This window comes from Barbatula barbatula, assembly GCF_947034865.1.
Source record: "Barbatula barbatula genome assembly, chromosome: 12".
Classification (NCBI taxonomy): Eukaryota; Metazoa; Chordata; class Actinopteri; order Cypriniformes; family Nemacheilidae; genus Barbatula; species Barbatula barbatula.
Genome location: NC_136775.1, coordinates 21747956 through 21991171, shown reverse-complemented (window position 1 = coordinate 21991171; position 243216 = coordinate 21747956). Strand labels below are relative to the sequence as shown.

Sequence of the window (243216 nt, the reverse complement as noted above, 5' to 3'; positions counted from 1 at the left end):
TTTGATTCTGACTTGCCATGTGCTTTCTCGTGTCTCGTCAGTGTTTCCCGCCCTTCTGTCTCGTTAACCTTCCCTGAGTGTTTCAGTACCCACACCTGCCCATTGTTATCTCCTTTGTTAGTTTTCCTATAAGATGCCCTCATGTCTATTGTCTTGTGCTTGTTCGTTGTACTTGTTCCCTTGGTCATGTTCAGAGTTCCCGGTGTGTTGTATGTATACGCCTGGTTAAGATTCCTAGTAGTTTTGTTTTTGCCCCCCATGTGGGAAGTGTTTGGTTTCAGTTTTTGTATTTAGTTTGAGTAGTGTTTTCCCCCATTGTGGGTGGTTGTTTTGTTTTATTAAAAGTCTTGTTAACCTCTTCACCAACGCTGCCTACCCACTTGCTGTTTGGGTTCCATCAGGGGGATCATGGGACGCGGGAGTTTGCCAGGGCGTTTTCTTCGGTGGCGAGGGATACAGAGTTCGGTGATGCAGAATTAAAGGTGATCTTTGATGGCTGCTTCACCAACCGTCTCACGCCATCGGAGAAGATGCTTAAGCCCCTGGGGTTTGACGATATGGTCAGGTTTGTGATCAACCGGGACGAGGCCAGAGTTCCAGTCGGGGTACCCGCCCCATTGGCTAGCGTCCCGGAGGATTGCGTCCTGACTGTCGCCGCCCCGGGGGACTCAGCTCCGCCCGGCTCGAGCTCCGCGGCTACTGTTCCGCTTGGCGGCATTCGCGGTGAGTGGGGGAGGGGGGATTCGGGGACTGTGTCTGCTGACTCCTTGGGCACTGATCTTCGCCCGGGCTCCACTACTCCGGGACAGATGTCCACCAGCCCGAAGGGTCGTGTCCTGCAGGTTGGGGTTTTGGGCATCGCCACGCCCTCCGCTCCACCACCTTCTGCCTCCCCACCCGCAGTCAGCCTGGGTGCCAAACGGGGAAGGCAGGAATCCTGGGGGTCCTCTTCGGAGGCCTCCAATCCGGAGCCAGACCTGCCCTTCGTCTCCTTCCTTCGGCCAACCACCGGACGGGTGGCGCGATTAATAAGGAAAAGGCAAAGGAGGAGGTCACAGAAGCAAGCCCAGATGGGCTTATGTCATGATTCCGCTATCATGTCATGTTTATTCTTGGTCTTACAGCGGAGTCATGGCATAGCCTTAGGCTTTGTGTGAGAAAGACATGGCTTTGTTTTGATTCTGACTTGCCATGTGCTTTCTCGTGTCTCGTCAGTGTTTCCCGCCCTTCTGTCTCGTTAACCTTCCCTGAGTGTTTCAGTACCCACCCAGTACATGCCCATTGTTATCTCCTTTGTTAGTTTTCCTATAAGATGCCCTCATGTCTATTGTCTTGTGCTTGTTCGTTGTACTTGTTCCCTTGGTCATGTTCAGAGTTCCCGATGTGTTGTATGTATACTCCTGGTTAAGATTCCTAGTAGTTTTGTTTTTGCCCCCCATGTGGGAAGTGTTTGGTTTCAGTTTTTGTATTTAGTTTGAGTAGTGTTTTCCCCCATTGTGGGTGGTTGTTTTATTAAAAGTCTTGTTAACCCCTTCACCAACGCTGCCTGCAATTGGGTTCTTCCACCACGTTCCATGACAGAATCAGTATACGAAGTTCATGACAAAAATCTGTTCCAATGCATACTTTTAAATAAAAACAATAAAGATCACGTTTTGTATTGTGGGTGTGGACATTTTTCTTGCTTGTAAACTATTGCAAGTAATGAATAAAATAAATGAATGAATGCAGACACGTAGTTGGGCCCATTCTTCTAATACAAATAACTCACTGTAGTCTAGCAAAGCCTATATGCGAGCTATTTCCCAGATTGTAACACTACTACCCAAAACAATATATGAAAAATGAAGACATGTTCCCATTCTTTTCATCACTCATTGTGAGTCCAACCATGACCTTAGCTGTATGATCAGCCATATACAGTATATAATTTCCAAAAGATACTGATTTAAGTAATACATTTTGTGATTCACATAAAAAGGCAAATATAGTAATAACCTTGGGAGAAAGCAAATAAAAGCGTCCCCACATCTCAGAACTCTTGCAATGGATAACAATAAACTCGTACAATACATTAAGCATCAAGAACCCACGAGAGCGCGCCCTGTGTTGCGCTTTTTTAAACCTTTGAATCGGAGTACGAAGCAGTCACGTGGGTGTTTGTGAAATGAAGCTTTTTACTGCAAGATTACAATTACATTTCTAATCTCAGCCATCGCAATTCTGCATTCACAACTAATTTCATGATTAACATTATTAATTAATCTTACAAAATGAAATAATCTTCAAATTAAATAATGTAAGCTCTTATTATTAAACTAATTAGGCTTTATGTATTTATGTTGACTTTGAAATAGGTTTATTAAAACATCTCCAAATATTACCTGGATGCATATGCACAATTTCCAACAGTTTGTTGAAGTTTTTAACTGCAGAACAATTTTTTGTTTAAATGCATATCATTATTCTTGTCCACTTATTACACAATATTTCATGCATTGGGTAGAGGATAGTTGTGGCCTAATGGTTAGAGAGACCGACTTAAAACTCAAAGGTTTCAATTACGATACCCAGACTGGCAGTTTTACAAGGCTTTATTGGGTGACCCCCAATGAGATCACCTATGGCATACTGTTCACATATTAAAATTCTGATTATAACTTCAAATCCTGTGACATAACAAAATACATAAAAAAAACTTGGATTTAAGATTTTTTTATACTGACTGAAAATCTCTTTCTGACCCTCAGTCTCCTCCTACAGTTTAGTATTGAAAGGCCTTTCTCCAAATTACAATGAGCCTCTGAGGATAGGTTGTTTGCACCTCTTTTATCATTTGCCATGGCAAATTAAAACCAAAACATTTAAGTGGATATATTTGAACTACATTCCTTTTAAAAAGGATATATTACATGACATATTGGACTTGTAACTGTGCGCCAAAAGTTCTCTTCAATTTTGCTCGACAACTGTTGCAGTTTCTACCATTAAAAGTCTCCATTAGTTTGACTACATCAGCAACTGTTAAAAGTAGAGCTGATAGATTGCAAAGTAGTAATTCAAGTAGTTTTTTAAGGAACAAAACAGACGTTCAATATACAGCCTACACAATTAGCAACGTAATTAAATACATGTAAAATACACTGGTAGAAAACCATACACATGGTAAAATAACGGTAACAAATATCTCTTTGATGATTATATATTTTAAACATCTTAGTATAAAAATACTTATTTATAGTAACCTACATTTATCTAAAGTATCTTTATATTTCATAGAGTTTATAGTTTTTTAACAATTATGTTTAACAATTTAGCACTTTATAATGCTGATTTAAGTCCTTAGAGCAAAAAACCCTGATTAATAACATTGTTTTACAGTCAAAAACATTAAGCTTCTTAACCGTTTCCATGGTGACTTGTGAAATCTGTGATGCATTAGCAATATCTTCATGTTGTTCCTGAGAGAGCACGTTGACTCTGGGTAATTTGCGGGAGGGTGGTTGATTAAATTTACCCGTCAAACGTGTTCTGGAACCGACGTACCTTGAGTAAGGAAGGTTTGAGTTAATCAACCCAGAGTTCAGGTTAACGGAAAGATAACCTCGCTTTATACATCCCTGGTTGTCTTTAGTTTGGATTCATTTACGTTTAATATGTCCGACGGGGAATATCCCCAAGGGCCGATGATTCCTTATTTCTATTTTACATTATAATATATTTTATTCCTTCAAGTCGACACTGTATAGACAACTTTCTAAGAATCTGAATTATGCAGTTTTTACATAAAAATACATCTGAGCTAACCGTCAACATTATACTGTTTATAACTTTTATAATGTCAGATAAGGTACAAGTATAAATGTATATATTACAACACGTATGTGTATTCCTATTAATCCAATAAATTAGCAAAATATATAGAAATGAACAAATAATAAAACAATAACATAAAAACAGATGTCAAACAAGGTTTTATGTTTAAAAAAAAATGCTAACATAAAACCCAAGAATATGGCCACAAACAATGAGAAACTAAAAACCAGAACTCATAAGCATTACAGATAGAGTCATGGATACATTATTTTGAAAATAAGGACAACAAAACAATAGTTGACAAGAGCCAGAAAGAATGGAGAGATAAGAACTTCAGAATAGAGGATTGACTGAAAGGTGTTTAAAATTAATGTTTTATGCGTAAAGACTGATTAAAGCTAAAACTATTTATATCAAAATTACATGATATTAGCTCTGAGATGCTTTTCCTTATAATTTCAGGTTAAGGTAAAAAATCGGACCTATTGCTTGTTCAGTTTGTTCCCATGCCCATCCTTTATGATCTGTGGTCTTTCAGATTGGGGAAAACGGGCAGGAAAAAATCATGGATCCTTTTAGATTTTCATGACACACTGGATAAACTGTAAGAGAATAAAAAAAATCAATTTCAATCAATTCAAACGTGTCATCTTATTTATTTGGACTTTTTTGCTGCAAACTAAATTCTATTAATTTATTTAATCCGCTTTCTCAGAAACATTAACATTAGCATCAATTTTCTGGTGTAATTTGTTTACTCCACAGATTCTTGTTTGGACTGAGATTCTTTTGAATAAAAACACAGCAGAAAGCCTAGGGGGAGTTCATTAACAGCTTATAAACCCTCGCTGTAAGAATACAAAATATTGTTTTGATTATTTCCAAAAATAAAAAATATATCAAAATTTAAACAACCACTTACATAAAAATGCTACCGTATATACAATAGATAGCAAACAATGAAAGATGTAAATGTATGTATTGTCTTCTGTTCTTTTTCCTCTAATTGTTAATCACATATTGATTCACATGTAGGCTACTGCACTGTACAAAACATTCTTTTGGTCTCAATTCGAATGGTCCAGATTGGCACATACCAGATTGGCAGAAAATCAAGGAGGACACTCTTCTCGTCTATCCTTCATTGGTAAGGATGACCCACAGCTCTTTACGTCACTGTGAACCAATGTCATTTTTTAAATACTTGTCGATGAATTCTAGATTAAGAACCCTCCATATACAAAGGCTGTGTCATCCGGAGCAGAGCTGTTGAGATCGAGGGTTGTAACTTTCATATTCAACGGTTCTGCTCTGGAGGTCACATTGTCCTCTGAAGCAAGCAGCCTTCGAAATGAGACACAGCTACGTTTATATTTTAAATACTTACATCATCATAATGAAATGCTGCCATTCCCTGTGGGGCCTGCATCCTCTGTCCGAACAGATCTGATTACAGGACAGTTTTACAATAAATGGATCATTTTTCTTATTTATTCAACTCATTTTATCCTACTAATGGATTAACATTTATTTATGTGAAAAACCCTATTTACATACAGAGTATAATCACTTAGATATGATATAATTTACAAGTCATGTTTAGCAGTTTGAGACAGCATGCAACATAATCATCAAAAAAGATCTTTCCATTATAGCTGTAATGATGGATTATGTGGCACATGCTTTGTTGATTTAACCTGTATCCTGCACAACCACACAAAAAATCATAAAATTCACATTCAATTCACATGTTAAAGGAGAAAATTTTGTTCGACAATCTTAAAACACCTGTTCATTTTAGCAACGCAAATTAAGATTTTAAGATTAAGTTTTTATGGTGCTCGGGAGCTTTCTGACTTTTGCCAACAGACGTTCAAATCGCAGAATGACAGTTATGTTGCTGTCTATGGGTGGGAGTCAGAAAGCTCCCGAACCACATCAAAACTATCTTAATTAATGAACGAATGTCCGAGACTTGTCGGACGACTTGAAATTCATGGCAGAAATAAAAGCTTTCAGCTGAGTTCCCCTTTAAATGTACCAAGATGTAAATCCCTATCTATTCATACAGTTTATTTCCATTTATTACATTCAGGCTGGCAGATATATTTTTGCAGCTGTGTGAATATACTTTAAGTATTTTACACACAATCACAGAGAGAAGAAGACCTTTGTTACTACAGCAGTAAAGACTAGGCTAATGTATATTGGCTCAAATTACTGTAATATTAAAGAGATCCATTACAGGGAGAAATGACAACAAATATTGGGGCTCTTATGGGACACCTAAAATATCCTGATGTTGTTGTATTAGATAACAATACAGTATAAAGACATCACAAACATTGTTGGGTGTGCCTCATAAATGCTTACATACATGTAGAGAGATGTAAAAATATTTTAATCATATACAGTAGGTCACTACAGTGAACAGCTACCAAAAAGCCATTTCTTGCTTGAGTATGGGTTCTGATGCCATAGCTGCACATTAACTGCTAAAGGAGAAACAGTGCAACCTTCTTTACAATGTCATCTCTTTAAATGTCGGTTGAGATGTACAGTCTATTGACCCAGCGACTGGAATATTTTATGATGCAAACTTTGGTAAAGGAAGGATCCAGTTGTAAATGTTTTCACATTGGTATTTTGTTATTGTGAACATTTTATGGCGGTCCACTTGGCCAGGACACTTCTGAAAATAAATCTTGTTTAAACAAGGGGAAAAGTGTGTGCAGAAATATTGTTTTACCCAAAGATGAGAGAGCCAGGTTCATTTCCATCGGCTCAATTGTGCCATTCTTATTTATGTCGCTGATCAGGAAGTGCTGCTTCCAATAAATAAGTGCTATCCACATCTCCTTAAACTCATTGAAACACATGGAACCAGATATGTGTCATGATCGACAGCTGGAGTGCCCATTGAGAACCACCAGAGGGCACTCCACATCAGACCATCACTCACTCACAAACTACGTTTCCCAGAACTCACTTCCCGGACTCATCATCACTGATCACATTCACCTGTATCTCATCACCCTATTAGTCTCACTCTATATATACCATGTTCACTTATTCACACACTGCGAAGTCTTGTTTTTAGCCCGTCTAGCATTTCTGAGCGTTTTCTGGTATTGATCTTTTCCGTGTATTACTTTGGACTCTTTGATATCGACTGTGATTCCCTGCTGCCTGCCCCGACCTCTGCTTTGTTTACGACCTTGATTCTGCCTGTCTATCTTATCCTTGACGCTGTCGTGTGACCTTTGCCTGTTTGACTATTCTTAGAATAAAATACTGCACATGGATACGAATGTCTCTGACTCCTCGTTACATAAGACTTCGCCACACCAGGATCCAGCAGCCCGGTACCCTCTCTTTACTGAGATGTCTGTTCCCGGTTCAAGGTCAGGATCAACTATTGCACCTTCGGCAAGGAGACCTGTCTACTGAGGAGTATGTCCAACAATTCAGTGAGATATCCCATCAGGTACCGTTCTATGATGAAGGGTTTTTTAAGGACTTGTTCTGTTTCGGAATCAATGACCCAATTAAATCATGGTTACCTCGAGTGGAGTTTAAGGGCAGTTTAAGGGACATCATGGACTATGCACTGATATTAAGTGGCTCTCCGTTCAGTGTGGGAGAGGCAGAAGACAGTGGTGAAACCCCAAATAACGTTTTTGGGGGGGCAACAGTGTCAAGCGCAGTTGGCAGGGGAGCTTGAAGCACCAGCGCCACTGCTCGAGATGGCCGCCAGCCCAGCGCCACTGCTCGAGATGGCCACCAGCCCAGCGCCACTGCACGAGATGGCCACCAGCCCAGCGCCACTGCACGAGATGGCCGCCAGCCCAGCGCCACTGCACGAGATGGCCGCCAGCCCAGCGCCACTGCACGAAATGGCCGCCAGCCCAGAGCCACTGCATGCAAGTCAAGTCCGAGTCGATCTTCCAGAGTCAAGTCAAGTCCGAGTCGATCTTCCAGAGTCAAGTCAAGTCCGAGTCGATCTTCCAGAGTCAAGTCAAGTCCGAGTCGATCTTCCAGAGTCAAGTCAAGTCCGAGTCGATCTTCCAGAGTCAAGTCAAGTCCGAGTCGATCTTCCAGAGTCAAGTCAAATCCGAGTCGATCTTCCAGAGTCAAGTCCGAGTCGATCTTCCAGAGTCAAGTCCGAGTCGATCTTCCAGAGTCAAGTCCGAGTCGATCTTCCAGAGTCAAGTCCCGTCACCGCTGACCTTCCAGAGTCAAGTCCCGTCACCGCTGACCTTCCAGAGTCAGGTCCCGTCACCGCTGACCTTCCAGAGTCAGGTCCCGTCACCGCTGACCTTCCAGAGTCAGGTCCCGTCACCGCTGACCTTCCAGAGTCAGGTCCCGTCACCGCTGACCTTCCAGAGTCAGGTCCCGTCACCGCTGACCTTCCAGAGTCAGGTCCCGTCACCGCTGACCTTCCAGAGTCAGGTCCCGTCACCGCTGACCTTCCAGAGTCAGGTCCCGTCACGTCTGCCCAGCCAGAGTCAGGTCCCGTCACGTCTGCCCAGCCAGAGTCAGGTCCCGTTCACGTCTGCCCAGCCAGAGTCAGGTCCCGTCACGTCTGCCCAGCCAGAGTCAGGTCCCGTCACGTCTGCCCAGCCCGAGTCAGGTCCCGTCACGTCTGCCCAGCCCGAGTCAGGTCCCGTCACGTCTGCCCAGCCAGAGTCAGGTCCCGTCACGTCTGCCCAGCCAGAGTCAGGTCCCGTCACGTCTGCCCAGCCAGAGTCAGGTCCCGTCACGTCTGCCCAGCCAGAGTCAGGTCCCGTCACGTCTGCCCAGCCAGAGTCAGGTCCCGTCACGTCTGCCCAGCCACAGACTGTTCACGTCACGTCTGCCCAGCCACAGACTGTTCACGTCACGTCTGCCCAGCCACAGACTGTTCACGTCACGTCTGCCCAGCCACAGACTGTTCACGTCACGTCTGCCCAGCCACAGACTGTTCACGTCACGTCTGCCCAGCCAGAGACTGTTCACGTCACGTCTGCCATATCTGTGTCTTGGGACAAGATGGCCGAATCCACTCCTGTGTCTTGGGACAAGATGGCCGAATCCACGCCTGTGTCTTGGGACAAGATGGCCGAATCCACGCCTGTGTCTTGGGACAAGATGGCCGAATCCACGCCTGTGTCTTGGGACAAGATGGCCGAATCCACGCCTGTGTCTTGGGACAAGATGGCCGAATCCACGCCTGTGTCTTGGGACAAGATGGCCGAATCCACGCCTGTGTCTTGGGACAAGATGGCCGAATCCACGCCTGTGTCTTGGGACAAGATGGCCGAATCCACGCCTGTGTCTTGAGAGAAAGATGGCGCCCGTATTAACAAGCCGTCCGCCTCGCTCCTTTGCTGCTGAGTCTGTTCTGCTTTTATTATTGTTTTGTACCTTCCGTTATATATCTGCTCTGTAGGTATATGATCGCCAAACCCTCGTTAACCTCAGGGCTTGGTCAGAGACCCTGCTGCCAGCTGATCACCCACTGTTCGACGAACAAATACCGGTGCTGGCGGACATCCCCGTTCACCTGCGCCGTATGCCTACAGTCTATCCTCGGAGGGACCGCGACCAAGAGTCTCACTCAAACGGATCAAATGGATCCTACGGATTTGAACACCGACGTTGGCTATCGTGCCCACCATCCTTGAGAAGGCGTTCTAGAAGACGTGGGAAACGTGCCGGCATGATTGCCCGACTCAAAGCTCACCCGAGAGCCTCTTCGTTGGCCGAATCGCGCTCCGGATTTTCGTCCGCGGCCTGGTCCGTATGCAGCCGATGGATCCGTCCTGTCTTTCCGGAGCCATCGCAAATGCTTGCTCCAGTGAATGGACACGCTACCATAACGCAACTTAAAGCTGGAAAATCGCTGGGAAAGATTACTCGCATCCAGCCACTCCACCCCAGCTCCGTCTTGCCCGTCCGGTCTGCCGCCTTTCCTGTCGCATCGCGGCTACGTCATCAGAGTGCTGCCACCATGGAAAGATTTATCACCGGGAACATCGCGAGACTACGGCACGCGGCACATGATGGAAGGCGTGGAGTGGATCTTACCCTGCTCCGCCCCATCCAGAGGTTTTCTGACCATAAATCTCACATAAAAACTGAACTTTTTAACGTCCAGTTCCTGTCAAACAAATCTAGTCTGATACATGATCATATTCTTGAGAAAGACATTGACATGATGTGCCTCACTGAGACCTGGCACAAACCTGAGGTTTTTTCATCATTAAATGAAGCCTGTCCCCCTGGATATAGTTACCTGCACAGGGCATGCTGCACTGGTCGAGGTGGTGGCCTGGCGGTAATTTACCGCAACGCTCTCAAGCTTTCTCCTCTGTCTCTACCTGATGTGTCCTCTTTTGAATATCTGGCTTTTAAATCAAAACCCCACTCCAAGATAAATGCTGTACTGATCTACCGGCCGCCCAAAACTCATCCTTCCTTCATCACAGAGTTTCATGATCTCCTCACCTCCTTTTGCTCTTCATCCTCCAATAATATTATACTGGGCGACATGAGTCACCGCGATAACACCGCGGGAGTTATTTGATTAGCTCTGATACTTAAGCGGATGGGTCTGCGCAACACGCGCATGAAGTCGTACTCTTTATTGTGATGAGAGAGTATGTGCTTTTCTTACAGTTTACCTCAAAACAGTCGCATCATAATAATGTAAGGGTGCTTCAGTCCAGATCGTAAAGTGAGAACAGTTGTTTCTGTGCACAGATGCCTGGCCCTAGGAGCGTAAATTATTTGGGTCTCACCGGGCTAGGATTGAAATGCAGGAGTTTGACGTTATTTTTACAAACGCATCTCATTGAGGACAATATTTCATACACGATCTGGTAACATTTGCTGGAATAGCGAAACTGTTACATTTATGCATTTGGCAGACGCTTTTATCCAAAGCGACTTACATTGCATTATCCTATAAATTTTTTTCTAAGTATGTGCAATCCCCTCGAACCTACAACCTTTGCGTTGTTAACGCCATGCTCTTACCACTGAGCTACAGGAAAGCTAATTTATGGCATTTACATTGCTTTTATCCAAAGTATACATTATCATTTTTTATTTTTGAAACTAACGAAAAAAAATTACTCGCTCAACTATATTTGTTTTCATAGACAAATTATTTACGATTTACAGGTCCCCTTTCTGGAATCACATTTCGGATCCCGGGCGTTTACGTTCACACAAGGCACATTTTCTGAAACATGCTGTCTGTGTGAATAAGTTAAAATGGTTACAAATGTTAAATATTATGACAAAGGGTGTGCTGCAGTGTTAAATGCTAAAGTTTAACAGTTTGTTAGTATAATTCGTTTTTTCAAAGATCTTACCCCGATGGCACCCTGAAATTCCTGTTTAAAGGGCTTCACAGGGATCTTCTTTGATTCTTCTTCACTACGAATCCCGACAACCAGATGCTCTAGTTAAAGTGCGTGAATCTCCGCCCTCTTCCGCTATTGGAGTGACATTTACAGATCAAATATCTCGGGGAAAATAGCGAGTATAGCGTTGTCTGCTTCTAATGGCATTTAAACTTGAAATTACTTTTATCAAAACTATTAACACGAAAATACACAGCGCTTCAATAAACTCGATAGATTACCAACCTTTGAAACACGACTGTGTGCACCTGCCGTGCTCGTGCGGATAAGTTCTGTGCTTAATTGAAATGTCGCTAAAACATTTGCGAATAAGCACCGTTTCCATCGAACTAGTCAGCTGTCACTTTCCTAATACACTGCCATTAAATATCAATAAGAAAAGTAAGAGAAGCCACTGAATATAATAATTTGCATATGTAATAAAACGTGCGCAAGCAGATTATTACGAAACACAATAAATGTGCTTTTGAGGATGCCTGCTTCTTGGGAAACACTGTCGTGACAGTTCTGAGAGGCAATCACAGAAATATTTGTCGACTCAGCTCAGGCATTTAAGAATGACCGTAACAACATTTCAGATGCTGTGTAACAATATTCTGGTTAGTCAGGTTAAGCCGTCTCATAGTGCAGTTACGTGATTTAAACTGACCGAGTGTGTCTGCTTCCCGGACAGTGCGGGGATGACTGTTCCAGTTTAAGTTTAAAAGGATCTGCCGCCTGCACTTGATTTTGAAATTATAGGTATTACCAACTGACCTGACGCCTGAGAGTGTAGTGCACCTGAAGGACTGTAATACGAGAGAAGTTCACTCAAATAGTGAGGAGCTAAACCATGCAAGGCTTTATAGGAAATAAGCAAGATTTTAAAGTTAATGCGATGCTTTATAGGCAACCAGTGCAAGGTTGACAGAACCGGGCTAATATGCTCATACTTTTTTGTACGTGTAAGAACTTGAGCTGCCGCATTTTGGACCAGTTGGAGTTTTTGTAATAGGCCTGCAGGACAACCACCATACAGTAATCTAGTCTCGATGTTATGAAGACATGAATGAGTTTCTCTGCTTCTTATGGTGACAGCATATGATGTAGTTAAGATATATTTTTAAGATGGAAAAACACAATTTTACAGGTGTTGGCGACCTGGTTCTCAAATGACAGAGTATTATCGCATAAAAAGCCCAGATTATTTGCTGAAGATGAGGGTTTTATGGAACATCCATCAATAGTTAAGCAGTATTCTTGGTTGTTACGTATGGCGGTTTTCGGTCCGATAAGTAACACTTCAGTTTTGTCCGAGTTCAGTAATAAAAAATTCACTTTTTAACTCATCCACTTTTTTTATATTGACTATGCATTCCACTATTCGGTGGAATTACTGTGTTTCATGAGGCTTCGAGGAAATATAAAGTTGCGTATCATCAGCATAACAGTGAAAGCTTACTCTGTGTCGCTTTATTATATCTCCTAGAGGTAGCATGTATAATGCGAAGAACATAGGCCCTAAGACTGAGCCCTGTGGTTAACCGTTCTGGACTTGCGATTTGCGTGATACCTCATTGTTTATTGCTACATATTGAAAACGGTCACATAAATAAGATCTAAGCCATTTCAAAGCTATTTCCTTAATACCGACATCATTTTCGAGGCTATGTAGGAGCGTACTGTGGTCAATGGTGTCGAATGCAGCACTACGATCTAGCAGCACCAATAAGGAGATACAACCTCGGTCAGACGCCATAAGCAGATCATTTGTAACTCTAATCAGAGCAGTCTCTGTACTGTGATGTGCTCTAAATCCAGACTGGAAATCTTCGTTAATCTCATTCCTTTGGAGGAAGGAACAAATTTGAGTTGAGACTACTTTTTCCAGAACTTTAGATAAGAAAGGTAGATTCGGAATAGGTCACTAGTTAACTAGTTCTCCAGGGTCGAGATGGTTTTTTTTGACAAGGGGCCTTATAATAGCCACCTTATATGCTTTAGGCACATGTCCTAATGTCAGAGATGAGTTAATAATGCTAAGTAGAGGATCTATAATTTCAGGGAGAATCCGTTTCAGTAGATTTGTAGGTATAGGGTCTGGTTAGTCCCTACATGCATGCAGTTGATTTAGATGATCTAATGATTTTAGAGAGTTCATTGTGATCTATAGCAATTTCTCCTTAGGGGCACTGTAGTTAGTCGTTTGTTCAGCGGGTTTCACTTCTGGTTGCATAGTTATAATTTTTTCTCTAATATCTTGGATTTTATTTGTGAAATGGTGGTTAGAACGTTGGACTTGTGATCAGAAGGTTGCCGGTTCGAATCTCAGTGCCAGCAGGTCATGACTGAAGTGCCCTTGAGCAAGGTACCTTACCCCTGATTGCTCTGCAGTAATGTGCCACTGTAAAAAAATACTTGTAAGTCGCTTTGGATAAAAGCGTCTGCCAAATGAATAAATGTAAATATGGTCCTTCGAGCCGGATTGAGAGCAACATCAAACCAGTATGGACCCAGCAGTAAATGATGCAGAGACCATGGATAGAACTCGCCACAGGACAAATCTGTTGCTACTGTTTGCCTCTGCTTATGGCATCCCATAACCTAAGCTCCCAGTGTTTGAAAGTGGTAATGAGAGTGACTTCGCCTCAAATTGGCATTGGACAATTTATTGAGTAACCACAGCTATCTTGGTGAGCAATACAAATACTGTGTCTTGTTAAGCCATTTGAAACTTCCCAGTGCCCAGCAGCTAACTAAAGCCTACATATACGATTCCCATCCATACTCAGCAGCCCTGCAGTCACTTCAAGTCAAGTACGAGCAGCCACTACAGCTTGTGCAGTCAGAGCTGGGCTCCATCATGAACAGTCCATCACTCAAACTGGGCGATGAGAATGCCTTTGATTCCTTTTCACTTTCGGTACAGTCATTAGTAGGAATGCTGAGGACTCTTGAATTCAATTCAATTCAATTCAATTTTATTTATATAGCGCTTTTCACAATTTGCATTGTTCCAAAGCAGCTTTACAGGGGAAAAACAAAAAACCCAAGAAAGGGTAAAACACACTACACGGTGATGGGTTGTAGTGTGATATTAGCTCTGTTAGGTAGGTAGGGGCTAAACCCTTTAAGGCTTTATAAGTGATTAAAATAACTTTAAAGTCAATACGATACTTAATGGGTAGCCAGTGAAGGGTTGATAAAATTGGGGTTATGTGATCGTATTTTCTGGACCTGGTTAGAACTCTGACAGCTGTGTTCTGAACTAACTGTAGTTTGTTTATTGATGATGCAGGACAACCACTAAGTAGCGCATTACAGTAGTCAAGTCTTGAGGTCATAAGTGCATGAATAAGCTTCTCCACGTCAGCAACACACAGAATATTTTGTAACTTGGCAACATTTCTTAGGTGGAAAAAGGCTGTTTTTGTGACATTTGAGATGTGATTTCGAAATGACAGGTTGCTGTCTAATATAACGCCTAGATCTTTTACTGTATTTGTTTGAGTAACAGTACATCCTTCAACTTGCAGTTTATAATCAGAAATATTTGGTTTGCGTGTCTTTGGTCCGATAAGTAATATTTCTGTTTTATTAGAATTTAAAAGATTAGATTAGATTAGATTCAACTTTATTGTCATTACACATATACAAGTACAGTGTAACGAAATGTAGTTTAGGTCTAACCAGAAGTGCAGTTAGCAAGTGCAGGATATACAGTTAGAATAAATACAGAATACAATAGTGAGAATATAATACAGTGGGCATGGACTATAAAAATATTTTGCAGTAGGTGTGTTCTATGAAAATATGACAGTAGGTATATACTATGAACAATATATACAGATGACTATATACTATGAACATTAATGTACAGGTGGATATGAACAGATAATAATTTAGACTAAAATAGTGCAAGTGACTTAGGTATGCATAAATTATTGACATTGGCTATTAAAGTTGCAGTGCAATAGGTGAGTTAATGCAGTTGTTGAAGGTGCAGTATTTGAGTTAATGCAGTTATTAAAGTTACGGTGCAGTATATGAGTTAATGCAGTTAATAGGTTGCAGTCCAGAAGATGAGTTAATGCAGTTAATAAGGTTACAGAGCAGTAGATTAGTTAATGCAGTTACTGAAGTTACAGTGCAATTGATGAGTAGATGCAGTTAATAGAGTTACAGTGCAGTTGATTAGTTAATGCAGTTATTGAAGTTATAGTGCAATTGATGAGTAGATGCAGTTAATAGAGTTACCGTGCAGTTGGTTAGTTAATGCAGTTATTGAAGTTACAGTGCAATAGATGAGTAGATGCAGTTAATAGAATTACAGTGCAGTAGATAGGTTAATGCAGTTATGGAAGTGGTCCATTAGTGCAAATGAGCATTCAGTTAAATATTCCTGGTGTGCAAGTGAGCAGTATAGAGTGCAAATGATGCTGTGTGTGTGTAAACAGTCCGGTAGAGCAGATACATGAAGTACTGGTGTGTACAGTTCAGTCATGCATGCAGCCCTGTAGTGCAATGTAAACAATGTTGTAGCAGCATTGGAGTTAAGGGTATGAGAGGTAGTGGAATCAGTGGGGGGCAGAGTTCAATAATGAAACAGCTCTGGGAAAAAAGCTGTTTCTTAGTCTGCTGGTTCTTGTCCGGAGGCACCGGAAGCGCCTACCAGAAGGCAGGAGAGTAAACAGTCTATGAGCGGGGTGAGAGGAGTCCTTGAGAATGCTGCGAGCTCGACGCAGACAGCGTTTCTTCTGGATGTCCTCAATGGCAGAAAGTGTAGTCCCTGTGATGCGCTGGGCTGTTTTCACCACCCGCTGCAGTGCCTTGCGCTCAGCAACAGAACAGTTCCCGTACCAGACTGTGACACAGTTGGTCAGGATGCTCTCTATCGTGCAGCGATAGAAGTTCACCAGGATAGTTGAAGACAGTTGGTTCTTCTTCAGTGTCCTCAGAAAGAAGAGACGCTGGTGAGCCTTCTTGACCAGGCATGAGGTGTTGGTGGTCCAGGACAGGTCCTCCGAAATGTGAGTCCCCAGGAACTTAAAACTGGAAACACGTTCAACAGCCATTCCATTAATGTGGATGGGGTCGTGTGTGTCTCCTTTCGCCTTCCTGAAGTCCACAATGATCTCCTTTGTCTTGGAGGTGTTAAGGAGCAGGTTGTTGTCTGAGCACCATATGGCCAGGTGCCGGACCTCCTCCCTGTATGCAGTCTCATCGTTGTTGCTGATGAGACCAATCACTGTTGTATCGTCTGCAAACTTGATGAAGGAGTTAGATCCGTTCACAGGCCTGCAGTCGAGTGTGAAAAGGGAGTAGAGAAAGGGGCTCAGTACGCAGCCCTGTGGTACACCAGTGTTGAGGGTGGTGGTGGTGGAGCAGATGGGGCCTAACCTAACAAGCTGAGGCCTGTTCGTCAGGAAATCCATAATCCAATTACAGGTAGGGTTGTTGATGCCTAGGTTTCCAAGTTTGATGATTAGCTTGGAAGGGATGACGGTATTGAAAGCATAGCTGAAGTCTACAAACAGCATACGTGCATAAGTGTCCTTATTGTCCAGATGTGTGAGCACGGAGTGCAGCGCCATGGACACTGCATCATCTGTGCTCCTATTGTTTCGATAGGCAAATTGGTATGGGTCTAGTGTGGGTGGTAGAGAGTCCTTTAGGTGTGCCAGGACCAGCCGCTCAAAGCACTTGAAGGAAATTACACTAAGAAGGAAATTACAGGTCATCCAATGTTTTATATTTCTTCAATGCACTCCAATTTGGATAGCTGGGAGGAATCATCTGGTCTTGATGAGATATATAGCTGAGTATCATCTGCATAGCAATGGAAGCTAATTCCATGTTTTTTAATAATGTTTCCGAGGGGAAGCATGTATATGGAGAACAGCACGGGTCCCAGAACCGATCCCTGAGGTAATCCATAATTTACTTGCGTTAGATTGGATGATTCCCCATTTAAATGGACAAATTGATGTCTGTCTGACAAGTAAGATCTAAACCAATGTAGTGCCTGTCCCTCAATACCGGTATAATTGTGTAAGCTTTCTAGAAGTATGTTATGGTCTACGGTATCGAACGCAGCACTAAGGTCAAGCAGGACCAGGAGTGAGATGTTACCTTTATCTGATGCTATAAGCAGGTCGTTTGTAATTTTAACGAGCGCGGTTTCAGTGCTAAAGCCTGACTGAAATTTTTCGTGCATGTTGTTATCTTGTAAGAAAGAGCACAACTGAGTGCACACTACTTTTTCTAGTATTTTAGACAGGTATGGGAGATTTGAAATCGGTCTATAGTTTCCAAGTTCATTTGGATCTAAGTTTGGTTTCTTGATTAGAGGCTTAATGACGGCCATCTTAAAGGGTCCTGGGACATGGCCTAGATTAATTGACGAGTTGATAATGTTGTAAATGGGCTCAATTGCAACAGGTAGTAGCTCTTTTAATAATTTAGTTGATATGGGGTCTAGTAAGCAAGTTGTAGGTTTAGAAGTTGCGATAACTTGAATTAAATTTTCCTTTTTATTGGAGCGGTGGTTGGTGCTAATTCATAGGACAGATTTGGAGGTTGAGTTTTTACAATTTTGTCAGGAATGTTTTCGATTTTCTCTGTAAAAAATTTCATGAATTCATTGCTACCGAGGTGCGGCGGAATAGCCAGGTCAGGTGGTGTCTGTTTATTTGTTAATTTAGCGACTGTGCTAAATAGAAACCTTGGATTGTTTTTGTTGGTTTCTATGAGGTTACGAAGGTGCTCAGCCTTTGTTGCTTTTAGTACCTTTTTATAGCAATTTGCACTCTCTTTCCACGCCATTTTAAAGACTTCTAATTGCAATTTTATCCGTTTGCGCTCTAGTTTGCGAGTTTCTCTTTTAAGGGCGCGAGTGGTGCTATTGTACCATGATGCATTATTTTTCTCATTAATCTTTTTTGACTTCGTAGGTGCAACAGCTTCTAATGTATTAGAGAAAATAGTAACCAATTTCCTGGTCATGACATCGAGCGATTCTTTATTTATTGGTATGGTTATTAAAGGAGTCAGATCTGGCAAGCTATTTCTGAAGCTATCTTTAGTGTCGGAGGTGATTGTTCTACCCTGTCGATAACGAGTTAAAGGGCTGATTCCTGACGTGCGCAAAGTACCCGTTATAAGATAGTGATTGGTGACATCGTCGCTTTGAGGCATAATATCTATATTGGTAAGATCGGCTCCGTGAGATATAATCAGGTCTAGTGTATGATTAAATCGATGAGTGGGTCCTTTAATGTGTTGTATTACCCCAAAAGATTGTAGTAGTTCTGTAAACGCCAGTGCTAATGCATCGTTAGCGCTATCTACGTGGATATTAAAATCTCTGACAATTAGTATTTTATCAACGTGAACCAATAGGTCCGATAGGAAGTCCGCAAACTCTTTCAGAAAATCAGTATAGGGACCAGGGGGTCTATACACCGTAGCCAATGTAAAAGAAAGCAATGGTTTTTTACTTTTGTTAGGAATAATTATGTTCAATGCAAGCACTTCAAATGATTTAAATTTATGCTCTGTTCTCTGAGTTACAGTAAGAAAGTTTCTAAATATTGTAGCGACGCCGCCACCCCGACCAACCGGACGTGGCTCATGCATATAACAGTAACTTGGTGGGGTACACTCATTTAGGCCGAAATAATGATTTGGTTTAAGCCAGGTCTCGGCAAGACAGAGTATATCAAAACTGTTGTCCGTGATCATTTCATTTACAATTACTGCCTTTGAATTTAGTGATCTAATATTAAGTAGGCCGAACTTTTTAAATTGGTTTTGGTTGTTTATTACATTGTCTTCAGGTTTAATCACGATCAGATTTTTTCTCTGACTTTTGCCAAGATTTTTACTTTGTAGTATTATTCGGGGGACACATATAGTCTCTATATATTTGGAAGCAGTAACATTTATAGCAGTTGAGGCGCACATACTATGGTTAAAGGTTTGACTTACCTGAGGGAGACTTACCTGAGGGAGACATAGTCAACCGGTGCGTAGCGCCTTCGAGATGTTGTCGGACAGGAGAGCAGCTTCGATGCTGCTGGGGTGCAGGCCGTCGGGGCGGAAGAGCCTAGGTCGCTCCCAGAACAGATCAAAATTATTTACAAAGAGCAGCTTCTGTTAAATACACCATGACATGAAACATTGTTTAGCGAAAAAAGTCTTGTAACACTAATGAGGATGGTAGGCCATCTGGCAGGCACGTTGTCAGATCAAGCTAAACACAGCCCTGTTGTTCACACCAGCATACCAACATAAGTTATCCTGAAGACGCCACCCTGTCTGCGGCAGAACAGATTAATTAGTCAGTTTATTGCCCTCCAGGAGATCCGCGTGACTTTTATTGCCTCCAAATGGCGAGGTCAGATGATCTCCGCACTTCGCACACACATGACCCCCCAAACACACCAAAGAATTCACGAGGATGACCATATAAGGGCTTCATTGACAACAACTAGCTGAAACTGTATTAAATGTATATGTTTATTGATTCAATGTTTTCAAATGCTATACATAAAACAGCCACGACGTTAACTGTATGTTCAATGAACCCTGTATGCCGGTAACGGTAATAATTGTACATCTATGCATTCCTGAGGCACAGAATCATAGTGTTTGGTACCTCTGTAACCACAAAAATGTGAATATATCGAATTTCGTTTAGAGATTACCACACGATGCAATAGTACGGAAGTACCAGCTATCAAAGAATGAATGCCCTTTTTCGCTACCCCCATTAGATTAGCCAGGAGGAGGGAGTCCGCGAAACAAAGAGAATTCTTCCCGCCTCGAGCTTTTATATCTGATTGGGCCATCGTACAAGAGAGGTGGTAGCCGATCTATCTATAAAATTAGATGCCTAACGTTAATCGTAGCATTCCGCCAAAAGAGAGACCGGCATTCCGCCAAAAGAAAAACAACACAACTTCCAAGGACATCTCCGGGAGACCTCTATGACCAAACCCTTTTGCAAGAAGTTTTCGCTGCTTTTCTGTAACTTTCGTTTCGTTGACAAACTCCTTTGTTTGGTCATCTGAGTTTGACTATAAGTTCGGTATAACCGCGAGCAAGAACGGACTTCCATCGCTTAGCAACCGCAACCTTGCTTGACGCAGCCTGGAGCCACACCCCACAGGCCCCGGAAAGGACTATTGAACGCCGCAGAACATTTTACCCGATTTACACACACACGCACGAAGCAGCACAAAGCAAGTATCTTCCTATTTCAATCAAACTGCATTTAAAGGTCGTCTAATTGCTCCCTTTCGGGATAATTTAAGCTGTTTGAGGTCTCTTGTAAGGAACGGAGTGAAACGTTGTGTCTCTCTCTTTTCTCTCTCTTTCCTGTTACCCTTTCTTTTTTGTGCCTTAATTGTTTTGTTTTATTATACGTATATGTCTGTGCATATTTACTCTGTGTGAAACCGTAGTGTTATACTCTCTAGTTGTGTTTATTAAAATCCCCAAAAGTACATGTGAGCTGAATATGTTATTTGCACCACATGCTCGAAGTCAATGAAACTAAGATATTAACGTTACCTACGCTTTAGTGTATTACTATTTCAGTGATATAAACTGTACGAACCTAGGAAGTATTAATTTGTCCTGATCAGAAAATTAAGACTATTTTAGACGTTCGTAAGGCAGTAATCCCTTATTGAGAATTGAGTGAGAAGTTATGACTATAGTTTGCAGGACAAACGAAATAATCATATAACTTAAACAATTCTATAAGAGGTTACTTGTACTAAATTAAACATTTTTCCTTATCGGGAAAATTGAGATTTAATATGAACGACCAGCAGATTATATTCATAAATCAATGAATGTTCAATCCATTTGAGTTGATCTTTCCCCAAGACTCATTGTCGCTACATATTAATGGTGGAGAATGCGGGCAAGTTTCAAACGTTTGTGTATGTGAGCAATATTCATATTCAGATGCATGTGTATTTTTGGGTATTGATAGCACGCACGCGCGTTTTCGAATTGTGAGACCAATCGCGCAAAGCGAACTCACTAAAGTGACCGGTTCAAGCATATTGAACAAATGTATTGGTATGTAAGCCTATATTAATGAAAGTATAGAATAACTTACACGTATGTTGCAAGTAAAAAGCTCAGCTCAAGCATATTGAACGAATACTGATACATGTCGAATAATGTATTGATACGTAAGCCTATATTAATGAAAGTATAGAATAACTTACACGTATGTTGCAACTAAAAAAGCTCAGCTCAAGCATATTGAACGGATACTGATACATGTCGAATAACGTATTGATACGTAAGCCTATATTAATGAAAGTATAGAATAACTTACACGTATGTTGCAACTAAAAAAGCTCAGCTCAAGCATATGGAACGAATACTGATACATGTCGAATAACGTATTGATACGTAAGCCTATATTAATGAAAGTATAGAATAACTTACACGTATGTTGGAATATTAAATGTCCTGCAGGGATAACGAAATCTCTGAACAGCACATTCTTAATATTGTTTTACCCGGTTGATTCAAACGAGTTTCTTTGTTTCTTCACGGATGATTGTAATAAAGCGAGATTCCTTTATTTCAATAAGAGGCCTCCTACGATATCGTTAAGATAAACGATAAACTCCTGGTTAAGCGGTGAATTTGCTACTCATTTGTGAAACCTAAAACATTGGACTCAAAAGCTGAAAAAACGGTCAGCTAGTTAATGTCTATGGGAGCTCTTTTAAATGTGTGATAGACAGAAGAAAATTCCTGTACCCACCACATTTCGTTCCGTGCCAATACAGCACGAAGAGACTGGACGTCTGAGAAGAATTGTGATTTTTGCAAAAACTGATTTTTGTTCCAAAATCACGAGAAGGTGTTGCAACGCCGCTTGCTAGACACCAGAGGGCGACTCTAAAATTAGACACGCCGCCATACCTTCCCCCGCGAACGCAACAGCTTCATCTCGGGGATAATTTCGGATAGTGCCACTCCCCGCTATTGATTGTGCCTTAAACAAAATAAGTAGAGCAGGTAAATTGTTTACTGATTACGGTTTTGAACAGTTTTTTTTATTCATTTATACAATTGTACTAGCATTTAGGCAATAACCAAGTCCCCTGTCTCGCTGATCGAACACACTTATTTGAGTATTGAAGTTTAAAAGGAAAAATAATTTTCTCTAGTTTAGATTAAAATTAGGTTCAAGTTACAGACAGTCCACTTGGAAGAAAGTACGCCACCGTGTGGTCGTAACCTGCTAAATCAGCTTCCCGATTCTCTATCCTTTGACCTCTCTCAATGCTGGGTGAAGTGCATTAAACTTTTTTTTTTTTTTTTTCCCTTTTTCAGACAATGCTATAGCTATTGATGATCCCTAAAACTTATCGTTGATTGCTCTGATATATCATTTCTGACTTATTCTCCTTATTGTGTCCTTACAGACTTATTTAAATTTGGTTTCAAACGTGTTTTGAAATTAATTTGAATTATTCTATCGCTCGAGGATATCATTATTATTATTTTTTTTTTTTTTTCACATTCCCCTGTCATGCTTATTCAAATTCAATTTAACTTGCGTTAAATTGAAGTTGAATTAAGTGGGCCTTTTTGAAAAGAATTAATTAATAAGAACATTATTTTGACAATTTTATTTTTGTTAATTATTTTCTCTCATTTTTTTTTTTATTAGTTAAATTTTTTTTTTTCTTTTCTCTCTCCTTCTCGCTCTCTCTCCCCCCATTGAGGTTAGGTCCCCTTTTTGATAAGTACTAACAGTTATCAAAGTTCCCTTTGTTTTATCATTAGTTGATACAAACTTTTGTTTTTGTTTGTGTTTTTGTTTTACCTACTCCCAATTGGGCTGTATATCTAATTTGTCACTTCCCTTATGCCTACAACCATAAATTACTCAATCCAGTAAGCCAGAAAGCCCTAATTGACTTTAGACTTTCACCTGTTTACCCTCTTTGTGTAATTATTGCAGGACTCACCAGGAAGGTGATAAAGTATAGATTATAGGCCAAACGTCAAGTATATCCGAAAGTTTTGACCAACCTTTTCCCCCTAAGGCCACACCCTCTGCTTAGGTCCCCTACCCCGACAGACAAACGTGCTGTAGGCCCTATCAGAGACTCTTACGACAGGTAGTAGGTTTAGCCCTCCTAATTTTTTTTTCTTTTCCTAAACACTCCCAGCCTTCACACTGATTTTTCATCTCGTGACAGACCTGATTAATTTTGTGTTTGTTATAACTGTGCTCTTGCCAATCTTCACTGTTCGGACTGTCGTAATTTTGTTTCTTTCAGTTCACCAAGAGACCCCAAGGGAACCTAAGTAATTAAGTGACGACCAAGCAGCGGGTCACCACGTGACCCACAGGGCTACCGCCCGCCTGATTGTCTAAATTGTCTAATTTGTCTAACTGCCTAACTGTCTACATCAGTTAGCCAAAATTCCTATCAACGGCATAGCCCGTGCGATAGCTCGTTAGCCGTAGAACAAGCTTGCATTGGCCTCTTTGTGTGTGTGCTGTGTTTCTCTCGTCCACAGTGAGCCAGCATGTCCCGGTCATCCAGTCCCGCTGTCCCATGGGATCGTCTAGCGATCTGGCTGGAAGCGATAACGGACACCGGTCGAGGGAACCTGGAGCAGCTGAGCCAGGAGCAACTGGACACCGAGCTAGACAAGCTGATGGCGCATGATCCAACGCAGAGCTACACTCACAAAGACCTGGTCAAGATTCTCGGAAGCCTCGCCCACAACCTCATCGCTCAGGCACGTCTAAGCGAAAAGAGCTACACCGATCTGGAACGGGAAGCCGCAACGCTAAAGCTTCAAGCCCAGGATGCCCGGAGAGATCAGACCCTAAATCAGCGCCGTCTAGATCCGCTACTTCTAGAGACCGAGAAAGAGGATGAAACGGAAACAGAACAGGAAAAGGAAGTAGAAAGACTTCAAAAGACCCTGGAGGATCTCCGTCTGGACGCCGCCCACAGAGAAAAGGCAGAGAAAGATGCCAGGAAAGACCTCAACGAAAAGCTTCGGCGTGGCGAATCCCTCCTGGAGAGAGCCAACAAAGAACTGAAAGAAAGAGACGCTAAAACCAAAGCTTATGAAAAACACTTGCAGTCGGCACAAGCCGAGATCAATGAGCTTGTCCAGCAAAGACACGAGCTCCAAGATGAACTTGACACGGTGCGCAGAGAACTGAGACATTCATATAAACTGCAACGTGATCGGCAGGGGGAAACACACAACACAGAGTTTCCCCTGACCAACTATTCTGCACCTTTTAGCCAAGAACCAAGAGCTACGAAGGGGGGTGACAACCCACTGTTTAAAATGTCACCTGCTAGTCTCCACGAATTCCCGTCAGCAGCAGAGGAAGGGGAGCCCTCCCAGGAAGCCAGAGTCAACAGCCACGTAGCCTCAAAAGGCCTTGACAAGCTGGCCAGAAACGTTCCCACTTTCAGCCCTGATCCTGCAGGAGGACACGACGTCCACGCATACTTAAAAGACATAGACTTTCACCTGCAAACTGTCGCTAACGCGAACAACTGGGACAGATTGTACCTACTCAGAATCACTCAGAATTCTAATCGCGAAGTACGCAGCTTCCTAGATCGCCAACCAGAAACTGTCAAAGCGGACTACAGGCAGCTACGACAAGCTCTAATTCGGGAGTACTCTGACCCTGAGTCAGACCAGGGTCTCATCGCGGCCGTGGACCTCACGCAAGGTCGACTTGAAACACCACAGAACTTTTATAACCGACTGCGACGTGCTTACTTTGGGGCACGCAATGAACCAGGCATGGAGGAAGACGTCAATTTCAGAACTCTGTTCCTTCGAAACCTTCACTCCACGATAAGTCACCACCTGGGAGTGTTGGCGTGCCCGCGCAGCATGAATACCCAGCAGTTAAGAGATTTAGCTCACAAAGCTTACCTCAAACAGAAAACCATTTCTGAAAAGACTGTAAAACACCCGACCATTTGCCCTGTCTCTGAGCATCGTCCAGAGCTAGCTCTAGAGGGCGCCCAACAGAACCACAGTTACAGACCCGCCAACGGAGAGTCTAAACCACTCCCAGCCAGCAGAGGACAGCGTGGTCGTGGTGGGGGCCGTCCGAGGCACCAGAACGATCGCTCTGAGAGATCCTGGGAACAGCCTCGCCCCTTCTACAACCAAAAGGGGGTGAGCGCCTGGGAAGCCAGCCAGCAACCCAGAAGGATCCGAACAGAATCTCCAAGATCACCAAGCCGGCGAAGGGGCCACTCACGACGTGATACCGGTAAGCTCAGACCTGAGCCCGTATCTAACAAAGACACTGCAGCCGCTTCTGAAGCTGCAGAGCTCCTCAAGGCCCTGAAAGAGTTTCTCCAAAAGAACCCTCGCAAGGAAGACAAGAAGGATGAACCGGACACAGCATGACTGAACCTGATACCTGAAACCAACCTTCCCAACTTTCCGGAAACGGCACCGAGCACTCTTAACACTGTTTCACAACCACGGAATATTGAACTATCTGTTGCATCCCCACACGTCAGCAGCACGCACTCACTAGAGCTGACGGCAACGTCTCCTGACCAAGGCAGCATCATTCGTCACCCCAAGGTACCAGAAAGTGCTGTTTTGGTTATCTACACTCACAATGAAACACCCGAGACATATCCCGACGGCTTACCGATCAACACACAGGCCCCAACACCAAGACTCATTGTCGCTACAGTCTACTGAACTTATTATTCCCTTGTCGGTAGGTAGGCAGTGGTCCTGATACGATAATCCTCGCTGTGGGCGATGCGTTGCATACCGTCTCGATCAGACTCCTGAAGTCCCTCTTCAGGATCTCCGATTGCCGCATTCTGACGTCGTTCACTCCCGCGTGCAGCACGACAGCTTCGACGTTAGCGTTGTCCTTCAGGATCGCAGGTACCTGCGCAGACACATCAAGAACACGAGCGCCGGGAAAACAGTGAGTGCGCACGACCTTTAGTAGATGTAGCGCATATGTTCCGGACGATCGAGTCTCCGATGCTCACAGCGTTGCATTCGGTCTCGCAGAGGGCGGCAAAGCGGTTCCTGGTCTGGATCTCGAAGACCAGTGGCGGTAGCTGAGTCATCTCACCGGTCCTGGCTTGCGCCTTTCGCCGTTGGTGTGCCGGTGCAGGAGTGAAGTTCATTTGGGCTGGTCGTGTTCTCGTAGCCTGGGCTATGTGCAGAGAAACACGCGGAGTAGAAGTGGAAGAAGTATTATAATCGCGATGAAAACTTACCACGGATTTGCGAGCTTCAGCACGGGGTGTTTCCAGCGCCGTTATACGTTCTCTCAGCCGTGTTTGCTTCTCAAGTAATTCCTGGATCTGCTTCTCCACAGCCTCCAAGCAAGCGTTTCCTCATCTGCACTCAAAGGTATAAACACGTCTGAAGCATTAGCATTAGCCATTAGTGATGTAATAATGAGAACAGCGAGTTAAGCAGTATGCAGGCTGGTAATGCTAATAGCCTAAGGGCTAACACAGAATGATCCGATACAAATAATTTAGCAGTACGTTTAACAACGATATTTGTTTATACTATACTTAAGGATAGGTTTCACTCTCGCTAATAACAATTTAAGACACAATTATTCAAGATGTAACAAGAATAATTAGATTTAAAAGAGCTCCCGCTCAAACCACGCGCTCTCAGTAAACTCTCAGCAAACTCGCAGCAAACAGGAAATCTCAGTCTTGAAGGCCAGAATGGTTACGAGCTCATGTGTGACTCTCATGTGGATCGTCTACTGGGCAAGTTTCCACCTGCCTATGGGGATGGCTTTGTTGAATACTGCCTCAGCAAGGGAAATTCTGCAGACAGGTACTGATAAGACCTATACTCTTTGTGATCTGTCCATCTGGTTAGAGATTAAGTCTCGAGCCAAATGTATTTCTAGCAGAGCTGCAGCCATGTTTCAAAGTGTCTGTCCCAAACCCTATGGTAAAGCTACAGCATCCTCTCGTCCCAAGGATCGATTCACACCAGTTCTATTGACCAGTGATGGAAGCTCAAAAGGTCCTGATACCGCAGTACAGAATTACAGCACAAAGTCAAAACTAATGCCATATTGTCCTTATTGTGATAAAAGGGTCCCATTACCTCAATGCCTGTGATCGGTTTAAGAGACTACCTACCACCCAAATTACCACTTGGATTAAAGAAGGAAAGCGCTGGTGGAGATGTGGTCGAAATCATGCAGTTGAGGCCTGCAACCTCAAGCGCCCATGTAGTGTCTGTAAGGAGATACATCTCACAGTTCTGCATGACTCGGTTAATGACACCTTCAGGGCTGTTCTCATGGTCAGCTCGCTATCTACTATGATCTACATTGAACGACCTAACCGTTCAACCAAGGTCATGTTGAAAGTGGTTAAAGTCCTTCTACACAATGATCAGCGCACTATGGAAACCTATGAAGTTCCCTCACAGGGAATTCAGCAATGTCTTCACATGACAGTTCCAACCAATGATGATCTGATCCACCACGTGGAAAGACTCTGGCAGGTTCAAAGCCTCCCGTAGAATACCAAGATGGTGACCAGGTCCAAAGAGGACAAAGAGGCTTACACCTTACTACAGAATGCCACTGTCAGGGTGACTGTAGACGGTGTACAACGATACGCTACTCCATTGCTGAGATGGAACCCTCTTTGTTTACTCCATGCAGAGAAAACAGCTGTTCTTACCAGCTTGCGTCGCACAGAGCGCAGGCTGGCACGAGATCTTGAGAGAGCTAAAGTCTACTGTAGTGAAATCAGTAAATTGGAGTTAGCTGGTTATGTGGCCAAAATAACTGAAGAGGAAGCAGACCGGAGTGGAGAGTCCTGGTTTATTTCGCACCACATAGACTGATTCCACAGAATAGTCTTCAACTGCTCCTTCCAACATCAAGGACAGTCTCTGAATGATCAGCTGCTGCCAGGCACACATCTGTGTCCGTCCTTATTAGGTGTCCTCCTAAGATTGCGCAAACACACTGTTGCTATCAGCAGGGACATCAAAAGGTATGTTCCACCAGGTACGTTTGCTACCTAGGGACAAATCAGTGCTGCGCTTCATTTGGAGAAACATGTCTAGGGATGCAGAACCTGACATTTATGAGTGGCAGGTTCTTCCGTTTGGAACTACCTGCAGCCCCTGCTGTGCCATCTATGCCCTCCAACATCATGTCCAAGGGAACACAGGTGATCTTGATAACTTAGCTGACATAGTTGAACATTCATTCTATGTTGATAACTACCTTCACAGTGTGCAGACGACAAGTGAAGCCAAAGAGATTGTGGATGGCCTGCGGCGGTTCCTTTCTCAAGGGGGCTTTGAGATCAGACAGTGGGCATGCATTGTGCCATCTGCGATTCAACACCTACCCACAGAGGCCAGATCTACAAATAGTGAGCGCTGGTTAACTCAAAGTAGAGCCGACCTCCATGTGGTCACTCTTGGTCTGCGCTGGAATTGCATCAGTGATATACGCTCTGTTGAGACCCTTCAGCATACCACGAGGAACATGTACAGAGCTTTGGCAAGTCAGTGCGACCCTTTGGGGTTCATTATCCCATTCTTAACAAGGGCCAAAGTTCTTATTCAAGACCTCTGGAAGCACAACCTTGGCTGGGATGACCCCATAGAACCATTACATTTAAGAGAGAAGTGGCTCGCTTGGGTGGTGGAACTTCCAACACTTCCACAGCTGCAGTTCCCTTGAGCATACACCACAGCCTTTGCCAACAATCCTTCATCCATCCGAGAGCTTCATGTCTTCAGCAATACATCGGAAAGAGCCTATGGTTCGGTGGCTTACTTGCGCAACACAGATGACCAAGGGAATGTTATCGTTAACTATGTCTTGGCCAGGTCTAGAGTGGCTCCTCGTAAATGCTGTCTATGCCTCGTCTGGAGTTGTGTGCTGTCCTTACAACCTGATCCAATCTGAGTTGACCTTACCTATCCATAGGGTCACCTTGTGGTCTGACTCTACCACTGTGTTACACTGGTTGACATCTGGGTCCTGCCGTTATAAAGTGTTTGTGGGAACACGAGTAGCTGAGAAACAGACTCTTACATAAATGGAGATATGTGGAGTCAGGTCAGAACCCAGCCGACCATATCACACAGAGTCTTACCCTGAAAGAGTTGGCAGGCCCTCATCAGTGGAGTCTAGGACCAGACTTTCTTATTTAGCCAACCGAACATTGGCCAACTGTGCCTAAAACTGAAGAAGAACCTGATTGCCGTGAAATAAAGAAAACCCTCTATATGGAAAATGTGTCAGTGCCTAGGAATCTTCCTGATCCGGTCCAATTCGACACATGGCAAGATCTTGTCCAGGCCACAATTAGATCCCTGCATGGGGCGCTGCCACAAACACTGACCCTCCCAAGGAGGCCTCCGATTACATCAAGGCAGAGAAGCTTCTTCTTGCACAGGCTCAAATGGATTCATTTCCAATTGAGGTTTTAAAGACTGGACATCCTATTCCACATAACAGTCGTTTAGGCTCGCTTCCCCCTTGTTCTCATTAGAGTGGGTGGACGGCTACGGCGTGCCAATGACCTCGAACTAGAGGCCATACATCCAATTGTGTTAGACCCTAGGCATTTTATCAACAAGCTGCTTATTAAAGACAGATGTTGCTGATGCAGATCCTGTAACCCCGAAATGACTACTTATGGGACGTTGAGATGCCTCCCCATCTCAGGTCTCGTATGATCCTAACAACCTGCTTGGAAGATGGAGATGGAGACATAGCCAGGTTCTGGCTGATTCTTTCTGGGCTGCTTTCTGCTTTCATCACACAAGTTAAATCACATTGGAGACAAGCATAAATTGGATTGTTAATAAAAGCCTCAAAGACTTCCTTCCTTCACTCTTGATTCTCTGACTGGAATCTGGTTCATACTTGGCCGCCTCAACCAGTTAAATTCTTAGTGTAGCAAAGTTTTGTACATAACAATTTCTAATGTTTGTAATCAATTGGTGATAATACAGAACTATAGGTAATTTGGGTCAATGTTCTGTAGTGTTAGTGTAATTTATTGGTATATGGCATATTTTAATATATATATACTGTATATATCACATTATATATGTATATCCACATGCATTGTGTGCATTCTAGAGCCAGGGCCCTCTCAGGCAGAAGGAGGAAGTGTTAAAGCAAAGGAAGAAGGGAAGGAAAGTTACAGTGAGGATGAAAGATGCATGGTGGAAGAAGGCAGAAGTCATAAGCAGGATGTTGACCCAGGTTTGTGGCCAGTGGATTTGACTGACAGGGATAGGGAGGCTTTTGTGAGGGCACTGTCCACCAGAGATGATGATGATGTACTACTGCCACAGGATTCTGAGGGAAAACCATTCCCAGAATACTTATTGTTCAGCAAGGCAGCCAATGGGAGAGAAAAGGTGAAGAGAGACTGGGTATCTTACAGCAAATCTTCTAATGCGCTGTATTGCCTCCCATGTGTGTTTTTCTCTCATTTACAAAAAATACCTTCTCTTAGTGCACTGAATAACCAAAAGGGAAATAAAATGTCTGATATAAAGTGGCGTTGGATGTATGATAAATTTCCTGTCCATGAGAAGAATACGGCACATAAAGACTATATTTGAAGTAATGGCTGTTAGTTGCATTGACTCTCAGTTGAAAAAGCAGATCCAAACAGAAACTGAGAAAAACAGAGCTCTCTTGCAGAGAATCCTGGATTTAACACTGCGCTTGGCATCAAGGAATTTACCTTTCCGGGGTAAAACCAAAGACCTAGATGATTTCCATAAAGGAAATTTCTTAAGCACACTAGAGCTTTTGTCTCATTACGATCCACTGCTTAATGAGCACTTGCAAAAAGTCAGGGGAAAAAAAGGAACCAGGCTGACACATTATCTGAGCTCTGACATTTAGAATGAATTTATTGATTTATGTGGCAGAAGGATTTTGAAAACATGTCAGGAAGGGTCAAGGGAGTCCAAGCCCAGATATGAAAGAAAAATCATCTAGCTACATTTCCCCCCTGTGCCAGACATGCTGCACAGACAAGCCCAGAAGTTGCAACATTTTTTGGATGCATCAATCGCCTTTACTCACTTTTTAGTGCCACCCCTCAATGCTGGGCCATCTACAAAGAGAAAACAGGTTGCACTTAGCATCGCCTCTCAGATACCCGCTGGAGTGCAAGAATCATGGCTGTTAAAACCTGTAGCACAACATCTTCCTTCTGTCATTGAGGCCCTTGACAGTATACTCACAACATGTAGTCTCACCAGCGAGTCCAGATCAGAGGCTATTGGTCTGAAGAACTACTTCATGTCATTCAATGCTATTGTCATACTCAATGTCTGGCTCAAAGTACTGCAGTGCATTGATGAAGGAATGTGGTTATCCAGTCTGGAAAAATCTCTCTTGACACAGAGGCAGACAATATCAATGCCTTAACAAAAGAGATGCTGGCTCTTAGAGATGGATGGGACTCACTTCTGTCTGAGGCAACCCTGATTGCAACACAAATGGATTTTGCACCTCAGTTTAGCAAGGAACACAGCAGGCAAAAGAAAAGAAAGAGATTCCATGATGAGACCTATCAAGAGTAGACAGCTCATGACAGTGCAGCAACAGTGTTTCAGAACACAGTGTTTTTTTACTGCTATGGACAGCATCATAAGTGATCTGGTTCCGCACCATTGCAGAAATATTTAAGGAATTCTTTGCTGTTTTAAAAGTTGGGCAGATTAGTGAGGATAAAGTCCCTTCTGTATGCCAACCACTTATCAAGAAATATTCCAGAGATCTCACGTCCGAGTTTGAAAATGAAATAAGACACCTGAACACAGTATACTTTCCCTCCTAAACTTGCCCCCTCTTGGTCTCCTGAATGAAATTAACAAGATGCAGCTTCATAGCATTTTTGGAGAAGTCTGCATTGTTTTACGTATATTTTGTACATTGCCTGTGACTGTTGCTGGTGGAGAGAGAGCTTTCAGTAAGCAAAAACTGATAAAAAACTATTTGAGGTCTACTATTTCTCAGTACTGGCTTTGCAATCTTTTCATTTTGTCCACTGGAAGTCAGTTGGCTAGAAAGCTAGACTTCAAAGACTTGATCAATGACTTTGCTAGCAAGAAGGCTCGGCGCTGGGCTCTTGGTGAGTCAGGCTGAGCAAGGTCTAGTGATAGCTCTTAAATGGTCAAATCGTATGGCTATGGAGATTGAATATTACTGCAGACATAATGCCTACAGCCTTAAAAACAACCGTGAACAAGATGTATGGCTGAACTGCCAAAAAACGTGTTGAAATCAAGCATCACGTTAGTTCAGGCAGGTCACGTCAGTTTAGATCGATCCAGCTGACAGTCAGCTGTTCCGAAACGCACCAATCCTAATCCGACACACACCACAGCGCAGCATTTAAATCCCCATTCATTCCGCATCACAGCCTGGCAGTAACTACAGTTTCTCGTTGCGGTACACCGAAGCAATATCAGTTGCATGTTAAGCAAAATACTGATAAGCAATACGTTGCAATGAGAACACCATTAATTTATACAGCAGTTCTCGTTCTATTGGCATTCATGTCTGCTCAGGATTCCGACGATGATATGCTCCTTCCAGAGGATACCGGGGAAATATGCGATACAGATGACGGCCCGATTCGCGCCAGGAGGAGAAGCTCTCGTTTAGCTAGTAAAAATCCTAACCAGCCTTAATATCCAAGCTCCTCTCGGAGTCGAACACGAGGAACTATTCGATCTCTTTTTGGAATGCATACGTGAAACTCCGTCGACGTCGCAACACCGTCCAGCTCCAAAAAAGCCACCGCAAAAAGGAAGCGGTGCGCCCCTTCCTCTCCCGGACATACATCAAAAAAGCGCGATTCAGAGAAAGTCGGCAACGCCTCCGAGGACCCTGTGATGAAAGTTCTTCAAAGCATTCAGCTCTCTCTTTCCGACCTTAACGGCAGGATACAGGTACTGGAGAGTCGGCCTTCATCAAACTCAACTATCTGCTCTTCAATGCCCCCCTTTCACTCGGCGGCAGCAGCGTTCGACCCCTCCATGGCTGATCCATTAGGCACGATACCGCGTAGGTCGCTAGCAACGGCACTTCCAGCCCCCATCATCGGAGCTCCTTTCTTTCCTCCAGCCGCTGCAATATCACCCCAACTACGCACGCAAATCCTCGCAGGTATCGACATTAATTTGGTCAAAATTCGGCTTTGTTTGGACAGTCAAGACAAACGCCTTGTAGACTGCGGAGACATTTCTGTGCTCTTGAAAGACAATGATCATAGACTTTCTAACTGCTTAACCATGCCAGAATTCTATGTTGCTTTTGGAATCTACAGAGATGTGATTTGTGAAATTTATCCAGAGCGTAGAGCCGAGCTAGACACGTATTTAGCCATTATTTCTGACCTCGCCATGTCTTACGGCGGAACCTTGTTCTATGAGTATCATAAATCTTTTTCAGCAAAATCCGCCATGTATATTCAAAGGTTTAACCAAAGGCTAGATTGGTCCGTGGTAGACTTGGCTTTAATTAGCAGACATTTCACTGGCCATCGTGCCTTATCCTGCTCTTTATGCGGGTCGTTTACGCACAGCCCTTCCCTGTGCCCGAGGTCCGCTAAACCATCTCATTCAGGCAGCATTCCAAAAGAGGTGGCCAAGGAGAAGGTCATCCATACTCCTATGTGTTTCAATTTCAATGAAAATGTTTGCAGATTTCCTAATTGTAAATTTATTCATGCATGAAGTTATTGCAGAGACGGGCATCCGAAGGCATTATGTCCACGAAGATCCCGTCCACTAAAAAAGAACAAATAAAGCCTTCCACTCCTGTAAACATTCCTGAACTCGGCAAAGCATTAACGAAGCATCCCAACCGCTGTTTCGTCTCTTATCTATTAAATGGACTTCTTCACGGTTTTCTCGCCGGCTTGTCGAGTCTCCCCAAATCTTCTCACGTTTGTAATAATCTGCAGTCAGCTCACAAGGAACCACAAGTAGTCGATAGTTTGTTGACCAAAGAGATCGAAAAGGGTTACATGATCGGACCTTTCGACTGCCCTCCCTTCCATACATTTCAAATTAATCCTATAGGCATAGCCACAAGAAAATATTCGGGAAAAAGGCGTCTAATCATAGATCTGTCAGCCCCTCATGACAACGAACATGTCCCAAGCATCAACAGCTTAATACCCCTCGAAAATTTTTCTCTGTTTTACAGCACAATCGATGACGCAATTCAGTTGATTAAAACGGCCGGGAAGGGTGCCTGGTTGGGAAAAGCAGATATCGTTGATGCCTTTAAAGTCATGCCACTCCATTCGTCGCAATGGCATTTGTTCGGAGTTAAATGGCGTGAGAAAACCTTCTTTTCCGTTAGACTCGCTTTCGGATGCCGCAGCAGCCCACGTATTTTCGATACATTATCAGAAGCGCTATGCTGGATTTTGTTAAATAATTGTAAATTGCCGTTCGTGCTTCATTTGCTAGACGATTTTCTGGTCATAGATTATCCCCACTCCTCGCCAGAGCGATGCATCAATAATTCGAAAAGAACATTCAGCAAATTAGGTGTTCCTTTATCAGAAGAGAAAACTATCGGCCCAGTAAACGTCATCAACTTCCTTGGAATTACTCTAGATAGCAATCTCATGCAAGCTTCGTTGCCCCTCGATAAACTACAGCGCATCAGAGAGACAATGAAGGAAGTTACTCGTCACGAGAGTATTACAAAAAGGGAATTACTTTCACTGCTCGGACATCTTAATTTCGCCATGCGGATCATTCCGCAAGGTCGCTTTTTTATTTCCAGGCTTCTAGATCTTTCAAAAACCGTCCCCAAATTGCACGATCCCATCAAGCTGGATTCGGGTTGTAAATCCGAAATGCAATATTGGTCATGGCTTTGCGATAACTGGAATGGCATCTCTTTTTTCCATAACGAAGTGGTCGAGACCTCCGTCTCGCTTAAATTTTTTACCGACGCCGCTCCGTCAATCGGTTTCGGAGGTTTTTTCAACAACCAATGGTTTGCTAGTGCTTGGCCCAAAGATCTGTTGTCTCTTCCAAAAAACACACTATCCATAGCACTATTAGAACTGTACCCCGTAGTCGTGGCTTGTATTCTTTGGGGCAGTCAATGGTCTAGGAAACAAATACTAGTTTATTGCGACAACGAAGCCACAGTATACATCATAAATAAAGGGCGCTCCAAAGTACCATTCATCAACAAATTTCTAAGGCGTTTAATGTGGACATGTATAAGTGGTAACTTTACGCTCCGTGCCGCGCACATACCTGGCCTCGACAACAAAGTAGCTGATTGTCTGTCTCGTTTCATATTTCAGGAGTTCAAAATACTGTGCCCAGATGCTACTCCTTCAGGCATGCCTTGCCCACCTTTCGCCCTGACTGTCCTCGACTAAAAGCCTTGCAGTCATATCTCTCTGCAGCCGCAGCACTCATGAGATCAAGTCTAGCAAAATCAACATTAAAAACTTATGACTCCGCCTGGTTTCACTTTACCTCTTTTTGTTCTGTCTTTGCAGTTTCCATTTTGCCTGTAAATATACCAATTGTATGTGCATATATCACGCATTGTCTTTTATCACGAAACATGCAGGTTTCCTCGATCAAAAGTCAAGTTTCAGGTATTCAATTCCACCTAAGATGCCTCGACCCATCCATTTGCAGCCTTTTGGGACACGCATCCATTCGCTTGCTTCTCGACGGCATCAAAAAAGGAGCACCGAAAACGAAAGACAAACGCCTACCTCTTACTTTTTCCTTGGTTAAAAGATTGGTAACTAAATTAAGGCACGGTTGTTTCGATCCTTATGCGGATTCACTGCTGGAGGCTGTCTTTCTTCGTGCTTTTTTCGGTTTTCTCAGGGTGGGCGAATTCACCACACAAAGCAACTATTTCGACCCTCTACACGACCTCACAGTTTCCGACATCACTTTTCACGTACAGTTTCAATACAATATCAGACACACTATAAATTCCTATATGCAGTGTTCATTAAATAAGACTATTGTGGAGGGGGCGTGGTTAAGCGGAGTCGGCAGCGAAAGGGTGAGGTAAGCGGGGTGTAAGTAGGTCAATTTCACATTGTAAACACCTGTGTCCCGTTTCAGTAATTGGTGGGGAGACGGTTAAAAGCCTGCCAAACAGACGAGGAGGTGAGAGAGACCGGCTGGGAAGCCCGAGATGAAACCGAAACCTCTCCTGCGAGACGACGTCGAGCAGCGTGTTTAAAAGGACGACGAGTCATTATTTTGAATTATTGTTTGTTAAGAGCGCAGTGGCGCCAACCAAGGAATTTCTAAATAAATAGTGAGGTGCTTCCCAGCCTACGCCGACCCTATCTCCTTTCTTCCATCCCTTCTAACGAACTGTATTACACTGGTGCCGAAACCCGGGAAGGAAGGGGAAGCCGTAGCCAGCATGCAGTCCCCGCCAGCCTCGCCGTTTGCGGAAGTGATTCAGTCGCTCGCGGCTCTTCATCACGAACACCACCAGGCGCTGCTGGGTCTCCGAGAGGACCAGGAGAAACGTTTCCAGGTTCTCGTCCAGGCTCAGCAAGAAGACCGCGAGCAGTTCCGAAACTGGGTCCGCCGCGAAGGAACCAGCACCGTGTCGGCGGCCGCACCCCTGTCATCCCACCTGCCTCTCCACAAGATGGGTCCTCAGGACGATCCGGAGGCGTTCCTGGAGCTTTTCGAGCGATCTGCGGAACTAGTAGGCTGGTCTCAGGACGACTGGTCAGCCCGGCTCATTCCTCTGCTGTCCGGAGAAGCGCAATTGGCCGCACAACAGCTTCCGGTCCAGAGCCTGTTTGTCTATGAGAGCCTGAAGAGAGCCATTTTACAACGGGTCGGCCTGAGTCCTGAGCAGCACCGCCAGAGGTTCCGGTCTCTGGAGTTCAGGGAGTGCGGCCAGCCATTCATCATGGCCCAACAGCTCCGGGACGCCTGCCGCAGATGGCTGGTGGCCGACAACGCGGACGTGGACTCCATCATTGATACGGTGACGCTGGAGCAGTTCGTGGCACGGCTACCAAGGGCGACGGCGGAGTGGGTCCAGTGTCACCGGCCGACGTCGCTCAGTCAGGCCATCCAGCTGGCGGAGGACCAACTGGTTGCGTCCTCCGGGGTCGGCGTACCTCCATCTTCTCTTTCCCCTTTCTCCCTCATGTTTCCCTCTCTCCCCCCAAACCTGTCCCTTTTCCCAGGTCTCGCCTGGACCGAATGCCGCGACCAGCACCTAGGGTCCGGATGCCGCCCAGGAGTGGACCCCACGACACCGCTGCTGGTGTCATTCCGTCTCCCACCCCTCGGCCCTCTCCCCACCAATTAATTGGCCTACTTCCCGCCACTGGGGCGGCGGGGAAGTCTGGGCCGGCCTGTTGGAGGTGTGGGGATCCGGGCCATTTTATTGATCGTTGTCCGGTGATGGAGGTCGGTACGGTGGTCCGGATCCCTGATGCTCCACGGGCTGCCCTCGATCAAAACGGACTGTACCAGATACCTGTGAGTATTAAGGGGGGTACCTATCAGGCTTTGGTGGATTCAGGGTGCAATCAGACCTCGGTTCACCAAAGCCTGAGTCAACCCGTGGCGTTGGGTACGAGCCGCATGGTGAAGGTTCGCTGCATTCACGGGGATGTGGTGAATTACCCCTTGGTGTCGCTGGCCATACAGTTCAGGGGACAAAAGCATAGTGTGGAGGTGGCCGTTAGCTTGCGCCTCCGACATCCGTTAATTTTGGGGACGAACTGGCCGATGTTTTCGGTTTTATTGGGACATTTGTGTTCGGATGTCTCTTGGCAAAATTCCAGGCAGGGAAGGAGGGCGGTCGTAGAGGTTGGAGAGGCTGAACCAAGACCACTGACTACTGCCCCAGGTGAACGGAGCACAGTGGAGAGGCAAAGATTCTCTCAGTGCGATGATTTTCCCCTGGAACAGTCTCAGGACGAGTCGCTGAAACATGCGTTTGAGCATGTGCACACCATTGACGGTCAGCCGATCTCACCTACCCCTATTTTGCCATCTTAAAAGATAGGTTGTATCGGGTGAGCCAAGACACCCAGACGAAACAAGATACAACCCAGTTAGTAGTACCAAAGAGCCGTCGGGAAACACTTTTCTAGGCGGCTCATTGTAACCCAATGGCCGGCCACTTAGGGCAGACTGCAAAGTTAAATCGGCATTCATGAGAACGTGCGCAGGTGGTGCCCGTCTTGTCCTGAATGTCAGTTGGTAAACCCCGCCGGCCACCCCGAAGGCACCTTTGTGCCCCCTCCCTCTTGTTCAGGTCCCCTTCGAGAGAATTGGTATGGAACTGATCGGGCCGTTAGAACGATCCGCACGAGGGCATCGTTTTGCATTAGTCATTGTCGACTATGCAACACGATACCCCGAGGCAGTGCCTCTCCGAACTATTTCCGCGACAAGCGTGGCGGACGCACTGTTTCGACTTATCTCCCGTGTGGGGGTCCCCCGTGAGATCCTCACAGACCAAGGCACGACGTTTATGTCACGGACTATCCGCGAACTTTACGGATTATTGGGCATTAAGGCGGTCCGGACCAGCGTCTATCACCCACAAACGGACGGTCTGGTAGAACGTTTTAATCGCACGTTAAAGACGATGATCCGTAAATTTGTGCACGAAGACGCCAAAAATTGGGATAAATGGCTGGAACCTTTGTTATTTGCGGTTCGCGAGGTTCCCCAAGCCTCCACGGGGTTTTCCCCCTTCTAGCTTCTCTATGGACGCCAGCCCCGTGGGGTTTTGGACGTCCTGCGAGAGTCTTGGGAGGACGGACCTTCTGCGAGTAAAAATCAAATTCAGTACGTCCTGGACCTGAGAACAAAGCTTCACACGTTGGGGCGGCTCTCAATGGAGAATTTGCTCCAGGCCCAGGACTGACAAAGCTGACAATATGACAAGGGTACCAGACTACGTAAATTCGCACCGGGAGATAAAGTTCTTGTATTACTTCCCACATCAAGCTCTAAATTACTCGCCAAGTGGCAAGGACCCTTTGAGGTCACACGACGAATAGGAGATCTCAATTATGAGGTGGCTCGGACGGATAGGGGCGGGGAGCCTCAAGTTTACCACCTCAATCTCCTTAAAAGCTGGAAAGAGGCGGACACAGTGATGCTGGCGACGGTGATCAGTAGAGAGGAAGATTTAGGGCCAGAAGCATCTAGTAAAAGTCCATCGATTGCTCTGACCCCGCCTGGGGATCACCTCTCTCCGTCCCAGATCACTGATGTGGCCAGGTTGCAAGCGGAATTCGCACAGGTGTTCTCGCCCCTACCCGGCCGTACCAACCTCATCGAGCACCACATCGAGACTCGGCCCGGCGTTGTAGTACGCAGCCGGCCCAATAGGTTGCCTGAACACAAAAAAATTGTGGTTCAGAATGAATTAAAAGCAATGCTAGATATAGGGGTAATAGAAGAGTCCAACAGTGACTGGGCGAGCCCGATAGTTTTGGTCCCTAAAACGGACGGCTCGGTACGGTTCTGTGTGGACTATCGCAAGGTGAATGCTGTGTCGAAATTCGATGCATACCCAATGCCACGAGTTGACGAGTTGCTAGATCGACTAGGTTCGGCTCGCTTTTATTCGACACTGGATTTGACGAAGGGATATTGGCAGATCCCCTTATCTCCCATATCCAAAGAAAAAACAGCCTTCACCACGCCGTTCGGCTTACACCAATTTGTCACCCTTCCTTTTGGCTTATTCGGAGCACCGGCCACTTTTCAGCGCCTCATGGATCGAATCCTGCGACCCCATACAACGTATGCCGCTGCTTACCTGGATGACATCATCATTTACAGTAATGATTAGCAGCGGCACATCCAACACCTAAGGGCGGTCCTGAGGTCGTTGAGAGCGGCCGGGCTTACGGCTAACCCGAAGAAGTGTGCAATTGGGCGGGTGGAGGTAAGGTATCTGGGCTTCCACTTGGGTCATGGTCAGGTGCGTCCCCAAATTGATAAGACGGCCGCGGTTGCGACCCAAGACCAAAAAGGAGGTGAGGCAGTTCCTGGGGCTGGCGGGATATTATAGAAGGTTTGTACCTAATTATTCGGAGCTCACCAGTCCGCTGACTGACCTCACTAAAAAGGAGGCACTGGATACCGTCCAGTGGTCGGAGCTGTGCCAGCAGGCTTTCACCCAAGTTAAGGCTGCTCTGTGTGGCGGCCCGCTATTGCATGCTCCGGATTTTTCTCTCCCCTTTCTGTTGCAGACTGACGCATCGGACCGGGGCGTGGGGGCGGTCTTGTCCCAGGAGGTCGAGGGTGTGGAGCGGCCGGTGCTGTATATTAGTCGCAAGCTCTCCCGGAGGGAGGTAAGGTACAGCACCATCGAGAAGGAATGTCTGGCCATCAGGTGGGCCGTTCTCACCCTCCGGTATTATCTCCTGGGACGCGAATTCACGCTCTGTTCGGACCACGCCCCCCTCCAATGGCTCCACCGCATGAAAGACACCAACGCGCGGATCACCCGTTGGTACTTGGCATTACAACCCTTCAAATTCCAGGTGGTCCACAGGCCGGGGGCGCAGATGGTCGTGGCCGACTTTCTCTCCCGTAGGGGGGGGGGAGCTGCAGGCCGGATGGTTCCCCCGCCTGAGTCGGGCGGTGGGTGTATGTGGAGGGGGCGTGGTTAAGCGGAGTCGGCAGCGAAAGGGTGAGGTAAGCGGGGTGTAAGTAGGTCAATTACACATTGTAAACACCTGTGTCCCGTTTCAGTAATTGGTGGGGAGACGGTTAAAAACCTGCCAAACAGACGAGGAGGTGAGAGAGACCGGCTGGGAAGCCCGAGAGGAAACCGAAACCGAAACCTCTCCTGCGAGACGACGTCGAGCAGCGTGTTTAAAAGGACGACGAGTCATTATTTTGAATTATTGTTTGTTAAGAGCGCAGTGGCGCCAACCAAGGAATTTCTAAATCAATAGTGAGGTGCTTCCCAGCATACGCCGACCCTGTCTCCTTTCTTCCATCCCTTCCAACGAACTGTATTACAACTATAAAATTCTAGCAGCCCTCCAGCCAGGTAAACAGTGCAAAACAGTATGCAAACGGTGGCGAGGAACCCAAAACTCCATTGGAGGAGAAAAAAACCTCAGAGGGAAATCCTGGCCTGACCAGGGGATTCCAGTTCCCATCTAGCTGCAGCCTCTGCACAAGCTCGACAGTGCTTGCACAACAAGGCAAAATAAAAAAAGTTAGATTTAAGATTATCATTAATAATCTAATAGCGGCTTAAGTTTTGAAGAGTCGCCACGTCCTTTGTTCAGCTCTATCATCATAGCATCTGTCAGGTCTGGGTATGGATTGCGCCCTGCCCGCTCTGTAACCTTGGACTGCATATTGCCCGCTCTAGTAACCTTGAACTGCGTATTGCCCGCTCTAGTAACCTTGGAACCTTGGAACAATGAGAAAAGACTGGCTGAGAGTAGAGTACTGTTCTGCACTCTTTGATGCAACAAATGCATCAGTTGTTATAAGCAGTGTCCTGGTTCCGGTTGATCTAACTAATGCATGAGAGCGTAGTGCATGTGAAGGACTGTAATACGTGAGAAGTTCACTCAAATAGTGAGGAGCTAAACCATGCAGGGCTTTATAGGCAATAAGCAAGATTTTAAAGTTAATGCGATACTTTATAGGTAACCAGTGCAAGGTTGACAGAACCGGGCTAATATGCTCTTACTTTTTTGTATGTGTAAGAACTCGAGCTGCTGCATTTTGAACCAGTTGAAGTTTTTGTAATAGGCCTGCAGGGCAACCACCTAATAGTGCATTACAGTAGTCTAGTCTTGATGTCATAAAGGCATGAATTAGCTTCTCTGCATCTGATAGTGGCAGCATATGATGTAGTTTAGATGTTTTGTTCAGATGGAAAAACGCAATTTTACAGGTGTTGGCGACCTGGTTCTCAAATGACAGAGTACTATCGAATAAAACGGCAAGATTCTTTGCTGAAGATGAGGGTTTTATGGAACATCCATCAAAAGTTAAGCAGTATTCTTGGTTGTTACGTATGTTGGTTTTCGGTACAATAAGTAATACTTCAGTTTTGTCGGAGTTCAGTAATAAAAAAATGCTACTTATCCACTTTTTTTATATCGACTATGCATTCCACTATTCTATGGAATTGCTGTGTTTCATGAGGCTTTGAGGAAATATAAAGTTGCGTATCATCAGCATAACAAAAAGCTTACTCTGTGTCGCTTTATTATATCTCCTAGAGGTAGCCTGTATAATGCGAAGAGCATAGGCCCTAAGACTGAGCCATGTGGCACACCGTACTGGACTTGCGATTTGCGTGATACCTCATTGTTTATTGCTACATATTGAAAACGGTTGCATAAATAAGATCTAAGCCATTTCAAAGTTATTTCCTTAATACCGACAAATTTTGCGAGTCTATGTAGCAGCGTGCTGTGTTCAATGGTGTCGAATGCAGCACTAAGATCTAGCAGCACCAATAAGGAGATACAACCTCGGTTAGACGCCATAAGCAGAGTGGAGACTACTTTTTCCAGAACATTAGATAAGAAAGGTAGATTCGGAATAGGTCTGTAGTTAACTAGTTCTCCAGGGTCGAGATCGTTTTTTTGACAAGGGGCCTTATAACAGCCACCGTACAGTGGCGGATTTAGCAAATTGGAGGCCCAAGGCGAAGGTGTGTGTGGGGCCCCACTATCCGATCTTTAAAAGAAAACGAAAAATGTTTTCTTCAAAATGACGTTGGAAAGCAGAGGACACACTAAGTGTACCACTACACAAACTAATAGTCACGATGGAACCCAATAGAGAATAAGGTTTCAGATAACATGTCTTTGCCAAAAAAACAGGAAAAAAAATTTCAAGATCAAATCAATATCAATATAACATATACAAGATACAGGATATTCTTAGTGAATTGACATTACATTTGAGATTGAACATTTCAAACATTCTACAAACAAACCTATGTACATGATAGGGAGAAAAAAATGTAATCTGATGCTGCACAAAAACTAACAATGCATAAAAGCCAATGTTGTTTCTTATCTTTCACCAGGACTGTGATAAAAGTTTTAAAAACAATCCAGGCCACAATCACTTTTTTTATTGAAAATAAGTAATTTTGTGTGTGTTTATTTCAGTTTCAGTTTTATTGCAAGAAAAAAAACATTGGCAATAAAAGAGTAAAAATCCAGGATTTTTCCTGAAACATTTAGCAGTTTTGATCAGGACTGAGGTTGATTAACAGATTTATGAAAAAAATATTCAAACCAAATATTAATCAGATTTTTACAGAAGTTTAATTGAGTGGATGTTTTCATCCCGAACATAACGAAAGGGTTGTGAATTTGCTCACAGTGTATTGTTGAGTTTTTTTAAAATGTTCAAAGCATTTTCACAAAATATGTGTCAAAATAAGATTTGTCACCAAAAATCATTCCATTTGCTGTGAGAGAGAAAGTTGTGGCCAAATTAAGACTCAACAGCAACACATAGTGGACAAAACATCCCCAACATAACATAAGGGTTAAATTAGCTTTTTCTGTAGTAACGTTAATTCACCACAAAATCTTTTTTATCAGTGTAGGGCTGTGGCTATTACTAGCAAAACTAGCCGGTTGACTCACCAAAGCCACATCATCGTCATCATCAGTGTCAAAGTGGCCATCACTGGACAACTTTTCCACCTCATCTGTGTCAACGTCATTAACACTGTCGCCGTTGACAGCGGGCGGCAACAGCGTGAAGTCCTCTTCAATTTAACGTTAATTAAATAACGTTATTTAGCGCCACTGCACTGCTGCTGCTGTACAGGCCTTTTCAACACTTTGGACATCGTTGTTGTTCTTGTCAGTATCCTTATCAACAGTACTAAAAAATGTGTTATCATTGGCAGCGTTGCCAAGTATTTATCGCTGCCTTTTCGCTTTTTTCTTTTATTTGAGCCGCTTGTGTAAGATCGTTTCATTTCGCATTTATATTTGTCTTGATTCGTCTCTGTTTATGTACATTCCCAGTCCTCCTGTGTTTATCTTTCGCGCCGCGCAGCCCGCACGGTTACAGACTAGTCCATTTCATTGTGAAAGAAGGGGGTGTATGTGTGTAGTGACAGATAAACATGAACGGGACCTTTTAGTGAAAGTGACCTATTTTGTCAGTTATGGAGAACCATACCTGAAATGTGCCCTCTGCATTTAACCAATCCAGATAGTAGTGAACACACGCACAGCAAGTCGTGAACACACGTACACCCGGAGCAGTGGGCAGCTATCACTGCAGCGCCCGGGGAGCAAGTAGGGGTAAGGTGCCTTGCTCAAGGGCACCTCAGTCGTTACCTGCCGGCCCTGAGGATCGAACAGGCAACTTTCTGGTCACGATTCCGACTCTCTAACCATTAGGCCACGACAACTACAAAGTTTCAACGTTTTTCTTAAGAATATTAATACAATTTACCATGCGTTTGAAGTGATAAGGGTTTTGTTTAATTTGTACTTTTTAGGTTGGTTGGGGGCCCCAAGCAGCCGCCTACCTATGCCCCTATGTTAAGACCGCCTCTGCCACCGTATATGCTTTAGGCACATGTCCTAGTGTCAGAGATGAGTTCATAATGCTAAGTAGAGGATCTATAATTTCTGGGAGCATCTCTTTCAGTAGATTTGTAGGTATAGGTTCTAGCATGCAGGCAGTTGATTTAGATGATCTAATGATTTTAGAGAGTTTGTGATCTATAGTACAAAATCTATAGTAGAAAATAATCGCAATGTCTCCTTAGGGGTGCTGTAGTTAGTCGTTTGTTCAGCGGGTTTCACTTTGCATTATTATAATTTTTTCTCTAATATCTTGGATTTTATTTGTGAATTAGTTCATAAATTCATCACTGCTAAGCTGGTATAAGGAATCAGAAGTCGCTGACGATTTATTTTTGGTTAATTTAGCCACTGTATCAAATAAAAACCTTGGGTTATGCTGATTTTCTTCTATTAGTGATGAAAGGTAGGCAGATCTAGACTTTTTTAGGGCTTTCCTGTATTTTCTTATACTATCCTTCCATGCTGTACGAAGTACCTCTAATTTAGTTTTCTTAAAAGTTGCGCTCCATTTTTCCATCATTTGAACTCTTGCAGGGAGCCATCATGCTGCTTTCTTTAGAGCATGAGTGTGAACATTATTCCATGGTGTCGGGCTGTCATTTTTAATCTTCTTAAAGCGCAGAGGAGCAACTATGTATAGCGTTTCCGAGAAGGTGACGTAAAGATTTTCAATGGTAAAGTCAACATCTTCAACGTTATTACTCATGCTAGAGATTTGAGACAATTCGGGCAAATTATCAAGAAATGCACCTTTTGTAGTCTTAGTTATTGTTCTGTTATCCTGTCAAGGTGAGAGCTGTCACTGACTGGCCGCCACTTACTTCCCGTAAAGCCTTACAACAGTTTCTGAGTTTCGCCAGATTTTATCGGGTGATTACACTCATGTGCTTATTTTTCTCACTGATTGTCTCCCACAGAACGAAATTACGACGTTGGCAATCGAGAACTGTTGGCTGACTGGTTGGCCCTGGAGGAGTAGCGCCACTGGTTGGAAGGTGCCACCGTCCCCTTTGTTGTGTGGACCGACAGAACATGAGAGAGATGGAGTACCTGCAAAAAAGTATCTTAACAAATGGGACAGAGAGGCTTCGTACTTAACAAAGAGCTACATAAGTTCACCGATAACTTCAGGTATTTATTGCGATAACGATACCAATGACGATAATATATATACATTTATATATATTATTATTATTATACATTATTTTCTTCTGTAAAATTGCAGATTATGTTATGTTTAAGTTGTGTTCAGAAAAAATCACACACAAACAATTACACAAAAATAATTAAAATCAATTACAAGTTTAAAATGTAAATAAAGTTTCTGTATTTCTTTATACTCACATGGTGCAACAGTGGCAAAAATAGTGCAAACAGCACCAACCATGTCTTGTGTTTCAAATTTACAAGTACGACTGAAGTACAAGTAATGTGCCACTGTAAAAATCTACTTGTAAGTCGCTTTGGATAAAAGCGTCTGCCAAATGAATAAATGTAAAATGTAAATTAATGTAAATTTTAAACGTATGTGGAACATGCTACCACCAATAAGGTAGTTATATTTGTAACACACTAGTCCCATGGCACAAATTGTAAAACAAATTGTTATCAAAAAGTAACAATGTCTTCAGATAGTTTAGAAAATGTACAAAACACAAGAATGATAAATTAAAAATAAAATCAATAAAATAAATTAAACGTTGTAGTGAGGTAGGCGGGAAGAGTGCCTGGACGTTCACCGGTCTCGTATCACCGAGGAGATTGGGAGCATAAGAGGATGAGCGACCTTCAGTGAGAGAGGACCAGGCCTGGCTTTTGTTATGGTTTGTGAGTGTCGCCAGCAGTAGCCCGTCTATTTATGTTGCTTTAATTAATTGAAAGTTCTTTTATGTTCACTGGTTCCCGTTGTATTACAAACGTCAATTTGTTCCATCGTTTACTTGTTTATCTACTTTGTTTATCATAAGAGATGCAATTAGCAAATGCGCTGGCAATTTTTGTCTGGCTGGGAATTTTATTACCCCAGGTCCATCTGTAGTTGTTGCATTACGTAGCTTCAAACTATCTTCGTACTCTGGTTTGTGTTTTAGATGGTGGAACAAATTGAACAGGTTTCCACACTTTGTAACCACCTTTTTCTGCAAACCTTGCATATTACGGTAGTTTGCTCTGCATCTGATTTTCTATAACCAAACCAGTTCCAATTTGTAGAGGTAGCTCTTCGCTTAACAACAAGCTCCCCCTCAACCTCATGTCCGCCTTCCGCTATGCTTGTTTTCACTCCGCACGTGAACTGTGAATCAGTCGCGTACGAAACTACGTCAACGACTAGACTTATCGTTATTATCGCGAGGAGACAAATTTTTCTTGCAAGGATAATTTTCGACGGTATATCACAAACGATAAGATATCGCCCATCCCTAAGGCCATATCCCATTGTCAAGGTTGTCTATCCGGTGGCGGTATGCCTTCGCATGCCTAAGTCCCTGGGACGGGTCCATCCAGCATTTCATGTATCTAAGGTAAAACCTGTTCTTCATTCTCCCCATTTACCTCCTGTTGTATCTCCCATCTCTCCCCCACCCACTCTGATTATTGATGGCGCCCCCGCCTTCAAGGTCAAGAAGATACTGGACTCCAGACGACGTGGACGGGGTTCCAGTACTTGGTGGATTGGGAGGGGTATCCCATTGTCAAGGTTGTCTATCCGGTGGCGCTATGCCTTCGCATGCCTAAGTCCCTGGGACGGGTCCATCCAGCATGTCATGTACCTAAGGTAAAACCTGTTCTTCATTCTCCCCATTTACCTCCTGTTGTATCTCCCATCTCTCCCCCACCCACTCTGATTATTGATGGCGCCCCCGCCTTCAAGGTCAAGAAGATACTGGACTCCAGACGAAGTGGACGGGGTTCCAGTACTTGGTGGATTGGGAGGGGTATGGCCCTAAGGAGAGATGTTGGGTCCCGGCCAGGGACATTCTGGACCGCTCGCTCATCAAAGCATTCCATCGCAGCCACGCCTACCCGATATTGGGCGCGTCCGGAATCGTGCCTAGGGGAGGGGGTAATATCAGGACTCGGGTCTAATTCTTGATCACTCTTCCTCTTGATTTGTTTTACACTCTTCACGTGCGCTTACGTACAGCTGCTGCCATTAGCTGGTGATCGCCGGCCAGATCTCCTTGGACTGTTCCTTCGGTTTTTACTCCTGCCTGCTTGCTTTTCGAGTTGCTCTGCCCTCTGTGATAAAGTTCGCACCCCGGTTAACCATCGCCTATCCTACTCCTGAACTGACGCTGCCCCTCTGCCTGTCCGACTACCCCCGCATTCACTATTTCCGAGCTTGGCTCGAGTGTGACTCTTGATTTGACTTTTTTTCCCTTAATAAACATTTAAGTTCCACCTGCTTTTGGGTCTCTCTCTCAGGTCGTGACAGTAAAGGTATGTATTTTTTATAAAATATTTGAAATTGGCTGTTCAAGTCATGCACGTACCAAACATTTTGCGCTTAATTGCACTTTGGTGATATTCACCCTTAATGTTCTCAACATGCAGTTGCTCTCTATTGCACGATTAATTACATTTTGATACTTGATAGAAAACTCAAATAGATGAAAAAAAAGTAATTACTTTGTATAAGTATTGTTATAAATTGTGGGGTGAATAGTAGTTGACGTATGTGTCATGGGTAATGTATACAGGTGATGCGGGTTAAATTGAGTAGGCTAAAAAGTCTGTTTCAGAAGTCGCGGAGGCTGTCTTTGGTCGGGAGCTCTGATTTGGGGGAGATGTGTCTCCGGCGGTGCATGCCTTGGAGGAATTAATCGGGCATGTGCAACTCTTGGATATAATTAGATTAGAATGCACCCTTTTGATTGGCGAGGACATCATATTCTCGTAAACAAAACTCGTATTCGACTTTGTGGTGTTAAACCCCTTACATATTGCAGCTGAATTTGAACTTATTCAGGGGTTAGAGCAATGTGGGGTCAGGGGTCTACCTTGCTGCTAAATTAGGTGGGTGCGATGTTAAACTTTTAGTTGATACAGGTGCTTAAGTTTCAATAATACAGAAACAGAGGTGGGTTCCTATTACTAATGGAGGGTCCCGACTTGAACCTCACGAGTGGGTGGTTAGGGTGGCTAATGGGGGGGCGGATGCCAGTTTGATTCTCTGGCTGTCATTGCAGTATTTCTTGTGGCAGATTTGGAACCGCAAGTGATTCTGCTTGGCATTGATTTTTTGTTAAGGTTCGGCGCCGTTATCAATCTCTATCAAAAAAATTGCTGTTTAGTGGGTAAACAAATACCCCCTTTGTTTGCCAGTGATAAGGATGTAGTTTCATGTGATGTAATGGTGCATGCTGATACGCATGTTCCTCCTCGTAGTGAGTTCTTAATTACATGGGTGATAGAAGGGATGGTTAACAGTTTGCAGGGTATGTTACAGCCATCTACCTCCCTTGGTACTTGTTGTGTATTGATGTGACGTCATCAGTGTGGGGACACACGGAGAAGAAAATGAAAGATGGATGACAGGTTAAACCTGGGGCCTGTGTGGTTCGATCCGAAATAACCAGAAAGGTTATAACATTGGCGACGAGGATGTTACAACAAGGACTCACTCGGTAGTTAAATCTGAAAGTGAGTTAGATGTGCGTCACGCAAAATATAGTTTATCTCAGTTAACTCAAAAGTTTAAAGGAGATTAGCGGCGAACGTTAAAGATGGACGGTAGCCTTGCCAAGTTCGACTGCTACAGCGATCCAGCCACGTTGGGTCCGCGGTGGACAAGATGGCTAAATGCATTTGAACTTTTTGCCGATGGAAAGGGATTGATCCTGACCCTTAGGCGCGTTCCGTTCCACCTCAGAGAGGCTGTTGAGGAAAAAATAAATGAACTGCTCCACATGGACATTATCGAGAAAGTCAATGGAGCAACCCCGTTGGTAAACCCAGTTGTCATTGTACCCAAAGCGAATGGGGAAATAAGGATGTGTTTGGACATGAGACAAGCAAACACAGCAATCTTTCATGGGCGGTTCCCGATTCCCACAGTGGATGAACTGCTGCAAGGAATGAACGGGTCAGTCATTTTCAGCAAATAAGACCTGAAGTGGGGGTACCATCAGCTGGAATTGACCCCAGAATCAAGAGATATTACCACTTTCGCCGTTCATAATGGCATATATAGGTTCAAAAGACTGGTGTTTGGAGTTTCGTCAGCAAGTGAGCACTACCAGCACGAAATAGCAAATGTTTTAGCTGGCATCGAAGGAGTAGAGAACAGATCAGATGACATCATCATCCATGCAGCAGACAAAGAACATGAGAAAAGAATGCATGCAGTATTAAGGAGACTGGAAAGCTGCGGTTTGACGCTGAATGCAGAGAAGTCCCAGTTTAACATGGACAAACTGGTGTTTATGGGCATGCTGCAGTCAGTAAAAGGCATAGGCCCGACGGTAGAGAGGGTGAGAGCGGTTGTGGAGGCAAGAGAGCCTGAAAATGTTTCAGAAGTGAGAAGTTTCCTCGGTTTAGCTGGCTATAGTAGCCGTTTCATACCTCAGTTTGCAAGCATCTCAGAACCTCTGCGCCGACTGACAAAAAAAGACACCAATTTTTTTTTGATCAAAAGAAAGCTTTCAAAACGCTCAAAGATAAGTTGGCCGAGGCCACAACACTTACTTTGACAAGGACGCACCAACAAAAGTCATTGCTGATGCTGGACCAAAGGGCATTGGAGCAGTACTAGTTCAGGACCAAGGTGAAGGAATGGTTCTAGTCTGCTATGTGAGCAGGAGCTTGACTGAGTGTGAACAAAGGTATTCGCAAACAGAGCGTGAAGCACTTGCTCTGGTGTGGGCATGTGAACGACTGCACCCTTATGTTTATGGTCGGAAGTTTGATCTTGTCACAGACCACAAAGCATTGGAGGCAAATCTATAGCCCTCGCTCAAAACCATGCGCACGAATCGAAAGGTGGCTTTTTTTGTAATTACAGCCCTATGACTTCCGGGTAATTCATATACCTGGAACACACAACACTGCAGATCCTCTGTCACGTCTGCTGGGCCCATCAGCTAAAGGTGAGATACACACACGTAAAGCAGAGGAATATGTGCAGTTTATAGCAGTTTGTGCGACACCCAGCGCCCTGACCACCAAGGAAGTTGAACAGATCTCAGCAAATGATGTGGAATTACAGACACTGAGAACTGCTATTCAAACAGGTTGTTTTAATGACTGTCCTGCATACAGACATATTGCAGGTGAACTATGTGTCATTGGCCAAATAATACTTAAAGGAACAAGAATTGTCTTGCCACAGTCACTGCGAGGAAGAGCATTACAGTTGGCACATGGAGGTCATCTTGGTGTGGTAGGAACAAAACAACACCTGAGAACAAAGGTTTTGTGGCACGGAATGAACAGGGCCGCAGAAAGACTTGTGAGGACGTGTCATGGTTGTCAGCTGGTAGCGCAACCAGATGTTCCTGAACCACTGTCGCCCACAGTGATGCCTGAAGGACCATGGCAAAATTTAGCCACAGACTTACTTGATACTTTACCAGATGGACATTCGATTCTGGTTGTTGTCAACTATTACAGCAGGTACTACGAATATGCAATCATCAAGTCCACAACGGCGGAAAAGGTGATTGACAGTTTGGAAGACATTTTCAGTCGGCACGGACTTCCCTTAACAATCAGGTCAGATTGTGGCCCACAATTCAAGTCCAGTCAGTTTCAGGTTTTTTGTCAGGAGAATGAAATTCAACATATCAAAACGACTCCGAAGTGGGCGCAAGCAAATGGAGAAGTGGAAAGACAAAACGCATCACTGATGAAACGAATACGGATTGCCCAAGCTGAAGGCCAGGGTTGGAAAAGAGAGCTACGCAAATATGTGACTGTCTACAGGTCCATACAACATACCACAACAGGCAAAAGCCCAGCGGAACTTCTTTTTCAGAGGAAGATCAGAGGAAAGTTACCTGACATCACAGTTCCACACAGTGACCTTGAAGCTCGAGACAAAGATGCAGAACAGAAAGGAAAAGCCAAGATCTACACAGACCACAGACGAGGCGCTAAGACATCAGACATAGAGGTTGGAGATCAAGTGCTTGTGAAGCAGGATAAAATAAACAAGTTCACAACAACATTTCACAGCACTCCTCACAAGGTCATACGCAGAGAAGGTAACAGCGTCGTCGTTCAGTCACCCACTGGAGCAAAGTATGCACGGAATACGACATTTGTCAAGAAGTTTCTGTCTGTGGAGACACCAACATTGGGTGGTGAAATGGAATGTGATCAAGAGCCAAATTATGATGAGGAATGCAAAGGGGACTATGAAACATTTCAGAGAGAGGAAGAGATTCCTAAACCTTGCAGACCCCAGAGACAAATCAAATTGCCTGAGAGGTTCAGAGACTATATTGTTGAGTGACTGATAAGGGATAGGCTATGCAAGTAGGAAAACAGGTAGAAATTAAACTAAGAGTTATGTTGTGATTTAGTGCACCTGTTTTACAGTGCTACATGTTCGTTGAATGTTCTAAACTGTTTCATGTTGTAAGAAAATTTGAATGAGAACTTGTTTAGTTGGGGTAAGTTCATATTCAAGTTGAGGGGGGATGTTGTGTATTGATGTGACGTCATCAGTGTGGGGACACACGGAGAGGAAAATAAAAGATGGATGACAGGTTAAACCTGGGACCTGTGTGGTTCGATCCGAAATAACCAGAAAGGTTATAACAGTACTCACTGTGACCTTTTAGTGGCAAGAGTGGTGTGTAGGGTAGAGCAAGGTCTCTTGCCCGTTCGTGTAATTAATGTTACAGACGATACCCGCATTTTAAAGTGGGGAATGAAAGTTGGTACATGGTTTCACGATGTGGTGGTGGGAGGGGAGGGGTGCGCCTTGAATTCTGGGCTTCCTGAATTCTGGGCTTCCTGTTGATACACTTGTAGATCGGTTAGGCTTACGTGAAAGGGGGGAGGGATGAGATGTGTGAGGTGCGTTAGTTACTGTGTAAGAACGTGTCCGTTTTTAGTTTAAATGATACAGACTTGGGGAGGACAAAAGTAATAACGGGACGTTTGGGTAACATCTGCAGCGGTTGGATGAGGTTTTGTGTAAATTACGTTAAAAAATGCACATTACATTACAGTATATTACGCCACGTGTCTTTACAGGATCTTCACGCACGCACAGATTCCAGAAATCACTAGCATTGTGAATTAACTAAATCTAAAGATCCCGGGACAAATTCCTGGACACATTTTTCGTGTATGATCCAGGATCTCTGTGCGAAAAGAGCTAGAACAAAATAACTGTCATATATAAATATTTGACTATAATGGACTGTTTAGAAACAGCTCAACATTGCCTACTCGCGACATCTGCTGTTACACATGTGTAAACACACCACAGTGCTTGTTGCTGCTCTCTGTAAAGTATACAAGCCTTTTTTATCTTTATTTATTTATTATTCATTTTTATAATTATTGATGTAAAAGTTATTTACTGTTTTTAAGGTGTATTTGTTCTCTAATTTATACTTTACACGACTATACAGTATGTTTATCTTTGACAGCAAGCATTACGATTAGATCAGCTAGTATAAAGTACTCATATATTTTTTGCAAATGTCGAAGTGTTTATTTCTAAAGGAAATACTATGTAAAAGTTGTATTGGGGTCAGTATGGGTGCTTGCCCTTATCGAGTCAGCAGGGAAGTTACATCATTTTTAAGTTCTTTGCGTGGCCGGGTGTATGTTTATCAGAAAGAGTCAATGACTCTAAATATATAACTTAACAACATAAATAAAAATAATATACATCAATAATAATGAATAAAAACAAGCCGTCAAACAAACGGACCCTATAGAAAACAGTTGCATCTATATCAACATTGACCTCCCAGTGATGGACGGTCAGTCCATTTCGATATGCCGTCTACAAAATGTAGTCTGACCTACTGCACAACTGAGGTAGGAGTTCGAACACGGAAGTTGAATACGCGCACAGAATCGCATTCTAGCATAGAGTATAGACTAGCTAGCATAGTTCAGAAATAGCATGCACGGTGTACAAATATGACGTGTCAACCCGCGTGAACGTAATGAGTACGCGACGGGCTTGTGGTCTTGAAGGAGCGCGAGCGGATAATGGACAGGACCGCTGTTGTTAAAGCGAGCGCTATGGCCAGCGCCACTGTGTGCGCGCTTTTCGGTGGAGTCGTGCTCGCGCAATACATTTTCACAAAAAAACGGAGAGCGGGCAAGAAAACCAGGATAATCGAAATGGTGAGAGAACATACTTTACATTGAGTAATGCACAGTTAGGTTTCACACACAGTATTCGAGCTTACGAGGGCATGTATGATTTGCCGACTGTGTCGAGATCCAGTGCGCGCCTTTAAAGATCATTCAACAGGCTGGATCTATAATCACACCCCTCCATTAGACGTGTTTCTGGCAAAAAACATATTTACTCTGTTTGTAATATGTTATTCTCTGTTGTCCCACATAACAAAATACTAGTATACTTTACTAAAGTTTAAAATATGCCTAGATACTATTGCCGCGTTCGAGACGAAGACTGTTAATGTCCTACCTCTGACCTCAATGTGATCAGTCAATCACACGTCACGGAGCATTTAAGAGAATGGGTGTCGGAAGCCCGTTAATGTTACCCTGAGTACCAATTTGCATACCATCCTAAATAGTATTCTAAAATTCTATTAATAGGTCCCAAATCATAGTTTGTTGAAATGAGTATCCATAAAGTTCCCGGATGGCCAATCACTGATTTGGTGAAAATTCAATGCATGTGATATTACCCACAACCCACCGCGTAGTTTAGTTGCACAACACATAATTATTAAATAAAACCCATGATTAGTAACTGAATCGATGAATTTAACTATACAGTAGCAAATATTACACGATGAAGAAAAATGAGTTGTATTGTTTTGAGTTTGAGGATCACAGGCACAATTCCTCAATCTGTGTGTGCAATCTCCTTTGCTTTGCACTCAAAAGTATCTACTATCCATACACAGTTCCAAAAACAGACCTACTTTTAGGGCATAAAAAGTGTAAAAACAAAGGTACTTTACCAGCAGCCTCAGTCATGAACAGTGAAAGACACGTGACAAGTAGTTTTGAGGCTATCAACGCAAGTTCGAATCTGCCTTTGCCGAACTTGCTTTTTCTGTATTTCCACATGACATTTCAGATTGTACGTTATTTTGAACAAAATGAAGAAAATATTCGAAAAATGGCTAACAGGTGTTTATAATTCAATTCAATTTTATTTATATAGCGCTTTTCACAATGTGCGTTTTAATTATTTCAAATGATTCTAGTATACAATATCTTATAAATGCAGTCTCCCCATTGTTTATTTAGCATATTTTGCATTAAGTGAATGCTTGTCTTAAAAGATGCGTCATTAATCTAGACTTAAATTGGACGAGTGTGTCTAAGGCTTTATAAGTGAAGCCTTTAAAGTCAATACGATACTATGGGTAGCCAGTAAAGGGTTGATAAAATTGGGGTTATGTGATGGTATTTTCAGGACCTGGTTAGAACTCTGGCAGCTGCATTCTGGACTAACTGTAGTTTGTTTATTGATGATACAGGACAACCACTAAGTAGTGATTTACAGTAGTCAAATTTTGAGGTCACAAATGCATGAATAAGCTTCTCTGCGTCCGCAACGCATAGAATATTTCGTATTCGAATAAAGTGTATGGTAATGTAAAGGGTAGAAGGGAGGTCTTTAGTTGGCATCCATTTAATATTTTTTGTAAAAATATTAATTTACACTTTATTACTATTGTTTAATGTATAATATACAACAATAATTTGTTAACCTTGCTCTGTCAAAACGAAATGGAGTTTAATTTATATGGATTATAAATGAAATGAGTCAGGTGGAATGAATTTAAGGAAACAGCAGTGTGGAAGTCAAGACTAGCTAAAACACAGAATGAAGTTGAATTTATTAGGCATTCCTCAAGTGTATGTAGGGTAAAGGGAGTAATGAATGAATGATAAGCCCCCAGTTGTAATATCCCCCGTTATAAAAATAATATCTAGTGGATAGTAGTAGCAATAACATTCCTGTTAATGAAGGTCAATGCTTGCGGAAATATGATCGATATAGAATCGATATTGAATCGACCGCATAAAAAAACAATTAAACTTAATTTTTTTGCCTATCCCTAGTAAAAATACACTGAAGAAAATGATAAACGCAACACTTTTGTTTTTGCCCCCACTTTCCATGAGCTAAAATCAAAGATCTAAGACTTTTTCTATATTCACAAAGGCCTATTTCTCTAAAATATTGTTCACAAATCTGTCGAAATCTGTGTTAGTGGGCACTTCTCCTTAGCTGAGCCAATCCATCCACCTCACAGGTGTGACATATCAAGATGCTGATTAGACAACATGAATATTTCACAGGTGTGCCTTAGCCTGGCCACAATAAAAGGCCACTCTAAAATGTGCAGTTTTATCATACAGCACAATGCCACAGATGTCGCAAGTTTTGAGGGAGCGTGCAATTGGCCCATGGTGGCGGTGGGGTTATGGTATAGGCAGGCATATGTTATGGACAACAAACACAGGTGCAAGTCAAGTCGGGGCTATTAATATAGTGTTTTATAATTTTCATTTTTACAAAGCAACTGTACGAGAAAACACATTGACTATAAGCAAAACATATATGGTTATACAAGTCAAAACAAAAAGGTGAAAACACAGAAGACAGATTCAGACACACCCACACACAAAACACGCACCAACACACACAGACACACATACAAACACGCATACAGACAGACAAACACATCCACAGGGTGTGATCTAATGATTTTAGAGAGTTCATTGTGATCTAGGGTAGAAAATAATAGCAATTTCCTTAGGGGCACTGAAGCTAGTTGTTTGTTTCACTTCTGGTTGCATAGTTAAAATATTTTCTCTAATATCTTGGATTTTATTTGTGAATAAGTTCATAAATTCATCACTGCTATGCTGATATAGAGAATCAGAAATCACTGACGATTTATTTTTGGTTAATCTAGCCACTGTGTTGAATAACTATGTGTTTGCTTAACTATTGATGGATGTTCCATAAAACCCTCATCTTCAGCTAAGAATCTTGGCTTTATATTCGATAGTACTCTGTCATTTGAGAACCAGGTCACCAACACCTGTAAGATTGCGTTTTTCCATCTTAAAAATATATCAAAATTACGTCATATGCTGTCATCATCAGATGCGGAGAAGCTTATACATGCCTTTATGACATCAAGACTAGATTACTGTAATGCACTATTAGGTGGTTGCCCTGCAGGCCTATTACAAAAACTCCAACTGGTCCAAAATGCGGCAGCTCGAGTTCTTACACGTACAAAAAAGTATGAGCATATTAGCCCGGTTCTGTCAACCTTGCACTGGTTACCTATAAAGCATCGCATAAATTTTAAAATCTTGCTTATTACCTATAAAGCCTTGCATGGTTTAGCTCCTCACTACTTGAGAGAACTTCTTACGTATTATAGTCCATCACGTGCACTACGCTCTCAGGCGTCAGGTCAGTTGGTAATACCTAGAATTTCAAAATCAAGTGCAGGCGGCAGATCCTTTTCTTATCTAGCGCCTAAACTTTGGAACAGTCTTCCCTGCAATGTCCGGGAGGCGGACACACTCTGTCAGTTTAAATCTAGACTAAAGACGCATCTTTTTAATCTTGCATACACTAGATTATCATAATACATGTATTTCAAAGATCTAGGCTGCACTAGTTAGATCAACCGGAACCAGGGACACTTCCAATAACAACTGATGCATTTGTTGCATCAAAGAGTGCAGAACAGTACTCTACTCTCAGCCAGTCTTGTCTCATTGTTCCAAGGTTACAAGAGCGGAGCGGGCAGGGCGCAATCCATTCCTAGACCTGACAAATGCTGGACGAAGGAAGTGACGTCCCTACAAAACTTCAGCCACTATTAGATTATTAAGGATAATTTTAAATCAAATTTTTTTTATTTTCGCCTTGTTGTGCAAGCACTGTTGAGCTTGTGCAGAGGCTGCAGTTTTTGCCAGAGGGGAACTGGAATCCCCTGGTTAGGCCTGGTTTCCCTCCGAGGTTTTTTTTCTCCTCCAATGGAGTTTTGGGTTCCTCGCCACCGTTTGCATACTGTTTTGCACTGTTTTGCCTGGCCGGGGGGGCTGCTAGAATTTGGTTGTCTTATTTAATTAACACTGCATATAGGAATTTATTGTGTGTCTGATATTTGACCTGTGTTTTGAATTCCATAACCTTTTATGTTTGACTTATAGTCATTTTTTTCTTGTACAGCTGCTTTGTAACAATGAAAATTGTAAAAAGCGCTATATAAATAAAGCTGACTTGACTTGACTTGACTTGAATAAAAACCTAGGGTTATGCTGGTTTATTTCTATTAGTGATGAAAAGTAGGCAGATCTAGACGTATTTGTGGCTTTCCTGTATTTTCGAATACTATCCTTCCATCTGTTCCGGATGCCTACTGGACGTCTTCCCCCGGAAGGTGTTCCGGGCCCGTCCGACCGGGAGGAGACCCCGGGGAAGACCTAGGACACGCTGGTGGGACTATGTCTCCTGGCTGGCCTGGGAACGCCTCGGTGTCCCCCCGGAAGAGCTAGAGGAAGTGTCTAGGGTGAGGGATGTCTGGGCATCTCTGCTTAGACTGCTGCCCCCGCGACCCGGCTCCGGATAAGCGGAAGAAAATGAATGAATGAATGAATGAATATCCTTCCATGCTGTACGAAATACCTCTAATGTAGTTTTCTTTAAGTTGCGCTCCATTGTTCGTGCCGATTTCTTTAGAGCCTGAGTGTGTTCATTATTCCACAGTGTCGGACTGCCATTTTTCTTTAAGCCCAGAGGAGCGACTGTGTCTAGTGTTTCCGAAAAGGTGGAGTTAAAATTCAACGTTATTACTCATGCTAGAGTTTTGAGACAGTTCAGCCAGATTATCAAGAAACACACCTTTGGTAGTTGAAGTTATTTTTCTACCATATTTGTAACAAGGAGTTTGATTTGCAGCCATTGGCCAGTGAAGCAAGCATGATACCAGATAATGATCTGAAATGTCTTCGCTCTGCTATAGGAATTTTACGTTGTCCACATTTATACCGTAAAACAGTATTGAATCTAAAGTATGATTACGAATGTAATTGAGTCCTGACACATGTTGTATAACGCCCATGGAGTTAAGAAAAGCCATCCCTAAAGCATCTGTATCATTATCTACATGGATGTTAAAGTCACCAACAACAAGGACTCTGTCTGCAGCCAGTACTAGTTCTGATAATAACCCACCAAATTCTTTAATAAAATCTGTGTGGTGCCTATATACAATAGCCAGAATACATTTTAAAGATGTTTTATCCTTAGTATTAGGTGTTGATACATGAAGTACCATGACTTCAAAAGAATTGTATTTAGGGTTAGACATCTGGGAAATGCTAAAAGAGTTACGGTAAAGTGCAGCAACACCTCCCCCTCTGCCTTTTGGGTGAGGCTCGTGTTTATAATAATAATAATCTTGGGGGACAGACTCATTTAAAGTAATATCATCATCTAGCTTTAGCCATGTTTCTGTCAGACAGAGCAGGTCTATTTTATCTGTTGATAATATCGTTAATAAAAAGTGCTTTATAAGAGCGATATCTAATATTTAGCAATCCGAGTTGTTACAGTTGATTATCTGTATTATGTTCATGTTTAATTTGTTCAATGTTAATTAAATTACCTTTGAGAGGTTTACGCATTATTTTATGTTAGCTAATCTGGGGGACAGATACAGTCTCTATTTTATGATGTTTGGGAGAAGGGATTATCGCATGTTGTGCATTTTGTGTGTTCTTCGACCTGAGATGGCAAGCAGACTGTTGGTTATGCCATGCTGTTTGCTGGGCCCCAGTGAGTCAAGTTTTAGCATTAAGACTATGTGCCATTTTTAAAGACCGGAGGAAGCCTTAGCCAGTACATTTAAATTTGACTTGATGTTAGGCACTCACGGAAAACATTTGACTATATGGTGGCTGGTGCCTCTATTTTAACGTTCCGAACAATAGAATCACAGCTAACTAGGGCATTTTAAGCAGGTTTCTCAGTCGGTGCATCACTGAGTGGGGCAAACCTGTTCGAGACCTGTTGAGTGATATTTTGACCTGGGACTATGCCGTCTCACAGTGACAAAGTTTCCCAGCTGCGGTGGATCTTCAATTGGAACCGAGCTATGCATGCTAACGTTGCTTGCATCCAAAGACTCTAATTCTGAAATCTAAGCTAAACGGCTAAGCTAAACATTTGACATGAGGTGCAAGTAACAATAATAAGAGAAGCCATAACTCACCGGGTTGGAAGAGTAATTCCAATTTACCAAGGTTGCTCGATGAATCGTAGGATATACACTTAAAAGAGAAACAGTTAGCACAAAAAAGTGCTCACTAACACAGATTTGTGAACAATATTTGAGAGAAATAGGTATTTTGTGTACATAGAAAAAGTCTTAGTTCAGTTTATGAAAAATGGGGGCAAAAACAAAAGTTTTGCGTTTATCATTTTGTTCATTGTAGTTGGTTATTTAGTCCATTCCAACTACCACATAATTAAGGCAATGATAAAATGTTGTGTAAGTCATCCTGTCCTGGCTGTAAATGGTGTTTGTTTCGGCTCACCGGGAAGGCACGCCTCGATCCTCTGCAGTCCAGTGTTCCGAACCCCCCTCGGACCCTGAACCAGAGACCAGAGCGCTCGCCCTACGTCATTTCAGACGGAGAGCCAGAAATCACAGCAACACAGAAGCCGGCAAAAGACACAACGACTGAGCCAGCGTTTGCACTGGAGCCGGAGCTCCGAGAGACGTCTGACCAGGTGCGTGAGTCGGCAACATCACCTGTCACCATCGGAGTTCTGGTGGACTTTGAGGGCTTCAAGGGAAGTCCTGACTCTTGAGGGTGAGCTGCAGACGGCCTCTGAACCTTTAGACCAGAAACATAAAAAACTGACTTTTGGCTGCTCCCTTCCCCGCTGGTCCCGTCCAGCCCACCCATGCCTCACTAGTCCCGCCCAGCCCTCCCTCCTCCCTCGACAGCCAACTCTCCAGTCCCTAGTCTCCCACCCTCCCTCCCTCTGCCTCTTCTGGTTTCGTCTGCCAGTTGTCCAGCTCTGGAGGTGTTGACAGCTGGAAATCTGTCAGCACACCCTCAGCTTGCCAGCGTTGTTGGGTCGGTTGAGCCTCTGGATCTCCTCTTATCCGGCTTTGCTCCGTTTCTCCGCCCCTCTGTCTTCGTCAGGCATCTCCTTCCCTCCAGCTCCACCTACATCCTCACTCGCTCTGGCTTCAACATCCTGTATGGCATCGTTTCTCATCTGATGATATTGTTATAGTTGGACACTGGTGTGCACCGGGTTGCTGCTCTTGGCACAGTGCTGTTAAATCCCAAGTGTGCGTTTCTGGTAAAAGAACGGGTTTTCATAATGTGACAACTAAAAATCAACACTGGTGATAAACTGATGAAAATGTGGCACATTTTATCAATATGTGAGGTTTGTTACAACCTCAAAGATGTGTCTCTCTGTGGTTGGGGTTGATCGATCTGCCCGATCTCAGAGGACGGAGTGCCATTCCAGACATTTATTTTCAGATTTGATGTGGGAAATATTCTAAATCTGACTTGTCTGGATACAGCATATAACTTTGCAAAAATATTAACTTCAATACAGTACTACAGTACTACACTTAATCATTTCACCGTACTAAATATGCACGTTTTCGGTTGGTTCAAATGAATTCAGTACTAATTGGGTCTGATGTATTCAGAGTTTAAACAGTCTCTTTTCTTGGCACAAAGCTTCTCTGTAAGCTTTGCCTCTTTTTAAATGATGAGCAGAACCAAACCACTGTCACCTGCAGTTAAATGCATAGACAGGTAGTATTTTAAAACTATTTTAACACATTTACACGATTACATCTCTGTACAAATGTATAACGCATTTAAAACTGTTCCACAGAATTCTGCAGATTTTTCCAAAGTTTTAGCCGAATTAACAAAAAAGTCTGCAGATGATGTATGACCCTGGTATTGAGTGATCATAACCCTCTGAAATAAAATAAAACTGCACATTGTAAGCGTTTTCTTACTAAACACATCGTTATCACTTGGTGAAAAATACCCTCAGTGCTATAAGAGCTGAGGTGGCCTAGCTGGCTGAGATTTTAGCGGACACGCAAAAGGGAGCTGAATTAAAGGGTGAACACAACATTAAAGGAACCCTAAACAAGTCGTATAACAGTCATATTACTGTTATATACCGTAATATATTACATATACCGTTTGCCTATTTTACATTGTTGTTCTTTGGCAAAACAACCATATTTGATCTTTGACCTGTATTTTGGGGCTGTGGATAGAATTACACTGTACACAGAACCATTTCATTGATCGTTCGTGTGATGACTAAAGCCATAACTTATCACTGGAATGCAACTTATCATCAGAAACACACTGACACAAGAGTCTGGGATGTGATTTTTGTAGGGGTGGAATAAATGTACTGCTCAAAAACACTTAAGCACTAATGTCTGGTAAGCACTACAGCTGTACCGTAAAGATTCATTCTGCTAAATGTCTGCATCTAAAATGACTCAATGTAGGGCAGAGCAAATGAACTCTGACCTATTGATTCAGACGATCCACACACTCTCGAAGATAACCTCAATATGTTTGGTCAGCATAATTCAGTTTATGGCGTTGGAGTTGTATACATGACCACCATTTGGCTTAAATAATTTTATAAAAGTTATTAAACAGACCGTGCATTATCTTTTGTTATTGCCGTATGGTTAGTTTGATTTTAAGCTCTCCGTGTGTGGTTGGGAGCTTCTGTGTTTGTGTGTGTTTGGGTCATGTGATTGCCTGTGAGGGTTTAGATTACAGGGTGTTATCAGTTTTGAGGCGACACCCCCTGTGTGGCAGGCCTATATAAGTGTTCGTCAAACAAGAAACATTTTCCTTGCCATTTGACACAACGCTAAGAAGCAAGTAAAGGTATGATTACATGCTGTTTATATAGAGAATAATGACTGAATCTGCCAGATCCATTTTTATAGTAACCAGACCAGAATGTTTGGCTTTAATTTTTTTAAAGTTGCACACAAGCTCATTTAACATTTGCATGCTGCATATGTTGAGCTGCATTACTAATGGGTCTGATACAGTTTTTTTCTTAATGGGTAAAATGTTTAAATGCAATTTGTTTATGCTATAAACTTAGTTGCTCACTTGTATAAAAGGATATCTATATTGTAAAGTTTTCAGTCGCTCCATCCCCCCACCCCCATATATCTAATTACCATTTCTAAGGCATGACGTGGGGGAATATTTTTAAGATCACAAGGACACTCTGTGTACTCCGAGTTTGTTGTTAATCTTTGGGGCCAAGACGATAAAGGATTCAACCTTCACAGTGACCAGTGGCATGTCAGCATTTTAAAGTTAGCGTACAGTTTGCCTTTCGTTGGTTTAATTAATATGAATTAATGTTGTTTGTGTTGCATCACTGCAGATGCCCGAGTTTGAGAAAAGCACGATTCACATCAGGGACCCTGAGCGGGTGGAGCAGATCATTTGCTCTCTCATTAAGGGTGGAGCAACGAAACTGCAGGTATAAAAATCATTAGTTCAACTGTGTAACGTAACCAATGCAACATAGCATGTTTTGACCTGTCTGATACAGTATATTGATTCATCTCTAGATTGACTTGTAGTGTCCGGTTTAGTTCTGGATTATTTATGTTTTTAGATCATCACCGATTTCGATATGACGTTAAGCAGATTCGCTGTGAATGGCAAACGCTGCCCAACATGTCATAGTGAGTTGCTTTCTATTAGAATAATTTTTTTGATTCATTCTAAATGACTCCTATCATTTCTGATCCATTTCTCTGATTATGTATATTTTACAGATATTATAGACAATTGCAAGTTGGTCACAGAAGATTGTCGGAAAAAGGTATCTTCGTCGCTGGTTTATATGCTTGTTTTTGAGAGTTTGAACAGTTTTCAGAAAATTTCATTTTCCTAGCTGCTGCAGCTAAAGGAGACATATTACCCTATAGAGATAGACCCTCATCTAACCATGGAGGAGAAATATCCATTTATGGTGGAGTGGTGAGTAACAATACACACACACACACACACACACCACAACAGGTTAAGTGATAGGATCTTCAAAATGTGGTATTTCTTCCTCAGGTACTTTAAGTCTCACACATTATTAGTGGAACAGAGATTGCAGAGGGACAAACTACCAGAGGTGGTGAGAGAATCTGATGTCTGTCTAAGGTACAAACCATTTCGATTTAATGGAATTTGGAACTTAATGGTCAGTTCCAAAGGAACAAATCGTCACCTTGGAATTATAAGGTTTTATCTGCCTTCTTAAAGTTTTGAGGTTCAAATTTTTGATTTTTATATGACTTTATACAGAACTCCCAAAATGTACACAGCGTGATAAAAAAAACCATCACATAATGTAAATAAGTTAGTACAGAATAAGAATATGTAAATAACTACACCCTCTTGTTTTGTTGCCGTAAACGTGAAAGGACAAACGTAGTGCAATTGAGTATAATTCCCCTGAGTCTTTCACTGAACTGATCATTTGCATGTGTCCGGTCCACATGTGATAGGGAAGGGTATGAGCAGTTCTTTGACCGGCTGCAAACGCACAGCGTTCCAGTGTTTATCTTTTCAGCGGGTCTGGGAGATGTGCTGGAGGAAATTATCAAACAGGCTGGTGTCTACCACCCAAATGTCAAAGTGGTGTCCAACTTCATGGACTTTGATGACGATGTGAGTCCTGTTGGCCCTTGTAACCATCATTAGTTCATTTTATTCTCAAGCACGGGTTTGATAAGAATTTCTTTAAGGGTTCATGCATGTAACGATTCTCTAGGGAATATTGGTATTAATTGGTGTTGTGAAGCTTTGCCTTTGTCTTGTAGGGAGTACTGAAAGGCTTCAAAGGAGAGCTGATTCATGTTTATAACAAGCATGATGGTGCCCTGAGGAACACAGAATATTTTAAACAATTGAAGGACAACGGGAACATTATTCTGCTCGGAGACTCGCTCGGTGATCTCAATATGGCAGACGGCATGCCCAACGTGGAAAACATCCTCAAGATTGGCTTTCTCAATGATAAGGTGATACGGTATATTTTTCATATGCTTTGCAAGGGGTTATGTTGATGACTTGTAATGTACGTTTAGGTTTAATCGAAATAAACATAAGGTGCAAAAAGAATACATTTTATTAATGTGCTGGCAAGAAATCAAGACTCTAGCCATTGAGCTACAGGAACATAACCCTTGCACTGATTTATATTTATTTTGTGTGTCACAGGTAGAGGAACTATTGGAAAAGTACATGGACTCTTATGATATTGTCCTGATGAGGGATGAAACTCTTGAAGTGCCAAATTCCATTCTACAGAAGATCTTATAATTGACACAATGGGTCACAACCCCGACTGCTGTGGAATGTCTTGAATTGTAGGATATTTGGAGTCTGAGATGAAGCTCCATCTGTTTTTAAATGCCTTGCATGGTTTTACATACTCAGTTCCTGTTTTTCTTTTAAATCAACTGGCTTCAAAATCAAAAGGACCTTGATGTAAACACATATCAAAAGAACACCAGTTACTTATTGTAAGATTATTGTTTGCAGTATTTTTGATATGGAAACATTCGGAATGGTCACACCGTGGGACCGCCAACTGTCGTGTGTCAGTCATGATCATTATTAAAATAATTTGCACTTTTGAATTATGAAGAGTTGTTACAGTTCTCATTAATTTTGTATTTTATTAATTGGTTTGCTTGTTTTTCATGTTCTGTGCATTCATTCATTCGTATAATGTTGCCCAATCTATGTGTTTTGTCCTGCAAGAATTTCTTTGTTAAACCGCTTTTGGGGCCTCATTATAAAATGTTGCGTAGAAACTCTCCTAAATTGGATTTTACCATCATTTGTCAAAGTGCGTATGTGTGATTCATAGAATGACCATTTATATACGTTCCCATGGATATTTGCATACGCACACTCTACGATTTAATTGTGCATACACACACTTTATAAATGAGGCTCCTGGTGTTAACGTGCACTATGTCAATTGATAACCTGTTGAAAGGCAATAAAATTACTCTAATTGGACTCTAATGTTCTGAAATTTTGGTCGCTTCTGGCATATTGCAAGAAGACCAGTCATGTCTTAAAGGTCCAGTGTGTAATGTTTAGGAGGGTCTATCGACAGAAATATAATATATTATACATAACTATGCAAGGGCATATAGCAGACGTTTACCCCCAAACCACCAAAAGAGTAAAGGACAGAAGGACATTTTTTCAAACACACAATGTGTTGTTGCAATGACATGAATTTGCTTTGAGATGATGCGATCAAGCAACAGGACAAAAAAACTATAGAACGAGGCATGTGCTGTGTCTATGTGACATGATATTCCATGTAAAGTCCTTAAATGTTTCCAAGTTGTATTCTTTACTGAGCTCATTAATTGAGAAACAACATTTAAATATTATATTGTCCCGCCGTATCGCTGTAACATGCCTAACTATTGTGTGTCACTATTTTGTAGTTGTCAGTCACGTTTCAGCTGTGTCCAGTTACACAAAGAATAAATATACCTTATTTCATATTAATTGTATTCACATAATGTATCTAAAGTGCCCTCCACTAATATTGGTTAATATGAACAAAGACGGCTGTGAAAAATGTCTTTGTTGTTTTCAATGAAAGCAGCTTTTTATACATTTTTTGAGCAAACACTCGACAGGTTGACAACAGTTCCCTTTCTGTCGGTCTCTAGACATTGTGTCGAGACTGACAAAATGGGGTTTGACTTGAGAACTTTGAAAAGGCCAATGAACTTGGCGAATGGGACGGCACGCCAGTGCCCATTCATTCACCTTTTTGTTCTTCGGAACCTGCAAGCCTTATGCTGAGTGATCTTCGATTATTCCCTACGACGCAGAGCAGCGGAACTCGTCCTGGCATTTACGACTTCCCTTGTACGTTTATGTAGCTGGTCACAGGTGTCTTCAAAGCATATTTCTTCAAAGCATATTTCTAAAAGAGCAAATTCTCCTACAGCGTGCACACGTCGCCGGCATTTCTCACCGCCGTAGTCTCAGGTGAAACAGATCGTCCTCGAGCTTGACAGGCACGATACCCGAGTCACATGTCTGGGTCCCCAGCATGCTGAAGTAGCAATCGTGGATACGACATGCCCACACTGCGGCACATGTGGATCACGGTATAACGGTCAAAGCTGGCTGTGTTCGCACCTGTCTCCTATGGGGAGACCAACCAAGGCTCCCTTCATCGCATGTGCTGGGGGCTTGCAGTGCGGCTGTTTCCCTTCACTAGGCTAAGACGTTGAAGTAGTTAGTCGGAGGTAAGAGCGACCCAGTTGTCAGGCAGGGATGGTGCCCCGCCACTGGCCGCGCCCTCTGGGCGACCAAGGTGACGGCGTGCACACTGGGTCGGACGATGTCAACTTTGGTCCAAGAGAGACACCTTTGGCTCTATCTTGCGCAAGATGACAGTTCGATGGTCGGTAGCAGATGGAGCATGTCCTCCCCCTCTGTGACCCGGCCCCCGCCAGGGTGTTCAGGGCCCGGATGGCATCTGCGATCCCGCGGCCCCGCTCCCCACACAGCGGAGGGCAGCAACTCCCCGTTAGCAGTCCTTCACGTAGTGCCCGGGGGCCACCCGTGGACACTCAGGACATTAAGCGTTGCTCCGGCCATATCATCGATGTCAAGCTGCACTGGGATGGCCCTCCACAGCACCTTCGCCCACGGGGGCCACGAAACAGATCCCCTCGCTAGTTCCCTTGTCACGCTGTCTACATGCCTGGTCACTGCTCCCCAGCAAGTCACGTCAGGTAGTGAGGACAATCCATCTCGGTTACGCGATCCGGTTCGCCAGGCACACCGCCAAAGTTTCGGAACATTCTACTACATCAGTCAGAGGTGAGAACGCTTTCGTACTTCGGGTGAGGTTACCACCCTATGGGCGAGATGTCTCAGGGGTCACATCCCCTACTTTGTCATCCCCAGTTAAGGTGGGGGGCTGCACCACATCTTATCTGCGGTGATCGCAGAAGCGCATCCTGGAGTCCACCCAACACCAGAGTTGGTCCGTGGTTATTGACCTGAAGTACACGTAATGCATGTCTCGGTTCTCCCGCGGTCAGACCATCTCTTCGGTTCCCGAAGAGGGGCAACTCCATCGCTGCACACCAGCACAGGTGGTCCTGTACGCCTCCCCAAATCCTTCCCATTGCCCGCGTTGCAGTGTCGGGCTGTCCCCCTCAGGTAAGTATCTTGGACGGCACGCCCAGACCAGCGGATTCCTAAGGGGTGTGCCGGGGGGGCTTATCCCCCGGTCCACCCCGCACCCTCGTGCCTTTATGTGGTGCTGGTGGGCCTGCATAAAGGGCCCGTTCGAGTCCCCAGCTGGCCACATGCCCAGACCCCACACCCTTCAGGGACTTGTAGGGAACTTGCAAGTGCTCCCCCCACGGGAGGAATACCTAACCCTCACGTATAGTATCCAGCACTGAGCGGCTCTCTGTCTGTACTGGAGGACAACGGGGAGGCTGTCTCCAAGCAGAGACTGGCGCACACATTCGCAGATGCCATCACTTTGGCCCACCGCTCCCAGGCACCGCCCACTATCACTGACAATTCACTCCAACATGGTGTGTAGGCTCCTCGTGGGCACTGCCTCAGTGCACCTCTTTGGCAGACATTGAATGTTTTTTATGCACAGTTCGAAACATCAGACTTTCTGAAAGAGCGTGATGCCATTTGACAGCAGCTACAGTATGGTACTCCAACTATTACAGCAGAGGAGGTGCGTAGAGTATTTAATAAAATTGATTAAAAAAAGCACCAGGCGCTGATAAAAATAAGTGGAAGGGTTCTGCAGAAGTGTAGTGAACAACCAAGCCTTATTTCCTGCCAGCTTTTTCAAAAAATATTAGATACACACTACATTCCTAAAGCTTGGAAGTCGTCACTCATAGTACCAGTACCTAAGGTAGTAAGACCAGCTGATTTAAATAAGTATCGTCCAGTCGCCCTAACATCAATCGTGATGAAGAGCCTAGAAAGAATTGTTTTGAGACATATTCTTAATTAAATGCAATGTAATATCGAATCTTTACAGTTTTTAGCGGAGCACAGATGATGCTCTTTTGTACATGCGCCATAATATCTATTGCCATCTGGATAAGTTTATACACTTATTTATTTGCCTATTTCTTGTCTGTGTGTTGTTGTCTCTGTGTACTGGAAGGTTATGTCACAAAAACAAATTCCTTGTATGTGCAAGTATACTTGGCAATAAAGCTCTTTCTGATTCTGATTCGCCCAAACGATATGCCTGGGTTCTCTTTATAGATTTCCCCTCTGCCTTTAATACCATATTATGATGGAGAGGCTGGGGCAGTTAGGGGTAAATCCTAACATAATCAGGTGGGTTGAGTCCTTTTTGACGGAGAGAACACAGCGTGTTAGGGTAAATGAAGCGTTGTCTGCTCCGATTATGACCAATAATCGCCACAGGGCAGTGTCATCTCACCAGTACTGTTCACTCTTTACACTAATGAGTGTATAAGTAATACACCTGAGCATCTTACAATAAAATTTGCAGATGACACAGCAATAGCGGGGTTAATACAGAATAGGGATGAGTCCAACTACAGGGCCTGGGTGGATCAATTTGTAGACTGGTGTAGGTCCAGCTGTCTTCATCTAAATATAAATAAAATAAAATAAATTATTACAGAACTGGGAGCCAGCCCCATCAGTGCATAGTTATAAATGGAGAGGATGTTGAAATTGTGGCCGAGTACAAGTACTTAGGCACAATAACAGATAATAAGTTGCAATGGAACAGCAATACCGACACCATCTATAAAAAGGGGCTGCAGAGGCTGCATGTTCTGCGGAGACTAAGACAATTTAGAGTAGATAGAGATATGATGTTACTTTTTTATCACTCATTTGTGGAGAGCATGCTACTTTTTTATCACTCATTTGTGGAGAGCATGCTACTTTTTTGTTGTGTTGCCAGGTATTTCACTTTGTCAGTGACCAACAAAAACTAGATAGTATGGCTATTACCTGTGAAATAAGGGTGTTGAAGAAAGGTCAAGCAATTAATAACGATATGTCACATCCCCTAGCATCACATTGATGAACAAGAAGTTACCTGCAGGACAGCACTTTAAATAGCACTATGCACTTTCCTTCCAGCTGGACTATCATAGTACGCACAACTTCACTTTGTTATCCCAGCTATGTGTAGTGAGGTTTGTGTTTTTTTTTTCTGAACGTTGTGTATGTGTGGGGGGTGGTTGGGGAAATTCTATTGTATATTTTTGTTTTGTATTCTGCTTTGTTCTGCACCATACAGCATGTCTGATACACTTATACAAAAGACAATTTTCCGAAAGGGTAATACATTTATATCATCTGCAGAGCTGCGGGTTGGGCGACGCCCAACACTTCACCAATGTCGGACCGTGTCTTGAGCAAGACCTACGGTCGGTTGGGCATAAACCTGTAAAACCCTCTTCAGGTGAGTAAGTGCGCTACTCCAGCCTCCCTAATTCCTCCCTTTGACGAAGTATAGCCATCCCATCCATCATTACGCACTTCTTGGCCGCAGGCCTGCCCCCTTAGGCCGGGTATTACCTGAGCACTTAGCATATAGCTTTAACTGGACCTAGCACTCCACATGTTGTAACCCCCCCAAAAGGGCGGTTCCGTCTGATGTATCCTCATGATATGGTTCCTGTGGTGGTAGCCCATGACCTCCCCCAGGTGGGCCTCAACCTCTCGCGGTACAACCGCACATTGTTCCCATGAGTTCTCCCCTGTAGGCGAGACCATGTGGATGTCTCCACTAAAACTCCTGCCTGCGGTAGGAAATGGTCTACGTAGCGCATTTCCTCAGTGATGGAATAGCGCTTCCCAATGCTCTTTACGGTGTCGGGCGGGCATCTCGCATCTAGAGTAACAAGGCCACCACCTGTACGGCCGATAGTAAGAGCCTCTTATCGTGAGCACACAAATTGATGCCTTACTACACCACTAGATGGTTACGATTCGCGAGAAACGCTAACTCGGACGTGCCTAGGCCAGTCTGTGTCTTTCCGCTGGAAATCGTGACACGGCGCAGCACTGTGGCGTTTTCAATAGGACCCTCATCCTGTCAGTCTCGACACAACCGACACAACTCTCTGTAGAGAGACTGACAGAAAGGGAACGTCTTGGTTACATATGTGTGACAAAGTTCCATAAAAGAGAAGGAAGGAGGCGGGAACCGGCGAACATTTAACATTTAACTTCCTCACCACAGTATTTAACCTAGGTTCCCTGATGGAGTGAACGACACGTTGTGTCCATCATGCCACAGGCTCTGTGCAGGCCTGCTGCAGCGAACAAGAGTGACTCTCAGTTTCATCAGCCCAAAAAGGTGCATGAATGGGTCCCATTCGCCAAGTTCATTGGCCTTTTCAAAGTATATTCAGAGATGATAGGTTCTCAAGTCAAACCCCATTCAGTCAGTTCCCTCCATCAGGGAACCGAGATTACATACGTAACCAAGACATTTTATCAAAAAACAAATATCTTTGTAAGATGCAAAATAACTATGGCACCTATAACAAATTCATATGAGCAAAATATTGAGTACACCTGGGTGACATGGAACAGGAATTTGTTTAAAAAATCTACAAGAATCTCAGCTGCACAATTGCAGAAATTGGTTTCAACAATGTTGCGTAGAGAAAATTTTATTTTAATACCATATTGTCTGTATTTAATGTATTCATCTATCACTATTCTTTTATAATAATGTATGAAAGCTGCTATGCAATGATGAAAATTGTACAAAGTGCAATAAAAATAAGATTGAATTAAAAAACGCGCCGATGGGAGTGAAAATTTCTGTGGGTTATTTTAAGACAAGGCACACATTAAAAAGCACAGGCACAATATCTCATACCCATAATGAACAACGCATTCCACTAAGAGCAGTGCAAATAAGTGCAGGGTTTAAGACTTTTTTTTGCTGTTAAATAATGCTGTAAATACCAGTAGTTTCACCAGCACAAATCTTCATAAATTGCGTTGTGTGATTCATTTAAATACTCGCTGCCCATAAGTTTTGTGTCGGAAAGGGACAAATTAATATGCAAAAACAACTGTCCATGTTTTCATCACTAATTTTCAGTCTTGTGACAGTGAGTGGTGTTGCTATGTCAATATGTTTGCTTTTTATGTATGAAAGTATACTGAACTAATATTAGTGTCTTTAAAAACACTGTTCGCTCATATGTGCTTTTCTTTATAAACAAACCACTCCAGCAAAATTCCTAAAACACTAATGTAACGCTGGTATTAAACCGTAACAGCAAAAAATACACTTGTATGATGTTTAAAATATGATGTGTGAAAAAATATATTTTAATGCAGTAACAACAGTATGAAAACGCTTGACTTGATGCTGTCACAAAGTTCCTGAGAAATACTTAAATGAACAGTTTACCCAAAAAAAGAAAATTCTGTCATCAGTAGGAAATATTGCTTTATAAATTACTTTGTTCTGTTGAACACAGAAGATGATAACTTTAAGAATTTAGGAAAGCTTTCCTACTATGGTAGTCAATAGTGGTCAAGAACTGTTGGTTACAAGGAGCGCTTTTCACCATCGCGCAGAACCGTTTAAGCACAGTTTGAAACGGTTACTGTTATGTTTCCCTGTGAGCCTGGTTCAGCAAGACAAGATCACAAACTGTTCTCGGCTCTGAATTCAACGTTCTAATGAATGCGTGAAGAGGCGTTATATCTGAGCCTCTTGTGTTACCAAGGCAGCGCATGGCACGGTTGTGTTTACATTCTAAAAATGGCTGTTATCAGCCCCTGCGGTGGAAAATGAAACCATTTGCGTATCGGCTTGCATGGATTGGCACGGAGTGGAACGATTTGGCCACAAAAACAATTCGACATGATGGTGGAAAAGCGCTCAAACATTCTTCCAAATATCTGTCTCGGTGTTCATCAGAACAAAGAAATGTATACAGCTGTGGAACAACTTGATGGTAGATAGTGTAAATGAAGAATAAAAATTTGGGGGCGAACTGTCCCTTTAACTAACTTGATACTATTGAATTCAAGGCTTTATACTCTTTATATAGAATCGCATTAGGTAATGTACAGTTATGATAACACCATGATTACACTGAACTAGACAAGTACAATAAATCTTTCTATAATGTTGTCACATTTGATTTCCAACTTATAAAAGAAACAACAAAAATATAAATAGTTTCCCTTTCAGTCAAAAAGAAATAATGTTAAATACTAATAAATGACTCAATGAATAGGTAACACTACTACCGATTTTAACAATGTCCAGCTCAGGTCCCTTTACTCCATCCTCTTGTTGTTGTTGCATTTTAAGCAGTTAACTCTTAAATTAATTTCCAGAAGTTGGAAAGGCACTACGAATTCAGTTTTACCAGCGAATCCTTATAGAGGCCACTGATAGCAAGTCTCATGAGGAGAGAAGCCTGACTCACATAGGTGAAAGTGGTTAATGAAGCATCTGATTGGCAGATAGCAGATGCACAGTTTGTTTCACTGAGTAGCCTATACTGTATAGTCCTGTTTGCCAGAGTAGAACTTCCGGCTCCCTTCACCGGTGTTTGTCTGGACCTCCGGCAACCCTCTTCTGCAGACGTTATGTGGTTAATTGCCCAGGGCATGATGTAGATTTAATGCAGTTGCCCTGAAAAAGGACTAGATTGGCTGGACAGTGGCAGCCAGCAATACAGGGTTTGTGGCAGGGGCCAATCTCATTCCAGTTACTACAGGTTTTAGTGCAGCCAGGTCCACACGTGTCATAGACCGCACCGTGTTTGCACTGTGTAGCTAGAGCAGAAAAGAAACACAATCTTATTACTAGCTCATAGAGCAGGTTTTTATGTTCCTTTGACGTTTTTCCCACAATATCTTTATGCACCTAACTTCAACCCTTAAACACGCTTTTTTATCAACTTTCCATTCAAAGAGTCATTATGCACTCGTTCATTTTATATCATGTTAACCAAGCAGTGTTAGTTCGTGTCAGGTGTGAGTTTCAGCTGTATCTAGTTGTCATGCATCTTTTGGTATTATTTCAAAATTGTTAGGTTCCCAGTCCTGATAACAATATTTTAAATAGTAATATAATTAAATTAAACATGCATCAATTGAGTAACTGACAGTTTCTGACAATCCCACATAGCATTTATTTCAGTTAGATTTCATCAGTATTCATTGCATAGTGAAAAACTATACATTTTATTATACAATAACATGTATCTTTATACCATATACTCTCAAACCCCCCCAGTATTAATATTATTATAACATTTTGGTCACACTTTATTTTAATTATGATGTAAGTAAAGCTGCTTTGCAGGTTCTGAAAAATGCTATATAGATAAAATTGAATTGAACTTACTGATGCAGGCGAGCTGTGGCTTCCAGTGCACATGTATTCCCTCCCTTTCACATGCTCGACTATATGCTATGAATGACTCACAGTAGCAGTTCTTATGCACTGGACACTCACACATGTCTGTTACACATGACCTAAGGACAGGATAGAATATGTAGAGTGAGGACACTAAGAGAGTCAATAATTAAAAAACACACCTTGAAAAATGAAATGAATATAATTCGGGAATAATTCACTCTGAAATGAGAACGTAATTCAAATAATATATGTATCTTTTTTGTTTACATTTTTCTCTTAAGCTTAGAACAATTTGTAAAACTTTATAGTAATATGTGTATATACTGTATATAGTTATAGTACTTGGTGTGAATGGGCCTTTACACTGAGCACTCTATGAACACCTGCAAGACCTCGTCACAAGCTTAAAACCTTTAAGCTGTGTCATTTAATTGTGTGTAATTTCAACTAAAATATCAGCATTAAATTCTTTAAAATAATATTTATGTTAATGCATATTACTGTTTGTGTAATGGGTATGTATGTAAGCAATAAGGTAAGAGAAGCTGTGCTTTATTATGAATAAATCACAGCTGAAGGGCGTTTTTAGGCAGGATGCAAAGTATTGTAGCCATTCACATATATCATTAATCGGACGTATCTCATAGGTATTTTGGAGCACTTTTAAGCATGTTTTTAGTCATTTTTAGATGTGCTATATCATTTATGTGCTTAATCTGCAAAGCAAAATCTTTGCGGCAAAGATTCAAATGTAGAACTTTTTTGGTGGAGCTTCACCACATTTGTTGAATAATGAAATATGATTAGTGAGGTCACCTGTAAAAGGATGTGAAGTCCACAGCAGAATGACACCTCTGAAATTCCCAGGACTTAAGTTTCTGGCATGCTCTGTGTGCACGAAGCTTAACTTTTATTGTGCCAGGACACAGGAAGGAGGTGGTCCTGCGGTTTGGTGTTTCACACACCTCATTGTCCTCTACTCGCCATGACTCTGCAAATTCATCCACATCAAACTTCAAATGGCCATCTCCACCTAGAGTGTCATCTCTCCTTTGACCATTGTAGTTTCCACATAGCCCACAGAGCCGCTCCTTGAGATGGGGTGCCGCGACCACCTCTACCAGGCTGTCCCCATCCCATGTGATCTCCAACCCTTTTGGACACAGCCATGATAAAGATATAAGATATGAGAGCATTTGGGCATTTACATGTATGTATTTAAAAATATGTAAACAAAAATATTGTGAATTTCTGTGATGATTCATATCAATTTATAGGGCCCTATTTTAAAGACAAAAGTGCACGGTCTAAAGTGCACAGTGTGTCCGAATCTACTTTGCTAGTTTAACGACGGTAAATGGTCAGCGTGTCCAGCGCATGATCTAAAAGGCTGGCTGTCCTTATTCTCTTGATGAGTGATGGGTATGTTTTGGGAGTAACGTGCAGTAAACCAATCATCTTTGGAGTCTCATCTCCCATTTCTACAAAATGTCTTCGTTTGTGTTCAACAGAACAAAAAAAATGATAAAGTGTTTTTTCCTACTATGGGAGTCAATAAAGTGAAGTATCCCTTTAAGTAAATCATAATTTTTGTTTCATTCTGTGAACTTGGGATAACAGTTCTTATAAATTCCAAATTAAAATATTGTTTTTTATTTGCATTTACTTTGAGAAGACTAAAACAGGACAAACTGGTGAAAACAACAAGAAATATGCAATGAAAACTGCAAAAATGTTACCTGCAATGGTGGTGAGTTTCAGCAGATATCCATCCAGGTCAACATGCACCCCAGTGCTATGGAAGGGCAGAGAAATGCGTGTACCATTTTGCCGGACAGTCAGATGTTGGTGGAGGCTAATTCTAAGGCCAGATGTGTGGAGCTCCACTGACTTGGTCCAAGAGAAGGAGCGTGTGTGACGTGCATCATTCCGCACAAGCACTGTAAAGCTTGCTGCTGGGGAGCAATCTTTTGTAAGCACATATTTACACGTGCCCTGGAAGTTAAAGGTGCGGCCGTCGAAAGTGTTATAGTGAGGGTCTCCAAATACCGTACAAACACCTGGCTCTGTAGTTATGGAGAGAATGATAAAGAGGATGTTTGATGGTCGAATATAAACCAATGACTGCACAAGGGGTTTGTTAACACTTTACAATAAGGTTGAATTCATTAACAATTAGCTATTTAAATGAACTTACAATGAACAATACTTTAGGGTTTTTCCTTGTCAAGTCAACTAGAGACCCCGGCAGATTTGTTTTTGTCAAATCTAAAAGCATATCAAGGTATCTATAACATTTCTCGAGTTACAGGCTTTCAAATATAGTAAAAAAAAACACAAAAACAAGGTCTTTCCTTATTTTTTACTGTCACCATTGCAATGCATCAATGGTTGCTAAAGTTAAAGGACTTTACAAATACATTTACATTTAGCAGATGCTTTTATCCAAAGCGACTTACAAAGAGTTCAGGGAGCAATACGCGTTAATAAATGGGTAAATAGATCTACCCATTTCTATATAAAAATAAAAAGATGTTGCTGGCATACTTCTCATGTCCTTTTCACTCCCTCTAACATGGCTACTAATTTCTGGTGAAAATTGTCACCCGCCCTCCTTTTACAAATTAGTGGGTAACTCGGTTGCTATTTATCAGTTTAATATTTTTAATGTTTTGGCTTTCATCACTACTGATACTTCTGTAAAAATATATTTTTTCTAAATGTGGCCGGGGAAATATTCAAAATCTGGTTGATTTGACACAGAATGACCCTTCAGCATATAATTTAAATAAAGGAAACTTACTATCTGTGCAAACAGGACAGCAGCCGGTGCGATTTAAAATTTTATTCTGAAAGACAAATGAAAACAAAAACACTTTAACAGTACTAACACAGATAAAGACTTCATCACGCAGCAGTGACAACAGGATTGTTTAAATCAATTCAAGGAGTTTTACAGCATATACACATCATACAATTCCTTATTCATCACCCTACTTTACCTCTGTGTTGGATTAAAAGTGGCCAGACAGAGTGCTAGATCTAACTCAAAATAACCACCATTTTTAGCAGTCTGAGATTATGAGATTTGCAAAGCCTCTGCCCATCTTTACTTCTGAGATACTCTGAGACGCTATGACATCCCTTTTATAGCTCATCGTGTTACAGAACTGATTTCGATTAACGTAATTAGTCACTAGATGTTATCCCAGCTGAATCTTTTCAGGACTACTTGTTTTTTTAGCCATTTGTTGCCCCCGTCCCAACTTTATAAAAGTGTCATATTTCTCAGTTTAAACATTTCCTATGTTATCTATGTTCAATTGTGAATAAAATATTGGGCTCATGTGATTTGAAATGTCTTTAGTTTTCATTTTATTCAAATTAAAAAAACGTCCCAACTTTTCCGGAATTCTGGTTGTATACAGTATGAATAGTATTACAGACTAGTTTGGTACAATAACCAATGTACTTACCGAGGGACAGCTGGTGATGGGAACACAGTTCTTGGGCTTACATTCAATATTCCCCTGGACACAGGTGCACAGAGAACAGTTCACGGATGACCACCTGTCACCATCCTAAACAAAGAAGTAACAACAAATATAACTACATATTTCTTAATACAGAACAAGATTTTCCCCCATACATTTATTAATGTTCATGACTCACCCTATAGATCTTGCTTTTCACCCTACAATACTTCACATCTTCAATCTTCAGATGTGTTTGGCACTCTTCACAGCATGCATGGCCGTGACAGCTGCCGGGTGGTGAGCAATTCTTCCGGCATACCACTGTAGAATCCACACACAGGCAAGTTGTACAGTTGTCATAGCTGATGGATGTACCATTCTCATAGACCTCACTATGGAACAGACAGCTGCCAGGGGACAGGTCAAACACCTTTCTCTGACCTAGTGGAGACAAACATGACTGTTATTTTACAATTCTCATGAAAGCTGGCTATAGAAGGTCAGGTGGTGCGTTTTTATTTAATAAAACTTACAGAACCTGTCCAAAATTTTGAAAAATTTATTTTGTCTATATCAATATAGTAATATTCAAAAACAAATTTACAATGTAAAATAATTAATTTCTATTTTAATAAATGTAAAAATATATTTTATATTTAAAATAATTTATTCTTGTAATGACAAAGCTAAAATTTTAGCATCATTACTCCAGTCATCACTTGATCCTTCAGAAATCATTATAATATGTTGATTTGTAGCGTATTAGAAACATTTATTACTATTATTATTATAATTGTACAGTAAAGACATTTATGTTTTTTAAAAGATTTCTATTTAATAAAAGCTTTACTACAGGCACACACAAGGCATAATGGGTAAATCTGCACATGTTGAAAAGGCTAGATAAATACAGCAGGAATGAGTATAATATAACAACACTTGATTCAATGAAACTAAAATCTTTAATCTGGATTATGGAGGGGTTTTCATTTTCCTCCTTGCCAAATTACCAGGTGTTATTTTACTTTATTTTTGTAGAATAAAACCTTTAATTCTTATAGGAGCTGTTTGATATTAATTTGATTGTTTGTTACATGTGCAACAAAAACACATCAAACAATATAGATAGTGTGTGTTACAGTTCATTCTTCAAGTCGCTGTTTGTGGCTGAACCACTGTGTGACAATAACTCACCACGACATCTAGGACAACACTGTCCAGACACTGTGTGACTGAGGTGAGATGGGCAGGACAGAACAGGACACACCATTTTATGACACATGCTTTGACCTCCCTAGAAAACACACATAACATGTAAAGGTATATTACACAAGTAAGTTGTGCAGCTGTGAAACACTGATATGATCAAAGAACTAACATTTTCAAACATGGTAATCAAATAACAAAACTCAGAACAGCAGCATATTTAGCACATCTGAGAAACCTTTATACTATTTTTGAATTGTGAAATGCTTTAAAAGACTTTAAGCAACAAAACTTTTTGTGTTGCAGACATACTCACAGCACATTTGCATGTGATGCATGGGTTCCCTTCAGGATGAAACTCCTCTTGCTCTTTGTATAAATGGCCCTCAAAAATACAACCTGTAAACATTCAAAGTATGATCATGAACTGAGATAAGAATCGGAATGAGCATATTTAAGGTTAAACAGATCCATTCACAAATATATTCATCACACACAAAGGGTTAATAGACACATTGTTTCTGTTGTGCTATTTAACAGCTTGCCACAGCGCTAACAGTTAAACCACTGTGGGGATTTACTAAAGACACACAATAAAAATGAGCGCTAAAAAGGTTTGGACACTTGGTCATTGTGGGAATGAGATATTGCGCTTGTTTTTTAATATACCTTGTTAATAATTCACCCACAGAAATTTCCAGTGCCATTTGTCTTTTGAAATTGCGCTCTTGCACTATTTTGCCTTTGCCTTTAAATCTGGCCCTGTGTGTCAGGAATGGCAGGGTGGAGAAGAACCCAAGTGCAGGCAGCAGTAGTTTATTATAAAATAAAAACCCACGATGGTGGAATAACAGGAAAGCAACGGAGTATAAACTAGAAACAAAAACCTCCCACGATGGGGCAAAACAAAAAAACAGGATTTAACAAGAAAAATACCTCGAGTGACAAAAAATGCACAAACCTGGACAGGACGGGCAGCATTTCTTTGGATGGATCTTAGGGTTCATACAGTGAATAACACACCTCATTTCCGCTTCAGTAATGACACCTTCCTGTCCAAAGAAACAAAATTAACATTTAATGTTTAACTATATCTAGATATTTGATATTCGTAGGTGCACTCTTAGGATGTGTCACACATTATGTGTTATTTTGACAAGTTTTTTGTCAAATAAATGAATGGAACAACACAAGTTGTGTTAAAAGGAACAGAAAATGTGTTTTACCAGAAAAACACTTTTGTGTTTTGTCCTTAACTGAATTAACACAACTGTTTTTTGAGTGCAGGCAGGTGTTACCCTAATGTGTGAATTTGAAGATATCGTTTTTTCATCATTCCGACTTTTGGAAATGGAACAAATATGCTCACATGAATACGACTATACAATAATTGTTGGTTCTCAAGCACGTTCTCTAGTCTCTGATACTCTTGTGAGGCAAGCTAGCAGGTCCTTATAAGTCAGATCCGAAGAGTTAGCACGTTTCTGTGATCTAAATAGGACTTCACGATTTATTTTCCCTGCTGAGAAAGCGTATCCACTGTTTACAATTGTCAGTACTATTCAAAACTCAATAAGGCCTACCTGGCAGCTGTGTGTGACACACGGCTTCATAGGGCTGATCCAAGATTGGGAGCTGTTGTAGGACTTCCCTTTCAGTTGACAACCTGTAGCAGGAGAGGGAAAATGGTCAAATCAAACAATCCATATTTCAATCTCAGTCAAAATAAAGTTTACAAACTCCCATTTAACCATTTTAACCTTGCATACTGATCAGACAGTTATTAAAAGATAAAAAACATCTTTCACGAAAGACAATCCATTGAGTTTTTTTATTTATTTGTGTAAATAACGTCATACGCGGGTTAAAACTGCAAAAAACGGCATCTCAGATGCAGAACAACAAGGTCTTCGGTTATTTAAAGCGACCACACACTATTTTCATTCAGTCAGTTTGACGCTGCATGCCGTGTTTATCCAATTAGGACTGTTGACACTGCAAATACGCAAGTAAGAATGTTAACCCAGGGTTTAGTGATGTACAGTCTGAAACGTCAGGTTATGAATACCCAGGGTTATCTCTTTACCTCTGGTGAATTATAAGTAGTGTGAAACAGATAACCCACGATTCTGTAAAACCCCCGAGTTAAAGATTTCGAGCGTGAATAGCCCTAATATGTTTTTATGATCCTTCAGCCTTTGACAACAGCTGAAAATATAGTGATGTTAACTTGTTAAAGCAATATTTGTGAAGTCTGGCATATTCTATGCTTTTGCATGTCTGTGTGTTCAAAATAAAATAAACTGCGTGAGAAAGCATATTAAAAACAGCATTTAGTTTTTGCGATACATTGAAAATGAAGAATGTGTATGTTTCTGTCAAATTTTCATTATGCTTATCTAGCAATTAAATTTAGCCTACAGATCACAAACCACAAACCTGTAATAACCAAAGTAATAGTTGTCAAGTGGTCAAGGCATATCTCATCCATAAGGTGGCAGTAATGCTAAATGTAATAATTTAGGTCTTTTGTGTTTTTATGAAGCGCACTTATGCATTCTCAAGTATGTTTGAATTGACCTTTGCATTTTTCACAGCAGGCTCCCGTCTGTTTGACCACAAGTGCACAGTCCTCTGCCACAAGCAGGCACCTTTCTTGTTTACAATCAGCTTTTTTATCCTGTACAAAAAAGGAGAGAATCAGTATTTTCAATATCTATTGTGCAATATTTTATCTGGCATGAGTACAAAGTGACAAAGATAACCCAGTAGAGGTAGGTAGAAATATGGGTCCTAAGATGTGATTCACTGTCATGATAATTCAGCTCAATTCAATTCTGTCAAGTTCGTAAAATCTCCATTAAGAAATGTGTATAGAAAATGACAGGAATTGGCTTTCACGGTCAGTGATACCCCTTCTGTCGCTCACATGCTACAAAATCAATATGAGACATTTATTAACCCATCATATTAACTCACACACACACAATAGCTTGATGAAAGTTCCATTGTTTGTCAATGGTTGACATAATACTCTGAAATAGCTTTTAGAGAAGCCCACAAAACACTTCATTCCGATTTCTGCCTGCACAAATGCCAGTGTGACTGTGACTGGTACTCTATGTATAGGTAAACATGCTGTTGATTCTGGTTGGAGTCAGCTTTGAATACACACTTTAAAATGGTTGTTTCTTATCAGTAGCCCAACCAAACCAACGATAATAAGATGAAAACACAAAACTTCAATTGATCCTGTAAATGCAGTCCAGATAATAATAAAAACACATTTCCTGTCATTCATCCGTGAGCGTACTTATACAGGATTTTTTTTTTCACTTTTGTGTTTTAAGTGAATATTTTCTGTAGGCCTTTGGTTGTTTAGCAAAATGAAATACCGATCATGATAAGGGTTATACTTTCATTCTTACCAGACAGACGCAGGAGATACAGGGGTTGTCTGTGATGTTGGGGATGTGTAATACTTCTCCCTCGTTTTCACAGCTAGCTTCTGTACCTACATTTACAAATGTAGAGCACTTATTTGACACATAACAGTTTCCTTTAAACTGTAAATATTTGTTCAAGACTCCAAGCCCGCCATGGCCTATCCTCAGTCATGTGAAATAAAGCTTAACATCGCGAGATATTCAAACAACAAAACCTATATTTCATCACATTTGAAACGAGATCACACAGACGACGTTTCGCAGACAAACAGATCTGGCATAGTTAGCTATTGTAGAAAAAAGGGTTAATTTCCAATGTCATGTCACACACACAAACATCATTTCACTGAGCTCATTGAATGGTTCTTACCTATGATTAAAGGTACAGTTAATTGTGGTGTTTGGAGAATTAAAAACCAGAATAACAGGTTGTGGGTTACTGTAGGAGACAGACACAGCATCCTAAATTCACGCCAGATCAGGGAAAAGAAAAAATAATAACCATACAAGATTATCCAAAGTCCGCAGAAACAGTTTGAAGAGAGGGAGACCTTGGTATCACGAGGAACTCAATGCCACATTCTTCAGCAAAGTCGCACTCGGACCGTCAGCTGAACATTTCAATGAGTCCATAATACTTGAACGGAGAATCAGATGATGAAACAGCGTCCCGAATATCCAGACCAATGTGTCTAAAACGGACGTAAGATCCAGGGATCCCGTTGAGAAATGTCACTACCATAGAGAACGGTCCGGATGCGAATAGAGATGTCCCCGTCTGCGCCTCTGCTTAGAGATCTTTGTTTTCCTCTCAGGGGCGCAAGGATACGCACCGCCGCGCATTTCTACCGATGCCGAACATCCCCGCTGCGTGGGTCCTTCCTCCGGTTCACACAGATCTGCTACCCTATTCAAATTCCTGTGGCTTTATAACGCCACAGACTTGCTGTATGATTATGTAGATCCGCCCCATCAGAACACATTCACGTGACTTTGCCATCAAACTATTGCTTCGGCCTTTAAGTGTAGGAACAGAGGTGGGAAGGAGCGTTCTATTGGCATGTCACTGTGTGTTATCTCTGTTACAATAACAATGACTCCCGTCATGGGCCATTAAAGGTGGCGCCAAGTCTTCTCAGCTACCCAAAGCGTATGCACATGCACGAAGGATTGAGGCTTTCTGCATCTCAAAAATGAACATATTTAACGATTTGGGGGCCACTAGTCTCTAACTAGCTTACATACACAGTGTTCAGAGGTTTTCGGGTCTGCGCTGCTTCTGAAAATGTCCGAAGGTTATCGATTTCGTTCGCCGAGTACCTCTCTGAATGTTCAAAAGGAGTCGATTTATTGCTGTGATGTTAGTCACTAGAGAGCGCCGAAGAGCACTTTTCTTTGAGATCTCTTTCTACCTCTAACTGCTCTCAGCCCACCTGGTGACATTTCTTTATGCCCATCTCATCAATTACAAATGGCTTGAAAATCCCCTTTAGATTGAATAACTACGTCAAATCGGTTTAATCAGCAACAGATATTTAATAAAAGAAATACCAGTTAGAGCATTTCACTTGTAATAAAACTCATGTCATTCATTACAAAGTACTAGCGTGTCTTATCATTTCTTTAAATACTTGAATCTTTTTTGTTTGGGTGCAGAGGGAAATGTTTACTAATCCTGCATTTGCTAGAACCAATGCAGTCTAGTCCTGGTTTGAGATAATCCCAGTCCAGGAAATCGCCCTTATATAATACAAGTTAGCATTGTGTATTTATTTATTCACTGATTTATGCACACTCAGAAAAAAATGTAAAAGTAGCTTAAGCAATATCATGTGCATTACACGAGTTGAATAAACAATTTACTGTTTAACGTAACTTTATCATTTGTGGACTGAATTGGATGAGCTGGGAGGTCAATAGACGTTTTTAATTCATTTATGTTGACAGCATGAATTATTTTTTTATTGAATAACTATGCAGAGGATTGACTTCCTAGTCTGTTTTGATTCTTTCATGACTGGATGAGGTGAGTAAATGTTGAAATTGAGCATAATTTCATGCGTGTTTCTAAATACAAAATGTTGTTAATGTCTATTACTCTGTGAATTCCAAGGAGTTTCTGTTACTTACAAATATGAGCTAAAGAGAAGGTTTTACTTGGGGTTATCTGCATTATTACATGTATCGTGCTTTACACAGTGAGTTATTACTGCGCACATCTCCTTGCAAGTAACTTTTGGTGCCTCTTGCCGCACTCTTCATTGCAAAGATAATATACAAATATAAATGTCTCGTCCAACTGAATGAGTTCTATTTTTCTCATCTCATTGATTTTTTATTTGCTTTTCTGTATACATCATCCATTTTAAGTTCAGATAAAAAAGAAGTTCTTATAATTCAATGTCTGGTACAAACACACTAAATCTGTCAAACACTTTTATTTAATCTGGAATAAACACAAATATTTTACAACACGTTTTTACATTTTGTTACAAATAAAAGTTGAGTTTTCTCCATTTTGACCAATTAAAAAATTTGTATATACCACTAAGACATTAAGAACTATATTTTATGTAGCTAGATTGTGCGCCTGTTTGCGGGGTTATTTCTGGATGTCTCAGCGAGGCGTGGTGCCTGTGATCAGACGTCACACTGGGATGTGTGGGTGGCTTACTTGATGACAGACAGGCCACAGTGGCTGACAACTGACTTTTAATAAAAACTCCTCCCACAAACACAGTTTCCCTCAAAGAAAGTGCAATACTTCCACTTTTGACGTGGATTTACTGCTATGCTATCAACAATAACACAATAAGATGAATGTTTGGCTTCTACACAAACAAAAGAATATGACGATGTGTATCAATCCAGAAGCTGCGTTCAGCCATCTCCTGCCTCTGATTTTTTCTCTTTGACCTTCACTGAGGACTTCCTGGACACCTTAGTCTTCTCCTTCCCAGAATCCTTCTCTTTTGGTGCCTCTTTCTCCTTACTGTATTCGTTTGACTCCTTTAAAAGCTCTTTTTTAGACACCTTTGAGGCGTCTTTTTCTTTGGATGACACCTTCGGTTCCTCTTTGTTCCTCTCTTTCCTGGAGTGTTTTTCCGATTCTTCTCTAGCGGTTTCTTTAGCTGAATCTATTACAGATAAAAAATACATTTGTGCATTAATATTCAAAGAAATATAACAATGTACATTTGTTGTACATTAGTCTGTTAATGAACACTCCAGGCTGTTCTAAAAGGGGTTAGTTATGGAAATGTATAAAAATAGCTCTATCTAGCCATCAAGTCTACGTAATAAATACATAATATAATTATATGCTTGTTATAGTTTTGTGTTGTCAGCTTAAAAAGGCTAATGTGAAATTCTTTTGGAATTAAGGCTGGGAAGCACACAGGAGAAAACTGCAAATTTAGACAGCTGTAGAGTTCAATGGGCATTGCTGTTGTCAGAATCTCTGTAGAACAGTGTGTATGGGAGAATATTTACTTGCGAATTATCAGGTGATGTGGGTCGTCTATGTTGAAAGATTAGATAACATTCATGCGTAGCAGTGCTGATTTGTTCTGTTTTTGTCTGCAGATACGCTTTGCACAATCACATGGCCACATAAATGCAAACAATCACAGTTCATGTCTCTGTGCAGTTGTCTGTCTGTGACGTCCCATTAATTCTGCGGCTGCCGCTGAGCTCTTAAGAAAAGCCCCGTAAAGCTGCCCCCTGTGGATGCAAACTTCCAAGAGCCAACTGCCTACCAATCAGCCCAGGCATAACTGGGGCTTACAGGCGCCTAGCACACAGGTGGAGGATTGAGACCAGCCCCTAGAGGTTACAAACGCTAAGGCTGTTTAGAAACACTAGGCTTTAGTAGGCATTATATCTGTGCATGTGTGTTTAGCTCATCCCCTGCCTTGACAGAAATTGAGCGACAATGGCACCTAGCATTCCACAACAACACACAACTTTTGCTACAGTTGACTGCAGTTTATACTGCTCCAGAGTTTTCGACCCTCAGAACAGACACTTGGAAACGCTGCAGACCCCGTTTTAGGTTGTGCAGGGACCGCACACATTCGCTTACTGAGGTTACGAGATTGAGCTTGAGCATTTGATCGTCATTCGATTGCTTTTGGCTGCCTCAGTTTTGTCAGTTCAGTTGCTGAAATGCACTGGCATATCCACCTTTATTTGGTTGCCCAAAGAGCTATGTAAACACGGTCATCAGAAGATGCCTTACGTGTTCGTCTTTTATTTTATGCTGTAAAAGCAGATTCGGACCATTTATTAGATTATGGACACTGACAGTACTGCAGTGTCTAGCGCCGTGCCAGCCCATATCGCAGCTCACAAACCTCTGCCGTCACATATGAACATGAATGGAGCTTGGAGTGCTAACTGAGACTTATTCAGACCAGATTTTGAGGATTATGCGCTTATCACCTGGCTGACAAGAAAAAAGGTGGTCCAGCCTGCCACACAGGGATGCAGACATCTCACGAATTTCACAGTGGCTCAACAAGGAGACATTAAAGTAATTCTGGAAGCATACTTCAAACCCAGGCATTGCGAGTTTGGTCACACATCACCTCAAGTATGTATGCGTGTGTTAGATGATCACTTCCACCATTTAAATCGGGGCAAGGAATTTCACCTTAACAGTAAAAGTGATCCAAATAGATCATATAATAAGAAAAACTATGTAAATTGGAGGAAGCAAATTACATGGTTTATCTGTTGGATTTTGTGAGATTCAACTCTTACTCTTACTCTACTCTTACTGTAGGCCTATTCATTTTAAAGATAACGAAGATATACAAACTGATCAAATACACTAATGCCAGGGTCTCTGGAAAGAGGTTTGGTTAGTGCTATTTACGTTCCCCTGTGGTCGTGAGAAGTCTGGTGATGGCAGCGTCTTCCACTGGTCAGGCTGTGCTGTGCTGCAGTGGCGGATTCTGTTCAACAGCCTTGAACACACATCGCTGTGGAATGCTGATCTCCTTAAGCACAAAAAGGGTCCAAACAATCTGGAACGTGCAGATGAAGGTACCTTCATTGGGTTTGCTCTCCTGAGCTCAACCTTGTTGCAGACATTTCTTGCTGCCTTAGTGGATGGTACACTTGGAACGTGGTTGTTCTGTTACTGCATCTCTGGAGGGGAGACTCAGAATTTTTGTGATCTGTTTCAATCTCAGTGAGAGACTCAGAACTGCGTAATCTGTTTCAGTCTCAGGTAGCGGAGACTCAGAATTTGGGTGTTGCTGTTATTGCCTCCTATCTCGAAGACCGGAGACTCCGAACAAAGAGTTTCTGCTGAGAAGGTGCTTTTAACCCGTTTCAGATAAGGAAATTGCATTTAGCGGTTCTCTATTCCAATGCTGTGATTGGCTGCTGAACAGGCTATATGCAGGAATCATAGAGATTAATTTACTACCTTTTACTACCTTTTTTACCACCTCCAAAATATTTTTTACTACCAACACGACATCAAGCAGCAGCCCTTTTTTGGGGGGGTATGCAAAGCACCACTTACTACTTACTATAAGGGTGTGTTCACACCAGGGGTCTCCAGCCTTTTTGTAAGAGAGGGCTACCAAAATATCCAAAATCCTCTAGAGGGCTACTTGTTGATAACATACTTTCAAATTTTAAACATGTGATGCCTTATTTTTACGCTCACAGAACCAGATTCAGTTTTCTTTCAGATATGTATGCCCTTGAATATATTATAACACTTGCTAATAATAAACTTTCATGACGATGTAGCACTTGGCGTATCGGTATAGTCACAGATTTGTCAACTGTCTTGAGCATTATTGTTGAGCACTGTGTTTAGCGGGCACCTTACAGAGTTCATGCGGGCTACCAGGTGGCCACGGGCACCACGTTGGAGAACACTGGTTCACACCAAGCGCGAATGAAGCGTTAAGCACGAGTGATTTACATGTTAAGTCAATGCAAAGACGCGATGACCTACTTGCTGTGCGATGCGCGCGAATGCAAAATTTTCGCTGCTTTATTCGCGCGAGGTGAAAAATCTGAACTTTTTTGTTCACCGTTAACCAATCAGGAGCTTGCTCTAGTAGGGCCGTGAGCCCCACTAGAGGCAGAAGCCCCTCCCATGACGCGAATCGCGTCTGTAATGAAGCGAATTTCACGAATTGATGTGAATGATGTGAGTAAACTTAAAATGTTCAAGCGTTCAACACGCAAATAGCGCGATTTACCACTCTATCATTACACTGTCACACCCATCATACATATTTGGTACACTATTGTTTAATTGTGATCATTAAGTATTGTCATTGTGAATTATGTTTTTTGTAGTGTCGAGTTGAGTTTAAGTTGTCTTAACCGTAACCCTAGCCCTTGATTTATCCTAACCATTTATAAGCAGCTTCTAAAAATTTGGAGCAATGCCGAATCCAAGTATGTATGCCGTTTTATCCTTGCCACACGCAAAACTTTTTGCTATATCGGAGTCAGTGAACATGTTTTGGAACAATTCCCCAATGCCCTGATTCGAATTATATGAATGATGGTTCAGGCACCAGAGAACTTCAGCCCTGAGTTAAGGTCTGCTGTCTGGCTATCGCTGTCGTGGTGTTGCTGGTGGCACTGGTTTGCTGCTGAGGTGGTGCGATGACAGCTGACCTTGAGTTGGCATGACTAATCATTTTCAGCATGGAACTCATTTGTATAGGATAAAGTACAGTATTAAAACTGTGGATTTGAAGTTAAACCAATGTACATATTCTGAAAAAAATATTTTTGTTTGAAATTTTGAAAGAAATATTGTTAGTAGTCTACAGACTTAAACAAAAATAATAATTTAGCCTGCATGGTCTTTGAGATGGTGAATATTTTCTACGGCTGTATGTTAATTACTGACATTGTGTGAACAGATGAGTAACCTATACTGTAGTTGCACACATAGAATGCTTATTTGAATGAATGCAACGATTTGTTCTTTTTTTTAGCCAATGCTGCTGCATGGCTAGTTTATTACACGCCACATCTGGAGGTCTTGAGGAGTTTTATGGGAGCCCTGGCCTGAGAGTAGAGAGGGTTTGGTGATAAGGCTGCCTGAGACTGAGGTCTTCAATCCTGCCCTGTAAGAGGTGTCTGGCAGTTGTCCTAGCAGCCTAATCTGATGGTACTTTGAGCATTTGTTTATGTTAGCCTACCAAAACCTTTCTCCATTGGGGCAGTTAGAGAGAGGCACTGCCATAAACCTGGGGCCCTGGAATGCATTGTCGAGTGCTGTTGACTACAAGGCCTAAAAAGCGGAAGCAGAGAAATTAACAAAGGCACTCAGATACTAATAAAACATTCAAATTCTGTTGCAATGTGCATTCAAGAGGCAGGGATCATTGACCAGCACATGGGAAATCCTGCAGACTCTATGGAACAGATAATCGCTTTGTTTAAGTGTGCCAACTTTCATTTGATATAGTAGAGACAGGTCAAAGTCCACTTCTCTGAGGCTCTACTTGTGAACATCTGATGCAGTTTACTATACCAGATGATGTACTCAAAATAAAACATGAATGGTCTGAGCCTCTAACTAAGGAACAGCTTATTAACATACATACACTGATGGGCCTGTGGAATCTCTGCCTGGTGAGGTTAATTTTGAGCTGTATCCCAATGTTACACCGAAAAAGTATTCCCCCCAAGGATACTGCAATCGCTATGAAAGCAAATGTCAAAGCCCAACTGGACACGTATCAGGCAGAAGATCATTTAACATATGTTGCAGATCAGCAACGTGGTGATGGTAAAAGTCAAACAGGCTGAGGATTTGTTTGGACCAAAAGTTCCTCAACAAATCTCTAAAACATTCCCATTAAATAATGCCAACTTTGGAGGATGTGTTATACAAACTATCTAACACGCGCATGTTCATTCTGGTTGATGCCAAACATGCATTTCTACAGTGCCAGCTGGAGCGCTAGAGCAGTATATTCTGGACCGCATGGTGGCTAAAGCTCCCATTCGGTGTTACAGTGGCACCCAGCCCCGGATTGGCTAATCGGGAGCATCGGGAGAATTCCCGGTGGGCCGGTCAGTTTTTTTGGCCGCGAGGGCCGGCATTGTCATGGCACGGTTGAAATGTGGCTTTCCCTAGGCTGCCTTCACTCACAGCAGCCCTAATCTTTTTATTTATTATTTTATCGCAGCCCCACTCTTTTATATTTCATATTTTTTCGCAAACCCCAGTCAGAGCGCAGCCTGCAGGTTAATGATGACGTGATTCTCTTTAGACTCCCTGGCCCCGCCCCCGACACTGCAAGTTGCTCAAAATAAAAAACCGTCAGAAATATAAATGGATGACAGAAAGCGCAAAGGCGGCGCTGAAAAGTCCAGAATAAAAAGCAAGAAAGCTCTGGAAACTGACGCGGCCAAATGTTCTAAGACGACCACATTTTTTCTCAAAGCAAATGAAGACGACGAGACGGCCGGCAAGCTAACGTTAAGGTATTTAGGAATAGGAGCACTGCAAGATGCTAGTGGCCGTGCAAAAACATGTCTCAATAGGTGCAAGCTAGCTCATTGTTAGAGCGCCCGTCCCCCATTCGGACCGACGTCGGTTCGAAGCCCGCGTTAATTAATGTTTTAGGGTTGTCCATGTTTCCTTGAAGCTACACTTATGCAGAGGAAAAAGAGATGAAACAATCATTAGAAATCATTGTGAAAGAAAAGTCAGATAACAGTCCAATAGTTTTATTATTTAACTAATGTTCTATTTGTAAAAAAATATTTGAAGTTGTAAAGCAGATGTTTATTTAAATTAAATTATAGTGTCATTAGACAGTGCAATACATTTTATTTTAATCTTTTGTAATTTATATTTTTTTCCTTATTTCAATGTTTGGATATTTATGAACACTAATTCTTAAAGAAAATAGATTCTGATACTGTCCTGTTCTAATAAATCTTCACTGTGAAGCAAAACTTAGGCTACTGTATTTTCACTGAATGACAATGAATTCAAGGCTGTAGAGAACAGTGCGCTATTGCAGACTTAGGTTTTAATTATCATTATTTTAATATAGTCAGTCGTAAACTAAAGTGGGCCGGTCTAAGGCATGAAACTCCAGGGCTGAAAATGAGTCCCAATCCGGCCCTGGTGGCACCTAAGGTATATCAGCGGAAACAGCATGAACTGTTAGCCGGCCTAAAGGGGATTGAGCCCATCGCAGATGACAGTCTTGTCATTGGCTGTGGTGATGTAGACCAGCGAGCAGAAAATTATCATGTTCTCAAACTTCAGGTCCTGTTGCAGAGAAGTCAAGCTACGATTTCACACAAAAATGAACATTTTGTCATGAATTACTATAAATGTCGTTGTTGGGTTAAACACAAAGAAAGATATTTGGAAGAATGTTGGCAACCGACAGTTCGAAAGCACCATTGACTCAAGGACCAAACACAGCTCAATCGTTCCGATTACAGTCTTGAACAGGTTTGACCCACTCAGTGGTGCACCAACTGAGAAACCTACTGAAAGTTATTGGTAATTCAATTGTAGGGAACGCAAACATAGAGGCACCAGCCACGATAGTCAAATGTTTACTGGGAGCCAGATCGACAGACATCAAATCAAATTTAAATGTGCTGGCTAAAGCTAACCGTAAATGTAATAATTTACATGAATGATTATTATTCATATCGGCACAAACTATGTTTGACTCTGTCAATCAGAGATTACAAAAGATAATATTAAAGAGGCGTGTGAATTTGCAAGCACGATGTCAGACACTGTAGTATATTTATGAACATTTTAAAGACTCCTAATTAAGTATTCATAGGAATTAATGATGATGATATAGACACACTAGTAGAATGAGATGATTTGAAATCACACATAGATGAGTAACACACAAATGAATGTGTTTTATTGATACAATATGTTACAACAAGTATATGTAGTAAATGTTGATTCACGCAGATGCACTTTGTAATGCTTTTTAGTATTTTAGAGCAGATTTTAGCCAGTAATGTCTAAGGGCCTTTGAGGCCTTAAGGCTTTAAGGCCTAAAGAAAGCCAACCGATTGTTTAAAAGTCTATGTGAAGCGTGGGTACTTTCCACAGTTTACTGGTATCCACTGTATGACTATGACTAAGGATTCAGTTCAGTAATATCGGGAAAAACATGTAAGACTAGTACCACCAAGATGATGTAAAGTATATCGTTGCATGTAAATATATATAAAAACTTAAACAAAGAGGGGTTTGCCACAATTAGAAACACACAATACATTGTTGCTTAGGAAATAAGGGTGGCAGATGAAAGGCGATTGGCTTATAAAAAAAGGAGATAACAGGAAATTACCTGATTGGAGTGAGGTGAGAAAAACCTCTTGAAGTTTGGGTATAACTGTTGATGCAAAATGGGGGCATCTCAGACTTTGATCGGGCAAGTAAAGTTTAATCTCTTTGACAAAAGGACCTTCTTTGTCTACTTGATTTCTTCTGCAATTAAAGACAGACTTTCCCAGACAGGAGCAGACAGAATGGCTTAACTAACCATCTGCTAGCCGTCTCCTGTAACAGAAAACTCTAAATCCACATGATACAATAATCTCATCTCCAATTTATCATAACAGAGACTGTATCTGTCCCTAGTAAATAAAAAAAAAATATTTAAACCATTTACAGGTAACTTATTTCATGTTAATAGTCAAATAAAAAGCACACACATTGTGGATGAACAATTAATATAGCTTGTTAAATACTAGATCCCTTTCAACCAAATAATTTTTTGCTAATGATATAATCATTATATCCTCATCACCTAGATATGCTCTGTTTGACAGAAGTTTGGCTAAAACCAGATGATTGTATTGCTTTAAGTGAGTCTACACCTCAAGAAACTGTTACATAAGCCTTGCCATGATGGCAAAGGGGGAGATGTTACTACACTTTATAGTGACTTACTGTATTTAGTGTAGCTCAGAAATCTTAAATACAATTATTTTGAAGTAATTGTGCTTTATATGACATTACACCTAGTGTAGTTGTAAATGATAAACTATTTTTGATTTTTTTACTGGCCACAAGGGCACCACAAAAATCATCTTAGCCCTATCATGTCCTTTTGATTTGTCATGTACAGCTTTAGGAAAATTATACCTTCCCTATAAGCGATACACAAGTACTGGTGCAACGTCTAGTCATGTCCAGACTGCACTACTGTGATGCTCTCCTGGCTGGACGTCCAGCTAGTACAACCAAACCATACCAAAATGCAGTGGCAAGAGTGGTCTTCAATGAGTCAAAGAGAGCGCACATGACTCCTCTCTTCATTAGGTGAATAATATAGTCTATATATTATTATAGTCGCTCGCATCAAATTTAAACCTCTGCTGTTGGACTAAAAACTACCACTGATGAGCTTCTTTGCAAACAAAATTGACAACATCAGAAAGAAGGTTACAACGGAGCGATCGTACGGTTCACCTGATCAATTAGCGGTTTATAATCGACTTAAAGAGAATCTGCAATCATGGCAGTCCGACCGTTTTCTAATTAAAATGGCACAGGTATGTAAATATCCTTACATTATAAATATCCATGCTGCAGCTATAGAGTGTGCACATACAGTACACAGCTGCATCCTATTCTCATGAGTTCTGTGATGCCTCACCAGCTATAATTTCAAATTCTAAATATGTATTCAGTCTCTTATTCAGATTAATACTGATGAGGTGCATAACTACCCTCGAATAAGATGATTAACAACGAAAAAATTTTCATGTGTCACGGATTCAACAATCCTGAGATGACCACGGCAAGATAAGCCAAGCCTACTCACAGGGAGCAAACAGCAGCCCCCTTTGGCAATGTGAAACACTAAAGACATGTTGTCTAGGTGGACAATCTCAAAGCAGTTAATGTGCTAAATGAGATAAAAGGGTCTTATAGGCTGGTTCTCATGGATTGTGCATGTAATGCCAGACACACAACAGCCGTCGGGCACTGTTGAGGGATTTTTAAACATTGATCGCCTTCAGTTTTGTCTGTGTGTTCCGCACTGTTAGCTCTAACTCTGACTGGCTGTTCAGCTTAGGGCACAAGACAAAAATGATGAAAACAAACCAACAAGGCCTGTTTCTTTCTTTATCCACAAGAAGCCCAAGGGCTGACAATGTGTGACTGAAAAAGCTACACGAACCTTTCAATGAGCACACTGGTGCAGACAATGGGAAAACTTGCCTTGTATATCCACAGTTCACACTGTATATACATCTGTAAACATCCCACATTTAACTTGTGTATTTAACTACATTTATACATTCTATTTGTATGATATGGTATTATTTCATTTTTCTGGTATATTGTAAATATCTGGTATATTTACAGCGCTGACAAAATAGATTTGATGCACTGCTTGCTATATTATAACAATGTAAATAAACCGGTGTGAGTAATCAGTAGTATTATTGACTGTGATGACTAATATCACATTGAGACTCTGCACATTATACTATTGTAAGTAAACCAGCATCAGTAACATTAGTATTATGAACGGTGGAGACTGATATCGCGTTTATACTCTGCACATTACAAACCAGCATCAGTATCACTAACATTATTAATCAACTGATATCGCATTGACACGTCACATTAATAATTTAGTGAAAAATTAATAATCATTAAATATTGACAATAAATATTTTATGTCTCTCACAATTCAATAGAGTACTTATTTTATTTTAGTTGTATTAATGTACATTGCATAGAGAATTGCTTGCAATAATATACTGTATTTTAATGAATTTTATTTATATTTAATTAATGTATTATTATTTCCTTTTATTATTATCATAATCTGAATGACAATTCGATTTGTGAAAAGAGCTAAAAAAGGCTTGAAGCGGTCTCATATGCATCAACCAATACTGCTGCAGAAGATGCCATATTATGACCCAGGAGCTTCTGAAATAATTTCAGTGGATTGACACATTAAAGTACGCATCCTGATGAACAGTAGTTTGTGAAGTGCATGGCACCCATGGAGCGGGCCCACAGGAATCACCAGGGGCTGTACATGAACAACTCCGGATTGGGTGCACACAAGAAGGACATAACGTGGGAGGCATCATGCAAGAATCCCCTTTGTCTTTTACGAATAAAAATACAACCTTTGCTTCAGCAAAAACAAACTCTTCTTAAGGTTCCGTTTTGGCCTTAAGTGCAGTTTAGTTAGTCGTGTGTTGTGTTTACACGGTAGGCAGACACACGTACCCTAGGCTGTAGCCTGACGCTTCGATTGGTCTGCTTGAACCCCCTCCCTTCAGGTTTAAATAAATTACATGTTTTTTACAACTCAAGCTGTAAAAGTCGCTATCACTGCTAAATGCTTTTCAGACATTGCACACAATGAATCGCTTCTTCTTCAGCTCTAGTCTTGGTTACACAAGCAACACACCTGTGGACACTGATGCCTAGTGGCAATTGCCTGTCGATGCAGACAACGAAAACTGGCACGTTTCCAACGGCATAGAGGCTACGGCTTAGCTCTGACGTAAAAGTAAAAAAAAGCCCTCAGGAACCCAAGGGTGACATATTTGGCATAAGTCGCCACACTGCCAAATGGGTGAAAATGGTATACAACAGGGGTTCCCCACAATGCCCTAAACCATCTCTTTCTGCATAGAGTAAAAACACAATACCAAAAGGGAACAAAACACAAACTGCAGCAAGTTTAGCGACACAGAACCCCGGTTTGTATTTTCTTTCATCGTTCTTATTTAAAAAAATGTCATAACCTTACCATTGAACACCTTCAATGAACGAATCATTGAGTGAGTGAGTGAGAGAGAGAGAGTTTTACCAAACTGAATGAACAGGCACAGTTCATGGACTAAAAATTATATTTAGTATGCTTTTTAAAACTTTGTCCTGATAGGCACCAATGTCAAAATGTCACAGCATAGCTGATTTTGTGTTTTACTCAGGGATGGTTGGGGGCATGTTGCAACCACCATCACATAGTCGAAACCTGACCCCCCACACAAACACACAGTCACACACACTCACTCTATTGTTTCAACATCGTTAACAATTGTGACCTTGATGTTTAACTGTAATAATTAAGACTATGTAAAACAGAGATATACGTCTATAAATGAAAGAAAGAGGGAGTGGTGAAAGAAAGAGACAGCTTTAGGCCTCAGAAGGTGTGGTATGGGTTGGATTCCCGTGGTCAGCAGGGATATTTTCTATTTTCTTCTCTTGTCTACGCCCTAGTACAAAACACACACACACACACACGCGCACGCACCAACACACACTGACAAGTCTGCTGTCTGGAACTGCTGGAACTCTACCCACGTACAACTTAACCACATCAGAGGGATGAAATTAGAGTGGTCGGACTCTGTCTCTCCCAAACACACAAACCATCCCCCTACAGCTGAGTACTTGCACAAATAAATAAGATCCAAAATACATAAGTAAAGCTCAAGATGCTTTTATATAAACACAATGGTGCATATTATACACGGTTTAGTCTATGTCAGGGGTCGGGAGCCATTTTTTTTACCAAATAACCCTTTCTCCGATTTGGTTCATTCATTTTTGCTAAATAGCAATTGCAAAAATTATTTTATGATTAGAATCATAATAAGTAATTTTCAATACTAATACCAAGATTTCCAAAGGTAAAAGTTAAAGTGAAACATTACTGTCTGTTTCATTTTTTTTGTCTAAGTAGTATAAAACCTCTTCAGTCTCTGTGTGTCTGTACGTGTTTGTGTGTGTGTGTGTGTGAGAGAGAGAGAGAGAGAGAGAGAGCGAGAGAGAGCACAAAGCACAGTGCATCAATGGCTCCAGAAATGACTTCCTTTACTTATGACTTAGGTTTACATGGGGTCTCCATGAAATTAAACTTTTTACACATGTCAATCAAAACTTCCTATATTACTGATACGGTGTCTTTCAGCTTTGCATTAGGTTTGGCAGACTGATTGGCATTACACATTATAGTACAGAGATCTGCTCTTGCCATATTTTGATGTCATACACTGAACGTTCTGTGCAGCGCCTCATGAACTCAAACATACCTAGCATCTTAATAACAGCTATGTAGTCCAGTTCATAGGTGGTCAAGACACTTCCATAACGGCATTGAAAATCTCCTCAACCTTGCAGTGGCGGCGCTGGGGCTATAGCCCCGTCAGATAATTAGTCCTGATAAAGCACCCCAAAGACTTCCTAATATCTTTTATGTAGTGCCTATTTAAACGCTGTGCAAAAAGCCGGTCTTGCAAGCAGAGACTATTTACACTAAATCCGTGGCGAATCAGATGTTGTGCGTTTTTTGTTTGTGGAGCGCGGGAGCTATCTGTGTTTACATTATTGTTGAGTTTATTAGGCCTGGGACGATATATTGTGCAGTTTCTCAATGAATTACGGTTAAATGACTCCACAGACAAAAGCCAGAGGGCCGTATCTCCAAATATAGGCTACAGAAGAAGTACCATTTACACACGTTTCTACAGGAAATGCCAATATGCATATTCTATCCCTGCTCTTCAAACCTTTTCAGGTATTTTCATTATTATAAAGTCTATTTATAATGATGATGTTTGACGTGCGTTGCTTTTTCAAATGCACGTTATAAATGACTCGATCTTATAGTGACTTTAGGAGTAGTTCCTACTGATCAAATGTATTTGTTTTCTTTGACAGAAATGCCGTCTGAGTGTGGATGAAAGGCCAAAGATGTGTTTTCAAATGAAAACGTATTAATGTGGACATAGGAACCAATCTTCAATACCTCTGAAAAGCCTTAGAGGCCCTCTCTTTGGGTGTGAAGTCAAGTTAAACAAACCCTGTCTGAAACTAATGTGTTTTTGCTAAATATTCCTCTCTGGCAAAATTTAGCCACCAGCTATGGCTCAGCAAAACATTGGGGAAAATATTTGATTTCAGGAAACATTACTCTTGCTATTTTCAGAGTCGGGGATAAGTTATTTCCTTAGCTGGATTGGGTTTCACGGGTACTGCTGTCTGGTGTGCAGAGCTCATTGTGGTTAAGCGGTGCGGGCCCCACCCAGCAAGGGATAGTGAGGTGATTGTGTGCATCCGCACAGGGGGAAACAGCCAAACCATTCATCACACACTGTTTACATAGCCTTTTCAGAAGCTCTGCGAAAAACCACGCATAGCAAATATGAGCTAATCCTACTACTGAGTGCAGCCAGGAAGACACACACACACGCGTGCGCGGACACACACATTTTGTTGAAACGTCTGAGGAATAATCACGGTTGCACGGTAATGCCGATTATTATGGATCCATTATTTCTATATTTGTACTGGCCCTACCACAAAAATGTAAATCATTAATAATAATAAAATCATTAATAATAATATAGTCTAATTATTTGTTGTTTTTACCTACGCATTCTTAATAAATAAGGTTATAAAACCATAAAACTATTAGCGTTACTCAGGGGTTCCCAAAATTTTCTGCCCGCGACCCCCAAAATAACCTCCACTATCCTCGCAGGTGGGTAAAGTATACAAACATTGCACGGAACTGCGACTAACTCAACCTTGCCTTGACGCATTTATTTCTTAATAGGTAATAATGTGTCAAAGAAACACAATTTAAAATGTTTACTTAATTTTAAGCATAACAATTTTTTTTAACTATTTAACACGCCCTTTTGAGACTGTACTTGTCCCGCCAAAATGTTCAAATAAAGAAATGGCTTAGTTATTGTTCTCATAATTTTTGACCAAAGTAACAACAAATAAGGTTAAGACACCCTGAATAAGGTTATAACACCAAAAACTACCAATTCACATCAAATCAAACATGCCCATTAAATCAGTGTTAAATTGCGGTACCCAAGAATGCATCGGGTGCTGCCTGAGAGCAGGTACATTAGAGAATTAAGCTAATAACGTATCCTAATTAACATACGAAATCTAAATAAACACTTGACTCTACATATTGTTATCATATTTCTATTATTTATTTCACTTGTTCTTATTTAGAAAAATAAACAAACTCTCGTTTAAGACATGCACGCTCAGATGCAGCAGGCACGGAGACAAATAACACTGTGCTGACTGAGAAAACTTGTTAAGGCGCTTTGTGTTTTCAATCCACCGATTAATAAAATCATCAGTCCCAAAACAAAGTTATTAGTGACAGATGCATTAGAGCAGTCCAAACACAATACAATCAAACAATGGAAGAGGTGAGTGAGGTTGTCAAGGTGCAGCTTGAAGCTGTGAACAGAGCAGAATGAGACTGATGCACATTTACATTATGTATTATTTTATGATGAACATTATATATAATGTGCATAATTCTTTCCAGTACTCTGTTAAGAATTCATATTAAAATCAATCTCTTATTTTCAGTAATGATGCTGTTAAAAATATTTTATGTGGACTATTTTAGTTTTGTTTTATGGTATAATATCTAATGGTGTGCTAATGGTGGAGGCCTTAAGGGGTCGCACACCGGATGCAGTGTACACTCATAGAAAACAATATGTTCATTTTTACAAACAATGACGCTACGCTGCGTGTCTCGTGTGAGACCCACTTCATGGTTTAGGTAAATGCTGTTTAGTACCAGCACCGAATTCCAGGTATTGTACTTCTCATGGTGCTCTCGTGAACACGCATATGCACAGTAGCTGAAGTGACCTGGAAAAAGGTGATTGTAGTGCAATTTAAGCTTAGCTTTAACTATAAGTCATAGAGATTCCAAACTTGATGGAATGGTCTTTACTGAAGTGAAACTGAGGCGCAATGGTTTCCATTTGCCACAAATTTATCATGCTAAGTGAGAGCACCAATGTTTTACTTAGAACAGCCCTAAAATATAAAAACCCAAATATACAACAAAAGTCTAACAATGGCCTGGAAAGGAAAATTGCACAAAACTAGCAACAACATAACACTGAATTGTGTGGGTTACACAGGAACAGTTGACTTCATCTATCCCAGAAAAAAAAGAAAGATTTGCCATAATAGAGTTTTTGATTTGAGTAAAGCCTTTCTGAGGTTAGATGCGGGGCATGAACCTTGATCGCACTCATCTGCTTTTTAAAGTAAAGTAAATATTTTACTTACATTTATTCTCAAACATGGAAACAAAGGTTGCTCTATGTCTGAGATGGAATGCTTGAGCGCTTCAGTGGCAGTCGGCCCTGCTGATTGTTAAGACATGAGTGTGAGTGCATTTAAAGGGTTTTAATGCTGTAACATTGTAAGAAAGAGAGCTTTGAATGTCCTTAGTTGATTCACTTTTTGAGTTATGAGCTGGCCCACAAAGAATCTATGCCTGCAAAAGTATAAAAAAACAGAAACCTCTGCATATTTCTGCAGAAGTGAAAGATTCATAAACTTCTACACTTTTCCTACATGTGATGTGCTGACAGGCCGGTCCATATATTCAAAACAGAGCTATATATATATATATATATATATATATATATATATATATATATATATTCAATTTGAACAAAAGAGCACAAGAGAAAAAAGAAAGTCTGTGTTTAGGAAAATAATATAAAATCTATTTACATTTATTTAAAACTAAGATTTAAAATAAAATAAAAGCTACGCTTTGGAACAATTACAATCTTGTCGTTTCAAACAACAAATTTTGTTTTCTCAGGATATAAGGTCCTTTCATACGGTTGCTGGAAGAGGTTTTCTTGAGCTAGAGCAAGACCTAATTTATGTGGGGTCAACATATGGCCGCTTCTTAGTGGCTAGTGTACTAACCGATCCCACAACAAACTCTTGGAGATAGCGGCATCAAAACGACAGGAGCTGGTCAAGTCAAGTCAGCTTTATTTATATATCGCTTTTTACAATTTTCATTGTTACAAAGCAGCTGTACAAGTTTCAGTTTCTTAACAATCCCTTGCCACTACATCACACAAAAATCTTCGCTTTCCATTTTTTGCTTTCAATTTTTCCTTACCTTTCCCTACCGAGGAAACAAAAACCGGGCACAATATTCAAAAAGAATTATAGAGACAGCTTGTATCTGTATTTGGATTTGATGCTTACGTTTTGAACAATGTCATTTGGGCCGCTGACCATACATGATTTCTACCCTCACGCCCTTTCATCGTCTGGACTGTCAAGACCATTTTTATTACACTTCTCAAGCATGCACTCGATTCTGCCAAACTGCGAGACCGCACACTAAAGGTCACACAGACTTTACTGGCAGCAAAAGCACTTGAGATTCATGTATGTGTCAAGCAAACAGGTATGATAACTGTTGTCGAAAACAGCGGCTCCCAAATCCGGTGCCAGACCCCCCTGCCAGAATATTTTAGATCTCTCCTTATAAAAAAAACGGATTCAGCTCATCAGCCATCTATGTTGAAGATGCCTCTCAAATGAACACACTAACCAGCTGGTGAGTTAAGTCAAGTGTTGTATAAAAGGAGAGACATAAAACATTGTGCGAGGAGGTCCCGAGATGGGATTTGGGAACCACTGGTCTTCAACTGTCAGGCAAATGTCAGACACCAGATTTAGCACTGTCTATGTTACCTTGGATTCAATAAAGCGTGTATATGCTAAGATCCGTGAAAAACTTGAAAGCCGTAAAATCAACGTAATATCTCCGGAATTTCTTCACCCAATCTATCAGGCGAGATCTAGAGGGAACTAGATGGTGATCTGTACCCCAAGCTTAACCTGGTTTCTTTGTGGCACAAGAGGCTTAAGCGCCACTGCAGACCTGTGGCGTCAGACAGCCCACATCAGACCATCATTCGTGAGAGATATCTTAATTGTTTAAACTGAAAAATCAAAACCGAGACACCGCACAAGCTTGCTATATTCCTGTGGCCAAAATTCAGTCAACTCCGTATGCTGTCTTACCAGGAAAGAGAAGATATTCAACAAGATGCCAGGTGTCGCACAGCCAGCTTTACAACTGGTGGCGAATCAGTAGATGAACCTGACACTAAAAGAAGCAAGACAGTAGAGGCAGAGATTGAAGAGTGGGTAAACGGTAGATGGGGTTATGCAGTACATCAGGAATCTCTTGGGCTTGTGGAAAAACAACAGTGGTGTTTTCCCTTTAGTTTCAAGACTACTCCATTGTATCCTCAGCATTCCTGCATGTAGCTCCACCAGTGAGAGGAACTTTAGTGCAGCTGGACTAACTTTTAATCAGAGGAGGATGGCACTGAAACCATCAACTGTAGATGCTGTTCTCTTCCTTCATAACTCGTACTCAGACGGATATATTTGTGTAAAAAGTTTTGCAACTGCGTTTTTGACGTTTCAAGTTTGAGTTCCAGACGGATTTATGTGATTTGTACACCTGTTTACCAACAACCGCGTTTCGTAAGTCTGTGCCATTTCTTTTTTTCCCTTTGTGCAGAAAGGGCCTGTTTCATCCGAGTTGTTCGATATATGAAACGCACTTCAGGTTTAAAATGTAACTGTAATGGCAGGTTCGGGTCAGGTCAGGTTAAGCGATCTCGGGCACAGGTTTGTGTACTTGCTATGATGTGAACAGCTGCCCAGCGGCATTGCAAACATCCCCGCCGAGTGGCACGACTTCTGCAAACGGGCTTTGTTTTAAATACTGCATAGTCTTTTAGGCTGCGAGCAATCAGAATATCGCAGCAGACCTTATTTATTGTCTGCAAAGTACCAAAGAGATAATTCCTGGCATTCATTAAAAATCATAAACGTGTCATGCGTGTTTCACAGCGCAAAGAACTGTATCTTTGTGACGAAGTAAATCCGCACTGGCGTCCTGCACTCACACATACCTCTTTACTTTCACTTTCCCTCAGCTGTTTGGTGCCGGAGAAGCAGGTACACACACAATCAGGTAGCACATGGTTATAAATTACTGTTTACCCATCCTGTTTTACTCTTCAGTACTTTGCTCATTTCTTACCATTCTGTATTTTGGTATTTGGTTACCCAGCTATACTTTTTTTGGCAGGCAGGAGTGGCTCCAAATCCAGTGTCAAACATTTAATAAAGTAAAACAGAAGAATAATAAACCAAGGGGAAGATACAACTTAACACAGTACAGGGGAAACACAGACAGGGATCATGACACTGGGCTTACGAATACCCATAATCTTGGGTAAAAGTTGGGGGAAAAATATTTTTTTCATAAAACCAGAAATACTCCTCACATTGTGCTTATTTTAAATTTATTTTGTGTGGGGGTAAACCCTCGCATCGTGGTGTAAATCTCTTCAGCAGTGACGGAAACCTCAGTCACCTTATCATTAAAATCTTTAAAGCTAGAAAAACTAATTTTTAGACATTTTATCCGTCTGCATTTTGCACTTCATGGACCAGAAAGAGCCTGATGACAATGTGGATAAAAAAATCTAAGTTATATAAGAAGATCATTATTAAAAACAGCTTCTTGAAGAGGTGTTGCTCATTAGTGTATTAAACACTAAAACTGCAATGAAAAAATATATATTTTTTGTATATATTTATACAAAAATTTTGCCCTATTGCTTCGTACAAAAGAATGACGAGGCTTGCGTTTTTGTTATATTTTTAAGTCTTATTTAGTTATGTATTACTTACAAAACAATACAGATTTCAAATGGGTTTGAATGGATTTAAATCCATGGATTTAAAGTACAGGGTAAGTGGTTTGGCTCCTGTAGAAAGACTTGAGTGCTTAAATTACATGTGCATAGGCAAACATTACACACAATGGAAAACTCCACGGCCAAGCTGTAGACAAATGACCATCTTCTGTACAGAATGGTAAAGAAAGTGGATATGAAGCACACTATGGGATTTGGTTTCCACTTGTACTGCAGTCATACACAGTGGCTTTGGCTGTGCATTGGACAGGAAACACACATCTTTTGTTCTATATTATGATATGTGAGGTCTGATAAGCTATGTTGAACACCCAGAAAGAGATAATTTGGAGCACATAGAGAAAAAAATAAGATGTAGGCTATACTGGAAGATCTATTTAAACAAACACTTTAAAATCCATATATACCACAGGTCTGTATGGTTTCAACATCAATATATTTACTTTAAGCTTATATTGGTAATAATTGAAACTGACAATCCTTCAGTTTACCCAGTACTTATTCCTGTGGACATCTATAACACCCCGTAACATTGGTCTGCATCTCCATCTGCCCTTCCTATAGCAGATGGAGATGAGCTACATTAACACTGAAAAGACAAACAAATCCGCTCAGTGTAGCATGGAAGACAAACAGAAAAAGAGCCAGAGACTTTTTATGAATTCATCAAATGTTGACTGTACAGTCCATTCATGCTGCAAAAGTGTTCCTGTAGCTCAGTAGAGAGAGCACAGAGCTAGCAACACAAACTGTAAGGGTTCGATTTACAGGCAACGCACACTGATAGAATAAATGAACTGTATATATTAAATGCAATGGAGGTCACTTTCAATTAAATTGTCTGTCAAATGTAAATGTGACAAATCTTTAGCTTTAGCTTTGTTGCACCTTTTACACTACAACACAGGAATCACTACAGAAAATGTCACAAAGGGTTAAACGAAGAGCGAAGTGTGCATCTTTATAACTTTGTTTATCAACATATACTGTCTGCAATATTCTAATATCTTAATTCAAGAATTCACGTACTGTACATCACATACAGTAACAATCCACAAACCAAGGGGTAAATTTACATCCTAACCAGAACCCAGCAGTCAATGAATTCCCCGCCTTAACCTTATAAGAGCACAAAAGCTCATTCACATACACTGGGACAAGATTAATTGAAACCTTGGAATTTAAACATATTTTGCCAAGTCCCAACAGGATTTTGGATTAAAACTACACTATATGAGAATGAAAGAAATTACAAAGAAAGAAATATTGTTGGTTGATAAAATATAGTCCTCGTTATCACATATTTATTCCTTGTAAATATAATGTAAAACATGTATAAACTAAACATTAGTTATTTAGGTGGCATTGTTATATTATTTGTATTATTGAAAAATTAATGAAAAATTAAAAGTATCATTACAAGGTTCACGTTTTGCAGTTAAAAATATTTCTATTTCAATTTTCCACCGTAATTGTACTTAATGAAACGTGAATACATTACATGTAAAAAGGAACTTCGAATTCACTTTCAATGATGCACTGAATTGTACATTGAATTAGATGTTCTTACATCAGTTGGTGCACGGGGTTAAAGGGATAGTTCACGCAAAAAAGAAAACTCTGTCATCATTTACTCACCCTCTTGTCATTTCAAACCTGTATGACTTTATTTCTTTGGCAGAACGCAAAAGAAGATATTTTGAGAAATGTTGTTGACAGAACAGCGATGGCAGGCATTCACTTGCATTGGTTTTGTTTCCATACAATAGAAGTCAATGGGTGCCACCGCTGTTCGGTTATCAACTTTCTTCAAAATATCTTATTTTGTGTTCTGCGGAAGAAAGAAAGTCATACAGGCTCAAAGAGGTTGAGTAAAGGAAGACAGAATGTTCATTCAAGGGTGCATCTGTGGTTGTCTGGGTATATCTGGGATTGATGCTTAGATTTACTGCAACACTGTGGCCAAAGCTAAAATCCACAAACTGTTTACATTGTTAAATGCAAGTTATGATGCCTCCCAGACACACTAACTCTTTTATTTTCACTTGTTTCAATGAGCCTGAAGTGATTGAAATCACTTTGTTTTAACTTTTATTAACGTGCATCTCTGAGGAAGGTACACCTAAAGAATGAGAACTTTTTGAAAATCTTGATGTTTAATTTTAAACCTTTATTACAGTATGATGTAATTTGACTTAATAACACAAAATACGTCACGCAAACAGGTTGCTTTTTACGTGTCAAACTAAGAGGGCGATATTGAGACAAATGTTTTGTGTCACCAGACTGCTTTGTAAATTATGCTCAACTTTCTGCTATTTTTTTTTAAATCTTCTTTACAAAAGTGTATTTTGTCAAGGAAAGTGCTTTTACAATACTTTATCTTCATCAAAATAGCATTTAATGTGAGACTTAAGTGTATAATTGTCAGCATGCTGCCAAAAACAAAACTGTACAAACACAGACTATGAGATAGACAGACGCTTGTTCTGTCATCTTGTTCTGTCAACCTCAGTTTTAAAAGGTACAATATGTGAAAAATAATGTGTTTTAAAAAAAAGGAAACATGAACACGTTACAGTGCACCCGATAAACACAATAAAAACTTTAAAAACAGCCAAAGAACAATCTCTTTGAAAAATAAAAGACAAAAAATAGTTTGGTAGACAAAAAATACATTTACATGTCCAGTTACAGAAGCCACTTTAGTCTGTAAACGGTTGAACAGAGCTTGCACTCTTGGGAGTTTGCACTCCCTTGGGGTCTGCCATTACTATTTGACCGTGCATTAATATTTAAATAACCAACCTGAGTACACAACCAATGTCCAGTAATGTGCAACGCGGTCGCAAACAGACGGAGGTGCCCCGATAAAAGTTTTTGCATATGGGCCCGGACCTGACTACGCCACTGTATTAAAACACATGAGTCGAGACGTGGCGTAACACTGGTTGATCAAGAAGGGCCAAAGCACGTCATATGCTGTCACCATGAGATGCAGAGAACCTAATTCATGCCTTTATGACATCAAGCCTAGATTACTGTAATGCACTATTAGGTGGTTGCCCTGCAGGCAAATTACAAAAACTCCAACTGGTCCAAAATGTGTATTACACATACAAAAAGTATGAGCATATTAGCCCGGTTCTGTCAACTTTGCACTGGTTACCTATAAAGCATTACATTAACTTTAAAATCTAGCTTTTTGCCTATAAAGCCCTATATGGCTTCTCTTGTATTACAGTCCTTCACGTGCACTACGCTCTTAGGCGTCTGGTCAGTAGTTAGATCAACCGGAACCAGGAACACTTCCAATAACAACTGATGTATTTATTGCATCAAAGAGTGCAGAACAGTAATCTACTCTCTAGTCTACGGTCTCATTGTTCCAAGGTGACCTGACCAGACCTGACAAAAGCTGAGATGATAGAGCTGGATAAAGAAGGACGTGGCGACAAGTCTTCACTTCAAAATTTCAGCTTCTATTAGATTATTAATGATAATCTTGAATAATTTTTTTTATTTTGCCTTGTTGTGCAAGCACTGTCGAGCTCGTGTAGAGGCTGCAGCTTTTGCCAGAGGGGAACGGGAATCCCCTGGTTAGGCCTGGATTCCATCTGAGTTTTTTTTCTCCTCCAATTGAGTTTTGGGTTCCTCGCCACTGTTTGCATACTGTTTTGCACTGTTTGCCTGGCCGGGGGGGCTGCTAGAATTTTAAAGTTTTATTTAATTAACACTGCATATAGGAATTTATAGTCTGTTTAATATTTGACCTGTGCTTCTCTTTCCTTATCTTGGGTGTGTGGTTCTAGGCCCCTGTGTGTGTGTCTGTGTGTGCGTTTGTATGCGTGTCTTTGTCTTCTGTGTTTTTTTTGTTTTGACTTGTATAACCTTATATGTTTTGCTTATAGTCAATATGTCATACTTGCATTGTTTGGTTTTTTAAAAAAACTAGGTGATTGTTTTTTGTCTCCTCATTGCCTTTATGAGGCAGTCATAATTTACTGCAAAAAAGAAAAATCACAAACTATGGAGATACAAGGTTTCAGAAACAGCAGTGATATAAGATGTATGAGTGTGCATATAGCCTGAATCATTTTGTTAAATTTGTTCTTTGTGTTGAAGATGCATCTAAAAATTAGGTGCGGTGCGGGAAGAACCTAAATCCTGATCTTGTCATGATCCTGCCTCTCCTTGTCTTGGTTTTCGAGTCTTGGGGCAGGATCATGTCAGTCCCATGTGTTTTGTGTGGAGAAAGAGCATTGTTTTGGTTTGAGAAGCCATGCTCTCTCTCCGGTGTCACGTCCTTTAGTCCCGCCCCCTTGTTTCCCCGGTTAGCGGCCCATTAGTGTTAGTCTTGTCTCCAGCCCTGGTCCATCTTTCCCTTAGTGTTTCAGTCCCCTCACCTGCCTCGTGCAATCCTCCTGTTAGCTTTCCCTTAGTGTTTCATCCATGTCACCTGCCACCACTCTCCCTGTGTCATCAGTCCTTGTTAGTGTTTCCCTTTATCAAGCCCCAGTTTCCCTCTGTCTCTTGTCGGTTCATTTTGCACACTTTGCACATTTACCCTTCGTCTGTCTGGATTACCCGTGTTCCTGTTCCCTGGACTCAAGTTTGTGGACTTAGTTTGTTATTCTTAGGACCTTGTTTGTTTTGTCCCCCTTGTGGGAAGTTTTAGTTTTCAGTCTTGTTTGTGTTCATGTTTTCCCCATCGAGGTTCTTTGTTTTGAAATAAAGTCCTGTTGTTCGACACATGTCTGCCTGCTCTTGGGTTCTGTCCACAACCATAACAGATCTAGAGACTCAGGCCCGGTGCCCACTGCACACTGCAACCATCCGACATGACACTAAATGCGTCACGATCTCCTCTTAATGGCAGCTGATTTGCACACAGATATTCGATCATGTCAATTATGCTTGAGAGGTAATAGAGATTTTGTTGATAAGAGTTTAAAAGCGTGGATATTTCCCGACCTTTCGCCACTCTGTGCTCCTTGTCCATCCACAGAGCTAGACATGCGATTTGGTCATTTGCCCTTGCATGATTCTCCAGTCCTTTTTCTGTTCCTAATGCGTGTTTACAGTCCCTGTAAAAGTTGGATGTGCGAAATATTCTACAGGCCGAGGAAAACACAGCATCGGCTTTCAAAGAGTACTCCAACCAAATTCTGATACGTGACAAGTGCATATTTCATACATCTATTAAAAATGTTTCTTATTCATATTGAATACATAAATATTATTCTAAGTTGAGCATTTTTAATAAAATAATCACCATCGTTTTTATGGTGATTATTTTGTGTTGTTGAAATCACAAAAATGGGGGACCACAGGACCACCTAGTCTGTATAGACTGCTCTTCATTTTTCTAACCATGAACATTAAATGTGGAGAGATGTGAAGTCCAGAAAGAAATTGTGTAAGCAATTGTGTTTGTTTGGGAATTTGGATGGAAAGGGAAATGCACTGTTACTGAATCAACCAGGATACCCTATACAAACGGTTCTATTGAACACCTTAAAAGTTGATGAAGCACCTAATATAACCTTTTCTTTAATGAGTGTTAAAGAATCAGCTATCTTTTGCTTCATCATTTCATGTCATGTCAAAGTCGTGCCACTCAGAGGACTAATTTGCAATGCTTCCGTGTAGTTAATTCAGTTATAACAAAACCATTGCTATTTACGTAATTGGGGGGAAGGTAGATATTGCTAAAACAGCTGGCACAACCCGCAATAAAATAATAATTTAGTCTTAGTCTTTTGAATAACGCACCATTTAGTTTTAGTCATATTTTAGTCATCTGATATCTTGTGGTGTTTGATGGATGACGGTTTTCACTTCCCATGTTTACCATTTACGCTCTTTGTATATGTGCTGCTCAATGATTTCACCCACTCGTCTCTTTCGCTCATTTTATAAGCCAGTTTCATGAGGCCAACTTTTTTAAGGGGTACTGAAGAAGTTCCCATCTGTTCAGGGCTTTTATTTCTGGGCAGCATTGGCCTTCAGGACAGCTACAGGAAACTCACCCTCTTACCTTAACACACTCTTACTGGTCTATGTTCCCTCTCGTCCTCTACAGTCGTCGACACCTATTTATTATCACCAGGAGGTATTATAATCGCTCTGGTCCTGGAATGAGCTACCAGCCTTCACTCATAATCACAACCTTGGGTCAAAGTCATCCATTTCCAAAATATTTTTAAAATACAATTGTTTTCTAATAAAATAAATTGACACGTTAAAGCCGCAGAAACAATTAACAAACAAAATTAAAGAGAAAAAATTAAAAGACCATTTTGTGTTCATCTGAATTTACCATTTACAGATATCTGTTAAGGTGAAAGATAATTTTTGTTTTTGTTTGATTTGATGAACTACTAAAAAGAGTATCCAAAACACTTTCTATTTGCATTTCTATGCAGAAAATGAAAACGGGAGAAACCAGTCAAAATACCAGAAAAAAATGCTATTATTTCATATTCACATTCAAGTAATATAACAGTAATATTTGTACATATTTTGTCTCGGTGGCTGTATAGAGGGGAAGGATAATCTGACTACATGTTGGAACATGTGATTAATCACTCTTCTGTGACGTGCGCCGCGAAGAACTGTAGAACCATCATTAGCAAACAGCTAGTTGTGTCTCAGAGAGACCGTTAAATGCGTAAAATAACAATGGAAAGGGAAAAAGGCAAGGTTCTGAGACACGAGTCATAAGTAAAATGAACAACACTAAAATAAGTGTCGTCCATCACTTTTAACCATGGTTTTTGGGTTAACCTCTAAAACTGAATCTGTATTTTTTTAAAGGAAATATATTTACAGTATGTGGCTAACAGGGCCGGACAAGAGCCGTGAGGAAACGGCGCGAGGCTGGGGACGTGAGTGATAACGGGCGTCAGCTGTGCCTGCACCGGTCTAGCATTTCGCACGGAGGAGCTCCGCAAGCATATGAGAGGAGCGACAACAGGGAAGGACGAGAGAGGACCAGGGACCCGTTTCAATAAGGAGGTTCAAGCAACACTGAGTTAAAATATGAACTCTGAGTTGATTTACTCAGATAACCGCTACTCTGAGTTTTCTGTTTCAGAACAGCTGGTTTCAATGAGTTCAATCTCTGAGTAAATTCACCCGAGGTTCCGCGCGTTCATCGCGGCTTTAAAAAGCCATCATCAATTGAGCGAAGATAACACGATTCACCATGGCAACGGCACGTGACAAAAAGCGCTCCGTTTATTTCTCGCCAGTCGAATTGGAGGCACTATATATATATATATATATATACATGTATATATATATATATATATGTATATATAAACATATATACCTACGATTTTTTTTGTCATGTAGGTGCAATCCTTCTGCAATAAAAAGAACATGGCAGCAGCTGAAAATGAAATATATAAACATCATTCAGTCCGGTGAGTTTAAATGCTCTTGCTAGTAGGATGCCTGACTGGGAAATGTTTGATATATTTAATAAACTGGCCTTGGAAGTTATGAGGACATGAGAACCGAGAACCTGGCTATAGAAGACAAAAAACTGGCCATGCTTGCCCCTGCTCCAGCTATGTGTAACGGAGGCCAGCTAGTGAAGAGCTGTGTGTAAGCCTCACTCTTCGACCAACAGAGACGCTCTACTGACAGAAGCTATAGGGACTGCGGTCTTTGGGCTCCTAGTTAGAGCGCCCGTCTCTCATTCGGACCGACATCTGTTCGAAGACCGCGCAGAACGGGGCGAGTGGGACCGGTTACATGTGCACCCAATCACATTGGGAAATCCTTGGGAAAAGGGTATTTGAATTATTAGAGGTGGCAGCAAGGCTCTCACAGGAAACTTAACACAAATGTATAAAAAGTGCTTGAGAGCGATGCACACTTTTCTTACTGCTCAGCATACAGTTGCCTTGCTAACGTGTTCTGCATCCCCCGTGTTATATATAAAGCTTCCATTAGCAAAGAAACGTAAGGCCATACAAATAATATAAAGAAAGTTTTAAAAATGTAACTTCATGCACTTTTAGTTGGGCGGGGCTAACGGATGTCAGTGCAAAAATTATTTGGGCCAATGAGAACAATACCATGCGTGCCTGTATGTGTGATCTACGCAGTACGAGTTTTTACACATTACAGGGGCGCTACAAAGCCCTCTGCCATGTTAAAACATGCGCTGTGGACCTGATGCTTGAGCCAGCGTTCACAACACATGCATGTTGAGTAAACACAGGAGCTGGTGTTCTACGTCACCACACACCTGGTTAACATGTCCTCCTATTCTCAATCTACGTCATCAATAACTATCAAAGTCCGGTTCCAATACTCAAGAACAGAGAACGCATGAAAGTACCTGGGTGTGTTCTTGACATCAAGGATGCATCGAATACAGCTTTACGTGCCTACTGAATCCGAATAATAAGATACAATTGAATAATAAGATACAATTTGTATAATAATTATATATATATATTTTAATTAAAGTATTAAACCTTGGAGAGTAACTTATCGCTATGGGCTTCAGTAGTGCCTCCAATCGTGAACTTATTAGGAACAAGTGTGATACATTTTGTTGACCTGAAGGAATATCTGTTTTATTTGACAGAAAATAAAACGGGTGAAACAAACCCTTCCATATTCAGATTCTGGAATGTCAAAGACTTTTGGGCTTTTCTAATTTAGACATGTGAGCCTTATGGAGTATCACAGCAGTGAGAATATTATTTAATATAAATATTCTTATTCATCTTTAGCTTCATGGTAGCCCGGACACATAAAAAAAATACTTAAACTAAAGTTATTTTAATAAAGTTAAAGTTATTTGTGGGAATGTTGGTTCGTCCTTAAAATATATAATATTGATGAAACATTTTCCAAAATTCTTGCGACAGAAATACTTAAAACATATTTCAACTATGGGAGGGAGTGTAGAGTGATTTCCAGGAATGTCTGGTTCTAGGATAAACGGAGAGATAGAATGCAGGAATTTTGATTGGCCAGTTTCTTACTGAGCTTTCTATTTGCAGTTATGAACGTTGGCCACAGAAACCACATGTACTCTGCTACCAAGCGAATCCAAACAGTTCAGCTTTTGTCGTGTTTAGAAAAATGATATGATATCCTCAGATTTTCACTGCCGCTCAATTGCCATGAGACACTTATTAAACACACCTGCTGACAGCTTTGCCATTAAAATTGTTGCTTTTTTAAATAGAGGCTACCTGGAAATCTATCTAATTTACATCCTTGATATTTAGAATGGAACACATCCCAGTTTTTACTGCATAATGAAAAAAATTAACTACACGTCTAGAGGTTTTTCAAAGTACACTGGGGAAAAAGAGAGAAGATATTTGTTTTAGCTCCTGTAAGATTCTTAATTTTTGTATGATCACGGATGTGCTGATTAAACTGGGGAATTTCTGTGGGCTTGCAGTCAAACCATCACTCATAAATGCACATAATTCAAAACACTTTAACAACACACAAACTGTGATCAGTATGAAAAGAGCATTTCATTGAGTTGAAGGAAAGTCACGTCTAAAAGAACATGTGTTAGTCATTGATGCTCTGATAGCATGTGTGGTTAGGTTCACAGTCCTCTAAACTCCTGGGCTCTGGAAAAGTATATTTTACTGTTTATTGCTTTCTTTTAACAAACCTAAAGGTCTCTTGTTAAAAAGACATTTTTTATTACAGTGCAAACTCATTTGAAGCGTGCCATTCAGATTGCTTGTTTTACCAGAGTGACAGACACCCGTGATAAGGGAATATTGTTTGCATACGTGAGAGTTTTAAACTTTTTTACTTTAAACATCCACTAAAATGTTTCTCTTTATGCTACAATGCACAGACATTATACAGTTATACAGCAGATTCTGTGGCCATCTTTAAGAATCACTGAAAACACATCTCTTCCGTAAACACCCGACCAATTTGTACTGACTTCTATTTCTTTTCTTCTCTTTCTATCCTTTAATTTTTTTTTAGTCCTTACTATTGTATACTGTGCTGGGCTATATGAGACCAGCTTTTACTTTTTGTCCCTATGTTGTTCCAATTGCTTCTATTGTTTACCTCATTTGTATAAAAGCGTCTGCTAAATGACTTGATGTAATACAGCTGAAATGTGAAACTTTTAAAAACTACTTGGATTTCTGTATGCATTACATGATGTCTGATATGCATATACATTAATGACATGCATATACAATACAAGTAAACTAAAACACCCGTTTCAAATGTTAATAAAATACATTAAGCAATCATGAAGCGTCTTTACATAGCAAAGGTAGCACAGAAACCAAATATGAAGCAGCATAAAACCACGCAAATGTGTATTTACACAGACCGTTATTGTGGCACTGAAGCGGTATAAATGCATTTACACAGGAAATAAAATTATGGGAAATAATGCTGAACATAACCACAAAAGCACAGTTCTAAAAATATGCTTATATATATGTGTGTGTGTATATATATATATATATATATGTATAGTATACAGTATACTGTATTTTGAACTATATAAACTCAAAATAAATACTGACACCAATAATGCATACTTTATGATAAAAGCAGACATTTTAAATGAATTTCCTAGCTAAAAAGCACACCATTGAAGTTGTTTCAAAGAGCCAGAAAGTCACTGTTGACCAGATAAATTAACAGTGCCGGTGTTACAGCGAATGTCACCAGACCGTAGTTGTGTATGAAATATTATCCTCAATGAGATGCGTTTTTAAATATAACAATGCACAAAACACTATTTCAATCCTAGCCTGAGGAGACCCAAATAAATGTACGTTTCTAGGGCCGGGTGTAACATGAGTAACATGCTGTTACCTCATTTGTATAAAAGCGTCTGCTAAATGACTTGATCATGCAGCTTGACATGCTGCTGTCCTCTATTCCTGAAGACGGCACTCCACATTAAATAAGGGATCAATCAAGAGGGGAACAGGTGTAGGGCATGAAATAATTAACAAGCAATAACTAGGAAACAAGATGACGGGAATAGAGAAAAGACAGGAGGGAGCATATGGCAAGCCAAATCAACAATAATTGCCTCTCTCCACATTAAACATGAGGTTCAGTCATGATCCTGCCACTAGACCAAGAGAAACCTGACATAATGTGGCAGAATAATGACAGATCAAGGCTTCAAAGTTACTAAAAGTGCGAGGTGAAAACTCAATCTAAATGGCTAGGTGTTAACAACAGCTGCTTAACAAACAAAACTTACCTTAAAATCAGTTCAGGAACTTCAATAGTCCTTTGCTAACAAACAGCTACTAGTCCAGTTCAAGCAAACACAGCAAGTTCTCTGCAACTATGCAACATTATGTATGTAACATGATGTATGATCACCATATTCATGTACCATGGTATGTGTACATGGTGAATTAAAGAATACCCCAGTACGTATTTGAAAACATGACATTATTACTCTACCTTTTCGTCCAATTGGTCAAACAAGTGATCGGAAAAAATCACTTTATGCATTAGAATTAGAAAGATGTTAAGAATATGACACATAGGAATTCCTCTGACTAATGTTGCCAAGTCAAAGTGTCATTACTTTGGAATTCTGAATACAGAATAAGAGATGGAATTCTGAAACAAATTATTAATTCTAATTCTCCTCTCATTCATTCTCAGCTCTTATACTCATAAAATGTTGCTTAACTCTAGCTTGGTATGCGGTTCGAGCTGCTCATGCTGGAAAATATTAATATTTCACGTAAATCCTGGAATATTATTCCGCTAGCTAGCTAGGCAGACAAAATGCTTCTCTGCAGTCTTTTGAATTCTTCCATGTTAATAAAATGGACCATATACACACAGTCACATCTTATGTCATGGTCACATCATTTGCCATAAACTTATCTGTTTGAGTATGTTTTTAGACATGTTAACTCAAACACACGTCTTCGATTGTGACAAACCATTTAAATTTTGTCTAAGTTTTCAACAGCAAAACAAACAAAAGTTAAGTAGTTTGAATCTCTGAATCTTACCATTTAATATTTTTATTGTAAAACCGTTGGCTTTGATATGTTTGCCTTCTTACATCTCACTACACGGTCATCATTAAAACTGAATCACCACACTGGAGTTCGCACAGGTTAAGCGCCCGCCTACCGATAGTAACTTCTGCATCCTTCAATTTGATTGGCTGAAAGTTCTATCAAATCAAAATCAAGTCTTTTTTTAGTTGATTGGTCAATCTTTTGCCATTGACGAGCGCTTGTTACAGATGCTGCATTAAAACACTGGGACACATAAATCCCAACAGCTAGTAAGAAGTGAGCAAAAGAAAATGATTATTGTTATTAAATTATTGTTATTTCTTTATATCTCAACATTTCCCACCGGGAAATCTCCTCTGCGCTATTAATTTATATTTAAAAAAAATTACAGGCCCACATTTGAAAAAAGTGGTAAGCACATACTTAGAAACAAATGTATAGGATAATGCTATGTAAGTCGCTTAGGATAAAAGCATCTGCCAAATGCATAAATTAAAATGTAAAGATCTACATGTATTGGGGCTGAAAGAGACCAGGTTTTGAACATGTAAGGCAGAGTCAACAATGAACACCTTAGCTTACACAGGCTACTTCTTGCCATGAAAACAGGGATAGTTCACCTGAAAATGAATATTCTGTCATTTAATTACTCAACCTCAAGTTGTTCCAAACCTGTATACATTCATTGTTCTGTTGAACACAAAAAAAGATGAAACATTAAAAGATCCATTCTTGCAAGTGATTGACACATGGTCTCAATGCATGTAATTGGGCTTTGGATCATTCACAGCTCCATACGGTTCTGCTAAAGGACAGGAAAACTTATCTTATATTTGGGGGGATCTTGAATAAAAGGGACCGTTTTCTCTGTACAAAACAAATGTCTTCTTCTCAGGTTGCTGCAAGTTTTGATTTCTTACCTGACTTGTTTTTTGCTCTTTTGGATGGTTGTTTCTTCTTAATGTACTTGGCTGAATCCTGCTGCAGGGCTGGTTCCTCCTCTTGCTCTACCATTGCCTCGGGGATGGACTCACATCCAGCTGCAGAATAACATACATGCTTGTCGTTTAATACGGAGTGATTGGTTAAGTACTGAAGTAGGCTTGGATCACACAGAACATGTTTTTTTGCAGTGACAAGCAATTGTTGTGTTTTTTGTTGGCAGTGAGAGTCTTGCATGCTGTTTATGTGCGCCGAGTGCCTCACGTTTTGCCAGAGCGCTCTAAGAGCCTGAGGTTGAGCAGAAAAGCGCTTGACGTCATTCGCCATTTTTCCATTGGCCAATCGAATGAATTGAGAGGCAGGGCTTCCGTTGTGGTGAACTTTACAGTTGCTTGAAACGTCCGGAGACTGCAATGATGGAGTTTAACCGAGCAAGGTCAGAGCAAGCACCCTCTGCTTTAACCGTTTTAAAGTTTCTGCTAACATCAGGGTTAGCAGCAACTAGAGAGCTTGAGCTATATTCCTTAAATGACAGTTCATCGGTTGTTGCCTTGAAGCAAAGAACCACTGCGTGCAGCTCTTTTAAAAAAGCCAACTGAAAAAGCAACGTTTTCAAACATGAAAAACGTGTTCTGTGTGATCGCCCACTAAGTCAGTACTCACAAAATTCTCATGTACTATTTGACTTTTCAGCATGTGTAACATTTGTTTTTTGGTATAATATATATAAAGTATACATTTATACATCTAACAGGTTTTAGCCTCGCAATTGGACGGCCCTTTATGCGAACTTTTGGCAAAATTCTTTCTTTGTTTTTTCTAGACTTTTATTATTAAAGTTTGTATAAAGATGATTCTGAGAATTGTTTCTAAACACATTATAAACGTTAGAAATGTATTGCTGATACACATTACAGAGACTATGAAGTACTGAATTGTGAAGTAAAACTGTAAAACAGTTTAGCACCACTTCTGTGTTAATGCCTCTCCTGTAACACAAGAGTGCCTTGCATGAGCATGAGTGGTCTGCTCAATCACAAGCTAATGGTTGCCAACTCTCACGCACACGCTTTCAGGCTCTCTCACACTCTCACTCTGCCCAACTCAACAAATCTCAGGCACAATAACAAGTGAACGGTAACGCAGAGGCGAATACATGGAGGGGAATAATGCAAACAGTGAACGGAAGGAGGGGATTTACTGTGTGTAATTGCGACACGCTTCAGTGATCCACTACTGTGTGTTTTTGAATTTAAATCATCCTGTATTTACATATACTCTACCCTCAAACGCAAAACCATACAGAGGGTAATGTGTTTCACCCAATACATCATTGGAACTGAACTCTACAGAACACAATCACAAAGCTCTGCTTTACGAAGGGGAGAAAATGATCAAGAACAAAAGCCATCCAAGCCACAAAATATTATCACTGGTCCCATCAGGGAAACAAAACAGCAGCTTTAACGCTCATATAGGGGACATGGAGCCAGTTCCTTTTGCCCATTCATCAGGTCACTGAATATATTTATATACAGTATGTTTTAACATGTTTCTGGCATGTTGCTAGTATTTGTAACACTTGCTGCCATATTTTAGTATTTTGCTAGGAGTGTATAACAGTGTAAAACATGGTGCTATGATTGTGAATACATTTTGCCATGTAGTTCAGGATAGGACTCCTATCAAACTTGTGAAGTTTGGGACAGACTGGACATTGCAAGTTCGAATTAGAACAACTTTCTGTTTCATGGCATTAATAACTAACATTATTAGTTGGTAGCATCATGCTATGTGGGTGTTTATCTGCAAATGGGACAGGGCGACTGCACTGTATTAAGGAGAGGATGACCGGGGTCATGTATTGGGAGATTTTGGGGAACAACCTCCTTCCCTCAGTTAGAGCATTGAAGATGGGTCGAGGCTGGGTTTTCCAACATGACAATGACCCGAAGCACACAGCCAGGATAACCAAGGAGTGGCTCTGTAAGAAGCATATCAAGGTTCTGGCATGGCCTAGCCAGTCTCCAGACCTAAACCCAATAGAGAGTCTTTGGAGGGAGCTCAAACTCCGTGTTTCTCAGCGACAGGCCAGAAAGTGGACTGATCTAGAGAAGATCTGTGTGGAGGAGTGGGCCAAAATCCCTCCTGCAGTGTGTGCGCAAACCTGGTGAAAAACTACAGGAAACGTTTGACCTCTGTAATTGCAAACAAAGGCTACTGTACCAAATATTAACATTGATTTTCTCAGGTGTTTAAATACTTATTTGCAGCTGTATCATGCAAATAAATAGTTAAAATAGTGTGATTTCTGGATTTTTTTTAGATTATGTCTCTCACAGTGGACATGCACCTACGATGACAATTTCAGACCCCTCCATGATTTCTAGGTGGGAGAACTTGCAAAATAGCAGGGTGTTCAAATACTTATTTTCCTCACTGTATATTTTTTTAATTTAACAAAGTAAAACGTGTCATGCCACAGGTGTGACTGCTACAATCAGTGTTTTTACACACCTTAACACTTAGCTAAGTGTTGTCAATATGTTTTAACATGTTTCTACTGTGTTGCCAACATACAGTATTTTTCACCGCCGGCAAATTTGAGTATCTTGCTAGGAGTGCAAAACAGTATTAAACATGTCACTTCCTGAAATACGACACCTGGAAATGGCAAAAACTGCACTAATGTTACAAAGGAAATTCAAAATAACAGACTTCCTGTTTGGTTTAGAAAATAGCTGCAAGATTTTATAGGTACCGGGGTGATTCACAAGTTTACCATATTTCGTGCATGTACGTGAAACGTAGCGTGACGAGCACTTCATGTAACTTTTGGATGGACACGGTTAGCAAAAATTCTCTAAAACGATGCTCAGTTTGGAATGGGGCCAAAACGTGACAAGAAAATATCCACCACCAACCTGAACCGTTGATACAAGGCAGGATGGATTCATTCTTTCATGCTTGTTTACACCAAATACCCTAACATCTGAATGTTTAAGCGTAGTTTAAAGTCCTTGGATTTAATAATGGGTCCCATTCAATGATAACCCATATGCCCTACTCCCTTTGAAGACCAGAGCTCTTGATCTGTAAACTTTAAAGGGAATACTGCTGCTGTGTCGGTTTAAAATTCACTTGGCGATAGGAGCAATAAAAAGTAAAACAACCATTTTCGATTTATCTGTAGAGACGTTTTGTGTGGTGTCCTCTTCCCAAAGTGCCCTTTAGAGGGCGGTATACTGCATTTGGAATTTTATACAATGTAATGTATGCTTTACTTTTAAGACCATGTTGTAAACAGCAGTATGTTATTGCCTGTGTGAAAAACAATGACGAATATTTTTGTTTATATATAAATGCACGTTACATTTTGTCAAAAGTTCATTTGATTTTGAATGTTTGATGTGTAGCCTACTCCTGATGCACCTTAAAGGGATACTCCACCCAAAAATGAAAATTCTGTGATGAATTTCTCTCAAGTTGTTCCAAACGGTATAATTAATAATTAATTATAATTTTTCTTCTGTTGAACACAAAGAAAGACATTTAGAAAAATGTTAGCAACTAAATTTTTTGGGACATCATTGAGCTTACATGCAGTCTTACTCCGATTATGCTTAATAAGTTGATAACAAGTAAGGGCATGTAAACATGTAAAACGGTTTTCTTTTATCAGGGAAAGGTCATGAACGGTGTAAGCAAAACTCGTTCGGCAGAGGTAGTATTTTGCCCATTACTCACCTTTACCGGGTTTGTCTGTTTTGTTTATGTGCGCATGTCTGACAATAGTTCAATAGTTAAAGTCCCACATGTAAGAAACACTAAAAGAATGCACCAAAGTCCGTTCTCGAATCATGCAGTTGATGTAGAAACGGCAAAGTTAAAAACGATTGTTGGTTTCTGCAGACATGAGAAGAGATATAAAAATATAGCTACTGACTGACTTCCCGCAGCATTTTAAATTACTAGGCAGACTATCGATGGTGATGTCACTATATACTAGAAACCTGCAACCCTTTATATGCAACGCTAAATTGGAGTAATTTTGGGAGGAGGAGTTTATGTGTTCAAAACCACAACCAATCCTTTTTTTACAAAGATAAAATTGTGGACCAGATATATTTATCTGTATGATTTTTGAAGGAAATGAAATCAAATTACAAAACTTTCATGCATTTTTTAATTCCATAAATACATGTGTTAAGTTGAACCTTGAATATGATCAGGTTAAAATACATTTCTTAGACATAACTATTTATAAAGATCAAGAGGGATGTCTACATACTTCACTCTTCAGAAAGAATACTGATCATAACACCATATTGCAAAGAGCTTTCACCCAAAGCATCTGACAGAAAGTATTCCATTGGGTCAATTCCAAAGATTAAGACGGATATGTGACTAAGACTCGGATTTTGAATGTCTGGCTATGGATATGAAACATTGTTTTAAACAGAGAGGTTATCAAAAAAGAGCCGTCGATCAGGTATCGTTACTACAACAGGATGACCGACTAAAAAGAAAAGCAAGAAAAACAATTCCACACGACTGTATTTTGTTATGGAACTCCGTGCCTCACATGACATCAGGCGAATAATAAATAGAAACTGGGGGATTATTCAAAGTGATCAAAGTCTACTTGAGTACATTACGCATCTGCACATGACTCAAATCTCTCTACTTTAAGAATTATTGGTTTGGAAATTGTAACTGGACCGATCGGAAATGGTGATAGATATAAAGGGAAGCCTTTTGGATTGCTCAGTTAAAAGCCACTATCTTTCCTGGTTTGAATGAGGAACTGGATTTATCTACATATTTATGAAATGAATATCATTCTGATTATTTTTGTCAAGGTTTTAATTTAAGGTATGTAATTGTTAATTTTGTCATTGGTCCCCCTATGATGATTATTTTGGTATCTCACATTTTTCTAGAGCAACTGATTATCACTACACCTGTGACTAATTTTGTTCTTGACACACTCTGAGGAAGACTGCATGGCTGAAATACATCAGTGTGCGGTGTTTTAGTCATTTAATAGTTTAATGTTTCTATAATGAGCCATGTTTGAATAAAGGCTTTATAACATTTTGGAATTGAAAGAAGTGCCTTGGATTAGCATTTTTTTATATAATCTTCTGAAGCAAAATTGTCTGTTGACAGTTTTGTAAATAATATCTCTGTATAAGCTTCCCTGTGGGCAGTGCAATACATGTGAATTTATTTACTAAGCTGATGTATTTTGGAAACCATGCCGCTGGCAGGGGATGGGCGGGGCTGTGGGTACCGACCCGAACACAGAGTGTGGTTGTAGCCACTATGAGGCTGCTCAGGTAGCAGCGGGAGTAGAATCCATCCAGGTAAGTGTTATTCTACAGCTAAAATAATTTTTGAGACATTATTTTAAGGTTGAAAAACTACAAAGTGTTGCTTTAAGAAATAAACATCACTTAAACATTTCACTGTAGCAGTGGTCAAAGCAGATCCATTCTATGTAAAATAATTGGATGTGAAATGGTCTGTATTTACAGTAGCGGTACGAGGTAAGACTAATTCTGACCTTGCATCATGACAGGTGGAGAAACGCTGGCCTCTGAGGAAAGTGAGAGACGCCCGCCTTTGCCCAAGCGGTCACAGAGCAGAGTGATGTGTTTCTTCAAATGTGATGTGTCTTTGGGCATGATCAGTGGGCCAGTGCTGAGACTGATGGCCTGATCTTTGGGGCTGCGTGATAAACATGTTTTTAAAAGATGAGAAACAGCTGCATCCACGCTTTCTTCCCAACCCTGGAAAACAAAGAGAATAGAATTATTTGAGCCTTATGTTTCAAAACTCGCTATATTGAAACAAAATTGTAAACAATATTTCATCCTTATTTGAATGGTCATGGTCGGCTGTTTTCTTTCTTCACTATCCAGAATTTAAAAAATTGGTTTGCAGTGAAATTATGCTAGTTTGTAATGACTGTAAGTACTGTCATAAAACTTTTGATCAAAGTGTTTTAAAGATGACAAACAAATGAAGAAAACATTAATCAGTCAGCTGTTATTAAAGTTTTGACTAATTGTATCAAGTATCAAGGACTTGTATAAAAAGTTCATAATTTGAATAAAAAGGGGCCTGCACGGGCCTCAAATTTAAGCCATAGCGCGGGCCTGAGACTCTCGAGCCAAAGTTCGGCCCGTGTATGACACAGCTTGGGTATTCTCAGCCCGAGTCCGACTGCAGCCCGTGTTTTTTACCTCCCCATTACTCAGACTGTTGCAGACTTAACTACTAAACTAAACTACTTAAATGGCTGCAAGTTCAAGTAGCTTTGGCCACCCCATGTATAAAACTGCTTCTTTGTGACTTTTATATTTGTTCATTCAAGTATTTAAACGCGTCTGAAATCGCTGATCGATTCAGAATATTGTCAAACTTCTATTAGTTTTGCAGATAGCTTGTTTAATTAAATTTTTTTAAATATTCCATGGATATTATCTCATACAGACATTGACACTCGAATCCTAAAATATGAATTCTGAATAAGTGTCATGATTCTGCCCTCTCTTGTCTTGATTTTCTAGTCTAGTGGCATTATCATGACAGAGCCACGTGTTTTGTGTGGAGAGAAACATATTATGGTCGATCATGACATAATATGTGTTCTCTCCGGTCTCGTCTTTGGCCCCGCCCCTCTCGTTTCCTCGTTAGCTTTCCGCCTGTGTCTCATTACCCACACCTGCCCATTGTTATCTCCTTTTAGTCTCCCTACGCAATGCCCTCATGTCTATTGTGCTTGTTCTTTGTACAAACTGCCTTGTTCATTTACATGTGCACCTTGCTAGTTTGCTTACCTCGTCTTGCCCTGCCCTTTGCCAACCCGATCTTGTTTGTCTGACGTTGTGTCGTGTCCTTAGTTCGTTTATTTTTGTCCCCCTTGTGGGAAGGGTTTGTTTACAGTTTTGTCTGTGTTTTCCCCCAATCATCGTGGGTCTTTTGTGTGTTATTTTTGCCTGTTCTTCACCACGTTCATGACAATAAAATAATGGTTCCCAATGGAATTTAATGGAATAAATTAGTTTTTTAAGCAGGGAAGACTTTTGTGGTTGTTTTGATAAAGGTAACCGAGAAGTAATGCAAAAGTAGTGTAACACATGACAACATGTGTCTTCAACGGGGGGTCCAACAGCAAGGTCTGCTAATTACTGCTTACTCACAGGCAACTCTTTGTTAAAAATGTAAAGCATGGCTACAGAAATATTACAACAAATGTTCTCTTTAAGCTGTGTGACATGTGTGTGACTGCACGGACACATTGAAGTTCCCACACATTGTGATTTTTACCTGCGTGTGGTTAAAAACATTCATTCAGGAAGCAGAAGCCATGGAAGAAACATTACATCATAAAAACCGATAGGGCCTAAATCAAATAGGTACCTCTGTCTTTCTTTCAAGACTGTATATGTTTAGAATCAGAGCATTCTCTGTCTCCCCTTCGATAAATTCTGAGTATGCATGAAAGGAGTTCTGTGCAAATAAAGTGCATTCTCATATATTTCTGAACTTTGTTAAAGCTGTAAAGCGCTATTTTGAAAGGCAAATGACATCACACCACTTCTGCATTGTAAACTCTGACAAAACTATCGTACGCGTTTAAAATCAATGAAACGTGCACCGTGTACTGATGGTGCATGTCAAACAAGTTGCCCCAAAAATAATGCGGACTAATTGCACTTCTTAGTCTGATATGATGCTCTGCAGAAACAAATCATGAATTTTCCTGTAACAGCCATGACAATGCTGATCCACGAGAAAGATAATGGAGCTCAGAATCATAAAATAGCGATATGTTCTCCAACACAGAGAAGCGGTAAAAAAGGATTAAACTTAATAAAACCTCTTGCTTTTACAACAGAATGCATAACATCTGCACTGATTTCTTTCCCATTCCTAGTCAACCTCTACCTCCACTAGAAAAGTCTTTGTGCCATTAACCAGGGTCAGTCATTTCATTAAAGCCTTAATAAAAAACAATCAGGATAAGTAAATGTTTAACTGTCCATCTCACAGTAAAATAAAAACGTGTGATGCTGAAAATCCCTTAAAATAAATAAACAATCTATATTAACAATAACATGAATGCACAGAAAAGTATGTATGTGCAACAATAACATGCATTATAGTGTTAATGTAATGTCTTAACATAATATTGCTGTGACAATAAGGGTTGTTCCTATTTAAAAAGCTCTGTTTACACATTTAGTATAAGGGGGTCCCTGCCCCATGCATCGCTCATCTTAAGGGTCCTTGCCCTGAAAAACCCCTGCATTACAATTTAAAGAGAGTAATTTTGTAATATAACTAATTACTTTTAAATGACAGTAACTAGTAATATAATTTATTACATTTTGGAGGTAACTGGCCCAACACTGCTAGTGAGTATTGTTTCTTTCATTCTTAAGGAATGTGTTGCGGAACGGAAAGCTCCATATGCCACTTAGTTATTTTCACTTGACTTGTAACTGGTCATTTTAAACAGTAACAGGTGGTGTATTTATGCTATCCTGGGTCTATTTTGACAGGAGTACTCCTGTCTGGCGCCCGAACAATTACAATAAAACCATAATTGAATCTAAGTTTCTGAGTTAAAAAACGGGATATATCGCACTCTGAAGGACCCTCTGGTGCTTCAGGAGATCAGCACATCCCACAGCGCTTCGTGTTAAAGCTTTCCTGTAGTTCAGTGGTTAGAGCATGGCACTAGCAAAAGCCAAGGGGATTGCACATACAAATGTATAGTTTAATGCAATGTAAGTCGCTATGGATAAAAGCATTTGCCAAATGCGTAAAAGATAAATGTAAATGCATAAATATTTTCAAGGCTGTTAAACGAAATTCATATCCTTCCCAACAGCAACACAGTCCCAGAAGACATTGCCACCACCGGACTTCTCACGACCACGGAATGTAAATATCACTTACACTAATGCCAAGGTCTCTGGAAAGAAATTTGGTAACAATCTGTTCATCACTTGCAGAGGAACTGTTTCCAAACACTTAAGCCTCATTATTTAGATTTTATTATACTGTGCACTATTTATTGGCAGGGTTGTGTATTTATCTAACCAGTTTTGAAGCACATTAATATTCATCGCCTTTGACACTCCCTCGCATATGGCTTTTCCACAGCAAAAAGTGTTTAACAAAAGTTATATCACAACAGTATGTTGTTTCATGTGAATGAATGAGCAGAATGGTTTTTAATCTTTTTGTAGCAAACTCTATAATCTACAAGATCCCATACTCAAAAGTCTTGGGTATGTATGCCCTTATTTCAGTCATTAAATTATTTTTACTAACCATGCATTAACATAATTTTCATTAACATAAGTGTAGGTATATGCATACAAGTTGATGCCACATTATTGTAACATAGACAAACTGAAAAAAGGTCAAGGCATGTCAAAAATTCTGAAGACCCTTAAAACACTCCCAGACTACAGGGAGTTCAAATATAAAGTGTTTTATATTTAAAATGTTATAATTAATAACAGAGCTGAAATCTGGCAACAGGCAGTGATTTTCATGGGGGGCAGAGTTCTACATCAAAGTGTAGAGGATTTACATTTTTAACCCATGAAATAAACTCCAAATGCTATATACATTTCATACGTCAATAAATTGACATTTTTTTTGCTTCTATGGTATAGAAATAAATACAATCAAATAAAAAAAACTACAACTCCCAAATGTGCCAACACATACAGTATATTAGAGACCAATAGTCTGTAGTCTCTAGTTAACTGAGCACCATAAAAAGTCACGGTTGTCTAACTGTGCTGAATTGATCATTTTATTTTCAAGTAAGTTCCCATATATTTTGTTTCGAAATTATAACCTTGCATATCACATGGCTACTTAAAGTAGCTCTTAAGTTTTTAAACATGATTGATTTACATTTTTATTACCTTTTTCTTGTAACAAATGCAGACAATTTGCTTTCAGTTGTGTGACATATGTTTTTAGGTGCCGTTGGGAGTGGAAAAATTTGACAAACAAGATAAATGCAAGATAAATGTTGCTGTGCGGCAATTGCTTTGGGCCAGTTGTTCCAATTCTGGTATTGAATACCCCCAGCACAGCACATTTTAAATGTCTTTATATTAAATTGATTTTGCTTTTAGTATTAATATATAAATGTTTGGTTGAGGGTTGACAAGACTGGTCTTCTTCTTTTGTTGCAACTTGCAAATATAATCTCATATACAGAATGTTATTATTATTATTATAAGGAATATGTAAATTTTTATGTGTCACATTAAACTGCAGCTGTCAAAATTACCCAAATGTATTTGTAGTTTTAAGAGGTCATTGTCGGTGGAAAACTGACCTTGGAATGTTGAAACCGGCCAATCAGAATCAAGAATTCCAGAGAGCCGTGTAATAATAAATGATATTCAACAAGTCAAATCAAGTTCATCATGAGATTCCAAAATTGTCTGCCTGTGCTCTTTACTACACCACAGTATTTCAATAGACCGTAAACAATAAATGGTAAGTGACAAAATGTATCAGTCCCCACAAATTGCTGTGTTTTTTTAGTAAAAAAAACTTCTTGAATTAGCAAATAGGATTCTAGGATAACACCTCTGACAAAACATTAAAAGGCATGCAGCAGAGTCATACTGAAGGTCTGGAAGCCTTGGCCGCTTTAAGTTTAAGGCCCAAGAGGAACCAATAACGTGTCGTTTCATGCCGCTTCATGCTTATGGTTTCTGAAATCGCTCTGCGTTTAACTAGCAAATCTTGTTTTTTTTCAATAGATGGTAATGGATGTTGTTAGCAAATTTTAAGTGTTACAGACCCTTCTATTTCCCTTCTATAGTATCTCTGCTTGACTTTTGAAGCAGGTTTGGACGGTGATGACGTCACATGGTGCGTGTTCGGCCAAATTGTGTGGAAAATCTGTGACAATCCCTGGATTTTGCAGAGTTTGTTTGGTTTTGCATTAATTCTGCCATTCCACTGTTAAGTTTTCATCACAGTGACGAAGTCAAAATCTATGTCTGTCTTTACTCACCAGTTGTGGTGTATCCTGCAGCAGCGGTAGAAGTGTAGCCTCCAATATGGCGGCCTGCTCTGAGCTGAGCCCTCGCCACAGAGATAACAGAAGTATCAGCAGGTGACTGGCACTTCGCAAGCGTGCAAAAGCTTGAATTAGACATTCCCTGTTGTCCTCTGTTGCATCTGCTAATGCTATAACCTGACAGACAGAGAGAGAGACAGGGTCAACTGAGTGTGATTCCTTGAGTAGGACAAGCGCAGATTTTATTAGTGGTGTGAACTCGCAAATCCAGATGTGAATGTGTTAACTTGCGACCTGCTGATATCTCATTGAAAGCCCTTCAGAATTTGCCCATTAGTGGCGTGAACTCGCATACTCAGATCTGTATAGGTCAACTTGTGACCTGCTGATATCTCATTGAAAGCCCTTTGGAAAATTAACCACATTTTTACTATGGTAACCAGAGTTTAAGTATGGTATTTGCAAATTGTCTCATTATAGTAATCATACTCCAATTATGCTATTTGTAATGAAACCACAGTAACAACAAATTCAACATATTGTTATTTAATTAAAATTAACAAACAGCTCGTAATAAATATTTTTGGCTAAAAAGTATCAAAAGTAGGCATAATGATTAAACAGGCTGATAACTAAATGCTTCTCTTAATTTTTATATTAAAATTCTTCAAACTTTGGAATTGAAACTGGGATTTAATAAGAATCAAAAGCAATAAGCAGAATCGGAATTTGATGTTGTAGCTAACTGATAACCACAGACTTAACAACCCAATGCAAACCCATTTTACCCATGATGGTCCTCGAGGGTCCCTCCGTGAGTTTATTGATTATGCTTTGTCACTGGTGGGCGAGGCAGAGCAGGGGGGCATTGAGTGTCAGGCTCCGCTGGACAAGGAGCTGTGCCAGTCTTGAATGCCTACATGCCATATGCTGAGTAGTGAACCCTTTGTTTGTGGTAGATGCCTCACCAGAGAGTAGAGTAAAATGAGGTTCTTTAATAAGTGTAGAAGCGAAATGACAGGAGATCACAACATTAGCAAAATACCGCACAACGAACTAAGGAGAGAACAGGGTTTAAAAAAGCGGGCTATTTAACAACTAAAGTAAAACAATTTAGGAACACAGGCAAACAGGGATCACATAACAAAACCGAACATAACTATCTAACACAAACTAACATAATCGAGGAAATTAACATAGGTAGATCCATCCAGTATAGGAATGAAACAAAACAAAAGGAAAGAAAGAAAGAAAGAAAGAAAGAAAAACACTACAAACATTTCCTTTGGGTCCAGTATTCTGTATCCTGATGTTTATATAAAACCCACAATGAAGGAGTAAAGTAAAACGAGGTACTTTAACAAATCCACAAATGAAATAAGAGTAGATCACAATGTTAACGTATGCACAATAGCAGGCAACAAACTGAGGAGAACGTCTCGGTTACGACTGTTTGTGTTGAGAGACTGACTGGGGTTTGATCTTGAGAACCTATCATCTCTGAATTTAAAAACACCAACGGGGTTGGCGAATGGCACACGCACGCCAGTGTCCGCCCCGTACATATGAGTATAAAAGGAAGATGGCGGCGGTCATTCATTCACCCTTTGGGCTGAGGAACCTAAGAGGTATCGCCCGGTCGCTGCAGCGGGTCGGTGAAGCGTTGTGGCATGAAGACACAACATCTCGTTCCCTCCATCAGGGAACCGAGACTTTCCCCTAACAGTCGGTCTCTCAACGTTGTGTTGAGAGACTGACTGGGGATCTATCTTTTCACGCCACGGCGCTGAGCCGAATCACAACCTCAAGAGGACCGACACTGATTAGACTAGCGATTCACGAGTCAGCGCTACTGGGAGACGTTATATTCCAGTGGAATCAGTAGTGGTCATCAAGGACAGTGGTGTTCACCTCTAGTAGCGAGGCGCCGTCCGGAGCTGTTAAACTAGGTAAACACTGTTCTCCTCATTGAAGAGTGTGTTATGGAGGCCACATCCTACAAGGGGAGGTTACATGTGGAGACACTAACACCGGCGGGGAGGTCACAGATTCACCAATAGGGAAATCCAGCTAGTCAATCTGTTTGGAGACAGCCCTCCCCTGGTGCTGTCCTCATAACAAACAAAAAGCTGCTCAGAGCTTCTAAGGCTCTGCGTGTGGTCCAATAGAGGCGCAGTGCGCATACTGGACGCAGCACGTTAGATGTTGGATCATCCTCCCCAGATGTAAGCGCCTGCAGGTTCAACCTTGGGCACGTAACCGGGCCGCTCAAGATAACACGAGAGTTACCGGGCCCGCATTTTAGGCACCCATGGAACACGGAGATACATGGGGGTCCCCCACCCACTGGATAGAAGCAAGCGACATCAAGAGCGCGGCCTTCATCTCAGATGAGGAAGACCACATAAGGTCCCAAGAGGGTATGGGGCGCGGTCGAGGTGGACTCGCCCTTCTCACGCCCCTGAGGAACCTGGTGATCAGTTTATGTTGACCAAGAGACTTACCCTCCACGAGACTGTGATGTGCCGCAAAAGCGGCTTCATACACTCTCATCGTGGATGGGGAGAAGTACTCTCTAGCCTCTGCTGTAAGAAGGCCAACACCGACTGAAGGGGAAAAGAGGGTTTAATATACAGTGATAATTTATCAGGTAGAACAGAAGCAGGTGCAGGACTAATTAACAACGGCGTAAAGTGTTTGAGAACTTAAGCTCTCAAAATTAAGATTTTTTTTTTAAATATTAGTAATGATATCAGTGATAGTGTACTTGTTTTCTTACATAAAATTATACCATTAAATAGTTTAAATTCTAAAAGTACATCTTAGAACGTTAATGTTATGTGAAATCATCACTGTTCATAATGAAAAAATTGCAAAAAATGTGTCAATTACTTTGATTGACAAGCACTAATTTCACCACAAAACAGGAGATTTCTACCACCAATGTTATGGGATGGCAAATTCTTGGAATGTGCTTATGCTCTTTAAAAGTAATTTAGAGAAAATCTGAAATCTGATGACAATCTGGACAAAGAGAAAGTGGGTTTTATGACGTTAAGTATTACCAAAAATAAGATAAAATTAGCTGTTGTTGGTTAGAAGAGGACAGACTTGAAGCAGCTGGCAAAACGTTTGACCCATCAGTGAAGCCACTAGTTACCCATGGGCAGATTCAGTAAAAATTATATGCTCCAAAAATACTCCCACAATTTAAAAATATACAGTAACATTTCAAGCCAAAAACAAACTCCAGCCAATGCCAAATATTTGATGCCCTGAGGTTTAAAGCCACAACTGGGGAAGCAGAGCAAACTGATTTTTGTCAAGTTCTTCATTGAATATCTGTATTTGTATGTTCTACTTGCACCTTCAGGATCAGGAGTAAAGCAAGCTCAAATAAATCACTTTACTGTTGGACCATTAATACCATTAGATGTTCTAAAAATTTAGCTCAGTGTAGAACTATATAAAACGTTATACTGCGGAAGACTGAGTGGCTTAATATAAAAAAATACAAACCAGGAATGTGACCCAGTCCGTGAATACCCAGCTATTATAGTTTTTTGATGATTTGCTGTTTTCAACATACAATCATCCTTCATAATGTCCCGCCCCCTTCACTATGAGAGCTGCTTAAGCGGTGCCACATATCAGCCACCGCACATTTATTATGTCCTACATGGTGAATGAAACTAAAGTGTATAGTGCACTAAAAGGGAGAGTGGAGAGGATGATCCAGACAGTGTAAACATTAACATTAAAGTCTCCATACTCCATTTTCCATACGGTGAAAAACATGTGTTTAATGTTGTATGTATGTCTGAGTAGATACACGAATACTTAATGAAGCAGTTACATTTACACCTTTAAATGCATGCAGAAATTATTTTCACAGAAAAAAAACTTTTATATATGCTATTTTAATTATTATTGAATGCAGTGGGACTTCAATTTTGCTCCTATTCAGAGACACGATAACACAGAGCGGACAAAAACCTATATAACCTGTTTCAAGACTTCACATATTATTGAATGTTAAGGCTCTATGGAAAAGATCAGACATCGCAGCTTTGATGAGTAAAGGAGAAGACAAACGCCAGTGTCACTCACCAACATAAATCATAAGCTTCAAATGACACATCACCGGTATCACTTATCTTCCTAAACTTGTCAGCAGACTATTACACCACTGTGGCTATTACGCTGTTATATGCAGCTGTAATTAATTCAGATGGGTTAAATGATGATGTGCTTTGATCACCAAATACTGTTCTCCATCAAGATGTAAGTTATAGGTTGTGTCTGGATTAAAGTGAAATGAGAGCTTACAAACATTTCAAACAGTGTTCAGTATTCTCCAAACGCTGTCGGACAAATACTGTACATGAAACGATTAATTACAACAAGGCTACATTTCATTTAGGGAAAAATATGTATAATTAATTGTCAATTGTTATTGTTTTGTATGTAGGACTGATAACAGTATCGGCTTATGTATACGTCCAGCAAATGCATTTATGATATTGTACCATCAAAGAGAGATTTTTTTTTCAAAATTCCATTTGATCACAATTTACGTTTTACACAAAACTAAATGGCACACTAACCAGCACCAACCTAATGCATGTTGAAATTATCTTAACAAGAAAGAAATAAAACCTCTTAAATCAAACATTTCAAAAGGGGCCCGTTTAAACACAAAATCATTTCAAACTTTATAATCATGGAAGTCAATCAAAATCCTTGATTTTACAAGTTTTAGGAAAACAACTACTGAATTACTTTGGGTATTCTTCTCAATTTTCTTGTGACATAAATTGCCATCTTTACTCTATATCTATAGGCTCTTTATCTCTAGGCTCTATATCTCTCTCTTGTCTACCTATAGCTGGTGTGTGGTGAGCGCACTGGCGCCGTTGTACTGTTGCTGCCGTTGCATCATCCAGGTGAATGCTGCACACTGGTGGTGGTTGAGAAGAGCACCCACATATGATTGTCAAGTGCTTTGGGTGTACAGCAATACACAATAATGCGCTATATGAATACCTATTGATTTATTCTTTTCAAATATTGAAAACCACGGATAAACATTTTCATCAAAAAAATTACATTAAAAGAAGTAAAAACATTTCCAAAATCTAATGCTTTTAGCCTCTCACAATCCTTAAATGCATGAAAAACAGTCTCTTTGGTTAATAACCAAAATGGGCAAACATCAGCACTGTCAGAATTAATAACAGAAATAAAACCATTGATGGCAATAGCACCATGCAGTAATCTTTATAGTAAATCGCCAGCTTTCTTGATTAATGGTGACTGTACAAGGTAACAGTATCTGATAACTTTTTTTCTGAATACTGTTTTTTCATCCACATCAAGATAAAATGCATCTCTGCAAGGTTTGTTACAATTATTATTTAAAAAAATCTTTTTATACCTTACCAGGTGCAACTTTAGACTGTGAAGATTTAACAATTGTGGGATCTTCACAGTCTAAAAGCATACCAAGACATTCTACCATTACCGTAAATATACTAGAACCCGGAAAAGGATCTTTGCAATCTGGATTTGCAGATCCTTTGGAGCATCGTGCCAGTAGAGTATTTTCTTCTTCAGTAAGAGCCAGTTTCCGAGTGCTTTTGCCACAACACGGCATGATTTGAGCCCTAAACGCTCAGCGGCTGCAGACAAGTCATTAAAGTGATAAGATCCTGTTATTTTAAGCAACTGACCAATTGTCGTCACTTTTTTCATTCCGTAAAGTTCTTTCGGGTATAGCAAAAGACATCTCATGCGATAAGTGTAAACACGATCCAAGGACTAATGTCTCTTGCAATAACCAGAACAGAGAAAGGGCACTGCTCTCCTTAGTAGTCCTGCACAAAGACCAGACTTAAACAGATTGCAAAACAAAAAAACTGGACAATCACATAGTTTTAGTGTTTGAGAGTCTAAGCCAAAACAAACTTTGTCCAATCCTAGGCCTTCAATGTTTCGAACAATTGTACAAGTAACATCCACTCAACTTGTCTATCTGTTGGGATTTTTTCCCCAAGAAGTCAATAAAAATGGACTGAATGTTTGACAGTATGTTTGAAAGTACGTTCATTTTTGGACATTTTAGGAAGTCCCTGGTCTATCAGAAAGCTTTGGTTCACCTCTTTACTATTTACCAACCAAGATGGCTTCATTAATATATCTTGCTCCATTAATGTTTAAAGATGCAAGATTTGTTTCTCCCATGAGAAATAAAGGAGAAAAGCAGGGTAAACACCCAGAAAAAATAAAAAAACTGCCCATGTTAATTCAGAATACTAAACAGAGTTCTTTATTGTCTTTCTTCCGCAGAACACAAAGGAAGATATTTTGAAGAAAGTTGGTAACCGTACACCACTGGATCCCATTCACTTCTATTGTACTGACACAAAACCAATGCATTGTTTATTTAACACAATTATTATACAATAAAATAATAATATAAATTAAATTAAATGTATATCGTTACATTAGCCAGACCGATAAACAAACACAGAATGGAAGTTATTTGTATCATCCGTCCAGGAGTGTGAGTCTGATGAAACCGTCTATATGTTTGTGTGTCTACAAAAGGTCATAATAGTGAGTAAGGCATGCTGGAAGATTGATAACACTGAGAATGTGCATCTGTACCAGCAAGTGATCCTAGACAGTTACGGGTGTTATCTTCAGTCAAGAGATTACATGAAAATTTAGAGAAGAGATGGGCAAAGACAATGCCTGTTTATAAACTTTCCTACTGAAGAAATGCTAATCAAGACTTTGAGCATGATATCATCTGGTAGCCCACAGAGACAACTAAGATGACTTATCAGTTGGCTCAGACCTGATAATTCACCATTGTGTCTCTATGGAAAATCATCTCTATTAAAGCAAAGACAATAAACAAAAGCACATTATATATACTTTGTTGTCAAAAATATGCTCCAATTCGTATCTACAGTCTCTTGGATCAAAGGTCACAGGTCTTTATGAGCTCTGTTGGTACTTTTTCAGTTCATGGTAAAATAAAAAGTTGCATCCATAATACTAGAACTGCTACAAGGTCAATGTAAATGAAAAACAAGTTCAGAAGGCAAGACTCTCTGTAGGACCTACAGTACACAAAAAATCGGAAACGTTTTTTGCCTGCAAATCACTTTGCAGATTTTTGTATGTTCAGCTTTGTGAACAACTGTGTCATGACCAGTGTTGGGCAATAACACGTTACTGTAATTTAATTACTTCTTGGTAACGGAGTAAATAAATGCGATATCATTTAAAAAATAATAATTTCTTATAGTTCCAAGCCCATGTAACTATACGTTACAGCTGCATTACATTGTTGCCGTTTTATCGGTTTATCATTAATATTTTAAAAGTGAAAAAGCTTTTTCAAAGTCTGGATGCCTGCCTGTTGCACCTGTGAGACCGGTGCACCTGTCAAACGGCCAATGCTATCCTTTGTCTATATTGGCTGGTTGGTTCTTGTCACATGACCTGCGGTGCGCTCGCGGCTTTCTGAAAAGTTTAGATTTTTTCCTCTCGATGTGGCGCCGACGCACCTGAAAGAGCGCACTGCATGAGCATCGTGACCACGTCGCCCCCTATTTCCGCGCGCATGCCGCGCATCTACATTTAAAATAACGAATATGCGAACGGAAAAGATGCAAAATGTGAATAGGCCCTAAAGAGGTTATTTAGTTTTTTGAGGGATGGGGTAGTAATGTAACTAGTAATGTAACAAATTACAAAGTAATCAGATCAGTAACTTGATTACTTTTAAAAGGAGTTATCAGTCATCAGGATTTTAATTACATTTCCAGAGTAACTTGCCCAACAATGGTCATGACTCACAAGCTCAAAGAACATCTGTCCTCAGTTTGTTTTGCTTAAACATGCCGAATTCTTGCCTCTGAACGCAAAAAAACCCTGAACTGTTCAATGGAGCTCTGATATTACAATTCACCTTGGCAACGGAACCCAAAAAGCAACATATTAGTAACAATAAGTTCTCATTACAACATGGCTGCAGAAAGCGCCTGAGAGCGAGGAACACTTTCCTCATCGCTCTGCATACAGTGGAATAACTAATGTGCTCTACATACCCGGTGTTATATAGGAAAATGGAGGTTTGAAAATGACAAGTATAAAATGAATAAATAAACAAATCAGTCAAAAATCTGATTCATTGCTACATTTATGAGTGTATTTATTAATATCTATATTTATCTCATCATCCATAGAAAACTTCTTGAAAATATAAGAGAATGAATCTGCTCTGATTTAAGAGCATGACCACAATGGCTAATGTTATAATGTTACAAACAGCTACCATGCTTCAAAACATACCTAACCATGCTGTTTTTTTTCAACAGGGAAGGGGAGAACATCAATAGGAACTCTGGGTTAATCCAAGAAAACCTGCTCCTGACCAGGTTAGGTTCACAGAGTAAATTACTGTGGTTACTGACTCAATTGTAATTGTAACCCCTGTGTTTATTAATGTAAAATGTTAAACGGGTGTAACATCACCACCTGCTATGCGGGAGAGTTTATTTACGATTTCATAATATGTCTAGTATTAAAAATGAATACAATTATATACAACAATAATATAAGGGCAAATGTACACCAAAGTAGAACATCTTGCAAAGAGTGAGCGAGAGAAGTCATTTTGACAGCGGTCATTCAGAGGTCACTTCTGGCACTGTATCAGAAGAATAAATGCGGAACTGAACATGTGTAGAGTCCACTGTAAGTACATAATTATGACGTTTTTGAGAATTACTGTGACAAGCTCTAAAGATTTGAGCAGCACCAGCTTGGTTATCAGATCTAATAGGCCTCCTTTAGTATTTTTTGAGCCAGTGGAGGGAAAAAGGGAAAAAAGCAAGAAATGAAAAACAGGAACTCCCTACGGCCATTTGTGGGTTACACAAACAGAAGTAGTACCTGAGCATTAAACACACACGTGGACATGGAAGCATATACCGTATAGATCCCAGACCACTGGCCATTAATGGCAAAGCTCATGTAGACAGGAGGATCTGTGTTGAGCAGCATTTAGCCCTGTTTAGCACTCCATTCGGGTTCAAATAAATCAAGGTTGTTGGAGAGAGCCCTCCATTATGAGCGCAGGGGCCCCGCAGAGAGCTGTCATTCACTGGCAAGCCACCTTCACCTTTCAACTGCTAATTACAGGGAGCCACCTAGCTCACAGAGGAACACACATGCACACAGAAGCCTTTTAAAAGCTTTCACATAAGGAAAATATCTTGTGGAAACATAGACGGTACTCTCCAGACCTCAGGACATTTCTCTCTTTTCCTTGTTCTCTTTTACTGAGAGTGGCTGATTTGACTGAGCGTGTTGCTTTTCCACAGTTCTTTTTTCAGCATACAGATGTCTATCTATATTCACATGAATAAATGATCAGTGGAATAAGAGTGTGGTGGGAAAAGAATAAGCAAGTGAAATATAATATGCCGGCAAGCTCAAACACAATAATGCATGGCAACACAGTCTGGTAATTTATACTGATGGAGCCTCATCAAAGAAATATGGGTGACATGAACTTGATGTGTACTGTAACTCGAGGCCATGTGAGAGTGATGAAATGGAGACAAAGCAATTCAATTGTGTGTTCATCTTTGCACCCAAAGGTTTTTTTCAACACCTGTGCAATGTTGATGAACAGATAGTTTGAGAAAGGACATTAATTAGGGCTGTATCAAAACTGGCCCTGATATGATTATCAAACCTACCATCACAAGTTTGTGTCTCTGTAATAATAATAATTTAAAGAAGGGCATCCATGCTTTTTTATTAATTTGTGGATTTATGTGGCAATATGCCACAGTATCTAATCACAGGTTAAATTATTGACACCAACATTTTACACTTGCAAACCACTGAGAAGTAGTTATCAGCTGGCGAGAGGGTGACCCCCATCCAACAAACCAAATGTGGGACAGGTCATCAGTTTATGTGGGTCAATGTGTGACACAATTGAAAGGTAGCGTAAGACTGTAATATAATGGAATGAAAACATGTCTAGATATTTCTTCTTCCTTTAAGCTCGTAAAAATAATTTGTTATTTAGTCCATTCCAACATAATTAAGGTATAGATAAAATGTTATATAACATAAAACTATTTTAATGGCGATTTCAATTTAAGGTTAACTATCTCTTTAAACGTTGAGCACAGATCAGCACATGCTGTACACTTTGAATATCTTCTCAAAAAGAGAAAACTAAAGGAATAAAGATCAAACAAACAATAAAAAAAGAGTTTATCTTTTAAAATGTATTATTGTTAAATAATGCATTTCATTAGTTGCAAATCAATTTTATTTTAATATGCTAACCACAACCTATGTTTCAAAAGAACACAGCTTACGATGTCTTAGTGATTTTTTATTCAGCAAGTTGACATGAGACGATTAGCACTCGATAACAGACGTCACAGCCTCTTGATGACTGAATCACTGCCGTCTTTTCATACATTGGATAAAAGTGAGGCTTTCAAAAATCCAGGGTTGCTGCTTTTGACAAAACGCTGTTAAATAGTTAAATAAACAATGGTGCACACAGTAAGATGCATTACTTACACACCACGCAGCGTTCAATGTAGACATTGTCACAGATTATAATGGATTCCATCTGCTTTTGCCACGTCGCTCGCGTGATGAGCTCAGTGTAAAAGTGTGCAGAGGATGAGTAAATCATGTCCTCGATCACTTTACTGCTGCTGTGAATTTCTAAATCGCCTCGATCTTGTCTAAACTCAAATTTTAAAGAACTTCATATTTCTCGCAGTATAGGGATTGAGAATCATCACATGACCAATCTCTGCACAGAAGGAAGGTAACATATGATGACGAAAACATGTTAGGGCTAGCCTTACCTGAAGCTATAGAGACTCCAGTGCCTAAAGATCGTCCCAAGCTAACTAAGGATTACGCAAGGTTCAGTTTAACGTCACCAGCCGCCCTCCTGTGAGAGCCTGCAGACTGACTGATCATCCCAGCTCCAGCTCAGGCAATTTCAAAAAGCAAAGACGGACTATTTGGTAGCCCATTAACGTTAACAGTATTTGCAGTACTTCGTTTTTAATGCTAAACTTCCGTTACATGACAGCAGTTTGAAGTTATAGATGGGTTTCAATAAACAAACTTTATTGCAAATGTGTTGGTGGGCTGCAGTGCACTTCCAGTACACATTCACAAACAATAGAGTGCCTGTAGATTATTTCTGATGACAATCAAGCTTATCTCTCCAATATTTAGAATTTAAAATTTGAATTACAATGAACAGTTTGTTAACATAAATTAAATAAAATATAAATCGTTTTAAGACACTAGCCAAACACAAACCGGAAGTTAACTGGGGGTCAGGCACGTGCGTCCAATGAAACGGCCTACATCAGTTACATTATGCCGGTAATATTATCACTTAAAGGGATACTTTACCAAAAATGAACATTCTGTCAGCATTTACTCACCTTCGACTGTAATGAAAATACACTGCAATGGTTTAAAATAATGAGTTTGCACATGGATTATCTTAAAGAATATTTAAAAACACCATTAAAACATAAAAACTAGATTTTCACCACGGGGGCACTTTAAACATTCCTCTGTTGTCTGATATCGGTCACCAAATCCAACTCAATAAAATTACACCTAAACAGATTCAAACCAATGTAAGTTTACTAAATCATTTCTAATTATGGTCTCCACATTACTTATATTACTTTTCATCAAAGTTACTGAATGCAGATGTAATGCGTCAGATGAGACCTTGCCCTTCCGGCTGAACGTGGTTTCTCCCAAAGTTTTTTTCTCTATTTATTCATCATTGGAATTTTGGTTCCTTGCCACCATGCCATGTTGGCTTACTCACAGAGAGACTGCTGATATTAGATTAGTTTAAGGTTCTGTAAATTCTTTTAACATTGCTTCACAAGAATGGTTTTGCTTGTTCTACAATACCATGCACTGTACTGTATTCTACCTCTTTTGTGTTTTTCTTTTCTTCTGTTAAGCTGCTTTAAAAAAACACTTTTGTAAAAAGCACTTTATAAATAAAAAGGAAATGAATTGAACTGAATTGAATTATTTAAATCAATGAGAAAACTAGACGTGATTCTCAGAATGTGACCTGATGCTGATTAAACTTTATTTCCAGAGACAAAACAAAAAGTCTTGAGCTGTGAAAGCTAGCGTTACCCTGTGATTGTAGTTTTCACAATTTGTTGGTGAGTAGCCCTATTGCCTTAATGAAGAAGCCAACCCTCCTCAGGTCAAACTACAATTTTTTTTATTTATCCATACTACACAAAAACTAAAAAACTAGTTTTGTGCGTGCGTTTGTGTAAGTGCACTTACTTGATGGTAGGTTCCTTCCATTAGTGTGTCCAGATTTTGAAGTGGGCCTGGGTTTTTATCTTTAAAGCGGGTAAGCAGATGCCGCTGGATGGCCCTAAACTGGACCGCTCTTTCTGACAACAGATCCTGATACTTCTGTGCATTCCTACGGAGCTTTAGAATTAGAATTTTAAAGTTTTATTGAATTAATACTGCATATAGGAATTTATAGTCTGTTTAATATTTGACCTGTGTTTCTCTCTCCTGCGTGTCTGCGCATCCCTTTGTGTGCGCATTTGTGTGTGTGTCTGTACGTTAGTATGTGTGCATATTGCGTGCGTGGAGTGTTTTGTATTTCGGTGTGTTTGAATCGGTGACATTGTTTCTGTGTTTTCACCGTATTTGTTTTTACTTGCACAACCTTATATGTTTTGCTTATAGTCAATATGTTTCTTGTAGAGCTGCTTTGTAACAATGACAATTGTAAAAAGCGCTATATAAATAAAGTTGACTCGACTACAAATATACCCATGACATTGAGAAAACAATACCCACATTCTCTTGGTCTAATGTTTATTTGTGATGACAGAATATGTTTTCATAGATGCTTTTACGTACATCATTATAAGTCTGATATGTGTTAAATATTTTACGGTGTAAGAAACTATGCACCTCAAAGTGGTGGTCCACAGTCTCGAAGTACTCTGATAGTGGAACCGGTCCAGTAAAGCTGTTTTGAAAGTCTTTGACTCCAAGTAAGGAAAAGTGCTGGTCGAAACGTTGCACCAGCTCCTTGGCAATTAGCCAGATATCCTCAAAGCTCTCGCTCTGGATCCTGTAGCGCTCTGCAGAGAGTTGATACACACTCATGTTACAGACAGAAAGAGCAGCACTATCAGCCTTCTGTCTGACACACCTATAATTAGCTCATGACAACTTGACATAGATCACAGGGCTTACGCGCAAGATGGATGTCATGAATGTTAGTGAAGCGTGTGGGGGGGGGTCAATGCTGCACAGTGGCACCACAACAAAACTTTGTTTAAGGGATTTCAATGACCCCTTTGTTGTGAAAACCCTCAATCATGGTGGCTCTCTGTTCTAATTATTTATTCCCAAAGCAATTTACAAATATCACCACCATTTTACCATATTCAGTTTAGCCAATAGTGTCATCGTTTTAAGGCACTAGTGAAGACACTGAGGACCACTTTCATGGACAAGGCTTTAGGCTAGTCCCAGACTAAAAAGAAAGTTAGAGCTGTCTTTAACTTAAAATAACTTGCCCTGACATATCATAAAATAAACCAGTGCCATTGTTGCGACTTAAATATCCTAATTACAGTATTAGTTCCCGGTTACTATAATTTCTAAATAGACTGCTTGTCAGAGTCGAATTAAGGAAACCACCACTAAAGTGTTTGGACACAACTTATATCAATAACACTTGATTTAACGGCTTATGGTTGAATACTTTCATAGACAAATAAACGGATAAAAAAACATCTAACAAACCCTAGAAAAAAATCAGGAAACGAAAAGAATGCCCAATGTGAACTGTGGATCCTGTGGATGTCTGCATGTCTGTGTCGGTATGCGAGAACTCACGAGATGTTTTGGAGGTGAGGACCGTGACCTTGGAGCCATTGATGAGGTGGAAGCCCATAGCATTGTTGTCTTTATTCTCCGACTTCTCTGAGAAATCTAGAACCCAGAAACAAGATCATAATGTTGCTCATGAACAACACATTCAAATAGAAATATAGCTGATAGCAGCAATAATGGGCCTAAGCACAACTGGGCCACCACTGCATTATGGCTCTCTGAAAGCAATGCACAGAAATCACATGCATTTAAGTGCTATAAAAACAAGATAACATACCAACAAACATTATTTCATTTTGGAACCAAACTCTTCAGATTGTTTTAAAACCTTTTGAATATAATTTTTAATAAAAGTCAGGAGCTTTTTTCTATTAGAATAGGTCTTTTTGATTTCCTGCAGCACTGCACAGGCTGATCAGCTGCGACTTCAAAGTATCACAATATCAAATAATTTGATAGAACAGAGCAGCGTGCTCTTGTGATGTCATACACGACTCAGTTTGCAGAGAGAATGGTCAATCTCTCAATTTAACTCTGTCATACAAAACTATAGCAAAGTGATCTTAATCACATTTAACGGTAAGTTGATTACAGTCTGTTATAGTTTGCTGTGTCAGTCATATGATTTATAGTCCACATGCATGTTCGGTGGTGGATCTCTGTTCACTATCAAGTGTTAATTCAGACCCACGTCAATGTGATCAGACCCCATGACTAAACATTAAAAACATTAGCATATTTCCCTCTATGGGTTCCCCCTCCAGTGAGGGAGCGGCAGTCTTCTCTATCAGGAATGGGTGTGAAGATTTTTCGGATCAAGCGTTTACGGTTGAAGAGGTTCTTTTTGGCAATGGGTGAGATTGTAGGTCATGAAAAAAATTTTCAGCTTCGAGAATGAACAGAATGATTTTTTTTGACGGTCGTGCGTAAGACTCAAAATGTTAAAGTAGATTTGTCTAAAAATGAAAAAATATAAAAGCACACGGGTATGGGTTTTATTTCTATTTTGGGGGTTTTCCATATCCTTTTTGCTTTTCCTTTCTCTTTCCCCTATCATGGATATTCTAAGAGTTGGATCTTTAAATATTAATGGGTTGAGGGATGTAGGGGAAGCGAGCTACAGTAGGTACGCAACCAGAATGATCCTTAATGTGTGTTGACTCTTGTTAACAGCTGAGTGGCAGTCTATTCACAGATCTTCACTGAGCCTGAGTTGACCCGTCAAGCTCATTGCCTCACTTAGCAGATGGGCAAGAGGTTTAGGCGTAAAAGACAAACGCTGTCTACAATATCAAAGTTACAAGTAGTAAATCACAAGGGACTTTTAATTATATTTCATAAATACATAGTTTCATTTAAGGGATTACATTTTTTATTTGCCCTATGCATTTAATCAATGCTTTATTCGGATGTGAAAATTGTTTTTTATTTATAAGGAGTGTAGGGAGACGTATTGATTGTTTCATTTATTGCTGGGTTGTGATGTACTGTGGTAAATTGGATTTAATTTCACTTTAATAATGTATGAGTGTTATGTTTTTGTGAAAATAATGAGTAAATAATGTGATGTCTTTATGAATTGTTGTAATTAAAGGATTGTAAAAAGTCAAGTCTCTCTCTCCCTCCCTAAATAGCTTTTTTTCTCATGCAAAGACCGGATGTTAGATAGAGATAGTTGATAGTCTCTTATCAGTCAGCAGGACGCCAAAGCAAAGAGAACTGTTCCTTATCTGGCCTAAGCTCAGGCCTCACTTTTATCTCAGAGAAAAAGCTTTCCAAACCCCTGTCAACAGTATCTGGTAAAAATCAACCAGGTGTTTCCCATACATTCATTTATTTGTGGTGGCCGACCACAAGATCAATAATCACCACCACTCCCTGCTATGATTAGTTCCTGCCTTATAAATACACACACCACTGATGGGGGCGGGACAGGTAGTAAATCAGTCAAACTAGGCTAATTCATTCCGGAAAAAGAGATTCACCCCAAAATGAAAATTCCGTCATCATTTACTCACCCTTTAGTCAAACATATATGACTTTCTTTCTTCCGCAGAACATGAAAGAAAATATTTTGGCCAGATGTAAGTTAATCCTTTGCTTAGACCTACACTAGCTCTGATCCTCCTTCTGGAAATAAGAGTTTATAAATAAAGACTAGAGAAAATCTGAGACTATTAAAGCATGTTTGAGAAATTCCTTTAGTCCACTTTAAAAGTGAATTTTTGTCCAATACTAGCGTTGTCTGGGAAACCGTCCCTAGATTTCACTTTTTAACGGACCAATTTACCAACTTTTTAAATAAAAGGCGCATAGCAACAATCTAGCAACTTGTTTGAATAAGCCTTAATTCAGTTGGAATATGTTATACGAGTGTGAGGTCTGGCTTTCCCGGCGCAGGATTGCATCGACTCAGTGAGGGAAGAACAACAGCACATTCAGTTGACCGTACCGCAACTGACTCGACAATGAATGAGTACAAAACAGTGTTTCCAAGCACCTGTCACTGTGACACCAGACATAGTGATCTTAAGTGATCTTAATTTGATATAGAATGTGGAAGGCGTAGGACCAAAAAACGTCCGCCCAATCATTGACAACACTATTACATGTATCAAATATCCATAAAGAAATTAGCATCTTGGTCTTGGCATCATGTTTACCAACTTTGGTTTACCATGTAGGCCATTCCGGGGGCACTACAGAGTCCCTGTGAAACACCCCTTTGCCAACTTTTGCCCAGGCTTAAAGGCAGACGAAATTTGTTCCAAATTTCTAGAGTGTTCAAGTATGATAAGGGACTCAGAATGCACTGACAATGCCCTGCCTTTGGCTCACCAGCTGGCATTCATTCTTGGGGTTTTATACCTATAAACATCCAACATTTAACTTAAAACCATTTAAAAATTGTCTACATTTACAATTTATGGGAAAACAGGTAAAATATCAGAAAAGATGCTCTGTTTTTATTCAGACCATAAGAAAATTATATGATCAATGTTTTCTTGTACAGCTGCTTTGTAACAATGAAAATTGTAAAAAGGGCTATATAAATAAAAAGCTGACTTGACTTAACTTAAAGTGCTTATGAAAAGTGTAACATCCATATTTATTAGATTGGCTCGTTTGTATGCTTGATTCTGATTGGCCAGTCGCGACATTCCAAGGGTTTGTTATTTTCAAATAACAACCGGCTCAAAACTAACCCTGTAACCCGGATGCTACAAATCATTTTGAGAGGTGCAGTTAACATTACACAAAAATATATTATAAATAGGTATTTTAATAACATATATGACATTATAATTACAAATGATTAAATCAATTTGCCTGTTCGTGGCGTTTGCACATCGTTTCTAACTTTAAAACCGAAACTAAACGGCTTTAGTAAGCCCCTCCACTTCGCGTCGGGTCCAGATCACACTGTTGGGGCTTATTTCTATGAATAACAACCGGCTGCCTGTACATTAGCCCTTACATAAACATAAATTCTAAGAAATGTTCCCATACTAACAGTAGGAGCAATGCTCTGAAAAAGAAAACGTATTTGCCAATTCACACTGCAATTTGTTTCCCCAAAATAGATAACATATCATTTGTGCCGCTCCAAGTATGACACAGCACGACAATAAGTTGACAACATTTTTTCTAAGAATCTGACACACGTCCTAACCTGAGACCTCATGCATATGTTATATGTAGTTGTACTTGTGATTTATCCATAAAATCTACAGCTGACTGGATTGAAATAGAGTTATGAAGCATACATTTAACTGAAAAAAAACACTTGTGATACTCTACCTGGGAAAACCTCATTAAGGTTGATGGGAGGTTTGTTGGTGTCCACAGTGATCTTGTACTTGGCGCTTTTGCATGGTAAGGACGGGTAGCACACTAACCGAAGAGGCAGGGTGAACTTACATTGAGACACTCGTGGTACTCCTGATAAAACACAAACAGAATGACACATTAACAATTCAAACATACAGCATTCAATAAGCTCAATCTACCACTTAAATCACATTATGCACATTATATATCTTATAATGTTAAAATAAAACTTAATGCAAGCCCTTTGGTTTGTATGTTTTAAAAATCAACACATTCAACTTGTCACTGATTAATATTCATTAATAGCTCCAACAGCTGCATTGATTATCTCAGACTCTTTTATCCTGAGAAAAGGTTTTTAATGCAAATACGAAAATATAAAGCATAAAAGGTATAAATTATAAAAACTGCTATATCAGGGAAAGAATCACATGGGTAAGAAGTTCTGGTCAAAGTTATTTTTAAATTAATGAGAATTGGCACCTAAAAAGCTGAAGCAGTAACAATTGCTTTATTTCTTATGATATTTCTATTTCTATAATTATATTTCTTTCAACACCAGGGGCAATGATATTTCTACATCTATTACTGTGAGAGCCATGAGGTGGGGCCGGTGGAGTAAGTTATAGTTGCAATCAGCTGTGCACGCACCGGTCCCGCATATCTTACGGAGGAGACCTGGAGTGTTTAAAAGGAAGACCGGCAGGACTGTTGACGAGAGAGGACCGGGCTGTTTATGGTTTTAGTCTTTACTTCCCTGTGTATTGTTTGTTTATTTTTGATTAAGGTCTGTTAAATGTTCGCAAGTTCCCGCCTCCTTCCTTCCCTTTTATGGAACTTCATTACAGAGTTTTAAAGAGAAATATGACATTAAATGGAATTAAACAGAGATAATTTAATTATATTTAAAAATAGAAATTAAGGATGAAACAAAATGGGCAATAAAAAAATAAGGATTGGAAACTAAATTTAAAAGAAAATGTAAGAGCTACACAATCTCATTTAATATTTTGTAACACCAGAAATATCTTCTAAATATAATAATTCATCTTCAAGATGTTAAAGAAGTTGCAATAAATTTAAAGCACATTACACTCGACTTGAAAAAAAATACAAATGTTTTGGACTGAAGTAATCCAGGTAATAGAAGACATTCTTAAGAAATCAAATATAATGAAGAAACAAAATTTGGTTTTGGGTATAGGACCTATGCTACTTGGTAAGCATGAGAATACTGAGAATTACAGCTCTTAAAGCAATAACAAAATTGTGGCGAAGGCAAGAATCCCCAGTCTTAAATGACTGGTTAGATTTACTTTCTAAAGTACACTATGGAGAGGATAACATATGAGAAATAAAAGTATACATTTAGAAAAGATATAGACACCTGTAAAGTCAAGGTATATATTATGAAATAAAGGGATACATATAATATTAACTTTTGATGCCTCCCTTATTTGTTTTTTTTCATATACAGTATACTGATGTATGTGTCTTTGTTTTCTTTTAAATATTGTTAAAAATGTGCCATTATAAGAGTTTAATACAAACAGAAGGAGTTTTTTTATGCTGAAAGGCGCTTATGAATGTAGTGGCTAATGTTTTAGTTTTTTTTTGGGTGGAGGGTATCACAAGACAAAATAATATATATATATAAATATAAGATATAAGATATAAAACAAAGAAGAAGGAAAAAATGAAGAATAACTATTCGAAAAGATTAAAAACATTAAATGTCTTTAGGAATATTAGGTTTTAAACTAGAGACATAATAAAGTATAAGTTTATGTCGACGCGCGTCCACCACAAGAGTGAGTGCCGTCCTCTCCCGATGGCAAGGGAATCCTCTGTGCTTACACCCATGTGAAGCCTTCTCCAGAAAGCTGTCCCCGACAGACCGTAGTTAAGACATCAGTAACCGGGAACTACTCTCCCTCAAAATAGCCTTGTAAGAATGACGTCACTGGCTGAAGTGAGATGGACCGTATTTTTCAAATGGTTTAAACTTTTTTTGTCACTTACCACCCTGGTCCCCAGAAAATAAAAGCATGCCTTGTTCACTCATCCACTCCCGAACCTGCTGATTCAGAACGCATTATCCCTTCAGCCATGATTGTTGGACCCATTCAATAAGCCATCAAAGATGAGATCATCGAAGCCCTTCGTCTAAACCCAGCTCAGCTGGGAGGTCCTGAGGGGAAATGATACGTTCCACCTGACCTACTCATTCCCCTCATGGACTCAGATCACTCTGTTCCGAGAAAGGGTCACTTAGGCAGTCAGCAAACCCTCTTGCTGCTGTCAAACTGTTACTGATGGTCTGGAATGGCGCAGTATGTCTCCCGAAATGTTAAGGGATGCCCAGTCTGTGCTATGACCAAAGTTCCCAATCGTTTGCCACAAGGAAAACTTCTGCTGATTCCTCAGTGCCTGTGGTCCCACGTTGCTGTGGACTTTAATACAGATCTGCCTTTATAAGACACTAACACGTGTGTGTTAGTCATAGTTGACCAATTTTCCAAGGCTTGTAAACGGATCCCACTACCTCAACAGTCCACCGCTGAAACTCTCTTTAACAAAGTAATCCGTCACTTCTGAATACCAGAGTACATTGTTTCAGATTGTGGTCCACAATTGATTTCACATGTCTGGAAATTCTTCAACCCTCTAGGGGTAACAAAAGAGCCTGGCCAACACAAGTCGCTCAGCCACAACCAATTTAACCCTGGTCAAATGGTCTGGCCCTCAACAAGAGACATCCGTCTGCGGCAGCCCTGTCGTTAACTCAGCCCATGCTTTATTGGACCCTTCCCCATCGAACGGCAGATAAACCCTGTAACCCTCCGTTTGAAACTCCCACATCAATACCGCATCTCACCATCCTTCCGTGTATCACTTCTCAAACCATTCACTAATCCTGTCCCCCTCCCATCCACAGGTGCTGGTGCAGAGTCAGTACCTCCTCCTCCTCCCATCCACTCCGACGAGCAGATATACAAGGTTGAAAGCATCTTTGACTCAAGGTGGACTCCACCTTTTGAATCGGGAGGGGTTGGCCCTGAGGCCATTTCTACTTGGGTCTACATTTACATTTTCATTAAGCAAATGCTTTTATCCAAAGAGACTTACAAATGAGATAAACAATAGAAGCATTTGAAACAACATAAAGACAGCAAAAAGCATAAGTGCAATAAAACTGGTCAACAAGTTTAGACTTAAACCGCTTCACACAGATGTAAATGTATCACTACCAATAAGATCACCTCGCTAATCAAAACACTTTCTCAATAACTTAAATTCAAAGTTGTTGAGTGCAGCTGTGACACGTCAGATGAGACCTGGCCCTTCAGGCTGAGACTGGTTTCTTCCCAAGTTTTTCTCCATTTATTCATCTTGTTTGGGTTTCTTGCCACAGGGCTGTGTTGGCTTGCTCACAGGGAGTCTAGTGATATTAGATTAGCCCAGAGCTCTGTAAATTGTAAATTGTACTGTATTATGTTCAACCTTCTTCTGTGTTCTTGTTTTTGTTTTGTTTTTCTTCTTGTAACTCTTCTTTGAAACAAACATTGTAGAAAGCACTTTATGTAAATGTAAATATTGTAAATATTATACACGCTCATGTGGTTTGAATGTCTTTATTGTACATTTTGTATTTTACTGTACTGTATTGTACTGTATTTTATATTCCATCTTATCTTTAATATCTTATGTTGGTGTCTCACACCAAGAGTCTTAGGGAAACAGAATTTGAATCATCTGTGTGTCCTGTACACATAGTAGAATTGACAATAAGGCTCCTTTGACTTTAACTTACTTTTTAGCCTGTTTAGAAAAATAAAGTTGAGGATCAGGAAATAGAGCCTATGTTTGAACAAAATGGCACACTGGAGACAAATTGGTGTAAAACATGCAACACAAGTTATCAAGATCACATTATTGTTAATTTTGAATTTTTAGGCACATACTCCACTTTGGATCAATGAGTGTGAGAAAACTGTGCATGAAGAATCAGATCAAAGTACTCCTTACAGGTACTCATTTTCTTTATTAAAGGTTCATTTTGATTAAGTTTACTTCCTGCACTAATCATTAGTTTATGTGAAAGTATTACTTTAATTGTAAAGTGTTACCAAAGAGCACCTGTAACTGCTGCTTTTTCTGCTTTGGCAAGCACCTAGGCAACTAAAAATAAGTCAAAAATATTTAAGTTGTGAGGAAAAAATTGCTAATGTACTAGAGATGGAGTCAGAATCTGAGCTGTGATGCATCATACCTGTAGCTGAGCTGTAGGACACAGCGACATCTACGCACAAATCAGCAGGAGGATAGTGACCATTCAGAAATACTCCAAACTGCACCACTAACTCACAGCCACTGCCTGTCAAACAAACAAAAATTAATAAATATAAATATCAATAAGTAACTTTAACTTACTTTTTAGCCTGTTTAGAAAAATAAAGTTAAGGATCAGGAAATAGCCTGTGTTTGAATGAAATGGCACATTGAAGAAAAAATGGTGTAAAACATGCAACACAAGTTATCAAGATCACATTATTGTTAGTTTTAAATTTGTAAGCACATAGGCCTACTCCACTTTTGATCAATGACCACCACCAATCCAGCAGCATTTCTGTGATCTGTGTACAAAGTTTATAAGTCTTGTGAATGAGTGAATGAGGCCCATCTCTTCCATTAAAAGATAAATTGTTATTTTGTTTCTTTTTACATGAAATGTGATATACGGTACATTTACATTTAGGCATTTGGCAGACGCTTTTATCCAAAGCGACTTACATTGCATTATCCTATACATTTTACATAGGTATCTGAAATCCCCTAGGATCGAACCCACAACCTTGCTCTTAACACAATGCTCTTACCACTGAGCTACAGGAAAGCAGTTATGTATTACATTTGAAATAAAATTCTGCATAAAATGAATGTATACTTCAAATTGTACTTGACATAAAGAACAAAGATTAACCTGTTATGATCTAGTCTTTCTCCTTTTCCTGTGCTTCCCTCTCCTGATCACACTCGGTATTTTACACACACACCTACTTAACGCACGCACTCATCACACACTCTCCTCCAGCTGTCTCTTGTTTCCCCCTGCCTTCCGCCTGATTTCGCGCACCTGTACCCTCTTCCCGGTAATTACACTGGCTACTTCTTTCCTCTCCTTTCTCTATCTCTTTGTCAGATCGTTTGTTTTTCTCCAATGAAAGGAGTTACTCTGCCCTAGCCCTCCTGTCATCCCGGGTATTGTAGTGTTGCAGATATTGCTATTTTTGCTCTAACCTGTGTTCTCCATGTCTGCTTAGTGCTACGGCTGTTTTTTGCCATTGCCGTTTCGGGGTTCCGCTGACCACCCGCTGCGACATCTCCCGAGGGACTAAGTTCTCAGTGGTTCTTTCTTCCCCCATCTACGGACGCTGTTCCGGGTGCTTTCAGTTGATTATTCTACGGGAAGATATCTATTTTGTGTGCCTCTGCGGGAGGCTTTCTGTTTTGTCTACCACTGCGGGAGATTCCCTTGTTTTCCCATTAAAGACTTTATTGACTGTGATTCGCTTTTGGGTTTTCTCTGTCCACATAACAGTACGATCTGACCATGATGGACCCAGCGAACGAGAATCCTTACCAGGTTGCGATGGAACGTCAGGGAGCTCTGCTGGGCAAGCATGAGGAGGAGCTGACAACCACGAGACGTGTCGTAGAGTCCCTGGCGGAGCAGATGTCCGAACTTTCCACGCAGTTTCTTCGCCTGCGTCACGAGTCGTCCTCCACTCCCAGGCCGATCGATTCCCCAGAGCCCCGGATTAATAATCCACCGTGCTATTCGGGTGAGCCCACTCAATGCCGCTCGTTTTTGACACAGTGTGAGGTCATTTTTTCTCTTCAACCCTCTACCTACGCTAGGGACCGTGCCCGAGTCGCCTATGTGATCTCACTTCTCGCCGGACGGGCTCGCCAGTGGGGTGCGGCCAACTGGGAGGCGGAGGCGGACTTCATGTCCCAATTTTCCCGATTCAAGGAGGAGATGATTCGTGTATTTGACCGCTCTGCGCACGGCGTGGAGGCCTCTCGCTTACTCTCAGCTCTTCGCCAGGGAGGGAGCTCTGTTGCCGATTTTTCTATTGAGTTCCGCACCTTAGCAACCACTTGCGGCTGGAATGAGCCTGCGCTGGTAGCGCGTTTCCTAGAGGGACTCAACGCGGACGTGAAGGATGAGATTCTGGCCAGGGAGATTCCTAGCCGTCTTGATCCGCTCATTGATCTCGCCAGCCGCATAGAGAAGCGCTTTGATCTGCGCCGGCGAGTCAGGAACTCCGAGGCTGCTCATTATTCTCCACCCCGTTCCTCGTCATCATCCTTCGATCGCTCAGCCTCAGTCGCCGATGCTGCCTCCGAACCCATGCAGCTGGGGGGCGTACGCATTTCTGCCAAGGAACGAGAACGGAGGATGAGTAACCGTTTGTGTCTTTATTGTGGCTCCGATAAGCATTTCATCTCAACGTGTCCGTTAAAAGCCAACGCTCGCCGGTTGTAGGAGGAAAACTGGTGAGCACTACTTCTCTGGTCCCTCCGCTTAAGTCCTGTACTACCATTCCGGTTCACCTGCACTGGTCGGGTTCTACTGTTTCTACCAGTGCTATGATTGACTCTGGGGCCGAAGGGAATTTCATCGACGAGGCATGGGCTCTCGAACAGGGTATTCCCCTTATCGATCTTAGGGAGGCCACTCCCCTTTTTGCCCTAGATGGTAGTCCCCTTCCCAATGTGTGCCGAGAGACTATTCCCCTTTCCCTCACGGTCTCTGGGAATCACCGTGAGACCATTTCCTTTTTAATTTTTCATTCCCCTTTTACCCCCATTGTTTTAGGTTTTCCCTGGTTAGTTCAGCACAATCCCCAGATAAACTGGCTTAAGGGCACAATCTTATCATGGAACCTGTCGTGTCATGTAAAGTGTTTAGTATCTGCCATTCCCCCTGTCTCCTCTGTCTCTGTGTTTCAGGAGGAGCCTGGTGATTTGACCGGAGTCCCGGAGTTGTATCACGATCTGCGGGCGGTGTTCAGTCGTTCCCGGGCCACTTCGCTTCCTCCTCACCGTCCGTATGATTGCAGTATCGACCTTTTGCCTGGTGCTGCGCCACCCCGCGGGAGGCTTTTCTCCTTGTCTATTCCGGAGCGTAAGGCTCTCGAGAATTACCTCTCCGAAGCCCTCGAGGCTGGCACGATTGTTCCCTCCTCCTCTCCTGCTGGGGCAGGCTTCTTCTTTGTGAAAAAGAAGGATGGATCTCTGCGTCCCTGTATTGATTATAGGGGGCTTAATGACATAACTGTCAAGAATCGATATCCTTTGCCACTTATGTCATCGGCCTTTGAGATCTTACAGGGAGCAAGGTTTTTCACAAAGCTAGACCTGCGTAACGCCTACCATTTGGTACGCATAAAGGAGGGGGACGAGTGGAAGACCGCCTTCAATACGCCCCTCGGGCATTTCGAATACCGGGTCCTTCCTTTTGGGCTTGTTAACGCTCCCGCTGTTTTTCAGGCTCTCGTAAACGACGTTCTGCGCGATATGCTCAACATATTTGTTTTTGTTTACTTGGACGACATTCTGATTTTTTCACCCTCTCTCCAGGTGCACATTCAGCATGTGCGACGCGTCCTCCAGCGTCTTTTGGAGAATCGTCTCTTCGTTAAAGCGGAGAAATGTTCGTTTCATACGCATTCGGTAACCTTTCTCGGGTCCGTTATCTCGGCGGAGGGGATTAGTATGGACCCCGCTAAGGTCCAAGCGGTCACTAATTGGCCCGTGCCTGACTCTCGCACGGCTCTCCAGCGTTTTCTTGGCTTTGCGAATTTTTATCGCCGGTTTATTCGAGGGTTTGGTCAGGTGGCCGCTCCGTTAACCGCTCTTACCTCGCCTAAGTCTTATTTCGTTTGGTCCGACTCCGCTCAGAGGGCTTTTGACATCCTTAAATCGCGGTTTACTACGGCGCCCATCTTAGCCACTCCCGACAGTTCTAGGCAATTCATTGTCGAGGTCGATGCCTCAGAGGTGGGCGTTGGGGCTATTCTTTCCCAGCGCTCAGCCTCTGATGGCAAGGTTCACCCATGCGCTTACTTCTCGCACCGTCTCTCACCCCCCGAGCGCAACTACGATGTCGGCGACCGTGAATTGCTCGCCGTCCGTCTGGCTTTAGGAGAGTGGCGGCACTGGTTGGAGGGTGCGTCAGTTCCGTTTATTGTTTGGACCGACCACCGTAACCTTGAATACATTCGTTCCGCCAAGCGTCTGAACGCGCGACAGGCTCGGTGGGCGCTATTCTTTGCTCGGTTCGAATTTACTATTTCCTTTCGACCGGGGTCTAAGAATGTTAAGCCCGACGCGCTTTCCCGTCTCTTTGATTCCTCGGCGATCCCCTCGACCCAGGAGGCTATAATACCCCCTGCACGTGTGGTTGGGGCGACTGTTTGGGGAATAGAGAGGCTGGTAAGACGCGCGCTCGCTCATTCCATCATTCCACGATGCTGCCCTAAGAATTTGCTTTTTGTTCCAGTATCCGCTCGTCGAGCCGTCCTCCAGTGGGGACACTCCTCCAAGTTGGCAGCCCATCCCGGCGTTAGGGGCACCCTCGCCTCGGTTCGCCAGCGCTTCTGGTGGCCCTCTCGCGAGAGGGACATTCGTCGCTTTATTGCCGCCTGCGCCGTTTGCGCCCAAACTAAGTCTGGTCATACCTCCCCGGCTGGCCTTCTTAGACCTCTGCCCGTTCCGTCACGTCCCTGGTCACACATAGCTCTCGATTTTATAACGGGTCTGCCGTCGTCGGCCGGCAATACAGTTATATTGACGGTCGTCGATCGCTTCTCTAAGGCGGCACATTTCATTCCGCTTTCGAAACTCCCTTCCGCCAAGGAGACGGCTCAGATAATGGTAGATCACGTCTTCAAACTACATGGTCTCCCCTCGGATGCAGTTTCTGACAGGGGTCCCCAATTCGCCTCCCAGTTTTGGAGGGAGTTTTGCCGTCTTATCGGTGCCTCTGCCAGTCTCTCGTCCGGGTTTCACCCTCAGACCAATGGTCAGGCCGAACGCGCTAATCAGAGTGTCGGTCGCATACTGCGCAGCCTCGCTTTTCGGAATCCCGCGTCTTGGTCCGAGCAGCTTCCCTGGGCGGAATACGCCCACAATTCCCTTCCCTCCTCGGCCACTGGTCTCTCTCCCTTTCAATGCTGCCTTGGGTACCAACCACCCCTTTTTACCGCTCAAGATTCGGACTCGACCGTTCCGTCTGTTCAGGCGTTTATCCGACGTTGCAAGCGTACCTGGAGTAGGGTGAGATCAGCGCTTAGCCGCTCAAGGACGCAAATGTGCGTCACCGCTAATAGGCGTCGCGTTAAGAGCCCCCGCTACCGTTGTGGCCAAAAGGTGTGGCTTTCCACCCAGAATCTCCCCCTTCAGTCCGTTTCACGAAAGTTAGCCCCTCGGTTTATCGGTCCCTTTCGTGTCACCAAGGTCATCAGTCCTGTCTCAGTCAAACTAAGATTGCCCCTTACTCTCCGTCGCGTCCATCCCGTCTTTCACGTCTCCTGCGTCAAGCCCGTAGTATCCGCCCCTCCGCGTCCCTCTCACCCCCCTGTTTTAGTCGAGGGCGCCCCTGTCTACAGGGTTCGCAAGCTACTGGACGTTCGCCGTCGAGGTCGCGGTTGCCAGTATTTAGTGGACTGGGAGGGGTATGGTCCTGAGGAGAGAAGTTGGGTTCCTTCTCGGGACGTCCTGGACCGCTCGCTCGTCGATGATTTCCTCCGCTCTCGCCAGTCCTCCTCCTCGGGAGCGCCGGGTGGCGCTCGTTGAGGGGGGAGTCTGTTATGATCTAGTCTTTCTCCTTTTCCTGTGCTTCCCTCTCCTGATCACACTCGGTATTTTACACACACACCTACTTAACGCACGCACTCATCACACACTCTCCTCCAGCTGTCTCTTGTTTCCCCCTGCCTTCCGCCTGATTTCGCGCACCTGTACCCTCTTCCCGGTAATTACACTGGCTACTTCTTTCCTCTCCTTTCTCTATCTCTTTGTCAGATCGTTTGTTTTTCTCCAATGAAAGGAGTTACTCTGCCCTAGCCCTCCTGTCATCCCGGGTATTGTAGTGTTGCAGATATTGCTATTTTTGCTCTAACCTGTGTTCTCCATGTCTGCTTAGTGCTACGGCTGTTTTTTGCCATTGCCGTTTCGGGGTTCCGCTGACCACCCGCTGCGACATCTCCCGAGGGACTAAGTTCTCAGTGGTTCTTTCTTCCCCCATCTACGGACGCTGTTCCGGGTGCTTTCAGTTGATTATTCTACGGGAAGATATCTATTTTGTGTGCCTCTGCGGGAGGCTTTCTGTTTTGTCTACCACTGCGGGAGATTCCCTTGTTTTCCCATTAAAGACTTTATTGACTGTGATTCGCTTTTGGGTTTTCTCTGTCCACATAACATAACCCTGAGAAAAAGACAGTTTCGTATACAGTATTTCATATTTATGTTTCCATAATATTGCTGTTACTTTCATTTTACAGCAAGAATGATCACCGTAATAAATAATGAATGACCTCTGGTGCTTTCCTGATCCTTTTTTCAACTTTGTCTTGGGTTCAGGTCAAGTGTTTTTTTTGTTAGCTGCCCTACACACATTTTGCACCCAGTTAAATTCACAGTATTGCGGTTAAACTAGATTCCTTATCACTGAAAAAAAAATTCGTCCTCCTACCACACAACACCCTCCTCAAAACTCCAACCCACAAATAAGGCCTTCTATCAGTCTGTGATCTGCTTTTATCCGCTCCCTTTTTTTCACAGGGAGGGCAAGCTTTTACATTTACGTAGCATTTCTGTGATCTGTGTAGCAAGTTTATAAGTCTTCTGAATGAGTGAATGAGGCCCATCTCTTCCTCTTTACATGAAATGTGATATACGGCACATTTACATTTAGGCATTTGGCAGACGCTTTTATCCAAAGCGACTTACATTGCATTATCCTATACATTTTACATATCTGCAACCCCTGAGATGGAACCCACAACCTTGCGTTGTTAATGCAATGCTCTTACCACTGAGCTCATTTCAGAGCCGATAACAGTTGTAATTGTGCCATGTCGAGCCAGGCTCACGTGGAAACATAACCATTACCGTTTCAGACTGTGATTAAAACGTTCCGGCGCGATGGTGGTTAAGTGCCCATTGTTACAATGTAGCCAACCTTTAAAGTAAAAGTAAAAGGTTGATGTTTCTACGTTGTGCGATGAAGTTGTCAAAATGTTGTCACGAAGTTCGGGGCCATTGCTTTAGGTTCTGTGTTTTTCTATAGATAATCGGCAAACAACATTTAACCGTCACCATACAGAAGCACGAATACTAACTGGGCTGTTAGTTGGAGGAGAGTCCGCTCTGATTCATCGGGAGAATCCGGGAGTATTCCTTTCAATTTATGTCAGCAAAATAGATCAAAAGATACTGAATTAATAACATTTTACAATGCAATCATGACGAGAATAAAAGCTGATGTGTTATGATTTCTTACATGCTCAAATGCTTAGAAAACGGTCATAATTTTATGTTGTTTTTTGGGCATGTATTTTTTTTATAACACTGTGTAATTAAAGTCAGATACTTGCTTACAAAACTGGGAAGCTATACTTCCTGAAGGACCACAGATCTGCACAGTTTAGCTCTTTCCCTGATTAAACAAACCTGATCCAGCTGATCAAGATTTTCAGGATTACTAGAAACTTCAAAGCAGGTGGGGCGGAAGCTTAGCTCTGCTGTACAATGGCCCTCCAGGAAACTGAGTTTGAAACATGTGATTTAAATACTGATGAGGAGACATTTGGGAGTTGTTTTACGAGGGTCTGCTGAAATGAAGATCATTGATTTGTAGGGCACATATACTACGGTCCACTGCTAAATCATAATATACTTGTAGAGAATGCAAACACAGAAGTGAACGTTTGGTCAACACATTGTATGTGTTGGCAACTAACAGAAGAGAATCTGAAAGGTAACAGAGCATCAGTCAGGGTAGACACCATACTTGAACACGAATAAAAAGAATGATAAGCTTATAATAGGTTGTAGTTTTTAAGGTGCTATGATATGACTATGTCATATGATGTAATGTTATAAAAAAGCTGATCACAATATAACAATTTAATGGTGGTACCATCACACTCTACCTAAACAAACAGTGGGTCTATTTTTAACTGCAATTGTGTGAAGAACACAATTCATTCTTACGTGGTGCTGCAAGCAGTACAACTGCAGTATATTGTCTTAGTTTTGTCACATATAAAGAGTACGGATTCACATGTAGACAGTTACTGTGTGTGAGTAGAGAAAGGGGTATTTAGAGCAATAGCCACCCATTTCATTGGTTTAGTCATTCAGGGTGATAAAAATCCAGACGGAGTTGATGCAAAGTGAGGATACAACTTTTTATGGACTATTTTAATGGAAAAAACAGCTCTGAGTTGTACCAGTGGGTTGACGGAAGATCTAACCATGATCCATACTAAGATTTCTGGCAGAGCAAGTCAAGTTTTGATTTTGTATCTGTTGGTATTTTTTATAACCCATGATGCCATGTATCTGAACAATATGTCCTGAACCTCTTGTATAATCGTGAGTCCACAACAATAAATATACAGCCGTATATTTAACTGGATATGGGGCACTTTTTATCCCTAAGTGCATCAATCCAATCTTTTGTTCGTACTGCAAAAAAATTATTTTTCATTTCACATGGCCATAGAACCCAGTCCTGGTTCAAGTGTGGCAAATTAATATGATGGAGTTTGTTTTTGCACAAGAGCAGAAGATTTGTCTCAGTGTCCCAAACAAGTGGATGGAGATGCAGTTTTTCTTTCAAGCAGATCTGCAACATCTCTTGTTTATTAAAACTTCTTGGTCGTTGCCCTTATGTTGGAAATTTTTCTTTTTTTATTGTTTAAAGCATTTCCTTAAAGAATCCTTTTTATTTTGTGTAGCTCAACAATCTTGCTGCACATCATAACTATATTATTTGGTTCTAACAGATGTGATGAATGATTAAGGAGATTTGGTTTTGTTTTACTTAATATTTATTTCACCTGTGCAACACTGTTATGCACACATTGTGTTTCCCCCGGCCCAGAGAGAGTTAAATAATTACTGGCATTGATATTGCTTTTTTGTCTTCTCTGGCACTATTGGTTGATCTAGGGGAAGCCAGTTGATAAAGTGGAGGGAGGTGGAGCTGCTGGAAACGGCCATAACATCACGCTTAAACTTTTGACATTTGTTTGCAGAGGTGGGGGACTCGAATCACAATTTTCAGGACTTGCTTGATTGATGTAAGAAAATGACTTAACTTGACTTCCGCTTGAGAGCAAGTGACTTGAGAGTTGACTTGACTTAAAGTGGAAGACTCTATAAAAATAAAGTAATCCAATTTGTTTTAATAATAATTATTGTGACTCAGCAGCACCATAATCAGCACCAGTGCTTTTAACACTGAGCAACTCAAACCGTGCCAAACATGGCAGACAACTGATGAGCTCCACAAATAGTCGCGTTTGGCTGTAAGGATTTTGATCTGGAACGTGCCAATAAAAAAAGATATGCCAGATTATGCAACGCAAGAATATCTGACACGACAACCACAACATAAAATTCCACCCAACATTTCAAGAACCACAAGGAAAGGAAAGAAAGTAATTTCTTTATAGTCAATACAATAAAACCATTACTAATGTAATCATCGTGATTATCGTAGAAATAATCTCAATTTATCCATAGGGTGCTGTAGTTAGTTGTTTGTTCAGCACGTTTCACTTTTGGTTGCATAGTTATAATTTTTTTCTCTTATATCTTGGATTTTATTTGTGAAGTAGTAACTGTAAACAAACTACAGTTAGTTCAGAATGCAGCTGCCAGAGTTCTAACCAGGTCCAGAAAATACGATCACATAACCCCAATGTTATCAACCCTTCACTGGCGACCCATTAAGTATCGTATTGACTTTAAAGTTTGTTTAATCACTTATAGAGCCTTAAATGGTTTAGCACCAACCTACATAACAGAGCTTCTGTCACATTACAACCCATCACGCTCTCTAAGATCTCAAAACTCAGGATTTTTGGAAACACCTAGAATAACTAAATCCACCAAAAGGGGTTGAGCCTTCTCATACGTAGCACCTAAACTCTGGAATAGCCTTTGCAACACGATTCGAGGATAAGACACATTCACCCATTTTAAATCTAGATTAAAGACACATCTTTTCAGACAAGCATTCACTTAATGCAAAATATGCTAAATAAACCACCGGGAGACTGCATTTATTAGATATTATTTACTAGAATTATTTAAATTATTATATAAACACCATGTACTGTGTTTGACCTTTTTTGTATTTTTTGGTTTCTTATTTTCCCCGGTAAAGCTGCTTTGGAACAATGCACATTGTGAAAAGCGCTATATACAATTAAATTGAATTTTGTCTGGACTGCATGTGGAAGCTACATAGCAGCTCGCTTATACTGCATGACAGGCTGATATGGACGTGCCGGTACAATCACTTGCACTTAAAAAACTCTTTAAAAACTTTTTGGTCATACTGGCAAGAATAATTTAATCGTTCTAATCTATTAAGTGTATACATTTCTTTTTGTGTACACTCACAATAACAACAAAAGTTTTCTGCTGTAAAATAATGAAACCAGTTCAAATAGAAAACAAATATTCTCAGATTATATATTACGTATGAAACGTGCATATTAGGTGTCCACCGCAGAGATGACGATTAAGCATCATAACTTTATCACTGGGCTATATTAACATATATTTTATTTATATTCTGCCGAAACAAAAAAGATCTGTACATTTTGATTAACGAGATTCAAGATGGAAGTCAATAAAGTGATCCGAGATTCCCATCACTAGATGTAAATTCTCTATACTATGCCCTATAATGGACAGCACAAGGATTACAGCATCATATATATAAAACATATAATAGGCAGATTTTCAATCACAATACCTAGTTTATAAGGTTCAGTAAGGCCTGTATAAATGCTTAAGTCTTTAATTCTGTCAGATACAAGTATATCTATTTCTGTGTCTATATAAACATAATTAAAATGTGTGACTGCAGGAACCAAACTTTAAGCACATTCATAGGCAAGTGATCGTCACTTAAAATTTATATTTACAATTGATTTCCTAAAAAAACTATATATACTTATTTTAGTACTGCGACTTGACTTGAAACTTATCAGGACTCGACTTTACTTGGTTAGGGTGAACCCTTGACTTGACTTGCTTGATTTGTCTAAACTGTGGCTTGTGATTTGACTCAATGTTAAGATTTTTGATACTAGCTTGGACTTGACCATATGTGACTTGTCCCCATCTCTGTTCGTTTGTAATTTCAGTTTGAAGCAGGGAGTCCCAGCATGTTTTTGTTAGTTTATTTATGTTTTATCTTTGATTGCTGGGTTCCGTCTCGACCTTTTTCTGTTATTGTTGTGATTATCTTATGTTAAAATAAATCACTTTGACGACATATTATTGTTGTCCTTCAATTATGTTGCGTCCCTTCTAGTCCCTTGACAATGATATTAGGGACCGTAACATTGTTATCAAGCAAGTTATGACTGGAAAACATCATCGGTATCAAATGTGTTTGCTTACACAGTAGAGGAAGGACACGTGTGCAGATCTTAAGATTAATTTATGATACAAAAAGTTTCTCAACACTCCTGTTCTGCAGGTGCGCTGTTCTAAACTCAACCTCTCTAAGACAGAATACCTGGTTATACCGGCCCACCCACTTGTGAACACCACTTTACCATTCAGCTCGGATCCTCACCTATAACACCCACCAAGTCTGTGATGAACCTGGGCTGATGTTCAACGACCAGCTGACATTCCCCTCCCACAACGCAGCAACCTCACGAACTTGCAGGTATGTGCTCCACAACATCAGGAAAATCAGGCCGTTCCTCTCGGAGCATGCCTCTCAGCTGCTAGTCCAAGCTCTGGTGGTATCAAGACTGCACTACTGCAATTCTTTACTGTCCGGCCTTCCAACCAATACAATCAAGCCCTTGCAAATGATCCAGAATGTAGCTACATGTCTAGTTTTCAATCAGCCTAAAAAAACCCATGTAACACCCCTCCGGATTTCACTTCCCTGGCTGCCAGTTGCCGCCCGCATTAAGTTTAAATCGCTGACACTGGCCTTCAGAACGATAACAGCAAATTCCCCCCTTTAACTTAAAACTCACTGCCCAGGTCTACATCCCCTCCCGTCATCTTCGGTATGAAAAATTACTTGGGTTCATTTAGGCTGATTGAAAATTGAAAACTTGTTGTTCCATCACAGTGAGGCACCAAATGGCTTGCCTCCACCTGACCTGCAGCATCCTTCACAACTTTCAAAAAACAGCTCAAAACATAAACTGTTCTACATTTATTTGACTAACGAATAACTGTCTGTCTAAAAAAACAATCTTATTGTTCATTCTTTACTTTGCTTACTTCAGCTTTAATACTCCTAGTAGCATGGCCTTGTAAACTAATGGTACTGTTTAGTGTTTTGACAAAATTTTTGTCATGCTCTAGTCACTTTGGATAAAAGCATCTGCCAAGTGAATAAACAAAATGCATCAGAAGCTGGTTTGCCATCTGCCATAGGTTAATTAATTTTGTGACTAATCAGTTTAAAACGATTAACAACACTAGCACTAAAACTAAACTGTACGGCATCTTGGGTTGATGACAAGTGCAAATCCCACTGATATATTTTAAGAAATATCATTGCAAACTGTTTTTGTTGAAACAGATCTAATATTTATTTCAGTTTGGGACTAGGCTTAAAGTCACCATGAAACGGAAGTTCAAGTTGGATTCTGAAATTAGAAAAAAATGTAGGGCGGGGCTTTATATTGCCCTTCCCTTTTTGATTGGTTTGTACGAAGTTGGGAATGAAGGGGAGGGCTAAACGTGCCTGGACATTGGACAGTCAGTATCATGTGGTGAAGAGTTGTTGTTGAGAGGGGGAGAGGAGCTTAATGTTCTTGGTTAAAGGTTTCAAATGCAGTTGAATTAAAAAAATAATGGCGTGCAGGCATGAATCATTTATAATAATCAATGCAAACACCATTTTTCCTGTTTGATTGCATGGTGACTTTAAGCCCTGTCCAGGAAAGCATCCCTAAAAATTAAAAAATAGCGGGGGGAGGCACCTTGCACTTTGAAAACCTGTTTTCACTCCAATGGCATTGTTAGGGTCTATAAGCCATTTACAAGGATGTTGAATGTGGTGACTACTGCGAGCATGATTTATATTGTCACTAGATATTGTTAAGGTTAAGTATATACAGTGCTGTGAAAAAAGATTTGCCCCTTCCTGAATTTTATTGCGTATTTGTCACACTTCCTTTCCATGCAGGTAGAGGTGTTTGACTGATAAAACATGAAGACCATAACTGACTTTGATTTTAATCATAGCAATTTTCATTATGATAATAATAATTCTGACTCTAATTAAACTGCCAAGTGTCTGCTTTCAAATGAGAGCAAACCTATTTAGTGTAAAATATTCCATTTAGTTTGTGTATGTCATGTTTTTTTATTCCAAATGTGGGAGATGCTTGTTTACAGAATAACCAAAATGCCCTAAAGACTCTCAACATAAAAAGAAACATACCCATAGAATCAAACACAAACTGGTCCTGTGTGACTGCTAGAGGAGGCTGGACGCACACAGTCATCTTTGGATTCTGCACCACTGCGCTACTTCTCACTTTTACCTATACAAAATCAATGACACATTCAGTAAAAATCACATCAGATTAATGCAGACTCAAATCAGATCGCATATAAGAAACTGATGGCATGTAATGAGGTGAGCTCACCTTCACTGTAATAGAGGGGACAGGCATGCCATTCATCTCAGGTATGACAGCACACTATGAGAGCAATATTATTACAACACAATTGTTAAAACGCATTGTTTTCATTAAATGTGAAAAGTTTGTAGTGTGTGTTTAATTTAGCTATACAGTGGGGAAAATAATTGTTTGATTCCCTTCTGATTTTGTAAATGTGCCTGCTTATGAAGAAATGTAGAGTCTATAATTTTCATGGAAGTTTTATTTTAAGTGAAAGAGACAGAATATCAACCAACAAAATTATTTAAAAAAATATTAATTGATATATAAATTTCAGTGAGTAAAAACAGTATTTGATCCCCCATCAGATTACTAAGAATACTGGCTCAAAAGATTGGTTATGTGCCTATATGGAATACAACTTTCATTAAATCTTTAAAAACCTTCCAACATAATTTGGTGAAACTGTCCCCACATAGAACGAATGCTAAAACTAGTGAGGAAAAAGCCTTTAAAACTGGCCCAACGTTTGTAATCTGTAATCATTTCGTAATCTGATAAAGTTAAGAAATTCCATGTAAAATATATCTTGGAGAGTTTAAGTGAATATCATAACTATAGGAAATGTGTGTATACCGAGACTTCATCCAGGTTAGGAGAGACTTTGGCAATAAGAGAAATGTTTTCCTCTGTCTCTGCTCTTGGGAGAGTATCTAGAGAAAGAGATCACACACACAAATAAAGATAAACATCCAGTCAACACACAAATATTCAATATAAAAAGTCATGGTCTTATTATACAACAAGGATTTATATGTGCCAAATTTGTGTATCATGCCTTGGGTTTTGGTGACCTCACGTATAACCTTTTGTAGGACCTTCATCTCCTTGTCGACCTCATTATAGTTGATGTCTCTGGAATCCACTTTGGGTGCAGTAAAGAAGGAGGGGTCAGTGCCCATGTATGAGCACTGGAGATGGCCATCAGAGCTCAGAGTGACCACCAAGCCCTTTAATTCCCTGAAAACACCCAGGAGACACGATATATTTATATTCATACACTGGCTTGCGAAAGTATTCAAACATCTTCATTTTATTCACATTTTATGTTGCTGCCTTTTTCAAATTACTTTGAGTTACTTTTTCTTACATTAAGGTGTGTGTTTAGGTCAAATGAAAATTTTCTGTGAACTACTAGCAATATTTTTCCCTAATTTCAAATAATAAATAAATAAACACATTTGCATTTATTTGCAGAAAACTAAAACTAAAGAGACAGGTTTATGTCACTCAAGAGGTTTGATTTTGTTGATATTTCAAAGAAGACTGGATTGGAATCGCCACAATCTATATATGCTAATTGACTGAACATTTCGAATGGTCTCTAATGTTTTTCCGCGGCTGTATGATCATGGCGCTCAACCAGATACAATTGACCCTTTGCCTGGAGTTTGATTGACATGACCAATCATAATGCCGATATTATGCACCTTCAACATTCAACATTTTGTCCAACAATCAAACCATAGAGTTGCAAATTATGCAGTTTTAAAAGTGCTTTGAGGTTGTTTCTGGCCGTCACACTGTACGAACATGATCCCAGCTATGAGTCACGTCACTGTGGAATCTTAGTTGTAATAATGTACAACAACAAAGGCTTCTTAAAACAGACTTGTTCAAGAAGACTCGTCTGGAGTTTTACCTAATAGAAAATTTGATCCCCGATGAAGGACTGCATCTCATCAACACTGCCAGAATTTAATCTTTATTGTCATAATCACAGATTACCCGTTGCCTAAATGTGTCAGAAACCAATAAACCAGAAGTTATGTAGTTACAGCAAGCACACTATGGGCTACTGCTACAGTAGTTAACTGACACTAGCCAGGTTGACTTACTGAATGTGACATCATAAATACTGATTTTAGGTTAGAGCTTCAATCTTTATTTTGAGTCACTTTCATAAAATCCTGTCTCAGTGACTTCATGGCTTGGTTTTTGCTATGATATGCATTTTCAGCTGTTAGACCATTAATTGAGAAGTGTCTGCCTTTCCAAATCATACTCATTTGATTGCCTTTGCCACAGGTTAATTCCACTGAAAGTGAAGTAACATCAACAAGCAAAAATATTTTTCGCAGCATCAACCAAAAGTTTTGTATGGTCTTCCAGTGTTCTTCGAGCCAGTCCTGTCTGGCCTTCCAGAAGTCTTCGAGCCGGTCCTGTCTGGCCTTCCAGAGGACTTCGAGCTGGTCCCATCCGGAATTCATGAGTCCATCATCGCCGTGGCTTTGGTGTACGTCTGGGCGGTACGGAGTAGTCCAAAAGTTTCTCCAGTGCTCAGTCCCAAAGTTTCCACGACGCCCACAACCCCTCCCTGATTGTTCATCGATGTGAGGTCACTTCCTGGAGGGGGGAGTACTGTAACACTTCCGTCGGTCCCTAGTTTGTTTTTCCATGTTTTTGCCCCAAGGATGCAATTTCGCCATGCTCCCTCACCTGTTCCCTCTTAATTTTCCCTGCACCTGCCCATCATCAGACTCATTGCCCGGACATTATTTATACTCTGCCTTTTCTTGTGTTCTTTGTCTAGTCAAAAATGTAACTGGTGTTTGTTTTGCTCCTCCGTGTTCATCTGTTTCCTCTTGTTCTCCCTAGATTTTGGATTTATTAAAAGTTTATAATTTTCATCATCTCGTGTGGAGTAAATCCCTTACAATAGCTTAGTCCAAGTGATGCGTTTGTGTTTACATTCTAAAAAAATTAATTATCAGCCCTGTGGTGTAAAATCAAACCATTTACGTACAGGCTGACATGGATCGATGTGGAACGATGTAGCAACAAGAACGTTTTGGTGCGATGGGGGAAAAGTGCTCATATATTTAGATTGTCTCTATGCTTTCTTTATACGCAGAAACATCTGATGATCCTTGTACCATTCGTTTTAGAAAATACTTATAATACCATTAGAAAGTTCAAACAAACCATAATAAGCAAAAAGCAGGTCAGCGTTGGCGAGGCAAGAAACTTGCAACTTTAGCCGGGTTCTTATTTGGGCTAATGTGTTTTGCGACATCAGCCAAATTTCCGAAACTGCTTAGATATGCCTCTTATTTTGAGTGCGTCACTGCCATTATAATGAATGGGGAGTGAATACAACATTCAATGTGAGTCACGGCTCTGGTGATTTGTGTGAGGAGAAGCGGAAACGACCATTAGTGCAATTTAAGCTTAGGAAACTAAATGTATCCCACAGTTGATGTCAGGCTTTTTACTGATCGGAAATATGGGATTTAATTGTATCTGTCTTTACTCATTCAAGTAGATAGGACTGTGGTCTTGCCCTAACTGAAATAGCTGCACGGAAGCGTAATGAACTTGGCCTCCGTGTGACACAGCTTTTGTAAATGGACGTTGTGAAGAGATGAAGTGAGATAAGCAGAAGATAAGCTGATAAAAAAAACGATAAACAGTATAAATGTTGGTGAAATTGGCTCAAACTATGAAATAAACAGTTTTATAGAGGATTATTTTGTTGAAGAGGGAGGATGACTATGAGCAGGACTTGGACGAATCTGACCGGGAATATCATTATTTGTAAATTTATTTTTTTCAATATTTTATATTGTTTATAAAATGATACAACTCATTGAAATGTTAATTGTTGCTACAATCAAACTATTGTGGTACCCCTCATTTGTTTACATTTTTTTTATGGGCATTATAATAAATAATCCTATTTTACAACACGTTTCCCCATAAATATGTCATACATCACTGAAAATGGAAGAATCTCAGCATAAACATGCAGGATACTGAGGGTTCAAGTGTGGTCAGTTTTAAATATCAGCTTGTTTTTACACTGGAATTTCTACATGAAGTTACAAAAAAGAAAAATGTAACAATTCTTTGACATGTCAGTACTCAGACAGTCTTAAAGATATCAAGATTATATTTTCACAGAATGTTCTATACTCTGTGAAGGACGATATTATGTAGAACAGACAAAAAATTACTTTGGCTGGGTGTTTAGAGGCAGGGTCACATATAATTATATTTATACTGTATATGGCTTGTGATTTTATAGGTTATTAAGATATGTTCATCTGAATGAAGCAGTAAATCTCCTGAAAATAAATAATACTATGCTGTTTGTAAAATGTTTAATACTGTAAATCTGCATCAGCATCATCATAACTTGAGTTGTTCCATGAGCCCTCTTGAGGTTACTGGAAGCTGTTTTTTGCATTTGGGTAAACCTTGTGTGGTGAGTAAGGTGAGACGAGAGCCGTGAGGCGGGGCCAGTGGCACGAGTGATAGTTGGAATCAGCTGTGTGCGCACCGCATATCTCACGGAGGAGATCGAGAGCTTAAGAGGACAAGCGGCAGGACTGTTGACGAGAGAAGACCGGGCCCGGACATGTGTTAAGTTTGTGTTTATGTTTTATGGCTGGCAGTCTTTTACTTCCGTGTTTATTGTTTGTTTATTAAATTAAAGTTTCGCTAAACGTTCGCCGGTTCCCGCCTCCTTCCTTCCCTTCTCTGGATTTTCATTACATTTGTGACGAAACCGGGGAGGAAGGAGGGACATGCTGTCGGAGAGCCAAGGAGCTGCCTTGTAACAAATGCAAATTGTGAAAGGGCAATGAAAGTATATTTGTTCTAGTTGTTATTTCACGTGGAAAGACGAGTAGAACGCAAGCCCACCTCTAGTGCAGGCTGTGTGTGATCATCAACTGCGCTTGTGATTTTGGGGGAAAATGTGATTAATTGCATTGCAGGCTGATATTAAGGTGTGCCTATACATTTTTTACTTGCACTCCTAAAAATTTAAGTCAGGGGCTTCAGTGCTCCTCGTAAAAAAGTTAGTCTGGAGCCCTGGCGTAGGGGTGTGTGGTGTGCTGCTTTTGGAGCTAGCAGTGAAGTGTGACATATGTGCACTTACTCAAAGTTAGCAACTCTTATGGCCACAGGAACAAAGGATAGCTGGGCAGCCCACTTGAGAGTCACATCCTGGTACACCAGCAGCATGTTGTTATGGTTACCCATCAGGATGTTAGTGGAACCTTCAGAAACTGAGGGGATGGTCAAAAAGAGAAGAGGTGAGCATGCAGGAGGATATGTGTTCACACAATCTCATGGTTCTCACATGAAGTGTGTGTAGTGCAAAGTCAACTGAAGTGTCATTTGTTAACCCTCCCGACACACATTCCTCAACTTCTGTGTGAACAGACAAATTGCTTATCACAAGAACCGTATCACATCACGCTTGTTTAGGACGCTGGGTAATGCACAAGCAACATTGAGCAGACAAATAATATTTTTTGCTGATTCAACTGGTTCTCACATTTAGAACCAAACCTCTGGTTTTGGATTACACTTTTAAATCAGAAATAAGTAAAAATCCTGATAATATCTCCATCTTCAAAGTGTTTAGTTGTACACTGTTTTAATAAACATATTTTTAAAAGAAGGGTTGTTGGTTAAGGTCCAAATTGCAGTTTCATCACAGCTTCAGAATGCTCTAAACGACACCAGCTAATGAATAAGGGTGTTGACTAGCGAAAAATTGGTCATTGTTCAAGAAAACGAAAAAATTATATAGTATGTATTCATATATGACTTGGTCTGCCTCTAAGTGCCTCCGTGTCACGTGTCAACAACTTATTGGAGTGCCTCCATGTAGCTCGTCCATGACTTACTCCCTCACCTGTCCATCATCAACAATTACCTTCATCTGCCAGCCATCAACTTTGTCAACTGGACTCAATATGACGACAGGCAGTGCAAGCGAGACTCGCATCTCATTTTAGTTGGATAATTCCGTTTGATTTCCGTCTGCAAAACCCACAATAAATAATACAGTACTATTACGCAGCTACTATACATATTTTTTCTTCCAGAATGTTCTTGTGTCCATGGCCCGGTACTAGGTCGCAACCTGTGATATAGTACTTTTACAAATATATACTGTATTTATTGGATTTCTCTGTGTCTCTGGTCTTTGATCTGTAGCACCTTGTGACATAAGACCAGAAACCCAACATGGGTTTCAACTCTCCAGAGGATCTGTTGCTGCAGCTTTGGTGAGCTGGCTATCCGGAGAGGTATGTGGGGGAGTTTGTTGAACTCGTCCATAGGGTAAATTGGAGCAATTATGTACTTAATCACTTGTTTCTGTAATGACTGTACGACGATCTAATCATTACCATTATACTTTCTGAGGTTCATGAACTGTATACATATTCTTTGGGGCGGAGGTCCAAACAATACTTTTTTACATATATAATATTTAATCAGTTAAGCACAGTGGAATATATATATATTAAAAGTTAACATCTAATGTATTATCAGGCCATTTATTATATTATTTTTAATGTCAGTCTGAAGCAGTCTGAAAACAAAATTTGCAGGACAATAGGTCCAAAGGAACAGGGCTGAAGACCTATGCACTAACAATCAGCTCCCTTGTTCAGTATTTAGGGCACTGATCAGAGAGTCTCATTCACAAAAGTCTTTCATTGCACTGAAACGTTTTTAAGCAAAATTGTACTATCAAACTTAATAAACCAAATGAAGCACAATAGAACTTTTGAAAAAAACTTATATTTGAAAAAGCTTATTTTGTTTATAAACACACATAGCTAGACAGGCAGGGAACACAATCATAACACAGACATAACCAAATCAGAAACAATGGGTTATGGCACAGGTACGATACAGTCTACGTGCTTGATTTATGACTTTTAAATATAGACCCCTTCTGAGCCGATGTCGTGATTATTTCATGGCATTAGCTGGAGGCAAAACAAGGGGAAAACTGGAGCCATTACAAATCAGCACAGTGTTGGCTACATTGGAGTTTAAAATATCATCTTGCTGTGTTTTCGAGTGCCAGAGTGAAGGCTCTTATCTAACATTCTAACACATACCAGCTGCCATTGCCATAAAAATGACAACAGTTGTAGTTAAACACAATAAAACTAGCGGACTTCACAGAAACAATGATCAAAGATGCTTTCACTACAGCGCACACATTATATCACTTCATAAATGATTGTCTTTGTTGGTATGGATAATAGTTTGGGTATGTGTCTAAAAACCTCTCATGTATCCCCACCTAATCAGGATCCCGGGAACAAGTTCAGTAACATAACATTACGTTAACAAGTGTATTAGTAGAAACCCGGGAGAGTGAACAGTTTGAAGGCTCATGTTATGTGTCAGGTGTGTGGGTTCAAGTTACATTTGTTAACGTTTGCCACTGTTAGTACTAAAGATGTATTCTTTCTCAGATTGTCTTGACTATACATGCTTGGCTTCTTTCTCTATGTGGTATGTGTGGATGTCAGACCACTTAACTGGAGGTAATGTAATCCTGATAGTTCGTCCATCCTTTGTCAGGGGATGGTTCTATGCACGCTTTGAAGCCCTGAACTCAGATCCTTGGACAATGCTAGAAGTGACTACTGATGAAAAGGGACCGGCACTAACAGTAACCACAGGTCTACAAGTTAATGAGTAAAGTGAACACATGCAAGGCGGCAGGTCCAGATAACATCCTGGGACGTGTGCTTCAGAACAGACCAGTGTAACCACTGATATCTTTCCCTCACCCTGTCTACAGTCCCCCTTTTTTTTCAAGTCGACCACTACCATTCCTGTTCCAAAAATGCCACATGTCTCATGTCTTAATTATTACAGATGGGAAGGAAAATCCAAGGTTAGAGGCTAAGGTCAGCTGGACAGATTATATATTTTATATATTTATTCATTTGTTGTTTCATTCTTAACACCATTCCAGGCTTTAAGGCTATATTCATGGCGAGAACTACTCAATCTATACACAAGTCTGTTCTATACACAAGTCTGTTTTATACACAAGTTGACCAATACACAAGTTGGGAGAGGGACAAATTAGAATGACAGGTCATAAAAGGGGGGTCATAGATCACAACATTTTGATCGACAGTTTGACATAAAAAACTGGATACATATTAGGATACTATACGTATTAGGATAGTGTGAATGAGGATAATATGGACTACATTGTTTGGCTAAAGAAGTCCTGCCACATGCTGCGCCTCGCGGTTTTGGCGGAGCGCTCTGAGCGCCTGAAGTTGAAAAAAATCATACACGTCATACACATTTCTTTCCTTTGTCCAATTTCATGAATGGAGAGGCAGTTGCTTGAAACATCTGGAGGCTGCAATGATGAAGGAGAAACTTGTGTAGGCTGTCCGGGGTTGACCGAGTAAGGTCAGAGCAAGCACCTTCTGCTTGTACTTTTTTTAAGTTTCTGCTAATATGACAGTTAACAGCAACTAGAGCGCTCACGCTATATTCCTTGACTGACTGGATTGCTGATACTGTGGTTGCCTGGCAACATGAAATAACCTGCTGCGCACTGCTCTTTTCACGAAGTCAACCAAAAATTCAGGCAATTCGTTGCACCTCGCGTTTTCAAACATGACAGACTCATTCTGTCCGATCAGCCCCTTATCCTGTCAAGATGCAGCAGTGTTGTGCTAAAAAGTCTCTCCTGCTCAAGTCTGGTTTTTCCAAAGGTTTTTCTCCAAGTATATACTTGTACATTAATGGAGTTTTGGATTCCTTGCCACTATCAGGTCTATCAGCATCAGGTTTAGGGCTTTCTACCTATAAATATAGCATCTAACGTATAACTCAGACAAAAATCAAACACATTTGCAGTTATGATATTATTGCAAATGCTCTTTTTACTTGTTGATGTATCTGAAGAATCTCAAGCTCATCTTTAGACTTGCAAAAATACCATGAGCGTAATCTTAAATATTACATAACATTACATGGTGTATGTGTATGTATTTCTCTTACCTTCTATATTTTATATTACTTTTAAGGTTCTATCTTATTCTGTCAGTGTTGCAAACAGTATGTTGCATTGCAAATAGTAAAAATCACTATAAAATAAATTTGACTTGATCACCTGATTCATAGGGAAGGAAACAGCTGGGGTTGAACTCCAGTTTCTTCATGAAGCGGATCTGACCATTATCCTTGAGACAAAACAGATTCCGCTCTCCAAGCACAAAGATAGAGGACAACGTTGGAGATGTATTGGGAACACAGATATCTAGAACCTCTTCTCCTAGCACCAGCGTCCAGTCAGCCTGAGGATACATTAAAACACATGTCCAAACAACATTAAAAACAGTCAGTTTCAGCCATAAAATATGACTGGCTTACAGAGTACCAACCGTGGGGATATTAACCATAACACAACTAGTTTGTATTTAATGATGTGCTAATTATGTGCACTCGCCTAGTCCAGGTTCCTAACACAACCCCATCGTAACCACCATGGCTTCAATGGAGGGTCATTTAGTTTTTTGGGGAATGTTCAACCTGCAATATCAATGATATACAAGCCCGTAGGCAAGGGGGGTTCGAACGAACCCCCTCTCACTGCCAAAGGGCCAGAATTTAAGTAGTTTTTTTTCATGTGATTATTGTCATCATTGTTTTAATCAATGCTTGTGACAAATTTCTGGGTTGCTGTTTCAAATTAATATGATTATTGTTGCAGAACGCGTGTGCGTGTGCGTGTGTGCCGTGCGTGCAGACAGAGAGAGTTCTCTCAATACACTTTTCAAAGCAACGTGAAGAAGCATCGCCTCTGAATGATGCGGGGGGAGGGGTTATATATGTAATTTTTTTTAATTAAAAGGATTTATCCGCTCTACACAGGGGTCCCCAAACTACGGCCCGCCGACAGATTTGGACCGGCCCTCTGAACAATGCTTTATAGTGTGTTCACACCAAACGCAAATGAAGCGTTAAGCGCGAGTGATTTACATGTTAAGTCAATGCAAAGACGCGATGACCTACTTGCGGCGCGATTCGAGCATTCGAGAGTTGAAAAATCTGAACTTTGGCGAAAATTCGCGCCGCGTTAACCAATCAGCAGCTTGTTCTTGTAAGGCTGTGAGCAAGCGTCAGAAGCCCCTCCCATGACGCGAATTCGCTGTGAACACTCTATGAGACATTTAAAAAAATATATATATATAGGCGTACAGTTTCACTTATATCATATCTATAATTGATAATAAATTTTGGCTTTCAGACCCAAATTTCGCAAAGTTACTCACATAGCCTAATTATTTTATTAAATTCATAACGTACCATTGCGATAGAAGTGATGCGCGAACCATCGGAAAATTGCAAAGAGACGACAAAATGGCCAAGCGATTGGGAAAGAGAAAGGTTAATTAATATGCATAAGAATTCTTTTTTAATTTGAGTAGCACTAAACTATAAACTATTAATAAACTATTCTACCATTAGGAGGCATCATAAATACATTTCAAATCATAATTAAATCTCCACAATAATTCAAGTAGTACCTCCAAACCATGTAATTTTCTGTTACAAACCGACCCGGCTCCGCATTAAAGACAGGGAGAATTGTGTGGACTGGCAGAAAAAAGTTTGTGGACCCCTGGTCTACAATATAATAGCCATATAAACGTATCGTGATTATAATAATAAAACATAGCAAAGAGGCATTGACAGAGAGTCAAGAAATTATGATGAGTGAATTATTATTAATATTTCAGTAAAGTTCATTAAATCTATTCTGTTGTTACTGTGGTCTTTAAACTTATGAACTGTGTATGGACTGACAAAAGTGTTACATGAGGAAGCAATTGGACAACAATGCAATAAATATTTTAGGTGCATCACAAAGCGTGCTGGTTAAAATACCAGCAGACAAACTAATCCAGCACAAATTAGAGCATGAAAGGTCACCAAAATGAAGTATTTGAACCTCATAATTAAATACAAAAGGAGGAGAAAAACTGCAAAAAGGTCCACTTTTTAAAAAAAAGAACCTCCCCTTTCAATAGGCTGGCTACGGACCTGATATAGCTATACTGGCTACAAACAAGTACAGCTAGGGTCGATTCTGTTAGCTAAAAGCACAGTTGACTCATCCTTCGAAAAAGCAGGTTAAAGCAGGAATACTCCAAAGCTGAATATTCATTACAAAATTTGCTTACATTTTTACCACTCCAGGATTTTAAGTCTCCGGATGAGAGAGGTACAGTAGTTGTAGGCTATATATTAGAATCCTGCATGTAAGGAAAGCAATCTGTTCTTTATTGATACATGTTAAAAGCACCCCGGGGATCTGTTAAATTTAATCCATTAAATTATGCTATGCACAGGTCTATGTATTTTGAATTGAGGTGCGCAGTGAACTCTGTTGCCTTCAAACTCATTCTAGCGCCGTTCATTGCATATTCACTCCCGGTTATTCTTGCCTGCCAGGATGGCGGTGTAAATTAGTGTCCGAAATGTCCACATCTTAAAAAAAAAAGTTTTGTCAATCAGATTTACAAATGGTCTCCGATATTTTCGTCGGTCCTCAAAAAATTAGGAATGTGTTAGTTTTTCTGCATTTTTCACATCCGTGGCAAGCATTTTGAGAGGCATTTTGACAAATCAGAGACACTGTACAAACAAGTGCCATACACGGAAAAAAGCATATGAATATTTCAGACTGTGTGTGCAAAGACCTTAAACTCAAAAGATCACATGACTGCAGGAGCTCTATATGCAGATCTGACACTTTCCCATTTTCACAACTCATTGCATTCATTTAAGATTTTATTTAACCCGTTGAAGTCTGTGTTTATGAAAATACTAGACAAAACAAGCTTTCTGGCATAATTTTGTTTGCTTTTGTTCATTCAAGCACAAAAGAGAATTTAATACTGCTGCGCTGTCTGACAGGTTCTGACAGAAATTTACTTAAACCTGTGACTGTATACACCAGACTGGACCGCAATTGCGGTGTTTTTTGCCACGTCCCAAAGGTAGAAGCTATCTATCTACACTGGACTCATCAAAGAGCGTGACTATATAATGTAAAACTAGACAAAGGATGAGAAAACAAACAGATGATGCGTTAATTGCGTTAAATATTTTGGGATCGAACCCATGAGCTTGGCATTGCTAGTGTCATGCTCTTACCACTGAGCCACAGGAAGCATTTTTTGTTGTTGATGTTTCTTTCACTATACACACTGCGGCCCACCAGTTGAGAAACACTGCTTTTAAAGCATTGTCAAACTACACCTTTGTTTGCAGCCACTAGCGGGTGAAAATTACGTAACGTGCCTTCAATGCTGCTTTTTATTTGTTTATAACTTAAGTGTTGTCGGAGCAAACTAAAACAAAATTGTGTGTAAAATATTTGTTGTTTAAAAAAAATAATAATCTAAAAGATACTGAACATAATTTGACTACTGTGATTACCTGCAGCCTCATTTCTATGGCTCCTACACTGGTCTTGTTCACTTGAGCATGTGTCTGTGTACAAGATTGTGAATGCACATCAATTGTGATGAGAAAAGCAGTAAACTTACCGTCAGCCTCTTCCCTGATGTCTTGCTCTGCTTATCACAATCTTTTCTAATGTCCGCATCTGCGGTGACAGCAAGAGTTTCATACCTGTGTTCAGAGAGGAGCAGGCGATGTCAATCACACTAAAAAATTATACCAAAACTGTGCATGAACTATTTGTTCTAGTTGTTTCTCCATTCTTTTTCCTGCAGTTTTGTCATTCACTTGTAACGAAGTAACGTTACAGTTCTATATGTGTTAAATATGTGAACATATTTTTACATTCTTGGTGTAACATAACAAGACTTTTAATAAAACAAATTTAAAATGCCGGCAGCTCCCTCACAATCGAATGCCGGCCACACAAACAAAACAAAGTCCAGGCATGGTCCTCTATCCTTATACACTCCTGTCGCTCGTCCCTTTATGCTTCCGGAGCTCCTCCGTGAGAGATGCGTGACCAGTGCACCGAATTAACATTCATTTGAACACTTACACCTGACTTGTTGCGGTGTTTATCTCCTTAATGTAAGCGTGACGAGATAATGATTCAAATTAGCATTTTGAAGGAGTTGATAAGATGATTCACTAACTCAGCTGAAAAGTGGTGCCACCTACTGGCCATCTTAGTTCTGCATTTAAAGTAAGACTAATATAAAAGACTGCTGTATCAATTAAATTTGTCCCACATTTGAATTAGTTTCCAAGAGAAAAATTATCTAGTGTACTTTAGTATTTACAACAGTTAACTACTAAAAATCATAGACACTAGTGATTTTGAGTCTTACCATAGTAAATATATAAGTATACTACAGTAGTTGCTACAATTTATCAAATTTATCCAATTACTACAGTTAATACAACAACATATTCTAGTCCAAAGTATAATACAGTTTACTATAGTAAATACAAAATGGCACAGCATTGTGAAACTACTTGGTATTGAGATACTTTAGCTGGTATAGTATCGTAAGACATGTTTATAGTACTGTGACAACCCTAATATCAACTATGGCACTGGCTTTATAAATGTGAAATAAAAAACAGTGTAACTGTCACAGTATTCATAAACTTAGAAAGAATATGTTTACCCAGTGAATATGTAAATATATAAGTAAAATAAGCCGTGAACCATAAGATCAAATATAGATGCAAGCAGCAATTACAGGGCCAATCCAAACCAAGAGATTTGTGACTTCTATAAGTACCCTAAAGGGATTGTTCACCCCAAAGTAAAACAATTGTCATGAATTTCTCATCCACAAGTTGTTCAAACCTATATGAATTTATTTGTGTGTTATGTTGAACACAAAGTAAGATACTTGGATGAATATTAGCAATTTAGATTTCTGGGAAATCATACCATAATTATTTTGTACATTTTTTGTTCTGTTAAACACAAAAGATTTTGTAAAATTTTATAACTTTAATGTATGGCTTATGATTAGCATGTTTTCACGTGCAGCTGCTTCGTAGCAATGGAAATTGTAAAAAGTGCTGTATAAATTAAAGTTGAGTTGAATATGCGCAGAGATTAAATAAGCAGTTGTCAGTGAAATATCTGGTCCACAGTTAAATGTTGGGGTTATACTCCTGTGGTAACACTTCAGTATAGGGTGCCATTCTCACTATTAACTAGTTGTTATTAGCATGCCTACTATTGGCATATAAGAATTTATAAAGCCCATATTCTGCATGTCCAGACTCTACATGATGTCCAGACAAAAATGACTTTCTTACTTAGTCTTTTTTTTCTTTTTTCCCAGTAAAAAAAGTCTAAAGATGCTTGAAAAAAGACGTATTTTCTTGATGAGCAAACTGACTTAAGAAAATAAGTCTTGTTTGTAGTAAAAAATGGAATTTCAGTGAATTTGTGAATGGGGTAAGAAAATAATCTTGAATTGAGAGAAAAAGGTAAAAGTTAATTCAAGATTATTTTTGATACCCCATTGGCAGATTTATTTGCTTGTTTTAAGCACAAAATTCACTGAAATTTCATATCTTTTTACTAAAAGCAAGATTTATTTTCTTGGGTCAGTTGGCTCATCACGGAAATAGTTCTTGATTCAAGAATTAATAGACATTTTTACTGGAAAACAAGAAAAAAAGACTAAGTAAGAAAGTATTTTTTGCAGTGTAATAACTACCTTACTAACTATTAATTAAGGATTTATTGAGGAAAAAGTCATAGTTGATGGTTTGCTAAAAGTGAAAATTGCCCGCTATACCAAAGTGTGACCCAACTTTATTCGTTAGATATGAAAATAAATCTGATTTACTTTCACATTGTGGTACACAGCATTTCTTGGACATGATGTAAACACGAGCGAGCAACAGTGTTTAGGGGAGGTTCAAATTTTCGCAGGCGGTCCAATCTAAAATGTAGGCCATGCACCAAGTGATGCAAACCAGTCACGGAAATGAAATTAGACCTACAAAAGAATCGTTTCTGTGATTCAAAGTCTACTCATTTTTCTCCAAGCCAATAACTTAATGTTTACTTTCGGCTTTACAATTAGGCAGAATGCTTACATTCACACACTGCATTACACACTGCATGAAATGGAATTTGTAATAGATACTCTTTAATTTACAAATATGCTTACAGTTATGGAAATCAGTCACACAACATGTTAAAAAAAATATTGTTGTGGCCAATGACTGAATCCAAGTTGGTCTCACCTGTAGCACTCCACCTGTCGTGTAGAAGACACAATGATGAAGGAATCTGTTCGGCTGCAGTAGCTCAGCGGTCCAGGCAACAGAAAACCTGGCAGGCAGCACCCAAAAGCATAACTATCCTGCTCAAAAAACATCAGCATGCCGTCCATCGACTGAATACAGATAAAGTGATGACCTGCAAACCATAAGAGATCAATGAGCAAACTGCATTAAAGAGATGACGAGAAAACAGCACGACTAGAAATAGATGCAAATCTAAGAAATTAAGTTTGTTTGTTTATTTGTAACTACATGCTATCTTCTATTGCCCTTTCGATGATTAAAAGCTGGTCAAGATATAATGCAAGTGAAGTGTGTGATGTTAATATGTGGCATACCATACATATTATATTATTTACCCGTAATGCCCCCAAAGGGGCCGTACGTCATGTTGCAGGCTGTTCTGTGTAGATGGTGTTCATAAATTAAACGTAGCTGATACTGGTCACCATGTTCAACATTGCCAGCAGTGCCTGAGAAAAAGGACATCAGTAAACATCATATTAGCATAAAGAGCATACACATAACATCTTCTGCACACTATCTGATCATGAGATAATAATCTATGACTGATGAAACCATGGGCGTAGGTTTAGGGGGGACGCTAGGTACTAGTCCCAATCAATATTTTGAGATGACAAATTTGTCCCCACCAATATTTAGCAAGTTCCTTTGCGCTGCTATTTTGATCGATTGAAATGTATTTGTGAGTGTAGCCTACCCTAAATGCAGAGAAATAAAAGGGAAACCACCCACAGTTTAATGAAGGACTGTCATTGCATCGCTAGACACATGTGCTGGAAAAACGTGTTGGTAATGTCTAAAAGGCAAAAGTTAACATTGTTGGTTATTCAAATTGAATGAATCATTATTTGATTGATAATATCCAAATAACACTATCTGGTAGGAGGGTTAAACTTGCTAGCCATAGAATAGACTACAAAATTAATGAAGTATAAATAGGCTACTAACGTACATAGTAAACTATGTTTGTTTGTTAATAAACCGGTTGTTCAGCATTTCACATTCCCAGGTATTAACATGAGTTTGAGTATTTGTTCAAGGTACAGGAGGGTAAATAGTGTTTATAATAGAAAAATGTTATTATATTTATTTATTTAGATTTTTTTTAGGTTTTGCTCCACAAGTTCTGAAAGTTCTTCCTTGTGACAGTATTATATGTTAGTGTAAATACCAATGTACATAATAATTTATGTTAATAAAATGTTTGGTTGTTTAGCATTACAGTCTCAGGATTTTCTTTTTTGAGAGTGCATTTTTGAGATTATACAGTTACTCTAGCTCTTTAGGGACAGTATACAGGATGGTGTATCGGGGTCACGATACAATATAATGAGATGAAGTAGATTCACTTCTGTATTGTGATATTCTGTATTGCCAACAGTCTGAAATAAAAAAGGAAATCACCATTAAAGCACTGGTATCTTACAACAAAATAATTCCAGGGGGAGGGGGATGTCCCCACCAAAGCTGAGACCACGCTGGATGATACGAATGCTTTTCGGCACGGAATGAAAAGGTTAAGTAATGAGAACAGTTCGGCTCGAAGGTGGAAATACACCCATTGTCACTGTCGGACTCTAATACTCTAATAATATAATATATATATACTACTATAATAAGCATCATCATAATAATAATAATATGAATACATCTGAATATATTGACAAATAAAAATATCAAAAGTTTCCATCATCCTATGAGAGGAAGGTTAAAGGCTGGACTTTCTCTACTGTTTTTTCCAATATATAATTTCTGCAAAAGCTGCTTTGCAACAATACAAAATTGTAAAAAGTGCTAAAAATTAATTGGAACTGATCTGAATGGGTTGAGAACCAACCTGACACAGCATAGACGGAAAGCTTGCTGGTGTGAAGAACCGCCAGGTGGAGTAACTCTGAACAACTTCAAAAATATATGACACACATACAAATATACAAACACATTATAAACATACACATCTTATTAAACAGTAATGTACAAGTCAAATCAAAAACAGGTATACTATCAACATTACAATGATAATGAACGCAAGGAATTGACAGAATTTTGTACTTTCTAGGTTTTCTGATATCCATCTGAATTATAATAAATTCTGTTTTATCAAAGAACAAAGTGACTGAAGATTAAGTTGATCTGGTTATATAACGTTTGTTGGAATGATCTCAATCCTGGCTTTTTAAACAGCGAAGAACGCAGTGCAGTTTTTGCACTCTAGGGCTGTCGAACGATTAATTTTCATAAATCACATCCAGAATAAAAGTTTGTGTTTACATAATACTGTATGCACTGTGCCTATTAATTTTGTATTTATCAACACATACATGTGTATATATATATATATGCATGTATTTATTTCAAATTTCCAATCATTAAAATTATATATAAAAATGTATACATTTTCTAAATTTTTCTTAAAAATCTGCATGTACGTGTATGTTTTTATAAATACAAGATAATATGCACAGTACACAGACATATATTGTGTAGACACAAACTATTATTCTGGATGCTTTAAATCACGAGTTAGAGGTGGGTTTAGGTCTGTCGCGACAGCAACTTTATCTTTGGCGATAAATTGCATCAGAAATAATTGCGACCCTTTTAAAGAACAAAGGCCTTTTAATATTTGGACAAGATGTTATAATGACGTTTACGGCAAGCAGAGCCCTTGATATGTTCAGTTCAGTTTATTTTATTTATCCCCGAAGGGAAAGTAAATTTACAACATGCTGTACACAGGCATCTAACACTCACAGTTGGCATATATAAACAATAATATAAAAGAGAAATTCTAAAATATCAGACCAGGTGATCAATATTTAACGTTAAAAATAATAATTAATTTCTGGGGATTTTAATTGTTGCATAGATAGTAGCCTTGACAAATCTTCAATGTCTGTCTGTATTTATTTTCCCCTACTATGACAGAACATGGAGGATGAGATGGTCGATCCGGAGTGCTGATGATGATGAAATGGTGCTGGTGACAGTCAGTGATGAAACCTGGGAGATGTAGTGCTAATGCGGATGGTTATACCAATACATTGGTATTTACATTTAGTCATTTAGCAGACGCTTTTATCCAAAGCAACTTACAAATGAGGTAAACAATAGAAGCAATTGGAACATGGACAACAAAATGTGTAAGTGCAGTAAAAACTGGTCTCATATAGCCCAGCACAGTATACAAAACTAAGTTGTGTTTTTTTTTAAAGAAAGAGTAGAAAATGGTAGTCAGTGTTAATCGATCAGATGCGTTTTCAGCCGATTCTTGAAGATGGCTATAGAAACTGCAGATCTTGTATCAGCGGGCAGATCACTCCATAAATGTGGAATTGATCCAGAGAAGGTAAGTGACAGTGATTTTTTTCTTCTTTGGGATTGCACCACAAGACGTTTTTAGTTTGCAGAGCACAGGGATCTGCCGGGTACATAAGTCTGTATTAGCTAGTGAAGATATGGGGGCGCTGAACCAGTGGTGGTCTTGTAGGCCATTTGTTGAGAGCGACTATAGAAGCCGATGTAACCTAATGAAGAGAGAACTGACGTGTGCTCTCTTCAGTTCATTGAAGACCATCTCTCGCCGCTGCATTCTGGATCATCTGTAGCGGTTTGGTTGTGCAAGCTGGGGTCCAGCCAATAAAGCATTGCAATAGTCCAGCCTGGACAGGACAATAGCCTGGAATAGGACTTGCATAGCATGCTCGGACAGGAAATATCTAAATTTCCAAATGTTGTAGAGGATGAATCTACAGAGGATGAATCTATGCTGCCAACATGATCCATTAAGTTTAGCTGATCATCAATTACCACTCCCTGGTTTCTGGCCATTTTGGAAGGTGATGAGCCCAGTTGAAGGTAGAAGTTGTGATAAATCTTTGGGTCGGACGGGATCCCAAGCAGGTCTGTTTTTGCAAGGTTCAGCTGCAGGTGATGGCCCTTCAACCAGACAGAAATGTCACTCAGGCATGCTGAGATGCGCGCTAAAATGACAAGTGGAGTTATGTTTATCATCCGCATAGCAGTGATCGGAAAAGCCATGTTTCCGAATGACAGAACCTAGGGATGTCATGTATATGGAAAAGAGCAACAGTCCAAGCACTGAGCCCTGAGGCACCCCGTATTGAGATTTTGGGAGTCCTAGACCTCCTCTCCAGGATACTCTCAATGACCTACCTGAGAAGTAAGACTTGAACCATTGTAGCACCATTCCAGAGACAACCATAGCCCTGAGGTCGACAGGTGGATGTGGTGGTTAATGATGTCAAACACAGTAGATAGATCCAGTTGGATAAGGACAGATGATTAAGAGGCTGCCCTAGCCAGTCTCAGGGCTTCAATGACTGAGAGCAGTGCAGTCTCTGAGGAATGACCGCTCTTGCAACCAGACTGGTTGCTGTCCAGGAGGTTGTTCTGCTTGAGAAAGGAGGAGAGCTGGTTAAATACAACATGCTCAAGACTTTTGGCAATGAAGGGGAGGAGAGATAGCAGTCTGTAGTTTTCTAACAGCACCGGGTTAAAGGGCCCAGCATAGTTCAGGTGAATTGCGCTTTCGTTCTGCGTTTTAGGGTAAAACGAATTTCGAAAACATTGAGAGACGGTATAGTGTTCCAACACCCCTTTGTTTCTGGAAGGGGGGGTTTACATGATGAATGCAAACAGCCCCTGCACACATGGCCACACAAACAACAAAGATGTCTGCAATGACGAACGAGCATTATTGCAAGCGCATAGCTGTGTTTTGATTTTTCAAAAGCATTCATGATGCTCAAATGTTTTTTTTTCGTACAAATAGCCGCCTCGTTGGCAGAGACTATTTACACAAACAGTGACTCGAGTGGCATAAAGAATAAAGTCTTTATAGCGTGGCATGGGAGACCAGAGTTCTAATCCCGTTTTAAACCTTCTTTAACATTTTTTATTACTTTACAGATCATAAATTCCTTTTTTTATATATAATTGATTTAAGACTTAAAATGAATTATTCATAAACTTTAGGTTTAGGGTAGGGTTAGGGGTAGGTATAGGGCTTTAATATCTCAATAAAATATTAATATTTTTTATAAATATAATGATTAACTGTCTGTTATTGCATTATTGCATAATATTTATTGCACAACAATACTGAGGTGCAAATAAAAACGTTATCTGACACTATTTATAAGTAAAATGCATCAAGCTACTATTTCTACTTAGTGGTTAGTGTAAATAGCATATCGCAAAGAAATGCTGCTATTTTCACTTAGTGTAAACAGAACTTAAAACTATTTAAACATAGTGTAAATTACATCTGTCGTTTTTTTTCACAAATTTTATATAGTCGCTGCCTTTTTTTTATGTAGATCTTATCTGACCCCACCTCAGCTAAATAAAATGATGCGTTATTTCCCACAGACCGGGTGGGGCTACATAACACAACCACCTATTACGTAATGGCCATGGACATGAACTTTCCCAGAAAGTTCTGTTTGGTTTACTGCGGCAAACTAGTGAAACGAATTGTCATTTGGACCAGATTTTGTTCGGAATCAGGTCACAGACGGTCGTCTTTCTATATCAAATGTAGTACGCTGAGCCCTTAAGAGTGGGTTTCTTCAGTAGCAGGGATATACGGGCCTCTTTAAAAACTGTGGGAAATATTCCAGTGGTGACTAGACCTTGGAAACATCAGCTTCAGATAGAAGAGAAAGAGGGGAGTGTGCATGTGTCAGGAGTTTGGGCGTGTTCAAGAGACAGGGGCGCAGAGAAACGACTGCAGATGGTGCTAGTTTTCTTTGAGATAAATCATCAGCTGTGAGGTCCGATGAAGTTGGGGGGGCAGGCGGACAAAGAGCAGAGAAGGTTTTAAGAAGAGTATGACAGTCAGGCGAGTTGTTGATTTTAGAGTGGTAGTACTGAGTTTTCGAGGAGGAGACATCAGCGCAGAAAGAAGAGAGGAGAAACTGATAGAGACAGAGGTCCGGAGGATCTTTTGATTTTACCCACTTTCTCTCAGCAGACCTGAGCCTGGCGTGATGCTCCTGGACAACATCAGATAACCAGTAGGGGATGCAGAGGCTGGTCTAGATGTAAGGGGGCAAAAGCTGTCTAAGCAGGATGTTAGTGTGGAGCAAAATGATCACACATGTGCACTGGGGTGACCTGAGTGTGATGAGTGGAGAAGTAGCTGTTGTATATAAGATCTAGTTGATTATCAGACTTCTAGGTCAAACGACGCATTCAGGTTGTTGAAGTCAGCAGCCTGTGGTTTTTCAAGGTGGATGTTGAAGTCTCCAATTACCACCGGAGGAGTTCCATCCTCAGGGAAGGATGACAGAAGTACATCCAACTCTTCCAAGAAATGTCCAAGCTTATCTGGGGGGCGACAGATCACTACAAAATGAATTTTGGTGGTTGATAGTAACAGCATGTGCCCCGAAAGAGCTGCTGTCACACAAGGGTGCTAGTTGTTTTAATTTCCAGTGATATGGGATGAGTAGACCGGTCCCTCCACCCCTCCCTGTAATGCAAGGTCTGTGGGAGAAAGTGTAATTATTGGAGAGGGCAGCTGGAGTGGCAGTGTCCTCTGGTTTCAGTAAGTGCTAGAAGTGAAAGACCAGTTTAGCAATATCATTAATGAAATCTGCTTTGTTTACAGAAGATTGGCAGTTCCATAAGCCAATAGGCAAAGTAACTGAGGCTGTTGCTGAAAAAGTTGCCTTCGGGGGGAAGAAAAATTATTTACGGGTTGTGGTGACAGTAGGGATTACAAAACAAATAGTCAAACAGTGTTTCCCCACAGGATTTTGAGAGACTGTGGTGCTAATGCGTCACACACCAATTAGCATATTTGTGATGTAATCACGTCGTGTTTGCATTTGGTCAAGTTTTATAAATCTGTTTTGCTTCTACTTTTTGATCTGATTATATTGTATTTTAACACAACTGAATGCTATTTTCACATATTATCTGTTCTGTTGTCTGACATAAAGCAGTGACTAAACACGACCCATTAACATCTCATTTTTAATCCAATCAGCTGATATATGAGGTGATTCTGGTTATATTAGCCTACTTTGTCTCACGCAGCGCACAGCCTTTACTGCCATTACTCTTCTCATCAATGTGTTGTTGTGTTATGAGTGTTTTTTTGTCATTTAAATGCGAGTTATAGTTTTATTTGCGATCATGTATTGCGCCTGTATTGCATCAATTCAGAAATATGAGAGAATACACGGTTGCTGTTACACAGAATTACATCTAAAGGGGTCTGGACTCCTTCCGCTAAAGCCAGAGCGTTAGCATTAGCTGTTACGTTTTTTTCAGGCTTTGCCTCTAGTGTCTTAGGCTTCTACCTGCTGCTCACTCACAGACGCAGAAAGAGGCCTTTCCTCCACCAGGAAAGCGAGACCTCGCGGGGCAGTATTGTTATTGAAGGATTGAAAGAAACAGTTTATCCAAAAATATGCAAGGTGTGTCGTTATACGCATCTTCTGAACAAAAGTCGCTAAAGGGGTCGGAAAAGTTGCTAAATCTAGTGAAACAGTTGCAAATTTAGCAACAATGGCTGGACAAATTAGGAATACATGGGAAATAGTCTTGATGGGGAGAATTTTTGGCATGGCGGACCGCCACAGCAACATAAAAATAGCGGAAACAATGGAATAGCTCTGGATTAACCATTTCAAGTCCTAAATACATCCCAAATATAGTATTCAAGTTTGACCATGGCAACAGTATTTAAGAATATTATGAAGAAATCTGAGGTGATGTGGGTAGATATAAGTGGACTTTTTCAAAGTCTGTTGTAAGAGATCAGTTTATCCTGCCAGATGGTTGCGCTTTGACTGTGACTCACAAATAACACACATTAATATAATCACGTTAATCACGTTTGATCAAAATAACCCTATGTAAGAAGTAGATACAGTATGAGACAGTATGATTTCACCATACTTTTGACGCCTCGCCAAGGGAACACCGATCAAGATATCAAAAATGTTGTTGTATCATGGAGTCAGAGAAAGTTGCAGTGACAGACCACGTTTGCTCAATCACTCGGCTAATCATGTAGCTAGACAGTAGCTCCTAAAATTTTCAGTAGGGGGCTACAGCGCTTCTAATAATAAGTAAGACTGGCTTTCAGACAAATGAGAAACACATTGCACTAGGTTAACCAACATTCATAATAGGTGAAACACAGCAAATGTAAGACTTACGACACAAATTTCCCCATCTCCACCTGGATGATCGGGTCAGGGAGCTGCACTTCCAGCAGTTGACTGTCCGAATCCATAAGCTCGTCTGGTTTAGCAGAATGCGGTAAGAAGATGCGCAACATCCCCATGTAACTTCCCACCACAACCTTATCTGGATCAGACAGAAATATAAGTACAGAATGAAGTACAGATCTGCATTTGTAGGTGTAGCAAAGTTCCATGTGAGGGAGGATGCAGGCGGAAACCAGCAAACGTAAAAAATACTTTTAATAAAGTAAACAAACAACAAAACAAACTTAAAATGACGGCAGCTCCCTCGCGGTCGACTGCTGGCCACACAAACATAATAAAACATCAAATATAATCCAGGCCTGGTCCTCTCTCGTACCCTCCTGTCGCTCGTCCTATTAAGATCCCGGAGCTCCTCCGTGAGAGATGCTAGACCGGTACAACATGCAGCTGACACTTATTATCACTTGCATCACCGGCCTCGGCCGTTCCCTCATGGCTCTTGTCCCGCTTTGCTCGTTACAGTAGGTTTTCTGGCAACTGCATAAAAGGGGTCCTAATTTTCATTTTTGAATGAACTATCCCTTTAAATGTAAAATAACACTTCATGTTCTTCACTGTACAAATGAATAGATATTGATTAAGCCTAATTATAGTGTGATGAAGGGAAATCTTTCGCTCTGTGTCTACACTTGTGCGTTACTTGTTGTTTAGTTTTTCAGCATCTTGTCTTTCCTTCTGAACATTGTCAGATCTTGCCATTTTGGTGCAAGAGCTTTCTATGCGACTGGAACTGTTGAAAGTATCTTTCTCCACATTAGAAGTTTGGCTGGAGAAATACCATGGCTCGGTGGAGTTGACCTGTATGCTAGAAGTGCTCTCTGAGGATCAACATTCTTCCTGAGCAGTTGTTTCACAGTTCTCCCTGCATGCTCTGCTTCACTGTTACTCTCTTTCCTTCCACTGAAATATATCTGCTGCAACCCGCTGCATCAGTGTCTCTGTTTTCTGCTGTGAGTGCTGACAACAGACATCACATCTCTCGTATCTCTTTTATCACTCCAGACCACCACACAGCTTGCTGCGCTCTTGCAATGCACTTTGTCATACCTTGATGGCCCTGATGAAGTCTCTCTAGCATCTCCCTCCGCATGGGCTGTGGTATCAGGATCCTCTCTCCTTTCCTCTGTAACCCGTCAGCTACATGGATCTCATCTTCTAATGTGTCATTTCTCTCGATTTTTCAGGTCCCAGAGCGGAGCTCCTGACAACAGTATATGTCTCTCTCTGCACACATACTCATTCAGCCTTGTGAGGTCCACGCATATTCTCATTTTACCATTCGTCTTGGGAACAACGGCCATTTCTGCACACCAAGCAGTAGGCTCTTCAAATCGGTGGATTACTCCCATCTCTTCCATTTTGATGGAGTTCTCGTTTCACTTTTTCCAATGGCAATGGTACTCGTCTTGGTGCAGATAGTGCATACTGCAGATAGGGCAGTTACTTGGCCTGTGAACACTGTGGGGAACCTTTTCTTGTACTGCTCACCCGGTTCGTATATGTTGGCTACCTGTTGCATGAGGTTTAAACCCTGGATCGCAGGTAGTGCCAGCAGAGGCATCACTAAGTCCTTTACAACGTATATGTCATGCCAGATACTTCCTTTTCCCTTTTTCAGGCACGCCTGGAATGTACCCATCACATCCAGTGGATTGCTGTTGGGACCCAAGATGATCTTTTTCGACTCGTTGAGTTTCCCTTGTTTTTCGGCTGAATACATTGTTGATGGAATCACCGTAACTGCTGCTCCTGTGTCAATCTTAAAGGGAAGTAACTCTTGGTTAACCAGGATTTCCTGTTGCCACCCATTTTCCTGTTTCCGTATCTGTATAACTCCCATGAAAGCATCTTCGTCTGAGCCATCAACTATCGTTTGAGTCGACCGGCACACTGCAACAAAATGTCATCTTATGGCAACAGTACGTATATGGAGCCAGGCTCTAATTATTAAGGATTGGCTCAGCTCACGATGCAATGCGATTCACAATACTGATCTCACAATATGATTTATTCACTGTTTATTTTTACAAAATAAGCTGACACAAATTAGAAATGAACATCTGCCCTTTTACTAATTCTTAAATGCTGCACATTTATTTGTAAAATAAATAAATATTAATATATATATACAAATAACAAAACTAAACTGAAATTTTAAAACAACTTCCAAAACAAACACAACTATTAAAAATGGTTCAAACATTCACTGATGTTCCAGAAGGAAACACGATGCATTAGGAGCGATGCATTAGGAGTGTGAAAACTTATTAAGGTCAAATGTACTTAATTTGAGTCCCGGGACACATGCAAGTATCTTCTGTCACTTCCGATGGGCAGTACTAATTGGGAAAAAATGTATTTGGAGCATCGGTGGATGTTTGAACCTTTTTTAATAGTTGTGTTTGAATCCCTCAATTGACCTCAGTGTGAAAAGATAGATCTAAAAAATACAGTTTAAGGGTTTAAATATGCTAAATATGCTGGAAAACTATAAAATCTGCAGGACCTGGAAGATTTTTCTGGGGAACCTCTGACTATCATTTTATTAATTCTGTTTGAATTACTCCTGACTTAAATCTTATCTGATGTCACATATATTGAAGTAAGGTAATTTTGTACTAGAAAAAAGGAAGAAAACATATATTCCATTCTTTATCACCAACAAGAGCCTCAACATCTTTTTAAAGTACTTAAATACTAACACTAATATTCATGGGTTTTCTGACACGTGACCTTTTGGCGTCAGCACCATCTTCAGGACCTACGCAGCCTTCCGTATTACAGAAGATTCGAGGCTAATTCTTTCACTCTATTTAACAAATCGTGTCCATAGATTAATAAACCGTACCCACGAGTTTCCAATCCATGCCCTCAGTTTTGTAAATAGTACCATTTGAAATCTGTACCAAAAATACATACACTGTTTTCGCGCTTTCCATTCACACAGTTTGCAAACCATGCCCAAATTTTTACCTGGAAATTTCAAAATGTTGTATATTACATTTATAGAAATTGATTATAGAAATTGAAATTTTTAGAAATTGACTACAGAAATAAAAATGTATAGAAACTAGATGAACGAAATGTTAATTATGAGAAATAACATTTTATAATGAATAATGTCAATATTAATGGAGTCGGATGAGCACTTTCAACAAGTTGGTATGATTGATTAATGTCTTCATGAAATATGTGGAACATATTTTGATCAAAAACACTAAATGGCTCTCTAAACAAAGCTCTTTTTGCCTCGTCAAAAAACAAATTAAATGTTAATGAGTTAGAGCGCACCCCACCCCCTCTTCCGTACTACACAACACACGCGTAGACAGTACTGCCATTGCAATGGTTTAGCTAAATTATATTTCCTGAACCCCTCTGCGGTTAGTTTAGTTTTAAACATCTGAAAAAAAAATTTGTTAATAAAGATATTAACGCACATAATGTATAAACAGCTAAACTCCAAGTGCCCATTTGCCAAATAACATATAAATATAGAGTAAATTTAACAATGGCTTTAAATGTTATATTTAGCCTGTGACTGACCAATCTCCCTTCGCTATCATATGCTAACGTTATCTTCCTATATATACGGTACATTTAAGTCAATTCAGACTGTTGATAAATATTACTTACATCGGCAGCTTTGTCTCGTTCAGTTCGTCTCAATTAGTACAACTTTGAAGCTAATCCTGCTTGTACTGTCCCATGTTGAAAAAGCACTCCGACTTGAAGTGATTCACGCAAACAAGCAGGTTTTTAATTATGGTTTCTGCAGGATTTCTACTAAAAATTAAATAAATCGACTCCTGTCTCTTCCAAGGTTGTGCAGCGACTACGTTGCATGTTGTCCACGAACTTTAGCCATGGCGTCACGTACACCGCTGTAGCTTGTGAAAACACCAATTGTCTAGATTAAGGGGCGGTAACATTATAATACGATCCTGTTTTTACGTCACAACCGTAGGGAAATCTGAACGGCCCTATTTCTCACATGCTTGCAGAAATTTCAATTGTTGAAACTAATAAGCTCTCCCTGTTTTTCATAAACATTTACTCACTAACTTTTAATCAAAGTCACTGAGTGTAGCTGTGACACGTCAGAGGGGACCTGGCCCTCCCGGCTGAGACTGGTTACTCCCAAGGTTTTTTTTCTCCATTTATTTATCATTGGAGTTTGGGTTCCTCGCAATGGGCTGTTGTTGGCTTGCTCAGCAGGAAACTGCATTTATTAGATATTATTTACTAGAATGATCTTGCTTGTTCTATAAACATCATGCACTGTGCTGTGTTTGACCTTTTCTGTGTTTTTCTTATTTTCTCCTGTAAAGTTGCTGTGGAACAATGCACATTGTGAAAAGCACTATATAAATAAAATTGAATTGGATTGAAGAATATACTTTCTCGGACGGATCAGTGATACTAGTGATGTGATTTACGTTGACACATAACACTGGCTTTTGTCTTCTTTCCTCATCAAGGCTTTTGCTGAGCCCCTAAATCAGACTTGGATTTGGACATGTGGACAACATATTGTATGTGAAACATTACCTATCTCCTATCTAGTGCACTATGCATGATTCAAAAGGAACCTAAAACTAAAGTGTGCACTGACTTGCTTTGCGGTTCCACTATTGACAGGACCACAATGTTGAAACAGAGTGGTCTGAATCAAAACTAGAGCGCAAAACTGTTCTCCTTTTAACAAATCTCATTTGGCTGTAAGTGACTACCTTCGACTCATAAACCGGTGAAATACGTTGTCCTAAAAACCCTGAGTTACATCGACTAGTAACATGTCAACAATGGTGTGATGGTAGAGCGTTGCACAGGGTGTGAAGATGAATTTGCTCTTTAAACAGTTTGCTGAGTCGAACGTCACTGAATGATGACAGTGTTGCTTGTTATTTTGGGTGATTTCATCTCTTTTAACACAAATATGTTACTGTCAATAAATTGGGGCATGAATGTTGAAGATGATCTGTTTTGGATAAAGAACCCCTCTTTCTGGGCATGTTTTTTGGTGCCCCTTGCCATGCAGATTCGGACCACCAAATAGCCCTTGCTGTTGCAAGATGGCTCAGGCTACACAAGTCCATTAGAACTCCATTAGAAATTACACTTGCATTTATCAAGTCTCAGGAAGATTCAGTTGAATCCCCATAGCACACGCTACTGATGCTATGTCAAGTCATCATCGAAAGGAAACTTTAACTCACCATATCCATTGCCACTGTTATCCACATCTCCAACACATAGACAGCCCTGATCAAACTCTTCCCCCTTGCCCATAACTGACACCCACCAATCACGTGCCTTGAATAGAGACATCCTGTAAAACAGAAAAAAAAATATTAGGATCAAAGTACCTATTAAAATCACCAAAATCTACTTTGAGATTTTTTTAGTGCAAAGGATATTGATTTCGGGACAAAAAGTTCAAATAAAACAATCTCAAGAAGAACAGCCCCGGCCTTTCTGTGTGGAGTTTACATGTCCTCCTTGTGTCAGCATGGGTTTCCTCCCACAGCCCAGAGACATGCAGGATAGGCTGATTGAGGATTTCAAATGATCCCTCCCATAATTTGTGTATGGATCAGACTTGTGTTTAGATTGACTTTGTTCTCTCCACGAATATAGCCCTAGATGGATGCTGGAATGCTTAAGAATGAAACAATAATAAATAAATAAATATACGTATACATTGTTAAATGCAAGAAGTCTGGTTGTGACTTTATATAGACTTGACTGACTGACACTTACATTGAATCATATTTTTGTACACAGCAGATGTGTCTTTGTAAAATTATATGCAAATACAAATCATTCAACTGACAAATTCAAAATTCCTGTATACTGCAAATTAATATTTACTTTTTCCTGTATGTACTAAGTTTAAATATTCATCAGGCTTTAAAAAATCTGTTGTGGGTTTACGAACGCCTGCATGCGCAGTTACGTTTGTTTATGTCCTCACTTTGAAACCGTCTATAAATAATATTCATCTATTTCTTTCATTCTAAACCATTCGCTTTCAGAAATTAGAACTCAGAATTTTCAAGTGAAACAATTTGCTTTGAATAAATTCAATTCAATTCAATTCAATTTTATTTATATAGTGCTTTTCACAATTTGCATTGTTCCAAAGCAGCTTTACAGGGGAAAAACGAAAAACCCAAGAAAGGGTAAAACACACTACATGGTGTGTTATATAATAAATCGAATTATTCTAGTAAATAATATCTAATGTCAGCATCTCCTGGTGGTTTATTTAGCATATTTGCATTAAGTGAATGCTTGGCTGAAAAGATGCGTTTTTAATCTAGAGTTAAATTGGGCGAGTGTGTCTGATCCTCGAATAATATCAGGAAGGCTATTCTAGAGTTTAGGTGCTACGTATGAGAAAGCTCGACCCCCTTTGGTGGATTTAGTTATTCTAGGTATTATCAAAAGTCCTGAGTTTTGAGATCTTAGAGAGCGTGATGGGTTGTAGTGTGATAGAAGCTCTCTTAGGTAGGTAGGGGCTAAACCCTTTAAGGCTTTATAAGTGATTAAAATAACTTTAAAGTCAATACGATACTTAATGGGTAGCCAGTGAAGGGTTGATAAAATTGGGGTTATGTGATCGTATTTTCTGGACCTGGTTAGAAATCAAATCAAAATCAAAATATTACCCAGTATAGCGGTGAAACGATATTGGTATTGGCTATTGGCAAACTGAGTTGGAAAATATATTGGCATATATACGGCACAGAGTAAAACAAGCTTCTTAAGATAAGCATCATAATGATAATTGATAAGTTAATTATAATTTTCTGCACACTTTGGTATGTTATACTGTCATACATTAATGTTTAGCTACAAAAAGGTTATTTAACAACTTTGCAACTAGATTATTGTCTGTGTCTCTTTTTTATTATGTTGTTTGAGTTGCAAGCATAAAATTATCTTTAGTAAAACAGATTACAAAAGCCATTTACAGTTGCAAATATCTTCTCAACCAGGCACACAATCATAAAACTTGCCCAGGGGTGTGTGACTACGTAATTTAAGTAACCTCTGTTAATCCGGGCAAATCCACAAAGGACAGAGAGAGAAAGACGACAGAGTCAGCAGATTGGAGGACCAAAAAACTAGCACTGTCCACGCCAGACACAACGCGTTAAAACTGTTTCTTATATAGACGCAATAGCAGCGGGTGTGTAAACGGTGAGAAATTGTGCATGCGGTAAATGATTAAGTTCAATTATGACCCGCCTGCACGATGCATAGCCTACTTAAAAGGCCTACTTGTTGCCCCAGCTGTCCAAACTGTTTCATTTATACTATGCTTGTTGCAACTCTGACTAGAAGAAAAAACATCTACCTTGATTGTGAGCGGTAATAGTTCCCAAACCCGTGAGATACACCAGCACAGCTCAACACAGTTCTGCTTCACGCACTTATTACGCGACCTGCTGTTGTCATGGTACTGACGCCGATGCTAAACCGGCAATAACACCCTCTATCAAAATAAAGGTCCCCGATTCTAGCGAACATAAATACAGCTGGATAGTGTCAAAGGCTGCGGCTGTGTCCTAAATATACCCTCATAAGGTGCACAATATTAAGTGGTGTCCGAATTCATAGTGGACATTATTGAGTGCACTCATTCAATCCATCTATAGTGATGCTGGCGCTGAATGAATTCCCGCGTTTGGGCAGAAGATGGCGCCGCAGTGTTTCCAGTGTACCGAATGTCAGAATTTACTCGTTTTCACCCGCTCCTTAAAGTGGACTATATTAGTGAACTCATGTAGGGAATAGTGAATGAGGGTATAGTGTGCGATCTCGGACGCAGCCCCGTCTCAATAAGCTCCCGACATGATGGTATATCGTGTTCACGGGTATCACAGTATAATTTGTATATAGCACATTGTATATACAATACACTGCCTTTTGTTTAATATTGTCCTTTTTGTCAACTGTGTATTGTCTCTCACATATACATTTTTACGTTTTGTTACGTATGCAATATTTTAACCTGTATGTGCACTGGAAGCTTCTGTCACTATTAAGACAAATCCTTGTGTGTCCAAGCACACTTGGCAATAAAGGTCTTTCTTATTCTTCTGATTCTGAAAACAATTTAATTATTTTGTTACATATCCGTGCACAAATTTGGTCTCATATTAAAATATTACCCCTCTGGTACTTCTTTTACCTAAATATTTGTTTAGAAATGTTAGAAATCATTGCTTCATCGGAATTAGTTGACACATGGAGACTTTTGTCACATTAGCTATGTGAACACAAAGAAATGATGCACATGATATGTAAATGTAAAAGGGTCACAAAATAATGTCACACTTGGCTCCTTTCGTGGTCAAAAATGAATAGGAAATAGGAAAACTCTTTTGCTAATTCAAACTACAAATCAGCCACTGTGCAGAAAAAAGTGCACAGCAATCAAGGCTCTAAAATATCAAGAGTGCAAAATAGTCACCGATACACAGTTTACGTTTGCTTGGATTTCTAATACATATTACGCCAGAAAAATCTTTTTTTAGGATATGCTGATATCGTTTAAAATAATTGTACGAACCTACTGCTAAAGCGTGAGGCTGTGATACGTGACTTTATTCAGTGCTGCAGTTTTAAAATCTTATTGACCTCTTTAAACCTTAAATAAAACAATTCACAATTCAAGACATAATAAGGTTAAATAAAGTTCAGAGCACTTTTATCAGGAACCTACATTTAATTTCAGCAATACCAGATTTTTCAGACCAGGCAGTGTAGTATTTAGGTTTTAAAGCAAAATTATTTGAGTAATGTATACTCATTCACTCAACATCATAATCTCATTTTTGACAGAGGGTTTTGCATCTGATCTCTTCATATGATTACTACGGCATTTATCGACATGTTTGACAGCTGGAGTTGACTTTCGTTTAGTTGTCGGTTGATCTCGCCAACCAAAATGTCTTTCAGCACAATATTGGTAAAAACACAATGGGCAATAGCAACTGCAAATTATTAATATTTTCAATTAATAGGTTAAATACACAAATGCATTATATTTACGAAATGCTTTTAACCAACTGTTACGTCCACTGGGGTGGTCTAGGGGTGTCAGGATGTAACATTTAAAATTTACATCAAGTTCCTTTGGGTGCGTGGCGTGACAATCTTACTTGTAAACTTTTGTGTCACCAACCACATAAACCAGGGGACAACAAGAACAAAGGGCGTTTGCACTTTTCAGCGGAGGACAAATAAATGGGAATATCTCATTATTTCATTGCATATTAGGTGTTAGCATGATTAAGGGGTTAACGAGGGAGTCCTATAACAGTGGACTGTACGTGATTCTGTAGCTATTAGCCGGTGCATTGTTGGGCATTTTAAGCATTCGCCCCAAGCATACTCTCTGCTGGAACACAAACATGCTTTAATGGCATACACAGCTGACAGTGACATCCCCACTTCAATACAACCCAGTATTAATTGAAATGAATTTAAAATATAGTTTCCATTCTTGCACCTTTTGAAGAGTTGACCAAGGAGATCAGCTCATTAAAATAATCTGCGGCTGATGTCATCCCATTCTCCTTGAGAGAGACACCGACTCGGAAACAAACACTTCTTGAAGCTGTTTTACGAAGGTTCTCCAACATTGATAGGGAATTTTAACTATTTTATCATCAGTTTTAATATACAATTGAATTTTGCTAAAATTTGTTAAAATAAATGGCTGTACATGGTCAGTAGATTAGGTGCAGGTGTTCCTTTCGTTGGTAGCAGACACGTGGATACAGCGAGAGCTGGATGGGGTAACCCGGAATGAAAAAGTAGTCCAAGAAATCACTCAGCTCGTGGCTGCACACGGCTACCAGCGGACCTACAAATAGTGTAGGGACAAATAAAAAAAACTCAAAAGCGACAACAGAACCATTAAAGACCACAACAGCTGGAGTGGGTCAATAAGAGAACATGAAAGTAGTTCGACCAAATGGACACTTTCTACGGAGGAAGGCAGACGAGCAATGGTTGGTGGGGGTTCCCTAGACTCGGACATGGCGTTGTTGGAGAGTACGATGGAGGATGTACTATTACACTTAAAGCTTGGAGTTATGTTGCTGTAATCTGTGCATTAAAAACTAATTGTACTAACTTGTTCTTTCAGATACATTGTCTAAAATTGGTTCTTTAGCACTTTCTTCTCGCAGTGACGCCGCAACATTCCAACTGGTGGTAGCAGGGTCGCCACCAGCACAATCGCCAACACCAACTATCTCCAGCAGCAGCATGACACCGGAGCATGTGGTAACAGGTATAAAATAAGACCAAGCTCATGGTTACAAATACATCTATCGTAGCTTATCTAATGCTGTCATGAAACTGATGCAGGACCCAGGCGCAAGACAACAAGGGGTTGATGTAAAAACTCTATTACAAAAAACAAAAACACACGATGGAGAGAAAGACAAACTAGAAACAAGGAGTCAAAATAAACACTACCCACGGGGGTGATATTAACAAAGTCCAAGAACCATAAATAATAAATCCACAAAACCACAGGGAACAGGGAACAGGGTAATCCAATGACAGCTTGACAGGGTGCTGGCTGGATAGGACTGGGTGCCGGCTGGAATGCCGGCTGAATCACCGGCTGGACTGCACCGGCTGAATCACCTGCAGGACTGCCGGCTGCTTGACCGGAATGGACGCCGGCTCGACCGGGCTGGACACCGCCTGGAATGCCGGCTCGACTTTACTGGACGCCATCTGGAATGCCGGCTGCTGGACCTCGGGAGGTGCTGGTTTACCCACTGTGAGGGTGCCTAAAACGCAGCCCTCAGGTACGGACACCAGACTGGAACGAGAGGAGACCTGACGGCAGCTAGGGCAGGGCCAATGACGAGACCCGAGAGTATGCGTGACAGGTAAAAAAAACGATGTCATGTCTCTCTCTACACTTAACAGTTGGCTCTGTCATGATCCTGCCACTACACTCAAGACAAAAGGATGCAGAATCATGACAAATGCATTATATCACAATATCAGGTGTATTTTGTTATGTAAACAAACTATTGCTAGCTACTTTAACTGTTGGGATTAGTTCACACTGCACATCATTTAAGATATGGTAATGTACAGTTTTTATACATTTTATAAATAATTGTTGTTTATTTGCTCATAAAATTGTTCATCACAGAAAAAACCTTAAGGTTGGCAAGAAAACTGTTTCTAACTGTCTCATTTTGGTCCAGGCAAGAGGATCTTGCTGTTTTAAGAGAGATGCAGTTGGCTGACATCCAACAGCAGGAGCTGAACCGGACACAGAGGGAGCGCCAATTGCAAATGGCAACTGATGAGGCCAGGCAAGCAAGGGAGCAGGAAGCGGCCGTAAGGATGGAGGAAAATGAAAAATTGGTTGCATTCAATCAAGCCTCAAAAAAGCATTTAATACAAAAAAACGGTCTAATGGACAAGAACAAGATTAGCCATTTGAAATATTTATTCTCAAATACAATATTGTTCTTCTAACTTTTTTGTAAAAACAAATTTAAAAACATGGAAAAACTGTTTATAGACACTTTATACACAACATTTTGTAAAGCATTTTATTTCAGAGCTTTACCATTTCAAGAAATTTGACAGTTGGTGGCATTCCTCTACTAGACCCTAAAAGTAATGCAGGTTTGAACATAAATTTGAGATAACTTATTTTGTATTATCAGAATCACAGGATATTTAAGCAATATACAGACCATCACATATTGATCAGATATGTCCAGTACTTAACAGGTGCATAGCAAAAGAGGATATTTTTCCAGTGTTTGACAAACCAGCATTTATAAGTTGTGAATCAATGATCAAACAGGTGCAGAAAACACCTGCTCACATGAATGAAATTTTGCATAGAAGATCATGGGCACACATGATTAGATCTTACCAGTTTACACACAGCAATAACGCAATAACTCACCATTCTATTGTTTACAGAGATTATCACATCTAAACCTTTAAAAGTAAACATTAATTTGAAAATCTATATTTTTGGCCATGTTTTTTTGTTTGTTTCAGTTCAAACTAATAATTTTCTTCATTTTGCTTCAATTGTTCAAACACCTTTTAAAACAACATGATAATATGTCAATGATGACAGACTTTTCAATTCGGTTGATATGGTCTGCATTCAGCAAACTGGACCAATCTAAAGTAAACCTGTTATTACTCACTCGGATGCTGTTATCCCAACCCTTAAAATCCATTTCAACTCAACAAAATTAAGCAACTAATAGAGAACCGAACTGCATGAAAGTAAAAGACACACATATTTGATATGTAATCTGAATCAAACACAGCAATGACACTTGTACAATGGTACAATAATTCAATTTAAGACATTAACAAATAAGTTGAAAAAAATTTGAATACAGCAGACACTGCCCTGAGAAGGACAGAATAAAAAAGCAAGTTATATAAATGGGATTTTGTTTGACTTGACTACAAACAAAAAGGTGACATTGATGAAGTAGTATTTGTGATGGGTTATTCTATCAAGCTAATCTCATTGAGACCTACACTTTCATATCCTCAAAGGAGGTTACTACAACAATTATTTAAGAAAAAAATAACTGAATGTAATTGAAATTCAACCTAGAAATGACACTACACGTATATATATTTTAATAAAATGAGGAAACCATACATTGGGCCTTTTTCCCAGTATTTTGAGTCTAATCGCACAATGGTATAGGATCAACTAAGTCTCCCAAGAAACTGCATTTCCTATTGAAACAGTTGAGACTGAACATATCAAAAGGCTTAAGCCTTTATTAATTAGCCACCAGCCTTCAGTTATGAACCCTTATTTGTTTTTGCATGAGCTGATATTGCTAGACAAAGGCTAATAGTATTAGGGGTAGAGACTTTTTCTTCTAAAAATTCCTTTTATAGGACCAACATTTGGATGCCCCCTCGAGTGCAAGATGAGTCATCAAGATTTTTGGTCTGTTTTCCCAAAAGACTGCATTTTATGTGTACTATATAGGTCAACTATTAGGACACTATACTGTTGTCATAAGTTCAATACTGATTTAATGGGACCTTTTGATTGATCCTCTGAAATAGTCTAGTACTTTAAACCTGACCACATAACAGCCACAATTACACAGAACAAAAACATGGACCCAAAACCAGTTCTTTCTCAAAGTCCAAAACAATATGACCTTAATAAACAGATGTTCGGTAGGCCATAATTATGGAATTTCATATGCTTAATTTTGGTTTATATCACCAACTATTTGATCTTTTACTAATTAAAAGGCAGTGGCTTTACTCTGTAGTGAGGATTAAACTGAGTAATATAAACCATTACACAAGAAATATGCACAGAAGACTTTTTTTTTCAGAAGTTACTAGATCAGTGGTGGCGAACGTCGGTCCTCGAGAGCCACAGTCCTGCATAGTTTTTCTTCAGCCCTAATCAAAGTTCTGAAGTGTTACTGAAAAGACAGGGGAGTTTTTATCAGGGCTGGAGAAAAACTCTCAAAGACTGTGGCTCTTCGGGGCTGACTTTCACAACCTCTGCAATAAATGGTTTTGGAAAGACTATGAACATCATGCTGTTCAACCCATGCAAACATTCCAGTGGTCCTCTAATTATATACAAAGTGTAGAATACTAAGTCCATTTAGTAAAAAGTATTTTGAACTAACAAAAGCAATGTCATGTTATAATAGTAAACACTACTTACATCATGTTTCTGACTAATGATCTTATAGGGATAGTTCACCCAAAAATGAAAATTCTCACTCATCCATTGACTACGATAGTATTTTTGACTACTGTAGTAGTTAATAGTGCCCCAGAAGTGTTTGATTACAAACATATTTCAAGATATCTATTTTGTGTTTAGCAGCACAACGAAATGTATACAGGCTTGCAACAACTTGAGGATGAGTACATGACAGAAATTTCATTTTTGGTTTAACTATTTCTTTAATACACATCAGACCTCTGGTAAAGAGGCGTTCACATGTAGGGTATGACTTCCGATCACTGATCCATGCTAAGGTTTGCTAGCTTGGCAATTCTGATCCTTGCTTCAGTAATTGTGTGAGACAGGATGTGGTCATGTGGGCGCACTGTCAGCCTCTTCTGAAGGGTAAAAGAAAATGTCTCACAAATTCATTCAGACGTTCATCATAATTTCCTAATAAGATGCTATTTGAAAAGTTATCTACTGTTATCGTTGGATCTAAATACACAACTCTGCAGTGCTGAATAAGTTAAGTTTAAGTTATTAGTTTAAGCTTGACTAACTAACCTGAAGTTGAAGGCGAGTCATCGTCCCCAACTGCAGAAAAATTGTCTGTCCCCAATGCAGCAATAGAGCTCCTGGGCCGAATACATCTCTCACCAGAGAAACTTCTGCGTAGCAATGTCTGTGTCAAGACATAACAGTCAGAACTTCTATAAAAGTCCACAGGAGGACGTCTTATTACATGTTTCATGTACACACTTCAGATTCAGTGACTTGGAACGTTAACCACTGCCCTTCCCCCTCATTCATCTGCTTATTTTCAACAATAACAAGTTCATAGGGTCGCTATGTCAGGGGAGGTGGTGAGCATGGACAGAGGACCCGGGTGCAGAAGCGGGTAAGGGTTATCAGACATTTAATACAAAAGACAAAACAAAACCCAATGAGGGGGTAAAACAAGAACAAGGGTATAAACATGACGGAAACAAAGGAACACTGACTAACTAAACTAGACAGGACTAATACTAATAAGACATCAAAATGAACAGAAGACACAAGGGCATTAAATAAGGGATCAAATCAAGAGGGGGAAAAGGTCTAGGGCATGAAATCAATAACGAGGAGACGAGAGGGACAGAGTGTATGGAAGGCCACAAGGGCCATAAATGCCTCTCTCAACACAAAACATTAGGTTCTGACATGATCCTGCTACTAAACCAAGAGAAACATGACACGCTACTGACAGATATGTATTAGATGACAAATTTAATGTAAAAACAAACTATGCTATATTTTATTATTTTGTATTTCGTAATGCAGTAAAATGATATGATTCGTTTCATATGATTAGTTCAGAAATCTACTAGTGTGAAATGTACATTCCAGGTCACAATAGTAAAAGGTGAAACATTCAGTTAATGGTTAAAACATCGCAGCAAAAATTGAAAAGGGAATGACTGCCATCCAATAAACTCTGCAAGGTTTTCATTTGTTAAAATGTATGCTGTTTGTTTTATTATCTGTTAACAGGTATCCTGTACCTTGCGGGTAAGGGGACTGCTGGGAGCCGAAGCGCTGCTGTACAAACTCAAGCTAGAGTTTGATCTGCTCACTGTAAGACCTTTGGCACTCTTTCTGCGACCTGATGCTTCAAAAACATCTGGAGATAGATACTTCTCCTTTATCTTCAGGTTTGTGCGTTCTTTCACTGCATATGAAGAGCCAGAAGAATGATATGTATTAGCATTTAATTTCAGATACTGAAGCTTGATTTATTATGTGATTTGATAATATTTTAAACCGACGTATGAGAATTGTATCTACAGATGAACAAAACATTTAGTTACTTTACCTCTACAGGGGTCATTCTTCACCAGAAATTCATCTAATGCTGTCCAACCACCACCAACTCGTACCATCAAAGTGCTTCTAAGGATTCGAACCATTCGCAACTGCTGAGATTCTCCGAACTACAGTATATTACATAAAACTACAGTGATGAATCAAAACCTGAGATAGCATTATATATATATATATATATATCATAATAATCATATAATGTTAATAATATTGTTTCTACTCACCCTGTAGCGGTTTGCACTAATCTGCTCGACTTGAAATGTTTTTGGACAGCTGCACTGAGATACCTGCCGACTCACCTGGAAGATTTTGCCTTTGTTAGTGTCTTACTGAGATCCTCAATGTTCATATACAGTAAAAGCACTGGTACACAGTTGTAGAAGAAACTACCTCCTCATTTATCTGGTTTCCATCTATTGCCCTTCTGTAAGGGTCTCGGCTTGGGTGGAGAGCACTCACAAATTCGTAGTAGTCAATGAAACCATCACCGTTAACATCTAATATGTTTGCAACAGCTGTCATTTCCAATGAGTTGGAGGGAAATTCTATCCATGATAAAGAAAAATGATCTAAATAATAACATACTTTATAATACAATAATATACAAAATATACTGATATTAACAACTGAGTAAGCAAAAGTTGTTCTTACTAGAGGCCAGAACATTGTCGATGAACTCTTTGTGTGTGATTCGGCCATCCTGATCTCGATCAATGCTCCGAAAAATGTCCAAAATCCGAGACTTGAGGTGACTTATCCACTGCATGTACCTTTTCCTCCAGATGTTAAAGTCAAAGTTGGCAAACTCCTCCAACTGCAGATGTGAAAAAGATTTCACCAAAACAATAAATATTCAAAGGCAAATTCATTCAGATTTGTGTGTGTTTAATAGTAAATGTTTAAACTGAAAGTTCTTAGGTACCGTTCATATTTAGTACCATTAAGTTAAGCAAACCTGGAGCAATACCATGACACTCTTTTTTTATTGAAAATTTACATACACTATATGGACTTTTTTTATTTGGGAAGAGCTGCAGGAACATCTTTCAATCGCACAGGAGATTCCTTTAGGTCTAACATTTAAATACTGTACCTCTTTGAGCCTCTGTTGATGTTCCTCTAGTCTGTCCTGTCTGCTGTGGGCAAGGAGCCAGAGTTTTTGCCAGTGACTGACCAGCTGACACATCATAGGGGTTTGAGGGTCCAGGTTTTCCAAAGGTAGAGGCACTGACGGCTGGGGGTTTGATGTACCTCTCCTTTCTATGTATACAAGACAAACCACAATTGAAGTTTACATTTGGCAATACCATTACAAAACACACAAGCACTATAAAGGAATAATAATCTGATCAGTGCACAGCAGCGAATTTGCCACATTCCTTTGTTACTCACTTGTTGGTGTCTTGCGACTGGGTGAAACTTGTGGCTTAGGGATCAGCTTGTGTTTACAGGATTTTGTGGCATTCTCAACCTCTGGCATTTTCCCTTTTATCTCATCTATAAAACCCTACAAAGAGTAACAGTATATCATTCTGTGATCAGAAATATCTAGTCACGGAGGAGGCAGATTATACATTAACATTTATGCATTTGGCAGACGCTTTTATTTAAAGCGACTTACATGGCATTATACTACATTGTATCTGAGTATGTGCAATCCTCTGGGATCAAATGCATGACCATGGTGTTGCAAGAGCCATACTCTAACCACTGAGCCACAGGAAAACAGGAATTATTATAATAATAATAAATTAATAATATTAACTAATTAATTAAAATAATTAATTTAAAATAATGAAGAGTTCTTCAGAAAGCCATCTATGTACTAGTGCTTACAAAAACCTACAGCTCATTACATGGACCCAATACAATAAAAAATAAAGAGGGACTTTGCATTTGGTAATAGGATGCACAGAATCACTTGATATTTAAGATTGTGCATAAAAGTGTTAGACATGAGTACCGTCTGTTGAGTAATGAGCTTTGCAGTCAGCTCTATGTCTTCAGGCAATGGTTCCTGTTCCTTTGCATTGAGAAACTCTTCAGCAACAGAGATCCAGTGCAGTAATTGATGTAGCTCTTCTCTCTCCGTCTCTAGAGCAGACAGTGTACACTGGATCCTCTCTGCCTGCTGCTTCGCCCACGTCTGCACCTGAACCACCAAATTACATACATACACTTTGAAAAAAAGGTGCTTCAAAAGGTTCTTCGATGCCACAGAACAATGAAAATTATAAAAAACGCTATATAAATAAAGTTGACTTGACTTGATACAGAAGAACCTTTTGGTTCCATAAAGAACCTTTAACAACAAAAAAGTAAGAAAGAGATGGTTCTTCTATGGCATCGCTGTGAAGAACCTTTAAAGCACCTTTTTTTAAGAGTGTAACATGTATGTCTGTATAGGGATTTTAATTCATATAAAATTTACTGGTTGTTACATTTCTTTTCAGCCTTATTGTATTTCTGTTTTACACCACATGTACAGCAAAGTCAGTGGGATTAAAATGTTACTTATATTACTGAAACAACAGCAGAGCTCATGAGAGATCAGTTTGATTGATTTGTAATGGAGAAAATTATTAGTGTATTAACTGCAGTAACAGTATGTTAATGTAAAAATATGTTTTTTTTCAAGAAGACATTTTTATTGCAGTTTTACTGGAGTCATTTGGATTACTTTAATGATGTGTATACAGTACAGTGCTTTTTGGAGCTTCAACATGTTATTTCCCTATATAAGTCAATAAAATGACAACATTTTAGCTTAATAAACTTTGTGTTCAGCTAAAGAAAGGAGACCATAAACATTTGGGATGTGAGTAAACAAGAGAGTGAGAAAATAACACAGATAGCACAGTTAATGTCAGACTAGAGCATGCAAAATTCGTTCAGCGGCACTGCAAAAATGGGCGGGAGCGATTTTCTAAATTTTTTTACATTTCTGTACCGAGGTGTCATGTTGTGACATTTTGATCTTCTATTGGTCTCGCGCATTCACTTCACACAAATTCACAGGTCAGAGTTTACCAAACTTGAACTTTGCTACGGGCTTGCGTTTCCGTTCTGTCGCATTTCGCATGCGTATGAATGGAGGTCAATGGATACTGTGACCGGGGCATACTGTAAGTCTGTAAGATCTCTGCTAAGTATCTGTAGATCTTGAAATCATGTGCTGTGTAAAAACATCTGATTAGAAAAATCTGTTCTAAATGTATGTACGACGTCTGACAGGAAACGTCTCAGCAAAGTGCTATTGCAGATGAGGAAACACACTACAACACATCTTGCACATGTAAACACAGACATCAAATATACTCTTCTGGGATGTATGTATGCTATCAGGGAATGAGCTTTCTTTGAATATGTTTAGTTTCAATAGCATATAACTTACCTCCTCATAGCGAGTCCTGGTTATACTGATCCATGATTTGATGGTAATGACAGAGTCAGGGTGACAGGCGGACAGAATATTTTCACCAAGTTTGCGAATATTTTCTAGCTCCATCTGCTGACTATTCAAGGAACTCATTGACTCCTAATGCAGAGAGTAAAGAAAGGTCATGAAACTTGTGAATGTATTGAAATATGTTAAGGTGTGAAGAGTCCATCATACCTCATGATGTGTACGAAATGTCAGAAGAGCCTTCTCTTCCTCAGGCAGCACACCGTTCTTCAGAACCCTCTCAACATCCGCAAGAAGATCCAGAAATAAGTGAACCATTCCATCAAACTCCTCCGCCTGAAGATACGTTTTGAGATTCAGAATATACCTCACAGTTAATGGCTGTCATCAAGAAGAAATAGATATACTAAAAAGCTGTTATCTGAAAATATTAAAAATTGAAAATAACCAATAAGGTTTTACTTTGGGCAGGTATACCTGAAACAAACAGTTCATTACGGTCTTTTTTCATACACAAACATCAATTGCCCAACAACTGTTTTCTGTCATGAGTCTGCCTTCGTGTCATGTCTATTCTTGGTCTTGAGGCAGATTCATGACAAAGTCTTATGTTTTATGTGAGAGAGAGATGTTGGTTCGATCGGCTTTTCTTGCTCTCTCTCTGGTCCGTGTCTTTGTTCCCGCCATCTCGTTTCCTCATTAACCTTCCCTGACTGTTTCAGTACCCGCACCTGACCCTTGTTAATTATCCTTTGTCTGTCTCCCTTTAAAACATCCTCGTGTTCATTGTCCTGTGCTCGTTCGTTGTACCTGTTCCCTGTACATGTTTCCTGCCTTGTATGTAGAGTTCCTTGTTCGTGTTCTGGTCTGTTGTATGTTAAGTTATCTAGTGAGTTTTGTGTTTGGTTATTTTTGCCCCCCTTGTGGGAAGTGATTAATTTCTGTTTTTGATATCTTGTGTAGTTAGTGTTTTCCCCATCAAGGGTGTTTTTGTTCTTGTTTTTTATTAAAGTCTTGTTTAAACCCTTACTGCTGCCTGCACTTGGATTCTTCCACCCCCGATTCGTGACATTTTCACAAGTGCATTTTTCTAAACTAGATCCAAAACGGTTGCAATTACTGCTATTAACTTGTCTTGCTAGTCTTTTAGCAAGACGTGTATAGGGTTTTGCAGTACCTGTTGAAGTGCCACCTCAAGCCGAGCCTGTTTGGACACAGAGAGTTTACACACATCCTCCCAGCGGACCTCCAGCTCCTCCATCTGCACCTGCAACCAGTGGTCATCAGCTGAGCTATTCCGTGTCAGATCCTTGACCGACCGCTTAAGTGTCCGAATACAGCTGGCACGCTTCCCAAGCTCACGCTGAAACACCTACAGCCAAGGAAGTTTAGTGCTCTGAAAAACAGCTGACTGTCTCTGAGCAAAAGAAATCATCTAACATTGTGTGTGGGCAAATATGAACCTTGTGCTTATCAATCAATTTGTTGACCAAGTCTTTTTCACCACACACAGGAACTTCTTCAGCTAGTTGTGGCTCTGCTCTGTACAGCCAATCATTGAGAGCCTGTAAGGCATCAGTGAATCTGCCTGAAAACAGCAGGGCCTCATCCAGTTTGTGTTGCCTCAAAAAAAAAAACATTGGTGAATTAATTTTCTGTTCGTCATACTCGACAACAGGACATGTTACAGCAGATATTCAACTCACCTCTCAATTGATTTGCCATTGATAGTGTCCCATGAGTCTCTGAGCTCTGATGCCACATTCTCCAGGTGCTGTGTATCCTCAAGGCTCTGGGCTTTCTCCAGAAGTGAGCGGCCACTCTTCAGACATGCCTCATACATTGGCTTTTTTGAGCGAAGAAGCTTCTGGAAATCCTGATAGAATAAAATATCAGAATACTTGCAGAAATTATGCATTTACTAGCTTTAAAATTTAGTATTTTTTTAAACATCTCATTAGATTATACAATTTAACAATTATATATACAAATTATACAATTGCTCTCAGACATGTTGACCCCACTGTGACAAATTGGATATACCTTAAGCTCACTAAGCTGGTGTTTGATCTCTTCTTGTGCCACAGCGATTTCTTTGTGTGTATCCAGTGTCTGTTCTACCTCTGTCATCCAGTCTACCAGTAAATGCCACGATTCATTAAACTGTGGAGAATGAATACACAAAGCTCTGAAATAGTTGGTTCTTCAGAATTCTTTAACAGCACTGCTCACCAGTCAGACACTAAGAACAGATGTATATGTAGAAAGGTGTTTATAAATTGTAATGTTGGTGTTGAAGTTGACATGAGAAGGGAATACCTGTTTGGCATGTCTTTTGACATCCTCTAGAGTTTTCCCTCTGTCTGTGGTGCGTTGGAGGAGTTTCTTGTATCGTTCACAAACGGTCAAGGTGAGGTTCTGTACTACATCGCAGTCTTCCTTCTTGCAGACGTATTCAGACAGACGTGTAGCAGCGTTTTCCACAATTGTCTTCCTCTCTCCATAAGACTTGACCTCACTTACCAGCATCTACATTGGGAGGGAATTAACACTTAATATAGCTAAAAGCAGAAATTATGGTGTAAAGCCCAACAAGGGCACAAAGGGAAATACATGTGGTCGTGTGTGATCTTGAGTTTTTGAAAATGAGACTTGAAATGTACGACAAAATGTTCTACGGATGTTATATACAAAGTTTCATGTCCCTATTCCAAAGTATTGCAAAGATACAGCCATATGACCCTTTGGCATGCTCACCTTCAGATTCATTGACAAGGTACAGTATATGATAACTGGTCGATCAATCAAAAAGCTTTTAATAACTTTTTGTCTGTAGATGCTGTATAGAAATTTTTTTGCAAATCTAATATCTTTGAACTACTACAAAATATGTCAGTTTTTTATATAATTTAATATGGCGCACAAGATGTATGGTGGAATATAACAAGTTCGATATCAAGATATTTTGCTTGAGCAAACAAATATACTTGTGTAAATTACATGAAATATATGTTGATTGTTTTCTATAAGCAATTAAACTAATTTGGTTATACCTCTTGACCACTAGGGTGCTGGCTTAAAACTTTACAGGTACTCTCAGCAGGGCCTGGAAATGAAGGGTCGAATTTCAGATGTGGCCGGTAAGACGAGCCATGGGAGCTATTTTTTAAGTCTAGATCTTGATGACATGCTAATAACTTTTGACCACTATGTGGCGCTGTCACCAAACGTGTGTGAGGGAAACAAAATGTTCCAGTGATGATACAAACCAAGTTTCGTGTTAATCCACAAAAGTTTTGCAGAGATACAAAAACAGGACCCACTGGTATGCTTGCCTTTAAATATGTTGATACGTTGCAATAGAAATGTTTGACCAATCAAAAAGTTTTAAATACATTTTGTAGGGAACGTCTTTTAATGCTTTATACCCAATTCCATGCAAATCTGAAAAATATTGTAGGAGGAGTTTGAAAAAGTATGTTTTGAATAAAATACCATATGGCGGACAAGAAGTATGGTGGAATATGATAAATTTGGTATCAAAGAACTCGGCTAGAGCCAACAACTCTAGTAATGTAAATGAAATCACATGAAGTATAATTTTTCTTATGTGATAAGCATTTTCATAAATCTTAAATCATACCATACCAAGTTTCATAGCGATACACAATTGCATTGTTAAGATACTGCATTTTATGACAGGATTTAATGAGTGGCACGAGGAACATTGGGTATTGTTCGACTCAACGTAACTCGAGGAATCAAACGAGACCACTCTCATAATTTTTCATTTTATGACACAAATGTTTCATATCAGTTTGACGAAGATACAGCATTAAAACCATTTTGGCATGCTTGTCACCAAATTCGTTGATGCACTATAAAAAAATGGCCAATCGAAAATCTTATGATACATTTTGTAAGCAATGTCTATAGATACTTCATACCAAATTTCATGCAAATCGGCCAAAATCTCTAGGACGAGATTGAGAAAGTATGTTTTTGGAATAATTCTAAATGACGGGTAAATTTCCATTACAGAAAATTACCCCATATGGTGCATCCGAAATCAGCATGAGCTCAGGATTCAGAGGACACATTTTGTTGCTATGGCATACGGTTCAGAAGTAATGGGCAAAAATAAATGTGAACTTTTGGACAGTTAGTGGAGCTAGAGGGTTTTATTTAGATGATCCAAATTTGCCACAGTAACAGATAAGACTGCCAAATTTCATAACTGTCCAACATACAGCTCTATGGGCTGCCCTAGACTTCCATGGCAGAAGAAGAAGCTAACGGATACAATTGGGGTCTTCACCGCTTCAGGGCTTGACCTCTACAAAGAAAACTAATGGATACAATAGCAACTCTCTCAGAGAATATGGTGCATAGATGAGCAGAGGCGTCACAGTCCTCATATCTCACTGCCTAAACATCTTCCCCTGGGGCGACATCCTCGATGTGAAGTTCCCGAGCTTCCTAAATATAGCTGCAAGCTGCAATAACGGGGTCAAGCCCAACAACGGCCCAAAAGGGAATATTTTGGACATGTCACATGATTAGATTTTGAAAATCAAGTTTGAAAAAACAAAGGACAATGCACCTAGAATACAATAAATTTGCTCATTACTTTTGATTGTGCTGCTGTCACCAATTTTTTATTAAGGCAGACAAGATGTGCAAGTGTTGATACATACCAAGTTTTGTGTCAATACACAAAAGTGTCACAAAGATGACCACATCTCATATGATCCTATGGTGCGCTCGCTTTAGAATTCATTGACGCTGTATACGAGAACCATTTGATCAATTAAAATGCTCATAATGACTTTTTGTCAGTACCGTCTCCAGATTTTATGACAAATTTCCATATGGGCGACGCCCACAATGGCAGACTGAAGAACATAGAAACAACACAACGTGTCAGAATCTTTAAACCACACCCAACGCGGGGGTAAACAATGCAACCCTCCCCATTGAATTTGTGTTGGGGGAAGCTGCCTCTTTGACATTTCTGTGCTTGGACCGCTACTCTTCTTCATTTACATGACATCCCTCGGCTCGGTCATTCAGAAGCATGGCTTCTCCTATCACTGCTATGCGGATGACAAACAATTCTACCTGTCATTTCAACCGGACTATCCGACGGTCTCTGCTCGCATCACGGCATGCCTGAGTGACATTTCACTTTGGATGAAGGATCATCACCTGCAGCTAAATCTTGCAAAAACGGAACTGCTTGTGATCCCAGCCAACCCAAAGATTCACCACAACCTCTCGATTCAACTAGGCTCATCAGCTATTACACCGTCCAGCACAGCCAGAAACCTGGGGGTTGTAATTGATAATCAACTTAACCTCTCAAATCATGTTGCCAGCACCGCCCGGTCCTGATTCATCCTCTACAACATTAGGAAAATTAGACCTTTCCTATCAGAGCACTCTACGCAAGTTCTAGTCCAGGCTCTTGTCTTGTCCAAACTGGATTATTGCAATGCACTTCTGGCTGGACTTCATGCTTGCACAATCAAACCTCTCCAGATGATCCAGAATGCGGTGGTCTTCAATGAACCGAAGAGAGCGCATGTAACTCCGCTCTTCATCAGGTTACACTGGCTCCCTGTTGCCACCCGCATAAAGCAAAGCTATGCTCCTGGCCTACAAGACCACCACAAGGTCTGCACCATCATCTGAGAACGCATCACTTCCGTCAACATGTAGCTGATTGATTTTAACCTCTAATTCTTTTCTGTCTTATAAAAAAAACAGGTTGTAGGCCTACTCACCTCAGTATTCTTAGCTTTGTAAACTGTGCTAGGACTTTCATGGACTAATTTTGATGCACTTATGCATTTTATTGCCTATGTTGTTCCAATGTTTCCTCATCTGCTAAATGACTAAATGTAAATTTCTGACTATAACAAAAAACAGGACAAAGTTTAAGAACTGACATGTGACAAGGTGTATCGTAAACAAGCTAAAAAACCTAGAACAATGTTTTTAAAAGCTGTAGACCCCAAAAACGAGCGATTAATGACACAAAAGTGTAGCGCAACATGTCATATTGTCATTTATTACAATAAAACGATGGTGGGACAAGCTGTTCGACAGCTTATAGCTATATAAGCTAATATTAGCACTCGCAAACATAACTTTACTGCATAGCTTTCTGCTTTATCCACATTCTAACAAGTATAAAATATAAAACTGACATTTGGATTTTTTACTTACCAGTGACAAACTGTTAACTGCACACACATGTTAGGCATGTAGAAATAATAATGCTCCGTTAAAATCATCTTTTTTGGCCAATGAATCACAAAAAGTTTAGAGAGGCAGGGAAGTTTAGTGTCAAATGCCAAACTGACAGAAATCTCTGAGAATTTGTATTGGAACTGTAATTTATATTTCGCTAATCTAAAGATTATTTCTTATGATGGGGAAACGGTAAATCCAGGAACTAGGAAGAGTACTTTGGTTTGGGTACTGAAAGGGTGCTTAAAGGTTTTCTAGATGTGAAATCTAAAAAAATCACCTTATGGTGTCATGCAGGAGAAATCACTTGCATTAAACCACAAAACCCACCCTGTGTTCCTGGAGCTGTGAGTAGATGGTGTCCAGGATGAAGCTGGGTGCAGGTAAAGTGTTTATGTTCTCCTCACACTTGGCGATTTTGGTAAGCAGGTCTTGGACATTACTGTTAAACTCCTTTGCTAGACCAAGCCCCTCTGTTAATTTAGCCTAAACAGAGATTATAATTGTAATGTTATCAACAGACTACAACTTTACAATCATAATCAAGACAATTTAACAGTCTGCCATGTAATTCTTTGACACTTATAAAACGAAATATTTTAATACTATGCAATATAACTTTATATTTGAATTATTAATATAATTACTAATGTCAACATATCATACATAACCACATTGCTGGACAACATCAAAAGTTTAAATACAAAAACTCTTTAATCACCTTTCGTTCTTGCATTTTTGCATAGACAGAGCTCCATTTTTGCTCCAGTATGCATAAACTGTGCTCAGTGCTTGAGCCGCGAGCCACATCGTTACCCTCCAGCATCCTATGGATGGCGTTACGTACATTTGTGAAGGCATGCATTTTAGAATCCATCTCATTACACAATTCCTGTAACACAATCAATGTTTAAACTTTATTAAATCATATTGTTTCATATAAAAATACTTTCAATCAATGAATCATCAATGTTGCAGGTTTGAGATGCCTGTGATGTTTTACCAAATGACTGTTTAGTCTCTCATTGGCAGAGTCCGGCATGCCCCAAAGTGTCTTACTGGATGACAGCCTCAGGTCTGTGTGGTCCAGCCACTGCAGGAGATCTTGGATCTCCATGGTTACATCTTGAACCTGAAATCCAATTATACATGTCATGCCTTTTATAGATGCTAATGTTGCAAATCTCTCCTTACGTATCAAATGTTTAAATAACATTGTTTAAAAGAAATAACAAAAACAAACGTTCCTGCACATGCACGCTTTTGTGACCCGAACTTAATTTCCGGTACACATCGGCAAATAATAGGGTCCCTGCAGATTATTTATGATAGTACTATTGCTTTGCAAACTAAGATATTACAATATTAAAAATTTTACGAGGAGTAAAATCACATTTTACAACGGTTGTTTAAATGAGCCAATGGCCCATAAATGTGACCTCCGGAGTATTCAACCTGTTTTCTTCGGGCCAGGCGCATACGTCCGCTGAAAACGTCTCTATAGACGCATGTTTTAAACACATCTAATCTTAAGAAAATGCTTAAATTGATTTACTTCAAAACTATTTATTTTGTTGAAAAATATGAATTGTACCCATTTTTTATTACAAAACTAAACCTTTCACTTTAAAAGTTGCAAAATAAAGTGGAGAGCAAAGTAAATGCTGCGAACAACTCCTCAAAAACTGTTAAAAAAGTATGATTGGTCAAATGTTTTTTCATGATTAGACACAGCTTTGATCTTTTTGAGGTGTCTGTAATAAATCCATATTTTTATTATATTGTTAACATTTTTTGAAAATATATATTGCATGTCTCTCAGACCCTCAGACTTAATTGTAATCTGGGTTAACTGCCTGTGTATGTGCTCACCTGACTAAGGTTATTTTCCAGCTCTAGCTGTCTGTGCTCTGTTTCACAGCGTACAGATTCCCAGCTTTCATTTAGCTGTTCGAGGCGAGTCTGCAGGACTTGTGAGCTGTTTCCTGCCCCAGACTCCAGCAGGCTCCGGCCAGCCCGATTCAGTGACTCCACTGTGTGCACATGGGACATCACGTCATTTTGCAAAACCTGAATGCACAAAGCAACAGAATGTGATACTTAATGATCAATAAAATATTATAAAAGCATATTACGACACATATAGTCATATGTTTACTGTAAGTATAGTGTATAATATGGTGTATAATATAGAGTATTAAGAAAGCAAACTGTAGAGTAATGAATCCCACAATTAACTGGTGCGGTAAACTCAATCTTTCACTTCAGGGATAATGAATGTTTTTGTCATCTTTGCTAGTTCATAAATCTTAATTTGATTGGGATTGGATATGGTTTTACAATTAGCAGCCACAGCACATACCATTTACCAACCACAGCCAGTAAACATAATGCTGAAACGTTGGCTTAAAAATGCTAAATGTCATAGTCCTTACGTGTTTCAGTTAAATCATACCTTGAGTTTGGCTAGCTCTATCTCACAGGTCTGCAGGTCAATGCTGATTGGCTGAGAGGCCTGTAGCAGGTCAGCTGTGTGGGAGATCCAGGCATGCAACTCATCCAGGGTGTTCTGGAACTGACCCAATCCCAGCAGCGCACACTCCAACTGGTGCTGCTCAAAAACATACTGAAATGTTATTAAAGTACTATTATACTGAAACATGTTATATTTAGGTGAGGTGTTACCTGTCTGTTGATAGTCTCTGACTCTATGCTGTCCCATCGTTGACGGAAGTCACACAGCGGAGAGATGGATCCAGCTTGTTCCGTGCCCGGTGGAAGGCGACACACAAAACGATGGTTTAGACTCTCAATTTCGATTTTCTTCTGATAGAGCTCTCGCTTAAATTCCTTAGAGGGGGCGATTGGCATCAGTGTTCGGATAAGAACTGAAGAACCTTTTGTATCACAACTTTTATGCCCGGTTTCACAGACAAGGCTTAAGGCTAGTCCCAGACTAAAATGTTTGTGTTTTTAAAACATTAAATATGTAAAATGACTTGCCCTAACATATCTTAAAATATGTCATTGCCATTGTTCTGTCTCAAGATGCACACCAGTAATGTTTTGAGTCCTGGCTGGAGCTAAGCCATGTCTGAGAATAAGGCATTAATGTGTTGTTTCAGTTAAATCTTACCTTTAGATCACATAGCTGCTCTTTGACAGATCTCAGGTCAGAGCTAACTGAGAACTCCTTAGTGGATTTCAATTCAGCAGACTTCAGCCACTCAAAGAGTCCCTTGTAAACAATGATTTCAAGCATAGTTGTAAAAACCATAATATTCTTATGACTCCACTAGATTTTAATACTCATAAATACACAATCACACAATATAATTCAACAAAATGAGTTGTTAGAAACTAACTGGTCTGAGATTGACATTTGCTGGTTGAAGAGCAACAATCTATCAAAACAAAAACTTGACCACCTTAAGATAGTGTGGCCAACTAGTTTGTTTCTAGCCCAAAAAGGTATATGATGACTTTCTAATGACCAGCTTAGACCATGCCGAGTCTATATATATTATAGACTGTTTGTTCTAAACTGCAGCCTTTATTCTACACCTGTTTTTTTAGCAGGCCTTTACACACTTCTTATTGATTTACGCATGTGATCATGAATACTACAATTGTGAACTACTTTGAAGACAAAAAGAAATGCTTTTTAGCCTAACCCCAGCTTTGTGATTTGGATTCAATGTTCTACATAGACTTTTGATTATGAATACCAAAAACTGAATCTTTTACACACCTGCATGCTTTCCTGATAGTGGAGAGCCATTCGTAGACATTCCTCTAACTTTTGGTGGCACTCTGTCCAGATCTTACTAAGATTTTTCCAAGTAGAGCAATGCTGTGGAGAAAGACTACAATATAGTGAAATGTGAACAATTAACTATATGATGTCAAATGTTTATTTCTTCGGGTTCCGTTTTTCTTTTTCAGTTTCAAATGCAAACCTCATCTAAACTTTTGGTTTGTCTGTGTCACCGCAAGCTGACATAAGTTCCATTCCCAGAATTCTGAGTGTGTCCAAGTCGCCTTGTAGGAAGTCAATGTCCTCCCTGAGTGTCTGAGGACAAAGGACAAAAATGTTTGGAAGGTATGACAGGTGATTAAATGTTTTCCAGCATTTTCCATATTTCATTATTTTACAGTGAGTCTAATACAAAGGATAATGGGATGCTTCTGTCCTCAACAGACTTAGCAATATCAGCATGACTATCTTGATTAACCATTTTCAAAAGCATCAGACCACTAAAGATCAGTCTGGACCATCATGATCATGTAACCTGGTCTTTCGGCAGGAATACAACTATACTTGGATATTAGTATACCTTACCTGCATTGTCTTCAGGCTCTCTTGGATAGTCTCTGAATCAGATGGACTTGAGTTAAGGTCCAGGATTGCCTGCTGGGCATCATTCAGTCCTGTTGTCATGTCATTCACACCATTCCAGAACCTGACTGCCAGATCAAGAAGCTTACAAAGCCACTCCTCTCTCTCCTGAGCTCGTCTTTGAGCCTCCTCCCAGTGGCCCATTAGACTGCAAACCTGCTCTTGAATGGCTGGAAATCGTTTGAGGGGTTTTTATTAATCATAGATGGATCCTGTTTTGAAAAACAATAGTTGCCAGCCCCATGCTTTCCCCTTTGTGGCACTGTGATGTTATGCAACAAGGTTAATCTCTATTAACATAATATGTTTAAGATGAATAATAATCTTCTGCCAGGATGAATTACATGACATTTTTGAGGTACCTGTACCAATAGAACTATCCCCAACAGCCTGTGTGTTAGTAAGGAGCTCCTGAGCCTGTATTCTCACACTGCTGATGTCCATATCCAGTTTGGCCAGCTCATTTAGTGTGTGTTTGTTGTCCCGTAGCTGTTCTTGAATCCGTGGGGTCAAGCCCTGTAGGGCCACTGAGGCTTGGAGGTGACTGCATAGACGTTCCAGTCTGTCCCTGATCAGTGTCATCCTTTCATTCAGCTGATAAAGATGTGCAGAATATAAGCAGTGGGCTAACGTTAATGAGGCCTAGACATGTCAGTGATCACCTGCGCAAAAATGTCTACCAGCTCTTTAAGTCAGTTGCAATCATTTTGATTTCCGTATTCTGACACATTTCTAATTGAAAAAGAATTTCAAAGAAGAAAATTAGTGGAAGTGGCTCGCGTTTACCACCGCAAATGGATTGGATGTGTAAAACAGCTGTTGAATTGATTTTGCAGCAGACTTTCAGTTGAAGGGGAGGAGTTAACAGATGCTCCGGCCAAATTGTCTAATTTACGTAATTTGAGATGGATAGTCATTTCAGGGCGGAAGTGCATTTTCAGATTTTAACTGAAGATTATCGGAGGACATGAAATTTAAAAAAGAAAATGACCCACATTGATAAGCAATTTACTATAAACACTGCAATATTTCATGAAAAAATTATATAAATAAGATAAAAAATAAAAACAATTATTTCATCGATATATATGGCTACTTAAGAGCGCACTTAATTTACTTTGTTACAATTACTTGAATAACATTTAGGAACATACACTTTTAAAAGTAAGTGTAAAAGTGGGTACTAGTACTTTTAGTACTAAGTGGGTACTTCGTTCCTTAATTTTTTTACGTATTATGAAATGTGTAGTTTTTTTGGGACATTCCAGAGTGAATGATTCTTTTGAGTCTATTTTTTTAAAGCATTACTTTAACAATGGGCAAAACTGTCTGAACAGGTTCACGAAACAGTTCAAATTATATGTTCAGTTTGCAGCATGATCTGGATCTTATGAAATGTTTACTCATTCCTCGTAGCAGGAAAATGTATAACATGCAGAACACAAAGAGCATTGAATGAAGTGAATACAAATCTGTTCATCAGACACAGTAACATGCATGCAACCTGACAGAGACAGCTAGAGTTCTTACACAAACAAAAAAGTATGAGCATATTAGCCCGGTTCTATCAATATTGCACCGGTTACCTATTGAGCAACGTATTAAATTTAAAATCTTACTGAGTTTTGCCCCACAGTTTTGCTCCACATGACTTGAGTGAGCTTTTACTACATTACAGTCCTTCACGTTCACTACACTACACACTTTTTGAGATTGCTTATACCTAGAATTTCAAATTCACGTGCAGGTGGTAGATCCTCTTCCTATCTAGCGCCTAAACTTTGGAACAGTCTTCCAAGTGGTGAGGTGGAGGCGCAATTAACTATTAGAACATTGAGATATTAAATCTATCAACTACCTCTCTTTTGTTTCTTTCATTTATTTAGTTTAGTTGTGCAAGCCCTGTCAAGCCTGTAGAGATGGAGCAGCAGTGTGAGAGGAGAACTGGTTAGGCCTGGGTTCTCCCAAGGTTTTTTTCTCCACTGAGCAGTTGCCCCCTATCCTGAAGTGTGGCCAATAATTATTCTGTCACACTTCAGTATAGGGCTACTTCTTGCTATTAAAAAACAATTAACTATAACTTTTTCCCCAATAAACTATTAATTTGATGCGTAATGATAGTTAGTAAGGTAGTTGTTAGGTTTAGGTATTGGGTAGGATTGGGGATGTAGAGTATGGTCATGCAGAATATGTGCTTTATAAGTACTAATAAACAGCCAATATACAGTGAGAATTGGCCCTAAACTGAAGTGTAACCAATTATTCTATATAACAGGTCATGAACAGCTGCTACAGAAATTATTCTCTGTTTGCTTTTGTGATATGCCAGCTCCAGTCTGGATCCGGCCTCCCACCAAGATGTCAGATGACCCAACACATGTGAAAAGATGACACCGGCCCTTTCAAGGACTTTTAGATGACTCACGCTTCGGACTATAAATTTTTTTCCAAATTGTATTTATTTTTTATAATATTTTTCTAGTTTTATGTTTGTTTTTATATTGTGCCCTTGTGTAAAGCTGCTTTGCAGCTGTGCAAACTGTGAAAAGCGCTACACAACTAAACGTGAATTGAAAAGGGGAAGTCATCTGTAACTATTAACTCACTCATTTCATTGCATACTTTTTTACTTTTAATTGAGTAATTTTTAAATAGTGATTTTTACTTTAACAGTTCTCTACTTACTAGATTTTGGATACTCTACCCCCCTCTGATGAGAGGTTCTTAACCTTTTTTGGTCTGAACCAGATTAAGAACTGGTCTTTGCATCTGTGTAAAAGTATTAAGTAATACAGATTTCCAGAAATAATAAGAAAAATATGTAATACTAATAAGATCATGGCTGAACAACAGCCTTGAGAACATGTATGAGACTGTTTAGCTGTTTTGGAAGTTAACGTTACTTTACCAAGGTAAGACATTGTAAGACATACCAAATTAACATAAATAGTCCTCTTTGTTCCGAAAGCAAACAGATCTCTAAAGATGCTTGCTCCAAAGATACACCATAAAAAAAAAGAAATTCCCCCTCTGAGTTTTCAAACGGTCCACTTGGGGTTGAAAACAGAAACCATGTCATTTGTCACCAAAAGCTGAGTTCTTCAGCTTAACGCAAGATTACACCAAGAACCATCACATGCAGCCTCATTCTGAAGTACTTGTTACCTGTGTGTAGCGAGGTAGAGACTCATCCAGTACTCCGGCAGCCTCGTGAATCCTGTCTCTGATGGCCAGATGCTGCTCCTCAATGTCCATGGCTTTCTGACAGAACTCCTGTCCCTGAACTGGATTCAGGTCTGACAGACGCTTGGCCAGCATGCTCAAACGTGCTATCAGTGGCTTATGCTCTGCTACGGACTCCCTGATGCCCTGATTACAGACAATGGATTTTTATAGCAGAATGACTTGAGAAGTATGGACTGACCAGGGCCTTCATTCAGCACAATTCTAGAACACTTCACAAAATTTTTATTTTTTATTGAATTGACCAATATAGTGTCTATTGTGTTTGTGCTTGTACTTTGTAGTTGAAACTATCAGCATTATAGACATTGGGGCCTCTCATACACTCGCTACAATGCAATGCCAGGCACGATAAAATAGTTTTTTGCAAATTTCAACCCGACGCAGTTATCATTTTCACATCCAGCGCAACGTTGTTAAAATAGCAAATGCACTTGCACCCATCAGACAGCTGAAAACGGCGTGTCCCGTAGAAGGTCTGCTCATGCGCTTTAACCTCGCCCACGAAGAAGATCAGTTTCCTCTCCTCTTGGAGTCCTCAAGTCTTTGCACTTGCAAATTCTGCCGTGTAAATAGCGAATCTGCCTTGGTGCAAGTGCAACTTGCTTTTAAAGGGAATGGAATATGAGACTGATTGGTTTATTGCACGCTATGCCCAATATACACACCCATGACTCATTGAGAGAAAACAGAAACCTTAAGAACAAAAAACCTGTACCTGTATGAGGTCCTGTTGTTCTCGAAAAGTCTCGTAGCTGATAATGTTGAGGGTGAACTGGCCAGAAAGGGCTTTGGTTTCCTGTAACCACGGTAATACCTCAGCATAGCCTTCTGAGAACTGAGACAAGAGTGACTGAGCGTGCTCCAGCTGAAGCACCACATGAGAGTTGGTGGCAGTAGTGACCTCACACTGCTTCTTTAAGGTCTCTAGGCATGACTTTAGAGACAAACAAGAAAACACATTAATATGTAGAGTTTTTTGTTGGTCAATATGTTTAACCAAAATAACTAAATATACTAAATCTTATATCTAAAGAACTACATGAAGCATTTGTATAGAGACCAATTTAAATGGACACACAATACTGATTTGACATTAAAATTGTATTAGTTATTATTACGCTATTTTCTGGAATCCATGACTTTTATTAGTCAGTCACTCACAAAGTACAGAGGTATGTTATTCCTCGATAGGAAAACTGATAACATACTGCTCATGGTACTGCAAGTCACTTCGACTAGTGCAGTTTTGTACTTGTAACACAATTAAACTACACGTATGAGATTATATTTACAAATTCTTGTACAAAATTTAATATCCAATAATTAACTGTGTGGCAAGTAACCGCATAAGTGGGATAATGGACTATTCAGACGGTTGTTATCCCCCCAAAAATCCCTTCCTGATCTCCATGTCATGGTTTATTTTGCAATAACAACCTCAGAACATTTAGCTGTATTTGGTTTTAGTCTCTTAATGTATGGGAAACCAGCTCTAAATGTAATCAAATCTGAATTTTTTTATAATAAAATCTTTTTGATGATTGCCTAGTTATTTTTGGTTATTGACGTTTTAATCAGGTTACATCGCCTGGCATTAATGTAGCATTAATGTTGAGGCATATAGTCTACAGTATATCAGCCCCAGCCCAATTTAAACCCTGGATATTACTTAATTCATGAATTTGTGATAGTTATTAAGAAAGATCTTACGGCTGGATGATGTGATTTACCAGAATAAATTCATACAGTACAATAATTATCTTAGAAATAATTTGAATTATTAGTACCTGCAATGTTTCGTCATCCTCACTGTACGCCTGCAGGAGTTCCAGAATCTTGACCATTTTCTCAATGTTAAACTTGTGTTGCAGAATTTCAACAGCAAGGATCTGCAGAGCAACAGGCAAACAACATATATGTTTTGGTTAATTCTTTGATTGCAGACCAAGAGGTTCCCTCGAATACGTCTGAAAACTGTTTCCTCGAAAACAGAAAGGGAAAACAGAATCAATCATTGATCCTACTGTATGTTTTTCAAAATATTTTCATTACTATGATTTGTATAATACCATGTGCTCACAGCTTTGATGCAAGCAAAAAACTTTTTTAAGGTCTTAACATTTTCAAGTCTTCTACCAGTATATAAAAGAATTGACAGAGGTGTGTCAGAGAGAGAGAGGGTAGTGTCTGACAGTGTTTCACCTTTTGAAATATAAAATGTAGAATCACCCTAATGTATGCATTTTACAATAAAAATATACGAAAAGGGAAGTCTGTGGACATGCAGAAACTTACTTTCTCCTCATTAAGCTGGGCGGTGATGATCTCTGGGTTTAGATCAAAGGCTTTTAGCTTCTCCAATTCAAGTGAGGTATATCTAAACCATGCCAACTCTTTCTCAACAGCCTGATGCAACTGATTACAGAAAAACAAATTAGGAAGATGGCATTTGGCAACCCTCCCGTTGACACACGCACACACACACACAAAGTAAGCACATATTAATAGTTGTGTTTTTTACCTTCTGCCTTTCAGCAGAACACAACATTGCGTCAGTTTGGCTCTGGGTCCCAGTGGCCAGAAGTTCTCTCTCTATGCGACCCAGCCACAGTTGCAAGTCCTCCTGGCTGGAAGTACATCGACTAGATGCTTCCATAGCCTTTTCCAACCTCTGAAGGACATCAGCACTGCCCAGACTTAACACAGAGTATCGGATTCGCAGACTGTCTACCCGCTCCTGCACCAGCTGAGTTTCCTCCTCTACAGGTTAGCATAATAAAGGCCAGCACTGAAACGTGTTCTTTGTGGTATTGCATGAAGTTTGGTTTATGAATACAAATTTTAAGAAATCTCACCTGAAATTGTTTCCATAAGCTCATGAGCACATTGTTGTAGCTTTTCCAAGTAAACTCTCTTAGTTTGTATGTCTTCCATGACCGCCTGAATGGAAAAATTGTGTTTATTTGCTGTACTGTTCAGAAGAAATGTTTATTTCTGTGGTTGTTCTTTTATAAATGTGGACATTTAGTGGACATTTTGTGTTTTGGTTCAGCTAGTTTGTCCCTTGTAATGAGATGTTTCTCATAAATGTTTGCAAAATAAACAATAAAAAAACATTAATTATTTAGTGATTTGATATTATGACTTCTCTGTGTGCATACTGATATGTTGCAGTTTACTGGTTGGCCAGGATAAAGGTAATCATTTTGTTAGAGACGACACATTAAAATAAGACACCTCCTGAAACAGAAACTGTTCTCTTGATGTTAAAGTTCCTTTATAAAACTATACACTCTTACATACAGTATAAAGGTGCAACACGATTCCATAGATGATTGGTTCCATAAAGAACCTTTAACATCTGCAGAGCCCTTTTGTTGCACAAAAATTGTTCTTCTATGGGATTGCTGTGAATAATCCTTTAAGAACCTGTTTTTAACAACAGTCTATTTTTTTCTTCTATGGCATTGTTTAGCCCCTTTATGCATTTGAGATTATGTTGGTGTATTTCTCAGGATTAACCTTCAGAAATGAAAGAGATCTAATTTGTGATTATTTTGTTTATGTACAGGTTTCAATTAAGCCAGCAAGAACATTAGAATGCATAATTTTCTATGTGCTTCTGACCTTGGCCTGCCCTGTGGCTTCCTGTAGATGAAGCATTCCTCTTTCTGCAGAACGAAGTTCAGCTAAGTCCTGATCCACAAATATAAGCCACTGCTGGAGACTGTCCATTCTCTCCTGGAATAGTTGAGCTCTTGGCAGAATGACCTTCAAAATCTTGTGTCTGTCAAAATGATCCACAATTATACATTACAGTTTATCGTTCAGAATCACTTGCTGGGTGTTCATTTGGGACCCAGATGGATCCGTCTTTCTTCAAAAACTACTGGCCATTTTGTGTAGATATCTAATAGGCAAGGCAAGGCAGGTTTATTTATATAGCACATTTCATACACAATGGTAACTCAAAGTGCTTTACATAGAATAAATTAAAATATCCATTTGATAGAACAGTGAAGAAGTTTTACATTTACATTTACATTTATTCATTTGGCAGACGCTTTTATCCAAAGCGACTTACAAGTAGATTTTTTTTTACAGTGGCACATTACTGCAGAGCAATCAGGGGTAAGGTGCCTTGCTCAAGGGCACTTCAGTCATGACCTCCTGGCACTGAGATTCGAACCGGCATCCTTCAGGTCACAGGTGCCCATGTTGAGTTTCGTAATGACACGATAATGTGTTCATGAAATAGAGCATTTTTCTACATAAAGCCCAAAATGTCAACATGGTTAAACTGGATATCGTTCATCTTGGGATGCTACCCCGAATTCAACAAGACCAACTTTAGGATCTTTATAATTTTGAATCAGGTGAGGGTTGTTATTACACATACAAAATTTCATGCCGATACACTTAGATTTGGTGAAAATACAGCCTCAAATATGTGTTGGCGTGCTCACCTTCACATATGTTGCTATACAAGAAGGGATTGGCCAATCGGAAAAAAAAAAATTAGTAGATGCTACATACCAATTTTCATGCAAATTGGACAAACAGTCTAGGTTTTTTATTATAAATGGTGTGGAAATGTTTAAGCAGAATCGTCACGATTTAAAGGGGGGAAAATTGGATGTCGAATTTCCAATAGTTATGGTAAAAAATGTTTTTATTTATATAGCACATTTCATACACAATGGTAACTCAAAGTGCTTTACATAGAATAAATTAAAATATCCATTTGATAGAACAGTGAAGAAATAAGAAAAAAAAAATTCAACCAGTTAAGAATAAAAATAATAATGATAAAGTTTAGAATAGAAAATAAATAAAATAAAGTACAGCACAAACAGTCGGACGGTCTGTTTTGAGTCTGGATTTGAATGTGACTACTGTGGGAGCACATCTGATCTCTTCTGGAAGCTGGTTCCAGCTGCGAATGGCATAATAGCTAAATGCAGACTCTCCTTGCTTAGAGAGAACCCTTGGTATTTCTAGCTGATGCGATCCTAATGGCCTGAGTGTTCTTTTGGGTCTATATTCAATGAGCATATCTGCAATGTATTGAGGTCATAGGCCATTGAACAATTTATATACCAGTAATAATACTTTAAAATCTATCCTATATGTAACCGGTAGCCAGTTTAAAGACATGAGGACTGGCGTGATATGTTAAAGTTTTCTGGTTCTGCTCAGAATCATTGCCGCAGCTTTCTGTATGAGCTGCAACTATCTTATGGTCTGTTGGGGGAGGCCAGTTAGGAGTCTATTACAATAATCCACCCTGCTGGTGATGAAAGTCTTGACTGGAAACAAAGCATCTAATTCTTGCAATATTTTTCAGATGATAGTATGCTGATTTAGTTATTGCTTTGACATGAAGCTAACGTCTGACTCTAGAGACACACCGAGATTCCTGACTTGATTTTTAGTTGTTTGACATTTAGCTAGAGTGAAGGTACGCGTTCACCTTGAGAACTTCATTTTTTTTCCAAATGCAATGACTTCAGTTTTGTCTTTGTTTAACTGAAGAAAGTTTTGACACATCCAACAATTTATTTCATCAATGCATTTGAGCATTTCATCAACTCCTTGTTTTGTGCAGTATAAATACAACAAGTGACAAATTACTTCTGTAACTTACCTGCTGTTGGCAGTCTGAACGAGAGCCTTCCACTTGAGTTTGAGTTGTGCAAGCTGTAGTTTGTTCATTTCGCTGTCATCTCCCTGTTGTCCTTCTGCCAGGTGTGGACCCTCCATCATCATAATTTCTATACTGGGCCTCCGGTCCTCTAAAAGGCGTTCTAGGAGCTGCAAGACAAGAAAAATGTGACAATGTGACAATAATAAACCCTGTTTTATTTGAAGATATGATTTGTGACCTGTCTTTGCACACCATATTGTGCATTTTATTGTTGTAAGACACATACAGTTTACTTGTCATATGAATACAGTACAAAAATCTGTTTACAACCCTACAGACTGTTATTTTGAAAATTACTGTTGCTAATGTGGAACCATTTTTATAGAGCTATGAATATAACAATGAGATAAAAAATCCACAGGCAACCTTGTAGATATGTGCAGAATGGATGTGTTTATATAATGTATATACTGTATGTTCATATGTATGTATGGCTGAAAATCGGGGGAGCACAGGGGACAGAGTCTGGTGAGTAAAGTCTTCAAGCGAAGCGAGAGGAACAGGCCTAGACTTTATGTATTGTGTGGCGTTGGGCTAAATGTTTTACATTTACATTTACATTTATTCATTTGGCAGACGCTTTTATCCAAAGCGACTTACAAGTAGATTTTTTTTTACATTTGTTGCTATACAAGAAGGGATTGGCCAATCTGTAAAAAATTTTTTAGTAGATGCTACATACCAATTTTCATGCAAATTGGACAAACAGTCTAGGTTTTTTATTATAAATGGTGTGGAAATGTTTAAGCAGAATCGTCATGATTTAAATGGGGGAAATTGGATGTCGAATTTCTAATAGTTATGGTTAAAAATGTTAAACATTGGACTGGTGGGGGCTGGAGTTACAGATTCTAAAGTTGCCATAATAACATATGTGAGACTGTCCTCCATCTGTATTTCATAACTTTCCCATGTACGGTTCTATGGGCTGTCACCGATCATTATCTTATAACGGGTACTTTGCGCACGGCAGGAATCCGCCCTTTAACTCGTTATTGACAGGGTAGAACAATCACCTCCGCTACTAAAGATAGTTTCGCAAAGAGCTTGCCAGATCTGACTCCTTTAATAACCATACCAAGAAATAAAGAATCGCTCGATGACATGACCAGCAAATTGGGCAATATTTTCTCTAATAAATTAGAAGCTGTCGCACCTATGAAGTCAAAAAAGATTAATGAGAAAATTTCACCATTTTACAATAGCACCACTCGCGTCCCTTAAAAGAGAAACTCGCAAACTAGAGCGCAAATGGATAAAATCGCAATTAGAGGTCTTTAAAATGGCGTGGAAAGAGAGTGCAAATTGTTATAAAAAGGCACTAAAAGCAACAAAGGCTGAGCACCTTCGTAACCTCATAGAAACCAACAAAAACAATCCAAGGTTTTTATTTAGCACAGTTGCCAAATTAACAAATAAACAGACATCAACCGACCTGGCTATTCCGCCGCACCTCGGTAGCAATGAATTCCTTATATTTTTTACAGAGAAAAACAAAAACATTTCGCGACGAAATAGTAAAAACTCAACCTCCAAATCTGTCCTATGAATTAGCACAAACCATCGCTCCAAAAGAAAGGCTACAGCGTTTTTCACCTATAAAACAGGGAGATTTAATTAAACTTATTGCAACATCTTGCTTATTAGACCCCATACCAACTAAATTATTAAAAGAGTTACTAGCTGTTGCAATTGAGCCCATTTATAACATTATCAACTCATCAATTAATCTAGGCCATGTCCCAGGACCCTTTAAAATGGCCGTCATTAAGCCTCTAATCAAGAAATCAAACTTAGATCCAAATGAACTGGGAAACTATAGACCGATTTCAAATCTCCCATACCTGTCTAAAATTCTAGAAAAAGTAGTGTGCACTCAGTTGTGCTCTTTCTTACAAAATAACGACATACACGAAAAATTTCAGTCAGGCTTTAGATCGCATCATAGCACTGAAACTGTGCTCGTTAAAATTACAAACAACCTGCTTATAGCATCAGATAAAGGTAACATCTCACTCCTGGTCCTGCTTGACCTTAGTGCTGCGTACGATACCGTAGACCATAACATACTTCTAGATCGCTTACACCATTATACCTGTATTGAGGGACAGGCACTACAATGGTTCAGATCTTACTTGTCAGACAGACATCAATTTGTCCATTTAAATGGGGAATCATCAAATCTAACGCAAGTAAATTATGGATTACCTCAGGGATCGGTTCTGGGACCTGTGCTGTTCTCCATATACATGCTGCCCCTCGGAAACATTATTAAAAACATGGAATTAGCTTCTATTGCTATGCAGATGATACTCAGCTATATATCTCATCAAGACCAGATGATTCCTCCCAGCTATCCAAATTGGCAGAGTGCATTGAAAATATAAAACATTGGATGACCTGTAATTTCCTTCTTTTAAATTCTGATTATAAACTGCAAGTTGAAGGATGTACTGTTACTCCAACAAATACAGTAAAAGATCTAGGCGTTATATTAGACAGACACCTGTCATTTCGAAATCACATCTCAAATGTCACAAAAACAGCCTTTTTCCACCTAAGAAATGTTGCCAAGTTATAAAATATTTGATGTGTTGCTGACGCGGAGAAGCTTATTCATGCATTTATGACCTCAAGACTTGACTACTGTAATGTGCTACTTAGTGGTTGTCCTGCATCATCAATAAACAAACTACAGTTAGTTCAGAATTCAGCTGCCAGAGTTCTAACCAGGTCCAGAAAATACCATCACATAACCCCAATGTTATCAACCCTTCACTGGCTACCCATTAAGTATCGTATTGACTTTAAAGTTCTTTTAATCACTTATAAAGCCTTAAAGGGTTTAGCCCATACCTTCCTAACAGAGCTTCTATCACACTACAACCCATCACGCTCTCTAAGATCTCAAAACGCAGGACTTTTGATAATACCTAGAATAACTAAATCCACCAAAGGGGGTCGAGCTTTCTCATACGTAGCACCTAAACTCTAGAATAGCCTTCCTGATATTATTCGAGGATCAGACACACTCGCCCAATTTAAATCTAGATTTAAGACGCATCTTTTCAGCCAAGCATTCACTTAATGCAAAATATGCTAAATAAACCACCAGGAGATGCTGACATTATATATTATTTACTAGGTCTTTTTTATAACAAGTTAAACTATTCATGTTCTGTGTTTTACCCTTTTTTTGTGTGTTTTTCTTTATTCCCCTGTAAAGCTGCTTGGAACAATGCAAATTGTGAAAAGCGCTATATAAATAAAATTGAAATTGAATAGAAGGGTGACTGGATAATACATTCATGTTTATATTATTAAAGTCGAAAACAATAATGAACAACAGTATTGAAATAAAACAAAATTAGAGAGCTCAGTCATTGTAATGATACTGAGAAAGTTCACATTCTTATTTGTTATTATGCATGAATTGTCTATAAATATTATTCAAATGCATATATTTTGCACATACCTTTTGTTCTTGGAGTTGTGCTTTTATCACCTTGAACTCTGAAGATGGTGGTCTTTGATTGGCTGTTAGATCTTCGATCTCACAGACCCATGTCATCAGTGTTTCCAGACTTCGGTGGAAGCTCAATGGATCGCTAAATTCATCTTTCAGAATCATGGCACTTTGTGGACCCTAAACATAAGACAATATACTATGCTTAGAATTCAACAATAAATCACAATTACACAGTATTAGATACATAGTAGAATTTAAGAAAATCTGAATTAAATATAAAATCAATTAAGTTACCTTCTGATCAAGACATGATTTATGGTCTGAACTTGACTGCCCATCAATTTGCAGCTGAAATGGAAAACAAGTTATTTAACAGTAAAAGGAATGGCTGATGATCCACTGACTCAACTGCTGAATGAAAATGACAACAAAGAAGACTTCAAAATGTTAGGAAATTGATGAAGGACCTTTTCTAGTTGTTAATTTTGATTTTTGTATCATTATTATATGTAATAACCTCTGCAAGCTCTTCAGCAGCTCCAGTAAGGACTCTAACAGTTCTTGTGATGATAGGGTCACCTCCCTTCCCCCCGGGAGGGTACTCTGTCACCTCCACAATCTCTGTCACAATAGTCTCTGTCACTTCCGTGACTTCAGTAACCTCTTGAGTGCTCAGAGGCCTCCAGGACCAGGGGCTTCCAGAATCCCTTCTTTGTAGACTGGTTCTCCTATCCACAGATCCACATTGACTCAAGGGGGATATTTTATACTCAGGAACATTACACCTTCTGGCCAAAGACCCATTTCGTGGTGTTTTAACTGGGGATGGAGTGCTTCGCCAGGCATTGTCCAAAGTGCTTGTGGTAGTGACTGTAGGGGCTGGGGAACTCCTCTGCTTATCTGGTGTCGGAGTTTGCTGAAATACCTTTTCCACATCCTCTGTCCTTGACTCTTTTTTACGAGCCTCCCGGAGCTGCCATTCTGCCCGTTGCTGGTAGTGGTCTTTTAAGGGGTTCTCATCTGACTTAACCTGTTTGGACTTTTGACCCAAACAGCTAGGTCGGCTAATGAGGTTACCCATGACTTTTCCTCAAATGGGTTAATCGAGTATGGGTTACAAGAAGGTTCCTTAGCCATGCATACAGGAGTCACTTGAGCTGCCTACAACACAAGGAAGTTCAAAGTAAGAAGATTCTCCTCTAACAAGACAAAAATCCCAGTTTTTATATGACGTTTATACGTCAGCCAGCTCTGACAAAGACCACAAAGTTTACATTCAATTAGATGCATTGCTCTCCCATTGCATCTTTAAATGCTTTCACGCTAACAAACATCATTATTATCACTATTATACATATTATAATATTATACTGTCCTTATGAAGATGTGCAAGATATGCTTAAGAACTACAACATGAACACTACATGACTAGTACAAGCCACATAAATGCAAGTGATAGGGAAGGGAGAAGAATATTTACAAACTTCTCTAAACATGCTCACAGTTTGTTACCGAGAGAGATGTGCTGGGTGGGCTACATTAAACTAAATGTAAAACATTTTTGCAATATTGACACTTTTAACTGGACAAGGTGAAAGAGTTGGACAGTTTTGTTTGCACAAAGGCTAGTGTAAATAAAGAGACCTCTTCTGAGGGAACATTAGATTACATCTACTGTATATGTGTAACAAAGGCCAGCTAGTGTAAAGAGCTGTGTAGGTAAACCTCACTGCCTGACCACAAAAGGGGCTCTAGATGCTGTGGCCTTTACCCTTCTCAGTAGAGGGCCCGTCTCACATGCCACTGGTTCGAGGCTCGCTCGTAGCGGGTGCGGGTAGGACTGGTTACATGTGTTAACTGGCACAGGTAATCTGGGGTCAGTCCAGGTCATTCTGGGTCACTGCATGCTAATGATTAGTGCTGAGGGATCTGGCTTCAGACTTCAGACAATAACTGGAGCAGAAGACCTTTCATGGGTAGCATGGATTTCATGGAGAGCATAATCTGCTATCCGACAGAAAATAGCAGCTCATTCAACTGACCGGACAAAACACAGTTAAAAAAAATCTGTCACTGTTACTGACTGCCTGGGCATATGAATATTAATGTTCACGCTAAAGGTTACATCGAATGATAATGTTATAACGCGTATTTTCCATTACATTTCCGTCACACGCTTGGAGTATTCTATTAATCACTATGCACTGTTGAACTGGCTAAACATAGCACAGCTCGCTTTTCAGAGCGATGAGCTTTCTAAAACATCTGCGCGTTTCAGAGAGGCGGAGCAAAGAGGAAATACAAACATGCACGGTATGTTGAAAATACACCGCTTTTAAACCTTTAATCATGTATACACATTGCATTACATCTAAAACAAAGGGTAATATTAGTTTTAGCCGTGTCATATGACCCCTTAGTTTGTTAAGCTGGTGGACAATCATAGCCATAGTATGCTAGCAAAACATATTTAGTGAAGCTAAATAACAGCATGTTTTTTTTTTTCTTTAAACAAGGAACTTGTTTTAAACCCTTATTTGATCAATAATGCAGATACAATTAAAAAAGCCCCCTTTGAATATTTATCAGGTCTTCTCTGAACTACCCTTCCACTTAACTCTGATGCGATCTATACTTGAGCCCACCCTTGACCTCTTAATATTGATATATGAGGCATTTTAATAATCCCCATTAAAATAGATTGACTTCTGTGACTAACAGTTTTGTGCATCATTAACTGAATAAATAATACCTCACTTGGGCTCAGAATGAGATTTTATATACTTAATTCTGTCAAAGTGTTAAATGATTACATGTATTCAAGAAAATGTACCATAGAAAATCAGTGGTCAGACACCACTCTCTAATTTGACCTCAGTATGTCAAGCCACATCAACTGGTATATTAACTGGTATTAACAGATTAACTGGTATATATAGCAGTGATAGTGGCAGCTCTCCTTAGACACGTGTCTTGTTATGGATTTCCTAATAATAATAAATCAATTGTCTAGGTGAGTTTGTGCAATGATCAGGATCGAGATGAGTGGTCTCTCTAATTAACCAGGAAAGCTGTGTGCTCACCCACTAAAAACATTGACATGTTCTATATGTAAATGATGTCATTCTCAAAAAGCATTATTTGCATGTATTACAGATAATGTGATTGTCACATTTAAAATAATAAATATCAAATACAGATAAGATCATTTTCGTTCATGCACAGCAAATGGATATAGTAACTTGAAAAAATACAACTTACAGCAATAGAGTCAATCACAAACTCCTTGCAAGCTGATTCCCTCCAAAACTGAGCCAAAATACCTTTAAATCTAACTTGAGTAGTTCAGACAACATCACTAACCCGCTGCACCCAAAGCAGTTGTCAGTCTCAAGAGAAAGTTTGAATGAACCCACCGTGGGCGAATGAATGGGGTGGCAGTTGTGGCGGTTAAGGTCTCGGCAGTGCATACTTACTCATGTGAAGAACGGCTAACTGAACAATTCCACTGGTTCCTCTCTGTCATCATTCAAACAGGAGAACAAAAAATTCTTCTATCAGCATCCTTAAAGAGGCCGTCTTTTCCAGCGGGACATATGTACAAACAAACCTCAACATTCACTTGCTCAAGCAGGACCTCACTTACTCACAAATCCCATTTCAAACACACACACATTTTAGGCAACATGACCATGCTTCCCATCGTCCGCAGTAACAAGGAAACAATGTCCCTCTTTCCCTCCAGCTGCCCCCTCCCAAAAGCGGTATACTCTCTCTCTCGCTTGCCTTTGTTGTTTACATTCAGACAGAGGAATACCTCATTGAGGCAACTGGTGGAAGGTGAAGCTGACACAGAGCTCCCATAGTTCCAGAAGTTTGTGCTATTTATATTCCCATCTACAGATTGTGTTGCAGTTAAGGTGGGTCTTAAAGTCCTGAACGTGTCGTGTGAACTCCGGCGTTTCCCTTGTGCCACACATTTAGACAGTGGAACACCCCTCACAGCGAAAGCCCCTCCCCCAGCTCCTCTTCTGGCTCACAAAATCAGCTTCTAATGAAAAAGAGGAGAGCTTTCTATAGACCCCAGGCTGCTCCTGAATATTCGCATGTTAAGTGACAGCTGCCTCCAGCCCCTTGTGCGCCCTCTCGTTTTTCCCTCCCTCAGTGAGGGGCAGACTGAGGCGGACCACAAAGGAAGGGACCTCCAGCTTAACCATCCCCACATACATAGCCCCCCCTTCACTATTCAAAGCCCTTGCCATGGCTACAAAGACGACTAATTACTGTAAGACATCTCTGATTACTTTAAAGTCACTTCCAGACCCCAAATTGTCAAATAAACAAAGAACAAAAGAAAAGTCAGTAGCGAGGATGGTCCCTGATGTGTCTTTATAAGTTCCATGGGAGTTGCTACTTGAGAATTGAAGGTTGTATTATTCCAGTCTAGGTGTCAGATTTCAAATAATGCATGAGGGATAATTCCCATGAGTTAAGTGTGAAAAGCAGGTGCATTTAGGCCAGGGGATGGGGAAGACAGAGGCTCAGGTGTGTAGCACACACCCCCCCCCATTCTTCTCTGAACAAAAGAGGTCCTCTGGCCAACACCTGTACTGGATTTATTCTTTATCTCACATAAGAAAATACTTTCAATTCCTCTACTGAACAGGATATAAGGGAAAATGTAAAATGAGATTCAGATCAGAAAATAATAAAAATTGCAGTGTAAGTTATCACAAAGCACAGAGAGTTTTAGAATGTGGGAAAGGCATTGAAATCCTTGACCTTGAGTGTAACGGGCTGTGGCAGCATGAGGCATCAAAGTGGAAACCACCCACGTTTGCACGGAGACCACACCCACCAGGATTACAAACAACAAGGCTGTGGAAGGAATAGGGTGAGCAAATGAAAGTGCACAAAAGGGAGTGCATGGATCCATTTGTGTCCTAATTCAGTAGAGACCTGCAGAAGTGGGGAAGACATGTCCACTGCACTAACCACAGCACTTCAATTATTAACCCCAGCCCATCCCCCACAGAAACGGCCAGGAAAATAAAAGACAAAAGGAGGAGAAGGAGTAAAAAAGAAACAACACAATGCTTGTCACCCTGACTGTCCTGGGAAAGTAAATTTAGTGGCGTGATCCCCCTGGGTCAAGTTATTTAACCTGACCAGGCTCTTAAACAGAGAAGGCCCATCTATGTCTGTCATGAGTTATGCTACTAAAACAGGGGCTTAAAACCCATTGCAGTCTGTGGATGTAAAGACCCCCGATCTCTTTTTTAAATTTAGATAATGAACCAGCTGGGTTTTATTCTTAGTGATATTTCGTTTTGTTATGGATAGTTTTCATATAATTTATGAAATTATATGAAGGGAAAAAATCTAATAAATAACACATCTAATGCCCACGTTTTGCTCTACTTTCCCCGCCAAAACAATTCCAGCCTATCAGATAGTCCTGATCCATGCTCACCATAACAACATCCATCCAGTATTTAAATCTCCTCTCAATGCACTTAACAAAACTTCCAGAACATTACAACCTTAAGCTGTTCAAATAAAATGCTAGATAAAATAACTTGAAATGTGTTCTCTTTTTAGTTCATTAGATGTGATTGTGCACAGTGTGCTGTATAAAAGCTCTGATAACCTCACACATGTTTTTTTCCTGGCTGTCTGCTTCATATGTCAAATAAATGGGGTTTGAATGTTCAGATGAATCAGCACATTGCCAAATGGGTTCCAAATTTGATCACAACTCCCCTGTGTGCAAATACCCAGAGAGCCCTAAAGTGGATTAATCCTAAAGGCCTGTTCTCCTCCCCCATCATTACTACATTCAAACCAAATAACACCAATGGCTTGTGCAGTACATGATTAGCACCTCAGCGGACAAATCGCACTCCACCAGTGAGGATCATCCGTAAGTTGTGCCCAATGAATAATACAAATATAGGATCTCCTTTGTGGCATTCCCCAAACAGAAGGTGTCATCATAGTGGTCGCTTCCCAAACGAGACTGACAATATCTGGGTCACAGTGAAAGTCTTGCCTGCTGGGCCTCACTAAGATGCTGGAAATTGGACATGATGGTGAAACTAAACACTTGTCACATGTCCTCGATTTGTTTTGGATTTTGCTTCAGTCTGTAACTTTGGATCTCAAATCTCTTAAAGCATACAAAACAGCGCAACAACTGTCATAGCTACTGAAGAGCATCTCATGATCAGTTTGAGCTTTCAGTGCAGATATTTAAGGTTCTCAGGGGAGTTGAACCACCATAATTGACACAGGTCTGGAGGATGTGCCCAAACAGCACACGGCCAACATTAACTTACAGAGTCAGATATCTGTTTGCCAAATGAGCTCTGAGCTTCATAATAACAAGAGCTGAATGTACAACATAAGCTATTGAGCTGAATGTACAATATAAGCTATTTAGCTACTTCAACATGGAAACACTTTCAGGCTCGCTCTTTCGTAGCTCAGATTTGTTGAAGTTCCCAGTTGTTTCAGTTACATATCGACTTACTGTAGTCTTAGATGTTTCTCTGATAATTGTTTGAGAAATACAAATAAAAAAAGAATAAGAATTTTGTTCAATATATGAATAGTATGGAGGTTTAAAATTAATTTAGTAAAATTTAGTGGGCAATTTTGATGAAAAATGGTTGACTTCATATTGAAATCTTCAATAATATTGACTATTGATTGCAGACCTGGCAAATCTTAGCTCAGTTTGTGACACTGTTGTGATCTTTTCAGAAAATGTAGACATTTGTGGGACTTTTGACTGTTTTTCTCAGGTGGAACATCTGAGATAAATGAGACTAAAGAAAGCAGATTAAGAAAGAAGCTTTCTATTAAATCACATGCCTATGTAGTGCATAAGACACACATTTCTTAAATATTACTACAACACCCTCATCCAACTAGCAAGCTAGTCACCAGGATCTGTACAATAAACAACCAAACTGCATTGAGGCAACAAGTACCTCTTCCTGTATATGGCACTTCAAAAAGTGTGTGCAAATGAAAATAATATAAATAATGAACATCTAACACAAACTAGTTGCGTTATTGCTGTGGTTTAGTAGTAGAGCATTGCAATAGCAACGCAAAAGGTCCGGGTTCGATTCCCGGGAAAATAGCATAATAGTAAAATGTATAGCTTGATTTCATTGTCAGTGTTATCAGATAAAAGTGTCTGTAAAATACGTGAATGTACGTGTAAAATATATTAAAAAAAAAATTGTACATCCTAATTCAAATAATATTATTGAAAATGTTTGCATCAATATTTATTTCTATCTTATTTTTGTAAATAAAAGAGCTTTGATGAAATGATCTACATATAGTGGCTAACTATTGCTAATTGTAACTAATGTAAGTCAAATACTTAAGCCTGCAGTTTGGACATTTTCAAAGTAGCTTCTCCAACACTAAAATTAGATGTGCATCAGAGGCTGTTTCTGTGAGTATTGCACCAGAGAGGGGGGAACTAATGTTTGTGCACTGTCAACACATAGAAAATTTGAAGCACGCTGTGCTCTTACCCTTCATCCTTCTCCATCACCCTCCTGTTTGAGGGTTATGTGTGCAAGACTCATTTGAGCAGCAGAATTAGCCCAGTGGCCCAGGGTAAAGAGAGACAGACCTCCCCAACCTTTATAGCAGGAAGTAATGGATGAGACCCAGTGGGCCACAATCAGACCCGATCACCTATGATAGATGCTATTTGGAAACAATTTTTCCCCTACAAATTCCCACAATTGCAACACAAAAGCGAGGGAGCATTGAGGGTTCCTATGTTCCTGTACTGGAAATCATTTGACATTTTTTAAAACTGTCTTGACAAACTCAATAAACATATGTAAAATATATAAACAATATGAACGCGATAGAACCTTTGAAAAGACAAAGGTTTATTTAATTCTATAAACACACATTTCCGTCATTATTCTGCCTCATCATGTCATCTCTTTCTTGGTCTTGTGGCAGAATCATGGCAGGGCCTCATGTTTTGTGAGTTGAGAAACACATTATTGTTGTTTTTCAAGACATGATGTGCTTTCTCTCTGGTCTCATCTATGACCTCCCCCGACTTCGTTAAGCTTCCCATCAGTGTTTCATGCCCCACACCTGCCTATTGTTAATTATCCCTTGTTGGTTCCCCTTTATCATCTTACATTTAATAATTTAGCAGACGCTTTTATCCAAAGCAACTTACAAAGAGTTCAGGGAACAATAAGCGATATATCATAAAAGAGCAATAGTTCGATAGGTGCTAATACAAAGTTACTAGTTTCAACAAAAGCTGTCAAGTATTCATAGAAGAGATGGGTTTTAAGTAATTTTTTAAGGTTGTGAGAGATGTGGTTGACCGGACCGTGTTAGGAAGAATGTTCCACCAGGAAGGAGTTGTGAAGGAGAATGAGCGGGAAAGCGACCTCATTGTCATGTTCAAGAAACCAATTTGAAATTATTTGAGCTTTGTGACATGGTGCATTATCCTGCTGGAAGTAGCCATCAGAGGATGGGTACATGGTGGTCATAAAGGGATGGACAAGGTCAGAAACAATTCTCAGGTAGGCTGTGGCATTTAAACAATGCCCAATTGGCGCTAAGGAGCCTAAAGTGTGCCAAGAAAACATCCCCACCAGTACACCACCACCACCAGCCTGCACAGTGGTAACAAGTCATGATGGATCCATGTTCTCATTCTGTTTAAGCCAAATTCTGACTCTACCATCTGAATGTCTCAAGAGAAATTGAGACTCATCAGACCAGGCAACATTTATCCAGTCTTCAACTGTCCAATTTTGGTGAGCTCGTGCAAATTGTAGCCTCTTTTTCCTATTTGTATTGGCGATGAGTGGTACCCGGTGGGGTCTTCTGCTGTTGTAGCCCATCCGTCTCAAGGTTGTGCGTGTTTTGGCTTCACAAATGCTTTGCTGCATACCTCGGTTGTAACGAGTGGATATTTCAGTCAAAGTTGCTTTTCTATCAGCTTGAATCAGTCGGCCCATTATCCTCTGACCTCTAGCATCAACAAGGCATTTTCGCCCACAGGACTGCCGCATACTGGATGCTTTTCGCTTTTCACACCATTCTTTGTAAACCCTAGAAATGGTTGTGTGTGATAATCCTAGTAATTGAGCAGATTGTGAAATACTCAGACTGGCCCGTCTGGCACCAACAACCATGCCACGCTCAAAATTGCTTAAATCACCTTTCTTTCCCATTCTGACATTCAGTTTGGAGTTCAGGAGATTTTCTTGACCAGGACCACACACCTAAATGCATCGAAGCAACTGCCATGTGATTGGTTAGATAATTGCATTAATGAGAAATTGAACAGGTGTTCCTAATAATCCTTTTAGGTGAGTGTATATGACCTTGTGTGTTCTAGCTTTGTCTATGTCATGTGAAGTGTTATTTGTTTAGTTATCCTGATCCCTTATTTTGCCGCCTTGCGGGAAGTCTTTTTTTAAATATTGTTCAGTTCTGTTTCCCCATCGTGGGTTCTTTGTTTTGTATTATTAAAGATTTTTTTGTTAAGTGCACCCCTGCCTGCGATTTGGTTCTTCATCCTCCTACTCTGACAGAAACATTTACATTTAACATTCAACATTGTATGCATGGTTATCTAACATAATATTCAAAGTGTTTTTCAAAATGTACTTTGACTTTGTTTTTTAAATACTGGTTAGAGAGATGTCGGTTTTGCCTGTTGTTGATAAATGCCAGTTGTGAAGTATCACAACAATCTTAAGAACTCACGTCACAGAAAAAATCATCATTGAAGTGAGCTCTCGAGTCCTTACCACGCCCAAAGTTTACTGATTCACGACTTCAGGAGCAAAGGAGCTAAACAAGACGCACCCATAGGCTGTTTCTCAATATGCATTGTTCATTGAGTACCCAGATGTGTTCTTGAAATCAATAATGTTTGTCTGCTATACAGACTATAAATATTAACCTAAACCATAATGAACAGCAATGGGTGACTCAATTACTGTTGATGCGGAGTTAGACACTATGAGATAAAACAGAAGAAGCATTACAACTTTTCTATTGTGGGAAGATAAGAGAACTACCACTGTAAGAACCTAGTTTTTTTTGTTACTCCCCCTCCCATCTGAGTCTAATGTCCTTTCAAAAAGCTCTATCATGTGTGCACAGGGCCCCAATACAAACCTGCACTCCTTTCAACCACTCTGAACACAAAAGATCTCTCCTCTGAGGAGCTGCTATCTCTCTTTCTCTCTCATAGGCAAGGCCACAAGGGTTTTGGCATTCATGGCTAAAGGCCAAGCATATTTGTTAGGGATGCTTGCCAAGCACCATGGGGACAGCATTCTACAAAATTCTAATTGTTATGGTCTACATTTTTTCTTTATGAAGTTTGATTTTCATCAATCCCAGTTAACAATTAATATAGAGAGGTAGGTTCTATATGTTTTAATGGTAATCCAGACAAAAGTAAAATTACAAAAAAAGAGCAATTATAGTCCAATGACCTCACATATTGCACATATTGCATATAACTGGGGGCGAGACACATTAAAAACAGCATAGACAATAGGACAAGAATGCTATGAACAAATCTTGTACATATACAATACTTAAGCAAAAAGTTGTTTTACTTTTTGACAAAAGAATAATGGACATGAAAGTGGAGTTTTATGGTGTGTACCAAACACACTATAAAACTTCACTTTCATGTCCATTATTCTTTTGTCAAAAACCTTAGACTGCATCGCCCATTTGAAAGGAAATACACAGAAATGAATGATGAAGAATCAGAAGGACCAGAAACAGAAAGCTGTCCGATAACCTTGCTTTCATTGAAGTGCACAAGCTGCTCTTTCAGATCATTTTTAAATCAAATACGGAAAGGTAAGCTTTTAAATTATCCATTTGGTATGATATATTATTTTGTGTATTGTTTTTATTAAAGAAATGGTTAGACACATTAAAAAATAATAGAAGCATGTTCACTTTTTGAATGCCACTGTATGTGAAAAACTCACAGCAGGATCAAATGAAGGAAGTCTCATCTCCATTGCCCTGAGCCAGTGCCGCAAAGCCTGGATCTGCCATCTGAACTCATTCTGCCATTGATTCCACGTCTCTGTTTCCATCCTGACAAAAAGATATACAGTATAATGTTTTTGATATTGCTTTTGTACAAAAGTTCTAGGAATTAATAAATTAGTAATGTCATGTAGTATTTGAGAAATTAGACCACGTTTGTGCTTTTTATTCAGAAAAACTTAAGCTCCTGTTCAATTGCATGTGTTTATAAGGCAGTAGTGTTGATTCTGCTTATTATCTTTACATATCAATACAGCTATGTAGGTCTACATTTAGCTCACAGTAACTGGCAGTTCCGGACTTTCTGTGTGAATAAAAAAACAGATGATACTTTAACAAATTGTAATGAAATCACAGAAGAAAATCACAACCACACACTAACACAAAGTTGTACAAACAGAGGACAAGCGAAGAGTCAGTGTTTATTAAGGGAACTAATGAGTTAATTAACAGGTACTAGTTGGTCAAGATTACTGATCAGGAAACTAGGTCACAAGGAAACACGAACACAGAAGACAAAATTCACAATCAAAAGAAAACATTTTACAGTTTGTCCCCTCCCGGACTCAGCAGGAGGGCACAGAGCAAAGAAGTCTTGCTAAAACAGTCTAAAAGATCCTCTTCTAAAATGTCCTTAAGTTCCCCCAAAATTTTCAAACTCACACACAGCAATGGGAGTCTGGGCAGGGTTTTCCTTCCAGCCTTCGAGCTGCACAAGCACTCATCGGCAAGCCATGGTGTTGCCGACTCATGCACCTGGTAAGACTAATGTTATTGTAGCAGAGTGAATCACTTGTGCCTGGGTGGCCATGTGATTTCGCTCATTTTAATTAGCAGTCTTGAACTTACGCTATATAGAGTTGTCCACCCGGACGCGAGTCATTGTTGGTACCGCCCCTCGGTGGCATCATCTGTTGCTGCCGAAGGCAGTATACAGTTTGTCAGCTTTTGGTTTCATGCTGTTTGCGTGGAAAGTAATTACAAGTCCTGGCTGTCCATTTCTCCTGTTGACCTCAAGTGTTACGCTGCTGTCAAAGCGACTGCCATGAAAGGAGAGAGTTATAGTGTTTGCTGCGGTACGTATTAATGGGTTTGGTTAAGTTTTATGGGAGTTTAAAAAGTATTATAACTTTTACTTAACAAGAATTCTAACTTTTACTTCAGGTTCTCTAATGTAAAAAGGACGTCAATGACCTTTTGGAGTTAACCTTGCGTTAATGTGATCACGTTGCTGTTTTGCCCTTGTTCGCTTCCTGCAGAGCTCCGCATCGCTTGACAGTCCATGTCGGCACTTTCTGTGGTTAATGAACGGCTGCCGATTGGCTGCTTCATATTCTTTTTGTTTTCCTTTATGTCCTTGCCTCATGTTGCTTGGTGTTATTATCATGAGGTATGAAGCTGTGCATTCTTTGTTACGTCCCGTTGGTGCGGGGATAGCCAAATATTATGTAGCATTGTGAGGTAAGATTCTTTTTTTTTACTTTTCTATTGATGTTATGATTATTTATTTAAGTAAACACTTGCTGTTATACGTTTGGAAATTTGTTTTGATCTATTTTCTTCATGTGTTTAATATTTTGTTAAATAAATGCCTCTCTCCACACAAAACATGAGGTTCTATCATGATCCTGCCCCTAAACCAAGAGAAACATGACATTATACGGCAGAATCATCACTTTTATTGTAAGTTTGCAACTAGCTTATCACTACAGACCCCTGAGTGATGGAAATAATAATATTTTTTTTGTTTATTTTCTTTGTGTGTCTAGGTTTGCCAATTTGGCAACTAAGAAGCCGATTTTAACAGTTATTTTCTAAAGCATTTTTGTATACTTATACCACTTCTCTGGCCTGAAAATCCTTGGGTATTCCTCACATGGTTGTGAGGTGGCGTAGTCGACTATTTAAAAAATCTTATTTATCTGTGCTCTTTCAGGTGTAAACCTCTAGAGGCCACTAACATTCCCTTTTTGCCACATCGCTACATTATGAAACGGGTTCTTGGGTGATGGCTAGCTTCCTCCTCTTCCCTGGTTTACTCATATCCATCACAGCTGGCCAGTCTACACGGACTGTAGCAGAATCTCTTGTCAATTCACTCGCTGTTGGATAGCTGGTTTCTGGTAGTGCTGAAGTTGGAATAGTGCTGGTCATTTCTTCTCAAGTGGGGCAGTGGTGTACGGGGGTCTGTTACACACCAGCACTCACTTGACAAACTCAGGGAAAGATCCCTTAGGTCGTCCCACACTAGGAATACGAGGCTTTGTGCGCTCGTTCAGACTGGCCAGGTAGAACGGGCACAGGAAAGGGAAAGTTTGGGAGGCTTGTCAGATAGAGGAATCCACAGGTGTGGGCCTGAAGGGTTTTCTGCTCCAGGCATAACAACAGTACAAGCATTGAATTAACGGAAATCACAACAAACGAAAAACTTTTTGCCAAAGATTGTTACTGTCATTTAAGTGAGTA

General features: G+C 40.0%; 3 protein-coding genes across 4 annotated transcripts; 1 reads left to right on the top strand and 2 right to left on the bottom strand.

The window, feature by feature from the left end:
- Positions 1–53899: 53899 nt before the first annotated feature.
- nt5c3a (5'-nucleotidase, cytosolic IIIA) lies at positions 53900–66701 on the top strand. Of its 2 annotated transcripts, none has more exons than XM_079469849.1 (9): positions 53900–54217; positions 63546–63644; positions 63783–63852; positions 63946–63992; positions 64065–64150; positions 64235–64324; positions 64672–64834; positions 64987–65187; positions 65387–66701. In XM_079469849.1, exons 1-9 carry the CDS (start codon positions 54080–54082, stop codon positions 65486–65488), a joined length of 996 nt encoding a protein of 331 aa, XP_079325975.1. In that variant the 5' UTR covers positions 53900–54079; the 3' UTR covers positions 65489–66701. The 2 variants fall into 2 exon arrangements, with proteins under 2 accessions (XP_079325975.1, XP_079325976.1); XM_079469850.1 differs by lacking the exon at positions 53900–54217 and adding an exon at positions 62911–63028.
- A 5824-nt stretch (positions 66702–72525) lies between these two features.
- bmper (BMP binding endothelial regulator) lies at positions 72526–83632 on the bottom strand. Its single transcript, XM_079468777.1, has 15 exons — positions 83283–83632; positions 83102–83193; positions 82714–82799; positions 81866–81965; positions 80869–80951; positions 80247–80337; positions 79602–79684; positions 79274–79373; positions 78276–78520; positions 78080–78184; positions 77407–77452; positions 76343–76669; positions 75420–75756; positions 74589–74719; positions 72526–74014 (listed from the first exon to the last, which is right to left on the bottom strand). The coding sequence occupies exons 2-15, from the start codon at positions 83190–83192 to the stop codon at positions 73824–73826; spliced, it is 2016 nt and encodes a 671-aa protein (XP_079324903.1). The 5' UTR covers position 83193; positions 83283–83632; the 3' UTR covers positions 72526–73823.
- A 1446-nt stretch (positions 83633–85078) lies between these two features.
- bbs9 (Bardet-Biedl syndrome 9) lies at positions 85079–195061 on the bottom strand. Its single transcript, XM_079468735.1, has 22 exons — positions 194919–195061; positions 192772–192884; positions 187481–187631; positions 181120–181184; positions 179618–179731; positions 179220–179394; positions 176561–176645; positions 173116–173299; positions 169093–169222; positions 164986–165167; positions 164784–164860; positions 164172–164225; positions 163964–164066; positions 150494–150598; positions 146191–146331; positions 142393–142488; positions 141457–141629; positions 140806–140958; positions 128392–128574; positions 122887–123112; positions 117296–117415; positions 85079–85868 (listed from the first exon to the last, which is right to left on the bottom strand). The coding sequence occupies exons 2-22, from the start codon at positions 192881–192883 to the stop codon at positions 85612–85614; spliced, it is 2886 nt and encodes a 961-aa protein (XP_079324861.1). The 5' UTR covers position 192884; positions 194919–195061; the 3' UTR covers positions 85079–85611.
- Positions 195062–243216: the final 48155 nt, after the last annotated feature.

Coding starts and splice junctions, on each gene's coding strand:
- bmper (XM_079468777.1), bottom strand. CDS start 83,192: ATGCTGTGTCTGTCTCCTACAGTAACCCACAACCTGTTATTCTGGTTT. Junction 80,952..81,865: donor CTGCTGTGAAAAATGCAAAG/GTCAATTCAAAC, acceptor CTCCTGCTACAG/GTTGTCAACTGAAAGGGAAG. Junction 77,453..78,079: donor CCATCACCAGCTGTCCCTCG/GTAAGTACATTG, acceptor TTTGTCTTTCAG/AATAAAATTTTAAATCGCAC.
- bbs9 (XM_079468735.1), bottom strand. CDS start 192,883: ATGTCTCTATTCAAGGCACGTGATTGGTGGGTGTCAGTTATGGGCAAG. Junction 187,632..192,771: donor TAACAGTGGCAATGGATATG/GTGAGTTAAAGT, acceptor TGTCTGATCCAG/ATAAGGTTGTGGTGGGAAGT. Junction 164,067..164,171: donor TCCCCTCTATTACAGTGAAG/GTGAGCTCACCT, acceptor GATTTTGTATAG/GTAAAAGTGAGAAGTAGCGC.
- nt5c3a (XM_079469849.1), top strand. CDS start 54,080: ATGGACAGGACCGCTGTTGTTAAAGCGAGCGCTATGGCCAGCGCCACT. Junction 63,645..63,782: donor GTGGAGCAACGAAACTGCAG/GTATAAAAATCA, acceptor TTATGTTTTTAG/ATCATCACCGATTTCGATAT. Junction 65,188..65,386: donor TTGGCTTTCTCAATGATAAG/GTGATACGGTAT, acceptor TGTGTGTCACAG/GTAGAGGAACTATTGGAAAA.